At 39.0% G+C, this 288,358-nt stretch overlaps 5 protein-coding genes across 11 annotated transcripts in view; 1 reads left to right on the forward strand and 4 right to left on the reverse strand.

Annotated features, from left to right (window-relative positions):
* psmd1 (proteasome 26S subunit, non-ATPase 1) overlaps positions 1-6,784 on the forward strand; it is a 99,272-nt gene extending 92,488 nt beyond the window's left edge. The window contains exons 23-25 of the mRNA XM_051693699.1: positions 377-589; positions 3,604-3,767; positions 6,615-6,784. Of these exons, the coding sequence (XP_051549659.1) occupies positions 377-589; positions 3,604-3,750 (360 nt within the window). The 3' untranslated portion in view covers positions 3,751-3,767; positions 6,615-6,784. The remainder of the gene's footprint in view (positions 1-376; positions 590-3,603; positions 3,768-6,614) is intronic.
* Positions 6,785-21,084: 14,300 nt separating this feature from the next.
* On the reverse strand, positions 21,085-128,098 carry LOC127438242 (arf-GAP with coiled-coil, ANK repeat and PH domain-containing protein 2-like). 6 transcript variants are annotated; one of them, XR_007896688.1, is made up of 25 exons: positions 127,755-128,098; positions 103,901-103,958; positions 95,008-95,127; positions 93,757-93,912; positions 90,012-90,065; positions 86,433-86,491; positions 83,396-83,579; positions 82,684-82,728; positions 82,494-82,589; positions 74,479-74,553; positions 57,415-57,527; positions 52,561-52,612; positions 52,367-52,467; positions 51,130-51,235; positions 48,819-49,027; positions 48,589-48,658; positions 47,617-47,711; positions 44,441-44,631; positions 37,426-37,479; positions 36,863-36,955; positions 35,430-35,653; positions 26,097-26,206; positions 25,826-25,936; positions 22,704-25,512; positions 21,085-22,562 (listed from the first exon to the last, which is right to left on the reverse strand). XR_007896688.1 is itself a non-coding variant. In XM_051693669.1 (25 exons), exons 1-25 carry the CDS (start codon positions 127,805-127,807, stop codon positions 22,483-22,485), a joined length of 2,598 nt encoding a protein of 865 aa, XP_051549629.1. In that variant the 5' UTR covers positions 127,808-128,097; the 3' UTR covers positions 21,085-22,482. The 6 variants fall into 6 exon arrangements, 2 of the variants coding, with proteins under 2 accessions (XP_051549629.1, XP_051549630.1); XR_007896687.1 differs by having other exon boundaries at positions 37,426-37,506; XM_051693669.1 differs by having other exon boundaries at positions 25,451-25,512; positions 37,426-37,506; positions 127,755-128,097.
* Positions 128,099-130,865: 2,767 nt separating this feature from the next.
* LOC127438319 (protein phosphatase inhibitor 2-like) lies at positions 130,866-178,726 on the reverse strand. 2 transcript variants are annotated; one of them, XM_051693829.1, is made up of 7 exons: positions 178,354-178,726; positions 153,123-153,230; positions 151,068-151,151; positions 142,713-142,816; positions 142,159-142,335; positions 141,760-141,809; positions 130,866-133,342 (listed from the first exon to the last, which is right to left on the reverse strand). In XM_051693829.1, exons 1-6 carry the CDS (start codon positions 178,476-178,478, stop codon positions 141,799-141,801), a joined length of 609 nt encoding a protein of 202 aa, XP_051549789.1. In that variant the 5' UTR covers positions 178,479-178,726; the 3' UTR covers positions 130,866-133,342; positions 141,760-141,798. The 2 variants fall into 2 exon arrangements, with proteins under 2 accessions (XP_051549789.1, XP_051549788.1); XM_051693828.1 differs by lacking the exon at positions 141,760-141,809 and having other exon boundaries at positions 130,867-133,342; positions 178,354-178,725.
* Positions 178,727-180,298: 1,572 nt separating this feature from the next.
* alpi.2 (alkaline phosphatase, intestinal, tandem duplicate 2) lies at positions 180,299-195,855 on the reverse strand. Its single transcript, XM_051693647.1, has 11 exons — positions 195,775-195,855; positions 195,559-195,672; positions 195,073-195,188; positions 193,369-193,543; positions 190,885-191,057; positions 190,585-190,710; positions 189,963-190,032; positions 188,858-188,992; positions 188,582-188,773; positions 183,863-183,979; positions 180,299-181,709 (listed from the first exon to the last, which is right to left on the reverse strand). The coding sequence occupies exons 1-11, from the start codon at positions 195,851-195,853 to the stop codon at positions 181,411-181,413; spliced, it is 1,596 nt and encodes a 531-aa protein (XP_051549607.1). The 5' UTR covers positions 195,854-195,855; the 3' UTR covers positions 180,299-181,410.
* A 27,127-nt stretch (positions 195,856-222,982) lies between these two features.
* On the reverse strand, positions 222,983-266,008 carry alpi.1 (alkaline phosphatase, intestinal, tandem duplicate 1). Its single transcript, XM_051694111.1, has 11 exons — positions 265,873-266,008; positions 265,405-265,524; positions 261,972-262,087; positions 261,287-261,461; positions 234,510-234,682; positions 232,797-232,931; positions 232,629-232,704; positions 227,755-227,889; positions 227,472-227,663; positions 225,820-225,936; positions 222,983-223,788 (listed from the first exon to the last, which is right to left on the reverse strand). Exons 1-11 carry the CDS (start codon positions 265,958-265,960, stop codon positions 223,517-223,519), a joined length of 1,599 nt encoding a protein of 532 aa, XP_051550071.1. The 5' UTR covers positions 265,961-266,008; the 3' UTR covers positions 222,983-223,516.
* Between the last annotated feature and the right edge of the window lie 22,350 nt (positions 266,009-288,358).

The following is a 288,358-nucleotide window of genomic DNA, read 5'->3' on the forward strand; positions in this document are numbered from 1 at the left end:
CACTTTCAGAAACCACACAAATCCAGTGTTTGTGACTCCCTGCATTTCAGAAGCTCTTATTTGTAGCAAAGTCTCGCACACCAGTAAAGACTCTCAGATCTGGGCCTGTCTTTGAATTATGGCCTATTAAATGTGTTTTGATTTAGCAATAGCTTGCAGATGGCCAGTACCCTGCAGTAGCAGACTTTCTGTCAGAACAATTTAAACTTGCTGTGTGAGTGATGCTTTGCCTAATGCTGATGCACTTTTGGATACAAAGGCATTTCAAGAAATATAACAATAATAGAGTTGTGTGTATTCAGTGTTATTTAACTGAAATCTGAGATTTTAAAGGATGACTTAATCTTTACTCCTGTCATTTTTTTTTCTAATGCAGGAGACACAGGCGGAGGCTGAGAAGGAGAAGAAAGATGAGGAGAAGGAGAAGGAGAAAGAGAAGGAAAAAGAGAAGGAGAAAGAAAAAGAAAAAGAAAAGAAAAAGGATCCAGAGCCGAACTTTCAGATGATGGAGAACCCAGCTCGTGTCATGTCTGCTCAGCTCAAAGTTCTCTCCATGCCTGACAACTGCAGATACCAGCCATTCAAACCTGTGAGTCTGACCTCATTTACTTTACAGTCAAGTAATAGGTGTGCTGTTTATTTTCTAAAGGCCCAGATATACTTAATAAGAAATCTAAAAACGAGCGGATGTGACGTCATTTAGAACAAAATCTAGCCAAAAAGGTGTTTTCCATTCGTTTCTGTGGATCTTAACAGTTCACCTGGGCACAATTTAAGGAAAACGTCTAACTGGCTGCTAAACACCTTACAGCCATTGGTCCACGTCATCGGTAGGTGTGACCCGAAGCTCCACCTACTACTTTATTTACATTGTTCAGTCTGTATTCAACTCTACAATGGTGTGTAGAGTTATTAGCGAAATGGTGCACATTAACCTACATCAATAAGATCGTTTGCATAGAGACATTTCCCATGCATGTCATGCGTTTTTTTATTAGTCCACAAAATGAATCAAATCTACTCAAAATACTCTCAAGTGCCCATTCACTCATGTGCCATCTGCAGCGAAAGCCATTAACACATCTGTCTAAAGTAAGACATGCCTCTTATCACCATTCTTTTGTCTGTATTATGAACATTAACACTTTTATACACCCATCGTTGCTGTAGCATCGGTGTCATCATAAATGGCATTAACAGAGTGTAATCGGTGCAAATTATGGCCGTATATAGCGTGTTGGCACATGAGCGTCATGACTTCACAATGTAAACAAGACAAATTAAACATTATCTACTGCATATACAGCTCTGGAAAAAATTAAGAGACCACAGCAAAATTATCAGTTTCTCTGGATTTACTATTTATAGGTATGTGTTTGAGTAAAATGAAAATTTTTGTTTTATTCTATAAACATTTCTCCCAAATTACAAATAAAAATATTGTCATTTAGAGCATTTATTAGCAGAAAATGACAACTGGTAAAAAAAAAAAAAAAAAGATGCTGTGTTTTCAGACCTCGAATAATGCAAAAGAAAACAAGTTCATATTCATTTTTAAACAACACAATACTAATGTTTTCACTTAGGAAGAGTTCAGAAATCAATATTTGATGGAATAACCCTGATTTCCAATCACAGCTTTCATGCATCTCGGCATGCTATCCACCAGCCTTTACATTGCTGTTGGGCGATTTTATGAAATTCCTGGCTCAAAAATTCAAGCAGCTCAGCTTTGTTTGATGGCTTGTGACCAGCCATCTTCCTTTTGATCACATTCCAGAGGTTTTCAATGGGGTTCAAGTCTGGAGATTGGGCTGGCCATGACAGGGTCTTGATCTTGTGCTCCACCATCCACACCTTGATTGACCTGGCTGTGTGGCATGGAGCATTTCCTGCTGTAAAAACCAATTCTCAGAGTTGGGGAACATTGTCAGAGCAGAAGGAAGCATGTTTTCTTCCAGGATAACGTTGTACGTGGCTTGATTCATGCTTCTTTCACAAAGACGAATCTGCCCGATTCTAGCCTTGCTGAAGCACCCCCAGATCATCACCGATCCTCCACCAAATTTCACAATGGGTGCGAGACACTGTGGCTTGTAGGCCTCTCCAGGTCTCCGTCTAACCATGAGAGGACCAGGTATTGGGTAAAGCTGAAAATTTTACTCATCAGAGAAGATGACCTTACTCCAGTCCTCTACGGTCCAATCCTTATGGTTTTTTGCTTCTCATTGATGAAGGGCTTTTTTCTAGCTTTGCACAACTTCAGCCCTGCCCCTAGGAGCATGTTTCGAACCTTCCTCGCCATGCACTTTACCCCAGCTGCCGTTTGCTATTATTTTTATAGGTCACTTGATGTCATCCTATGGTTGTTGAGTGACATTCAAATGAGTTGCCAGTCATTGGAGTCATTTTCGCCCTCTGCCGGTCTGTAGCTTTGTTGTCCCCAATGTCTGCTGCTTGACCTTGTTCTTATGAACTGCCATCTTTGAAAATGTTTAGGATGGAAGCAACCTGATGCTCACTGTATCCCTCTGCAAATAAAGCCAGAATTAAACCCTTCTTTTCCTTACTCAACTTTTCTTTTCAACTCTTTTGGCATGGTCAGTAGTTATTTTTTGATTCCAATTACTTTTGAGGTACTACTAGTACTGTTTTTGCCATCCAGCTGGTCCTATTGCAAGAGGATAGTGATGACAACAGCAGTGGTTTTTATACTTTTCCTCATTAAATCAAAGATTTGGTTCAGCTGATCACCTAATCAGTAAGTAGAATGAGGTGTGCTTGTGTTGGAATTCAACAGACACTGGAATGGAATGGCTGCCATACATGTAGAGATGCGGATTTTAGAAAAATTGAGTGGCCTCTTAATTTTTTCCAGAACTATATATTACTTTAAAATGTGTTTTTAGCGGTTTTAACCACTCGATGATGATTTAAAGGTTTTACATGTAGTGTCCTCATATTTAAATGCTTCTCTATACGCCTCCCACAGTGGAGTGACTGGTGTCTGAGTGTTCGCAAAAAAAAAAAAAAATTATACCCCGTTGCTTAGCTGTTTAGAACTTCATTTTACCCCTGAATGAAGAACTATTTCTCCGGAAGTATATCGGGGCCTTAAGTGATTGCGTTTAGGATTTTCACCTGGCAGATGAGTGAAACAAATCCCATAGACTTACACTGACCCTAAGCCATATCTAAAGGCCAGAGTATCATTGAGACTTGGGAGTGAGCTCTTTTGACTAGGGTTGGTGAGCGACCACTCAGAACACCTCAGTAACTGCATAGCAACACCGACAACCACCGAGAACACCCTTGCAACTGCAAAGCAACGCCCTGGTAACCACCCAAAGCATCATACCATTGAGATTTGCATTGACGTGCACCATCTCCAAATCATCCAGGTCTACTTCATAAAAATACAAAATGTCCATTTTTGAGTAGAAATTTGCATACAAGTTTATAATTATAGTTATAAAATGGATAGTTTTGCTGATGTTTCAGTAGTAATGCCTTCTTTTGGACACGTGATGCATGTTTCACTCCTATTTGATGGTATATTATCACCAATATATTAACACCATTCATCCACATTGTCATCTTCAGTTACAAACCGGTGGCATTATCATCATGAAAGACACCAGTGAAGAAGACGAGGAGCTTGTGGAGCCTGTGTCTGCTCATGGACCCAAGATAGAGGAGGAAGAGCAGGAGCCCGAGGCCCCAGAGCCATTTGAGTACATCGATGAGTGACATACTCCACCGTAAAGGTAAACTAACTCCTTATGAACACAACACTGACAAATACTGATCCACTGAAGCGCTCACACTACTTTTGTATCTTTGAGTTTTATGACCATTATTCCCAGCGGTAGAGATATGTTTGGCCTTAGATGGTATAGCAGTTGTGAATTTTAAGACTTTGGGTTCTTTTTGGCCTGTATTCTCTGCACACAGTTCAAACTCATCACTTCCTTTGGAATGTAAGCAACACAAGTTGTCCACTTCACACAGTTGTTAAGAGCCTCAAAAACACTCATGTGACCCCTACAAAAGGCGTCAAAATCATAATTTCTTTAAAAAAAACATTTTATTGAATTTTGAAATGTAACATATTACTAGATTAAACTCAGGAATAAAACTAGCCAGTCAGAGGTGTAGACTTGATATCTGTATCCTTTTTGGACATTATTATTAGTCTTAAATGATTAAAACAGATAGTTATTACATGTCTTTGCCAATATTCTCACCATACGTCAAAGAGTTCAGTTCTGATTTATTTTATTTACTTATTTATTTTAAACTGACACTTGTGTAAAACTCCCTAATCTGGCATGTTTATCATTTATCAACCAGATTTGTAATCTGATTACAAAGTTATTAGTTACTATAATCCAATTACTTATGTAAAAAGGTAGTGTAAAACATTTTACTGACTTTCAAGTAAGGTAATTATTTTTAAGAACATTACTCGGGTTTCACATATTTCTAAAATAATATTATTGATGTATGATACATTTTAAAATATTAATTTTTATGTTCATTAGTACATCTGTTTGTATTTCTGTGTGTGTCATTTGTTGAGCTGAATTACTAACATTCCTTTAAAGTGTTTTAGAAATTAACTTAAAGTAATTAGTAATTTGGTTACTTTCTCGATGAAGTAATCAGTAAAGTAATATGATTACAATATAGATGATTAGAAATTTGTAGTGGGTTAAATTTTTTTAGTAACTTACCAAACACTGTAATCAACAAATTTGACACATTTCATATGATGACATTGTTATTATATGAAATTGGAATAGTTGTGCACTTCCAGTCTTTATGCATTATCAGTAATATTTTGAGACCTAATGTATATTAATATGTATTTTAAATATATTTTGCACATCATTTTATGATACACAGCATCGTGTAAATCGATTTGGTAATTATGACAAAAGTTGAGTTAAATTGAAGTAAAAATTACATGAATTGCAATCTGACTGTTCACACTGTAGACCAGGGCTAGTCAACTGGCGGCCTGTGGGCTAAATCCGGCCCGCCAATCATCTTTGTCTGGCCCTCCGACTGATTTTTGATCAAATTGCCTCACCATCTAAAATACCAGAGAGCGCTCTGCACAAAACTCAGCATCAAATGAAAATGATTAACCAGTTAATCACACAGTTTTCTGTGACTAATTGTGATTAATCATGATTGTACATTAAAACAAACATTAATATCTAATCACACATATATTTGTCTTAAAGAAATTGGTTAATCATCATTTATTTAATTATTTAAATATGTGCATGTTAAATCCTAATTAGTTAATTAGTAGCTAATTATCAGTTAATTAGACACATTTGTACAGGTATACATCTTTGTTACAAGTATATGTTTACGTTCCATAAAATGTACGTGCTGTAATTAAAAGTTGGACAGCATCTGCCATTTTTCAGTGGACTTTTTTAATAATAGGATCAAATGGAAAGATTCAATTCATATCAAGCTTTATTGGGAAGACAAGTGTACATTGGGAATGCTTTTTAAGACACTAAACATACAGATATGAAACAAATTGATTAGTGGTGCACCAATCAGGAAATTTGAGTCCGATTTTATTTTTTATTTTTTATTTTATTTTTATTTTTTTTAACACTAAGATCAGCCGATGCGGATACAGATTTTTTTAAAAGTGCCCTTTGCCACACTTTTGCGAGTTATATTGTACAGTTATTTGTTAATGCCCCACACAGTAAAATTATGGTAACACTTTACAAAAAGGTTCCATTTGTTAACATTATTTAACAACATTACTGTAGTTAACATGAACTAATGAACTTCATATTAGTTACAACATATACTATTACATTTTTAAAATCAAACATTGTATTAGTTAACATTAGTTAATGCACTATGAACTAACATGAACTAACAATGAACAATTGGAATTTTATTAACTAATATTACAGTTAATAAAGGCAGTAAAAATATATTGTTCATTGTTCATGATACCTAATGCATTAACGGATACTGCATTAATTGCGTAAATTGTTTTTGACGCATTTAACAGTCAACTATTAATCGCAGATATTAACATTTTAAATTTCCCAGCCCTAATATTTTTATTGCCGCTTCCTGAAAAAAAGATTGTCATTATAATATTCTCATTAATGCAATGTAAAAAAAATATGGTCATTATGATAGTTATTGCCGCATCCCAAAAAAATATGATAATTATTATATTCTCATTACCACATTGAGAAAAAGATTATCATTATGATATTCGTATTACCGCAATGTGAAAAAAGATGATCATTATAAGAACACAATGCAAAAAAAAATATACGATTTTCATAATGATGTTCTCATTACCGCAGTGTGAAAAAAGATGGTTATTATGATACTTTTGTTATTACAACATGAAAAAAATTATCGAAATTAGATTTGGGGGGTAAAATGTGTGTTTGGAAGTTTGGAAAATGTCACAATGTAAAAAATCTTAATGGTCCAAAATGTAGGCTTCATTTTCTTTATGAAATTTCAGTGCATAAAGTATGCACTGCATTTCAGTGATTGTTTTGAAAACTTAGTGTAATTTATGAACTGATCGTGTCTCTCTTTTGCAGGTGGTGTTCTGAATTCAGCGAGTTTCCAGCATGCACCGCTCCATGTCCACTCCTCCACCATTTTTTCCTTTTATATGTTGTTTTCTCCACCTGGCCAATCACGGTCGCTTGGGGAATGTTTTACATGATTAATTTCAATCATTAAAATAAAATGTAAATGTTCAACATAAGATTGGGATATCATCTTTTATTATGGTGTATTATGGTGGCTAACACCAAAGTGTTCTCAGTGTTTGTGTGCATGCACGCATGTTTGTGTGTGTATATAATTAAATCTTTGCATTATTGTCAGCTAATATGTTTATATACATGTGTACTCAACTGATAATTAAGCCATAATTTGTGGCACTAGATCAGTATGATTAATAATACTTACACTACCGTTCAAAAGTTTGGGGTCACTTGCCTGAAATGTTTCTCATGATCTTAAAAACCTTTTGATCTGAAGGCGTATGCTAAAATGTTTTAAATTAGTTTTGTAGACAAAAATATAATTGTGTCAATATATTTATTTAATTACATAACAAAAATGTTATTTAAAAAAATAAAGTTTTTGAAATGGATGACTTGGACCGAATAATTAAGAAAAGCAGCCGCTAAGTGCCCAGCATATAGATGGGAACTCCTTCAGTACTGTTTAAAAAGCATCCCAGGGTGATATCTCAAGAAGTTGGTTGAGAAAATGCCAAGAGTACATTTCTGCAAAATCTAGACAAAGTGTGGCCACTTTGAAGATGCTGAAATTTAACATAGTTTTGATTTATTTTGGATTTTTTTTAGTCAACATAATTCCCATATTTCCATTTCTATTATTCCATAGTTGTGATGACTTTACTATTTATTTACTATTTATTCTAAAATGTGAAAAAAAAAAAAAAAAAAGTGACCCTAAACTTTTGAATGTTGTGTATGTTCTCTATAATTTATCGAGGCCTACATCCAAATCCTCACAAGAACCAAATTTTCCATGCGTATAAAAGAAGTGTGTTACTATCATGGAAATATGCCTGACATTCAGTTCATGCACAAAATAATGAAAGTCCATATTTCTATTCTTTTTTATTCATAGCATACAGCCTTTACACTACCTCAAAGAACCAAAGTCATATTTGAATGTTCATGAATGAATCGAATATATATCACAAATTGAATATATATTTTTTTATTATTGTTATGAAAGACATATCAGCCATTACACCATCACAGGTGCTTTCTATAGGAACTTCTGGTTGACTATTTACTGGTCTGTGGTTTGAGGTGTTGCTTTAACACCCATTATTTCATGCTGTTTAATCTGACAGGAGGAAGCGTTTAGTCACACTTTCACCCTCTGTTCACTGTATCCCCTAAAAGGAAAGGATTTTAGGCAGTAATTTCCCATATGTATTTACAGTGTGGGTGGGACTTTTGACTTTAGGAAAATTGCCAGAGTTCCAGGGAGGATACTCATATATTGTTTATATTTCCTTTTCTTTGTGTTTCATGTCTTAGCATCTCTGTCATTTTGGGGAATTTAACCCAGTGATCTTGACCTTTAAATTACTGCATTTTAAATGTTACAAAAAATGCTGCAGCTCATGGTCCATTTTAGACATTAGAGGTACAGGGACTGGCTAAGTTATCCAAGTTAAAGGAAGCACTGAACATGTTTCTAGTCCTGGTACATTTTCCTACAATAAAACAAAAAATAAAACTGGGACATTTCGATCATATTTCCCCATTTATTTATTTATTATTATGGACAAAATTAGCTATTGTGGAGCTAAAACAGTACAAAGTTTATTTGCTTTCATGACTAATATGGGGTAAAACAAAAGGGGAATTTACCTATTTCATTCACCAGAGGCCTTTACATTACATATACTGTTCATGCAAAATTGGTAATTAGGCAATATTAACAACAATATTGGAAAGAAAAGGCACTCACTGCTTTATCTTTAATAAGTCATCTAAAACAGAATATTAACACAAAGTTAAGCCTAAAACACTGTACAGCTTCTCAGTAAAACTCAGACAGTATTGACTCTTAATTATTAAACTATTAATTTATCATATCTAATAATTATTCACTGGACACTTGGAAGCAATTGTACATTTTATTGTCCATTTCATTATTGCTGTTAGCAAACAGAATTGTATGAATATATACAGTAATAATTTAAAGGGAATATTTCACTTCACATTTTTAATAGTGCTGTCAATTTAACATGTTAACTTGGTGCAGTTAATATTTTATAAAAACATTGTTAAGCCTAATTTATTTGTTACATGATTTAATTGAATTAATTACATGCTATGCTGGTTAATTAATCAAATTAATCGCATACATAAGTATTTGCTGAGAAAGGCCCCCAAATAAGGATATTTTAGAAAAAAATAATGCATAATAATTAAAATATAAATATAATCTGTATAATATCTATAATAAATATGATACAGATTGAAATTCAGTTTGAAATAAATTACATTATTGTGGAAGATGAATAAAGCATTGATTAGACAATACAAAAAAATGGCTTAAAAATGCAATATATTGTTTGTTTAATTCTCATATCATTGAACAAGCCTACAGCTGACAACAATCTGTGTTACATCCAGTTGGTCAGTTGCAGTTATCACAGTATGTGTTCTTGCGTTCCATCTGCGCTATTTATATTTTATTATTTTTTTCAATTTTTTTCCCCTTTTTCACCCAGTTTGGAATGCCCAATTCCCAATGCGCTTTTAAGTCCTGGTGGTCGCGTAGTGATTCGCCTAAATCCGGGTGGGAGGACGAATCCCAGCTGCCTCCGCGTGTGAGACCGCCAACCCATGGCTTGTTGTGTGTGGAGGCTTCACGCCATCCACCGCGGCAACCACGCTCAACTCACCACGCGCCACACCGAGAACAAACCACATTATAGCGACCACGAGGAGGTTACCCCATGTGACTCCACTCTACTCTCCCATCCCACCCCCCACATCTGCGCTATTTTTAATTGTCGCTCAATGTACATGTGCATGCTAAATCCACAGTGACACCATCCCATTCATTTTCAACGAGAGCACGGCAACACGAGCTGTCAAGACCGTTGGCGACAGAGCTCTATGTGGGGAGCGACAAGACAAGTTGCACAAATTTCAACTTTATGCAAATGACAAGCAACATTCGCGAGCGACTACCTATGAGAGTGAAGACAGAGGAGCTTACATCATTCGTCTCCGGGCAGGGTGAGTGTGAGATTCTGGATTGGACTGGAGTGCAGGCAAGACAGAGAAGTTAAAAGTTTCTGTGAGTCATTTCACTGTTCTATATCATTTGACTGTAACCACATCGGCATTCTGAGTGAGTTTGATTCATAAATTGAAATAACGTTTGTCTTGTTTAATGATATGGTGCATTAAGCACTGCTGCAGGTTATATAAAATGCTCTCCCCTGCAGAATGTACATTTTAGAGGCAAAAGAACTGATTCCTTGTCAAATTAGTATGATATCTTAGTTTTATCGGCAGTATCATCTGTAATCAACATTTCAAACACTACTATGGCCAGTTGTGCTGTACACCAATAACGTTAGAGCAGCGGCAGCAGTAGGAACGCCCACCAGCGACACATATCGGAAAGTCTAGCGATATGCCGTCCGCGGTGTGAACAGGGGCTAACGATTTAATCGCTGAATGCCACAGGAGTTCATTTTTTAAGCCGTGCCATTTTAATAGCGTGGGCCTCCACACGCGCTACATCTTCGCGGTAACGCGCTCAACAAGCCACGTGATAAGATGCGTGGATTGGCGGTCTCAGACACAGAGGCAACTGAGATTCATCCTCCGCCACCCGGATTGAGGCGAGTCACTAGGCCACCATGAGGAATTGGGAATTCCAAATTGGGGAGAAAAAAAAGGGCTCTCAGTAAGTTTTTTTGTTTATTTCGTCTTGGACTTACACTGACACCTAGTGGTGTGGATGCAGCATCACTTAAATGCAATAGATTTCAGTTTCTGATGCCATTGTAGAAATTCACTATCCACAGTCAGCCATGATTACTTTAATCCATGAGTGAAAGTGTCAAATAAAATGGCAGTTACTGAGATTAAGCGAGTAGTATTCGGCTGGTCATGTGATTCTAATATGGCAGCCCCCATGTGCGGACCCTCTCCATGTAGAATGAAACAGCTTTTATAAGGTTACTGATATGATTGGAGTCTTCATCTCCTGTCAGTGCTCATGATTTTATACATATGTTTCAAAATAACAATTCATTTCTTTAGATGTAAAATTTTTTAATAAGAAAAAAAAATAACCGAGTGCGCCTTTAAGGAATACTAAAAGGGTGGGGGCATAACTAAAAAAATGTAATGAGGTAAAGGGGGTGGAATGAGGTCCCAGTCACTAAAGATCTGAGGTATTACATTACTTAACGAAGTTGTAAAATTAGATATAACTTTACGTAGATAATGTATAGATATTGTTTGCGTCTTGTAGCTGTACTTTTGAAACAGTATTTGAATGTTTATGGATTGGCCCCATTCACTACCATTGTAAATGCCTCACTGTAACCCAGATGTTTTATTTATTTTTTAAGAAAAGGAGGCACAGTTTTTACACAGTTGCACAGTGTTTTATCAACATTATGCAACAAATGCTGTCGATTGAGGTTAACTTGTATTTAACCCTGAATATTCCTTTAATTGTGATTAAGTAATCATCATGTAATTAATTCAGTTACAATTTTTAACTGATTTACAGCCCTCATTTTAATAGTCAGGGCTTAGTCATGCCCCTGGTTCCACTTGCAAATAACGAAATTATAACACAGTACTTGTTTTCAAAACCTTTCAAAACATACTTCAGTCATTAACCTTGCTTACTGGACCAATCCCTTGTAAACTGTAGCTGGAAAAATGGCAATCCTGAGGAGTCAGTGACAGTTGGCCTGACAGTTCAACATCACGTCCAAGAAGAAATGCAGATGAGATCACTATGTCATTAAACTTTTTATGTGTTGATCTATTTGAAAATCCTATATTATTCCCTCGTTTGAAAATGTGACCGTAGAAGGTGATAAGCATTTCTCCAAGCAACATAGCATCATAATGCCATGACCCTAGAGGTGTGATGTGAGCGGTTGGAGAATGATTTGAATGAAAATGTTGGTGGACACATACTGTACCTCCATCCCTCTCTTCCGTGGAGTCACAGTCTGTTGAAGCCGCACTGAGTACTTATTGATGACAGGATGGACAGAAAGAGTAAACCTCTTTTGTTGGGTCAGTCAGTGCACTGGCAAGAGAGCTGTTGCCTGTGGCGAGGCATTTATGATGGGTGTTCAGGCACCGAAGGTGGTCAAGAGCTTCTGTTTATTGTACTTACAGGATGCAGTGATAGACGTGCTAGCTGTCTGTTTGAACTGGGGACAGTGATGACTGTTATGACTCCTCAAGAGATAGGAAATTTGTGGATCTTGTCAAGAATTGCAGGAACATTGTAAATACAATCCTCTGATGGAACACATAAAGGTTGAACCAGTGGCTCTCCCAATGGGAATAGCAGATGTGATATGAGACCAAAGTTGTGTGACAAATTGTGTACTTAAATTATACACTAAGCCATATGTATTCAGCCATGTAGTGCAAGGGTTTTTACATTTTTTGGTGCCAAGAACCTCAACATACACATGAGACACCTGCATTCTGTTTCATTTGTTGCACTCACAAGGGCATCATTGTGTTTAAAAATTACAATTCTTTTTAACTTAACACAGTGTCTAAAATATGTGGTGGTGCTTTGCGAGATGCTGCAAAAACACGTTTGATGTCAACAGTGTTAAGTCCCATTCCCCTTGTGTGTAGGGTTTGTGAAAAGGGTAACAAAAGAACACTAAAAACATTCAGGAGGCTTTGTCTCCTGTCCCAGGATGATTGCACAACAAATGAGTTCTCAAAAAAACAAAGATATAGTTTAATGGTTTAAAATACAAACTAAGATGGCTTCAGGAGGGGACCAGGCCAAAATAATAAACAAAAGGGTATTCTAGCTAGTTAGGAGTGGAACTGCCTAACCTTAGATAAAGTTAAACAATAAACAGAAATCTACCCTCGCTCCCTAACTAGCCAAAAACAGGAGAAAAAGGTGGTCAATAAACACAAAATGGCATCCTCCTCCCTACAATTTTCTATATAAACAAAGTGTTTAAAAATTATAAATAAAGTCAAGCAATTTAGTATTTTCTTCAGTCTTTGAACACAGCACAAGATGATAGAAAAACACACAAAAACACTCTGCTCACAAAGAGGTTCAAACACAACAGTTTCTGGGGCAGGATCCCTGACGACACACACATGGAGAGTAAACGACAAGTCTCTGAAAGTCTCTCTCTTTTCCACGAAAGGAACTCTGCCTTATATAGCTCAGATGGGCTGCATCTCCAATCAGGGTGTGATTGCTTGCAGCTGCTGCTTCATTAAAGAGAGAAATAAAACACACAGAACACACGGCCCCAGCAGGCATATAACAGCATTACAACAACAATAACATGTGTCAACCCGCATAACATTAAAATATGTCTTAAGGACATAACAGCAGCCTTTAACTTGTGTGATCACATGCTCTGTTTTTCATTAATTATAAACCCGACCCGATGAACCCCATCAAGCCCGAACCCAGCCTTGACCTGAGACCGTGTGACCCTACCCAACCAGTACCGACACGGTGTCTAAAAATGCGACAGTCCTGCATGAAACACTGAAAATGCCCTTGACCCATAAAGTGATTTGATTTTTATTTGATTGAAAATGCCCTTGACCCATGGGCAGAGCGCAAGGAAGTGTAATCGATCTTCTCATGATCATGCCAAAGAGACTGCAGATTTATAGTGAAAAAGGAATTACATTTTAGTCCATTTCACCACCAAAACTACCCGAATCAGTATTTGCAGGTGCTGTCTTCTCCACAGAAGTTTCGGTAGTTACTACCAAAGCTACTGATATGTAGATACTGTAATTGGCTGGTTCGGATACATGAATCGTGCCGCCATCTTGGAACAGCCAACAAAGAGTCCTGTTTGAATGTAGGTCAATAAAAGAGATGCTGGAGGCTGCATTTATCCTTTAAGATTAAATTTTTACTCCACTGACGGTTAGGTTTAGGGTTGAGGTTTGGGTTAGGACATATGGTTAACAAAACATACATTCCTCTTAACTGTATTACATGATTTAAAACTAAAAATAACTCACTTTTGGCACCACTTCATGGACATTTCAACTGGAAACTGGAGCTTGCACATGCTCATAAGTTCAACAACACATTTAGCTATTGCCACTGGGGGCAGTAGTTTGAATTTTGGCAAGCACAGACCAATAGAGCACAACAGTCTTGTTCTGGAAGCAAAAATCCCATTCGTTTATACCATAGACTAATTGAATTTCAACAATAACTTATAAACCTTTAAAGACAGACCTACTGTGAGCAACGAGGTAGTTTGTTGATGGTATATGCTTCCGTTGAAGCCATCCGTCTGCGTTACTTCAACTTCATTGATTAAAAATCACGTTTGATAGCGTAATTCATGGTAAACAACTACATTACCCATGGTACAGCAGAGAAAGATCCACTAGTCAGAGAACCGCGGCCAACAAAACCCACAAAACGTGCTTCGGAGCAACCACCCACTCTCATGACACACTGAGAATGACGTAATCGATTCAAAAAATGGCTCCCTTCACCCTTAAACTACTATATATTTGTACATATTGGAATATTTTGCAATAAAAGTAAAATATATTGTTTTTATACATAAATAAAACTATTGATTTTAGGTTGTTGATTATATTTCCATAATTTTTTATTCTATGACATCATTTGCAGTGCTTCATGGGATTGTAGTTTGTGCCCTCATGAAAGACGGTAAGTACACAGCCTTGTACCTTTGTCTTAATGTCCAATTTTCAAATACTTTTTTGCCTCAAAACAAAGTTTGTAATGTTGTGATTCACCTCGGAGCTTGTTGGTTTGGTTCATGGCTTACAACTCTTTTATGAAGAATTTAATAAAAAGTCTGAATAGGGAAAATACTTCTGTAACCCAGACTGCTGAAAAAGTGTGCAGGCACTGTTGCGTTCTATTTCACCTAAATAACTTTTCACCTACTGTCGCTGAATTCAAAGTGAGATCAGTCTGACTGAAACATTTGATCTCTTAAAAATTCACAGAATTAGCTGTATTAAGTTACGAGAAGTGTTGCCATGTCATCTTCCTTCTCTCAAGTCGTCAGTAATTAAGGATGAGCATGTATTTAATAATCGTTCTGTACTTTTATACAAGAACGATGAAGATGCACAATAAACAAATGATACCAGAAGACTATGGCATGTATACACCTGAATACAAGTTTTAAAGGGATAGGTTACCCAAAAAAAGAAAATTCAGTCAATATTTACTCACCCCTGTGTGGCATCCTTTATGAAGCTTGAAGAGGTGGTCACCATAAGTTTATTTTTCTTAACAAAAAAGAAGACATTTGGAACAAAATGTGCCCAGTGATGTCATATATTGGCAGTTTATGGTGACCACCTCTTCAAGCTTCAAAAAGGATGCAAAAGTACAATTCAGAAGTTTAATAAATTATTGTATGCGACTCATGCCTTATTCAGAAGGGATACAATAAGGTTCGGTGAGAAAAAAACAAAATCCAATGTATTATTTAGGGAAAACCTTCAGTGACTCTTTCTCTCCTGTGCATGTTCATGAGATTGCACAAGAGATTGTTCAATATATGAGAAAGATTTTAGAGTGGTGCCAGTTCATAGCGGGCAGGGCTGCACGGCACGAGGCCGCAAATAGAAACCAAGCCATCGACAGTCACTCATCGCAGCTAGTTAAGACAGAAAATATTTTTTGCATGTCATTTGCATCTGGTTAGGATACGGTGTGACTGTGGCTGTCTTCAGCCTCTTCAATCTTTCACAGTTTGATTTCCGAGTACTCCGGTTCAAACAAGTAAGGCCGGGCATAGAAATGCATCTCCTCTTTGGTCCTTTTTTAAGATAAACAAAACAAGTTTTTGCTTGAACAGCCAATCTCGTGAGTGAGGGCAGCGTAACTGCTGCTCTCGTGCACTCTAATGAACGCGCACAAGAGAGCAACGATTTTAATTTGATTTCATTTTTTTTCTCTCACCAAACCTTTATGCCTTCAGAACAAGGCATGAGTCGCATATAATAATTTATTAGACTTCTGAATTATACTTTTGCATCCTTTTTGAAGCTTGAAGTCACCATAAACTGCCACTGTATTACATTACTGAGCACAAAAATATTTTCAAAATTTCTTTCTTTGTATTAAAAAAAGAAAGAAAGTCATATGGGGTTAGAACAATGCAGAAGTAAACAATGACTGAATTTTCATTTTTGGGTGAAATATCCCTTTAATGTGCAATCTTGTCGCAGGTATTTGACTTATTAGTGTCCCAATGTTTAGTGGATCAACACCCTTGCAACAGTTTATACTCACTATGGGCGACGTGTTGATTGAATTAAACTACACAATAGAGGCTTCTTGTACTCAAGGCTGGGCTAACTTGTCTGGACTCTCTCTTTAGGCACAGCTGGAGGCCAGATTTGCCTGTCATGAGTTCAGTTGATTTTCCAGCTGTTTGTTGGCTAGGCATTGGAGTATGGATGACGAGTTCATTGGGATCCTGCTCTTAAAAGTGTCTCCTTCATTGGGCTGTCCCATTCTGGGAAGTGAGAATTGTGTAGATGGTATAGTGCAATATGCTTCAACAATTTTCCACCCATTAAGTGGATGATTGTGTTTGAAAGAATGCTGTTGAAAGCCCCCTTTATTCATCATCACTGTTAAAGAAAAATTCCACAGACTGTTTGGATTCCCCATGCCTGAGGCTTCCAAAATATGAAACGCTAATCGTTTTTTTCAAATTAACTGATAGGTAAACACAGAATAGTCAGTTCTGGAAAACGTGGCAAACCCTGAAGAAGAGGTTAATTAGAAAAAGAACTCATTAAGCAAAGAGGCAGAACAAATACAGAGTGTAATTATGATTGTGGTTGTACCCTACTCTGGCCATTTGGAGTTAATTTTAAGTAGGCTCTGACTAAAATATGAAGCAAAGCTCCATTATGTCAGTGTTCTGTTTTTGGATGTAAATAAGCTGTGTATTGTTGGAACATTAGTTGTACACAGTGGTTAGGGTACAAGTAGTTATTAGTTTGTAATTATTTTATTGGTAATTTGTTGTTAAGTAGTCTCATGTAGCCTTTTAGTAGACTTTCATCTAAACAACAAAAGTTCTGGACCATACTGCAGCTTTTAGAGAGCAACAGTCTGGTTACTAAAAAAAAAAAAAAATCCCATTATGTTTTCCTATAGGGGAATTGATTATTAATGGTAACTTTTATACCTTATCGATGATGTATGTAAATAAACTAGTAAGAGTGTGAAAAAAAATAAAAAATTCACAAGACTTTACTTTCTAGACGTCCACAGTGCTAAAAGTGCCTGAAGTTGAAGAAACACCCAGGTATTGTATAAATTATTATTTTAACTTTAAATTGAAGGATTAGCATATTCTTGCAATTTCCGTGTCAGAAGGCCTAAAACAATTTTTCATCTGCTGTCTTTTTGACTAAGCAATAGTAAAAGAAGTGAATCTTGAAGAAGCCATAGCATAGTTTAAAATAGCACAACTATCCTGGACCTCTGGTATAAAGTCATTTAGGCTTTATATTCTGTTTTGGCCATTATAAAGGGTGGATACTGTAATCTAATGCATTATATTAATGGAGCTTGGCCTCTTTGTTTTTGTGCACATCACTTTTATGGAGGGAAAAGTCAAGCGGTGGCTCTCCATCTCTCTGTGGGGAGCTGACCGCAGATTTCCTTTCCACTAGCGAGCAAGGACAGATGTCCGGGACACACTCAGCAGTGGCTTGGATAAAACAGGGCTGACCAGGTTGACATGGAAATGACACGGAAGTTAGCTCATTCAAGTTAATGCCCAGTCAGTTTTAAAACAGCTATCTGAAACATCATGAAGTTTTGAAATTAAATTTAAGAGTGAGTATAGCTTGAGTTTTGTTGTGTCCTTGTCAAAATCAAACTTGTCCAAGGTCTTTTGTCATATTTAATAAAAACTTGGCATGTACAGTGGCAAGAAAAAGTATTTGAACCCTTTGGAATTAGCTGGTTTTCTGTATTAATTGTTCATAAAATGTAATCTCATCTTCATCAAAGTCAAGTATAGACAAACACAATGTGCTTAAGCTAAAAACACACAAACAATTATAATCGTTCATGTCTTTACTGAACACATCCATTTAAAATTCACAGTGCTGTTGAAAAAGTAAGTGAACCCTTGTATTTGATAACTGGTCCTCCTTTGGCAGCAATAACCAAACGTTTCCGGATGCTAGCTGTGGATTAGACCTGCACAATGTTCAGAAGGAATTTTGAACCATTATTCCTTACAGAACTGCTTCAGCTCAGCCATATTCTTAGGATGGCTGGTGTGAACGGATCTCTTAAAGTTATTTCACAGCATCTCTATTGGGTGAGGGTCTGTGCTCTGACAGGGCCACTCCAAAAAGTGGATTTTCTTTTTTTGAAGCCATTCTGTTGTGGATTTACTTCGATGTTTAAGGTCATTGTCCTACTTTATCACCCAACTTCTACAACCCCAATTCCAAAAAAGTTGGGACACTATGAAAATGCTAATAAGAAAAAAAAAAAGAGTGATTTGTAAATTATTTTCACGCTTTGCTATATTGAAAGCATTACAACTACACATTATATGATGTTTTTTTGAAAGTGTACAGTAATTTCAAATCAGATGACTGCAACACTACAGTGTAATCAAGGAATCTGGTCAAATTTCAGTGCGTAAAGGGCAAGATGAAAACCAGTTCTGAACACACGTGATCTCTGATCCTCAGACATCACTGTCTTAAAAAACGTCATTCATCTGTAATGGATATCATGAACATGGGTTTGAGATTACTTTAGTAAACCTTTTGTTAGTCAACACCACTCGCCGCTGCATCCACAGATGCATGTGAAGACTTTACTATGCAAATCAGAAGCCCTACATCAACACTGTCCAGAAGCGCTGCTGACTTCTCTGGGCTCGGTCTCATCTTAGATGGAAAGTAGAACAGTGGAACTGTGTTTTTGGACTGATGAGTCCACATTTCAAAAAGTTTTTGAAAAACAGCCGTCGTGTTATCCGGGCCAAAAAGGAAAAGGGTCATTCAAGCTGTTATTAGCGTCAGGTCCAAAAGCCATTGTCTGTATGGGCCAGGGGTGTGTCAGTGCCCATGGCATTGGCAACTCGCACATCTGTGAGAATTTTGGAGCAACATATACTGCCATCCAGCACTGTCTTTTCCAGGGACATCCTGGAATTTTCCAGCGGGACAACTTCAAACCAAATACTGTCCGGATTTCAAGTGCATGGCTGTGTAAGCAGTGAGTTTGGGTGCTAGATTGGCCTGCCTGCAGTCCTGACCTGTCTCCAATTGAGAACGTGTGGCACATTATGAAGCACACCATACGGCAACGAAGATTTGTGCAGCTAAAGACCTACATAAGGGATGAATGGGATGAATTCCAGTTTCTAAACTTAACAAACTTGTGTCTTCAGTGCCCAAATGCTTAATAAGTGTTGTTAGAAGAAATGTCTCACAGTGGTAAACACTCGACTGTCCCAACTTTTTTGGAGTGTGTTGCAATCATCTGATTTGAAATTTCAAAAAACAAAGAACAAACAATGAATTTCACAAGATAAAACATATGCATCATATAATGTGTAGCTGTAGTGCTTTCAATATAGCAAAGGGTGATTATAATTTACAAATCACTAATTTTTGTTTTTATTACCATTTTTCATACTGTCCTAACTTTTTCAGAATTGGGGTTGTACTGAGCTTCAGCTGGCGCACAGCCACCGTGATAAGTTTATCTTGATAAATTTGCCATTGATTATGGCAAACTGTCCAGGCCCTGAAGCAGCCCATCATGATGCTCCCTCCACCATACTTTGATGTTTTCTTTTTGGTATGCGGTGCCCTTTTTACACCATACGTAATGCTGTATGTTCTTCCCAAACAATTTAACCTTTGTTTCATTAGTTCACAAAAAATTTTCCCAGTAGCTTTGTGCAGTGTCAAGGTGGTCTTTGGCAAACTTCAGGCACGCAGCAATGTTTTTGTTGGAAAGCAGCGGCTTCCTTTCGTGGTGTCCTGCCATGGACACCATGCTTGTTTAATGTTTTCCGTATAATAGACTCATGAACAGAGATGTTAACCAGTTCCAAAGAAGTCTTTTGCTTTTACTCTAGGGTTCTTTTTGACCTCATTGAGCATTCTGCGGTGTGCCCTTTGTGTCATCTTGATCAAGAATTGATTTCCAGGGAGAGTAGCCACAATACTAAATCATCTCCATTTATAGACAATTTGTCTAACTGTGGACATATGAATATCTAAGCTCTTTGAGATAACTTTGTAACCCTTTTCCGTTTTATGCAAAGCAACAATTCTTGATCGTAGGTCTTCTGAAATCGTTTTTTTTTTTTTTTTTGCAAGGCATGGTCCTCGTCAGCATATGCTTCTTGTGATCAGTAAACTCAAAATTTGTGCTTTTTATAAGTCAAAGTAGCTCTTACCCACGCCTCCAATCTAATTTCATTAATTGGATGCCAGGTTTGCCAACTTCTGACTCTAATTAGCTTTTGTTGACGTCATTACCCTAGGCATTCACTTACTTTTTCCACAGCACTGTGAATGTTTCTTGGGATGTGTTCCATAAAGACATGAAAGATTCAAATTTTTAGTGTGTGTTGTTAGATTAAGCACATTATGTGTGTCTATACTTGTGACTTTTATGAACATTAAATCACATTTTATGACCAATTTAATGCAGAAAACCAGCTAATTCAAAAGGGTTCACATACTTTTTCTTGCAACTGTATAACGCTAGATACAGTACTGACAAAACATTGTCAAAAGAATTTTGATTTAAAACATTTAAAAAATGTATTCTGATTCACTCTGACTTTCAGATAAACCATAACCATAATGCATGTGACTTGACCCTACACTTCACATTATGCCATTTAATGTATTTGACTTGCTTTACCCATTATACTGGTTCAGGAGCTTTATTTATAACGTCTATAAAACATCATGATGTGAAGATGTAACTCAGAGGAGAGCTGGCAGGTCTGTAAGGTCATCCGTCAAGAGTGACTGCACGGTTGTGGCGTTTTCAAGACACATCACCAACGTTTATGTAATATGAACCTGCACATGTGTTCAACATTGGAAACACTGCATGGTAGATTACTTTAACCAATCTGATCATGTAGGTACGAAACAAGCGGGTTTGTTTTTTGGTGAAAAGCTCAACTGAAGAGGTTTAGAGACAAGGCAGACACGTTGTAGGCTAAATAAAGTACTTTCAATAAAAGTACAAGTATGGTCAAACAAAGAAAAATGCTTTATAAAAATAACTGCGAAAACAATTTATAATATATCTTAAGATATTTTCAGTCAAATATTGTCAAATTGCTTGAATCATACAGACTGAAAGAAATACAGAATGTTGAATAAAAAACTGAAACAAAATTACACAAAAGCAATATCAAAATATTTAAAGTACCACAAAATAAACTACCCAGCCCAAGATGATGTATGTACAGAATATACAGAATATACACAATTTACATCCCAATACATTGTGGTATGATTATGTTTCACTGTATACTGTTTTTACTTATAAGTAATTGGGATGGGGTTCACATGTAAAATGCAACGAGTTTTGTAAGATCTCTTTCAAAAATGTGCAATAACAGCGCCACATCATCAGACAGCAATTAAGCATATAAAAACATGCTGAGAGCACAATGAACATACAGTACAGTAAATGTAGTTTTTGGAATTGTGATACTATGTGAACTTAATTTAATATTCCTCTTAAATTGCTATTTACAAAAACTAAAAATGGCCATCATTCATAAAACACAATCAGAAAATTTGTAAATAGTTAGATAAACCATTCTTGAATTGAATCCCATAATTTATGTAAGAACAGTTTTAAAAATGATTTACATGATCAGAGCAAATTTCTGTGTGAATCATTTGTAAGAAATTGGGATTACAGAATTTGTGTAAATTGTGTAAATGTAAACCATTTATTACGAAAAATGTTGCATGCAATTCACACGGGTTTACAAATGATTTACACAAGCAGAATGCATTTCTGTGCAAATCATTCATAAAAATATTCTTGTTGTACGTAAAATTTTGCATTTAATTTAATGTGACAGTTTTTGTAAGCAGGAACGATTTACACAAATCTGTTCAGTGCGTTTCATGAATGAGGCTTATTACATCCAATGGCTCAAACAAATACTCCCATTACTCGCTGTTCATCTGAGAATCAATAGATAAGTCAATATCGAAAAAGCTAGGAATGAAAATCTATATAAAATATTTTATCGTAATTTACAATAAAAAGTCAATAACGCAGCACATTACATTTCATCTGGTCTGAGTGCAATATAATTTGTCACCCAAATTACCATGTGGGCAGATATTGAATACAGGAAAAAAATCTATATAAGACATCTTATATTTATAATTACAATCTGACAGATAATGCTAATCAGAGAATTAATACTCAATTTAATAAGGAAAACAAATATTACATTTCAAAAACATATCACCAACTAATGAGTACATTTTATACTTTATATTATAGGCAATATTCTGTAGCGAATCCAATAAAAACACATATTTCTTAAAAAATGCATTACCCAACTGCATTTATGAGGAGGTTGGCGTGGTGTGCTATACTATTGAAGGTTTATTCATGTGTTCAGAAGCGGTTGAATTTGTCTGGGTCATTTGATGCCAACTGGGTAAAATCTTGGAAAATGTCCTGGTATGTTTCATCTCCTGTAAAGAGAAAACAGTATAACTGATTATCAGGGCAAGTAACAGAGTTTACATGCATGCAAGCATGCTAAACACACCATCGCATACTTAAAATCCAAACAGCATCACACAAACAACAGAGAGAGTGGATGAGCCTCATACCTGCAGTACTTCAGATGAGAAACTCAAGAGTTTAGCAGAATGCAGGAGAGAAATGAGGAAATGAAGAGATGAAAAGCACATTACATAAACTATGGTATATGAAGTAGATTTATTTACACTTGGATCTGATCTCTCTGACCATTTACTAAATTGAAACACCATAAAATACATTCTTATGAAATACTGTCAAGAACTGTTTGGTAAAGTGTGAAGGTCTAAATGGATTTACTGGGTTCAATACAAGTTTAACTCTTTTGACAGCAATTGTGGAATAATGTTGATTGCCACAAAAAATTACTTCGATTCATCATTCAGTTTATTGTATATAAAAATGCTCTGCATTTAACGGCAGCGGTGACAAGAGACCATTAACTTCAGATATGTTTTGCGTCTGTTTCTTTTGTGCTGGAAAGGAATGCAAAAAAATGTACTACTCCCTGAAAGAAATTACTAAAAAAAGTGTCCTGAGATATTGGTCTTTGTGTCAGCTCTAGAATGTAAACAGCAAACAAAACTGTGTCCGTGGGCCACGGACAATGACACTTTCTGTCTGTCAATCATTTTGCACGTTCTCATAGTATTGTAGTTGCAGCGAATTACTCACCTTTAAGCCATCCCAGATGTGTATGGACATACAGAGCTGAAATGTGCTTATGAAAATCTTCATTCCGGTTCTGCTGAAGAAGGAAAGTCATACTATGCAAGTGAATGGGTGCCATCTGGCTGCTGGCTGTTTGACAGTTCAAAAGGCATATTTAGGCAGCATAAAAGTAATCCACACGACTCCAGTCTTTTGAAGCAAACCGATAGTTTGGTGTAAGAAACAAATCGATAATGAAAACGTTTTTAACTTTAAATCGTTGCTTCCAGCCAGCACTGTACTGCTGTTTGAAATGGCGTGACGTTCGTTCCTCTGTTATAAACAAAGAGCACGCTTCCGACTTCTCGCGTGAACATGCAATTGTGCTTATGCCACTGATGCGACGACTGCTGGCAGGAAGCAATTTTTTTTTTAAAAAGTTAATAAAGTTTTAATTATCGATTTCTTTTTTTTTTACACAAACCTATCCATTTGAAGATATGAATTGATCGACTGGAGTCGTGTTTTATGCTGCCTAAATATGCCTTTTGAACCGTCAAACAGCCAGCAGCCTGATGGCACCCGTTTTCTTGCATTGTACGGACAAACAGAGCTGAAATGTGCTTATAAAAATCTTCACTTCGGTTCTGCTGAAGAAGGAAAGACATACACATCTGGGATTGCTTCAAGGTGTCAATCATGAGAGAATTTTCATTTTTGGGTGAACTAACCCTTTAATAAAGTTAATTTGGTAACTTTGGAGTGCGGGGTTTTGAAAAAAGGGGCCGTGGCTAATGCAACGGCTCAGTTTAGGGAAATTCGAGAATGGCTAAAATTGCTTACAGCACCTTTAACAGTACATCACAAAGGCTGTTGATAGAACTTAACTTGTACTGAACCCTGAATGTTTCTTTAAATTATGTCTTTTTTACAGAAATTGCCAAATAGTTGCATTACAGTAATAGAATAACTGTGACAAAGTGAGACAGAAAGACAGCTGCTCAGAAATATACATTCAACTGTGTTTCATGCTTTTTATATACAGATCTCATATGTACAATTTGCATCAAGAAACTGAATAATCCTGTAATCGAAAGGGACTTCGTCACATTTAAGAAAGATGCCACGAGGATGATATGCTGAAAGACTGCAGTTTAGGAGATTATATTTCAGATCACAGATAAATTGCAGGTCAACATTTTTGCCACAACGATTTGATACTTCACCAGATCCATCCAGCAGTGGGTGTAAAGGCCTGCTTTACAGCACCCATCTGTTGCTAAACATACTTAACTACAATCACTAGTGTAACAGCTAATGCCTCACAACTACTTGATTAATCCAAACATATTTTATAGTTTTTTTCTCCTGTTTTTACACCTTAAAACATTTCTGATAAATTAATAATTTTAGTGCAATTTAATTCCACATTAAGAAATAAATAAATAAATATATCCAACATACAATATTTTTTTATATATTTATGCAGTTCATGCTAAATATGTCTCTTATGTTAATCACTTTTGGTAATGGACAATTATCCTGTGGATAAAATTGTTATATTTAAATAATTTAAAAAAAAAATAAGTTAATTGAGCTAAAAGTGTTTTCTGTTTTGTTATTATGTTATGCATTTATAATACTGTAATTGTTATCATTTATGGGCAAATGCAATGATTTTCATAAATACCAGTACATTTTAAATTTAATAAAAACTTGTCCCCGAAGAACATCAATGAAGTGATAAATATCAGGAATGTGTCAAAATGATCACAAATATACCGATACACACATTGAGCATAGAGTAATTCCATACGCTACCATATAAGACTGCCAGTAATTGCATTCAGACAAATGTATACAAGGTGTATATGTGTTCAATACTAGTTTACAATCTTTCACAAGACTATTTATTGCAGTTTTGACCTACTAATGTTTATAAATAAGATGCTTTACATTAAAATACTAGACTATATGAACCCATCCGGGGGTAAATTAAAGCTTGAGCTGTGTAAATTCACAGATATTGTGCATATGCTGCAGGCTTTGGTGATTTGGTCAAATAATGTACAGTATGTGTATCAGGAGTCTTTGAGCTGTAAGCTAATGAACTCTTCCATACACTTCCTGTACTGCATCTCAGTAGGGCTGTTAGAGTTATATTGACCTGACTGACTGTACGGACCCTCTGATTCCCGCATTTCCTCGTTCATCTTTGCCAGTCGAAGCCTGTCGGGGAGACAGAAATTGAAAACACAAACACTCAAGATTTTATGTTCAGAAACACTTCGTCTTGGAACCATTTAAATTCATATCATCCTCTAAATATTGACTAGGACTGATAAAGGAATAGTTCATCCAAAAATTTAAATGCTGTCATATTTACTTAAACTTGTGTCGTTACAAACCCATAGGAGAAAACCTTAAGACTGTACTAGTCCTTTATACAGGTTTAGAATGACTTTAGGGTGAGTAAATAAAGTCAAAATTGTAATTTTTACATGAACTATTTCTTAAAATAGCTCAATATAAAGCAACTCACAGCGTGACAATATCAGCATTTGCTGCCTCGACTGCGGTTGACAGTGGTGTTTTATTCTCAATGTCTGCTGCATTCTGATTGGCTCCCCGTTTCAGGAATAAACACACTTGTCTGCAGTGGGAAAGCAGATTCCATAAAAGGCCATTAGTAACAAGGCCAAATTCATCATATTACAGGATGTGTCACAACTGTACGAGAAACTATTGTAAGATTTATGTAACAAAAATGGCATTATTATTATTATCATACTGTATTCTTGAGTAGCACTAACCCCGTATGGCCCAGTATGGTGGCGTGATGTAATGGTCCTCTACCTAGATTGTCTTGCTGGTTCACTCTGGCTGAATTTTGCAGCAGAAATTCACAGGTGACCAGAGATCCCTGAAAGAGACACATACGTGATATAAAGACACATATAACAAGATGCTTTAAATTGCCATAATGGTCAATGATGTGACACACATTTTTTTGTCCAGATCTATTAAGTTATTTAAAAATACATTAAAAACACAATTCACACAAAATAATTAATTGAATACAACTCAACTATAATGCACATATTTTCAATTTAAGTCATTTTGATTTTTATTATTGGGGATTAAAAGTCAAAAATTGTGTAACTAAGTGGTGTAACTGTAACTGGTGTGACTGTAAAAAATAAAATATAAATAAAAGTCTTGTAAGACTGGCACAGAATTGTCTGCATCGCTTCTGGGAAAGTTAAGAACTTTTGAGATAACATCGTCATAAAACTCAAACACAAAAGGGACAGCTGCACCGAAGTGGCACCCCCTGAGAAGACATCTCCTCCTGAGACAACATACCCCACTGATTAGGGACCATAAAATGCAAATCATACTCACATCTGCTCTCTCTCTCTCACCTCAGGTCACTTTAAGGACACCAAAAACTAAGTTATGACTTATCATGTACTGTAATGTAAAAATGTTTGGTATCATTCAAGAGGTAACAGTGCAACTGGTAAAACGGTCTCATTCCCTTTCAGCAAAGTCAAATCATAAGTAAGATTTAAGAACTTAGTAAAATACTGTATTCTATCAGAGAATGCCCCTCCCAGGGACCAGATGCTGTATGCAGATTAGGTGCATTCTTTGTAAACATCAATCAAACACTCAATCACAAGTTTCAAAGGTCTACCTTCAAACCCCTAAATTGTAAACCAAATACTGAATAACATCAAACACACACATCTGAAATAACAATAGATTTGGTACTTAAAGAAAGATGGCAGAGGAGCTCGGAGAATCTGTATGCCAGATCTCCCATGCTTTGCTGTTTGCATGTAGTTTTTTCTCTACCAGGTATTTCTTATTATTGATAAATGTTTGAATCGGTCTCTGTAGCCAGATGATCCACACAGTAAACATTTTGTGTAGTTTTTTCTCTAACAGGTAATTGCAATTTGAATTTCTTATGTTTGGTAAATGTTTGAATGGAATGGAACTTTAATTATATTATTATGCTTGGTTCACTGATAGCTTTGAGTTTGATTTATTATTGTCTAATTGGAATTAATGAATGTATTATTTTACCTGGTAAATAAATTGTTACATTTGAGTTTATTCTGATTTACTCTGAAGCTATTGTCTTTAGTAGATTACGTTAAATCCATGTTTCCGAAAAAACTACGACCAGGTTAGTAGCGGACTAAAGCTCAGTTCTGAGTGGAGCATGGGGCACACCGACTGAGACTTTAGAGCTCCGACTAACAAACTGGCATTATTTCTAGTGTACTTAGAGTGTACAGGCTTGATATGGAATTTCCGTTTAGGACAACATGAAGTTGTCGACGAAGCCTAAATAGGGTGAAGTCTAAACCTCTGGTTATTGTAATATTTTCTAGCTAAGTGTACATAGGAAACTATGGTATGATTATATAAAGTTATTTTAACTTAGGTATTGTTGGTCTATCTTTGTAAATTTAGTGGTTATGACCTCTGGGTAGAAATAATGTTACTCTAATTAAGTGTTTACTATCTAAGGGGACTAAACAAAATACTTTAAGATAAAAGGGCAAGCGTGAGCAGCCATCAAATTAGTATTTAGTCAATTACTGTTTTAATGACCAATACTGGTGTATTTGTGACTGTGAGATCCGCGTACACAGATTTTTTTTTTCTTCTGATTAACACTTTTATTGATTCAGACACATGTAACAGAAAAGCAAACATATACATACTGAATCAACTTTTAACTCCACTAATTCCCTTTCACCCTCCCAATCCCCAACCCCACCCCCAAAAAATATCCCTGTTGTCCAACTTGAGAATGCACATAAAATAAATAAATAAATTATATATATATATATATATATATATATATATATATATATATATATATATATATATATATAAAATAATCACACAAATTCTCTCTCCACTTCCCCTCCTCGAGAGCCCTCCAAATATGGCAAATAGCTGCCCCATTTTCCATTAAACAATTCTAAGTTTCCCTGCCTTGTGACATTTCTTCAAATGCCACCCTGCCCATCTCTATGCACCACTCCCGAAATGAGGGTGGTCCAGCTGAGAAGTTGAAGCTCTGTCCCCCAGACTCTGAATTAGCAGGCAGTAATACACTGATGCCTCATGGCCTTTTCCAAAAGCAGTAATCACCACTTCCAGAGTATCTGCCGCTTTAGGGGGGTGTATGCTACTCCCACAAATAGTACAAAGCAGGTGGCGCAGCTGTAAATACCTAAGGAATTGAGACCTGGGGATCCCAAAATGTTTAACCATATTTTCAAAGGATCTCAACACTCCACTCTCATACAAGTCACCGAGCGTACTATCCTCCCTCACAATCCACTCTGTGAGAAAAGGGACTTATTAAAACATAATTTGGATTCAGCCATATGCTTGAAGCAATATTTAAATAAATGTCAGAATTAAACACTCTAGACTCTTTTGTCCATACTGAGTGCAAATGCAAGATAACGGGGTGTAACATAACTTCTCCGGTTAGTTTAATAGAAAGGCTTTGCCATGGCGAAATTTGGGCAAGAATTTCCTGTTAAATACAAAACCAGGGAGGGGCTCTCTCAGGTGGAAGTGTTCAGTGAGCCAAATGTCTGAGACCCAAATGCATAATAATAAAACAGAATCTTGGGTAGGCTTACCCCACCTTTGTCAATCGGCCTATGCAATTTACTGAAATGTAATCTGGGACGTTTTCAATTCCAAATGAAGGACTTCGCTATGCTATCAAATTGCTTGAAATAAGAGAGGGGGATATCTACAGGGAGAGATTGTAGCAGGTTGTTGAATTTTGGAATACAATTCATTTTAATAACATTAACCTTCCCAGTCATAGATAAATGTAATGAAGCCCACCTGCCCACATCGCTCGAAAATAATAATAATTTTATTATTTAATAATTTAATAATTTTTATTAAAGGGTCAAAATTAACTCTTAACTAAATCACACAAATTTGATGGGAATAAAATGCCCAAATACTTAATGCCCTGTTTGGGCCACTGGAAGGCACCCAGCTGAAAAGCCGTTACTGGGCAGTACGCTGTCAGAGCCAAAGCTTCGGATTTAGACCAATTGACTCTGTATCCTAAGAGCTTAGAAAAGGAATTAATAATTTTGTGGAGGCAAGGCATAGATCTAGTAGGGTCAGAGACGAATAATAAAATATAATTTGCATAAAGCAAAAGCTTATGCGCCATACCTCCCGCCACCACCCCTGGATCATCCTCCTTTCTTACCACAGCTGCTAATGGTTCCAGGGCAAGACAGAGCAATAATAGGTGTAGAAGGCAACCCTGCTGGGTGCCCCTATCCAGAGTAAAATAATCTGAAATTAAACCATTTGTTTGTACCGCCACTATCGGGTGTCTATAAAGTAACTTAATCCATCCAATAAAAGTATTCCCGAACCCATATATTTCCAAAATCTTAAAAAGATAATCCCATTCTACCATATCAAATGCCTTTTCGGTGTCAAGTGAGAAGGCAGTGACCGGAGTCTGATCATTCACCACTGACCACATGTTTTCTTTTTCTCCCAATTTGGAATGCCCAATTCCCAATGTGCTTTTAAATCCTTGTGGTCATGTAGTGATTCGCCTAAGTAAGGGTGGCAGAGGATGAATCCCAGTTGCCTCCGCGTCAGAGATCGTCAACCCGCGCATCTTATCACGTGGCTTGTTGAGTGCTTTGCCACGGAGACATAGCGCGTGTGGAGGCTTCACGCCATCCTCTGCGGCAGCCATGCTCAACAATCCACGTGCCCCACCGAGAACGAACCCCATTATAGCGATCACGAGGAGGTTACCCCATGTGACTCTACCCTCCCCAGCAACCGGGCCAATTTGGTTGCTTAGGAGACCTGGCTGGATCACTCAGCACACCCTGGGATTCGAACTAGCGAACTCCAGGGGTGGTAGCCAATATCTTTACCACTGAGCTACCCAGGCCCCCCCCCCCGATATTGATGAAACGCATAATGTTATCAGAAGAGATATGGTCCCGAATAAACCCTGATCTGTATGTATAAGAGATGTCATAACTTTACTTAGTCGGTTAACCAAAATGTTTGACAATATTTTAACGTCTAGCTGGATCAGTGAAATTGGACGGTAACTCTTACATTCGTTTGGATCTTTGTCCTTTTTTAGAATCGGACTGTTCCGGGCTTGTGTCATGGATGGCGGAAGCTTTACATTCATTAATGATTCCGTATAAACTTCTAGCAAAAGTGGAGCCAGTTCTGTAGCATAAGATTTAAAAAATTCAGTGGCAAAGCCATCTGGCCACGGAGCCTTGCCTGTAGGCAAGGCCTTAATTACCTCGCCAAGCTCCTCCAAGGTTATCCTCAGAATCAAGATAATTTTTTTTTTGTCAGTTTAGGAAGTTCTAATGGTTCCACTAAGTTTCTAATATCTTCATCAGTAGACGAAGAGGTGGAACTATAGAGATCAAGATAGAATTTTTTAAAAGCCTTATTAATATCAATGGCTGAGGTAAATATTTCACCACCAGCAGATTTCACTGAGGAATGGTAGAAAAAGACTCTCTCTGTTTTATATATATAGCCAAAAGCTTCCCTGCTTTGTCCCCAGACTCAAAGTATGACTGTCTTGCCCTGAATAGCCAAAACTCCACCTTCCGTGACAAAATAGTATTATATCTCGGGTCAATTCTCTGAGGCCATTAGACGACATTCGGTGCTTCAGCTCTGCCTCGGCACTTTTAATATTCCCTTCCAATTCCATGAGTTCTTGTGCTTTGGATTTTTTGGTAAATGAGGCATACTGTATGATCCGGCCCCTAAGAACCACCTTGAGTGCCTCCCACACCCGATCATCAAGGTTAGGTGCATAAATATTTGCCACAATAAAACTTTGTCCCTGAATTTCAGCTAAAACAATAATGATTCTTCCTAATTTATTTTTACTCTGAGACATTTGAATTGTAGATGTTTACCTATCAGTGTAATGACTTCCCTGCTCTTACTCGAGCCAGCACTATAAAAAAAAAATGCCCACCCCATATCTTTCCAGATTTTTGAGCTTCCTGCGGGGAAAGGTGCATTTCTTGAAGAAACACTATATCATATTTCTTACGCTTAAGAGAAATAACCTTCCTTCTTTTTATGGGGTGCCCCAACCCGTTCACATTCCACGTGGAGAGAGATAATCCATTCATATTATCATTTGACATTTTGACATGAAAGAATAAAATAGACTGTGTCAAAAACAGGATTATAAAGTCCACATTCCAACATTAGTGGAACAGTCAAACCATGAACATTCCCCAGAACCAAACAAACAGAAAAAAAAACAAACAAAAAAACGTGCGCATTAACCCCATGAACGACAGTGCCAACTGGTGTCCATCCCTCTAAACTCAAACTGTCCATGCACGCCTATGAGAACCTCCACGACAACCTTGCTGTCGGTGATTCTATACAAATTTTGTGAGACAGAATTACACAGCAAAAGATAATCTATAAAACAAACTCCAGCCAATAGGCAGAATAAACACAAAGAGCATGTAGCTTCATCCATATAACCATATGTCCTAAAGGTGTATTATTCTACAAAATAAACTCCAGCCGCTAGGCGGAACCAGTTTAAAAAGAGTGCGCAGATTCTTCAGACAGTCAAACGAATGTTCAGTGAGCCGGTCCATTCGGTTGCAACATGAGTGCAAGCAAATTTCTTACTCCAATGGCTTTGCCAGAAATACTCCACAAAATAAACTCCAGCCGATAGGTGGAATAACCAAAAAGAGCGTGTAGATTTATTCACAAAACCGTCCAAAAGGTGTGTTGCTCTACAAAATAAACTCCAGCCACTAGGCGGAACCAGCACAAAAAGAGCATGCAGAATCTTCAAACAGTCAAGCGGATGTTCAGTGAGCTGACCCACCTGGCCTCAATGTGAACACCACAACATGACCCACTCACTCCACTGACTTTATGAAGGACATCGCTTGCTGTGGGCATATGAATGTTTTACAGCCATCCTTAGCATCTATTCTCAATTTGGCCGGGAACGTCAGTGCAAAAGCAACCTTCCATGATGTAGAAGTTTCTTGCATTACTTGAATCGATCACGTTTCTCTCGTCGAATTCGCAAAGTCTTTGTAACAAGAAAATGCTGTGGTTCTTCGAAGAAAGCCTTCCTTTACTCCTCGCCTCACGCAACACAAGATCTTTATCGGATGATCTCAGAAATTTGGCCACAATTGATCGGGGCTTGTCTCCCTCAGCGGATTGCCGAGCCGGAGCCCCGTGAGCTCACTCGATTTCCAGCTCATGGCCTGTTATGTCGAACAGACTCTGAAAGAGCCCGTCCAGAAATTCCACCATATTCTGTCCCTCTGCTCCCTCCGGGACTCCCACGATACGGACATTATTCCGCTGGCTACAGTTTTCCATGTCCTCCAATTTCTCCCAGACATACTCCAAATCCACCTTGGTCGCTAGCAGATTAGCAGGTAATTCCCTCTCTGATGACTCCAGATAATCGATCTGTTTCTCGACATCCCCCACTCTTGTGACCACATCAGTAAATTTCGCCTCCATGGCAGTGATCGATCGACATATTACAAAATGATCCTACCAAGTCAACAACAACCTTCATCAGCATTGCCGACATGTTCAGCATTTCTCACCAAATTTCCCGGAACTCTCCAAGCAAATCGGCTCCCGGGCCCGTGGCCTGCTGCTCAGAGGCGTCAGCCTGAGCACTTTAGTGTCTTTTAATGTCGCCAGAGCCCAAAGATTTTGAATTCTTTGACATATTGTCGTCCTAGAACAGTTATGGTACAGAGTGTATCGAATCTCACCGGTTTATGTCATTAAAAGGTATCAAAACCAGCAAAGTGCGCAGAGCTCGCCATTTACACGTCCGATCCTCGCATGGCCACTACTTGACAATTTTAGTCTTAATTATTTTCTAGAAATGGGTATAAATGTTTAACAAAAATATATAAAAACATGAGAAATACACAAACATTACATTTCTATTAACTTGGCACATGTTTTAAACTACATTTTTAAAATATTTCTCATTTTTATTATACTGGACAACCTTGTCAATACCCCAAAGATTTCTACATGAAACAGATTCTGCAACCTGTTATACAGAATTTTCATCAATATTTCATTAACTTTTCCAAATAAAATTCTTTGTAATCTTTCATCAAAATATATTAATTTGCTCCACTTCTGAAACTACTTTCCTTTTCTGCCTATTTTTTTAACCTCTTTCTTCTAATCTTTGTTATTTCTGTAAGAACTTCATTTATTTGAACAAAAAAACAAACTATTTACATAATTTTATGGAAAGAAATACTAAATAAATAAAAAATAATAAAAACAAAACACAGATGAGTCGCACTTGTGTATAATTGCGTTCAAGTCCTCCTGAGAGGTTCGTACTAATGATGTAAATCATAAATACTATTCGATGCATTCAAGTGATTTAGTTGGAAAGAACAGGCCAGTTTTGCAATTTCATATTTATTTCTCTCTTTTTCACTTACTACCGAAAGCAGGCAAATTTTTTTAGCATGAATGCAACAAAATGAAGATGCATTAGGTGTGTAATTAATGCTTTATCCATTTATTTTATAATTTTGTCACTGCATTAACCAGATAAATGTGTTTTATTTACTGGCAAGTTTTATCTTTATTCTTCAGTGTACAAAAAATGCATTCAAACTAAATGCACAGTCAAAATCCTCAAGTAAAACTTAACTATTACAAATAGCAATTTTCTTCTTAAATCGACGCACCCACAACCTGGAAAGTCAGGGCTTGAAGAAAATCCAGAAAATCCTCTTTGCTCTGCACTAATTATCCGGTTCACTGACTGAAAGTTTTTACTACGAGTGTGATAAAACATCATTCTGTGGTTCATATTTGTATGATTATTTCATATATATATTAGAGCTGTCAGAATTAATGCGTTAACGCATGTGATTAATAAAAAAAATGTAACGCGTTAATTTTTCTTAATCGCAATTAATGCATTTACCGTTAATACAAGAGAAACACTGGTGTGAAGGGCAGAACCTTTGTAACGTGTCTGCCCGGAGTCAAAACACTGACACACACACCAAAAGCACACACAGGGAACTTCTCATTTCTAAAATTGTACATCCTCGTTTCCTTTTCTCGCTTCCTAGCTCCACCCTCTTAGGAAATGAGGAAAGAAAATGATAATGGAGGAATCAAAGCAAGACGGATTTGTAAGATGAAATGTCCTGCTTACTCACGTGTCACTTCATAGTGCGTTTTTGCGCAGCTGCAGTACCTTGGCGCGCTTGCCGTTATATTATTGAAACTTAAATTTATTAATATATTTATTAATATATTCATAATAAATTCAAGATGCACTGTTGAAGTATGTGTCAATGACGGTTTATTTAAACTGCAAAGGTGATACATGAATTCAAACTATTGTGTCAGATGTGGAGAGGGAGGAGAATTAATACGCAAGTCAGGTGCTTCGGCCAAAAAGTCTTCCGCATAGGATGCACCGGTGTTTCCACACGCAAGCGTCCTCTGTAAGCTCCCCCCGTCCTCGATTCTCGTGGTGCATTTAGAGAATTGATACGTTCTTCGTGATGGCGGACTTAGATCGGTTTCCAGGTCATGGGCTCGAGGATGGAGGAGCAAGGAAAAGAGGATGCACAATTTAGGAAATGAGAATCACCCACACACACAACAGTGCCAGAGCCCTTCTACCAAAATGAGCCTACAAGCTTAGCATAAAATAGCATAACGTGGTGGTCCCATAGGCATTCTGTGGGCAGTGATAGTTGACCGTTACGCTCTCTCCCATGATAGAGCCATGGAGGTTGTTTTCTCAGGAAATATTAAAGACATCTTAAGATTCTTAGATTCTGATTTAGAACAAACTTTCCTTTTTTAAGGGCGTTATATAGCTAAATCCCAGAGATATGTGGCTCTCTATTTGGCTCCATGCATAAACTGATTAATTTGACCCCGTTTTAATGTTCGAAAAGCACATGTATAAAGCAAGTTTTTCTTGTTCAACTACAGTAAATAATGTGGCAATTTAACAGGTTTCTTTGGAACAAAATCATGTGAGCACTCACCCCATGTACAGCCATGATGAGGGGCGTTCTGTTGTCATCATCCATATTGGCCCAGTTGACCTCGGCTCCATGTGCGAGAGCTTCAGCCATGTCAGGCAGACTGCGAGAGAACGATGCCCAGTACAGCTGCAGGCCTGCGGTGAACTGCTTCGGCTCACAGAACACCAGCACATCTTTCCCACAACATTCAGCCTGAGGATCCGTGACGTGCGACTCTGTGCCTTCTGAATTGCAGATAATGTGAGCTGTCAATCACTGAGATACATCACATGATGAAATTACATGATCTCATCCATTTTCTGGAGTTATGCCCCCACCTCTTTTGTATTCTTCAGCCTTTCTCTTATTAATAGTGTAACAACAAAAAATTCCAAATTGAAAAAAATAAATGTTTTCTAATTGCTTGATTACCAAAAGTGCATAGGGTCATTAGTGACCATGCAATATATATTTGTGCTTCATATTTTTATGATTATTTCATATCTATATATGTTTACAATCACAGGAGATGATATAATACACTGTATGTATATATATATATTTTTTTTTTCTTTGTTTATTACAAGACTAATAAGTACTATATTCATATAAAGAACTACTATACCATGTCGATTTTCAGCGATAGTGATTTATCAGTATTCACATTTGACATCACTATTTCTGACTATTGACTTTCATTCAATAAATATTGAATTTTTATTTAATAACAGTATCTCAGAAACAGTTTTGTTTCCAGTAAAACATATATTACTTTTAAGGATCAAATAAGAAGCAAAATTGCATAGCTTCCTTTAGATTTACACTTACAATCAAAAATGATTTGCCAGCGAGGTGAGAATGATAAACTTAGCCTATATTTAAGGTATATTCCCTGAAAACACATCTTAATATCTTATAGAACAATGTTTCTCAAGTAAATTAATCTTGTTTAAAGGATGTTATTTTTAGTCTAAAACAACACAAATATTAAGAAATTATTTTTTAACAGCAGCGTCTATCTTCAAGGCACATGTGACATTTACTACTACTATTATTATTATTGTTATTATTATTGTTATTATTATTATTATTTCCTATTTTCCAAGTTGTTCCTACCATTAAACACGATAGAATCACGTCTGGATGGCAACATGCATTCGTAAATTACATGCAAAATAGGTTATGCATAGTAAAAACAGGCGTTGTAAGCTCTTTATATGGTTATTTCGAGGAGGAGACAGTGTGGGGAATGAAAAACATGCATGTACACACAATCTTCTGAATAACTAGGATTTATAAAGTGAACTTTGCACAGGTTCTGGCGTATGTACAGTTCTATAAATCTGAAAACTTTGTGCGTACGCACACTTTAAGGATGAAATCTATGCCAAATTTCATACATGAGACCCCTGATCTCTATTTCAGTGGAATGGTGTTGTGTAGATCAGACTGACCCGTGTCACTGAGCGTGTTGGAGGCAGCAGCTGTATTCAGCATTTCTTTGCTTCCATCAGTGAGGTTGTTTGTTTCACCATCAGCACTTTTCACTGTCAAAGAGTTTATTTTACACATTGACTCGAAAAAACACACAGCGACTTAAACCACTCTGTAATATGACAATCAGCACCATCACCACACTCAATGCGTTACAAAAAAATAAATACAAATAAATAATACATCCAAAGGAGATGACAATTGAATATGAGCAATGCAAAGCTCCTCGCAAGAAAAGTACAAAAAAGATAAAAATAAATAAATGACATGAACTCTGTTCCAAAACCTGAAATGCTTCCTACCTGGCAGCTGCCTACTTTCCTACTTCGTGCTATTGAAGTCAATTGTGAGTCAAGTCTCTTGTGTATGTTGACAGTAGAAAGCAATGCAGCCCACCATGTTTCGGAACAGAGTTATGGTGGACAGATGTGGCACTATGCTCTTGCATAGAAATGTCAGTGAGGTGTTAATGAAAAAAGCACATACAAGACAGTGTCAGGGAGACATGCACAGCAGTACTTACAACTACGCAGTTTGGCGGAGGTGTTAAAGTAGGAGAAGAGAGAGTCAAGCTCATCTACACAGAAGAGAGACTCGTTTTGGGCTTCAGCAACATAAAATTTAGGAGTGAGAGTTCAGAGGTCAGAGTTTGGATAATACACAGAGAGGGCAAGACACAAAGAGAAGAACATTTCCATAGAGCCTATTAACACACACAATTAACATCCATCTCAGGTGATCTGATCACAAGCCCTTCTAACTGACAGATATTTAAAAAATATATAGGCTAAATTACTACAACCATTTGTACAGCCACACAAATAACAAATTAAGCATAATAACAGGAACATTGATCACAGCAAGTGATCTCATGACTCAATCTCACAAGTCTGAAAGTAATTGTCTTTAAATTTATTTTTGAAGGTGGTGGATATGTTATAAAAGTGGTATTTGATGGTTGTAATGCAAAAACAGTCCACAGTTCTTGAGTGAACGAATCACAATGCATCTGCAAAAATCAAGATCAAGGCTGGATAAAGGTCAAGACTAAATCGTGATCAAGATCAATACTGACTCGAAATCAATTCTGAATCAAGATCAAGACTGGATCATTTTAAAAACTGGATCAAAATCAAAACTGGATCAAGAACAATATAAATACTGCATCAACATCAAGACTGGACTAAGATCAAGACTGAATCATTTTAAAGACTGGATCAACATCAACATGGGATCTAGATCAAGACTGGATCAAGATCAAGATCAAGACTGAATAAAAATCAAGACTGAATCAAAATTAAGACTGGATCGAGATCAAGTCTAGATTAATATTAGGACTGGATCAAAATCAGATAAAGTTCAATATAAAGACTGAATCTACAACAAGACTGGATCAAGATCAAGACTGAATCATAACCAAGATCAAGAATGAATCGGAGTCATGTGAAGCTATGCGTGGGTCGGACGTGTGAACGGCACTTTGCTAGTTTTGTAATTTTTTTGTGTCATAAACCGGTGAGATTCGATAAACCCTGTTTCATATCTGTTCTATGAAGACAATATGTCAAAGAACTCAAAATCCTCGAGCTCTGGAGACATTAAAAGACACTTAAGAGTTCAAGCTGATATCCCAGACAAGTCCGCAGACCAGGGACTCAGTTTGGACGGTGCGGCGGGAGAAATCCAGCATGTCTGTAATGCTGAAGATGGTCCTGGCGGACTTGGAGGATCTTGCGGTAATACGTCGATCGATTATGGCCATGGAGTTGGTTACAAGAATGTCGGATGTCGAGAAACTGATCGATTATCTGGATTCATCGGAGAGGGAATTAGCAGCTAACCCGCTAGCGACCAAGGCAGACTTGGAACGTGTTTTGGTAAGGCTGGAAGAACTTGAGAATCGTAACGGGCAAAACAATGTCCAAATTGTTGGAATTCCTGAGCATGAGCTAGGCCGAGATATGGTGAAATTCCTAGATGAGCTCTTCCCGAGTCTGCTCAACATAACAGGCCATAAGCTGGAAATCAAGTGAGCTCACAGAGTCCTGGCTCGGAGGTCCGCTGAGGGAGACAGGCCCCGATCAATTCTGGCCAAATTTCTGAGATCATCCGTTAAAGATCTCGTGTTACGCGAGGCGAGGAATATCCCGGCCAAATTGAGAATAGATGCTAAGGATGTCCCCAGCAAGCGATGTTCTTCATAAAGTTTTGTTTCTTTTTGTGCTGGTTTCGCCTAGCGGCTGGAGTTTGTTTTGTGAAGTAACACTCCTTCGGGACAGTTTGTAGGTGAATCTGCACATTCTTTGTGCTTATGCCTCCTATTGGCTGGAGTTTGTTTTGTGGAGTATTTCTTGCAAGTCATTGGAGTGATTAGGTCATTTGTTGCACTCATGTAGCAGCCAAATAGGCCGGCTCACTGAACATTCGTTTGACTCTCCGAGGAAAATGAGTGCCTTTTTTTTTTTTTTGCTGGTTCTGCCAAGTTGCTGGAGTTTGTTTTGTGGAGTAAAATACCTTCAAGACAATTATGTGGATGAATCTACACGTTCTTTGTGTTTATTCCACCTATTGGCTGGAGTTTGTTTTAGAGATTATCATTTGTTGTGTAATTCTGTCTCACAAAATTTGTATAGAAACACCGGACTTGAGCAGTCCAACGACATTGTTGCGGGGGCTCTCATAGGCATACATGGGCTGTTTGAGTTTAGAAGGATGGACGCCAGTTGGCACTGTCATGCGTGGGGTTAATGCGCATTTTTTTCTTTTTTCTGTTTGTTTGGTTCGGGCGGAAGTTTGGGGTTTGATTGTTGCACAAATGTTGGAATGTGGTCTTTATAATTTTGTTTTTGACAAACAACCTATTTTTTCTCATATGTCAAAATGTCATATGTAAATATGAGCAGATTGTCTCTCTCCACATGGAATGTGAATGTGTTGGGGAACCCCATAAAAAGAATGAAGGTTATTTCTCTTCTTAAGCATAAGAAATATGATATAGTGTTTCTTCAAAAATGCATCTTTCCCTGCAGGAAGCTGAAAAATTTGGGAAGATATGGGATGGACATGTTTTCTTTAGTGATGGCTCAAGAAAGAGCAGGGAAGTCATTACACTGATAAACATCTACAATTCAAAGGTCTCAAACAAACTAAAGATTAATTAGGAAGAGTCATTATTGTTTTAGCAGAAATTCAGGGGCAAAGTCTTATTTTGGCTAATATTTACGCAGAAAACTTAAAACAGAGAGAGTTCTTCTACCATTCCCTCAGTGAAATCTGCTGCTGGTGAAATATTTACCTCAGCCATTGATATTAATAATGCTTTTAAAAAATTATAATCTTGATCTCTATAGTTCCACGTCTATGTCTTCTGATGAGTATATTAGAAACTTATTGGAACCATTAGAACTTCCTAAACTGACGGCTGAGCAAACAAATTCTCTTGATTCTGAGATAAACTTGGAGAAGTTTGGCAAAGTAATTAAGGCCTTGCCTAAAGACAAGGCTCCAGGGCCAGATGGCTTTGCTGCTGAGTTTTTTTAGATCTTATGCTACAGATCTGGCTCCACTCTTGCTAGAAGTTTATACGGAACAATTAAAGAACGTAAAGCTTCTGCCAACCATGATGCAACCCTGGACCAGTCTGATTCTAAAAAAGAACAAAGATCCAAGCGAGTGTAAGAGTTACTGTCCAATGTCCCTGATCCAGCTAGACATTAAAATATTGTCAAAAATTCTGGCTAAATTATGACATGGTGGGGTTTATTCGGGGCCGTAGCTCTTCTGATAACATTAGGCATTTCATCAATATCATGTGGTCAGTGGCAAATGATCAGACTTCAGTCGCTGCCATCTCACTTGACGCCAAAAAGGCATTTGATATGGTAGAATGGGATTATCTTTTTAAGATTTTGGAAATGTACGGGTTCGGGAATACTTTTATTGGTTGGATTAAGTTACATTATATACTCCCGGTAGTGGCGGTACAAACAAATGGATTAATTTCAGATTATTTTACTCTAGATAGGGGCACCTGGCAGGGTTGCCCTCTTTCCACATTATTGTTCTGTCTTGCCCTGGAACCATTAGCAACCATGATAAGAAAGGAGGATGATTTTCCAGGGGTGGTAGTAGGAGTTGTGGCGCATAAGTTTTTGCTTTATGCATATGATATTTTATCATTTGTCTCCGACACTACTAGATCTATGCCTTGCCTCCACAGAATTATTAATTCCTTTTCTAAATTCTCAGGATACAGAGTGAATTGGTCTTAATCCGAAGCTTTGGCTCTGACAGCGTACTGCCCGGTAACGGCTTTTCAGCCGGGCGCCTTCCAGTGGCCCAAACAGGGCATTAAGTATTTGGGTATTTTATTCCCAGCAAATTTCTGTGTTTTATTTAGAGTTAATTTTGACCCTTTAATAAAAAGTTTTTCGAGCGATGTGGGCAGGTGGGCTTCATTACATTTATCTATGATTGGTAAGGTTAATGTTATTAAAATGAATTGTATACCAAATTTCAATTACCTTCTACAATCTCTCCCTATAGATGTCCCTCTCTCTTATTTCAAGCAATTTGATAGCATAGCGAAGTCCTTCATTTGGAATGATAAACGTTTTTTTACGTTGTATAATTCTGACATTTAAATAAATGTAGCCTCAAGCATATGGCTGAACCTAAAAAAATTATGTATGAAAGTCCCCTTTCTGCTGGTCAGAGTGGATTGTTAGGGAGGTTAATATGCTCAGTTACCTACAGTGCATTCGGAAAGTATTCACAGCGCTTCACTTTTTCCACATTTTGTTATGTTACAGCCTTATTCCAAAATGGATTAAATTCATTATTTTCCTCAGAATTCTACAAACAATACCCCATAATTACAACGTGAAATAAGTTTGTTTGAAATCTTTGCAAATGTAAAAAAAAAAAAAAAAAAAAAACGAAAAAAAAAATCACATGTACATAAGTATTCACAGCCTTTGCTCAATACTTTGTTGAAGCACCTTTGGCACCAATTACAGCCTCAAGTCTTTTTGAGTATGATGCTACAAGCTTGGCACACCTATTTTTGGGCAGTTTCTCCCATTCTTCTTTGCAGGACCTCTCAAGCTCCATCAGGTTGGATGGGGAGCGTCGGTGCACAGCCATTTTCAGATCTCTCCAGAGATGTTCAATCGGGTTCAAGTCTGGGCTCTGGCCGGGCCACTCAAGGACATTCACAAATTTGTCCCGGAGCCACTCCTTTGTTATCTTGGCTGTGTGCTTAGGGTCGTTGTCCTGTTGGAAGATGAACCTTCGCCCCAGTCTGAGGTCCAGAGCACTCTGGAGCAGGTTTTCATCAAGGATGTCTCTGTACATTGCTGTATTCATCTTTCCCTCGATCCTGACTAGTCTCCCAGTTCTTGCCGCTGAAAAACATCCCCACAGCATGATGCTACCACCACCACACTTCACTGTAGAGATGGTATTGGCCAGGTGATGAACGGTGCCTGGTTTCCTCCAGACATGATGCTTGCCATTCAGGCCAAAGAGTTCAAACTTTGTTTCTCATGGTCTGAGAGTCCTTCAGGTGCCTTATGGCAAACACCAGGTGGGCTGTCATGTGCCTTTTACTGAGGAGTGGCTTCCGTCTGGCCACTCTACCATAAAGGCCTGATTGGTTGAGTGCTGCAGAGATGGTTGTTCTTCTGGAAGGTTCTCCTCTCTCCACAGAGAAATGCTGGAGTTCTGTCAGAGTAACCATCGGGTTCTTGGTCACCTCCCTGACTAAGGCCCTTCTCCCCCGATCGCTCAGTTTGGCCAGGTGGCCAGCTCTAGGAAGAGTCCTGGTGGTTCCAAACTTCTTCCATTTACAGATGATGGAGGCCACTGTGCTCATTGGGACCTTCAATGCAGCAGAAATGTTTCTGTACCCTTCCCCAGATCTGTGCCTCGATACAATCCTGTCTCGGAGGTCTACCTGCAATTCCTTGGACTTCATGGCTTGGTTTGTGCTCTGACATGCACTGTTAACTGTGGGACCTTATATAGACAGGTGTGTGCCTTTCCAAATCATGTCCAATCAACTGAATTTACCACAGGTGGACTCCAATCAAGTTGTAGAAACATCTCAAGGATGATCAGTGGAAACAGGATGCACCTGAGCTCAATTTTGAGTGTCATGGCAAAGGCTGTGAATACTTATGTACATGTGATTTTTTTTCGTTTTTTATTTTTAATAAATTTGCAAAGATTTCAAACAAACTTCTTTCACTGTCATTATGGGGTATTGTTTGTAGAATTTTGAGGAAAATAATGAATTTAATCCATTTTGGAATAAGGCTGTAACATAACAAAATGTGGAAAAAGTGAAGCGCTGTGAATACTTTCCGGATGCACTGTATATGAGAATGGAGTGTTGCGATCCTTTGAAAATATGGTTCAACATTTTGGGATTCGCAGGTCTCAGTTCTTTAGGTATTTACAGCTGCGCCACCTGCTTTGTACTATTTTTGGGAGTAGGATACACCCCCCTAAAGCGGCAGATACTCTGGGAGTGGTGATTACTGCTTTTGGAAAAGGTCATGAGGCATCAGTGTATTACACCCTGCTAATTCAGAGTCTGGGGGATGGAGCTCTGACTTCTCTCAAGACATTATGTGAGAAAGATTTAAACTTGGTATTGGAGGAGGAAGTGTGGGCTAGGATTCTAAAAAATGTCAAGTCTACATCTAGAGATGCAAGGGTGCGCTTTATGCAATTTAAGCCTTTACATCGATTCTATTGGACCCCCTCTAGATTGTATAGTCTTGGTCTTAAAGACACACCCACCTGCTGCTGATGCCAATCAGAAGATGGGGACACAACCCATGTTTTTTGATGGTGTGTTAAGATCCAATAATTTTGAGGGTTCAGAGTTTTATGTGTGATGTATTGGGCACTCAAATTTCCTTTTGCCCCAGACTCTGTATTTTAGGCGATGGGGCGGTCATTAATATAGGGGATAAATGGGTTTAAAATTTAAAGAAGAGTTTAATTTTATATAATTTGATTCTGCATTTTCTATTATGTTTATTTAATTTGTTGAATGGATTCAATAAAACATTTTAATATTAAAAAAATAATGAATCAAGACTACATCAAGATTGGTTAAAAATTAAGATTAAGACTGGATCAAGATCAAGACTAGATCAAGTTCAGGACTGGTTAAAATCAAGATTAAGACTCTATCCAAATCAACATCAGATCATTATCAAGATCAAGACTGGATCAAGATCATGACTGAATTAAGATCAAGACTGAATCAAGACTAGGTCAAGATAAAGATCAAGACTGGTTAAACATCAAGATTGGATTAAGATCAAAATAAAGACTGAATCTAGATCAAGACTGGATCTCCAGTATTGGATCACCCAATATGGATGTTAATAGCAGGTGTAAACAGGGCCAAAGAAAGACAAAAACAAATTTTAAATTGACTCTTGAGCCAGCAAATAGTAAAGTTGCAGGAAAGAGAAGAAAGATCTCATCTGTAGTGAGATGAGATGTGATGATCTGCTCACCTGAGGAACCAGAGGCAGGTGGGGGTTTTGATGTTGCTGGTTGTCTTGTAGGCTGAGCTTCTGAGCAGCTACTAAGATCTTTATCTGGATTACTCAATGATAAAACCTTCTCTTTGATCTTATCTTCTGACCGTCTCTGGACAAACCTTCGCTCAACATACTTGGCTTTGATGTATGCCTCCATCTCATGCCTGTTAGTCAAAAGACAAAAAGCTAAACTACGAATGGTAGCAAAAAGTTGCTTTAAATGCAGGTTTGTCATCACGTCTAAAGCACTGAATTGCTTTCAATAGGATGACTAAATGAAATGTACAAAGCTAAAAAAACATGGACTAAAGCAATATGGTCCATGCACGTTGCGTTCATTTTTTGTTTAGAAATTGAAAAACAAGAAATCAATTATTCTTTGAATTTTGTTTTTCTGGAGCTGTCAGAATCAACGCGTTAACGCATGAAAAGTTTATTGCGTTAATTTTTCTTAATTCCGATTAACGCATTTATCGTTAATACAACATAAACCAGCAAAAACACTTATTGGGAAGGGTGGAACCTTTGTAATGTGTCTGCCCGGAGTCATTACACTGCTGCACACTTTACAACATACACACCAGAGCCCTTCTACAAGGGGAGCCTACAAGCTTAGCATAAGCTTGAGTCATTAGCATAACATGGCAGTCCCATATACATTCTATGGGTGGTAATGTCGGACCACGTTGTAACATGCTAGTTGACTGTTATGCTCTCTCCTATGATAGAGCCATGGAGATTATCTCAGTAAATAAAAGAATCTCTGCACACACACATACAACAGCACTTCAGTGATAAAATGATGGGGAAAGGACCTCTTAATGCTATTTGATGTACAAAACAAGCCTAGATGGGACTTGTGATAGAAGTCCAGTATTTTTCAGCCTATGTAAGGTGCATTTTAATTACCACAGAAACATGTCATGTGGAGTTCAAAGTGGCGCTGGTGCTGACGCTGACACCTTGAAGCAAATCATGAACGCAGCTTCATGATTGCTGTAGGAAAGCGAATAGCCAGAGTCTACCAGCAGATTGAGGAGTATTTGAGTTTAAAAGATTTAATGCCCATTGCAATGAAAGTGCAACCTATGTGGGGACTCGTTCTTTAAATCAGTCAAATTCCCAGTTAGACTTTGGGAAACATTTAATGTTACTTGAAAGTTGCTATTTTAGTGCATTTCTATCTTTATACTGTGGAAGACTTTGTTTGGAAAATGTTAATGAAGCCTAAAATTTACTTTTTGTTTCTTTCTTAAGATGGAAATAAATGCATTTTGACAGGGAAAGAAGTATATAAAGTGGCAATTTCCAGCACTTTAAAAATTTGTGATTAATCACGATTAACAGTTTTCTTCCTTTGCTATTAATCGTGATTAAAAATTTTAATCGACTGACAGAACTTTTTTTTTTCCATTTCAAAAGAAAAAGGCAAAAATGAGAAAATGGCTTGTTTTTTTATTATTTGTTTTGTTTAAAAAAATGAAAAATCAGTCAAGTTTATTGCTCATGGATATAAAATGAATATACAGTTTGAATATTTTACTGTAAGTAATGAAAAGTGGATATCAATTTACAATACAAGTAAAGTGAGACACAAAAAAACATTGAGGGTCAAGTGTTTGGTATCATTGTAAAGAAAACTTTTTTGAAATTATTTATTTCAGGGTTTAAATAAAGTGACTTCGAAAAACTGCTTTTGTTTTGTTTTGATATGACAAAGCAATCAAAAGTTATAGCATTACAAAAATAATTTATCAAAGTGTCCAAAAATACATCCATGTGTCCAAAAGCCTCTCCAAACAAATAAAACACAATAATTGCACATAAGAACTAATTACACATGCAAATACAACAATGACTAAAGGTTTGCATAGCATGCAGACATGATTTCATTACATGGTGGCATCTCCTGGTGGCCATATATAACATTGTGCCTCATGTGGATAATCTCATGATCTATGCATCCGATTACCTTGTGTGTGGGCTCATTTGAAAGATAATCACCTTCTCTAAGTAACTACATATATAAAAGTAGCTATTTTACATTCAATTTATTTTTCGCAAAGTTGCAGCATATAAGCAATATCATCATAATTGACAAAGACATATACTTAGGTATTGCTATATTTTTGTCTGTGAGTAAAACAAATAGGATGGTTGTATTATACTCTTAGTGAGCTATCCAACAACATATTTTTTTGGCTATTTGATGAGTTTTATGTTTTTACTGGAACACTTCTGATTTGTCTGCAAATTTCAAAGCACTTGTTCAGTTTGATATCTATTTTGTGTTAGTCATGACTGTAGTTATTAATATATTGACAATTATTTTTTTTCTCACTGGCAGGCCCATCCAAGCTTAAAGGGTTAACCAGTATTAACTCAGTAAAGTCTAGTTATTTACAATGTATAGAAATGTGCGGATTTGTGTTTATGTTTAGTAATTTGCATTACACCATTTTATAATAATCTGACTACACCCTGCCTTTTATAACTGGAGCTACAGCATCATTATCTAATGTTTCTGCATTCAGTTGGTGGGCTGTCGGATAAATCCATTGCTTTACGTGTAAAGCAGTGTTACAATAAATATGTAACTGCCAAACGTTTGGAAGAATGAAAATGTTCTTAATTAAAATTAGATTAATCCTTCTGCAGAGCAGTATCTTTTTAAACTTTTATTCTGATGGACATGATTAAGGCAGGACAGATGACAGCGCAGACTGACCGTTCGTGTTTAAGGTCCACCCCATGTGCAAATCAAATATTGAAGCTTTATTTTCATTTTATATCCATGAGCAATAAAAATGAGAAATTATGCTGATCTCACTTTTTAGTTTTTAAACAAAACAAATATTCCAAAAAAACAAAAAAACTGTTTTCTCTTTTTGCCAATTTCTTTTTAAATGAAAAAACTAAATTCAAAGCATAACATAATAAATATATATATATATATATATATATATTATTTTATTTTTTTCAATTTTGAAAGGAATCACAAATAAATGCAAAATACACGGACCAAATATACATAATTTATGGATTTAGACTAAGCTCAAAGATATTCTCTCTATAATGTAAAATCTCTCTGATGTATTAACGTTGATAACATTTTTCTTGCTGTAAATATTTTGGTTGCAGTGCAGTACCTGGGATCTCCTGGCTGTGGTTTTCTGGCTCCAAGTTCTTCCCGGCGTGATTCATAGATTTGATTAATGACACCATTTCCTAGCTCACACATCAGCTGTAGAAAAATAAAAACATGGGCTAATGGTCAATGACACTACTTTATTTTTTTTGTCTTGTCCTATTACTTTATTTAAAAGAACATTAAAAATGTAATTAATATAAGATGAACCCATCTATGATGAACATGTTTTCTATTTCTGAATAAAAATAATTTTGATTTGCTATTTTTGTGGTCAAAAATGTCAAAGTGGTTCAACAGTCCTAAGCTCATAGATGGTAAAAAGACTGAAATTCTTGAAAAAAGCCTTGGGTATTTTGGCATAATGTTTTAATTAAATTTCTAGGACTGTCAATCGATTAAAAGTGTTATCGAATTAATCATAATTAATCGCATATATAAATATTTGCTGAGAAAGCCCCTCAAATAAAATAGTTCAATATATAATGATGAAATAATTATAAATAGTTAATCATTAATATTCAAATAATTACAAATATATATATATATATTATAAAAAAAATATTATAGTCAGATAATTAAAATGCATTACATTATTGTGGCAGAGGAGTTAAGTATTGATAAGGCAATACAAAAAGTGGCTTTAGAATCCAATGTATTGTTTATTTGCATATTATTGAACATAAGCCTATCATTGGCCTACAGTTCACAGCAATTCATTTTGCAACTGAATTTGTCAATCAGTCCAAGATTTATTATGAGGGCTTGTCCAAGGACCCGTCAATGTACACCTGCACACGGATGCTTTTGGAGCGTCTCACTTTGGTTGCGCGTCTCACTTTGGTTGCGTCACGTCCTATACATACCATATAAACACCGTTCTAACAAACATCTGTCAATTCATACCCTGTGTTTATTATTTCAGGTCTCAACCCTTCATGTGTCAGATTCACGTGTCCATACTGACTCTCACCTTGAGCAGTTCAGGCTCCCATGTGTCCAGTGTCAGAGATCTGACCTTAGAGAAATGAACTCCAAGACTCCTGACAAACACAACACACGGCAAATTACAAAAAATGCAAACAGAGCTATATAAATACTAACTCAAGATCAGTTAATTAATATAAATTAATACATTTACCTAACACTAAATACTTTTGGAGTTGCTGTATTACACACACACACACACACACACACACACACCTGTGTATCCCCGAGCACTGAATGCAGAGAGTGATGCCCAGGTTAATGCTTGCCCAATGTGGGTCAGGTTGCCCACAGTCACAGCAGGTGCTATTGCCAGCGATAGCCATCACCCTCTGCAGTGCGCCGTCACCTTTAAGAGTCTTCTCCTTCGTATCTCCACCTGATTCCAGACTGCCTGTAGATGTAGACGACTTCCTGTCCATCTTCTGCCAAACACATGCCACTGTTGTCAAAGCCTGACAGTGGGATATTATCATGTCTTGACATGGGTTAACCCCTGAAATTCTGCTGCAAGTTTTGTCTGCTGCCTGCAATTTTTCACCCCCAAATTTCAAAGCTTACCTTGCACACATACAGTTGACTAATTGCAAAAAAAGGGTCTCTGATGATGAAAAAAAATAAATGCTGTTGTCTTTGAAAGCCTGTGATTCCAGGCTCTGTTTGTTCTATGTCCCTGAAAAAAAGTGTTAGTTAGTTTCACTAGATGGCAGCAAGTATTAGGAAAAAGACATTTCCCTCAGTCTCCTTCCATCACAATATACAGATCTGAAATGCAGGTGGTGCTCTAACACAGCTCTATTTTTTGAGCCCTTACACCTTCCTCACTGTTTTTAAATTTCTCAGCCACTGAGTGGATTAGAAGCCTAATCTAGACTGATCTAAGCTTTTGTTGAGGTATAATTTCATGGTTGGTAATTTTGACTACCGATCATAAACATAATGTGAAATATTCAGAATCTAAGCTTTCACATGGTACCACATATGATGAGGGTTGGGGAGTAATGGAATACATGTAACAGGATTACGAATTTAAAATACAAAATATGAGTAACTGTATTCCACTATCGTTGGTAATCAGAATACAGTTACATTCAAAAAGTATTTTGATTACTGAAGAGATTACTTTGCATTTTATTGTCATTTTTTTCATTTAATATTTAGTCTATTCAGTTGAAAAAACATTTATCTATAAAACCGCTCAGACAGATGAAACATAAATCCAATAAATACACAATTAGAAGGATATATATTTTGCCAATGTTATGTATGTATATTCAGTATTTGTGCACGAATAAATTGTTTATATGAGAAATGCTAACCAATGTAGCCTTTAGCATCATATAGAAAGTTACAAATAATATATTTTCATGAACTTTATGAACAGAATCCACATACGATTAGAAAAAGATGTCATTGTGTACACTGTCATTTTTTAAAGCAAGTTTGGAGCAGCAGAAATAGTTAACCTTGTTTAAATTGTCAAGTGAACATTTTGCTTTAAGCTAAGCTAAAATGTCTAACCCTTTTACATGCACATTATACCAGGCATGATTGTATTTTTTCTATTAAGAAAATCCTCATTAGATAATAATAATTAAAAAAAATCTCTAGTAAGACCTTTGATATTAGGACACTTCTTAATAACAATTTTTTTTTTTTTTTCCTGTAAAAACATCTAATAATTCTTTAAAATAAATGTACTTGAGAAGCTTCACTGCATGAGATATTTAAGCTTTTTAGAGAATGTATTTTTTTTACTTCCCCTTTTCCTCCCCAATTTGGAATGCCCAATTCCCAAAGCGCTCTAAGTCCTCGTGGTGGCATAGTGACTCAATCCGGGTGACTGAGGACGAATCTCAGTTGCCTCTGCATCTGAGACCGTCAACCCAGCATCTTATCACGTGGCTTGTTGAGCGCATTACTGCGGAGACATAGCGTGTGTGGAGGCTTCACACAGCATCCACGCACAACTCACCACGCGCCCCACCGAGAGCGAACCACATTATAGCGACCATGAGGATGTTACCCCAGGTGTCTCTACCCTCCCTAGCAACCGGGCCAATTTGCTTGTTTAGGAGACCTGGCTGGAGTCACTCAGCACGCCCTGGATTCGAACTCGCGACTCCAGGGGTGGTAGTCAGCGTTTTTACTCGCTGAGCTACCCAGGCCCCCAAGAGAATGTATTTTCAACCAAAGTGAATTTTGTCTATTTTGCCTTACTGCCCTGGCAGATTTTTAAAACAATATTCACTTATTTATAGACAAAAACAACAGAAAAATCAGCCAGTGCTGAAGAAGTAAACTGAAGTATTTATGTTACTGACCTTGAGTAATCTAACGGCATACGTTACATATTACAGCATGCATTGTGTTATGTGTAGTGGAATACTACTTTAGTAACTTTTCCAACCCTGTATATGACTATTTATGTATCCAGGAACCTTTACATATTAAGCATAAACTTATTACACATTCCTGGGCCCACCAAGTTTAAAGAGTTAAGTAAATGAAATAGAAACAGCTGTACCTCAGCGTCCTCTGCTTTGTCCCTGAAGGCTGTAGCGATACTGTTTTGGACGGCTTTAATCCAGGCCTGTCTGAGTTTTTCAGAGTCCGCTTGCATCATACAACTCCTACAGTACAGAGAATATCTGTCATCCGTACAGTCTTATATATGGAACTACACATCTTTAAGGACAAACAGATCAGAGTCAGCGTTGGGGAATGTTGCTTTAAAAAGTACCCCGTTACATTATTGGTACACATTTCCTGGTTTGGAATGCGGAAGTGAACTATAGCAGGGTAAATGATGCTACTGGTGTATAAAGGTAAATGGGAGACCACTGCAAATATTATTTATTGCTTTTCTATTTGCTCCAACAGCAAAAAAAAAAAAAATATTGTGTTTCCACAACCATCCAAAAGAAAGCAGTGGATTATGGCAGTCAGAAAAGAGAAAGATACGGTGACTAGTTGGCTGGATTTTTTTTCTTTATTAATGTCAGAGAAATATAACACAGAGTACAGTGATATACATTAAATAATGTTATAATTTATAATTTACAATTCTTCTGTGAATATCTGTGAAGATTTTAAACGGTTTATAGACACTCCAAGGTGTTGATTAATTTTCTATAATTGAGCAGCTATAAAGTAGTTTCAGGATGCTGCATTACAGTTGCAAATGTCCAACTAAACAGCACTCCAAAAAGCCAAACAGCCTATCATTGTTTTAACTACTTATAGAAAATAGAGTGCAAAAGTCTGGTTCCAGAAGTAAAAACAGTCCACTCCCATGATGCACTGTGAATGACGCAATCAAATGGGTCTCCCTAGACTCTCACACTATAGAGTCTAGGGATATAATTGTATATCTGAATATTTTGCAATATACTTTAAATGTATTGATTCTATACTTCAAATCAACAACTTTATATTTTTCCATCGTTTTTAATTTTATTACGTTATTTGCAATGCTTCGTGGGATTGTAGTTCCCTCATTAAATACATTAAGTACATAGTCTTGTACCTTCGTCTTTTTGTCCAATTTTCAAATACTTTTTTGCTTCAAATCAAAGTTTGTAATGTTGTGATTCACCTCAGAACAAGTTGGTTTGGTTCATGGCTTAGAGCTCTTTTATGAAGGATTTTATAAAACCCCTATGGATAAAATGAATGGGAAAAATACTTCTGGAACCAACACAGCTGAAAAAGTAGGTGGGCACTAATGCGCTCTATTAATGCGCCCTTGTACTTAGACTCACTTTGTCGGAGACACAACTTCGAAACAGAAGCGGCGTTCGATGTCCTCGCAGTGTTTGACGGTGCATAACCGTAAGTCATCCACCACAACAGTAGGGTTATCCTGGAAAATAGACACCAAAACAAAGGTCTGTTTGCTTCAAAAACACAAATAGATAAAAAAACTATTTTTGAGTTTTGGTGGCATGAGGTTTACCTTAAATTTTTTCTGGTACACTAGCTGATTGTTTTGAATTGAGAACCATCGCCTGCAAAGGAACGCAATTATCAACAAGACATGGCAAATTACTAAACCTGATACACACGTAAGTAAATAAAAAGAGTAAATTGTCATAAGGACTATATCTCAGTAACAATACAATTTAGAGTCAAAAGTCCAATTGCGCAAATATTTGTTTTCTCTAGCAGTGGTTTTGTATCTTAGTTTCAGACACCTAGTTCAAAACTAGGGCTGGATATTGATACAGATCATTTCTTGCCAATAAAGCTTGATATGAATTGAATCTGCCCATTTGATCCTATTATTAAAAAAGTCCACTGGAAAACACCAGAAGATTTTACCCAACTTTTATTTACAGCACATCCACTGATTTTTTGGAATGTAAACATATACTTGTAACAAATATTTATACCTGTAAAAATTGATCTAATTAACTCTATATGCAAAAAACTGAATATTTTAACATATACACTACCGGTCAAAAGTTTTGAAACACTTGACTGAAATGTTTCTCATGATCTTAAAAATCTTTTGATCTGAAGGTGTATGCTTAAATGTTTGAAATTAGTTTTGTAGACAAAAATATAACTGTGCCACCATATTAATTTATTCCATTATAAAACTAAAATGTTATAAAAAAAAAAAAAAAAAGTTTTTGAAATTGATGACTTGGACCAAATAATAAAGAAAAGCAGCCAATAAGTGCCCAACATAGATGGGAACTCCTTCAATACTGTTTAAAAAGCATCCCAGGGTGATACCTCAAGAAGTTGGTTGAGAAAATGTCAAGAGTACATGTCTGCAAATTCTAGGCAAAGGGTGACAACTTTGAAGATGCTAAAATATAACACAGTTTTGATTTATTTTGGATTTTGTTCAGTCACAACATAATTCCCATAGTTCCATTTATGTTATTCCATAGTTTTGATGACTTTACTATTATTCTAAAAAGTGAAAAAAAAAAAATAATAAAACAAAAATAATAATAATAATAATAATAATATTATATATATATATATATATATATATATATATATATATATAAGAATGAGTGTTTCAAAACTTTTGACCGGTAGTGTACATATTTAAATAATTACAATAAAAGATGATTAACCAATTTCTTACACATTCTGAGATATAGTATAAAGTAAATATATTTATGATATTTTAATGTTTGCTTTAATGTACCACATACCATGATTAATCAGAAAATGTTGTGTGTGTATATATATATATATATATATATATATATATACATACATACATACATACACACACACACACACACACACACACACACACATACTGGCAGCCAAAAGTTTTGAATAATGTACAGATGGTACTTTTTTTCACCCAAGTGGCCTTCAACTGATCACAATGTATAGTCAGGACATTAATAACGTGAAATATTACTATTACAATTTGAAAAAAAAATTCAGAACTTCTTAAACTACTTCAAAGTGTTCTTATCAAAAAATCCTCCATGTGCAGCAATGACAGCTTTGCAGATCCTTGGCATTCTAGCTGTCAGTTTGTCCAGATACTCAGGTGACATTTCACCCCACACTTCCTGTAGCACTTGCCATAGATGTGGCTGTCTTGTTGGGCACTTCTCACGCACCTGACAGTCTAGCTGATCCCACAAAAGCTCAATGGGGTTAAGATCCATAACACTCTTTTCCAATTATCTGTTGTCCAATGTCTGTGTTTCTTTGCCTACTCTAACCTTTTCTTTTTGTTTTTCGGTTTCAAAAGTGGCTTTTTCTTTGCAATTCTTCCCATAAGGCCTACACCCCTGAGTCTTCTCTTTACTGTTGTACATGAAACTGGTGTTGAGCGGGTAGAATTCAAACAAGCTGTCAGCTGAGGACATGTGAGGCATCTATTTCTCAAACTAGAGACTCTGATGTACTGATCCTCTTGTTTAGTTGTACATCTGGCCTTCCGTATCTCTTTCTGTCCTTGTTATAGCCAGTTGTCCTTTGTCTTTGAAGACTGTAGTGCACACCTTTGTATGAAATCTTCATTTATTTGGCAACTTCATGCATTGTATAGCCTTCATTCCTCAAAACAATGATTGACTGACGAGTTTCTAGAGAAAGCTGTTTCTTTTTTTGCCATTTTTTGACCTAATATTTACCTTAAGATATGCCAGTCTATTGCATACTGTGGCAACTCAAAAACAAACACAAAGACAATGTTAAGCTTCATTTAAGAAACAAAATAGCTTTCAACTGTGTTTGATATAATGGCAAGTGATTTTCTAGTACCAAATTAGCATGATTACTCAAGGATAAGGTGTTGGAGTGATGGCTGCTGGAAATGGAGCCTGTCTAGATTTCATCAAAAATGACTTTTTTTCAAATAGTGATGGTGCTGTTTCTTATATCAGTAATGCCCTGACTATACATTGTGATCAGTTGAATGCCACTTTGGTGAATTAAAGTACCAATTTCCTTCCGAAACAGCAAAATCTGTACATTATTCCAAACTTTTGGCCGCCAGTGTATATAACTGCATATATTACATGTTTATTGTTTACATGCATGATTTGCACTGTTCACAAGTATTTATATTGATTTGTAGAGTAAGCACTTAAACAATATTGTCTCTTTAAAGGGTTTGTTCACACAAAAATTCCATCCCAGATGTGTATGACTTTCTTTCTTCAGCAGAACCAAAATAAAAATTTTTATAAGTACATTTCAGCTCTTTTTGTCCGTACAATGCAAGTTAACGGGTGCCATCAGGCTGCTGGCTGTTTGATGGTCCAAAAGGCATATTTAGGCAGCATAAAAGTAATCCAGATGACTCCAGTCGATCAATTAATACCTTCTTATAAGCAAATCGATAGGTTTGTTTAAAAAAAGAAACCGATAATTAAAACTTTATTAACTTTAAAAATTGCTTCCTGCCAGCAGTCGACGCATCAGTGACGTAAAAACAATGGTGCGTTCACGCTAGAAGTTGGAAGTGTGCGCTTTGTATACAACAGAGGAACGAACGCCATGCGAGAGTTATGTCATTTCAAACAGCAGTACAGAGCTGGTCGGAAGCAACGATTTAAAATTAATAATGTTTTAATTATCGATTTGTTTCTAATATTGTTTCGGTTGCATCAGAAGACATTTATTGATTGACTGGAGTCGTGTGGATTACTTTTATGCTGCCTAAATATGCCTTTTGAACCGCCAAATAGCCAGCAGTGCCATGGCACCCGTTTACTTGCATTGTTCGGACAAACAGAGCTGAAATGTGCTTATAAAAATATTCACTTCGGTTCTCCTGAAGAAGGAAAGTCATACACATCTGGGATGGCTTAAAGGTAAGTAAATCATGAGAGAATTTTTATTTTTGGGTGAACTATTCTTTAAAGAGTAGCACCAGTCCAGTGAGCACCTCATAAAAATGTTTCGGTTGAGCGCATATTAACTAGAGTGGTATGGCTTCTTTACTGCATCCGTGCAATAGAATTAAATGTTTGTTTGTTTGTTTTTATGGTCAACAATAAAATGTAAAGTATAAAAAATGGATTGCATGGATCTCGTCTATGGACAAACATTACACTGAACGAGTAAACCAAACTTTTAATCTCAACACGCAGTGAAAGGATCTTGCTGGTGAACTTCTTTGTCACCATACTACTCAATTACTGGTGAGTAAAATCAGAAAATGTACCAGCCAGTGGCTAATCAGACATTTTTAGTTGCATAGCGTAAATTTTACTTGCATATGCCAGTGATTTACTCTTTACATTGTAGAGAGTTGCCACAGAGTAATAGAACGATCTTGGGATCTTCAAATGAAGATCACGATTCATTGTAAAAATCAATATTTTACTCACCCCTATTCAAAACCCTCTTAAATTAGAATAATTTCAGTGAATTCTACCCAAAAGAAATTTTTTTACTTATCGTCATATTTTTGTTATAGCTCTTGGGTAAAGAAGCGAATGTAATCAAAGACAATGGCATACATCAAGGCAGCGGTCAACTGTTTTATGAAGACTTAAATGTGTTCTTTGGTCAAAAGTATTTTCTTAAGATTCAGGTTGGGCATATGGTCACATTTTTATTAGGACAGGTTGTCACGTCTTTTAGATTTACAGAGTGGTGTATATTTTGTTTTGGTGGTTGTGATGGTGGAGAAACATTCCCCCGTCACCCCCCAATGTTCACATGAAACCTACACCACTGATTTAATGGCAAGTTCCAATGTGACAACTTACCCCATAAAGTATAGTGTGACGATATAACCTACTGGGTCATTTAAAAGGTCAAACATCTGTTCAATGAACTGTATCTTTTGTCCCGGGCAAGAATTGTGAAAATGTTCTACAGCTCAAGATATGTGGCTATGTACAAATTAACTTTCAAAAAATAAACCTACAATGAGAAATATTCACTGGAGTAAAAAAGTGTGAGAACTAACCCTGGACTTCCTTATCCATTTTTATCAGTATGTGTGTTCTCTGGGAAATGAAGCCATGACCTTGGCATTACAGGAGACATGCTGTAACAGGTGAGCTTCAGTAACTCCATATATACTCACATATATATCGCATGATTAAGTCATTTTTGGAGCTTGGCATAACTTGGTCACCTTTCCCTTTTCATTGTATCCTTTGAGATGTTCACTGGGTGTTTGACAAACATGTTGAAAATGTGATGGTCTCCAGATGATGCACCATTTTTAGATGTCTCAGTAATGTACAAATGAGTACCTAGAATTATCCATTAACTAAGCCATTAGCCATCAGTCCATAAAACACCTAGAGACAATATGAATTAATGTGTCATCTAAGGCATGGCCTCTGTTGACATCACTGACCGGTTCCATGTTTTGAAGGCATTACTGGCTCTCTTGAACAGATATCCCTCCATGACGATCCCATTCTCTGCATCCACATTATACTCCAATTTGGTCTCGTCATTCGCAAACTCCTGAACAAAGATAAAGAGGGGATTTCATTAACAAATGATAAAAAGATGACCTCAATTGTGCCTCTTTTGTTTTAATACTGTATGTTAGCCAACACTAATTTTCAATACACATACTGTACATGGGTAGTTGACGTATTGTCGATGTCTATGTGTGCACAGACATCAAGATTTTAGGTTAAAATATATGGGTGTTTCTTCAACTTCGGTACTTTTAGCACAGTGGACTGAAAAAAAGTCTAATTTTTACACTATAATTTTGTCTTCAAAAAATGTCTAACAGCATATGTCCAGCAGCACAGGAGATTTATGTAATTTTTTTCTGAAAGTCTTGAAAATTCCCCCTACAGTGTCATTTCCAGCACATTTCAAATTGTGTACTGTGTTTAACAGGACTCTGTGGTGGAAATGATGCTGATGGAAATAACATTTTTAACGTTTTTGAAATTAAATGCCAGACTACTTTGTTTTGCTAAAGCTAATTTCATAGCTAACATTGTATGTATCCTAAATACACAATTACAATGCATTCAGAAAGTATTCAGATCTCTTTATCTTTTCACATTTTATGTTGCAGCCTTATGCTAAAATGCTTTAAATTATTTTTTTCACATCAATCTACACTCCATACCCATAATGACAAAGCAAAAACCATATTTTTGATAACTTTGCAAATTTATTAAAAAGAAAAAACTGAAATAACACACTGACATAAGTATTCCTTTGCTATGACACTTGAAATTTAGCTCAGGTGCATCCCATTTCTCTGGATCATCTCTGAGATGCTTCTACATTTTTAATTGGAGTCCACCTGTGGCAAATTCAATTGATTGGACATGATTTGGAAAGGCACACACTAGTCTATATAAGGTCTCACAGCTGAAAATGCATATCAGAGCAAAAACCAAGCCATGAGGTCAAAGGAACGGCCTGCAGAGCTCAGAGACAGGACTGTGTCGAGGCACAGATCTGGGGAATGCTACAAAAAAATTTTCGGCTGCATTGAAGGTTCCCAAGAGCACTGTGGCCTCCATAATTCTTAAATGGAAGAAGTTTGGAACATTTAGGACTCTTCCTAGAGCTGGAAGCCTCTCCTCAGTGCAAGACACAAAAAAAGCACCTAAAGGACTGTGAGAAACAAGATTATCTGGTCTGATGAAATGAAGATTGAATTGTTTGGCCTCAATTCCAAGCGTCATGTCTGGAGGAAACCAGGCACTGCTCATCACCTGCGCAATACCATCCCAAAGGTGAAGCACGGTGATGGTAGCATCATGCTGTGGGGGTGTTTTTCAGTGGCAGGGACTGGGGGACTGGTCAGCGTTGAAGGAAAGCTGAACACAGCAAAATACAGAGATATCCTTAATGAAAACATGATCCAGAGCGCTCAGGACTTCAGACTGGGCCGAAGGTTCACCTTCCAACAGGACAATTACCCTAAGCCCACAGCCAAGACAATGCAAGAGTGGCTTATGGACAATTCTGTGAATGTCCTTGAATGGCCCAGCCAGAGCCCGGACTTGAACGCAATCGAACATGTCTGGAGAGACCTGAAAATGTCTGTCCACCGACGATCCCCATCTAATCTGACAGAGCTTGAGAGGATCTGCAGAGAAGAATGGCAGAAAATCCCCAAATACAGGTGTGCAAAGCTTGTCGCATCACACCCAAAAAGATTTGAGGCTGTAATCGCTGCTAAAGGTGCTTCAACTAAGTACTGATTTAAGTTATCAAAAATCTGTTTTTTTGACTGATTGATGTGAAAAAAAGAATAATTTAAAGCATTTTAGCATAAGGCTGCAACATAACAAAATGTGAAAAAAATGAAGGGGTCTGAATACTTTCTGAATGCACTGTATATGATAGTTTCACACTTTTTTGCATAATTCAGCAAAATTACAGCTTGACTGGAAATTGTCACAAAACTTGTGATATTTACCTTGCTTTTTCTGGTTTCATCAAACATAATTTATCTCATATTTCATCTTAAGCATGCTCCTCACTGTCACTTTTTTCAAATTGGTTAACTAACTAAAAAAAAAAAGAAAAAAAAAAGTGCAGAACTGTTTGGTGTGGTGGAAATTATGCCTCAACTGTGGGACAGTTGTAATTAAAAAAAAAAAAAAAAAATTGACAGAAATAATTATAAAATAATAAATATTGACTGCGTTTATTTCACTCTGCTTAGATTATGATAGTTTTAATATTTTAATAGTTATTTTAATATATAGATAGTTTAATATTAAAGTCTGGGCCTGGGGCAAGGCTAAAACAGTTAAATCGATACATAAAGGCATTTAAAAGTACCAAAATAAATGCTGAAGGACTGGTAAAAAAGTTTCCAGGTCAGTTTTAATATGACCTTCATATTACAAAAAGGTAAAAAGCTTGTTCGTTTTAATACAAATCAACCCATGCGATATGAAATTGCTCGAAGTTGAAGTAACACCCATATATTAATGTATACGGAAGAGAGTATATTTTAGGTCATAATTTCTTTTAAGTTTTTTACTATTTTGAATCATCATTTTGCCTTCACATTTTAAATGGTCCTGCATTATTAAAAGTACAAATATTCCATGCAATCGGTCAATTAAAAATGAGCTCATGAAAGCGGCATGCATAATAATTTGGAATTGGCAAAATTATGTTTAAAACCGTATTAGATGGAGTATTGCACGTCACATGTTGACTGATATGGCAAAACCATACACAAAGCACACACAGTGGGCCTCATTCATAAAACTTTTGTATAATATATGAGTAAATTCGGAGTAATTTGCACGTAAAATGGACTTTCACCGAAAACTGTCCGACGGATTCACAAACGCTTTGTACTCCCCAGATTTGTTAGTAAAACATGTGTATGTTAGTGAATTCCAAACATTCGTAAAGAGAGGGTGTCTGCACATTCATTCACAATTATCATAATTCACGGCCATGAAAACGCCATATAAGGAAGGCACCAGACTCGTTAATAAATGCTTTCAACAGTAATTAAATCCTTTTTATGAATTAAGTGCATACCCATTTTAAAATTTTGATTTAGCATGCACAGTAGCGTCTCAAAGAAATTGAGGACTTACTGTCATTCCATGTTTTTGCTGTCATCGGAGGCTCTTTTGTGAATCAAACAGTTCAAGAAGTCAATAAAAATGGTTTGGCATGAGTGTAAAACATGTTCAATTCACGCCGGCAGGAAGATGTCCACCACCATTAACCATCTCTGGTTCAGTTCGCAGCACATCGCCAACATCATTTGTGAAATTTCTCGGGTAAATCATGATGGTAACAGTGATATACTTGCAAATGGAAGAGTCTTCAGAGAAATTAAAAGAATGCTTGAAAATCTTTGACCAAAATGCTGTATGATATTACAGATTTGCAAGTTATACAGTTTGCGGGATTTTACAAGATTTTTCCCTTTGTGTTTTTCCCTTTCGAGAAAAATCAAGCACTTCTGCTGGAACATCAATAAGCAAAAATTTATATAAATAATGAAATATAAAAAATGAAAAAATTAATGAAAAAATTATACTTAAAAAATAAAAAAATAAAAAAAATAAAATTCAAGCAGTAAAGAAACTTTTCTAAATAAGCATAGGCTGTTTAAAAAGAGAACAAAGACTTTTTTTTTCTTCACTTCTATCAAAACGTAGTCATGAGAGTTTGCCTGAAAGAACACAACATGTTCGGATGTCTTACACACGATTTACACGTGGTCGGGAGCAGGTGTAAATTTAGTTTTGTAAGACCTAACCTAACTTATGAAAATATGAAAACTTTCATGAATCCAACAATTTTCGGCAGAAAAGCTTTACGTATGATTTACACAAAAATTAGTTCTGCTCGTGTTTCATTAATGAGTCCCAATGTTCTGTTAATTTAAGAAAACGAGTAAGAACATAAATTACCTCTTAATTATAAGTTATACCAAGTTTTATACCAAGTTAGAATAATTAAGCATCCCTGCTTCCTGTAGATGTCATGTGATCTTGTCTGATCTCAGACTAGTTTAGCAAAGCCTGACTGAGCTCAGACTAGCAGAGCGTGTGTAACACTAGAGTGGCTGTCACTGGATCCTGTGTGTTTGTTGTTTTATGCTGGAATGAAACCTTAACCAGGTGACAGCAGGTAAGAGTGACATACTAGTAGAGGAGGTTAGTTTAAAGCCCGACCTGTATACAACATGAATCTAGTTGAATCTGCTCTTGATGTTTAATGTACTTCTTCTAACATAGTGTTTTTCAAACTTTATGTACCCTAACAGCGCTATCAGTATGGCAGGAGTAGCCCTTCATCAACACCAAACCAGAAATGTGTTCCTATTAACTCATATTACACTGGATATGGCAAACAGAATATGCATTATAAATATCTAATTCATTATAATTTAATATAATTACATTTTTACTTGTTAAAATGCTAACTCTGGATATAAGCAACAGAATTACTACTAGTGAAAATGCCTATTTTTATATTAGTAATTATGTTCACTTAAAAAAAATTGTCTTTTTTTTTTTATATTAACAATTAACATTTTAACTAGTGAAAACCTCATTACTGACATAACACATTAGCATTTTACCTAGTGAAAATAGAATTTTAGATAGCTATAATTCATATCCTTCCTTAGTTAAACTTCTGTTTAAACTTCTCTTGAGGAGTAAAGAGCACTGTGGAGTAACCTGTGGTTAAGTGTCTTAATCAAGTGTACATTGGATCGTCCTTAATGAGGTTTAAACCTGTAACCTTTCGGTTACCAGCCCACATTTTTTATCACTAAGCTATACCACATTTAATATTTAAATTAAAAGGGAAAAAAGAAGAATTGTTACTCAGTTGGGCAGGTATGACTGCCAATGCAGGGCCTGACCCTCAGTGTGACCCTCTCGTTGTAGGTTTACATCCACACAAGTGATTAAATGGACATGACAGCATCGAGCTTTACTAAAAAGCAGATTTGGTTTCCATCTCTTTGTAACCTGATCAAGCAGTCATGAGCTGTTATATCAGCTCGCCCGCTCTCACTTGAGTCTTTTCCACTGTAACACACTTCAAAGCCTGCTAAACGTAGGGTGTCAGAATGCAGATTTCCAAGAATGGGGCTACAGCTGTTTTCAAAACAACGGAGCAACATACTTGCAGTTCCTCTCTTAGGTTAGCTGTTCAGTGACTGATATTTCATATTTGTAATAAAATTTCAAATTGCAAACATAAGTATTACATACTTATAATTGCAGTTCAAGCACCAAATTATTGCTCCTTTCATCTAGCGATAAACATTTTGAAGTAATTAGCCTACAGTCGTTTACATACAGTACGGAGTCACATAAATTGACAATTTCATTAAAAATGTATATTACAATATGTCTTCCAAAGGTGCTGGAACCCCATTGCATATGTACTCATTTTTTTCTAATTCTTTTTCTGCCCTAAGTGTCTGGGCAGCTAAAACCGTAAGTTCGAGAGACACCAAATTTGGCAGGATGGTCCCCCCAGTACTCAGGTGCACACACACCCATCCGATCCTAGGTGACGCTATAATACACACTTTTACGTTTTCACGAATACCACATGGGCTAGAATCTACTTCCCCCCCATCCCCCATTTCCTTGAGTCAAGCGAAACAAAACATATACATACAGATATAAAACAAACTGAATGCTAAAGTTTCATTTGCTGGAGTTTAAAATCTCAAAATTATTATTTTATCTGGCTTCTCTATCGCACGGTTTCATGTGTTTTGGGTGATGCGAAGAGGTATGGCAGCTTGCTCATTTCTCTCCCACACCTGGCTCACTGTTCTCCAAGTACAGTAAGTGCTCTCTCGTGTTTATTACAGTATGCCCAGAAAAAGTGTTGTGCATAATAAAAATAAGCATGCACAGAATCAGATTCTGTGCTTGGATGTGCATTCGGGTCTAGCGAGTACCTTAACGAAGTTTCAGGAAGTGAAGAAAAAAAAAAAACAGATAATGCTTTAATTTTTTTATAACGTGTTAAACAGTCAACTATTAATCGTAGAAATTAAAGCGTTAAATTTCCCAGCTGAAATAAATATATGTTAATTACGTCTATAAAATTTTCCAGCTTTTTATTTTTTTTATTTTTATTTTTTTTTTAACTCTTAGACCATTGGTCTGATTTGCACTACATTTTGCATGTATCATCAAGAAAACATTTCAAAAGATTTTTCATATTGTTTAGAAGATATACAGTTGTGCTCAAAAGTTTGCATACCCTTGGAGAATTGGTAATATATGTACCATTTTTAAAGAAAACATGAGTGAGCGGGCAAAACACATTTCTTTTATTTCTTATGGGATTCATATTCAACTGTAGGTTATAACAGAATGGCACAATCATAAAACAAAACATGGCAAAAAAAAAAAATGAAATGACCCCTGTTCAAAAGTCTGCATACCCTTAGTTCTTAATACTGTGTTTTGCCCCCTTTAGCATCAATGACAGCGTGCAGTCTTTTGTAATAGTTGTCTATGAGGTCCCAAATTCTTGCAGGTGGTACAGCTGCCCATTCGTCTTGGCAAAATGCCTCCAGGTCATGCAAAGTCTTTGGTCATCTTGCATGAACTGCACCCCAGAGTGGCTCGATGATATTAAGGTCAGGAGACTGTGATGGCCACTCCAGAACCTTCACCTTTTTCTGCTGTAACCACTGGAGGGTCAACTTGGCCTTGTGCTTAGGGTTAACATGCTGCATTCATCTTGCCATCAATTTTCACAAGATTCCCCATGCCTTTAGAGCTCACACGCCCCCAAAACATCAGTGAGCCACCACCATGATTCACAGGTATTCTTTTCACTATTGGCCTTGTTGACCCCTTGAAACAACCACAACATCTTTTTTACCTGTGGGTTTTTCTTTGTATCCCGAACAATTCTTCTGGCAGTTGTGGCCGAAATCTTTCTTGGTCTACCTGACATTGGCTTGGTATCAAGAGAACCCCGAATTTTCCACTTCTTAATAAGTGACTGAACAGAACTGACTGTTTTCCATCTTTATAAAGTTTCATTACCTTGTTACGCAGGTCTTTTGACAGTTCTTTTCTGCTCCCCATGGCTCAGTATCGAGCCTGCTCAGTGCATCCACGTAAGAGCTAACAAACTCATTGACTATTTATACACAGACACTAATTGCAATTTAAAAGCCACAGGTGTGGGAAATTAACCTGTTTGTGTCACCTTGTGTGTCTGTAACAAGGCCAAACATTCAAGGGTATGTAAACTTTTGATCAGGGCCATTTGGGTGATTTCTGTTATCATTATGATTTAAAAAGGAGCCAAACAACTATGTGATAATAAATGGCTTCATATGATCACTATCATTAAATAAAAAAAATTAAATCCTTAAATTTTTTTGCATGATCAGTCATATTTTCAAAATCAATGCCAAAATTTCACAATTTCTGCCAGGGTATGCAAAATTTTGAGCACAACTGTAGGTTGATAAGTGAATTTGGGCCATGGCCAAAACATTCATCAGCTTATATCTTCTAAACTATTTGATGTATAATAATTTTTGCTGGTAACATGAGGGTTTCTAGGTTATACATCGCAAAAAATGCAAAGATATACATTTTGTTTGGCTAATCCTTGAAAATCTGCAAACACCATTCCTACAAAGTAACTAAAGTACTTAGTGATAAAATTACTTTGCCCCTGACAGATCTGTTCTTTCAAATTTGGCAATTTTGATAATTTTCTCCACTTTTCCAAACTGCTTGGACCCCTATAATTCCTATTTGTGGCCATATTTGTCATTTATAATTGAAATGTTTCTACGGTTAATATTTGCTGGTACACAAAGTGAAGATTTTCGTGTAGCAATTAAATTAGATTTTATTTTGGATTATAGTTAAAAATGTGATAACATCTGAGCTAATTTTTTTTTCATATATTTTTTTTTGCAATGCTTGAAAATTGCCAAAGATAAGAAAGGGAAAAGTTTGGGAACCACTGATAAACACAAACTAATGCTGAATAAAAACAAATCTCACCAGAACCAGCAAGCCAAATGAACAAAACAAACGGAAAACAAGTACAAGTGACCCCATAATGGCGATGAACAGAGAGTACGACATAAAGATGTGGACATCTATATAAAAAAAAAAAAGATGTCAACAACATTCAACGCCTATGCCAACAGATGGCACAGACTGGCTAAAAATACTCTGATAGCTACAGGCTGTGATTTAAACACCACAACATCACACACTATCATTGATTTAACAGCAAAGGTTAGGTATATGTGTATAAACTCACCAGATACCACACATAATGGAAGCGACTGAAGATTTTCATGTCGAAGAGGCCAGAGTGTTTGTGTCTCTGTGTGTGTGTTAGCAGTGACACTTGATCTAACTTCCAAACATTACGGTGACCGTCCCCTCAGTGTTGTCCAAGATCTCCCTCACTAAAATAAGCCACTCTACACAATGCACATAGTGTGTTTGCTTTTCAAAGTGTACATGTGTATGAAGACCAAGACTGTCACTGTCAAAGCATGTCACAGATCTGATGTGTGTTTTTGTGGTTGATGAATGAATTCATTAACCGTGGCTCATGGTATGGATTCACCAATCCCAGAAGAGCCAGTATCACATTAAACATTTACACAGTCGGCAATGCACTTTGATAGTGTACTACCTTAAGAGACCTGATCACCCTTGTCTGGGTTTATTTTGCGACAATTACCCGCTGACTGCACATTGTACCTTCCTTTTGACCAACAGCCACAGTTTGATTAACATAGTAATGACTCTGTACTGTAATAATGTAACGTGATTCATGCAGCACTCAGAAAGAAAGGACAGGAGCGACAGACTCACCTGCAGTGCAACCTCACGTGAGCGGACAGAAAAGAAGAGAGACCACGTTAAAAACTGCTGATACAGCCAATGAGAGAGAGAGAGAGAGAGAGAGAAAGAGAGAGAGATAGGAAAACATAAATAGATCACTGCTGAAGGTGTGAGTCACGCTTCAGACATCAAGGACAAGCAATATTTTGAAACAAACACATGAATTACTATGTGCCCAATGTAGCATAATAGATACAGCATTGCATATACAAACAAACACAGTAATACAGGGGCTCTCAAACTTGAGGTGGTGACCCCATGTGGGCGAAGGAGATGCAGATGGGGTTGCAGGAGATTACATATAATTATCTTATAGGGCTGGATATTAATACAGCACATTCGATTAGATTCCAAATCCACAAGATCTTTATTTGATTCAGATTTCAATTTGATTTCAATTCGTATCCTGAAGACTGGGTGTCACTATCACATCCACGTTTCACAGAGCATTTGTCTCCACTAGTGTGTTCTCTTTGGTCGCCACCAGCTTCATCTATTGAAAGAGTTCAGGAGTTTATAATCCTCCAGATTTCCACGGATGAAGCGCCACATAAAAAGAATGATGCGTTTGTTATAGGACTGGTATCGGGTTAGATACTTTGCTCATGTGCTTATTCTCGATAAAATGTTCCAATACCACGCATTGTGCCATTGTGCAGCGTGACCAGCCACATCGAGTTTATTGTGCATGCACAGAGATGCGCGAGCCGAGCGCACTCTCCTAAAATGTATTCTGCAGCGCTGGGAAGTTTATTAATTGTTGTGAATTGGTTCATTTTGATGAAGTGAATTCAAGAAAAGTGATTCACGGACTTCTCAGCGCCATTTGAAAGTAAGGAAATAAGAGAGAGCGCTCAAAACACTCGTGCATCTCTCCCTGTACTGAGCTCGCACTTGCGTATCAATTAAATAAAGGGAACGCAATCATTTTCGGGGGCCTGGGTAGCTCAGCGAGCAAAGACTCTGAATACCAATGCTGGAGTTGGAAGTTGAAATCCAGGTTGTGCTGAGTGACTCCAGCCAGTCTTCCTAAGCAACCAATTGGCTTACCTTTCTCGTGGTCGCTATTTGGTGGTTCTCGCTCTCGGTGGAGCTCATGGCAAGTTGTGCGTGGATGCCACGGTGAATAGCATGAGCCTCCACACATGTTTAGTCTCTGGAGTAACGCGCTCATCAAGCCGCGTTATAAGATGTGCGGACTGACTGTCTCGGAAGCAAATGAGATTCGTCCTCCATCACCCGGGCAGAGACAAGTAACTGCGCCACTAAGAGGAATTCGAGAGTATTGGGAACTGGGCATGCAAAATTGGGGAGAAAAAGGGGTTAAAAAAGGAAAAGTGATATTTTTACTCTAATACCTAATACCTTATTTACAGTTCATAACAAGCATTTAAGTTGTAGTGATGGTTTTAGAATCAACCACTGAAAACCAACCCAGTCACATGAGAGTCGTAATAACAGTTCAAGATGCCAAAATCATTCAAAATCATATAAGCTGGCTCATAGAAAAACGTACTCCTTTTAATCAGAGAGAGAAAAATAAATGGACCAATGAACAATGTTCTTATGATTTTTCCAAAATTTAACCCCTAACCCAAACCAAAACCTAACCATAAATTCTAACCCAAACTCTAAACCGAACCATGAACCAAGACCAAATATGATACAAGTCAGATATAACATGAGAGATGACTCAATATAATGCCAGACTTTGACAATATGCAGAGCGACACACAAGCCCAGCCCTCTCATTGGACATGGTGAGTGCCAAAGAAAGGAAGCCTAAATAATTTGTTATAGTTCTTGTGGAAGTCTTCCAAACTCTGAACATCATTCAAACATTTGATATCATGAACCTCACAAATCCAGTGACTAGTTTTTCCTCAGAAGTGCTCATTGTAGCATTATTGCAACTTGCAAACATGCCTTGGTTTCCTGGTGGACTTACCTGTACACCCTAGCAACTGGAACCCCAACCAACTCTGCTGAAGTTTATCACTTCAGAGATACTTCTTAAGGAGGTCATGACGGGGTTTAATTTTACTACATAAACCACACTACTGCATCTGCCATGTGCCAGGATTCAGTTCAAATCTTCCAACATGTTCAGCTGTGATCCAGAAAGATGAACAGCTCTACTGTAATAACAGTAACTTTATTACATCAATTGTTTACTCATAAACTTGAGAAAAGGCAAAAGTTTCAACATGACTCTATACAGTATGTGTGCTTTGGAAGTTTTGCTTCACTTTTTTTGTTGTTGTTGTTCACCACATAATTCCCCTACATCCATTTGTGTTATTCCATAGTTTTGATGACTTTATTATTGCTCTTTGCCACATTTTAGAATAATAGTAATACATGAGTAAATGAGTACACAAACTCAATAAAATGTTATTTGGGGAGGTCACGTGACGCCATGCAAGAAGTACACGTGTGAGCGACGAGCTCTGCGCACTTCGCTAAATTTTTAATTATTTTCATGTTATAATCTGGTGAAATTTGATACACCCAGTTACACATTTGCTCTTTGATGCAAAACATGGCAAAGAAGTCAAAATCCTTGGGCTCTGGAGACATTAAAAGACACTTATGTGTTCAGGATGAAAGCCCCGACAGGCCTACAGACCGGGGACTCGATTTGGATGGTGTGGCGGGAAAGGTGATCCAGCGTCAGTTGTCCAACATGTCGGTGATATTGACGAAGATTCTTGCTGACTTGGAGGATCTCGCTGTAATACGTCGATCGATTATGGCGATGGAAATAAAATTCTCTGAATTAGTTACAAGAGTGACTGATGTTGAGAGAAGAATCGATTGTCTGGAAACTTTGGAGAGGGAATTAACCGCTAATCCGCCCATGACCAAAGTTGATTTGGAACATCTCCTTGAAAAGCTTGAAGATCTTGAGAATAGAAGCCGCAGGAATAACGTTCGAATTGTTGGAATTCCTGAGCATGACTAGGGCAGAGATATGGTGAAGTTCCTAGACGAGTTTTTCCCGAGTCTGCTCGACATAACAGGCCACAAGCTGGAAATCGAGCGAGCTCACAGAGTCCCAGCTCACAGATTTGCTGAGGGAGACAGGCCCCGATTGATTCTGGCTAGATTTCTGAGATCATCTGATAAAGATCTTGTGTTGCGCCAGGCGAGGAGCAAAGGGAAGCTTTCTTGGAAGAACCATAATATTTTCTTGTTCCCGGACTTTGCGAGTTCGACAAGAGAGAAACGCGATCGGTTCAAGGAATGTAAGAAACTCTTACATCAGCGGAAGATCACTTTTGCTCTGATGTTTCCGGCAAAGTACTTACATGTCCCAATCAGGCAATGTCTTTTATTGAATCAATGGGTGAGTAAACCATTGGGTGTTTCTCATGTGAGTGGGTCGACTCGCTGTACTTACTCTGGCTTTTGAGGAAGCTGGGCGTCATTTTGGTTTCTTTTTTTCTTTTTGCATTGGCTCCGCTGAGCAGCTGGAGCTTGTTTTGTGAATAACACTTTTCCTTAAAGACACTTTTGCATTGATGAAAGATTACATTTGCATTGAAGTTCCCGTCCAGTTTGAGAGTGGACACTACGGATGACCGCAATATATCTACATGCTCACACAAAGGATGTCTTTTATAAAGTTGACGGATTGTGTAAGTCATGGTATATAATTTTATGCGGCCTCCGAGTGAATTGACTCGACCATCCAGGGAACCAGGATGCCGGTTTTGTTTCTTTTTGTATTGGTTCCGCCTAGCGGCTGGAGCTTAACCTACTGAATAACACTCCTTTGGAACAGCTGTGGATTAATCTGTTCGTTCTTCGTGCTTATTCCTCCTGCTGGCTGGAGTTTGTTTTGTTGAGTATTTTTATGGGATATTGGAATGATTATGTCATCCGCTGAACTCATAACAGCTGGCTCACTGAACATTCGGTTGTCTGTCTGAGGAATCTGAAAGGTTTTATATCAGCTGGAATTTGTTTTGTGGAAGATCACACATTTGAGACAGTTCTGTAAATGAATCTATATATTCTTTGTGTTCATTCATCCTATTGGCTGGGGTTTATTTTAAAAGTATTTTCTGTTATGTAATTTTTTCTCACAAATTTGTGAGGCAAAATTGAGCAATCCGATGGCAAAGTTGTCGTGGGGGCTCGTGGGCGTTCATGGACCTTTTGAGTTTAGAGGGATTGTCGCCGGTTGCCGCTGTCTCGCGTTTTTCTTTTTTCTGTTTGTTTTGTTTGGGGGGAAGCTCAGGGTTTGATTGTTTCACTAATGGGGAATGTGGTCTGTATAATTTTGTTTTTGACACACAATTAATTTTTTCTACTATATCAAAATGTCAGATGTTAATATGAGTATACTATCTCTCTCCACATGGAATGTAAATGGGTTGGGGCACACCATAAAAAGAAGGAAGGTTATTACTTTTCTTAAATTTAAGAAATATGATGTTGTGTTTCTTCAAGAAATCCTAACGCTGATGATCAGGGCTTTTTTATAGATCTTGAAGGGATGTTGCAAGCTGCTGGCACCCCTCATGATATAATATTGGGAGGAGACTTTGATCACAGTCCTTGATCACAGTGAAGCAGGATAACAAATGTTAAAGACTGAAATCAGTGTTTATATGGAGACCAACTGGTCCTCTGTATCCTCTGTGGGTGTGGCTTGGGAGGCACTTAAGGCGGTTCTTAGGGACCGGATCATACAGTATGCCTCATTCATAAAAAAATCCAAAGCACGAGAACTCGTGGAGTTGGAAGAAAAGTGCAGGGGAAGAGCTGAAGCACCATATGTCAGCTGATGGCCTCAGAGAATTGACCCGATTGAAATATAGATATAATACTATTTTGTCACAGAAAGTGGAGTTTTGGCTATTCAGGGCAAGACAGTCATACTTTGAGTCGGGGGACAAAGCAGGGAAGCTTTTGGCTAGATATATAAAGCAGAGAGAGTCTCTTTCTATCATTCCCTCAGTGAAATCTGCTGGTGGTGAAATTTTAACCTTAGCCATTGATATTAATAATACCTTTAAAGAGTTCTATCTTGATCTTTATAGCTTCACGTCTTCGTCTAATGATGAAGATATTAGAAACTTTTCGGAACCATTAGATCTTCCTAAACTGACGATTGAGCAAAAAAACTCTCTTGATTCTGAGATAACTTTGGAGGAGCTTGATGAGGTAATTAAGTCCCTACCTACTGGCAAGGCTCCGGGGCCAGATGGTTTTGCCGCAGAATTTTTAAGATCCTGCTACAGAACTGGCTCCACTTTTGTTAGAAGTTCATACTGAATCATTAAAGAATGGAAAGCTTCCTCCAACCATGACACAAGCCCGGATCAGTCTGATTCTTAAAAAGGACAAAGATCCAAGCGAGTGTAAAAGTTACCGTCCATTCTCCCTGATCCAACTAGATGTAAAAAATATTGTCAAAAATTTTGGCTAACCTATTAAGTAAGGTTATGACGTCTCTTATACATATAGATCAGGTGGGGTTTATTTGGGGCCGTAGCTCTTCTGATAACATCAGGCGTCTCATCAATATCATCTGGTCAGTAGCGAATGATCACTCTCCGGTCGCTGCCATCTCACTTGACGCCGAAAAGGCGTTTGATATGGTAGAATGGGATTAATTTTTAAGATTTTGGAAATGTATAGGTTCGGGAGTACATTTATTGGTTGGATTAAGTTACTTTATAGACACCCTGTAGCAGCAGTACAAACAAATGGATTAATTTCAGATTATTTTACTCTGGATAGGGGCACTCGGCAGGGCTGCCCTCTTTCCCCTTTATTGTTCTGTCTTGCCCTGGAACTATTAGCAGCCACGATAAGGGGGAAGGATGATTTTCCAGGGGTGGTGGCGAGAGGTGTGGTGCATAAGCTTCTGCTTTACGCAGATGGTATTTTATTATTTGTCTCTGAACCTACTAGATCTATGCCTTGCCTCCACTGAATTATTAATTCCTTTTCCAAGTTCTCAGGATACAAAGTTAATTGGTCTAAATCCGAAGCTTTGGCTCTGACAGCGTACTGTCCAGTAACGGCTTTCCAGCCGGGCACCTTCCAATGGCCCAAACAGGGCATTAAGTATTTGGGGATTTTATTCCCAGCAAATTTGTCTTATTTAGTTTGTTCCAATTTTGACCCTTTAATAAAAAGATTTTCGAGTGATGTGGGCAGGTGGGCTTCATTACATTTATCGATGATTGGGAAGGTTAATGTTATTAAAATGAATTGTATTCCAAATTTTAACTACCTGCTACAGTCTTTCCCTGTAGATGTCCCCCTCTCTTATTTCAAACAATTTGATAGCATAGCGAAGTCCTTCATTTGTAATGGTAAACATCCCAGATTGCATTTTAATAAGTTACATAGGCCGATTGACAAAGAAGGGCTAGGCCTACCCAAGATTTTGTTTTATTACTATGCGTTCAGTCTCAGACATTTAGCTCATTGGTCACTTCCACCTGAGAGAGCCCCTCCCTGGTTTGTTACTGAACAGGCAGTTCTTGCCCCTATTTCGCCATTACAAAGCATCTCTATCAAACTAATCGGAAAAGTTAAGTTTCACCCCATTATCTCGCATTTACACTCGGTATGGACTAAAGTGTCCAGATTGTTTAAATCGGACACTTATTTAAATGTTGCCTCGAGCATATGGCAGAACCCAAGATTATGTATTGGCAAGTCCCCTTTCTGCTGGCCAGAGTGGATTGTGAGGGGGGTTGCTACAATCGGTGACCTATATGAAAGTGGAGTGTTGAGGTCGTTTGAAAACTTGTTCCAACATTTTGGGATCCCCAGACCTCAGTTTTATAGCTATTTACAATTGTGCCACCTGCTTTGTACTATTTTTGGGAGTAGCACACACCCCCCTAAGGAGGCAGATGCTTTGGGAGAGGTGATTGCGGCTTTTGGAAAAGGTCATGAGGCAGTGTACTACTCCCTGTTAATTCAGAGTATGGGGGATGGAGCTTTAACTTCTATTAAGAGATTATGTAAGAAAGATTTGAATTTGGTATTGGAGGATGGAGTGTGGACTAAGATTCTGAAAAATGTCAAGTCTGCATCTAGAGATGCAAGGGTTGTCTTATGCAATTTAAGATTTTACAAAGATTTTATTGGACCCCCTCTAGATTATATAGGCTTGGTCTTAAAGACACACCCACCTGCTGGTGATGCCAATCAGAAGTTGGAAACACAACCCATGTTTTTTGGGGACGCGTTAAGATCCAAGATTTTTGGTTAAAGATTCAGAATTATTTGCGTCACATTCTGGGCACTCAAATTTTACTTTGCCCCAGACTTTGCATTTTGGGCGATGGGGAAGTTATAAATTTGGGGGACAAATATATAAAAGAATTGGGTTCTGACTGGCGTGATGATTGGTAGACAAATTATTTTAAGGTGATGGAAGTCAGACGGAGTGCCACCATTTCCAGAGTGGTGTGCGGAGATGGGGAGGGTGGCGGCTTATGAAAAGATAATAGATGGAAGACTGGGGCTGGAGGATATATTTTTCAGGAAGTGGGGTAGGTATTTGGCAGTTTTGGAGGACTCTAGGGGAAGGGATGAGGAGGGAGACATTTAGTTTAATTATGCATGTTTATTATATATTTTATTTTTTATTTATTTTTATTTATTTTTTATTTTATTGTTTGTGTGTGTGTATTATTTTATGTGACCACAGGGGTGTTCTTTGGGGTAGGGTGGGGTTGGTGTTTGGGGAGGGATGTTAATGAGGGTTAAAAGGTAAATGTTGATTCGGTGTGTATATGTTGTGTTTTTCTCTGTTGTGTTTTTTCTTTGAATCAATAAATAAATGTTAATTAAAAAAATAAAAATTAAATGTTTTTTGATTGGCTGTGATTTTGTCACTTCGCTTCGAAGATAAATACATTTAGTAACAGCTAAATGTTGTTCCATTGCATCTCTTTAGAACGAGGTGAAAGGAAGAACATAAAAGCTCAGAAAACCCCTAAATAGGGGGAGCTGGTTGGGGCTCTGTGTGTCATTCATGTTTTACCTACAGCAGATGTGATCATGCATGTGTTTGTTTGAAGGAGGTCTCGTACCTTCTGTTGTATAGTGGAGTGTTTGGTCTCCATATCCTTCCTCTCTTTCGCTGAGTCCATCACCAGTTGATCCAGCTGGAAGAGATACAACAATATAAATTGATATATAGGGATATATGCCTTCACAAAGGTCACAGGGTTTGCAGCAACAGGGTTGACCAACATCCATAAGAGGACTTTCTCTAAGCACTATATCACTGCTGAAACCTTCATGGAGCTCATATCATCTCTCCCTCCTCTTTAATTCTCCTACTTAGACATTCTAGTGGACAGCTTTAGTCTTGGTCTGTGTGGATGTATGAACTCTTTTGCCCCCTTGAAAAACAAAGTCTGTCTATGGGACCTCTGGAGAAATAGTACCTCCATTGTAAAATTAAGAAGAGACTGAAGAAACGCAGAACAGCAGTGGAAGCGTAAAAACAGCCGTTTACCATGCTATTTATAAAAATAACATAAAGCTGCATTACAGAAGATTTTTTTGTTAAAATTCACAACAGTCCATTACTGAGCGAGTACATAAAAAAAAACACTTGTTCAAAACTCTGTCCTTGTCTTACCCTGAATCACTATGGTAAGCCTACAATAATGAGTTTTATTTTTAGCAGTCGGGTTGCATTTGACACAAAATTTCATGCTTGCATCATTCGTCTTTGCGTGTTAACGTCATGTTATTAAGATCTGAAAAGAAGGGTGTCACTTGTGTGGTGGCTAGAGAAGCTGCAGCAGTTTCAGGACATCAGTGGCAGGACAACAATCTCTGGATGGTTGTTTAACTGTTAACTGTTTGGCAAAGTTGTTTACTTGCTATTATGCTCAGATATGAGTTGTTGAAGCTTATATTGGTTGTTATGCTTTAATAAATGGGGCCCTATGAAATTTTTCCTAAATTCTGCTCCCCCCCCCCCCCCAATTCCATGTATTCCATTTCATTTTATTATTTCTGAATTGCATGTTTTAAAGTTTAATCACATTTTATCATCAAAAAAATGTCAATTAAAATATTTTTTTTGAACTTTAATCAAATGAATACATTTTTACAACTTCAGAACTTTTAGGAAACAGGACAATTACTTTTGAACAAACCTTTGCATTATTTGTATCAAATGTAGTGCTGCTATACAGATCCTCATAGCACAATCCAAAACACAACACTGGAATTATTTTTTGTCAAATACAGTACTGCACTCCAGAGCATCACAGCATTAATGAAATCATTGATACAAGCTTTTATTCAGTATAAAAGCACTCTTGCTTGTGAGATATTGCTTAAATTTAATATAATTTTACTATATAATCATATATTTTGGTCGCAATTTCATGTGTCTAGTTAAAATGAGATTTTATTTTGGCTGAAGCTTTTATTTTGGAGTGAAGCCCTTTCTGTCGGTTCGGACCTGTTTGTTTTTGACGGTATCTTCACACATCCGGATTAGCAGTTCGCTATATGGTTTAATGTGCTTATTAAACCACGAAAGGCTGCAATTTAACATATTAATAAATAGTATCCATGTGATGCGCACCTCAAGGTTAATGAGTGCTCTCCTCTCTGTAGTCTGCTACACATAGAGCGTGATCAGTGTATGAGCAGCTGGCTTCACATATTCATTTTGAGGCACGCAACACATGCAGACTTTACATTTATTTCATTTAATTACAGCCTTTTGTGGTTTAAACATCACACTAGGAAATATAAAGATTTTTCTGTTTTTCTTTTTGCATTTACACATTAATTTTGTCTCAAGAATGTCAAATTCCATGAAATTCTGCATTTTATAGTTAATTCAATTTTTATGACTGGATTTAGTGATTCTGTCCGTATTTTCCACATCACGGAAATCATAGGGCCGTAAATTAATTTAACAGAGCTCAGGGGATATTGTGTTTACAGATCGCAAAGTGTTTAATAGGTTTTGTTTTCCAGTGAAGTTACTGTAACATGTTTACTAATATTCCTGTGTTCTGAGTATTTTTTAACATTGCTGCAGTTTCAAGGTTGCCTAAGTGTGTGTGTCCCCAAGTGTGTGTGTGTTACTGTTTTCTTATTTCTTTAACCCCAGTTGCAGAAATGCACAAGATGCTGTCACTTTCCATTGCTCTTTTAGCATTTAGTATGTTTAAACATAGTGGACAATTTAAAATTTCATCTTAAAGCCACTATAGGTACAAGGTAGTTACCCATGAATGTATACTAATCTCAAGATGTTTATAATATATCGATTTCACAGCACAGTAATGTATAAACTGATGAGTCACAACATTATGACCACCTGCCTAATATGCTGTTGGTCCTCTGCATGCCACCAAAACGGCACTGACCCGCTGAGGCATGGACTCAACTAGATCCCTGAAGGTGTCCTGTGGTATCTGGCACCAAGACATTAGCAGCAGATTGTTCAGGTCCTGTAAATTGCGAGGTTGAGATGCCGTGGATCGGACTTGTTGGTCCAGCACATCCCACAGATGCTCAATTGGAGTGAGATCTGGAGAATTTGGAGGCCAGGGCAACATCTTGAGATCTTCATCATGTTTGTCAAACAATTCCTGAACAATGTGTGCAATGTGGCAGGGTGCATTATCCTGCTGAAAGAGGCCACTGCCATCAGGGAATACCATTGCCAGGAAGCGGTGTACCTGCTCTGCAACAATGTTTAGATTGGTGGCACATGTCAAAAAATGTCCACATGAATGGCCGGACCCAGGGTTTCTCAGCAGAACATTGCCCAGAGCATCACACACCCTTCATTGGCTTGTTGTCTTCCCACAGTGCATCCTGGTGCCATCACTTCCCCAGGTAAACGGCACACATGTGCACGGCCGTCCACGTGAAGTAAAAGAAAAACGGGACTAATCAGACCAGGCAACCTTCTTCCACTGCTCCAAGGGCCAGTTCCAACGCTCGCATGTAGGGGCTTTCGACGGTGAACAGGGGTCATCATGGGCACTCTGAACAGCCTGCGGCTATGCAGCCCCATACGCAGGAGGGTGCGATACACTGTGTGTTGTGACACATTCCTCCCATAACCATCATTAGAATTTTCTGTGACTTGTGCCACAGTAGACCTTCTGTGGGTTCGGACCAGATGAGATAGCCTTCTTGCCCTCACACATCGATGAGCCTTGGGCGCCCAACACCCTGTCGCTGATTTGTGGTTTGTCCCTCCTCGGACCACTGTTGGTTGGTACTCACCACTGCTGACTGGGAGCACCCCACAAGCCTTGCGGTTTCAGAGATGATCTGACCCAGTCGCCTGGCCATAACAATTTGGCCCTTGTCAAATTCGCTCAGGTTTTTACTCCTGCCCATTTTTCCTGCACTCAACACGTTGACTACGAGAACTAATTGTTTGCTTACCATCTAATCTACCCAGACCTTGACATGTGGCCTTGTTAGAAGATACTCAATGTTATTCGCTTCACCTGTGAGTGTTCATAATGCTTTGGCTCATCAGAGTATATTAATTTGTTTAGTGTGTAACTATCTCTCATTAAGGTATAAGCTTACTGCCAAAGAAACCATAAAGGAAACTTCTGCAAGTTACTTGCAATTTTAGGTTTCAACTAGGGAGGTGCAGAATGACTAATTTCACTGACGTTTAAATGGAAATTTTGAAGTCGAATAGTCTAAAAAGAAACCAACCTTCATAAAACAGTCCAAAAAAAAAAATTACTTATGCGACCCATTTAAAATACTTAATCTATTCCAAATCCGACGCTAAATTCCACTGAAAAGGGGCATTTATCTGCGACATGCTCGCCTTGCATTATGACCATTGTACATTAAATATAGAACATGACACGCATTCACCGAATCAACGTTAGTGAATATTTAACAGGCATATTTGTTGAAAATAACTGAATGAATAGTGCAGGACCAATAGAGCAACCCAGCCTGTTCTAAACGGAATTCACTAAGTAAAAGTTACTTAAATATTAAAACAGTCAGTACGTTGTTGAAATTAATTAACAGGTAGGCTTAGCCAAATCTATGACATAAAAAAATATGTGCTGAAAAGTTGCGTGTATTTCACGACGTTCTGTCGTGCGTTAGCCATTGATCTAATATGACAGCTGTTCAGTAAAGAACGTTAACCAATAACAGTTACGATGTAAAAAAAAAAAAAAAAAAAAAAAAGGAGCTATAGGATAGAAAAAATAATACTGTGATGTAATGTTTTCTACACATGACGTGCACAGAATAAAAATATAGCTTAACCTGTTAAGTAAAAAAAAATTTTTTTTTGAAAATAGCCTTCTTAATCAGCAGATTATAAAATGGCATACCTAGCCTAAAACAGTAATTTTCTTACTCAAAAGCATATATTTTTTGATGAGCAAAATTCATACATCAACATTGTCACCTGAGGCTGCTATTGTGTGCTTGAAAAAGCCTGCACAATGGAAAAATAACATACAAGCATGCACAGATTTAAAGAAGACTCAAATGTGAAAACATCCATAGGGACTTGCAAATGTTTGGAAATCCGCTTCCTGCACCACCACCAAAGTGATTTCATAACTACTTTGCTGAGTTTGCTTGTCTAGCAAGAGGACATTTTCCTGCATGCCGCGAGTGAGAGAGGGAAGAAGCACGCGTAGCCTGAGGTTAAATGAAACTTGGTATCTGCTCCAGATATCCTCTTTTTAATATAATATTTGTATTATTAATTCTATTTAAAATATGTAACCTTAATATGACAGTACTTTAATTGCAGCCTCTGTAAAAATATAAAGCCAAACATAAATGTGTAAAAATGTTTACAGTTTAATGGGGGGAAATATTAACTGACTAGCAATTCCAGTGTTGACTAGCGGCATCAGAACCGTTTAGTTGACTAGTCTCGCACATCCCTAGTTTCAACCATAGATGTCAATAGAACACCCAAAGTACTGTAATACAGCTTTAAACATACTAAATAATGAAATGAGGTCTTCCAGAAAATCTTACTTCTCAAGTTAAAATGACAGCCACAAACAAAATCCTAGATTCCTCTTCTTCACTATAGATAGACTGCTTAACCCCTCACCTCAAATATCTTCTATTGGTCACACGTCTACTCGTCACCCGGATTCGCAGTTCAGAGTTCATCAGACTTTAACTTTCCTCCACAGCAAAATACAAAATCTTTTTGCATGAGCTTATGTTTCTGGTCTCCCGTGTTTGGATGCGTTTGATCTTTAATCTAAATGGCCCTAAAAAATATGCTTTATTTTCTATTTGAAAAAGTAATTTCTTATTTGTTGACCAGGACATTTTCTTGTCCTGAGAAAAAGTGAGAATCACCCTATTGGTTTTTTAACCCATCGTATCCTCTGCCAGACAAAAATTGCATAGAAATATAAAAGTAATAACACACCTCTCATGTGTTTTTTTAATACTAACTGTAGGGTTAGAAGTTTATTCAAAACACTAACCCTAACCCTGAGTATGATCAATAGTAATAGTGATGCTAAGCAAACACCACTAATTATGTTTATTTCTTACAGGGGAAAAGCAGTGAAGAGTAATGAACTTTACGTGCACTTCTATTTTCTCAAATGCAGCAAGCCATCAACACTGTATCCATCATAGATCAGTATTACACAGAGGAGCACACACAATATTTGGGTGAAGCGGTTTGTTTTGGTTTAGCAGGAAGAAGGCGGGCAGATTCACTGCTGATAAGGTCAGATGAGAAATGTTTTCCCCGTCAAAGTCACAACCAGAAGTTTCCACTGTCTATAGTAGCCTTTGGTTAATAACAAAGACAGTGAGCATGAATCAGGCTACCATGATCATTACTATTGCTCATAAAGTTAGTGATTTGAACATCAAACTTCAGCGTGAAACTCGTCCTGTATGGTTTTTCTGCTAAAAACATGAATGACACCTCAAATCATGTGTCTTGTTGACTTTTCTAAGGGATCTTACGATAAAATTCGATGGGTGAAAACTTCCCATAAACTTACTGTACACTGAAGGAGGATCTCAAGCCATATCTAGAGACCAAAATGTCATAGAGGCTTGGGTAGACCTGGGTAGCAAACACCCAGAACACCTCAGTTACACCTTAGAAAACACCTAAAACACCCTAGCCACTGCTTAGAAACACACCAAATACCACACAGAACACCTTAGCAACCGAATTAAGAATGTGTCAAAAATTTTGACTGGTATTGTGTTATCAGTCCTTCGTAAATGTTTGCTCTTATCTTTAAGCAGTCCATGATGAAAACAAACACAAACCTGCGGACAGCTTCTCCAAACCTCACGACATAAGCACTCCACTCTCTTGAGCTTCATATTGTCAGACAGAAAGCTGAAAACAAATCCAGACAGCCCTGTGCTTTACAATCCACTGTCACTATGAACTTACAACTCTCTCATACTCAATTTAACTGCCACACAGGGAATACCCCTTAATCACTCAATTTAACTTCATGTTTCCAGTGCAAGCCAAGTATAAGCACTGGCCAATTACATGTCTTGAAAACCCTCTTATTTCTGCCCACAGGAAACAAGGATTCACGTGCCGGTCAGTCCTTGTAGGTGAAAATAAAATGCTGTAAGGTTTGGCACAGAAATCAAGCTTTTGCTTTTTCATACAGAGAACATTCACTGCGATTCGACAGATGGACAGACAGATAAATTCAACAGACAGATTCGACAGACAGATTCAACATACAGACAGATAAATAGATAGATAGATAGACAGAAAGACAGTCAGACAGACAGATAGATAAGGCAGAGGCAGACAGATACATAGGTAGAGAAATATAGATAGATAGACAGACAGACATTTTCGAGGTGGATGGATGGATGGATGGATGGATAAAAAGACATACACTACCAGTCAAAAGTTTTGAAACATTTACTCATTCTTTATTATAATTTTTGTTCACATTTTAGAATAATAGTAAAGTCATCAAAACTATGGAATAACATAAATGGAACTGTGGGAATTATGTTGTGACTAAACAAAATCCAAAATAAATCAAAACTGTGTTATATTTTAGCATCTTCAAAGTAGTCACCTTTTGCCTAGAATTTACAGAAATGTACTCTTGACATTTTCTCAACCAACTTCTTGAGGTATCACCCTGGGATGCTTTTTAAACAGTATTGAAGGAGTTCCCATCTATGTTGGGCACTTATTGGCTGCTTTTCTTTATTATTTGGTCCAAGTCATCAATTTCAAAAACTTTTTTTTTTTTATAAAATTTTAGATTTATAATTAAATAAATTAATATGGTGGCACAATTATATTTTTGTCTACAAAACTAATTTCAAACATTTATTTTAGGCATACGCCTTCAGATCAAAAGATTTTTAGGATCATGAGAAACATTTCAGTCAAGTGTTTCAAAACTTTTGACCAGTAGTGTACATACAGACAGATAGATAGACGGATTCAACAGACAGACAGACAGACAGATTCGACAGACCGATTTGATAGACAGACTTGAAAGACAGACAGACAGACAGATAGATAGAAAGACAGGTAAACAGACAGACAGACAGACAAAATGACAGACAGACAGATACATAGACAGAGAGACAGATTCAAAAGAGACAGATAGACAGAAAGACACAGACAGATAGATAGACAGACAGCTAGATAGTCAGACAGACATAGAGATAGATAGAGGGACAGACAGACAGACAAATCTGTCAGAGGCAGATAGATAGATACAGTAGATAGATAGACAGACAGACAGACAGACAGATTTAACAGAGACAGACAGACAAAAAGATTCGGAAGACAGACAGACAGACAGAAAGAAAGACAGACAAATTCATCAGAGGCAGATAGATAGAAAGACAGACAAGAAGACAGATAGAAAGGCAGATAGAAAGACAGACAAACAGATTCAAAAGACAGACAGAAACATAGATAGACAGACAAATATGATAGACTGAAAGATTCACCAGACAGACAAATACACAGATATATTGATAGACAGACAGGCAGACAGATAAAAAGACAGACAGACATATAGAAAGACAGACAGATGACAGATAGACAGATGTAAAGTACCTGTCCAGTGAGTGTTTTCATGAGGGGTTGTAGTTCACTGAACAGATCATAACCCTGATGGAAGAATGTCAGGTGGGCGTACATGAAGGACAGCATCTAGAGAAAGAAAAAACACTTACACAATCACCTGTCTCTTCTTTTAAGTCTTAATTATACATGAAGGGTGCAAAACATGACAGGAATAGTTTACCGATTTGAGGATTTCTGATCGTCTCTTGGACTGGAGCACATTAATCTGAAAAAAAATAAAGAAATAAAAATCCCCTAATACAGAGAAACTTTTATTACATCTGTAGGTTTTAATCTGTAGGCTCAAAGCAACTACAGATGCTTAAATAATGATGGCCACTATCAAGCATAACACATTTGCTTCCTAAAATCCTTAATTGGAAAGTGTTCATTTTTGAAATATGCTGTTCTCTTTCTGTGCCACCAGGAGGCACACTCTACTGCATGCCAAGCTACTGTATACCAAGTGCACTTAAAGAGTTAAATATGACTATGTGGAGAGATTTATTTGAGTTTCCAGGCTATTACATGTAACTTTGAAAAAAGGTCAACCTACCATAAAGTTACAAATCAATGAGTTAAAGCTGTTAGACTGAACATGCTCTTGCTCCTAGGAATAATTAAATCTGAGAGTGTATTAGTGTGCAGTCATTATTACACAGCCCAGGAAGTGAGAACTGAGGTCACGTTTACTCTGTAACATGAATCGATCTTCAAGTGTTAATAGTTTATCCTTAATTTCGGTCCGCAAATCAATTTTCACTTTCTGCATTTTAGTTTGGCCTGTTATCGTACAAAGACTGCTTGAGTAGGTTAACCATTAACAATGGATGTTTTTTAAACTGCAGCTCCATATTGTTAGTTAACATCAGGCCATGTTGAAGTGATCTTACCTGCAGTACGTAGTCCAGAACGACGTGTCTGAAGCACTTGCGTGTGGCATTCAGAATGTTGGTGGCCTCATCCACCTCGTGCTGTTTGTTGCGAGGTGCTTGGGCATTTTTGGACAGAGCTGCCTCTTTCTCTTCGCTCACTTTGTCAAATTGTTTCTTAGCTTCTTTAAACTTCCGAAGGTCCCTGCAAAACACAGAGCAATTCCATTCCATAAATATAAGGAAGCCTTTGTTTTTAAACTTTAATGACAAACATGGAAAAATTTATTTAGTTGTAGCGTCACACATGGCTTGGCAATATTAACAGTTAACAATGAATATTGCAAAAGCTGTCAAGATTTGTTTGTGACATTATTTTCATGACATTATTTTCCAGTCAAAGTCTCATTCTACAGAGCCCCTTAGAGGACAGAGTGGGATATTTACAAGCGGAAAGCTTAACTATAGTATTTATACGGTAAAACCATAATAACCTCAAAATTATGATTTTTTATTACCATAGTTTTCGTTTTCCTGTATTATCACTATGGTTTCACTACGAATATCAAGGTTAAAATATGGTTACTGTAATAAAACCATAATAAATTTACTGTGAGGGAACGCAAACTATTGTGAGGGAACGCAAACTATCGTGAGGAAACACAAAACTTATTGCAAGGGAACGCTAACTATTGTGAGGGAGCGCAAAAGTTATTGTAAGGGCACACAAACTATTGCAAGGGAAAGCACACTATTGCAAGAGAACGCAAAACATATTGCAAGGGATCGCAAACTATTGCGAGGGAACGCAAAAGTTATTGCGAGGGAACGCAAAAGTTATTGCGAGGGAACGCAAACTATTGCGAGGGAATGCAAACTATGTGAGGGAATGCAAACTATGCGAGGGAATGCAAAACTTATTGTGGGGGAATGCAAACTATTGCGAGGGCATGCAAAACTATTTGAGAAAACAAATTCCCGCCCTGTTCTTTAAAGGGGTTCGTACATACTCATTACAGTAATATGAAAAATAATAATGGTATCTTATATAAATAGTGAAGTATTTATACTTTGGTAGTATGGTAACATCTGCATAAATTAAAGGCACTACAACAAATACTATCAAGATATACAGTGGCAAGAAAAAGTATGTGAACCCTTTGGAATTACCCACATTTCTGCATTCATTATTCATAAAATGATCTTCACCTAAGTCCTAATAATAGACAAACACAATCTGCTTAAAGTAATGACAAATATTTGTAGTTTTCATGTCTTTATTGAACATGTTGTTTAACTATTAATTAATTATTCACAGTCCATGCTGGAAAAAGCATGTGAACCTCTGGGCATCTGACTTCTAAAAAAGCTATTTGGTGTTCCAGTCAATGAGCTGAGATTGTAGGTGTGGATTTTAGAGGTGCCCTGCAGTATAAAAACAGTACAGTCTGGGTACTGACAGAGTCTGAACTTCTCAAGAAGCCTGTGAACAATGCCCTGATCAAAATAAATGTCAGAGGACCTTAGAAGAAGAATTGTGAAGATGCATGAAGCTGGAAAAGGCTATAAAACATTTCTAAATGACCTGGATGTTCACCAATCCACAGTACAACAAATTATCTACAAATGAAGGAAATTCAGCACTGTTGCTAGTTTGCTTAGGAGTGAGCATCCTGCACAGTTCACCCCAAGAGCACAACATGCAATGCTGAAGGAAGTGAAAAAGAACACAAAAGTAACAGCAAAAAATCTGCAGAAATCTCTTGAACTTGCTTAAGTCTGTTCATACTATAAGAAAAACACTTGAGCAAGAATGGTGTTCATGGAAGGACACCACAGAGGAAACCACTGCTCTCCAAACAAAGCGTTTCTGCGCATCTCATGTGTGCGAAAGACCACCTTGATGCTCCACAAACTTCTGGAATAATGCTACAACATTATATTTGGAGGACAAAAGGCACTGCACACCAACACCAAAACCTCATCCCAATTGTGAAGCATGGTGGAGGAAACATCATGGTTTGAAGCTACTTTGCTACATCAGGGCCATCATTTAGGGAACAATTAATTCAAAAGTGTATCAAGAGATTTTACAGAAGAATGTCAGGGTAATGGCCTGTCATCTAACAGCTGGGTGTTTCAACAAGACAATGACCCAAAACACACAAGCAAATCTCTTTTAAAGAAAGAAAATGAGTGTTTTAGAATGGCCAAGTCAGAGTCCAGACCTTAACTTTGTTGCGGCATGACATTCATGCAATAAATCCCAGAAATACTAAAGACCTGAAATAAATTTGTAGGGAAGAATGGTGTAAAATCCTTCCTCCATGATATACAAGACAGATCATCAGCTACAGGAAACGTCTGGTGGAGGTTTATGCTGCTGAAGAAGATTCTACCGGTCATTAAATACAAGGGTTCACATACTTTTTCCAGCATGGACTGTAAACAAACAACGTGTTCAATACAAAAATACAATTATTTGTTTGTTATTACTTTAATCAGATTGTGTTTGTCTTTTATTAGGACTTAGGTGAAGATCAGACCACACTTTATGAATAATTAATGCAGAAATGCGGATAATTCCAAAAGGTTCACATACTTTTTCTTGCCACTGTATATCTTGATAGTATTTGTTGTAGTGCCTTTAATTTATGCAGATGTTAAAAAAAAAAAAAAAAAAAAAGGATAATCGTATTAATGAGAATCTAATCATCATTGAGAATATTATGAATTACATAAGAACTCAAAAGTATAAAAATATCCAGAAACATTACAGTAATGAGAATTTAAAATATATATATATATATATATATTTTTGGAGGAGGGGCGGGGGCATGTGCTTAATTGTCATGAATATAGTCTCACAATACAAAATAATCTTTATAGTCCTAAACAATATTTTAATATTTTATTTAATTTTATAATTAAAATTTTGATTTTTGTGCAAATGTCGATTCCTGATCATTATGAAATTCAATATGCAGACAGACTGTTTCAGTAATTTGTCAACGTAAATGTCTATTTTCAATAATTCAGATTTTGTTTGGATACTCACTCTCGCACAAACGTCAGCAGTTGTGATTTGATTGATCGCTGTGCTTGGTCGAACAAAATCTGCAAAACAAAACAGATGGTCAAATCTCAAGCAACTGCTACTGTCACTAAATTTTATATATATATATATATATACACACACACACACACACACACACACACACACACAGTTGTGCTCAAAAGTTTGCATACCCTGGCAAATATTGTGAAATTTTAGCATTGATTTTGAAAATAGGACTAATCATGCAAACAAAACTGTCTTTTATTTAAGGATAGTGATCATATGAAGCCATTTATTATCACATAGTTGTTTGGCTCCTTTTTAAATCATAATGGTGACAGAAATCACCCAAATGGCCCTGATCTTATAACAGGTTATAACAGAATGGCACAATCATAAAACAAAACATGGCAAGAAAGAAAAAAATAAAATGATCCCTGTTCAAAAGTCTGCATACCCTTAGTTCTTAATACTGTGTATTGCCCCCTTTAACATCAATGACATCGTGCAGTCTTTTGTAATAGTTGTCTATGAGGCCCCAAATTCTTGCAGTTGTTATAGCTGCCCATTCGTCTTGGCAAAATGCCTCCAGGTCATGCAAAGTCTTTGGTCGTCTTGCATGAACTGCACGTTTGAGATCTCCCCAGAGTGACTCGATGATATTAAGATCAGGAGACTGTGATGGCCACTCCATAACCTTCACCTTTTTCTGCTGTAACCACTGGAGGGTCAACTTAGCCTTGTGCTTAGGGTCATTGTCGTGCTGGAAAGTCCAAGAGCGTCCCATGCGCAGCTTTCGTGCAGAAGAATGCAAATTGTCTGCCAGTATTTTCTGACAACATGCTGCATTCATCTTGCCATTAATTTTCACAAGATTCTCCGTGCCTTTAGAGCTCACACACCCCCAAAACATCAGTGAGCCACCACCATGATTCACAGTGGGGATGGTATTCTTTTCACTATAGGCCTTGTTGACCCCTCTCCAAACATAGCGCTTATGGTTGTGACCATAAAGCCCTATTTTGGTCTCATCACTCCAAATTACAGTGTGCCAGAAGCTGTGAGGCATGTCAAGGTGTTGTCATTTGTGGCATTGGCACAGTAAAGGCTTCTTTCTGGTAACTCGACCATGCAGCTCATTTTTGTTCAAGTATTGTCGTATTGTGCTCCTTGAAACAACCACACCGTCTTTTTCCAGAGCAGCCTGTATTTCTCCTGAGGTTACCTGTGGGTTTTTCTTTGTATCCCGAATAATTCTTCTGGCAGTTGTGTCTGAAATCTTTCTTGGTCTACCTGACCTTGGCTTGGTATCAAGAGATCCCCGAATTTTCCACTTCTTAATAAGTGATTGAACAGTACTGAATGGCATTTTCAAGGCTTTGGATATCTTTTTATACCCTTTTCCATCTTTATAAAGTTTCATTACCTTGTTACACAGGTTTTTTGACAGTTCTTTTCTGCTCCCCATGGCTCAGTATCTAGCCTGCTCAGTGCATCCACATGAGAGCTAACAAACTCATTGACTATTTATACACAGACACTAATTGCAATTTAAAAAGCCACAGGTGTGGGAAATTAACATTTAATTGCCATTTAAACCTGTGTGTGTCACCTTGTGTGTCTGTAACAAGGCCAAACAATCAAGGGTGTGTAAACTTTTGATCAGGGCCATTTGGGTGATTTCTGTTATCATTATGATTTAAAAAGGAGCCAAACAACTATGTGATAATAAATGGCTTCATAGGATCACTATCCTTAAATAAAAGATCATTTTTGCATGATCAGTCATTTTTAAAATCAATGCCAAAATTTCACAATTTCTGCCAGGGTATGCAAACTTTTGAGCACAAACTTTTATCACATTTTCTGTAGCTACTGCACTTTGATATGAAGTGTGAAAAGGTGTTGGAGTGTTTGTAAACGTTAAAGGCCAGTGAAATCAGATAGCTGTAGTGTGTTATGGATGAAATAGGCCAAACACATCTGTGCTGAAAAGATCATGTACTTCGTGAGGACTTTAACCACAAGTCAGTTGATCTTATCACAGACTTAACACTGACTCATAGAGTTCCAGTATAAAACTGCTACAGGCAACAGCAGGGACACCAGCATCACTGTTGAGCCATGAGGATTATAGAATGATGTGATTTGCAAGTGATTTTTATAGCCATGCAGAAAATTTATCAAAACATTGAAATGTCTGTAAACCCACCAGGATCCAGAATTCCATGCTAAGTAAGGAATAATTGACAACAGTTGAATTAGGCCTATACAGATTTGGTAACGTGGACCTTAATATATAAAATGAAATGGTCTGGAGTCAATAATTCCACTTGTACCATGGTTACCACATTGTGCTTTTGTGTGTTGCATGCATTTATTTCAAGGCTGTCAATCAATTAAAATTTGTAATCAAATTAATTACATGATATGTTGATTGATTAAGCAAATTAAATTATTTAAATTGCAATTAATCAGTTATCTGATAACAATTTTTGAGGAATAATGTTTTTCATTTATAGTGGACTTACCCTACACTGTTTAATATATAATCATTTAAATAATGATACATATAATTATTCATATATTCAAATACATTACATTATTGTGGCAGACGAGTAAAGTATTTCAAACAAAACAAAAAGTGGCTTTAGAAGTCAATATAATATATGTCATTTTCTGCTCAAAATAAAAATGTTCGGTTTGGCAAAGTGCATTGCGTCACTAAATTATAGTGTTAAATTGACAGCCCTTGTTTATTTCAATACATATTTTTAGGTTTCTGTCCCTAAAATGTAATTCATGTTCAGAACTACTACTTTAAACCAACGATTCTAAGCAACAATCTTTCTTAGAAACACTCAAGCCGCCATTACCAGTTTGAAAGTGACACTATCAATTATAAATACACACACACACACACACCGATCAGCCACAACATTATAACCACCTCCCTAATATTGTGTAGGTCCCCCTCGTGCTGCCAGAACAGCGCCAACCTGCATTGGTGCCAGACGGGCTGGTTTGAGTATTTCTGTAACTGCTGATCTCCTGGGATTTTCACGCAGAAATGTCTCTAGAATTTACTCAGAATGGTTCCAGAAACAAAAAACATACAGTGAGCGGCAGTTCTGTGGACGGAAATGTCCTGTTGATGAGAGAGGTCAACAGAGAATGGCCAGACTGGTTTGAACTGACAAAGTCTACGGTAACTCAGATAACCGCTCTTTACACTTGTGGTGAGAAGACTAGCATCTCAGGATGTTTTGGCAGCATGAGGGGGACCTACACAATATTAGGCAGGTGGTTTTAATGTTGTGGCTGATTGGTGTCTAAATAACTTAACCACAATCTAACTATAATGGCTATAGACTCCTGACGCTAGAGGACAATTATTGTTTGTGCTGCAAAAAAATCATTGTAATTTTCCTTGAAGTCATCTTTCTCATATTAACTTATTTAAAAATACACAAAAACCTAACAACAGAACAAAAAATAAAAAAGAAGTTACATACAACACAGCAACATTTCATGCCAACACAGCGAAAGCTATGAGTACTTTGGGGCAAATTTCCTTACTGTGTGATAGCCGATCATCTCTTGAAGACTCTCAGCAAACTTGGTAAGACTGGACTGTGAAGAAATAAGAGACATTTACACAGAGTCCACAAACATTCAGTACAATAAAACAACAATTATAAAGGCTATGAATGTTAGATTTCTCGGTTTTACACAAAATGAAGGCGAATCTCACGAAAACATATACAGGACAAATTCCACCTCCAGGACAAAAAAAAAAAGAAATCTGTTGCATTGTCACATTATTTTAATGGCAATTTCAAACTTTCCATAACCACATATACACACACACACACACACACACACACACACATATATATATATATACATACATACTGATCAGCCACAACATTAAAATCACTAACAGGTGAAGTGAATAACATCGATTATCTTGTTACAATGGCACCTGTCAAGAAATGGGATATATTAGGCAGCAAGTGAATAGTCAGTTCTTGAATTTCATGTGTTGGAAGCAGGAAAAAAGTGTAAGGATCTGAGTGACTTTGACAAGGGCCAAATTGTGATGGCTAGACGACTGGGTCAGAGCATCTACAAAATGGCAGGTCTTGTGGGGTGTTCCCGGTATGCAGTGGTTATTACCTACCAAAAGTGGTCCAAGGAAGGACAACCGGTGAACCGGCGACAGGGTCATGGGCGCCCAAGACTCACTGATGCTCGTGGGGAGCGAAGGCTAGCCCATCTGGTCCGATCCCACAGAAGAACTACTGTAGCACAAACTGCTGAAAAACTTAATGCTGGCCATGATAGAAAGGTGTCAGAACACACAGTGAATCGCAGCTTGCTGTGTATGGGGCTGCATAGCCGCAGACCAGTCAGAGTGCCCATGCTGACCCCTGTCCAGCACCGAAAGTGCCTACAATGGGCACGTGAGCATCAGAACTGGACCATGGAGCAATGGAAGAAGGTGGCCTGGTCTGATGAATCACGTTTTCTTTTAGATCATGTGGATGGCGGGGTGCGTGAGTGTTGTTTACCTGGGGAAGAGATGGCAGCAGAATGCACTATGGGAAGGAGGCCCGCAGAGGCAGTGTGATGCTCAGATAACCACTTTGTACAATTGTGGTGAGAAGAATAGCATCTCAGAATGCTATTCTGAGATGCGGGTTGGCGCTGTTGTGGCGGCACGAGGGGGACTGACAGAATTTTAGGCAGGTAGTTTTAATGTTGTGGCTGATCAGTGTGTATGTGTATATATATATATATATATATATATATATATATATATATATATATACACACACACACACACACACACACACACACACACAGTATTTTTGTCATTTAATTTTTTTCTATTACAGTAATGAGATTTAAAATGATTATTTTTAAAATTCAAATAAGCAAAAATAAAAGGCAATAAAACAAACTGTGTTGTATGAATATTTTTAAGTTTAATAATTATATCATACATTTTTCACATTACAGTATTGAGAACTTGGGGGAGAAATGTGCTTAACTCTAAACAAAATAATGTCACAATGCAAAAAATCTAAGATGGTCCTAAAAACAGGATTCATTTCCTTTAATGGAAAATATAATTAAATACTGTAATACCTCTGGACATTTTAATGATTCTTTAGTTCTTTAGTAATTCCTATTATGTGTAGTGCTGATTCTCATTAGATTCATAAACTAAAGGCAGATACTACCATGATGTGTAAATCCTTTAAGTCATAAATAATATATCATTACTTTTTCTCAGAGTAGTAAGAATGATATTTTGAGGAAAATGTCCTTATTTGTCACAGTCACAATGCAAATGTTAATGGTTCAAACATTCTTTGTTTGAAATTAGCATTTTAAGCCAAATATAATTTCTTATTTCTGGAGAATGAATACGGCTTGCACACACTCTTGACAGATATTGTGTCTGTTCTATATACCTGTGCCAGTTGCATACAAGGAAAAACACTGGCATGGGTTGTGTGTCATTCATAACAACTGGACTTTTTCAACACACTCTTCACTATGTAACAATACTAGTTTTGAATTCCATGCTATTACTACAATGCAACCCACAAAAATACATGTTGTTGTCATCTATCGCCCTCCAGGTCAGCTGACAAACTTTCTTGAGGAGTTGGAGGTCCTGCTGTCCTCCTTGCCGGAGGATGGTAGGCCACTTGTGGTTCTTGGTGATTTCAACATACACCAAGACAAGACCCAGGCCACTGAATTGAATACTCTCCTGGCCTCATTTGACTTGGAAAACTACACACCACAGCAACTCACAGATCGGGCAACCAGCTGGACCTCATCTTTATACGTAACTGTACCAACTCAAATATCCTTGTTACTCCTTTACATGTCTCTGATCACTACTTTGTTCAATTCAACATGACCCTCCCATCTACATTAAAACAGACTCCACCTTTGGTTTCCTTTCGCTGTAACCTCCGTTCCCTTTCACCCTCTCACCTTTCCACTGCTGTCTCTACCTCTCTTCCTACACAAAATTTATTTACCACACTTAATGTAAACACTGCCACAAACACACTAAGCTCTACTTTAACAACCTGTCTAGACAACATCTGTCCTATCTCCTCTAGGCCAGCACGTGCTACACCACCCAGCCCCTGGCTGTCTGACGTTCTTCGTGAACATCGGACTGACCTCAGGGCAGCTGAGAGGAGATGGCGGAAATCTAAAGATCCAGCAGATCTAGGTAAATATCAGTCCCTGCTTGCAACTTTTTCAGATAATGTTAAATCTGCAAAAACCTCCTATTACCAGAACAAGATCAACAGCACCACAGACACTCACAGCTTGTTTAGAGCATTCAACACACTTCTCTGCCCTCCCCCTCCACCGCCTGACACATCACTGACAGCAGATGTCTTTGCCACATTTTTTACTAATAAGGTTACAACCATCAGCAATACATTCTCAGCACCACACCTTGTCAAACACCTGTCTCCTGTATGCAACTCTTCTGTCTCTATGTTCTCTCCTCTGACTGACACTGAGGTCTCTAAACTCCTCCTCTCCAACCACCCCACCACCAGCTTCATTGACCCCATTCCTTCTCACCTTCTCCAGGCCATTTCTCCGTCCATCCTACCTGCACTCACACACATAATTAACACATCTCTACTTACAGGCACTTTTCCCACTAAATTTAAGCAGGCTCGAGTAACCCCGCTGCTGAAGAAACCCGCACTTAATCCCACACAAATAGAATACTACAGACCAGTCTCTCTCATCCCATTCATGGCAAAAACACTTGAAAGGGCAGTTTTCAATCAAATCTCTGCCTATCTCTCACATAACAAGCTGCTGGATGACAATCAGTCAGGCTTTAAAAGTGGACACTCCACCGAGACTGCCCTGCTATCTGTCACTGAGTTGCGGAGATGGGCGAAAGCTGAATCCAGATCATCAGTCCTGATTCTGCTGGACCTTTTTGCAGCCTTTGACACAGTCAACCATCAGATCTTACTCTCTACCCTCTCCTCGCTGGGCATCACAGGAACTGTGCTTGACTGGTTTAATTCCTATCTCTCAGGTAGGTCCTTCAAGGTAGCCTGGAGAGGTGAGGTATCCAAGCCACATCAGTTACTTACTGAAGTATCTCAGGGATCAGTGCTTGGGCCACTTCTCTTCTCTATATACACAACATCATTGGGACCCATCATTCTCTTACCACTGCTACGCTGATGACAAGCAACTCTACTTGTCTTTCCAGCCCAACGACACCACAGTGACTGCTCGAATTTCTGCCTACCTGGTGGACATCTCGGCCTGAATGAAGGAGCACCACCTGCAACTCAACCCAGCCAAGACTGAACTCCTTGTCTTTCCAGCTAACCCTGCTGTTGAACACGACATCACCTTGCAGCTGGGTGCAACTACAGTAACGCCTTCCAAATCGGTCGGAAATCTAGGGGTAACCATAGACAACAGACTAAATTTCACAGACCACATCTCAAAGACCGCAAGATCATGTAGATTTACACTCTACAATATCAGGAAGATAAGACCCTTCCTCCCTGAACATGTCACACAACTGCTTGTCCAGTCACTTGTCATAACTAGACTGGACTACTGTAACGCCCTCATTGCAGGCCTCCCTGCATGTGCAATTAGACCCCTCCAAATGATCCAGAATGCAGCAGCACGTCTGGTCTTTAATGAACCAAAGAAAGCACATGTTACACCACTCCTTGTCTCTCTCCACTGGCTGTCGTATCAAAATCAAGGCTCTGATGCTGGCATACAGAACAGTCACTGGGTCTGCTCCAGCATACCTAAAATCACTTATGCAGAGCTACGCGCCCACTAGAAGCCTGCGGTCGGCTAAGGAACGTCGCCTTGTTGTACCAACAGAAAGAGGCACCAAAACACTTTCCCGGACTTTCAGCTTCATCGTACCACATTGGTGGAACGACCTTCCCAAATCCATTCGTGAAGCTGACTCACTCTCTGTCTTCAAAAAACGACTGAAAACACATCTTTTCCATGAGCACTTAACCAGTCATTAAATAAAAAAATAAATAAAATAAATAAAAAATAAATTTCTTTATTCTGTTTTGAGTACTATTATGATGCTAGTGATACTTTGTAATACAGCACTTTTCATACCACTGTCTCCTAAGATGGTTCGCTTATGTTTTCCTCTTTTGCAAGTCGCTTTGGATAAAAGCGTCTGCCAAATGAATAAATGTAAATGTAAATGTTAACAATGGATATTTCCAAGATGCAGGAAAGTAAATATGCAAAGACTAGGAATGTCAGTTTGAGGCCAGCATTTGTGTGTGAACAAACCAAATGGCCTTTCAAAAGATCACTAAATAAACAGCTGTCTTCAAATTGGCACCATCATACTGAACATTTTAAAATATATAAAAAATATACTGAAGATATATGAGAATATTTTTTACTCTACAAGATCTCATGCCTTTGAAGACAATTCCATCATACCAAATGACTATGCTATTCTTAAATGATTGGTTATTATGTGTTCATCTTAACTCACCTCGATGACATCATCTTTGGCAGACTGCTGAGCTAACTCTCGAATCCCGTTCACAAACTGTTTGTTCGCAGTGTTGTAAGCCTTTCCAGCATCAATCATTCCAATGCACAACTTCACCAGCTAAACACAGAAGAGAATGACAAAAATATAATTACTACCTATATTTTTACATTTTCTGAAGATGCGAGTAGTGTTTGGCCAGGCAAAACTTGGGTTAGGGGTTTTACACCATATTTACAAGATAATCCAAGATACTTCAAAGAATACCATGATCCTTGGTATTTTACTACTTGGTAGTGCTTTCTAGTTCCATGTTCATTGACCACCTGATCTGATTCTATTTGTTCAATTATGACACGTATAACAGTGTACAGTCAATAGTTTGTGTTGATTTCTAAGAAAAACTACAGTGTACATTTAGAGCTCCTCCTTAAGACCTCATATCCTTCCTCCCAGAGAGAGAGAGAGAGAGAGAGAGAGAGAGAGAGAGAGAGAGGAGTGAGCAGTGTGAGTCAACTGGCCAAACAACACTGGGTGGGTCTGCAATCTGACCCAACAATGAGCTGCTCTCTCCATCTCTCTCCTTTGCTCCCTGCTCCTGTTTATATAGCAGTTAGTGGTAACTACAGCAGGAAAGAGGCTCTTGTATCAAATGAGATGAGTGTGATGGATTTTGTAGTTGGATGGATACTGCTATCTTCAGGTCAAAACTATTGATAAAACAATAATATCGGCCAGGCCGATATTTGGCCAACTGTGCTTGCTTGATAGATTAATAGAAATGTTCCCCTTCTGCCAGTTAAGAAATCTATACACAGTCTTGTCGATGCAGATTTTCAAAGTTTTTTGTGAATTGAGCAAATCTTGTATAAAACAAGAGTTCATTTCATTTACACAATTTAAAGTACATTTAATAAATTGCTATTTTTAAATTGTACTACAAATGTTTTTTATATATGTATATAATATTGAATACATAAACATAATTTTTTACTTCTACCCCTGCTTGATTCTCATTGGCTGGATGCACAGGTAGCCACACAGCTTTAATCATTTTTAATCAGCGTTTTATATTAATGTGCCTAGTCTGCTGTCCTCCTTAAAAAGACGTTGCAAGAGATTTATGCCTCTGCTCAAACTACCTATGGACGTGAAAATAGTGTAGCAAGTCTATTGAATGTCAGAGCCGGTATTAATTGTCACATGTCATGTAGACTTCATCCAATGCAATCTTTAAATCAAATGTGAAGCACTAAAGGGAAAACGGAAATGACACCAGTGTTCATCAGCACCGTATTACCGAGTCTGACCTGGAGAAAATCAGAAATGCACCTGCACTTTTCCCTTCACAACTATAAGGCTTATAAGGAAACTATGGTTTGGCATTCAGCCATGTTTTGCACCCAGGAGAGAGAAGGAAACCAGGAACAATCAAAGGCATCTTTCGTTGTCCAACAGACAAGGCTGGGGTAAGTTAGTGATCCTGACGCATAATATAGAAACAAAAAAATTATAAGAATCCCTCTGCGTCAAACAAGGAAAATCATCTAATATTGCTGCACTGCTCAGTGTGTGCCGCAAACACCCACTAGAGCACCGCTTGCTCACGCATCGCTGTCTGAAGCTCTTAATACAGACTAGGCTATATTTAAAATGCAGCCTTTTACGGTTTAGTAATCACGCAAGAATAAAAACAAGAATTTAATCATAATTCAATCAATCGTGCAGACTTAATGGATACCATACCTATATCTTAGGGGTCAACGTCTGCAGGTTTCAAAGCGTTTTGGATGGTTTTCCCTCATCATGCAAGTACCACTTTTACAAAGTTCGTAATGCCGCTTTTTCCACATTAATGTGAATATGACAAATTATAAAAATTAAATGCATGTTCCTGGAGAGCCAACACCTCTACAATCTGTGGCTATTTCACTGTCTGGTCAAAAAAAGGTCACCGTTTGAATTTAAATAAGCAGACACTTAAGAGCCTATGATTGGATCACTATTGCAGTGATTAATATGTTTCAGCTGGCAACAATTCTTTTAACCTTAACTGATGCAGTGTGTAGCTTCTCATGTCGGAAGACATATTCCGTGGTCATGGAAAAGGATGTTACTGTGTTTCAGAAGGGGCAAATTATTGGCCTGCATCAAGCAAAGAAAACAACTAAGGAGATTTCTGAAATCACTGGAACTGGGTTAAGAATGGTCCAATGCATTATTAAAACCTGGAAGGATAGTGGTGAACCCTCAGCTTCATGGAAGAAATGTGGTCGGAAAAAAATCTTGAATGATCCTGATCAGAGATCACTAAAACGCTTGAAGTGACATCATAAAAAATTTACATTAGAACTCACGGCTATGTTTAATAGTGAAAGTAACAGCATTTCCAGATGCACAATGCAACGAGAACTTACAGGATTGGGACTAAACAGCTGTTACTGATGCAATTGGAAAAAATTACTTCAATTTACTAGGGAGCATATAGATTGGACTGTGGAGCAATGGAAAAGGTCATGTGGTCTGATGAGTCCAGATTTAACCTATTCCAAAGTGATGGGCGCATCAGGGTAAGAAGGGAAGTGCATGAAGCGATGTACTCGTCATGCATAGTGCCCACTGTACAAGCCTCTGGAGGCAGTGTTATGACCTGTGTTTGATTCAGTTGGTCAGGTCTAGGCTCAGCAACGTTATGCGGCAGTAAAATGAAGTCAGCTGACTACCTGAATGTACTGAATGATCAGGTTATCCCATCAATGGATTTTTTTCTTTCCTGACAGCACGGGCAGGACGACAATGCCAAGATTCATGAGGAATCATTTTCACACATGAATTGGCCACCACAGAGTCCTGACCTTAACCCCACTGAAAGTCTTTGGGGTGTGCTGGAGAAGACTTTACGGACCGGTTCGACTCTCCCATCATCAATAAAATAGCTTGGCCAAAAATGTATGCAACTCTGGATGGAAATAAATGTTGTGACATTTCATAAGGTTTTCGAAGCAATGCCACGACAACTGCGCTCCGTAATTCAAAGCTAAAGGCAGTCCAATTAAATATTAGAGTATGCAACTTTTTTTTGGCTAGGCAGTATATTATTTCTGGATTGTTCTGGAGTTTTTACAGATTGTGTGGTCTCTAAAAAAAAAATGATGTCAATTTTTTCAATTATTTGTATAGCTTTTTATGTAATTCATTCAAATAAATGTAATATTGTCACATTACTTTATATCTGTGTCGAATTCAGAACAAGCAGAACTTCAGACCTATTGGCCCGTAGATAATTGTCATTTCTATTTTTTACAGTTGAAATATGCGCTGCAAAAATCAGTGACACCTTTAACTTTTAAAGCTGAAATGTGTAACTTTTTCTGTTAAAATACTTTCTCTTATCCAAGCTTAATATGCAGAGACAACTATAGGTAAGCCATTCATAGGACAATTTTCTCGAAAACTTTAAAAATGATGTTTCTGTGCCGCTATAACAATTCCTCTGTTTGTTTTGAGTGACCCATTCAGCCTGACACAACAACATTGGCTTAACCAGCAGCGTGAGTTTAGGGCAGGTATTACACACTTCATCTTTAAAAGCTGTCACCATGTGACCATGGTATAAGCGGGATAATGCACTGATAGGTGTGCGTTTAACTATTTTAATGCACTCCATTTATGCTGAAGGAAAATGCATTTCTAGTGTGGATAAGAGGCGTAAACATAGCGACACCAATGAACTTTCAAACGAAAATGTTTTAGTGTTGACGTGGCCTTGGCTTTGTTTGCGCATTTCATCCACACTGGAACGGCATTTTCTAAATGTTACCTTTCCGGTGGAGGAAAACAGCGTTCTACTGTGGATGACAGGCATAAATATGCCATAATCAATGCGTTTTCAAATGTAAACATATTAGTGTGGCCTAAGGCTACATTGAATTTTATGACTCCCATCCATACAAGAACGGCATTTATGAAATGCTCCATTTCCGGTGGAGGAAGACGTGTCATAGTGTGGATGAAAGGTGTAGGCTAAACTTAGCAAAATCTAGAACGCCATTTTCTAAAAGTTTTGCTTATGGTGGATGAAAACAGTGTTAATGTGTGGATGAAAGGCAAAATCAATGCAGTTTCAAACAAAAATGTAGTAGTGTGGACGTGGCCCAAGGCTACAGGTGCATCCGAAACTGCAGACTTCTGCACTATTCTACGCCATTTTGTAATGCAAGTAGTGCGAGTATGAAAATGAAAAAAAACAAAAAACTCCTGATTACCAGGATGGTGTACTTCTTCAACCGTCAAAATGGAGTGTGGAATGTTGGACACTTTGTGCACTCAGCACTTGCGACTTCCCATATGTAGCAGAAGGGGCGGAGTTACCTGGCTGTGATGCCGGTCTGACAAAACAATTGTAAATAACATAGAATGTGGCAACTCGCAAAACGTCCGTGAAGACAGCACATAACAAATGTGAGTGGAATGGTTTACCATCACCGCATGCTGTGTGAATATAAGGGCTGTCACTATCGACTATTTTAGAAATGGAGTAATCTAACGATTATTCTGACGTTTAATCAAATAATCTGACGTTTGGCTAAAATTAGTTAATCAGCCTAAGTTTTGATTGCACTCTACGTTTGAATGATAATGACAACAAAACGATTGTGCAAACAATATCTAAAGCCAACAGACACCCAAAGCATATCTAAAATACAAAAATGTATATAATTCCATCTGACAGACATTGGTTACTCCAGGTTTGCCCATCTTCTCAACTAGATCAACAAGATCTACCCATTAGAACTCAAGTATAGAATAAAGCTTAAAACTCAAATATGGAAAAATACAGATTTTTTTTTTTTTTTTTTATCTTTTTCGAAACACTGTCTGCCCACCAGTCTCGTTCATTAAGGATGAGTTATATTCATGGTAAAACAATTTTTTTGGAGATATAAAAGCCATTTTATTTGTTTTAGTTTTTTTTTACTTATCACTTACATTGAATACATGAATACATCACTGAATACATGTTTTCACTTTTTTGCGTTGAGCTGCAGCAGTTGCTGGAATTGTTGCGCTTGTGCTACATACTGCCCAGACTGCAAAAGCTTGTCTCTTGCCAAGTAAAATGTCCTTAAGCATCTGGACATTCAGTTCCTTCTTGAGTGCATACGGAGCTGCGGCTTTGTTCAGTAAATCAAGTTCTCTGGATTCCCACATTTAGTTTTACCTGGGAAAATGGCCATAAACTATCAAATATTTATCAAAAATGGGGCATTGCAGACTACTAATCAGGAGGAAGACATCAAAGATATACTTTCAAATGGTAATTAATTTACACAAAATGGAACTTAAACCACAATTTGCTGAAAATAACCTTCTTAAATCGTCTGGATGCAGTTTTATTGAACAGAAAGTGTTTGTGCATCTGTCACTGTGTGTGGTTTTTCAGGTCAACCGACAACTAAATTGTTTTTCAAATCTAAAGTGAAGGGCTCTGACACAGCTGACACCTCTTGTCATTATGTGTTCAGACCCTCGTTTGTGGATTGCGTCACCTCCGCCTTAGTTTCGATTTGTCGATTAGGCAATTTTGTAATCGAGGATTTTTTTAAATCGAGTAACTGAATTAAATCAAGTACTCATAACAACCATAGTGAATATGTACATTATTTAAGATACAGGAGTTGAACTGAGTTTGGCTAACGTGCTAGTGGCAACACATTACGTCAGAGACTATTTAGCAGTACGGCTGAAACGATTAGTCAACATTATTGATAACATCGACAACAAAAATCTGTTGACAATAATTGTCATTGTCGAATGTCGTTTGATCTCATTTAACGTAACATGAGATCACATTAAACTCTAATGATGAGAGCAGCACTGCAGCTCGCATCTGACTTAGGAGAGGAAGAATTACACAGCTCACAGTTCAGATGCACTCTAAACTTTCCAAACAGCTTCCGGTGATGTAGATCACAAAGAACTATACAAAAATACCAGATAAGTAAATACAGAAGCAGAATACAGAATAAGTGGAGCTCTTTAAAATACACCCCGGCATTACATCTTTAATGCAGTTATATTTAATGCGTTATAGCTTTATTAAAGTTAAAATAATACGGAAGCAAATCATGTAAATAACTACAAACTCCGAAACTGGCATTTCTCTGTGCGGTCAATGCCTCTTCTATGAATTGCGCGAAGTGTCCCAATCTAAGGGGGAGAGAATGAAACTGCACCCGGCTGAGGCACACTCTGTCACGGGGACGCTCATCCATCAAACGCTTAATGCAGCTAGATTATAACGTGATGGCTCGTGACTTATTGAATCATAATATATGTCACAGTGCATTTCTTATCATGAAGAAAATTGGCAATACACAGCTGTGAGTTAAAGATTAATTGAAGTGAACAGAAAGGTGGGAGAGGTAGTCTTCGCCCCATTATACATTGCGACAAATTACGTTTTTGATTTGTTTTGGTTTGTTTTCCAATATAAATATCTAAAACTCCTTTAAAACAATGTACATTTTCTTTAGCAGCTATACTGCAGAAGAATTTTTTTTTGAATATAATATTAAAAATACAAATATTTTAAAATATCTAAAAATCCTTAAAAAAAGATGCATATAAAATATTTAGACTTGCTTTTAGAGAAAAGATCTTGAATATTAGTATATTTTGTCTTTACTGCACTTGCAGAAGAATAACCAAGTGAAAAAATACACTTATATTTAAGATACATTCTCTAAATATCTTATATATTGCTTCTCAAGTAAATGTATCTTGTTTTAAGGATTTTTAGACAATTTTAAATGGAAAACAAGACAAAAACACTTGATAACAATAGGATTTTTTATTTTATTTATTTATTTATTTATTTTGCAGTGAATTTCTTTACTGAATTAAACTTAATAAAAAAGTTTTTTTTTTCCTTTAATTCAGTGAATGTCATTTAGAGGTATTTTTAAAAGATGATTTTGTCCTCTTTATTGTTAGTAAGCATGTTCAATACAACCTAGTAAGTCGGGGCACAAGCTGAATAATCGGTTAAGAGCTAATGATTAATCATTGCAATCATCGCTGAATAGTCTAATAATTGCTCTAATAATCAATAGATTAATTGATTATCAAAATAATCGTTAGTTGCAGCCCTATTTAGCAGACGGCCCGTCTTCTGTTAAAATGAATGGGAGAACTTGGAACGCCCAACGGCCAAAGGATTTAGAAAGCAAGTCTCGCCTTACAGGTAAAAGAGCCAATCACCTTTTAGAGACAGACATAGCCTGTCAATCAACTCGAGAGCACACATGTGCATTAGCTATACAAGCTGATAAAATTGTTTTTATTAGTGTAATCTGAGGTAAAGAAGCACAATTCAATGATACCAGTTTTAGATTTTACTGCTGATTCGAAATATGTTCCTTGATCGTAATCTTTACCAACCGTTGTGGAGATTTTGGTCTTTCCCTATTCAAGTAGATCAGAGCTACACTTTTATGACTATAAATAGCTTCACCGGAGCATTCCAAAGATGACTGCCAGTTGACTGACTTGCTAGAAAGAGTTAGAGTATAAAACGATACAATATGGCCATAAAACATTGTGCTGAAAACAGTCCACACTTGTTGTAGCTGCAGAATTATGCCTGAAAATGCTCCGATGCGCTTTCATGACCTAGCGTACATAAGGGACCATCTGAAAATTTCGCCCACAGTGCTAAAACATAGATGGTGTCCAAGCATTCATTCAACTGACATGTCAATTTTACAGTTGTGCTCAAAGGTTTGCATACCCTGGCTTGCAATTGTGAAATTTTGGCATTGATTTTGAAAATATGACTGATCATGCAAAAAAACTGTCTTTTATTTAAGGATAGTGATCATATGAAGCCATTTATTATCACATAGTTGTTTGGCTACTTTTTAAATCATAATGATAACAGAAATCACCCAAATGGCCCTGATCAAAAGTTTACATACCCTTGAATATTTGGCCTTGTTAAAGACACACAAGGTGACACACACAGTTTTAAATGGCAATTAAAGGTTCATTTCCCACACCTGTGGCTTTTTACATTGCAATTAGTGTCTGTGTATAAATAGTCAAGGAGTTTGTTAGCTCTCACGTGGATGCACTGAGCAGGCTAGATACTGAGCCATGGGGAGCAGAAAAGAACTGGCAAAAGACCTGCGTAACAAGGTAATGGAACTTTATAAGTTCCTAGTCATATTGTCAAAATCAATGGCAAAATTTCACAGTTTCTGCCAGGTTATGCAAACTTTTGAGCACAACTGTACATAAAAAAAACAACAACTTTTAGAATGTGGAAATGTTGTCTTTTTAATAACAATGGCTGTTAATACAGAACATGCAAGTCATCTGAATGAACACTTGGACGGCAGGGACGTTTTACCGCAGATTTTTTCAGATGGTCCCTTACGCACCGCAGGCAAACATTCAGCGAATATCAAACTTAAAACTAACTTCACCCCGCTGCTCTCTACCCCCGGGCCCCCCCTTAGAACCGCCCCTGTACACTAGAAGTGCTTCTCATCTACACTAGAACTAAATTTTTCCTCCACTGTAAACGTTGGAAATGCTCTCCATTACCGCATACTTCAGAAAATTATGACAGGAAACTGAACATGGAGTTTTCATTGGACTTTGCCCAAGGATAATCTGGATTCGTCAATGTAAGAATGAGGGTAAGAACAAGTTTATGTGTGTACGCACTTGTTGTGAATCAGGTGGAAATTTTGTTAGAACTTTTTTCTTAGCAATTACTAGTGAATGAGACCCAACATCTGGCCACCCTGCTTTCTTGATATCACTGATATATCAGTACATCCACCATTTAGAAACCCATATAAGTTGACCACTAGTTCAAACGTACCTTGTCTAATTTGGACTCAAGCTCACTGACGTCGCCCTCAACTTCCTCAATTGTCGCCCTGTTGAGGAAAGAAAATGATTTTCATTCATTTAACTGCACAAAAGTTAGACAATCATAATAGAGGTAATTTACTTATAGAAGTCTAAAAGGTACAGTGACACAAAGTCTGTTTAATTCTAAGCACCAACTGCCCAATGATTTTAGACCAATGAGATTTAATTGTAGGCGGGGTTACCCAGCATTATACCGCACAAATATTGCTTGCTTGATTATTGTGGCTGGTTAGGACACTGTGAAAAGGTCAGAGAGAAAGTGGAAAAATTAAATGAAAAACTAAATAACAGTGCAAAAAACCTTGACTAACATTATAAAAGGATATAAACTGACCTCAAGGAAAGAAATATTGCATGTCAAATCACAAAAAAAGTAATACAAAAAAGAAAAGATTCCTGACTACCCAATAACATGTTTTGAAATTGAGAAATATATGAAATCTCATCAGTCATCAGTTATTCATGACCACAGTGAAAGTGAGAAGTTTGACATATGTGATCTCTGCAGTTTAAATTTCCTCAAGCTGTTTTCTGTTCACATTTCCATGTGACTTCATGACATTGCTGAGATGTTTCAGTCAGATATTTCTATCTAAACTCCTAAATAAGCAAGATGGCCAGAATATCTCAGCATCAGAGAATAGACTATAAAAAGTATCTTTAAAAACATCTTCAATTTAAATGAGCACCCTTAAAATACACAGAAACACAAGAGGAACAGAAACATGTGTTTATAAATGTGGTATGATCTTTCACAATCCCTTTCAGATCTCGTATGTAGTTCATGCACACACGACCACTGTTTTTGTTCTGAGATCAGAGAGCAAGAGTACTTTTTCCAGTGAAAAAGGAATAGCTCAACCAAAAATGAAATTTGCAGTCATAAGCACTACGAAGGAAGCTTGATTGCATTGGCTTGCGTGTTCATACAAGAACTTGTGTTGTTTAGCACTAAAAAAAATCAAGTACTCAAGTGAACACGCTTCACTCATGCACTCATGAACACAACACACAAACATATTTTTGCTGAAAAAATTACTTCAAATTTCGGGTTGTTTTTCATCAACTCATATGCCTTCGGAAGACTTGGAATATGACACAGGAATTTCAGAAAACGACTTTTCTGATACTTTTGGGTCCTTTTTATAAACTTTGAAGTAGAGGCAGACCGATATATCGGTTTTACTAATTAATTGGTGGCGATAGTTCCTTTTTAGAACTATCGGTTATCAGCAAAAATATATGCCGATATAGTTTCCTATATATATATATATATATATACACACATACATATACACACACACACACACTACCGGTCAAAAGTTTTGAAACACTCATTCTTTATTATATATATATTATTTTTTATTTATTTTTTATTTTTTTTCACATTTTAGAATAATAGTACAGCCATCAAAACTATGGAATAACATAAATGGAACTATGGGAATTAACTGTGTTATATTTTAGCATCTTCAAAGTAGTCACCTTTTGCCAAGAATTTGCAGAAATGTACATTTTCTCAACCAACTTCTTGAGGTATCACCCTGGGATGATTTTTAAACAGTATTGAAGGAGTTCCCATCTATGTTGGGCACTTATTGGCTGCTTTTCTTTATTATTTGGTCCAAGTCACCAATTTCAAAAACTTTTTTTTTTTAATTAAATTTTAGTTTTATAATGAAATAAATTTATATGGTGGAACAATTATATCTTTGTCTACAAAAATCATTTCAAACATTTAAGCATATGCCTTCGAATCAAAAGATTTTTAAGATCATGTGAAACATTTCAGTCAAGTGTTTCAAAACTTTTGACCGGTAGTGTATATAGTAAGAAGTTTACATACACCTTAGCCAAATACATTTAAACTCAGTTTTTCACAATTCCTGACATTTAATTGTAGAAAACATTCACTGTCTTAGGTCAATTAGGATCACTACTTTATTTTAAGAATGTGAAATGTCAGAATAACAGTAGAGAGAATGATTTATTTTAGATTTTATTTCTTTCATCACATTCCCAGTGGGTCAGAAATTTACATACACTTTGTTAGTATTTGGTATCATTGCCTATAAACTGTTTAAATTTTGGGTAGCCTTCCACAAGCTTCTCACAATAAGTTGCTGGAATTTTGGCCCATTCCTCCAGACAGAACTGGTGTAACTGAGTCAGGTTTGTAGGCCTCCTTGCTCACACACGCTTTTTCAGTTCTGCCCACAAATGTTCTATCAAAGAACTGTCAAAAGACCAGCGTAACAAGGTAATGGAACTTTATAAAGATAGAAAAGGATAGAAAAAGATATCCAAAGCCTTGAAAATGCCAGTCAGTACTGTTCAATCACTTATTAAGAAGTGGAAAATTCTGAGATCTCTTGATACCAAGCCAAGGTCAGGTAGACCAAGAAAGATTTCAGCCACAACTGCCAGAAGAATTGTTCGGGATACAAAGAAAAACCCACAGGTAACCTCAGGAGAAATACAGGCTGCTCTGGAAAAAGATGGTGTGGTTGTTTCAAGGAGCACAATACGACGATACTTGAACAAAAATGAGTTGCATGATCGAGTTGCCAGAAAGAAGCCTTTACTGTGCCAATGCCACAAATGACAACACCTTGACACGCCTCACAGCTTCTGGCACACTGTAATTTAGAGTGATGAGACCAAAATAGAGCTTTATGGTCACAACCATAAGCGCTATGTTTGGAGAGGGGTCAACAAGGCCTACAGTGAAAAGAATACCATCCCCACTGTGAATCATGGTGGTGGCTCACTGATGTTTTGGGGGTGTGTGAGCTCTAAAAGCATGGGGAATCTTGTGAAAATTGATGGCAAGACGAATGCAGCATGTTATCAGAAAATACTGGCAGACAATTTGCATTCTTCTGCACGAAAGCTGCGCATGGGATGCTCTTGGACTTTCCAGCACGACAATGACCCTAAGCACAAGGCCAAGTTGACCCTCCAGTGGTTACAGCAGAAAAAGGTGAAGGTTCTGGAGTGGCCATCACAGTCTCCTGACCTTAATATCATCGAGCCACTATGGGGTGCAGTTCATGCAAGACAACCAAAGACTTTGCATGACCTGGAGGCATTTTGCCAAGACGAATGGGCAGCTATACCACCTGCAAGAATTTGGGGCCTCATAGACAACTATTACAAAAGACTACACGCTGTCATTGATGCTAAAGGGGGCAATACACAGTATTAAGAACTAAGGGTATGAAGACTTTTGAACGGGGTCATTTCATTTTTTTCTTTGTTGCCATGTTTTGTTTTATGATTGTGCCATTCTGTTATAACCTACAGTTGAATATGAATCCCATAAGAAATAAAAGAAATGTGTTTTGCCTGCTCACTCATGTTTTCTTTAAAAATGGTACATATATTACCAATTCTCCAAGGGTATGCAAACTTTTGAGCACAACTGTACAGTTGTGCTCAAAAGTTTGCATACCCTGGCAGAAATTGTAAAATTTTGGCATTGATTTTGAAAATATGACTGATCATGTCTTTTATTTAAAGATAGTGATCATATGAAGCCATTTATTATCACATAGTTGTTTGGCTCCTTTTTAAATCATAATGGTAACAGAAATCACCCAAATGGCCCTGATCAAAAGTTTACATACCTTTGTTCAATATACTTGAATGTTTGGCCTTGTTACAGACACACAAGGTGATACACACGGGTTTAAATGGCAATTAAAGGTTAATTTCCCACACCTGTGGCTTTCTAAATTGCAATTAGTGTCTGTGTATAAATAGACAATGAGTTTGTTAGCTCTCACGTGGATGCACTGAGCAGGCTATATACTGAGCCATGGGAAGCAGAAAAGAACTGTCAAAAGACCTGCGTAACAAGGTAATGGAATTTAATAAAGATGGAACTTGAACCAAATAATTAAGAAAAGCAGCCACTAAGTGCCCAGCATATAGATGGGAACTCCTTCAATACAGTTTAAAAAGCATCCCAGGGTGATACTTCAAGAAGTTGGTTGAGAAAATGCCAAGAGTACATTTCTGCAAAATCTAGGCAAAGTGTGGCCACTTTGAAGATGCTAAAATATAACATAGTTTTTATTTATTTGGGATTTGTTTAGTCACAACATAATTCCCATATTTCCATTTATATATATATATATATATATATATATATATATATATATATATATATATATATATATATATATAGTTCCATTTATATACCACCTATATACCATATATATATATATATATATATATATATATATATATATATATATATATATATATATATTAGTATACACAAAACTCTTGTGTATATATAGGCTATAAAAAGCTTTTTTTTTTTCTTTTTTTTTTTTTTTTTTTTTTTTTAAATACTTGCATATGGAGCATTGTACCAGAGCTAAATCTCTATCATTCAATCAGAATTTATTTCACAAACATAAACTAGGCTTAAACCCTCAAGAAACCATGAGCTGTTGATGCAGTCCATTTTAAACTGTGCTCTTCCTGTAACTCTACTGTTGGCTGTCTCTGTGTTATCTTGTTATGACAAGAGCTCTTGGTTAAAGTACTGTAATTAATCAGTAGAATAACGATTGTAAAGCATCTTCCTGCAAACACTTCTGTTTCTTATTTTCACCCCAGTCATTTTCCCAAAACAGCTCTGTCTCGAGCGGATCGTTGGGAAAGTGCTGACACGAGTGAAGTGGCTCTGTTAATGAAATCTAGGCCATTGCCTAACACATTACAACCTGGAGCCTGTCCAGAGATTGTGAGTGAGTAATGAGAGGTGAAGGAGCTGAAATAATGAAGGAACTTTACATTCAATAACACACAGGCTCCATCACAACTGACTATCTGTCCATAGAGCTGGGAGGAATTACTATATACCATGCAACAGAAGAACTGTCATCTGATAGTATTTTTGCTATATCGATTATATGGCAGTATGATAGATAGATCTGCAAAGCTATCAGTGGGCAGGACTGCTTTACAATATTTACGCATAAGAGCGAAAATGTAAACGTGAAGTTATACAAAAGTACAGAGCAGAACGTGTCCTAAACAAATTTAAGACGAGGAAGAACTGTGCTGTTAGAAACAACCGGCAATGACTTCAATCCAGCCTGGTCTTATGAAAATTACGTGACTGTGGCAACATTTTTGGAAAATGAAATTACGTGCTTCATTAATGTTTTGCTGCAGTTTCCTAGTGAAATGTCCAGCGAGGGGCACCAAAGGCCAGTGAAATGGTGTAATCAGACGAGGTGTTTCAGGACAATAGTCAGAGGCTTTAATGAGTATAACGTACGTCTCTAAACTAAAACTTTAACCTAAACCTAACCATTTTATAAAAGCAGGTGAGGCAAACAAAATAGACCTCCTTAACAATAACAATTAGTCCTACTTCTGATTCAAGTGCTTAAATGCATTATTTTATTCTAAATGTGGTGTGTTAAATGAAAAGCAGTTTATAATCAGTCTGTTCAGTTCATTACTTGTCCAGTGTGAGTTGCCAATTCACACCCAGCAGTAAAGGAGTACATACGCACAGTCAAGAGTGTGAGGATGGTACGCACATATTTACAACAAGTTTATATTTTATAAATCCCGATGTGTGCATGGGAAATTGCATACGCACATTTCAATGCCCATTTTGTATGTACACAACAGTTACACATCAGGCCCTAGATGACGGGTCTGTTCCAAAACCTAGTGAGCTTCCTCCGGAGGAGGCATTTTAAGACATTATAGGCAAGCTCCCGACACGAAGGCTGTTGCCAGACATAGGTATCTTAATTGTTGCCTCATAAGATACCTCGTTTGGACAAATTTTAAGGTAGCATTGTATTTATCCTTCCCCGGGAAGGCGATCCTAGAATGCACCGTGTTAAGCTCGGCAAAAAACTAAATCCAAGATGGCGGACGAAGCGATATAAATTTGGATTATAAATATACTTCTAATATATTCAATACTGAAAAGTATAGATTGAAAATTGTTTAGTATCATAGAAAACTGATTATTTTACCCAAAATGTGTGTGTACTATGCATATTTATGCTCATTAGTGTATCGTGTCACCTCTATTGAAATCAGTTATGAGTTGAGTCTTGCGTGTGCTGCGTGTGACAAGCGCTATTTGAATGATGCACGGAGTTGCCACCTATGTAGTGTGTTCCAAATCGCTCTCTTATGAGGCATCATTTCAGTAAGGATGTTGCCATAGAAGACAGCTGCCTATGTAGGCAGGAGACAGCAAGCCAGCTCACTAAGTCTTGGAACAGACCCTATGTTTCTCTGTCTGTCATTCCGATTTGTTCATCGATTTGTTCAGTGAAATTGTTTGTAAATCACAACTTAACCAGTAGGTGTCAACAAATGAACATCTATTATGTGTTTTGAGTGAGTCATTAAAGCACTGATAAAGTACTGAGTTGTTCACAACTGAAACAAATCTACTTATACTTGCATATCTACAAACATACAAAGAGAATTCAGCAGAGCCTTTAAGCGTCATAGGCATTTTCCACACAAATGACAACAAAGCATAGCTATCATTTTGTGAACTGCTGTCCATGACTATACAAAAAGACAACAACATTAGCCTAAAAACAATTATAAGTAAATCAATTATGTCCTGATGCCATTGTAATGTGATCAGTCACTTTTACTCATAATTCATCCACCACTTTCTTTCCTTGTTGAACGAGATTACAGAAGTAAACGAACGGCATACCTCCTCCTCTCCTTCAGTCGGTCAACAGATCCTGATAATCCTTGCTCATTCAGTGAAGGGGCTTATTCGTTCAGTTGGTCAAACCAATGATATGCTCCTTCAAAGTCTGCACTCGAATGCTATTGGCTCACGCTATAATCAGTCTTTACAGGCATGACAAGCCTCCAAAGCAGTCTCACGCTTCAAACTGGAGCTCATTGGCTTCGAAACCCTTACAAAAATCAAGGAGTTCATGACACATTTTGGTAAACATGCGACAAATTATCCATTGTCCATTGTCAAATGATTTCTGCAAACTTCCGGCAAACACTGTATTTGAAAATAATGAATGGTAAACTTGCTGCAAATCTGTGGCAAGTTTGTGACTAGTTTGCCAGAACTCTAAATTTTTAGTAAGGGAAGGGAGAGACATCAATGAACAAGAAATATGAGTCAGAGTATGGAGGTGAACGAGAACGATTCGTTCGTTTAAAGGATTCATTGAAAAAGACGGATTTGTTCACGAAAGAAAGCGTGCAGCTGACTGGGGCTAGCAAGCGTTAGCCTACATTGTGTCAAGAATATTTATGAACCTTGTGAAATTTCAGCAGCGGCGCCCTGCTAAAACATGAGCGTCGCTGCTGAATGCATGTAGGGTAAACACTGCTCTCTTCAAAATAAAAAAATTTCAGATAAAATGATTCCACTGATTTGACATGAAATAACCAAACTATATCTTTACTTTTGAATTACCCATACATAGCATGATATTAGATTTTAGTCATATAACCCACCATGAGCGTGCACTCAAAAATATTCTGAAAATAAATCAGTCCCAGAAAGAACTAAAATATGCAAACAAACCCATGAAAGAAGAAACCGTACAGCTGTCCACCATTATCACACAACCACTTCAGCCATTTTATGCAAAATATATTTAAATTATTCTTTCTCTTGATTTTGGGGTGAAATATGAAAAGTCATGCAACAGATACTGTACACTTCTACACCAAAGGAACAGCTTCAATTCATGTTTGGTATCTGGATCACATTATCAGTGATGTGGAACCACATTAATGTAACAACAAACTTCAAAGAACAAAAGGCAACACAGAGGACTAAACAACCCAGAAGCAGGAAACCACATCAGACCTTAACATGTCAACATCCATAATTAAAGCTGGACTATTCCTAAAGCCAGACCAAATGAGTGGATAGGGGTTTATTTATCCAGCTGGATTCAATAGAGGAATGACATCCACCTTTCTCAAAGATTTTCAGAGTGAAAATGCCACTTTTTACAAAGAAGGGTTGAGTTACGATGGTCCAACATCAGAGTAGTCAATTAGTGAGGTCGACTAGTTTATTTATGATATATTTTTAATGATTTTTGGCAATGGTACTTTAATTAATGTGCAGATAGTGTGCTGCATTTTAGATGTAAGAGAACCAAACCAAAGGTAGCTGCCTTGTTGCCTCGCTGACCTATCAGTCAATGACTTAACAGACAGTGTTTGCGTATGAAGGTGCCTCTGGTTTCGGACAGGTTTCTTAGGCAGCGCTACGCCACATTGTTGCTAGGATACCAGCATTCATTCAGTCCAACTGAACCACAAAGGTTGAATATAATCAAGAGAGTTTTGACGATAACCAAGCATATACTTAATAACTACAATACTATTCTCTCTCTAGAAATGGAATCAAAAGTTGGAAAAATAGAAAAAAACTGGCTATCAACTGCCTCTTCGGCCGCCATTTTCTTTCTTTCTTTCTTTTTTTATTTTTTATCCCCTTTTCCTCCCCAATTTGGAATGCCCAATTCTCACTACTTAGTAGGTCCTCGTGGTGGCACGGTTACTCACCTCAATTCGGGTGGCGGAGGACAAGCCTCAGTTGCCTCCGCTTCTGAGGCAGTCAATCTGCACATCTTATCACGTGGCTCACTGCGCATGACACTGCGGAGACTCCGCATGTGGTGGCTCATGCTACTCTCTGTGATCCACGCACAACTCACCACGCACCCCATTGAGAGCGAGAACCACTAATCGCGACCACGAGGAGGTTACACCATGTGACTATACCCTCCCAAGCAACCGGGCCAATTTGGTTGCTTAGGAGACCTGGCTGGAGCGGCGTTTTCTTTCTTAAGTTCAAACTGTGGATTTGTATGCAAAGGATTGTGGGATTTGATAGGCAGCAAATTATACATCTGTGCTGTCTTCAAAAATCGATCAGATGAAGGTATCTCAGTAGACAGGATGTGATGAGAACACTGGATTTGGACGTGCCTTGGTCCCTTCCTACCTCCATATACAGCCTCCGGTGGCAGCATTTTCCTGGTCTTGGACGCATGGTGGAAAATGTATTGTTTTTATGTATTTCCTACCGAAACAGGAAGTGGGGGAGGGACATGTCGAACAACTCATCCCATTTTTAAAAACAGCTAATAGGCTTTAGTATACAGACACCTACAAACATACCCTTTTCCACCATGCTGCTAATGTCAGAGCCAAAACGATCTCAATACTGGCCAGCTTTTTCACTGACTTTTAGAACCAAACAATGATCTGACAGCATAAATCCATAACCAGCCCACAAATGCACACAGCACATTGCGGCCTTTGTTTTCGACGAGGCTGGAGCCGTTTTGCAAGATGAATGACAAACAAGCGAGTAAAAGACAATATATCTATGTTTTGAAACACAATACAATAAGCATAAAGAATAAAGAACACTTACTGGTGCTATACATCCCTTCGGTTGCACAAAAAATATAAATAAATTCCAGCGTTGGCACGTTCCATTCACAATTGATCATCCCTATGCCCTATTCCCTTCGAAGACAATTACCCTCCACTGTGAGAGCTTCAGAAGGCTGAAAGGTGATAACGGTCAGTCAGAACTCACTTTTTAAATGATTCTTATTGGAAAATCTGTTTGGAATGTCCCTTCAGCATTGATTGTGGTCCCTGCGACAGTTTGAACACAGCCAGGTGTATTGAACAGATGTAGGGGGAGGGTGCGTTTTAGTTCTAGAAAGCATTTCATTGGACAAGGTTTCTGAACCTGTATGTGACGTCATGGGTGCTGCTGTGTCTTTTTAGCCGTAAGAAAGATATTACAGTTTTTAAATGCTTTTGTCAACTTTTAAAAGTACACTATCATATAGATGACCTAAAAGCTAATAGATATGGACTAAAAGCAGCAAAACTTTAATTTTGATTTCACAGGGTCTTTAAATTCTTATCATTGCTACATAAACAAACATTCAGATGAACAACTTTAGCCACTGCATAATGTCTTCCACTGTTTTTTTATTGTTTGAGAGCTGTTTGCATGAGCGCTGTTTTTTTTTTTTTTTTTCAAGACCCCCTGCATTCTGTTCCTTTTGAAAACGTCCCCTGAGAAACACGTCCGATCAGGGTATGGTTAATCTGAAACTAGCCTAATTATAGAGGGTTTCCTTTAGATGAAAATATGTAGTTTTGCACATCCCTGATTCATGGCCGATATAGCTTAAAAAAGTTCATCTAAATTTTTTAGCCTTTTGATAATATTCAATATATGTTGATATGTCATTGCTCTGAAATAGCTTAAAAGAGATTATTTTTTTTCTTGAGAGGAACTAAGGAGGTTTATTAATCAATGGCATGGATGCTTCTGTTTGAGCCACCAGTGCGCATTATTTAAATTAGAATTTTTAAAAATAAATAAAAGAGTTTTGTGAGGACATAACATCTCAAGCTGTGACACTCTGAGGAACTGACGCTTGGACCGGCCCCTCAGTTGTGGAATTCTTCCTGCAATTGTTGGGAAACAATCTGGGATGAAGCAGAGGGGGAGGGGGAGTTCCCAATGAGGTAAACCTCAGATTTTAGAAAACCAATAACACTGTGTAATGAGATTAGCTTACAAAGACGGAATTTTTGTGGATAAATCATTACCAACTGTAAAGAGCAAACTGTACATGCTAAACTTCCAGAACTACTGATAATGTACAAGCCATCATTTTGCCATCACTTTGTGAGATTTGAATGCACTGAAAGTCTTGGTTCCATAAACGAGTCCTAAGCTATGAACCAAACCAACCAGCTTTGAGGTGAATAACGACAAAGGATCATGTCAAAAGTACTGGTACTTTGGTACCAAGTCGATACTAAAATAAAAAAAGATTAAACAATACCAGTGTTTCTGTAGTACCAGTAGTACCAAACACCAACTCAATTCGGTCCCAACATGCTGTCTGTCTGACACACGACTGCTTTCAAATGCTCACATGTTTGAGCGCATGCTCTTTTAGCCTACTCCTTTTACACTGAAATGGACAATTAATCAAACTAAAAATGCAATATTTCCTAGTGTGATTATTAAACCGCAAAAGGATGCGATTCAGTTAAATAAATATACAGTCTGCATGTGCTGGGAGCCTTAAAGTGAATATGTGAAGCCGCTCATACGCTGAAAACAGCATATTTTATGAGCATTGCATGCTGTGCTTGTTGTAGTAGATGACAGAAGAGAGTAGTGTTGTCAAAAGTACCGGTACTTCGGTACCAAGTCGGTACTAAAATAAAAAAGATGTAACGATACCAGTGTTTCTGCAGTACCAGTAGTACCGAGCACCAACTCTCTCCGGTAACAGCGCGCAGTACGACTGACACACGATATTTTGAATGCCTGATCTGTTACTCCTTGTACACTGAAATGGACAATTAATCAAATTAAAATTGTGACATGTCCTAGTGTGATTTATTAAACCACTAAAGGCTGCAATCTTACTGTGGACGAGCTGCGTACTTTAAATAAATCTGACCGCTCATCCACTAAAAACTCCTCAGACATTAAGAATCATTCACGTTGTACGAGATGACAGAGCAGAGCACTTATCCATTGTGAACCACGCAGCATGTAAAATTTATATTTATATAATTAAAATCACAGCATTTGCGCTTTAATCTCAGCTCAGCTTTATTTATATCACATTTCAAACAACAGAGTTGACCAAAGTGCTTCACAGTAATAATATTTTAAACATAACATTTCAAAATTACCACACACACAAATACCAGTAATCTAAAGTACCAACATTCTAAAACTGTGTCCTACATTTCATTTGTCAGACTCAAAGGCCTGTGTAAAGAGATGAGATTTCAGATGTGACTTAAAAGTCTTCGATGATCACACTGGGCTGTGCTGCGAACTGTTTTTCCAGAAAAGTGAACCTTCCGGCAAAAAACACACGTCATAATAAAAGCATGGTTCAAAATAAAATCTAGATGCCTGAAATGGAATAAAAATATATTACAACTGTTTAGTAAAATGTAATATTCAATGTAATAATAATAATAATAATAACAACAATCAAAATATCACAAGCAAGACATGTTGAATAAGTTTAGCAAAACAAACAAACAAAAAAAAATTATATTTTCACTTGTTAAAAGTTTTAAGAATTTATTGATAAGACACCATTTTGATGATGAAATTAAATTAAACTTTAATTATTAAACTATATTTATTAAAATATTTAGTAAATAATTAAAAATAACTAAACTGGTGTGTTCAATAACACATTATCATATTTTTGCTGTGGTACTGAAATTGGTATCGAGAACCGGGAAATTTCACTGGTATCGGTACCGACTACTGAAATTTTGGTACCGTGACAACACGAGAAGAGAGCAAACATTCACTGTGACGCACACAGCTCCTGAAGACTATATATTTCTATAATTAAATCATAGCATTTTGCACTTTAATAATTGCACTTAGCCATATAACCAACGTCTTATCCGGAGGTGTGAAACTACAATCAAAAACACAGAAAATGGAAAAACTTTTACGTCAAAATAAAAGCTCAATTCAAAATTAAAACTTGACGTGTAAAATTGAAGAAATTGTAACAGAAATATATCACTACTGTTTAGTATAATGTAATATTTACTTTAATAATAATAATAATTTTTATTATTAAGAAATCTCACAAGTTGAGTACTGTACTAACTGAAAAGTTTTATGAATTCATTTAAATAGACACCATTTTGATGATGAAATAGTGTTAAAATATATAACATGGAACAGAAAACAAAATTTTTTGGGGAAAAAAACAGAATTTAGAAAATAATAAAACTTATTATTTCATAGGGTCCTACTTAAAAAAACTTGAAGCAATGTTTACTTAATTGAGGAATACTCGAAGGAAACATGCTACTGTTTTCATTTATTATTTACATTGAAATTTGACATATTAATAGTCTAAAGGAATGTGTTCAATAGCATATTACCTATTTCTTTGTGGTAACGAAATTGGTATCAAGAATCGTGAAATTTTACCGGCATTGGTCCCGACTACTGAAATGTTGGTATCGTAACAACCCTAATCACAACTTTACAAACTTTTATTTAAAGGAAAAAAGTATTTAAAAATCGGACCTTGGAAAAGGTACAAGACTGTGTACTTAAACTTTTTCATGAGGGAATGAACTACAATCGCATGAAGCATTGCAAATGACGTACTGTAATTGAAATAAAAAATATTGATTTAGATTTTTGATTGTTGCAAAAAATTCACATATATGCAAATATACAAGTAGTTTGAGATTGTAGGGAGAGCGACTCTACTGGATTACTGACAGTGCATCATGGGAGTGGGTGGTCGCTGCAGAACTCTTTTGGCACACTTTGTTACCGCAATTCTTTGATTGGTGGATCTGTTCCCCTCGGGATGATGGGTAGTGTAGTTCTTCTCCAAGAATTGCGCTAACTGTTTATGCTCTGGTGGATTTTTAGGCTGCCACCTGTCATTTTTCACACTCCAATGCAAAAAGCTCACCATTCACACATACTGTGGAATAATTGCAAAAATTGTCATTTTTCAGAGGAAACCCCCCCCCCACCCAATAAAAAAAAAATTATTCATAAATAGTATTGTGTGTTTATAATCTTATGATAAACAGATTGTTGTAGTTTTTTTGGAAAAAAATAAAATAAAATATTTTTTTTTACAGATGAACATCTGATTTACAATTACTCTGTAAACATGTAATTCTGGTTCTGTTCACTCAACCTCACTTTGAAAAGTCTCATTTTATTCCACTAGGTGGCAGAAAGCACTAGAACGTTTTTTTCTCTATCACATTCCATCAGCTTTAATGCATTTTCGCCCTCAAAGTTGTGCTCGTCCATAGACATTAAGTGTAATTTTCAGTTCAAACACAACCCTCATTGTTTCACTGAATATCTCGGCCTCTGAGTGGACTAGAAGCTCAATCTAGGTGTCATTAGAAAGCTTTATTTTTTTATAAATATTTCTAACCCATTACCAGCTAATTTTCAATGTGAATGTTTTGAGGACTTATTTCAGTATTTGAAGCAACAAATGCAGAAGTAATGGTTATCTCTGAAAAGTTCAGATTCTAAGCTTTCAAATGATACCTCATATGCCTGACTCATGTATAAGGATACTTTAATGTAGTGTTGGGTTCGAGTCCACCTTAGTCGAGTCCAAGTCAAGTCCAAGTTTTTAAACAATCGAGTCCGAGTCGAGTCCGAGTCCATAACAGGCCGAGTCGGACTCAAGACCGAGTCCATAACAGGCCGAGTCCGAGTTGAGTCTGTTCAAGAATCTGAATTAAAATTGTAACCGTAAACTCAACAAAAATATTTTAAGCTTATTTTATCCTTCACAACTAAGAAAAACAATTTGTCAATATAAATACAAAAAACAAATGATTAGTATCCTGCTGAACAAATTTCAAAGTGGATTCAGAATGAAAGCAATATGCTTTAGGTGATTGAAGACAAAACTGTCCTTCAACACACTTCTTACTGCGTTCTGTTGACATTTCAATTATTTGTTGTTTTTCCCCTCCACTCAAATATACACCAAAGTAAGTGAAAGCTGCATTAGTCATTACAGAGTTGTTATTTCGATTTTAATTTAGTTTTTATTTCTACTTCAATTTAAATATGTCCATTCAATTTAGTTTAGTTTTATCTAAAATTATGGGTGAAATACATTTAAAGTAATTAATTAAATACATTTAATGTGTTTAATAAATGTAATAAATGGTAATATTAAAACATTTAATAATGCCCATAAAATTAAATACAACAACATAATATAAAAACAGAAAAGATCAGATACCATTAAAAAAAAAATATTTATATACTACAGTACTACATTTCATACTTTTCAGTCCTCTGCTGTGTCCAGGTGTAGCCTACTTCCCATAAGTCAAGATCAAACTCACCTTGGGCTGACATTTCACATTATATTTAGTATGGATAATAGGTGAATAGAGACTTCTCCCCTCACTTGTGTTCTTCATTGTATTTTCTGACTTTTTTGCCATTGAAACGCAAGTGCCAGCTTTACAGGAAACACACAGTTATATCAGAAAGACTCGGAACAGCATAGCATAAAGGGAATGGCAATTTATTGATGAACAATAAATGGGGAGGAGGCGGTTGCCACGTTGGCACCTGCAGGCAGCAGAGTGGTTGACCTTTTTTTGTTTTTTGTTGGGATTTTTCCCCTTTTTCTCCCAATTTGGAATGGCCAATTCCCAATGTGCTTTTAAGTCCTCGTGGTCACGTAGTGATTCGCCTCAGTCCGGGTGGCAGAGGACAAATCCCAGCTGCCTCCGCGTCTGAGATCGTCAACCCCTGCATCTTATCACGTGGCTTGTTGAGCGCGTTGCCATGGAGACATAGCGCGTGTGGAGGCTTCACGCCATCCACCGCGGCATCCACGCTCAACTCACCACGCGCCCCACCGAGAACGAACCACATTATAGTGATCACGAAAAGGTTACCCCATGTGACTCTACCCTCCCTAGCAACCGGGCCAATTTGGTTGCTTAGGAGACCTGGCTGGAGTCACTCAACACGCCCTGGGATTCAAACTAGCGAACTCCAGGGGTGGTAGCCAGCGTCTTTACCACTGAGCTACCCAGGCCCCCAAGTGGTTGACCTTTAAAGCGAGAGGTGAACAGTGATTGGTTAAAGGAAATTATTAATGAAACAATGACGTGTACCGTGCAGGTCTCCCTAACAGAACAACTGCTTACGTTTCCATAGGCTGCGCTACAAATGTGTTGGATTGAGTTGTAAAATTTCCATCATGGTCTATTTCATCCGTCATATTAGTTTAAATGTCCCTGATACGTAGTAAATTTAATTTAGTTAACATTTTCAGTTAGAAATGACTTTGCGTAGTAAGCGTGAGTCTGATAAAACGCGTTCTATTTAATAATTTGCAGTTGAGTTGGGGAACGTACTTTTTAAAGTGTACTTACGTTATTGATATTTATGGATGAGAGCAGCAGAGCACGTCTGGCGAATGGCGATCTCTTTCCCGCACACACATACAGCAGGGGCGTGCGGGCAAGAGAGTTAAAAAAGTACTTTGAAAGAGTGCGCGCTGCTGCTCTCCGCCAGAATAATCACACGTAAGGACATATATGCGTGAAAACTGATGTGCAGTATCAAATACACAGAATGTATGATAGTACTACTGGAGAGAGCACATCAATATGAAGACATAGACAAATTCCAGACATTGAGGCAATTTTGAAATCCCGGCTGGACTCTTTTTGCAGGTCTGAAAAAGAGGACTTGACTGGGGAAAAGAGGACGTATGGTCACCCTATGTTACGTTATTTTTTTGCTTGTTTGTTTGTTTTTCATTGCATCACAAATGCCATGGACTCAGCCGGACTGAAAAAAATCCCAAGTCCAAAAGGCTCGAGTCTGAGTCAAGTCCGAGTAAAAATGCATGAGTCCGTGAGAAGTCTAAGTCCATTAAAACTGGACTCCTGACTCGGACTCGAGTCCGAACTCGAGTATCCCAACTCTACTTTAATGTTTTAAGCGTAAACATTTTTCACGATATAGCAGCCCCCCAGTAATATTACAGGAGATTAATAGACTTTGATTTACAGTTAAAAACTGTTAACTGTTTATGTCACGTGCGCTCAGAGCTCAAAGCACTAAGAGCAGAGCGCATGAACGCGAGTGGTTTTGTGGCGGCTCGCACGAAAACCAGGATTGAGTAGTGCTTGTTTCAGATGAGGAAGCATATTTAGCACATATAAAGCACCAAGCGCCAAATGAATATCATTACATTTGCAGGAAAAGCACTGCAATAACCAACATATTAACTCCCACTTCAGTTCCACATTCAGGGCTGGACATTATGTTTTGATCTTATGACACAGACATAAAATACCTCACACTCTTAATTCAAAATGCCTGTTTTTGCGTTTGTTCATGCTGTTGTGTAATTATTTTTCATGTAAAACATGCGCTTGTCGGCCATCTTTTATCATTGCACCGGGTATCGATATGTTTTCAGAATCTCATGCACAAGTACCACGTTTTAAGTCATCATCATTTACCGAATTTAAAAACATTGATGGATAATTCATACGCTGGCTGTCCATCATTTTGACAGATAAAACAAGAAAGAAACTCTGCATAAACCATCTTTACGTGGTATATCTGCCTATGTGCCTCTCTCAGTCCATGCGTGCATGGTGAGGGAAAAGAGAGGGAGAAAGAGAGGGAGGAACAAAGATTGTGCCAGTACGCGCTTCCACGAATAAGGAGCTGTACGCACTTCCGCGAATAAAGAGCTGTATTCAGCCTCGTCTATCTCAGCTAAATTAGAGTGAGAAAACAGCACATTTGTTACAAAATAACTAGTATATAAACACTTTTAAAAAGTATTTTGTATATAATGTTAGATGCATACGTGAGTATTTATTCTGATGGTACTATACAAGTTCATAAGTTAAGGTGTCAAATGTCAGTCGCACTGGTGCGGCCAAATAATTTTCCATGGTCGCACACAGTAATTTTCACTTGTATATGCGACTGAATCGGTCGCACTGACAAGCCTTGGATTACATCTAGCACTTCTTCGAGACAGCAACGGATCAAAGGTGAGTGTTGCCAACTAACAGACCCACTAATTAGTGCAAATAATTCCAGGCCCATGCGCAGTTATAAAAATCTGGCCACACACATTCAGTGCTTGAGCACTCTGCTGATGACGAAATTTGTGTCACTTGTCCTTTACACAGACGCCTAGTCCTCATCTGACTGAAGGGTACTTTGGGCTTAAAAGGCCTATAAATCCACAGCGAATATTTTGGTGGCATGCGACACGAACCAAGGGGCCTGTTTTACCTATAACTCTCTCTTTTAGTCTCACAACGCCAAGTTAAACACAGCAAATGGAAAAAAGACAATGCAGCAGCTCTACTGAGGATGGAATATCTGCATGTGGAGGAAACCATTTTAATATTAGGAATGATGACAACTGGCATCCTCAGATTATGGTGAAAATGTGTTGTCTCCATGAAACATCTCCTAGAAGGGCGTCAAAACGACAATTTCCACCCACGATATAAATTCACATTATAAAAATAACCTTATTATCATAAAATTTTTTCACAAAGATATTTGCATTGTATGCCAATGGTGTGAGTTTAAAAATGAAACAAACAAACAAAAACACTTTTTGTGTTATTTTTTTCAAAAAGTTGGAGTGACTTTAACTCCAGAAACATTACAGATATCTTAACATCCTTTTGGATTCTGGTTCAGATCTAACTTTCTTTTTTGTATCTTCATTTTTAAGGACTTTTATGGTTAAATCCCAGAGATACTGTGCTCTCAATGTGGCTCCATCCATAAATTGTTCAATTATACCCATTTCATTGGTCAAAAAACAAATGTGGGTCACATGATATGAAGCTAGTTTTTCTTGTCCAATAAAACAAAAAGTGTGAAGTATAAATAATGTTGAAAGTAAAAATGTACAGAATATGTGCCATAAATGGCTCTCCAGTTGAGTGCATTACCTAATATATATATATATATACACACACTCTACCGGTCAAAAGTTTTGAAACACTTATTCTTTATTATATATTTATTTATTTATTTATTTATTTTCACATTTAGAATAATAGTAAAGTCATCAAAACTATGGAATAACATAAATGGAACTATGGGAATTATGTTGTCACTAAACAAAATCCAAAATATATCAAAATTGTGTTATATTTTAGCATCTTCAAAGTAGTCACCCTTTGCCTAGAATTTGCAGACATGTACTCTTGACATTTTCTCAACCAACTTCTTGAGGTATCACCATGGGATGCTTTTTAAACAGTATTGAAGGAGTTCCCATCTATGTTGGGCACTTATTGGCTGCTTTTCTTTATTATTTGGTCCAAGTCATCAATTTCAAAAACTTTTTTCTTTTTTTTTTTTAATTAAATTTTTGTTTTATAATGAAATAAATTAATATGGTGGCACAATTATATTTTTGTCTACAAAAATAATTTCAAACATTTAAGCATATGCCTTCAGATCAGAAGATTTTTAAGATCATGAGAAACATTTCAGTCAAGTGTTTCAAAACTTTTGACCGGTAGTGTGTGTGTGTGTATATAGAATATATTTCAACATTATTTGTACTTCAGAACTTGGTTTTGTTGGACAAAATATATTGATATTTTATGACATGCCAAGAAATAACCCAATAAACATTTCAGTCAGGAACTGAGGATATGTCAATGACACTTTCCATTTATTGCTTAAGGTTAGGATTATCTCTCAAAACACCCTAGCAACCACATACCAAAGTTCTTAATACTAGGCTTGTCATAAAATTAGAAGTCTAATTTGTATGCTTTCCAATTCAATGTCAGTTGGTCTTCTATTGAATGTAGTGGGCGTAATAGCTTCGGGAGACCACAAGAGGGTGATATAGCATTTTCTGAAGCCGGCTGCGGGTAGGACAAGGCACTGGTATCACATCACACACGACGCGTCAATGCGCATTTGGCAATTGTGAATCTAGTCACCATACAAATAAAAGTTCTGAAGGTTTTTTGTACTTCAAGAATGAGCAAAGTGACATTGATGAGTTTGCAGGTTATTGTATGAAACTGGTGTAACTGTGCAAACTAAACAATTAGAAATGGCAAAGTTTATAATGCAATCTCTCTGTACAAATAGATATAATTCAAGCTGTCAAACCACAAAAAGACATACTTGCAACTGAAAACTTACACAGCAAATAATCTTTGTTCTTTGATAATGATTTGGGTCGAATATAATGGAAAACTATGTGCGTTCCTTTCTGTGGCACTGCAGAATTTTGAACAGCCTCTGGAGTCATAGCTGGGCACCGCTGATCATTATAATCATCGGAAAATGTTCTGATTACCGATACTTGAAAAAGGCATTGATCCAAAGCCTACTTAATACCATAGGAATCACACTGAAATTTGGTTATACGTGACAACTGAGTCTTTTCTTTGACGTAAAGCACACATAAATAAAGGCTCTTTCGATATCTTCTGCAAATGACTTAAGCCCATCTGCTCCTTATTTCTGAGACAGGATGTTGTTCTGAGAGAGAGAAAGAGGAGAGAGGAGGGGTAGAAAGCACAGATAGCACTTCAACACTTCAAGAGACTTCCTTCAGCCAGTCCAGATCTCAGGACTTTTACTAATTAGCTATAAGTAATAAGTTGTTTACCTTACAATACAATTATAACAGGTTCAGTTCCAAGTAACTTGAGGCTAAAGAAACAGTTCACCCAAATCAGAAAATTGTCATTATTTAATCGGCCTCATGTTATTCCAAACCTATATGACATTCTTTCTTCTGTGAAGCATAAAAGCAGACATTTTGCAGAATGTTCACTGTTTTTACATACAATGAAAGTGAAAGGGGACTCTGTCATGCTCCAAAAATAACAAAAAAATGCACCATAAAAGTAGTCCATATAATTTCCAAGTTTTCTGAAGCCATACAATAGATTTATGTGAGGAAAAGGTCAACATTGAAATCATTATTCACTGAAAATGTGAGAACCAATGGCATTTGGCGATAATGATATTCAGTGTTGGGTGTAAACTGATTACAAGGTAATTAGTTACAGTAGTCTAATTAATCTTTTAGTCAAAAAGTAGTGTAATGCATTACATTTAAAATTCTTGTAATCAAATTCTTGTTACTGACTTTTAATCAAGTGAATTACTTTTAAGTACATTAATGGTTACACTTATTTAAAAAAAAAAAACATTATCTAAAACACATTTAAAACTTGAATTATGTTCATATGTACGTCTGTTTGCATTTCTATGACAGCTGAAGTGTCAACCCCCTAACTAGAGTGTATAACTTGTGTGCAAAAATAAACAAGTAGACATTATTTTGAATTTGTTCAGCAGAAAACAATTTTATTCCTGCAAAAAAGTGTTTTAGAAAGTAGCTTAAAAGTAATTAGTAATTTGATTACAATTTAGGAGAAGTAATTAGTCATTTGTAGTGGATTACTTTCTTTGAATAACTCACTCAATACTGAACCTGACACTGAAGCCTCCAAAAGGCGCCATTTCGGAGTCAAGGGAGATTTAATTGCTCCGGTGGAATTTTTACAGCCGAATACTTTTGGTGAATAATGACCTAAATTTGGATCTTTAACCAATAAACCACAACACTACACATCAACAGTAATGAGAAACCACATTTCAAACACCTTCACATTTGGCAACACAACTATAAGATGGTGTCAATTCTCAGAACTCTTATAAATCTAAATCTAAATGCGCAAACATACATGTATTCTCATTACAAAATTGTAAGTTAGATAAACTTTACACACAAAGTAAAAAACTACACATATCAATTATCTGTATATATATATATATATCCGATAACCTTCAAAATATAATATTTATTAACTTAATGCATTATTATTTTATGATAAGTCACAAAAATTGTCAGCCAACGATCCTACATCTGTGTGGAAAGGCATGAAAAGCATTGCCAAGTAGAAGACACCTCCCCACTCGCTCTGTAGAGAGTCAGCTAATGGCTGATGAACTGAATGTGTTTTACTGCAGGTTTGAAAAGCCCAGTCTCACACCCATCCTCACTCTGATCTTCACTTCACACACACACACCAACACCTCCTGGAACCCCCCTCCTCACCAGTGTTGCCAACATAGCGACTTTGTCGCTAGATTTAACGACTTTTCGGACCCCTTTAGTGACTTTTTTTCTAAAAAGCACCTAGTGACAAATCTTAGCTACTTTCCGTAGAAGAGTCACCAGTACTGCCGTGCGAGCGCGAGGTCTTGCTTTCCCGCCACAGGCATACCTCTTTCTCTGTGTCTACTCTGTTCAGTGAGTGGCAGACAGAGGAGCAGCACATTCAGTTCACCGCACGGCAGCTGACACAGACGTGAATGAGCTGCACATGTGCAAACAGAGTTGCCAAGCAACTTTTTAGCAGGCTTTAGCTACTTTTCATTGAAAGTAGTTGGCAACACTGCTCCTCACCCCTCCTGCTATTCAGTCTGCACTAATGATCTGTGAGAAGGATGTGTGCCGGGTCTTTCGGAAATAAAAGATTAGGAAAGCTTCAGGCCCAGATGGTGTTTCACCTGGCTGTTTGAAAGTCTGCTCTGACCAACTGGTCCCCATCTTCACACAGATCTTCAATAAATCACTGGAGCATTGTGAAGTTTCCTGCTGCTTCAAATGCTCCGGTCCCCAAACAAACCCAAATCACAGGACTAAATGACTACAGACCTGTCACTGTCATGTCTGTAGTCATGAAGTAGTTTGAGAGACTGGTTTTGGCATACCTGAAGGACATCACTGGACCCCTGCTGGACCCCCTTCAGTTTGCTTACCAAGCAAACAGTTCTGTGGATGATGCTGTCAACATGGGACTGCATTATATGACCTGGGACTTATGCAAGGATACTATTTATGGACTTCAGTTCAGCCTTCAATACCATCATGCCTGATCTTCTCTCAACCAGCTCTCCATGCCCACCCCAATCTGTCAGTGGATCACCAGCTTTCTGACAGATAGGCAGCAGCTAGTGAGACTGGGGAAACTCATATCCAGGACCCTCACTATTAGCACTGGTGATCCACAGGGATGTGTTCTCTCTCCACTGCTCTTCTCCCTGTACTCAAATGACTGCACTGCAAAAGACCCCACTGTCAAGCTCCTGAAGTCTGCAGATGACACCACGGTCATCTGCCTCATCCGTGACGGTGACGAGTCTGCATACAGACGGGAGGTTGATCAGCTGGCTGTCTGGTGCGGTCACAACAACCTTAAGCTGAAGATGCTCAAAAGTATCTCCAGAGTGAGGAAACGTGCAGGTAGAATTACTTTGGACCCCACACACCCTGACCACTCCCTCTCTGAACTGTTGCCCTCTGGCCGGCGCTACAGAGCACTGAGCGCCAGGACATCCAGGCACAAGAACAGTTTTTACCCTCAGACCATTTGCCTCAGGACTCCCCCATAGCGCAATCATGTAAATACATATCTCATGTACATATGTAAATCCACTCAGATTTAATTCAATAACTGTACATACTGTACAACCCTACCTTGCACATACATTACCACTTGCACATGTACATACGCCATTCTTTTATATGTCCTATTATTTGTATGTCTATTTATACTCTTACCTTGTTTTATATTCTGTGTCTCACTGTAATGTTCTGTGTGCACTTGTTTCTCCCATCACCCAAAAAAATTCCTTGTGTATGCAAGAACACTTGCCAATAAAGCTAATTCTGATCCTGATATATAATCATCTGACAAAAAAGTAACTTCACTACAAAAAAGTTGTATGCAAAAGTATCACGGTAATAGCAGTACCATGGAGTACAATGTAATTGCCATGCTATATGAATCTGGTAATTATTCAGAACAACTGTATTACCATTTGACACCACAGTACTTTTTTTGTTAAGGCTGTCATTGCTTAAAATGTGAAGAACATAATGTCATCATGGACACCAAGATGAATACAAACCCAATCCCTTAAAACAATGCCAATGACATTTATGATCAAATTTACTATTAATATAAATTAATATACTGTCAATATAAATTTGTTTAGTGTATGTATGTATGCTTATGCTGAATGTTACTGGTATAATCCAAAGTTCAGTAATGGGCAGACACTTAAAACTCCTTCACCACAACTGTCACATAAATGACATGTTTCTAAGTTTAAATGCCCTTCTCACCTGAATCTGGGTGAATCTTTGAGACATTCTTCAAAATCCACAGTGATCTTCATGTTGATTTGAACGGAGGTTTATAAAGAGAGATTAAGAGCTAACAGGCTAACATTAGCGCATGTAAAATCATAAAAACAGTTCTGCTCAAATCACTCAAGATTCCCAAATAAACTCCACATATGAGCACTAAACTCCCGTCTTGTTGCGTCAGTTGGACATGTAGCTGTAGAAATGATTTTTAAAGGCTGTAGTTCCTCCAGTATTAGCGAGTGGACTGATCTAATGAGCGTAAATGAGGAGCAGCGAAAGGCTGCGTCCCAAAACTTTGTGAGCTGTCTATTTAGACTGGGCAGCAATGCCTTTCCGAAGAATATAAACTGGAATAACTGAGTAGAATGGCAGTTAGCATGAAACAGTCTCACTGCAATGGGAGGGGCTGGTTTTGCGGCTCATAGAGTTTTGTTTTTAATTTATAATGTTTTTATGTTGTACATAAAATATCACTTCTACCTGTCAAATATCACTGAAAAACGAGTCTTGAAAAAAAAGAAGAAAAAATAAATACGGTAGGGGAGCGGCCTGCCCTTTTTAGCCAATCAGAAATTATCCATACCTGTCAATCAATTTGCGTGTCCGGATTCGCTGACATCAGGTTGGCTGACATGTCTCCGATGGGCGGGGTTTTGTAGAGATGGCGTGTGCTTGAGAGGATGGGGAAGGTGCGATATTAATTAAGTAAATAACTGTAATATTTCTCCAATTTTAATTAACTTTTGATTTTGAAATATTTATTGAAATTTCTCAATGTCAATATTCAGGCGAAAATTATTATTATTGTCAAGAACAAGTAAATAGACTTCAATTTCACATGGTTTGTGTTGCTCTTCTCAGCGTTGGTAATAATCAACCAATTACAGTTGTTTGTGATTACTGGGTGAGCACATATTTTCAGTCATTTTATTTATGTTAATTGGCGGATTTTCATTTGTATATCAGGCATCCAATTCTTGGATGTAATAGATTTAAATTATTATGTTTTCTATTGTAAAATGTCTCTAAGACAAAACAAAACAAAAATAAGTCGTTAGATTTTAGCGGGGCTCAATAGACCTTTTTCACAGACTGTGATGGCGCGTTTCCGCCTTATTTAGCAGCGTAAATCTCGCGATTAAAAAAAAAATAAAAAAAAAATATATATATATATATATATATATATATATATATATATATATATATATATATATATATATATAATTATTATTATTATTTAATATTGAGTGTAAATGTATAACAATATGCTTTGTGTTATATTACCCTGGAATTAATAAAATAAAATAAAAATTTAAAATAAATTACAACAGCTGTGAGAGGGTTTTTATTACAGCTGCTGAGAGAGTGACAGTAAATTTGGCATTTTCTCCTATCTGACTGCCTTAATCCAATCTCTATTTTTTTCCTCTTCTGGAAAGTCATTAAAACGTAAGAGTTTATTATTTTATTTTATTTTTTGGTCTTGGAGCAAATGGGTAAGCGAAATAATATTTGCTGTGGTCTCCCATTCACAGTGGTCTCCCATTCACTCCCATTCACCGCTGTCGAAGTTTACCCTGCAAACGTTTACTTCCGCGTTCCAAAACCCGGAGTGTGGATTCGGCGCTTTGAGCCGCCATGCGCCGCCTAGAGGAGAAAAGGAATTTGTGCCCAAGAGATTTAAGACACAGCCAGAAACAGGCCAGTGAATACAATCCTTATTTCCCTCCTTTTATTTCCAGTCTGGCACTTTAAACCATGCAATACTGTACACGTTTCTGTGCTTTACCATCATCAATGATATGGAAGTCACGGAGTGCCATTTAAATTACCAATCAATTAATCTGAAAATAAAAACGTGGATAAATAAGCTAATTTATAAATAGACAAATAAATAGACACATTTAAATGTATTTAATTCACATTTAAAAATGTAATTATAAAAACTGACCAATGGCATTTTTTAACTCTATTCTCAAATGGATAAAGAAAATTGGCAAATAGATTAAGAAAAACAATTGCCAAATGCTTTTTTAAAGCCCAATTTAAAAGGTGCATTTTTATTAATGTGCTATTTTATTGTTACATTAAATTGCATTTTAAACATTAATTAAATAAACTCATTTAAATGTGTCTATTTATTTGTCCATTTATAAATTGGTTTATTTATTCTCGTTTTTATTTTCAAATTAATAGACTGGTCATTTATTTCTTCATTCTTTTTTAACTGGCACTCCGCAGCTTCCATACAACAATTGCGTCAGATTAGCTCCTAATTATATTCTTGTGAAATTCATTTGTTGTGTAAAATATTGACTTTGGTTTCAGAAAAAAGAGCTGCTCTTCCACGTTAATGACAGACTTAATCACTCACAATTTTATTCAAAATGAAAAACGGAAATCACTTTAAAGGTGCACTTAGTAACTTTTGTCTTCTTGGACTCACACTGACATCTAGCGGCTTGGATGCAGCATAATTTAAAATCAATAGTTTTCAGTTTCAGATGCCATTGTAGAAATTTAGTATTCAGTCAGCCATGATTACTTTAATCAATGAGTGGAAGTGTCAAATAACAGGAGGGATACTGAGATTAAGCCAGTATTCAGCTGGTCATGTGATTCTAAAATGGCAGCCCCCATGTGTGGACCCTCTCTATGGTTACTGACATGACTGGAGTCTTAATTTTAAGGTGAGTGGCCATGGTTTCCAACATATCTTGCAAAATTACAATTCATGTTTTTAGGAGTTAAACTTTTTTTAATGAGGTAAAATTACTGAGTGCACCTTTAAGGGAAAAAAAAAAAAAAAAGGAATTTTTTTTTTTTTTTTCCTTCAATACAAAAAATGTCACTAAGCGTTGGATCAAGTTTATATTTTCTTTGTTAGTTTATTTTGTAAATTGCTGCCCTCTATTGTTAGATTTATGACATAGGCCTATATTTTACTTTCTAACACCCCATCTACACTGGAGGAGTCTGATGCGGCGCGTCGCGTCAAACCGTGCAACAGAAAGACACCACGAGCTGGCTTTGATGTAACGCTCAGAAGTTATTTAAATATATAACGAATAAAACTCATTGCAAAATAAATTCACATATTATATTTGTTGAGTAAATATATTTTATTTTAGATGGACGGGTTATTATAGAGTCTGGAGTAGCTAGACAGCATCATTGATTATCATGGGTAATATGCTTATAGTTACAGGATAGTTAACTTCAGTTCTTGTAGTATTTATTGTATTGTAAAATCACAATTAGTGTGGGACCATGTAAGAGGCTTTCAAAAGGTTTCATTTTGTTACAGTGTCAATACATTTAATGTAGGAACGCTAACTGTAGTATTTTGGGCAAACTGGTTAAAATGGTGAATCTGAAATGAATGTAAGTTTTTAAAGATATTCCTGAAAGAGCAAGTTCATATCAACATTTTAATGGCTGACAAATCTGCACATTTTCAACTGAAGAACATGCAGGGGTGGGGGTGGGGACACAAATCTTAGGGTTGTAAAAATGGACAAAGAAATTGCCAAATTACCCAAATAGACATGAAGAAAAAATTAGTTAAGTCAACATAATCATATAACCAAAGCACTTTAGCATTTATGTTACAGGACTTTTACTTTTTCCTGCCATCACAACACTGAATTTACATTGCATTTCATCTCCATTTCATCCATGTAAAATATACCATCAGATATTTATTAACAATATACAACCCTTTAAGAAATAAGTGCTTCAGTGTTTCTGCACTCTCAAACCGATAGGAACGAAAAGACACTGACAAAAACACAATTTTAAGATGTTAAATAATTGATTGTGCCATTTTATGTTGAGGAAAAACTCACCAGCCAGAAAAGGGTCTAAAAATATATTCAAACTGAAACTGTTAAAAAAAAAAAGCAATCAAATGAAGAAATTATTTTTTTGACATTTTCATGACAATTAAGCACAAACTGTATAATTTCCCCCAAAATTCTCATTTACGTAATGCCTATGGACATTGTTTTTATTTTTTGTAATTTTCATAACTGTAATACAGTATTTTTTGTATTATAGTAAAAATTGCTGTCATACAATTTTTTTTCTATTTTTTTATTACAACCATAATAAATTAAAGGCAATGTAACTTTTTCAAAAAGTAATGTTATTTTGAGTGAATCTCACGAAAATCTGTCCCTATTTCACCCCAAAATCAAATGATTTAAGACATTTTACATAAAAGAAAATGAAACCTATTTATAGGACCATTAAGAATCTTTATATTGTGACATTATTTTCATGACAAATTCTTTAGCATAATGCCTTAGTCTAGATTTCTTTTGTGTAACTCTCTGTAATAAAGCATATCATAGTAAAATTGCTGTTATACATTTTGTTTTTATTAAATCCATATATTAAAAAGGCAATGCAAGAAAAAAAAAACTACCAAAATACTTGTCAATTTAAATATAGATTTATTTGCATTAGAGTAATTAAAATTAAAGAGGAAAATGTGCTTAATTGTCTGAAAATTGTCACAGTGAGAAAAAGAAAAACAAACTTGAGCTACATTTTCTCTATGCAAAATATAATTTCTTATTTGGTGAGATGTGCACAAATTCATAACTATAAAGTGATAAAATACATCAGAAAAAAAAAATAAAACAAATGGTGCCATTTCATTTTAGCAGTGGAACTGTTATGAAAAAATTAATTAATTTTTAATTTGGTACTGTGAGATGGACAATTACCGTATTTAATTGTCACAGAAAAAAAATAACCCCATCAAAATGGTGTTAAAAAAAGGCAGTCAAATAAAAAAATAAAAAAATCTGTTTAGCATCTATTTAAGCTGTTGTCGTAGTTTTGGAAAAGCAAGCGAGATGACCAAAGGATTCAGTCTACTCATCAGTAGTTTTACAGTTAGTTAAGTAATATTCACCCGTTAATTCATACGTAGGACAGAGATACAATTAGTGCCAATGTAATAAAACATGGTTTTCTGAAGACATGCATACAGTAGAGCTCATCTGAGCAGTTTAACACAGGCTTTATGTGCGTGCCAGAATCAAAAGCCCAAGGCCACATCAGTCCCCTTGATTTTAACCTCAAATTTCGGCATCAATGTAAAGCCAGTATGTGCTAAAACTCTCGTTTGTTTAGATCATGCTATCTCTTCAATTTCATTTAAATAAATTGATTAATAACATTTTGTGTTTGGAAATAAAAGAAACAATATGGTTCATTGTGGAAGTCAATGGTCAAACCAAGAGATCAGGTGTATGAAAACAGCAGCGCTGGGCATGAGCGTACGTTTCAGTTGAGTGGCAGTTAGGCAGCTCTCTGGGCACATGAAGAGGGTGGAGTCCAGCCTGTAACTGTCTGATAACAGTCTTGTTTCTTAGCATGATGACAATAAAGGTTTGGCAAATAAAGGGGCCAGATGATATGTGTGGCATTGCAGTGTTGGAGTACACAGGGTGGAGCTTCACCAGTGACATCACTGTGCCTTTAAGGGGTTCATGTCACAAGGCAGGAGTTGAGGGACAACTGTTCACATCCTTACGAATCCAAGGAATCAGCTGCAAAAGAGTTGACAGCAGTTATTTTGATTCCAAACATAATGTGGTTACATGATGAGACAAGTTTTAATCCATTTCATAAAAAGAAAACTTCTAAATAATAAACAACATTTGTTGTAGGTGGTTGACAGGGTTGTCGCTTAAAGGCTCAGAGATAGAAGAAGCTCGAAACAATCGAGCAACAGTACTGTTTGCAAACATTCTGACACTGCGCACACTACTGGGTCCAGCGTTTAGAGGAGCACTGAAATATAAAACATTAACCAATGTGACTGAGTTATCAATCAGAATCAGAATTTACTTTATTGCCAAGTAAGTTGGAATTTGACGGTGTTTGATGCATACAATTACAATAAACATAGCAAGATAAATAATAAACTATATTTAAGATAAAATATATAGAGAAAAAGTAAACTGACTGGTTTTAATAAAGGAGCTGTACAGTTGTGTAAAATATGTGCAGTTGTGCAGGGATATGCAAAATATGTGCAGAATGTGAACCACAGAATGTGCAAATGTTCACTGTTCACAGTTTGAGTATAATAAAAGGACTACATGCTTCATTCTATGAAAAGAATCCACATGAGATCAGTAGAAGCAGCTGTTTTAACCACTCTACAATGATTTAAAGTAATAAATCTGCAGATAATGTGCCATTTGAAGTGTTGGGTGTAACCTAATTACCAAGTAATTAGTTATTGTAATCTAATTACTTAAGTTAAACAAAAGTATTGTAGGGCTTTACTGGTTGTTTAGATCAGTGTTACTATCAGAAATAATTGGTAATTATTTCTTTAGTTATTAAATAATATTTAAATTAATTAATTGAATCTAACTCATTAAAACCTCATATGGGGCTCCAGTAAATGTAGTGCGCTACGTTTAGGAGCGGGTTTGGTTATTAGCAATAATTAATAATTATCAAAGATAATTAATTATTAAAATCAATAGAACATTGATGAGAATCAATGTTAGCTTTTTTTAATCCTTTAATTCAACAATTATCAAAGATAATCTTTAATTGTTAACATCGATGAAACATTAATTAAAATTAACACTAGCTTATTGATCATTCAAATTCAACAATCATCAAAGACAATTATCAATTATCAAAAATCAATAGAATATTAATAAGGATTAACACTGACGGGGCACCACCCTGAAATCAGGGACTAATAATATCTCAATATTAGATTGTTTTCTTAGGAAAATCGACATCCGAAGAATAAAACAACGAATGAAGGTTTGAATCCGAGCACTGACATCCCGTCAGCATGACACAGGCATATGCAGAACAAACCAAAACACTTCTCTTTGTAATATAAACAAAGTTTATTTATGCAGTAATATCAATTAATAATTAATACAATGCAGTCAATAAACTTCCGACTTACAACTACAAACTAAACAGTGATATGATTAGATATGGAAATAAAAATAATCCTATAACACATAAGGTGTGTGTGTGTGAGACAATGTGTGTGTGTGTGTGTAAGGAGGGACGCGCACAAAATGGCGGACGTGACTCTCATGGAGAGTATGTCACGCGAGACTTCCGGCCAGGGAATATGACCGCGAATGGGGGTGGAGAGAAACCAGTCAATGGCGTCTACCAGTTACCGCGTGTATCCGCTTGTACGATAGCTTAGGGACAAAGCTGGGCTTTAGCATTTAAGCTATCTACGAGCCAAAAATGTGCGCCAGAATGTTTGTGAGTGGTCGCGTGCGTGCGTGCAGTTAGTACGAGAGAGAGAGAAGTGACGGCCCTAAAGCCGATTTCGCGATCGTGGGAAAGAAAGCAGCTGTTAGTCCATCGCTCAGAGACGCGGTGGACGGCTCGTAAACAGTCCCACGTACTTTGACTCTTTAATGGATGAACTCGGTTTACCTGTCTCACCCGCGATGGCAAAATTGCACAACAGTCCAATTTGGTTGGACCACAATACAGCAAAACAAATTTGTGATAATTAATACCCTGAGTATTAATAATGAGCGGACATGGCGGTCCGTAAACTTTACAAGCAAAAACCTTGAAACACAAGAATAACACACTATAATATTCTATCTCTGCCCAGACGTAAACCTCTTACTTGAATCACATTAGGACACAGGTAGAATGTGTTTTCCTCCGTCCTTTAACTCTGACCCGGTTCCTTGAGGCTCGGGTGATGACGGGAGGCCGTTTCCTCGCTCTGTCAGCAGGCGGTACGGCTGTTGATTCTCGGCGGGCTGGCGGAGAACTCAGAAATGTCGACTTGATTGAAGAGGGAAGAGAAATCTTTAATCTCTTCACTTCTGTAGGCAAACGGATGAAGATGAGAATTGCTCGGCGGTCTCCTTCGGATCCGTTAGAGTGTTCGGTTGAACACAGAGTAATCTCAACTCGTCCAGAGAGATGGAGATTGTATGGCCACAGTGAAGTCGGACGTTACTTCCTTGTGCCACGAGGTTGCACATGAGAGCAGCGATGAACTACGTCTATACTTGGTGAACAAAGTTGCTGGAAGCAAATCCTGGAAGCATTTCAGAGGTATTTCAACTCCTGATGATGTCATGTTTGAGGGACGTTCTGTTGTGTGCCTCATCCAATAGGAGTTGAGAGTTCGATCCTTTAGTGAGCAAGGCTTCATGGAATTTGTAGTCTGTTTTGGACTACCTTTGTTTGATTTTGGCGCGATTTTTATCAGTATAATTTACGACTTGGAATGTGGGGGCTTGAGTTAGGTTTTTACGACTGTGTTAGGCCTGCCTTTGTCTTCTATCTGAATACATGAGGCCCAACAGTATTGTAACATTACCTTTTGAATTCTTGTAATCAGATAACAAGATTACAAACTTTCAGATGAGTTAATACCTTTAAGTACATTACTTGGGTTATACATACTGCATTTCTAAAATATTATGTAGAATACATTTAATATGTCCATCTATATGCATTTCTGTGACTGCTGAAGGGCCTCTTAAGTCATCGTAAGAGTGAAACTTGAGGCACTGACGTGTATATATGACTTGTGTGCAACAATGAACAAGGAGGAAATACTATATAGACATTATTTTGACCACTGGGCCTCATTCATGAAACTTTCGTAAATATGTGAGTAAATTCAGAGAAATTGCGCATAAAATGGACATTTCTGAAAAACTTTCCGCTGGATTCACAAATGCTTCATACTCCCCAGATTTGTTAGTAAAACATGTATGTTGGTGAATTCCGAACATTCGTAAATAGGAGGCGTGTGCACGTTCATTCACAATTATCATAATTTCCACCCATGAAACACCATATAAAGAAAGCACCAGACTCTCTAGTAAATGCTGTTAACATCTATGTGGAACAGTAACGAAATAGTTTTTATGAATGAAGTGCATTCATCTTGAGAAATTTTGATTTAGCAAGCACAATAGCATCTCAATGAAAGTGAGGACTTACTGCCATCACATGTTTTTGCTGTCATCAGAGGCTCTTTTGTGAATCAAACAGTTTAAGAAGTCAATAAAAATGTTTTGACATGAGTGTAAAACATTTTAAATTCACACCGGCAGGAGGATGTCCACTGTGACGAGGAGGGCGGTGGGGCCGGGCCGTGAAGACACAACCCCTGAATCACGCTAATCAGCCGGGAGGGGGATAAAGGCGAGCCGGAGGCACCAGTTTGAGAGAGAGAGAGAGAGAGCCACATGCGGCCACTGTGTGTGTTTGTCGATGTGTTTTATGTTATTTTAAAGTTTAGTTTATGTCATTAACCCTCTGGGGTCTGAGGGTGTTTTGGGCCCTGGATAAGTTTTGACATGCCTTGACATTTGTGTTTTTTCAGTTGCTTAAAAACATATTAATGGCTAAAGTCTGATAACACTGTATTCAGCACAAACTGGGCTACAATAATATGTGAGCAACATGTATGTGCATGTTTGTATTTTTGAGAAAATAACGTTTACTGGATCTTGTAGCCTAGAGTTTTTGCTACAAAATGATGTGAACGTCATCCTGATCGCTCATTCATACAAAACAATATAGTCATTTAACTTTTGTAAGACACTTTTAGTGTTAGAAAGGCCATATGTGAGGAGGTGTGGATGATCATGAATATTGAGGTGATTCACACCTGAGGAGACAAAGACCCCTTCCCTGGGCCTATCAATGAGGAATGTGACAGAATGAATGAATGTGAGGAGACTTAATGATTGAATGTATTGTTTGTAGCTTATTCACAAAATCAAGTTTAAGTTAAAAGTAATCTGACTATACATTTTCTTTACATAAAGACTTAAAAACTTTAGACCTACACTACCGTTTAAAAGTTTTAGATCAGTAAGATTTTTAAATGTTTTTAAAAGAAATCTCTTCTGCTCACCAAGGCTGCATTTATTTGATCCAAAATATAGCAAAAACAGTGATATTGTGAAATATTTTGCAATTTAAAATAACTTTTCTATTTGAATATATTGTAAAATGCAATTTATTCCTGTGATCAAAGCATTTTCAGCATCATTACTTCATCATTATTTTTATATCATATTACATATTATATTTATATCATACAGCATACAATTGAAATACCTGCTTTAGCCAAAACAACATTTAAATGCAACTAAAACTTGCCTATTAGGACATATTTCAAATTTCAATACTCTGAATACTGGCTGGCAAGTCTGGAAATAGTCCAATTAGTAAAATATGTACATGTTTATATAAAATAGCACGTTAAAAATGCAAACGTTCATCGGAGTCCCGCTCTTCTTCTGAGGAAAATGTGAACTCTTCCTCACCTGTGTAGCATGCCATCTTCCAAACACGCAGGAAAGTGAACGAATCTGATGATGAACTTGATGTTTTTTTAAGGCATTGTTGGGGGCGTTTACCATTTGCATTGATCGCCTCAGCACATTACCGTATGAATAGCGCGCTCTGCTGGTTGGTGTGATCACATTAGTGATAATTAGCTGAGCCAGGAGAAACTGTACATCTCTTTGTTTCATACAGATTACATTGCAGGAGAATATTTGTTTTAAATTGGAATTATTTTATTTAAAAGTAGACATTTTAAGCTTTCTTTAGACATATGTTTCATGTTTGTGTGATAAGTATTCGCTGAGTTTCAGTTCATTTTTGTGACGTGTTTCAGAAAGTTGCTCGTGGAGACAGAGACGGCTGAAAGCGCACCCTGTTTGTTTTCTTTATTTTACAAAAGCACAAGGTTTTATTGTTATTGTGAGTGTACACAAATAAAAGTAGACCCTTTATAGTCTCTAATGATGTCTTACACTTATCTGTATGCCCAAAAATGATGAGTATTTTAAGTTGTTTCCGCTGTTATGAGGAAAAAATCCAGCAAGACGCGCCGGCGTGTCCATCGACCCCAGAGGGTAAAAAGTTGACTGTTCTGCTGGTTTCCACCTCCTCCTTGCCCATCCCTTACCTGTTACATTGGTGCCAAAACCCGGCAAGGAGGAAGGATGCGCTGTTGCGGAGTCCTCGCCGCAGCCATTTGCCAGGGGAGCAGCCGTGGCCATCTGCCTGGGGACGGAGGGGTTGCTGCCGGCTGGCGAGAGACAGAGTAACCGCTGTCATCCGCCGAGAAAGGGGAGGAGCCGTTCCGTCTGCCAGGGGTCGGAGGACTCGCTGCCATCCACCAGGGGAGGAGTGAGCTGTCGTCTGCCAGAGGTCAGAGAAGTGGCTGAGGACCAGGCAATGGCATGTCCGGGAACCGGCGAGCCAGTTTTTTCTCTCTCCTCTCTCTGTCGCGCCGCCTCACTCTTTCCCTCTCCCCTTTCCCTCCCCTTGTCTCTCCCAGGGCTCCAGATAGGCGGGGAAGACCTGCTGGCAGGCACGGCTGGAAGGGCAACACTCCCCCTCCAGGAAGGGAGGGGAGTACAACATGCCTGAGTCGACCACTGTGTGTGTGTGTGTGTCTATGTGTTTTATGCTATTTTATGTTGAGTTTATGTCATTAAATTTACGTTGACTGTTCTGCCGGTTCCCGCCGCCTCCTTGCCCATCCCTTACCCCGTTACATCTACCAACATGAAAATGTTCTGGTTCAGTTCGCAGCGCATCATTTGTGTAACTCCTCAGGTAAATCATGATGGTAACAGTGATATACTTGCACTGGAAGAATCTTCAGAGAAATTAATGGAATGCCAGAAGAAGATTTTTGACTGAAACGCTGTAACGGCATCGTTTCGGCGTTGAGTCAATTTTTGCCGTGTGGCTCACGCTGAGCTCAGCTGCTCTGGGTGCAGTACAACACTAAAATAATCAGGAGATTATTGAAAAGACAGAAAAGCAAATCAAAATGATTAAAACCAAAACTCTAGTACACTACAGTGTATATGTCTGAATGCAACTAATCTCAACATATCTTAATAAAGGAAACAATTAATAAACTGCCAGACCTTTTGCCATTCTGTGTACATAGGTGTACACAACATTAGCCAATCACAACCAAGTGTGCTGATAAAGATGAAGAGCACATGACTGCCCGCTGTTGTCATTGAAGCAGCAATAACCTGAGCTTATTATGACCTAATTAACGGAAAAATCTGGCGCAGGACCCCACAGATGACTTTATTTTCTGTGCAGAGGCGCTACCGTTTCTTGTGGAAGAGACGCGGCCAATGTGAACGTCCAACACAACCGCCCCACTCGTGGAGGATGTGTGAACGCGATTTGCCGATGCCTATACTAAATTATGAAACCTAAATTATAGAGCTCAAATCAAATAAAAAGGAGGACATACATTATCAAACGCAAAAATCAAACATCTTTCCATAAATCTTTTACCACCCCATGTCAAGCACTTCTGCTGGAAAAATGATAAGCAGAGTTTGGAAATAACTATACTTTGTAAAAATAAATGAAAATGTACATATTTTCGGGAGCAGGTGTTAATTTTGTTTGTACCAACTACGTTTTGAAACTACGAAAACTTTCATGAATCTGACGTATAATGAGAATTTACATCAGTGCGGCTTTACGAACGATTTACACAAAAATTTGTTTTGCTCATTTTTCATGAATGAGGCCTATTGAGTGGAAAAAACATCTGTGAAGTGTTTTGAGAAGTAACTTAAAAGTAATTAGTAAAGTGATTAATTTTTGATGACAATCAGTAAAGTAATCTGATTATGACTTTTAAAGAAGTAATTAGTTATGCATTACTTTAAGTAACTTAACAACACTGGTCATTTGCCAAGTTTACATTCTACATTCATGGCGCTAATACTAACGCAAACATGCTATACGTGGCATTAATATGCACGTGTTACCATCTTTTATTGTATTTTATGATACATTTTGTGAAAAACATTCACATAAGATCATTATAATTGTTTTTTTAAAAAGAAAGACATTTGATACTACTGCAAAGATGGGTTTATAAAAGGGTAGCAGACAAGTAAGGGTGTGTCAAAGGGCAGAATACAGACAAAGAATAATTTCTATGGTTTTCTAGATAATTTTTAGGTGGTTGCTAGTGTTCTGAATGGCACTAAGCACGTGGCTAAGGTGTTATGGGTGCTTGCTAGGGCATTGCTAGTTGCTAGGGTGTTCTGGGTGGTTGCTATTAAAGATTGGATTTTGCCAATACCAATAACTAAAGTGGTGGGAAAAGCCAATAACTGTTAAATCAATGAATCAATAGTTTTTAAAATCGATTTATTGAATCTATTTATTTATTTCCCAAACATTTTTTCACATGTCCTTATTTTGACAGGTACAGACATGGGCTGTTTCCCGATGTGCATTCTTACGGTCTCATGGGCTCATTCAACAACAGCATCCACTGCCGAAGTTCAATTCCAATACTCAAGAATGCATAAAAATACGCGGATGCGTTCTTAATTAGGCCAGATATCGAGGATGCATCAGACGGTGAATTGTAAGAACCCATCTGAAGTCCCAGAAGTCATAGCTGCACTACGAAGTCAGACAAAGGACATTTAGTGCGTTTTCCATCAAGAGTTTCTCGCTGTAAGCTCGCGAAAGTCTGTTGGCTCATAAGAGTCATCATACTCCGTCAACATTTGCAGTTTTGTTGGGCATCATTTTAATAAAGTAATTCTACATGTTCTACATCCTCCTGTCCTTCAATGTTCGTTCTTCCAATATAGCTTGGCAAGACTGGTCTTCATAAGTACGCCAGTCTGTTCTCTGCATTCTTAGCGTTAAGAAACACCCATAGTGCCCATCAACCGATATATACCTGTACCTGTATATAACATCTGGTTGCTGGGGCATTGCTATGCAGTTGCTAAGGTGTTCAACATTACTCTGTTGTAGTTAGGTTGTTCTGTGTTCTTTTATATTCTGGTCTCTAGATATGGTTTGTGTCCTTCCTGTAGAATTTATTTGCACATTTTTTTGTCAGCTAAAAGGAACAGTTCATCTAAAAATGACAATTCTCTCATTATTTACCCACCCTCATGTTGTCTCAAACTCATGTTTCAACTTCAATCTCTCAACTTTCTTCTGCGGAAAAAAAAAATATATATATTTTCATAGATTGTATGGAGTGTTTTTACTCCTATAATGCAGGTCAATTGGGTCCAAAAATCTTTCAAGCTCCAAAAAGGACATAAAGGCAACATAAGAATTACTATAAATCTTGACATCCGGCCCGACTGGACCACAGTGCAGGCTTCAAGACAACATTCATAACATGAGTTTGAATAAATTATGACAATATTCATTTGTGGATAAACTCTTCCTGAAAACTCCTTTAAGTGGTTTATAATGAACCATCATGAAATACTTTGGTCATTTACTTACATTTACAGATTTCAAAAGAGGTGAATATTTAAATGTCATCTTTCTTTACCATCTTGTGGGGGGTCAATGGTGATGTCCTCCATCTCTGTGTCATCCTTCATCTCTTCATCCTCATCCTCCTCCTCCTCCTCCTCTAATTCATTGGCGATCAGTTGTCGAGCGAGTTTGATGTTTAGACCTTCATTATAATGCATCTTCCTCATCATTTGAAACTGCTTCTTTCTGGCTGAGGACAGACAGGACATACACAGCTCTAAACACAAGAATCTAATGATTTTTGTCCACTGACAAAAGGAGATAAACATACTACACCACTGCATCATGGAGATATTTCTGAAGTACATTAATGTAATAGACCAGATACCTTGTTTTTAACCAGTCACAATGACAGAGAGCATTTGAACTATACATCAATATTAAATCTTTAAATTCAGTAAATATGTAAAAAAAAAAAAAATGTTAGGTCAATACAAATAGTTGGATCAGTGTGTGTTTCAGAGTTTGAGCCAAACAGCCACAGGCTGATTGTGAGGTGAGCTGTGTTAATGTACATCAGTGTGAAGAAGTGAAGCTGAGGGCACGAGAGAGAGAGATGTGTGTCACCTTGGTCCTCTGGACTCAACTCCTCCTCTTCCTCTTCCTCACTGCTCTCCTCTTCTGGTTCTCTCATGAAGCGAGATTCAGCGCCCTCCACCGCTGCTGCCAGCCTGACAGAGAGAATGTAACCATTATAGACTACAAAAACCAAGTGAGCTGCCTTGCTCCCTACTGCCTACACAGGCAGCTGCATGTTGCTTGCTAATGATGTATTACTCTTATAAGCATACAAACACAGCACTCAAACTTCTCAGTATTGATTCAGCTGTTTATTATATTGATAATTGATATTTCTCTCGCCATCTTGGTTTTATTTCTTCACTGAGCTTGGTCGCAGGGATTGCCTTCTCTGTGAAAGATATATGTGATTATGCCTTAGAATTTGGCCAAAATGTTGCATCTTAGAAGGCAGTATATAATTATGCTAATATATGAGTCTTTTGAAAAGCCATCACAATGGAAGTATATGTATAATGCCTTCAAATGCAGCCTACAGGCAGCTCACCAAGTTTTGAAACAGCAATAATGTCAAATAAGATAAATGCATTTACTGCATTAAAAAAAAAAAAAAACAACAACTACAACAAAAAAAAAATCATTAGGGGTGCACAATATAATCGGTGGCCGAAACACTGGCCAAAAACCTAAAATTTTAATATTATCGCACCGATAGTAGAATTTACAAATACTCATAAATGGACATGATACAAGAATAAGCATAAATACTCATATAAATGAACATGATAGAAGGATTACCATAAATATTCCCATAAATGGACACAATAAAATTATGTAATTTATTCCTCATTCAAATCAGCATACATCTGTAATATAGTTACACTTGTGGTTCATGTTATATTCACCAAACCTTAAATAGCTGCAGTTAGCGGGAGTCGCGTGGCGCCATGCGAGGTTTGGACGTGTGAACAGCAAGCTCTGCGCACTTTGCTAGTTTTAATACTTTTTGTGTCATAAACTGGTGAGATTCGAAACACCCTGTTCCATAACTGTTCTATGAAGACAATATGTCAAAGAATTCAAAATCCTCAGGCTCTGGAGACATTAAGGGGGCTTTCACACTGGGCACGTTTGCTGCGGTCCGATTCCGAGTGTGATTGTTCCCGGTGCCCCCCGCAGCATTGGTCTGGTTTCACACTCACTTGATTCTATCAAACCCTGGTCCATTTGCATTCATCTTACGTCATCACAAACATGCATGGAGAACACAATGCGACTCATCATACTTTTAGTTTTTTTGTTATTTTGGTGCCATTATGCACAGCAGAGTGAACAACAACTGCGTATATGTGCGCTTCATGGTGTAACTCTTCAGATGTCCAGGGGAAGGCAGCTTGCTGCTGCTCGCAAATGGCGTTTTTTGAGGAGACAGCTGATTGCAAGGAATTCATTTGCAACTTTGTTTACACTGCACACTTACTCACGCTCGTGTCCAAGGTGAAGTTAATGCCACTGTCATCTCCTATTATACCCTATATTTATAACCTATAATAGTATTTATATATAGTATTTATAAGATAGATAGATAGATGGATACACAGACAGTATTTATAGTGCTGATTGTACTTGTATGTCATTGTGGTGTCATTATTTTTTGGGACATTCAGGAATGAAAAACGCAGGCGCAGGTTACGTTACTTCCTGAAGGAGTGCGCACCCGAGTCAGAGTTGCTTTCACATTCACGCGAATCGCGCTACAGTTCCATTGCAACCGAACTCAGACCACCTCCTACAGGTAGTTTCGGGTTCGGTACCGCAGTGCGCTCCCCGCATGACAGCTTTCACATTATCAATTTTTCATGCAAACCGTGCTGTTTCGAACTAAACTGCCAGTGTGAAAGACCCTAAAAGACACTTATGTGCTCAAGCTGAGGCCCCTGAGCAACAGGCCGAAAGCCCGGGACTCAATTTGGCCGGTGCGGTGGAAAAGATTCAGCATCAACTGTCGAACATGACAGCAATGTTGACGAAGGTCATTGCTGACTTGGAGGATCTTGCTGTAAAACGTCGATCGATCACTGCCATGGAGACGAAATTCACCGAGTTGGTTACAAGAGTGTCGGATGTTGAGAAACAGATTGATTATCAGGAGTCATCGGAGAGGAAATTAGCTGCTAATCCATTAGCGACCAAGAAGGACTTGGAGTGTGTTTGGGAAATGTTGGAAGATATGGAGAATCGTAACCGGCGAAACAACGTTCGAATTGTTGGAATTCCTGAAGACGAAGAAGGCCGTGTTATGGTGAAAGTCTGCTCGACATAACAGGCCATAAGCTGGAAATCGAGCAACCTCACAGAGTTCCGGCTAGGAAATCCGCTGAGGGAGACAGGCCCCGATCAATTCTGGCCAAATTGCTGAGATCATCCGATAAAGATCTTGTGTTATGTGAGGCGAGGAGTAAAGGAAGGCTTTCTTGGAAGAACCACAGCATTTTCTTGTTCCCAGACTTTGCGAATTCGACAAAAGAGAAATGTGATCGATTCAAGGGATGCAAGAAACTCTTGGAAGGTCGCTTTTGCACTGGTGTTCCTGGCCAAATTGAGAATAGATGCTAAGGATGGTCGCAAAATATTTACATGCCAAGCGATGTCCTTAATAAATTCAATGGAATAAATCATTGTGTGATGCTCTCGATGCAGCCGAGTGGACCTGACTCACTGAACATTCACTTGACTGTCCGAGGAAACTGAGCGCTTTGTGTTCTTTTCGTGTTGTTCCGCCTAGCAGCTGGAGTTTGTTATGAGACGAAGATGTTTCCAATTGAGCAATCCACAACAGATGAAATGAGGGACTTGGATATAAAAAAATTAAATAAAAAAATCAATTCTAGAATAAATCTTATGGATTGATGAAAAAAAATTTATAGACCCTACCAGATGTGTTCAAAAGTCTCCAATTATCCAAAGTCTCCAAAGAACAAGATTATTTACACATCCTGTGAAGCATCAATGTTGCTCTAGGGGTTTACACACTTTTGCTTCACTATGATCAAGGACTGAGAGTCCATAAAAAAGATTAAAGTCTCCTCCCAATATTATATCATGAGGGGTGCCAACTGCTTGCAACAGACAGTTAACATGGTGTTACACTTGCACTGATTCCTACTACTCCAGACTCAAGCTTCATAATAACAGTGAAATACCACATTGTTTTTTATTCAGTACAGTTGTATGTCGAGAAGCAATATTCACAGATAGCAGTGGTATTCGGCTGAACTCTGTGGTGCAGCGGCTCAGACTAAGAGCACAGGCCAGGTGCTGTTCAAACAGATGAAACACAACAGACTGGAATCGAACGTGAGGATCTCGAGACACATTTCCAAGTTGAACATATTTCCTGACAAAGCATTTAAACAACTCATTGCTTAATTTGAGAAAAGCTTATAAGAGAGCAAGATGCAATGGCCAAAGACCTCCACCTGTTCACACCGAATGCTTTTGCAACCATCCATTTGTTTTTCTATGTAAACGCATGCTAGACGAACATCTCTGTTTCCCTTTGTTTTTGTTTATTCAGCATCTTGTGCAGGAGCGCTGTTTTTTAGATGATGTGTCTAATTCAAAAGAACTTTAAAAGCATATTGGGGCACCTGCTTTCTGTTAAACTGTATTTGTGCACTGTATCTAGCCTTTTTTAAGCGCAAGAATGTGACTGATCTGAAGTCAACGTATTACAGTGAGGATATTTTTTTTTTCCATTTGAAATCAGACGCGTTTCTGGTTTGTTTTTACGTTTCTCTCGGCTGCATGAAGATACTAATTTGCTTTCTCACGTCACTAGCTTTAAATATGCAACTTAGCTGGCTAACGAATGCATAAATGTGACCAGTTGGATATAAACTAATGCAAATAGATGGTAATAGATGGTAACAATCGTGACATTTAAACATTTGGGTAAGACTTGGGTGTGTTTTTGTCACATTGTCAATGTTAGCATGCTCGCAGCCTTGTCGGCTGAGATACTGCAGTTCTCTACTAATGCAGCATCTAGTCAACAAATTAATTACTTTATAATGATATGACAACGTGTACTGTAGTGTACCTTTTTACATCAGTAAAGTGATTCGCCTCTAGAGGCCGCTCTCATACTGTATAATGGCAGCGGACCCTCCCTAACTGCTCCAGAGCACTGGACGCAATGGAGAAAAACTATCGGTGTGAATTTTTGCCGATAACCGATAGTTCCAGATATCTGTTATCAGTGCCGATTAATCGGCAAAACCGATATATTGGTCGACCTCTAAAAGATACGGACGGAGAAAGCAAGGGAAGTTGAGAGATCAAAGCAGAGCAGTTTGATAACTCAGAGGTTTGGGATGGAAACAATATTCCCTGCAGCTAATGAACCACTCACTCGTGTCCATCTCAGTGCATCAATGGCTTTTAAAGTCACGGGACTACATTTCAAGACCCAAAGCCTACACTAAAACATAGCAGTTTTATTTATTCCAAGACTTTAAGTGCTTTTCTCTTAGGGGAAAAAATACCCAATGAATTCTTCTGTCAAAAAGATTCCCTCTTTCTGATGGTCTGGAGTTAGTCTCGCATAACCAGACCTTTGACTTAATGACAAAAGTTTGAGTCCACATTACAGCTTATTCTGTCCAAGAACTGCCCAGATAGAAAGAGAGATATGAATTGAACAATTATAGTAAAAAAATGTTAGGTGCTGTTTAGAGGCAGATTAATTGAAAAAGATTATACAATCTATACATACTAAAAAGCTTTTGAAAAGTACTAAAAATAAATGATGAAGGCCTGGTAAAAAGTTCCCAAGTCAGTTTTAATGTGAAAAAAACTTGGAATCCATTCATTTTAATAAGCAACGACCCCTGGAACATGCAAGTGCCCGAAGTTGAAGAAACACCCATATAGACATTTGTGATCAGAATTTCTCCCCACCTAAAAGTGCTAAGTATTTTGACACTACTAGAATGTTGGATGATAAACAAGCTCTAAAATCATGTTTACGTTTATTCAGCTGGCAAACGATTTTATCCAAAGCAACTAGTGCACTATACATTTAATCAGTGTGTGTGTCCCCTGGGAATCAAACCCATGACCTTGGCATTGTTAGTGCCATGCCATTTGAGAGACAGGAACCATGTAAACGGTGTAGATTGTACATAGTGTCATGATGTCAAACTGCACATAGGAAAGATAAGAGAGATAAGTGGAGAAGACAATGTGCTAACGCTATATTGAAATGGGTTAGCAGCTGGGTTGGAGTTGTTGTGACCGTTGATTCGCCTGTAGGCTGTACACCACATCTGTTCTATGTGAACTTGGTTCTGTTAGTTCATGTAACATCTCTGACTACATGTATTCAACTAACCTTGTGTGCAGGAGATGAGAAAACTAGTAAAATTGCAGGTAACCCAATTTTGTTGATGATTCCAATGGGGATGGGGCGTTCCATAGCTTTGCCAAAGTGAGACTCCATCATGCAACTAAAATGTTAACTTTTGCTGCAACTTAGGCATTCCTTGACCAATGAGAAATTTAGGCAGGCCCAGCTTTTGCAAATCCGAACTGAGCTTATGATTTCTGTCAAACAAGCTTTCTCAAGCGTTATAGTACCGTAATCCTTGTGCAAGTGAAATGTCCTCTGCTAGATTCAGTTTAATTCTGTGTACTGTAAATACAGTTGAAGTCATAAGTTTACATACACTTAGGTTGAAGTCATTAAAACTAATTTTTTAACCACTCCACAGATTTAATATTAGCAAACTATAGCATTGACAAGTCGTTTAGGACATCTACTTTGTGCGTGACGAGTAATTTTTCCAACAATTGTTTACAGACAGATTGTTTCACTTTTAACTGACTATATCACAAATCCAGTAGATCAGTAGTCTACATACACTATGTTAACCATGCCTTTAAACAGCTTGGAAAATTCCATGATGTCAAGCCTTTAGACAATTAGCAAATTAGCTTCTGATAGGTGTACTGAATGTAGTTTGGTGCGAAAAGTGCAGCAAAGGGCCTTGTGAAGATGCTGGAGGCAACAGGTAGACAAGTATCTATATCCACAGTAAAACGAGTCCTATATCGACATAACCTGAAAGACTGCTCAGCAAGGAAGAAGCCACTGCTTCAAAACCGCCATAAAAAAGCCAGACCACAGTTTGCAAGTGCACATGGGGACAAAGATCTTACTATTTGGAGAAATGTCCTCTGGTCTGATGAAACAAAAATTGAACTGTTTGGCCATAATGACCATCGTTATATTTGAAGGAAAAAGGGTGAGGCTTGCAAGCTGAACAACACCATCCCAACCATGAAGCATGGGGGTGGCAGCATCATGTTGTGGGGGTGCTTTGCTGCAGGAGGTACTGGTGCACTTCACAAAATATATGGCATCATGAGGAAGGAAAATTATGTGGATATATTGAAGCAACATCTCAAGACATCAGCCAGGAAGTTAAAGCTCAGTTGCAAATGGGTCTTTCAAATGGACAATGACCCCAAGCATACCTCCAAATTTCTGGCAAAATGGCTAAAGGACAACAAAGGTATTGGTACAGAAAGGCTACAGTAGCTCAGATAACCTCTCTGTACAATTGTAGTGAATACACAACATGTTGAACCTTGAGGCAGATGGGCTACAACAGTAGAAGGCCACATCTGGCAATTTATTAGAAACATAGTGTTCCTAATAAAGTGTATATCATGTCAAATCATTAAAAATATGTAATTGTATCAAAATTGAAGCAGTAAAGGCTGCACAATTATGAAAAAAATCATAATCATATCAGGTAGGAGGAAAAATCTACAAGGCATATGATTTTTAAATCGACATCATCTTCTACATCCACAAGAGGGTACAGCGAATCAATATAAACCAATCAGCACTATGTTATAGCGATTATTTCAAAGAACATATCTGGCTGTTAACAAAAGTGTGTAAAATGATAAAGTCAAAAGATTTAGCCAGCTCATATTCTCAAGAAAAAAAGAAAAAAGAAAGTAAAATAAGAAAATAAATGCTTCAACAGATGGTTCTATGCTAACTTAGTGTTGCACATTATCCTATATCGGTGCCATAGTACTACCACATACTCAAGCTTCATAATACCAGCAGTACCAGTGTTTTTCATTTAAAAAAGTTGTATGTACGTATATAATGCTTTTGAAGCGAGATGCTCATAAGAGCAAGCCAAGACACCACCACCAAAGACCAACACCTTAGGGGTAGTTCACGCCAAAAGAGTCCGTCTTTTAGTGGTTCTCAACCCTGTTCCTGCATATTTTGTATATCTCCCTTTTCTGATGCACCCAATTCAGGTCTTGGAGTCTCCACTAACGAGCTGATGAGTTGAATCAGGTGTGTTTGATTAGGGAGATTTCCAAAATGTGTAGTGTTGGGGGGCCTAGGAACAGGGTTGAGAACCACTAGACCGATGCCTTTGACTGTTGCGCTGTGTCCAGCTGTTTTTTCTGCATCTTGTGCAGTAGCAATGCATTTTTTGATGCTGTGTCAATTTAAAAGTCTCTAGACAACTGCATTCACACATACAAAATTCGAATGCTCATTTAAGCAATCAAATTTGCATTTTAATCTTGAATTCAACTAATATTTATTTTTAGTTCACCAGCACCAGTTCTAACATCTAAACAAGTGTGAAGCCCTTTGCTAGAGTGTTCTGACAACACGGCAATGAAAACAGGGCAAACCACATTTCCCTGACGATTAGCTCTAAAAAGTACAAACTAAAATAGTTGTCAAAATATAACTGAAGAAAAAACTTTTTTGTATGAGTCTTGGACACCTTAATACAGTGGGGTCCAAAAGTCTTAGTCCACAATGACAATCTGGGATTTTTTAAAATTTAAATGTGGAAATAAAGTTAGGATTTGGAAAAATTTTAAACATAAGAAACATAAAATGAAGAATAAATATTGAAGATTCTGCACCATTTCTAAGTTGCAAATTGTGTGACACTGACAATGTTAACGCCTTTATACAAAAGGCGACTTCTTTGCTTCCATTAAAGCTTACAATATGCTCTTTGAATCATTTTCAAATCTTGCTGGATAACATGGATCATCATGTCTTCCTTGTGAAGTGGATCATCATGTTTTCCTTGTGAAGTCAATGCCAGCTCGAGTGCATGCTGTCATTGAAGCAAAAAGGGGACCTATCAAATACTTTACCAATTCTAAAATTTACATTTCGTATTGAATTTGTAAATAAGATTTTTTGTAATTAATTTAGAGGCAAACTAGAAGTATTTTGACTAGTGGTTCCAGGATGCTGTCGAAGCCCATATGCACATATACGTGATAGCAATGATGCACTGCTTTAAACTGTACAGTAGTTTCACAGACATCACTTACTTCTTAGCGAGGTCATCTCCGGGTAGTACTGTATTCCCATCTGAGTCGCTGAGCGCCCCCTCGTCCTCGTCCTCGCCAACCATCCTAAGAGAGACAGAAGAGTTTTGGCCGACAGCCCGAGGGGAGAAAGATGGCATGACCTTTTCTGCAAGTTTGCAGTCATATTGAGTTGCAGCCTCAAAGTGCATCTCTTGTATTTTTAAGACACGGCAGTAACATATACAGAGAGTAGAGTAACTGTTTCAACTCAATTCATACAGCCTCAGCAAGAGATCTTATCAGAACAATCAGTATTCCTCATTGTACAATCTTGAATGACTACAGGGGTAATTCTCATTAAACAATGATGATTCTAATTACTGCACAATCATTTTTAAAATATATTACAAAAAGACGCTGTTGTACAATGATTTTTTTTAAATTAAAATCAGCAAAAATTAAAAGCAGTACCAAGGGAGGGGAGTACTCTTAAGTATAGATTTAAAATTTAAAGCTGAAGTATGTTATTTCTGGCCACTTATGCCACCAAACGCAATTGCAAAAATAATTTTGTTTCCAAAAAAGCTTTCAGAAGAGGGTTGCAAATATCAGAAATAAGTAATGAATAATCCATGGCTAGGTGTGCGTTATAACGATTTTAAATGCAAGACGTGCCTCAGCGAAGTGCATATAAAATCGTTTAACGCACACCTAGAATTGGATTATCCCAATGTTTACATTTATGGAGTTGCTCGAGACTCAACGACAGCGTATGCGACGATTTCAAGTAAGACTGATGAACTACAAAGAACAAAATGCTGTCGCTAGCATCTGAAGGCAGCGATGCTATCTGTGGCTGAAAAGCAAATTTGTGTACGTATATCGTACTAAGAGGTCTGCATGTTCCCGAAGGAGGCTGGTAATTTTATCATACGTAAAGGAATCTCTTACTGTTCCTTTAAGCTAATGGCAAATTTTTTCATCCGCTCAGATGAAGAGAAGGGCTCTAGTTACACTAACTGACCAATTTGTTGACATTTTTCTTACTTCCAAATCACCGGTGTTAGAGTGCGGAATACTTTTGTCATCTCTTACATCAGAACGTCCTGACCTCATACGAACTGAAACCAGTAACCTTATGGCTCGGTTCACACATATTATCAATATGGAAATTTATAGATAATGATACAATTTCTCTGGAAATTGCCAGAGCAAAATTTACCAGCATTTTCAAAAGGGTCGTGTTCACACATGACCTCTAACCTGAAAATTGCAGTACATTTTCTGGAAAAGGCTGTATGTGTGAAAGGGGCTATTGCTTAAATGTAATACAATTACTATTGATTTATTATTATCAGTAATAGTATTATTAGTAGTATTACAGTATATTATATAACTATACAGTAGTGATCTATTTCTGTCGTGCTGTTTTCCATTTAAATTGAGCTTTTATTTTGGCAGAGCTTTTATATAGTGTTTCTGTGTTGCTAACGTAATTTGTAGCTTCTCAATCCAGAAAAGCCGGTTGCTACGTGACTAAGTGATTATTACAACACAAAAAGCTGCTATTTAATTAAATAAAAATGTAGTCTGTATGTGCCTCGCACTACAAAGTGTATTAGCGCTCTGCCTGCTGTCATCTGCTACAAACAGTGCGTACTCATGATGGTGTTTTCCGTGTTTGAGCCAAGGAGCTCTGAAAGGTATGATCACTTTATATCTTTATGTCAGCACAACACCAGCTCCACACATTCACAAGCACTCACATTTGAAGTGTGCAGCACATGCAAACTAAAGATTTATCTAATTAAATTGCAGCTTTTGCAGTTAAATAATATCACTAGGACATAACGTGATTTTAATTAGTGCGCTGAATTTTTACGTTAAGACATTCGTATGTCAGATGTTATCAGTTTTTGGTATCAAAGCATTTTTATGAGCATGAGTACAAGTACATGTGCGCGGTATCTGACCAGTATCAGTCTTGGGACATCCCTACTAATAGCTAAATACATGTGGACATTTACAGAATGTTGACTACCTCTATTGATGTTTGGTTTACCGTGTGTTGCTCACCTGTGGTACGGTGTGCTGGGTTCATCAATCTTCATTAACCCATAGTCCTTATCTGCTGGATGATATGTAGCCAGAATATTCATTTCATCCCATTTCTGTGACTTCTTCCTGAAAGAATGAGTCCAAACACAGAGCGCTTAGCATACAATTATAGATTAACTATTAGCAAATATTACCACTGAGATCTGTTACATTTAACCAAGGACTTGTCCCCACTTTGAAACTTCATGGTGTACTTTTAAAAAAAAAAAAAAAAACAAAAACAGAAAGTGGTATACATGGTGAAATATGTTGACAGACACATGAGCGATTTTAATAAGACTGGCAAACACACTGAGAATTAACCAATGCATCTTCCATGTATAAGCAGTATTATAATAGAAGTAATAAATGGGTGGTTACGGTCCTGCACAGCTTACATAGCACAGCCACTTAAATTATTGCTGACCTGCAGTCTATACACCACAATCCCTCCAGAAATGATATTTTTCTTACAGTCCTGCTGTGAGGGCTGAGATATATTTTGACTGTATGGATCGTCAATATGTCACTGTGCTACAGCAAAGCTAAAATATGACCTCAATCAATCGATTTCGACCACTGCATCAGCAATCAACACCCACTCCATGCAATGGCAAAGCCACTTTACAACATAGCATTTTATTGACCTTCAAGCGGTTTCAACTCTGACACTCTACTAAAGCAAATGATCAAAGCTTTGGAGGTCTGAACCTGTTCTTTCTGGTGCTATATAGTTTGATTAAAATCATGTCAGTGCATTTAGTGACATGAATCCACTAGACTGGACCACTAATGCTTCTGCAGGAGCAGTTAAATGTGCCAATCCACATGGAAGAAGAACAGTTACACAACCAGTGTTTGGAAGAGGTGCTATGATTAAATCAACTGCGGAAATCCACTCAAACCTGATGCAGGATTTCAAACATGATGATATTTATATACAGCATTTCAAAACACCAATGCAGAGCCAAAGATACTGTTGTTTTGACAAAGATGATTATTTTAAGGAAGATGGTGGGATGAAACCAGACAAAAACACTAAACAAAATTTAGGGCTGGGTATGGATACAGATTTTCCATTTTGATTCGATTACGATTTACAAGCTCTCAATTTGATTCAGATAAAATATGATTCGATTGTGATTCATTTGGGTATGTTTCAGGTATAATGTAAATTTTTTCTTACGTATGAAAGAAAATGTATAATACTAAAACATTTGAAATTGTACACACCTTAATCTCACGGGGGGCAAACTTTCTCAATTCTTACCTCGTTTTATTCAGATAGAATGATTTGTTATGTATTTTCCCAACATTATGGCCTTCAGTCAATTCATCACATGCTGACTTACATTTGTTTTGTTTGTTCTTGGCAGATACCTTTAACAAATACTTTAACAGGTAGTTAAAGGGCAGTTCACCCAAAAATGAAACTTCTGTCATCATTACTCGCCCTCAAGTCTGTCTGAATTTCTCAGGAAATGTTTATACTTCTGCATCAAACCCATGCTATAGGCTTCACGTAGTGGCCAACGTGGTGGTTTGCGTTTATAGTTCTGTGTTTGTGTGTCGGTAATGCTTTTAATGTTTTAATATTTTGATTAGTGTCTAAAAATGTAAGTGCATGATAAATATTGGGCTACTATTTAATATATATGGCAACATTTCAGCTCCATGGCTTTGTCATTTCCCAATATCGTCAATCATCGTCTGTCAATGACTGCCGCAGTAGGCATCAAGATATTTTTCTTGTATTGAACCGCGGAACAATACTTTACAGCTCAGTTACATTTGTCATTGCACAGCAAAATACCATGGGGGAAATAGTCATCTCAATTTATTTTCACTGTTTAGGGTGTACAATTTTGGTCTTGCTACCCAGTAAACTCATAAAATCACCCTTCTGTGAGTAAACTGCAATGATTTTCATGTGTCAATTTGAAGGGCTCCTTGTGTCGAGAGCTTGACGCAAGTCATGTAAAAAAGACTTAAGGTGTTTAGGACATGAAGCTTTGACCTGCTTTTTTTTTTTTTTATTATAAGAAAATAGACATTGTTTGCTGTGTGATGAAATTAATAATGTAACACACTGAACAATGCTGTATTTTTCAATGGTTAAGTTCATTATTGAACAGACTTTTTTTTAAAGCAAAGACAACTTTGGTATCATTGCATTTGGATCCACTGTCTCACAGGACAAGAATTCAGTAATAAGTGCCATTCTTTCAGCGTGTCCTATTTTTCTAAGGGTAGGAGAACTGGATTCAAGAACAATGTCTTCTGGGAAAGAAAAGAGGCGGTGGCAGACGACAAGCCAAAGAGAACGCCTACATACAGTCATCCCATGCCATACTGACAAACACAACCAGGAGGTTCAGTACAAATTTTGGGTCAACCTAAAAGGTAAAAAAAAAAAAAAAAAAAAAAAATATTCAATGACAGGGCTAAATCAGTAAAAGCCTGGCGGCTTAGCCAACAAGGAAATTAGATATTTTGGTCCCATCCTTTATTTGAGACAACTTCTTTGACCTCTAGAAGAGAAAATGCATCAGAGATACATCCACAACTCCTGAAAGCATTTAACTAGATGAATGAATGTCAAAATAAATTAGATAAATTTTTACACGCCGCTCTTCAGGCAGAAAATCACACTTCTAATTTTACAAGTCTACAGTGACAGCTGTGTTTTATGATAGCCAAAGTGACTGGATAATTGACCATTTGATGTGTTATGGCTCGACTAAACCAATTTTCTACCACTTCTAGTTCTTTAAGCCCAAAGTTTCTGCGTACAATCAAAAATTCTAAATATAGTTGATTTGACTGTGCGTATTTCACAGCTGGTTGCCGCATGCGCACTACGGCTGCTATGCAATACTGGACTACTTCTCTTCAAGAGTTTAGACCCATGAAGATGTCTTATATTCCTTCAGACTCTAGCTATACAAATGCAGCAGATATCTCCTGACCTCCTCACACACGAGCTCTTAATGTGCACATCCACTGTTGTGGTTTCCAGCTTTGTCTCCTGTTGTTTACTGGTGATAAAATGTTCTAGCACTTCTTTGTGACAGCAATGGCTCAAAAGTGAGTTGCCACCTTGTGGACCCACTAATTAGTGCAAATAATTCCAGATGCATGCACATACTGAATGTTCAGAGTATGCATGGTTAGAAAAATCTGACTGCACCAGTCAGTGCTCGAGCACTCTACTGATGATGAAATTTGCGTCGCTCAACCTGTGCGCGGATGCTCAGCTTTCCAGTCTGACCTAAGTATACTTTAAGGCTTTATATCAAAACAGCTGGTCAAACAGACCACAATGTAGTAACTAACTGATTGAATCATGTTACTGTGTCATCAGGGACACTTATGAACTTTCATTAATAAGTCATTGATAGGGGGCCTGGGTAGCTCAGCAAGTAAAGACGCTGACTACCACACCTGGAGTTGCATGTTCGAATCCAGGGCGTGCTGAGTGACTCCAGTCAGGCTTCCTAAGCAACCAATTGGCCCGGTTGCTAGGGTGGGTTGAGTCACGTTGGGTTAACCTCCTCGTGGTCGCTATAATGTGGTTCTCATTCTCAGTGGGGCATGTGGTGAGTTGTGCGTGGATGCCGCGGAGAACAGCGTGAGCCTCCACATGCACTAGGTCTCCGCGGTATCGCTCAACAAGCCACGTGATAAGATGCGCTGATTGACTGTCTCAGACACGGAGGCAACTGAGATTCGTCCTCCGCCACCCGGATTGAGGCGAGTCACTACGCCACTACGAGGACTTAGCCCCCCCAATAAGTCATTGATAAACTTTATCTAAGTGAATCACAAAAAACTCTCAAAACATGTATGGGTCATACAGTATTTCACCCCAAAATCTAAAAATGATACTTTTCATCAAGAAAATTAAGCCTTTTTTAGAACCATTAATTTGTTTGGCACATTTAATTAAGCATAATTTCTTTATAATTCATAGTATTTTAATTGTATAACAGAAAAAATTCTGCTGTGCTTATGTTAAAAAAAAATATTAAACAAAAGGAGGAAAACAACAACAACAACAACACAATCTTCTAAGTTGAAAATAACATTTTTTTTTTTTTTTTTTTTTTTTTTACTTATTCTCAATGGTAATTCTCATTCCAGTAATGGATTATTTTAACTGAATTACAGTATAAAAAAAATACTGCAATGATTTTTTAAATTAAATTATGATAAAGGAAATACAAGAAAAACTCCCATGATGTATAATTAATTTAAATCGATTTTATTTTGCATTACAGTAATGAGAACGAGATTATTATTATTATTTTTTGCAGTACAATTTTTTTTATTTTGGCAGTACAGTAATACGTTTTTTTCTATACTTAATTGTGATGAAATATTCACAATGTCACAATGTGAAGAAAAAAAAAAAAAGTCAGAGCAAAAATTTTTGAGCTTAACTTTTGAATTATTGAACCTGGAATATGAACCTGGAACTATTGTATTGAACCCGGAATATTCCTTTAATTGTACTAAAATATGCATATATTTAATACTGTAAACAAAATATAATTTCTTATTTCTTCCTCTTGATTTTGTGATAAAATATAACCAAGACATGTTCTGTGAGTTTTACTCAAAGTCATGTTCATGTACATTTAAATATAAACATAAATCAGTTATGCTATGACATTTCATGCACATTCAGATGGTTTTAACCATCGGAATGTGCATGAACTAATTATCCGTGAAATAAAGTACTATAAAAAAATAAAGTGTTATTAATGAAAGTGCTACCCATTAATGCATCAATAACATGAAAAAATGGTGTTGACTACGGCTGCAACTAATGATTATTTTGATAAATCGACTAATCTAACGATTATTCGACTATTCGGTCGATTATTGTAACGATTAATTATTAGCTCTTAACCGATTATTCAGCTTGTACCTCGACTTAAAAGGTTGTATTAAACATGCTTACTAACAATAGAGGACAAAATCATCTTTTAAAAATACCTTTAAATGAAATTCACTGAATTACAAGAAAAAAAGGTTTTTTCCCTCCTTTTTTTTTTTTTTTTTTTTTTTTTAAGTTTAATTCAATAAAACATTCACTGCAAAAAAAATCCTATTGTAATCAAGAAAGTTTTTGTCTTGTTTTCCATTTAAATTATCTAAAAATCCTTAAAACAAGATACATTTACTTGAGAAGCAACATATTAGATATTTACACTTGCTTTCAGAGAATGCATCTTGAATATAAGTGTATTTTGTATATAAGTGTATTTTTTCACTTGGTTATGCCAGTGCAGTAAAGACAAAATATACTCATATACAAGATATATTTTCTAAAAGCAAGTCTAAATATCATATATGTTGCTTCTCAGGTAAATGTATCTTTTTTTTTTAAGTAGGCTATTTTCAGATATTTTAAAATATCTGAATATTAAATACTGTATTCAACATTATCCAATAACAATTTTTTCTTCAGCAGTATAGCTCCTAAAGTAAATGTACATTCTTTTAAAGGAGTTTTAGATATTATTTTTGGAAAACAAGCCAAAAGACCAATCAAAAACGTATTTTGTTGCAGTGTATAATGGGCTAAGACTATACTCTCTCACTTTTATGTTCACTTCGATCGATCTTTAACTCACAAAAACAAACACTTCTTAATAGAGCTGCATAAAGTAATTTTCTTCACAATAAGATAAACACCGTGACACATACAGTTGAAGTCAGAAGTTTACATACACCTTAGCCAAATACATTTAAACTCAGTTTTTCACAATTCCTGACATTTAATCATAGAAAACATTCCCTGTCTTAGGTCAGTTAGGATCACTACTTTATTTTAAGAATGTGAAATGTCAGAATAATAGTAGAGAGAATGATTTATTTTAGCTTTTATTTCTTTTACCACATTCCCAGTGGGTCAGAAGTTTGCATACAATTTGTTAGTCTTTGGTAGCATTGCCTTTAAATTGTTTTACTTGGGTCAGACGTTTGGGTAGCCTTCCACAAGCTTCTCACAATAAGTTGCCGGAATTTTGGCCCATTCCTCCAGACAGAACTGGTGTAACTGAGTCAGGTTTGTAGGCCTCCGTGCTCGCACATGCTTTTTCAGTTCTGCTCACAAATTTTCTATCAGATTGAGGTCAGGGCTTTGTGATGGCCACTCCAATACCTTGACTTTGTTGTCCTTAAGCCATTTTGCTACAACTTTGGAGATATGCTTGGGGTCATTGTCCATTTGGAAGGCCCATTTGCGACCGAGCTTTAACTTCCTGGCTGATGTCTTGAGATGTTGCTTCAATATATCCACATAATTTTCCTTCCTCTTGATGCCATCTATTTTGTGAAGCACACCAGTCCTTCATGCAGCAAAGCACCCCCACAACTAGGGATGCACCAATCTGATACATGGATCAGTATTGGCTCCGATACTGAAGCTTTTAGACGGATCGGGTATCGGTCTGACGAGCCCGATCCAAATCCGATACTGTGTGTTAGTCATGTTCGTTAGTGTCAAGCTCCAAAAATGACATAAAAGAACCATTAAAACACCATTAAAGCAGTTCATAAGACTCGTGCATTTTGTTCAAAGCCACATGAAGATGTGTGATAGCTCTGTGAATCACAAAAGGCTGTGTTTACCAAGTAAGTATATAGTATGCGCAGCGCAGAAACTCACGCACAGGCTGGTGATGCACTCGCAGCTATTTTTAGCCTACACAGCGGTGCGCAATATTTGAGCGCTACTCACGAACAACATCTCAGATGTAGATGCTCAATTGTTCGGTTCACTTATAATATGCATTTAGAACGGCACTGGAGGTGCCGTTTTTTATTTCTTTTTTTTTAACCAGAATTTGAATAATTAAACTACTGTGAACTTGCCTGCAAACAGACACATACAGGACTTCCTGGAGAGTTTAGAATTTCAAAATAAAGAAGTGAGGGTTTAAAAAGTACACGATTTAAATATATTACTGTTGTATTTAAAATTAAGTCAAGGTTATTATTATTATTATTGTTGTCATCATTAGTATTTGTTTACAATTTATAACAATATTTAAGTTGAATGGGTTCCAAACAATAACTCTGTGAATGAAAATTGGACTGATGTCTTACAACTAAATTAAACAAAAAAGAGAACTGAATCCTTTAAAGTCCAGATGCAAGTTGAAATATTTAAAAAAAAAAACTGGTTTCTTTTCTACTGAAGACTTATACTGGAATTACTGTTAATTTTGCTGCTACATTATCCAGAATACTAGTTAATAATAAAGTGTTTCTTAATAAGCTATAAATTTATATTGAAATAATGTGTAGTTACTGGTTTGTGTTTCTTATTAAAGAGTACTCCAATTATATTCTAAACTGATTATGCCAAAAAAAACACTGGTATCGGATCTGGATCGGTATCGGCCGATACTGAGATTTCCGGTATCGGAATCGGAAGAGAAAAAGTGATATCGGTGCATCCCTACCCACAACATGCTGCCACCCCCATGCTTCACGGTTGGGATGGTGTTCTTCTGCTTGCAAGCCTCACCCTTTTTCCTCCAAACATAACGATGGTCATTATGGCCAAAAAGTTCAATGTTTGTTTCATCAGACCAGAGGAAATTTCTCCAAAAATTAAGATCTTTGTCCCCATGTGCATTTGCAAACTGTAGTCTGGCTTTATTATGGCGGTTTTGGAGCAGTGGCTTCTTCCTTGCCGAGCAGCCTTTCAGGTAATGTTGACATATGACTCGTTTTACTGTGGATATAGATACTTGACTACCAGTTTCCTCCAGCATCTTCACAACGTCCTTTGCTGTTGTTCTGGGGTTGATTTGCACTTTTCGCACCAAAATATGTTCCACTCTAGGAGACAGAATGCTTCTCCTTCCTGAGCGGCATGATGGCTGCATGGCCCCTGGTGTTTATACTTGCATACTATTGTTTGTACAGATGAACATGCTACCTTCAAGCAATTGGAAATTGCTCCCAAGGATGAACTAGACTTGTGAAGGTCCACAATTTTTTTTTTCTGAGATCTTGGCTGATTTCTTTTGATTTTCCCATGATGTCAAGCAAAGAGGCACTGAGTTGAAGGTAGGCCTTAAAATACATCCACAGGTAAACCTCCAATTCAGTATACCTCCTATCAGAAGCTAATTGGCTGACTGTCTAAAGGCTTGACATCATTTTCTGGAATTTTCCAAGCTGCTTAAAGGCACAGTTAACTTAGTGTATGTAAACTTCTGACCCACTAGAATTGTGATATAGTCGATTAAAAGTAGAGTAGATAACGATTTTGGGAGGGGGGGGGTGGGGGGGAAATTCACCGTTTACCGATATGGTGGCCGATATAGTTAATTTTTGAGCTGGAATGAAAACAGACCTTTTCTATGTGGATTGTGCACCAATTTTGCACCGATATGACTATGCAAAAGTACTCAGGAGGCTGCTTTCTCAAACAACTATTTTTGACATTATTATTATACATTGTCAACAAATTCTAGAAATGTCAACAAATTCTAGAAACGGACACAAGTTCAGGGGAAACTTTCAACGGTGGAAAACCAGACTTTTTAATATTACATTTTGTAAATGCAACGACTGGAATTGTTCGGTTGAAGGGGGTACCAAACTGCGAACCTTGAACAAAACAGTTTGGTGAATACATGTTTACACATTAACTTCCACTCAGCTGAAAAGGTATGAAAGTAGCTACATGGTTAGCTAGTTAGCTATAAGCTCGTTGTCATGAAGAGTAAAAGATGGATGTTGTTTATTTACTTTCCAGCATTGTGTCTCATCAAATAGGTAACAAAGTAGTGTGAAATCAACACTCAACGGACACAATCCACCACCGCACTGTTGTCTGCTGAGCTGCAAAATGATGCTCTGATGCTTACCTTTCAATCTGCCACATTACTGACTGCACTGACAAACTATAGCTGGCTTACATAGCAAACAGATGTGATAAAAATGAGCGACATGGTTGTCAGTGACAGAGTTAACATTAAATTAGTTATATTGAAAAGGGAAAATGATGGGGTCATTGTTTATTAACTTTCCAGTATGTATTTCACAAACTAGTTAGCAACTTACCGTGAAGACACAGCTTAACTCCGCACTGTCAGCACAACCACCATTAACTCAGCTCTGTAAACAATGGAGTCGGAGTACGCTCTGCTGGACAAACTATGTTATGACACCAATTCTAAATCACCCAAGCATTGTTTTCTGCATTATATGTTCTGAAAAAAAAAAAAGTTTTCATATCTGCGCATATCGGAAAACATATACGCCGATAAGTTATATCTGTGAAAGGCTAATATCGGCGACCAATAAATCAGTCGGGCACTAAATAAAGTGAAACAATCTGTCTGTAAACAATTGTTGGAAAGATTACATGTGTCAAGCACAAAGTAGATGTCCTAAACGACTTGCTAAAACTATAGTTTGCTAATATTAAATCTGTGCATTGGTTAAAATTTGTTTTAATGACTTCAACCTAAGTGTATGTAAACTTCTGACTTCAACTGTACAATATATTATGATTCACTACATCGTGAGCCATCACGTTATAATCTAGCTGCAGCAAACATGCACGAGGGATGAGCATCCCCGTGTCAGAGTGTGCCTCATTTTTTAACCACTCCACAGATTTCATATTAGCAAACCATAGGTTTGGCAAGTCATATAGGACATCTACTTTGTGCATTACACAAGTAATTTTTCTAACAATTGTTTACAGACAGACTGTTTCACTTTTAATTGACTATCACAATTCCAGGGGGTCAGAAGTTTGCATACACTAAGTTAACTGTGCCTTTAGGCAGCTTGGAAAAGTCCAGAAAATTATGGATGTAGTCCGGATGTATTTTAAGGCCTACCTTCAAACTCAATGCCTCTTTGCTTGACATCATGAGAAAATCAAAAGAAATCTGAAAAAAAAACTGTAGCCCTCCACAAGCCTGATTCATCCTTGGGAGCAATTTCCAAACACCTGAAGGTACCATGTTCATCAGTACAAACAATAGTACGCAAGTATAAACACCATGCCATCATACCGCTCAGGAAGGAGATGCATTCTGTCTCCTAGAGATGAATGTAGTTTGGTGCAAAAAGTGCAAATCAATCCCAGAACAACAGCAAAGGACCCTGTAAAGATGCTGGAGGAAAAAGGTAGACAAGTATCTATATCCACAGCAAAAACAGCCCTATATTGACATAACCTGAAAGGCTGCTCATCAAGGAAGCCACTGCTCCAAAACCGGCATAAAAAAGCCAGACTACAGTTTGCAAATGAACATGGGAACAAAGAGCTAACTTTTTGGAGAAATGTCCTCTGGTCTGATGAAACAAAAATTGAACTGTTTGGCCATAATGACCATCGTTGTGTTTGGAGGAAAAAGGGTGAGGCTTGCAAGCCGAAGAACACCATCCCAATCATGAAGCATGGCATCATGTTGTGGGAGTGCTTTGCTGCAGGAAGGACTAGTGCACTTCACAAAATAGATGGCATCATGAAGAAGGAAAATTATGTGGATATATTGAAGCAACATCAAGACATCAGCCAGGAAGTTTAATCTCAGTCGCAAATGGGTCTTGCAAATGGACAATGACCCCAAGCATATCTCCAAAGTTGTGGCAAAACAGCTTAAGGACAACAACGTCAAGGTATTGTAGTAGCCATTACAAAGCCATGACCTCAATCTGATAGAAAATTTGTGGGCAGAACTGAAAAGGCGTGTGCGTCAAGGAGGCCTACAAACCTGACTCAGTTACACCAGTTCTGTCTGGAGGAATGGGCCAAAACTCCAACTTATTGTGAGAAGCTTGTGTACCCAAAATGTCTGATCCAAGTTAAACAATTTAAAGGCAATGCTACCAAATACTAACTAAATGTATGTACACTTCTGACCCACTGGGAATGTGATGAAAGACATAAAAGCTGCAATAAAGCATTCTCTCTACTATTATTCTGACATTTCACATTCTTAAAATTAAGTAGTGATCCTAACTGACCTAAGACAGGGAATGTTTTCTGCAATTAAATGTCAGGAATTTTGAAAAATTGAGTTTAAATGTATTTGGTTAAGGTGTATGTAAACTTCTGATTTCAACTGTGCACATGAGACAACACTAATTCTCAAAGTTACCCTTTCAGCTGATTGTAGGTAAATATCCACTTCGTCCAGTGCTGTTCTCTGTGTCTTTTAAGTATCCAAATGCAGTTTTACTACCACAGAAACTGCTCCAAATGATTCAGTGTGTGTGCGGTTCAAATTAATCAGACTAAATCGATAATTAATCAGCCCTGTCCTAAATAACACACTTGATGTGTACTTGAGGTTTTGTGGCCTTTGAAGTCCACGAGACCCGTGCGTGTCCCATTTGAAATTATAGCGCTCAGAAGGGTGCTCTCGAGCATCTCCTTTGCAGCCTTGGTGTGACCTTTGGCTGTGCCCACATCGGTGCAAGCTCCTAGCTGTCTACTACCCAACAGTCCCTGCTGCTGATCCTCATGACCAATCACAGAGGACTGGAGTTTCCATGCTGGAGTAAAAATCATGGTGGATGAGACGATGTCGATAACGAATTAAATACTGATTTCAATAATAATTTTTTCCTGATTGTCAAAGACGGATCACTTGGTTTTCTTGTGTATATAGTATCACATTTTAGTCTGATATGTATACGGTATAGGTATACAGTGGCAAGAAAAAGTATGGAAATACCTGCATTTATGTATAAATTTTTCTTAAAGATGCACTCAGTAACTTTTGTCTTTGTGTCATCTTGGACTTACACCGAAACCTAGTGGCCTGGATGCAGCATAATTTAAAATAAATAGTTTTCAGTTTCAGATATCATTGTAGAAATGTAATATTCACAGTCAGTCATGATTACTCAATGAGTGAAAGTGTCAAATAACAGGACGGTTACTGAGATTAAGTGAGTAGTATTCAGCTGGCCATGTGATTCTTAAATGGTAGCCCCCATGTGCGAACCCTCTCCATGTAGAATAAAACAGCTTTTATAAGGTTACAGACATGACTGGAGTCTTCATTTTAATGTGAGTGCTCATGATTTCCTGCATATATTTCAAAATTACAATTTGTGCCTTTAGGATTTAAACTTTTTTAAAGAGGAAAAAAATTGAGTGCTAGGGCTGGGCGATATGTAAAAAATATTTTACCGATAATTGCCTTAAAAAAAAATAAATACAAAATAAATACAAATATCGCAATATCCGATTATATCGTCAACCCCTCTGCCGAGGGTCATTGAATAATTTTGCTTCATTGATTTAGCTTTAAAATTTTAATTTATTGAAACACGAAAAACTTTAAACGTGTACTTTAAACGAAATGAAAAAAAGCTGATCAAAAAAGTGATCAAAAAAATTGTATATATTCACCTCCCCAAATCCCAACATTTACCGTCTCCAACGGCCCCATTTGCCATCACGCAGGTATTCGTGTACAACAGGTGGGAAATTACTCACAGCCTAAAAATTAAGAATCAAATACAAATATAAAAGAAAATAATAATAATTATAATAATAATAATATTTTTTAAAAACATAGCCGCACTCTGCAATCATCGGGGTCCAAGCACGTATGGCAGGACATGGCCAAAGTAATTAAATTGGACACGGTAGATCCTGTAGATGCTGTGGACACAGCTGTTTTGTGTAAAAGTTCTTCCAAAATATTTTATCACAGTTGCATAATTAGAATTTTATTAGAATGACAATAGAAGAAGAAGAATAAGAAGAATAGATTTTGGATTGTTGGACAACAGCACTTTAAAAGAGCAAAAAGCTAAGTCAAAGAGGATTTTCAAAGATTTTTAGTTTTGGCGCTCCGTCTAGTGGACAAATTCAGTAATACATCCTTGATTTACCATGCATAAATTAGATTTTGGTTTGTTGGACAATTAAATCAGGAAAAACTGAACTTGAGGAAAACCTTAAACATATTTCATAAGGCTCTTCTGTTGCTATTTTTACTGCACATATATTACATTACAAGAGCAATAATTCAAAGTGAGAGGATTTAATTAGCATTCTTAACTTGCTGCTCCATCTAAAAAAAACAAATTGTCAGGGTGGTCCCTAGATGATACGTACAAAATTTCGAGCAAATCAGACAAACGGCCTAGGAGTTCGCAAAAGTAGGTTTTTCAGAAAATCCAAAATGGCATAACATTTTTAGGAGCAGAAATAAAATCAGAGATATATATTTTGTTCGTTTTGACTCAAGGAATCAGAGGAAATAAGAATTTTGATTCTAGCCCTATCAGATGAGAACTTATTAGAAAAATTAGCAAATTAGCTCATTTTAGTGCCATCTTGTGGACGATTTTCACCAAATTTGGTATACAACCTAATTTTAGCGACCTGTTAATGCACCGTAAATTTCTCAATGATCGGCCATTTGCAATGCAAGTTATTAGCTGATGAAACCTGATTGGCTGCTGGTGGCCATTTTTGTTGATTTAGTTTTTGTAAGGATATGTTAGCACATGACCCAGAGATGATGCATGCTAATTTTCACATTTTTCACTCAAACGGTTGCAGAGATAAGAAAATTTTAGCTGTAGCACCCCCTATTGGCGAAATTGGATGAAACTTTGCATGCATCCTCAAACTGTTCTGATATCAAACTATTCAAAGTTTCGTAAAGTTTGGACTTTACGTTCAGAGGATATAGGCCATCAAGTAAATTTGTGCCATGGCCAAATAATTAATTAGCTTATTTCTTTGAAACGGTTTGACAAATAAAAAAATCCGAAAACAATGTTTTGTCAAGACGGTCCCTAGATGATGTGAGCAAAATTTCGAGCAAATCGAACAAACAGCATAGGAGGAGTTCACAAAAGTAGGTTTTTCAGAGTGGAAATAAAATCAGAGATATACATTTCGTCTTGACCCAAGGAATCATAGGAATTTAGATTCTAGCCTTTACAGTTGCGAAGATATGGGCCAAAAAGTAAAGGTGCTTATTATAGTGCCACCGAAAGGGGGTGTGTGTATGTGCCTGAGTAGTGTTGGGGGGCGGCTGGGGGACCTTCGGTGCTTGGACCCCTAATAAATAAATAAACCGTTACCCATAGAAAGTTCAACACAACCCACATAATTTCTACTTTCAAAATGGCTAAAACAGTTTGTTACTTCACTTAGTCTGTGGTTAAACAAATAGAAAACACCAGTTTTTATATAAGGAGTAAGCCTAATAAATTACCTTGTGTTCCCAAAATAATGCTGCCAGATGTGTGTTCTTATCGAATTTGTGTTTGTATTGCATTACGTTAATACAGTTAATGCTGCCTGAAGAAAATAAAAACAGAACTAAATTTTAGGTTCAAGGTAAACGTGGTCTTGAATTATTGTATGACTTAATCTCTTTCCTCTTTGTTTCTTTAATACAAAGATATATTTGAGCAAACCTACAGAGTTGCGTTCACAATGCATGTTAAGGGCGAACTGCTCTGTGGAAATAAAGAAAACTAAACTTCGAGCACCTCCTGACATGGTCTTAGGTAATTTTCAGCATTCTCGTACACAACACTATTCTTGTAAACAGTTTTCAGACGACTGAAACACAGAAGAGTGATATCTCTTTACATGCTCGTGTTCCACGAGACACGATCCCGCTGCACGGCTCTGAAAAAACAGCACATCAGACACAGGCATTGACAACTTTTCTTTTGTCTGTTTTTAAAAATATAATAAATTGTGTTTCTTCAAGCGAATGTCTTTTTGTTTAACAGCATTTTGTCATGTGTTACTCCAAGACATCTTACAGGTCACCCACCACTGTTGCGGGTAAATCAGCAAAATTACCCACTCATGTAATACCTGCAATTGGAAAAGGAGCTTGCAAATAAGGAGCTGGATTCAGCCTTGTCGCATTTGGCGGGTGAAAATTTCAAACCCTGGGATGACTTCCCAGATCCATGAACCAAAAATGATGACGCCAAAAAAAGCTAAAGAGTCAGAAGTTGGCAAACCTGGCATCCAATAAATGAAACGAGATTAGAGGTGTGGGTTAGAGCTACTTTGACTTACAAAAAGCACTCAGACATTCTGAGTTTGCTATTCACAAGAAGCATCTGCTGAGGTGGACAATGCCTTAAAAAAAAAAAAAAACTCTCAGAAAACCTACAATCAATAAAGACATGAAATATTATAATTGTTTGTGTGTTGTTAGTTTAAGCACACTGTTGTTTGTCAATACTTGTGACAATGATGAAGATGAAATCACATTTTATGACCAGTTAATGCAGAATAGTGTTGTCACGTTACCAAAATGTCAGTAGTTGGTACCGATACCTGTGAAATTTCACGGTTCTCGGTACCACAGCAAAAATATGCTAATATGATAATGTGCTATTGAACACACCAGTTTAGTTATTTTTAATTATTTTAATAATTATAGTTTAATAATTATTTTCCAGAAGTTTCCAGAACATTTTTATCAAGTTTAATTTAATTTCATCATCAAAATGGTGTCAAATCAATAAATTCTTAAAACTTTTAACAAGCGAAAAATAGAACTTTTCATTGAAGTCATTGAATTTTTTTTTTTGCCAAACTTTTATTCAACAGATGTCTTGCTTGTGATACTTTAATTATTATTATTATTATTATTACAGTGAATATTACATTTTACTACACAGTTGTAATATATTTTTATTCAATTTCAGGCATCTAGATTTTATTTTGAATCGTGCTTTTATTATGATGTGTTTTTTGCCAGAAGCTTCACTTTTCCGGATAAACAGTTCGCAACACAGCCCAGTGTGATCCCTGAAGACTTAAGTCACTTCTGAAATCTCATCTCTTTACTCTGACATCTCATCTCTTTACTCTGGCCTTTGAGTCCTACAAATGAATGTAAGACACAGTTTTGGAGTGTTTGTATTTAAGATTACTGGTATTTGTTTATGTGGTAATTTTGAAATATTATGTTTAAAATTGTATAACTGTGAAGCACTTTGGTCAACTCTGTTGTTTTAAATGCGATATAAATACAGCTGAGATTAAAGCGCAAATGCTGTGATTTTAATTATACAAACATATATTTTACATTTACTGCGTGGTTCACAATGGATAAGTGCTGTGCTCTGTCATCTCATACAACGTGAATGATTCTGAATGTCTGAGGAGTTTCTAGTGGATGAGCGGTCAGATTTATTTAAAGTACGCAGCTCGTCCACAGTAAGATTGCAGCCTTTAGCGGTTTAATAAATCACAATAGGACATGTCACTATTTTAATTTTTTCCAAATTGTCCATTTCAGTGTACAAGGAGTAACAGAGCACGTGTTCAAAATAAGCCTGTGAGCATTTTAAAGCTGTCATGTGTCAGTCATACTGCGCACTCGTACCGGATAGAGTTGGTGCTCAGGACTACCAGTACTGCAGAAACACTGGTATTGTTACATCTTTTTTATTTTAGTATCGACTTGGTACCGAAGTACCGGTACTTTTGACAACACTAATGCAGAAAAACAGTAATTCCAAAGGGTTCACATACTTTTTCTTGCCACTGTATAATTGGTTAAAAACGTTCTTTTATTCAGTTGAGATAGAATTGCTCCTGTTCAGTTTCTATTGACAAGTTTTTTTTTTTAAGGAAGATCTACGTTCATAAAAGTAACTTAACACTAAACTAGGGGTGCATCTAAAAATAGTCTGATTTTCATCTTAAGTCTGTAGTCGGTGATCAGCCGATCGTGCCTAGAATCAGGGCTGATCTTTTTTGCAGCATGCAGGGAAACACACATACACTGCTACTCTAATGAATGAACGATTTCTCAACCCTTGATGTATGACAATGAGGCCTCTGGAGGGTGAATTGTTGGCAATTCCAAGTATTCACAAATGTTAACTTTCAGACATGCTGTTATTCAGATGAATATGCAGGTTCGTTTTTAAAAGTGTGTAAGAATTACACGTGTATGAATATTAAGTTGCCCATTTTCTAGAGTCATTACGGTAGTAATTCTGATTCGCTGCACTGTGAGCGCGGAGAGGATAAAGAGACTGCAAACAGGTATAAAAACGATTTAAACAACAAATAAACATGCGTATACAAATCTGAGTACATGTGATGTAATGTGAGTCATGACAATCAGATGTTGTGTTGAGCGATAGACTGTTTGAGCGATCATGAGCACTTTCAGCTTCACTGCCTTCAATATGCTCACTCGTGGTGTCAATCAAACATGCACGCTCTTCCAGGTGCTCTCAATATCTCAGTGCTATTCTGTGAGGATCCCAATTTAAATCAAATTAATGTTGCTCACATTATCACTAATCACAGCAATTACATTTTAACCATAACGGCACCACATCTTCGTGCATTTGCTTAATAATTAGTGATGTGTTAGACTAACACTAACGCATTAGAGATGCCAAAGACAGTAAACAAATCACAGATATTAATGATTTCTCACTGGAGCAGATTTAGAGCTTGTAATGGATATATTTTTCTTATTTTTGAACGTATCTCTGCTGTGTGTGATGCTCTCATGGTTTTTACTGCTTACCAGTATGTCACAATGACCTTTTGATATTGACAACAGAACTATTCATAACTATTCTATACAGTCTAAATTACGGCCCTTCTCTTCAGTCACTTGTTTCCCAGCAAGACGCGATGCAACCATGTGCTGACTTACATTACGTTCTTGGCAGATCCCTTTAACACATACTTTAATAGGTAGTTAGAGAGCAGTTCACCAAAACATTTTATTTCTGTCATTATTCACCCTCAAGTCTGCATGAATTTGCCTCTTCCGTAAAACACCAAAGGGGATGTTAGGCATTATGCCTAACCATTCACTGTACCTGCATCTTACTTTACATTTAATAAAAGTGAATGGTGACTGAAACTAACATTCTCCTTTACATCTCCATTTAAGTTTAAATGGAAGAAAGTCAAACAGGTTTGCAAAAACATGAAGGTAAGTCAATACTCAGTTACATTAAAAATGTCAGTTTAACGTTGACAAAATGAAAACATTTTTAACAAATTAAATCTTGAGAATCTTGCATATATAATATGTATATTAAAGAAAGATTGATCATATTTTCTTAATATGTAGCCTATATTATTAGTATTATAGTATTAATATTACTATATTATTATTGTTTATGTACATTTCATATTTAGTAAAACTGCTCTAGAGAGATGTAGCCTAATAGCTGTTTATCTGTTTCTCTTCACCCTGCAGCGGAGCAATTCTGGTTGCATCCAAGGCAGTTATTTATTTATTGCACTATTTCTGCCTTTCTTTGAGCTGTATTTTTATGATGGAGCACCACTCACGCATGTTGGATGGAGGCATGAGGCCTGCAGATGTGGCCAGGGCAATAAATGGCAATGTCCGTACTGTGAGACAGTGCTACAGGGAGACAGGAAGGACCGCTGATTGTCCTCGCAGTGGCACACCATGTGTAACAACACATGCACATGATCAGTACATCCGAATATCACACCTGCGGGACAGGTACAGGATGGCAACAACAATTGCCCGAGTTACACCAGAAATGCACAATCCCTCCATCAGTGCTCAGACTGTCTGCAATAGGCTGAGAGAGGCTGGACTGAGGGATTGTAGGCCTGTTGTAAGGCAGGTCCTTACCAGACATCACCGGCAACAACGTCGCCTATGGGCACAAACCCACCTTTGCTGGACCAGAGAGGACTGGCAAAAAGTGCTCTTCACTGACGAGTCACGGTTTTGTCTCACCAGGGGTGATGGTCGGACTCTCGATTATTGTCGAAGCAATGAGCGTTTCACCGATGCCTGTACTCTGGAGCGGGATCGATTTGGAGGGTCCGTCATGGTCTGGGGCGGTGTGTCACTGCACCAATGTTGTCATCACAGGCAATCTCAACACTGTGCGTTACAGGGAAGACATCCTCCTCCCTCATGTGGTACCCTTCCTGCAGGCTCATCCTGACATGGCCCTCCAGCATGACAATGCCACCAGCCATACTGCTCATTCTGTGCGTGATTTCCTGAAAGACAGGAATGTCAGTGTTCTGCCATGGCCAGCGAAGAGCCCGGATCTCAATCCATTTGAGCACGTCTGGGACCCATTGGATCAGAGGGTGAGGGCTAGGGCCATTTCCCCCAGAAATGTCCGGGAACTTGCAAGTGCCTTGGTGGAAGAGTGGGGTAACATCTCACAGCAAGAACTGGCAAATCTGGTACAGTCCATGAGGAGGAGATGCACTTCAGTACTTAATGCAGCTGGTGGCCACACCAGATACTGACTGTTACTTTTGATTTTGACCCCACCTTTGTTCAGGGACACATTATTCCATTTCTGTTAGTCACATGTCTGTGAAACTTCTTCATTTTATGTCTTAGTTGTTGAATCTTTTTATGTTCATACAAATATTCACACATGTTAAGTTTGCTGAATATAAAAGCAGTTGAAAGTGAGAGGACATTTCTTTTTTTGCTGAGTTTAATTATTATTATAACAATGGTCATTATAACTACATTAAGGGTGCTTTCACACTTGGTTTGATTGCTTGGACCGAACCAGAGTTTGTTTCCTCCCCCCTCCCCCTGCTGGTCTCTGTTCACATCATGTTTTTTGGGACAGAACCGCGGTCCGATTACGTCATCAACGTGAGTACAAGCAGCGACTGTTTACTACTGTAACTAGGCAACAACTCAAGAAGGCATCAGCTTTGCTGTGTTATTGAAGTATTCATCTCTTTGGATTTACCACCAAAACTTTACATGCACAAAACCACAATTATGTTTGTCTACCATGGATGCATTGAATGTGCAATGATGTGAAGAAAATTAGCATTTGTCTGCCGCGAGCCCATGGATGCGTTGCAAGAGATGTGAAGACTGTGAGCTGCTCCCTGAAGGTGATTTATTTGGACACAAGCTGGTATGAGAAATTCATTAAACCATAATAATTGTGATGGGGAGCCTGCAAAGAAGCAAATTATATGTCATCAATAAGGGTTCACTTCCGCGATTTGGTACAATTGCGTTCATATTAACAGCGAACCGCACCGGAGTTCACATGAATCGTACCCCAGACAACCTTTACAAGTGGACTCGAGTGCAGTTCGCGGGTGCGCACCAGAGATCGGAAAACAGCGTTAACACCACCCAAATGAACCGAAATGTAACATCATTCAAAATCGGGTGTGCACCAAAAGTGCTAGTGTGAAAGCACCCTAAAAAGTTAGATATTATAAACCTACAATTGTAGGCTTATAATAACTAATAATAACTATATTAATATTATACCCAATTAATATTTCTCTAATAATTTAATAAACCTGGCATTGCTATGAGATCTGGTTTAACCCTCGAGATGATCTCATCCCCTCTTCTGTCTACAAAAACCTGGTGTCATAGGGTTGTTTAAGATTCATATAGGAAATTGTAGTGAACAATGAAAGTGAATTCAGCACACGTTACCAAACCAAAACTAATGCAACACAGCTGTTATTCTGTGCACAAGATGAAATTCATGGAGCGGCACAGAACCACCTCACATGTGCTCAGAACACAGGTCCACATGTGAATCACGGACAGTCACAGCCCTTTGCAGTTTAATATTCACATAAGGTCATATCTTGATTAGAGCCTGACCGATATGGGATTTTTGAGACCGATACCAATTTTAGAGGGGGAAATTCACCGATTACAGATATGGTGGCCGATATAGTTACTTTTTGAGCTGGAATGAAAACAGAACTTTTCTATGTGGACTGTTCACCGATTCTGCACCGATATGACTATGCAAAGGTACTCAGGAGGCTGCTTTCTTAAACAAATATTTTTATCAAAGAATATTTGACATTATTATTATACATTGTCAACAAATTCTAGAAATGAACACTGAGAAAATAAAGAATAAATAAAAATACAATAAATAGTTTAAAAAACATCAGTACTGTATATTCAGTATCAGTCAGTTGCTGACCATTTATATAAAGAATAAATAAAAATACAATAAATAGCTAAATAAACATCAGTACTGTATGTTTAGTATCAGTCAAATGCTGATCATTAAAATAAATTAAAATAAAATAAATAGCTAAATTAACATCAGTGGTACTGTTTAGTATCAGTCAAATGCTGACTATTTTAATACTGCCAGTCAATTAGGGGCAGGATGTAAAACAAGAGGCATTTACACCTGTCAAGCGATAAACAGAAAAGCAGCGATGTTATACTGTATTCTGCTGTACAAGTTCAGGGGAAACTTTCAACAGTGGAAAACCAGACTTTTAAATATTACATTTTATAAATGCAATGACTGGAATTGTTCGGTTGAAGGGGGTACCAAACTGTGAATCCTGAACAAAAAAGTTTGGTGAATACATGTTTGCACATAAGCTTCCACTCAGCTGAAAAGCAATTAAAGTAGCTATGTGGTTAGCTAGTTAGCAAACCATGTTGTCACAGAGAGTAAAAGATGGACCAGCATTGCGTCTCACCAACTAGGTAACAACGTAGCATGAAATCAACACTCAACAGACACAATCCACCACCGCACCATTGTCTGCTGAGCTGCAAAAAGATGCTCTGATGTTTACCTTTCAATCTGCTACATTACTGACTGCACTGACAAACTATAGCTGGCTAACAGCAAACAGATGTGATAAACATGAGTGACATGGTTGTCAGGGACAGGGTTAACTTTATATTAGTTATACTGAAAAGGGAAAATGATGGGGTCATTGTTTATTAACTTTACAGTATGTATTTCATAAACTAGTTAGCAACTTACTGTGAAGACACCGCTTAACTCCGCCCTGTCTGCAGAGCCACTGTCAGCTCAGCACTGTAAACAATGGAGTCATGACCAGTGTTTCCCACAGGATTTTTTGAGACTATGGGGGATGGACCTCTGACCCTCTGGGGGGGCCAGGGGCATGCTCCCCCGTAAGAAAATTTTGTACATTTTGAAGTTAAATACTTCCATCTGGTGCACATTTAGAGCAAAATGAAGAGGCTAGTGTTGTGCTCTTGTAAACAATTTTGTGCTCTTAAAGCTGCAGATGGCAACTTTGAAATAAATCCAATTGTGAGAAACAGCGCCCACAATTCTTCCCCATATACTTGATGCTCTTCACCCCCAGCCAGGGTTTAATTGACAGCTGTTCACAAACAGAGCCAAGGCCTGCCTCGCCAAAAGTGAATGGCTAAAATTAGCTGGATTGACACTACCCGACCCACAATTTTCACTCAGAGCTAGAGTCTGTGGTGCTAACTAATCTCTCACAGGGTACAAACTAGGGATGTCAGTTTCAGCTTTTTATCTTTTAATGTTACCTCAGACTGCTAACGATAGCTAGCTAGTGAAGCTATAAACAGTGTAACGTTATGCCAATTAACCTAGTAACGCTAACGTTAATTTAAGTTAATCATCATGATTAGGGTGACCATATTCTGGTTTTCCAAAAAAAGGACACCTTTTTTTTTTTTTTCACCAGGGGGTATTGGGGTGGGGTGGAATAATAGGGTTCAAAACAGTTTAACTATGAATGCAAACTTTAATACAGTGAAAAAGACACTCTATTAGCATAACATAAATCTATATAAATAAACATTTCCGACATTCTTTTGAATGTCCATGTACTAAAATAAAATATTTGATGCCATGAGTGTACCTTTATTTACATTACTATTATTTTGAATGGCCATGGAAAATGAAGCAATGTGATCATTTTACCTGGTTGTAAAAATTAGTCCATTAATTTACCTAATGAATTTTCACCTTTTGCTGACCCTTTATGCTTCGCAGAGCTAATGTGTGCTTCTAAATCACTTGCACCTTCATTAGCAACTGACACATAAGTGCCAGCTTTACATGTCATACATTCTGCTTCCCACGGATCTCGACCTGGACGAAAGCATGGATTATAGTAAAATTTAGAATTTAGAAATCCCGGCCGGATGCTTTTTTAAGGTACGAAAAAGAGGACATGTCCGGGAAAAAGAGGACGTATGGTCACCCTAATCATGATTCTAACTTCGGCAGTAATATTATCTGTTTGCTCTTGTACACTGATGATGATAAATTGTATGTGGAGTAGTGTATAAATGCAGTGGATACATTTAATGTTAGTTAAAATTACTTACCTCAAAGATTTGCCGTCCTCCTCAACCAAATAACGTTAGACTTATCCAGGAATACTCCAGTGCATATATCTGTGAGTGTGTGTGAGCACGTGAGTTTACAGCAGTGGGTGAGGAGCTGACTGAACTGACTGGCACGCAAGAGAGAGCGCAAAACACAACCTTTTATTTTATGTTATTATGAGACTGAGAAGTGCAAATATATTTTAGATGAGAAGTGTAAAAATGTTTTCGGTTCATTATGAGACCGTGGTGGGGCAAATTAGACCGTGGCGGACCGCTGGAGTCCAGTCAATTAATGGGAAACACTGCATGACACCAATTCTAAAGCATTGTTTTCTGCATTATATGTTCTGAAAAAAAAATCTGCGCATATCAGTAAACATATACGCCGATACCGATATATCGGTGAAAGGCTAATATCAGCCAACCGATATATCGGTCGGGCACTAATCTTGATTTCTATTTGTTTTTTTTTTGCTGGACCGTTAGCCCTACACAATGCAATAGGAAGATGTGATGTTTTAGCGTTATTTCGCACACAAGCTAATTTTATCTCATCACATTCAATTCAGACTGCAAGCTCACAACTTGAGTTTCTTCTTTTGCCATGGTGCTGTAGATTCAGTAGCGGTGGAGCTCCGCTGCTGAACAGCAGTGCAGGAAACACTGGTGTGAAATGTATGTTCTCCTTTTTTATACATTTGACTGTTCTAAGCAGGTGTCTGAATCATGTTTTCTTTGTCCTCTCAATATTTAAAAATACGGGGTTTTGTTGTAGTTGTTGTATGCACACTTTGTTTTTCAGAGGTTATTAATGAAATTGTCTAATCTTTTATTGTCAGTGTGTTGCTTGGAATTATTTAATGAAAGAAAATATCCAAGAGTTAAAGTGTATTCCTTATCTATCCATGTCATGACTTTTCAAATAATAACTTGTAAAACTAAATGTATATGAAAAACAATTTGTAAAGTGCGTCATCTGATTGAAGTATGTCCCAAATGCACGCTATTACAACTCATGCACCCTCATGGCCCATCGGCCTGCACTCGCTTACTTCACCAAAGTCCGGACCGCAATTTGGGACAAGGCCTCAGTTTGGCCAATTTACTTTAAAGAGCCCACTCAAATCAATATGATGATACTGAACTGATATTAAACAGCAAACAGAAATACGGGACACAAATCAGTATTGCTCAAATACATTCTCAGAGAAAGTTTTTCTCAGGTCAGCTGGAGAACTCATGGTACGCACAGTGCGTACACCAGTACAGCTGCAGGCGCCACTGTATACAACCGTAAAAACAAGAAATATTTGCTCTAATAACGATTCGAAACACATACTGTACAGAGAGAGAAAATTATGCACAGACATGTGCAACTCGGCAACATTAACTTTTAGTTGTATTATATATTGCATGCAAACAGGAAAGCCACTTTCTGGCAAAGGACGCTTTCTGGTGTCCATGTAAACGTAGTAAGTATCTAGTTGCTGCATGCGCCATGAACATGATCTGAGGTGCGTTCAATAGCAGTGGGGCTTGCATTGCGTTTCAAACAACTGCGAGTCAAAAACTGTGTCCCTGAACGTAGCGCTTTTAGCTGCCTAAGACTGATTTCGGGGCAAGCGTTGTTCGTTCTCGGCAAAGGGAAAAAGGGATTTTCCAGGTGTTTTCCAGGACGCGTGGGAACCCTGGAAAGGAATAAATATTACATCCAATTTCAAGCGGTCTCTCTAAATAACAAAGTTTGAGCACACATATGTTAGTTTTTTAACACCCAGTTGTTTTCATGTTACTGATCAAAATAAAGCTGGTTAGAAGGGTCTGTAATCATTCCAGTAGATTGGATTGTTAATTTGATATGACAGGCCAGTGGCTAACCAGTTTAGCAGCCTAAGCTACTAACCAACCCAGTAAACTTGACAAAAAACATAAAACTGAACCTACAGGACGCTAGTTTTGGTCACTGTCACTATGATCCCAGAGCGGAGTTTGATTGACAGGTCTCATGTTCACTGCAACTGCACAGCCTCCCTGTCAGACTGTTTTTTTTCGGGCTGTTTACTCACTGTAGGTCGTCTTCAGGGTTTGTATGGGCTCCTTGTTCTGAAGTGTCCTGGACTGGTTCTTCGGGTGGGGCTTTGGTGTTGGTTTTGTTCTTCAGAATGCCTTTAATGGGTCGCGATGCTGCCATAACCGTCAAACCCACCCACAACTCCTCTTTTACACTGTTTACGCCTCAAACAAACGGCTTAAACACACACAGGCGGGCCAAAAACACCACCTTGACCTAGTTAGTTAAACGCTGGTGTATTTCCCGCCTTTGGTTAAAGTTAAACGGTGTTTGTGACTAAAGTTAGTGAAATTTGAACACTTGATTTATCTCACAGCTCGCGCACTTGTCCATTTCCAGTGAGGAAAGGAAATAGGGCGCCGCAGTCAGTCTCGCAGTCTCGGTTATCACGAGAACTGCATTGTTGCTGTAGCAACGGTACGCTGATGTGTCGCGCGAGTGGCGCCATGTTTGTTGTGGCAATGAGGTCATGCACATGCGTCATGTTTGTATATGTGTACCAACGTAAACTTTAAATGATCAGTTTGATGGAGTTTTATGAATGCAATAAAGATACCATCAGGCAAACAATGTACTTGAAATGTAGTGAAAGTTTAAAAAAAAAAAAAAAAAGAATTCACAAAAGCATTTAGTAAATTCATAATTTACTCACCCTTATGTCCTTCCAAACTCCTATGACTTCTTGTTAGATGTTACATTTACAATTACACATTTGGCAGACACTTTTATCTAAAGTGACTTACAAAGCATTCAACGTATACATTTTATAACTTTATTTTTTATTATTCATGTTTTGGTATGTTGTTTCACTACAATGGCAGTGGATAGTGCCACATTTTGAAGCTTAAAAAAGGACCCAAAAGTATAATGATTCGTGCATCATATTCCAAGTCTTCTGAGACATATAATATGGTTTTCTGTTAGAATCAACATGAAATTTAAAGGTGCACTCAGTATTTTTTTTCTCATAATAAGGTTTACTCCTAAAGAAATTAATAGTAATTTTGAAATATATGCGTAAAATCATGAGCACTCACGTGAGATAAAGACTCCAGTCATATTAAAAAGTTGTTTTATTCTACATGGGGAGGGTTCCCTCATGGGGGCAGCCATGTTAGGATCACATGATTTACCAACCTCAACTGATCACTTAAGATATGCTAGTAGCATGTAGCATTTCTATTACAGGACGTCATTAGCAATGATTTTCATTTGCCTTAAAGTAATAGTTCATCCAAAAATGAAAATTCTCTCATGATTTACTTACCTTTAAGCCATCCCAGATGTGTATGTCTTTCCTTCTTCAGCAGAACCGAAATGAAGATTTTTATATATTTATGTGAATGGGTGCCATCAGGCTGCTGGCTGTTATAGTCCAAAAGGCATATTTAGGCAGCATAAAAGTCATCCACACGCCTCCAGTTTATCAATTAATGTCTTCTGAAGCAAATCGATAGGTTTGTGTAAAAAATAAATAGCTAATGAAAACTTTACTAACTTGTAAAAAATCTCGCAGTGGACGCATCACGGAGCTGTTGCGTGACGTAAGCACAATGGTGCGTTCACACAAGAAGTCAGAAGCGTGTACTTTGTTTACAACAGAGGAATGAACGTCACTTGAGAGTTAGGTAATTTCAAACAGCGCTGGCTGGTTATAAACTTTTTAATTATCGATTTGTTTCTCACACAAACCTATCGATTGACCTCAGAAGACATTATTTGATCAACTGAAGTCATGTGGATTACTTTTATGCTGCCTAAATATGCCTTTTATACCTTCAAACAGCGAACAGCCTGATGGCACCCATTTACTTGCATTGTATGGACAAAAAGAGCTGAAATGTGCTTATAGAAATCTTCACTTCGGTTCTGCTGAAGAAGGAAAGTCATACACATCTGGGATGGCTTAAAGGTGAGTAAATCATGAGAGAATTTTTATTTTTGGGTTAACTAATCCTTTAAGTGCCAATGTAATATCATAGTAGCAACCAGATTACAATGCAATATACAAATATGCCTACATATGTTGCCTATGAATAGCAACATGAAGTGCTCAGAAGCTTCAGGTTTAACTTTAGCTTGATTGAGATGATTTTGAAACCAGCTAAGAAAGACTGACTCAACAGATCCCACAGGTTCACTACAGAAGATTTGTACAGATTACACAGATTGTGGTGAGGTCACCTCAGATTGATGGTGTCTGCAAGACTGTGCAGAATCCCTTACATCTGCAAAATGAGTGCCATGTCTGCATAGAATAATCAATTAAATCAAAGGCCTTGGGCAAACAAGACAACTCTACAGCAATATTGGAAAACCATGTTATTGTGATACTGTAGCAGACCCTTTTCAGATTTACTGGCCCCATAAACAGTCCCCCAACAGTCCTTCATACAATGCATAAGTATGAATGCAGCCATAAACATGAAAGTGGGGAATGTTTTCTTAAAGAAAAATCTACAGTACCGATGCAATAAAAGAGACTGTGAGATTGTTTTATTGTTAATCCTGTTCCTTATCATTATGAAATGTCAGAATTGATCTGCTGTTATGCTCCAAATGAATATTCCATTGGTTTCAGTTCAATTACTGTTTAATAAATCAAATTTCACAATACATTTATGGAATTTGCTCATCGAAATATCCTATCTATTCCAACAGTAGTGCAGACTTAATTTGTTTCGAGCCATCTTTTCACCTAAAGAAAACACCAGCAAATTACAGTGGACGTAATATCTTGATATAATGCACACTTCACCACACTGTTATCATTTGACATGATATTTAATTAATAGTTTATTCAATTTTGCTCCACCACCTTTGGAAGTGTAGGACAACCCCTGCATGCCTAAACTCCATTAAAAGTCGAAACTGAAATGATTTCCTCACAGAGGATTTTTTAAGGATGTTTAGATATTTTTACTGAAAATAATAAAACTGATTAAAAAACTGTTGTTTTTTTTTATGCAGTGTGACAGCTTCAAATGTAGCAGTTGCATTGCTGAGTATTGCAGTGTGTTAGTAGAAACACTCCTCATCCCCTTTAGTGGCATTATGTCAGAGCCATGAGAGAAGACACCAAGCCCGACACCAGAACCAGGAGACTGAACTGAGTGGAAGCTGCATAGTTGTTGTCAGGTTTAGTGGATATGGTGGGTTGTAGCTCCACTTGGCAGTCAGTGTAAGGCTCAATACAGGCTGCATAAGCCATAGCATGAGCTATGTAACTTTGCTCCTGGACTCCATGGAAGAGGTGGGACATTGGACCTTTGGCAAAAATGGCAACATCTTCAGAACCATGAGTTTCTGATTCGAGAGGTACAGCAGCCTGCTGAAGATATTCATCACCGCCTAGGAGGAAGAACCATGATAAATTAATAGTTGACATTATAGATTGACCATACAGAATATTGTTTCATTTACCTTGAATTAAAGGTGAAGTGTGTAATTTCTGTACCACTAGTGTCACTAATAGAACTGTAATTAGGGGTCAGCTTCAGAGTTATAATCCAATACAATGTTGGGGCATGGCCCATTTTTGCTTATTGGCCTATATCTTCTAAACACATTGTCTAAACTTAACAAAACTTGGTCAACTTCAACACAAAGAAGTTTTGAGGACACATGCCAAATTTTGTCCAATTCTGCCTATGTGGAGTGTTATAACTTAAAAACCATCATAACTCTGCAACTATTTTATCAAGGAAGTTGGAATATGGCATGCATCTTTTTTTATTCAAGTGGTTACTTATCCTTAAATCAAATTTCAGCAGCTATTAACATGCATTGTGAATGGCCAGTCATTATGAAATATGGCATCCACTTGAAGGTTGCCAAAATTAGACTGAATACCAAATATAGGGAGAATCGTCCACAAGGTTGCGCTATAATAAGCTTTTTTAAGCTATTGTTAATAACTTCAGAACCATAAGGGCTAGAATAAAAATCAGTTTCCACTGAATCCTTCACTGCTCCTACATAATTTGATTATATATTTAAATTTCGGCAAAAAATAAAAATAAATATTCTACCACTTTTATTATTTTTTAAATTACTTTTTTGAACTCATTGTAGGATGTTTGTCTGATTTGCATGAAATTGGGTATGTATCATCTAGAGATGCTACTGACGAAAAGTTACCAAATGTTTTTTTGATTAATTTTATTGTTCAGAAGATATGAGCCAATACATTTTTGGGTGTGGCCCATAATGAATAATTGGCCTGTATCTTGTGCAATATTCAAACTTAACAAAACTTGATACACATGGGCACTGGGACATTCTGAGGTCACATGCCAGATTTTATCCAATTCCAATGCTGGGTGACGCTAAATTTGACACCAGAAACAACTGTGTCCACAGCATCCACAGGATCTATTCTGTCACAGGTCATGTTCTCTTCACATGTGCTACCTAGATAATTTCTACTTGCGGCTATATTAATAATTATTGTTTTCAGGTTTGGTCAGACAAACTGATAGTCCTTCCCCAAACACACGGCATTGGTTCAGCCAATGTTGCTGTGTCAAGATGCTCAATCAAACAGAGCAAAGTCTTGAAAGCATCACAGAGCTACAGTGTTACACTTTTTTTTTTTTTTTAGGGAAATCAGCCTAAAATGTCCTTATAGTGCAGTCTGTTTATTAAGCTAGGATAGGAGAAATATTTTAACCCTTGGAAAAATTATACACATTAAATTTACTTTAAGTAAAATGTTAAATGAATAGTTCACCCAAAAATAAAAACTCTGTCACCATTTACTCATGACGTGCCAAACCTGCATATATTTCTTTCTTACACTGAACACAAAAAAGAATTACCAGCACACACCTAATAGATATTCAGCAGGTGCGTGGGAAAGACACTGAAGGAAATACCTGACGCAGGTCGTGTGACCGAAACGTTGTATCAATAAATTGTAGGCTATAATGTTTGCAAGCAGCAGCTGTCTGAATGATTTGTTTCTTGTTTATATACACAGAACACATAAAGATAATTTTTGAAGAATGTTCACACTGATATTTTCCATACAATCAAAGTGAATGGGGACTGAGGCTGTCAAGCTCTAAGAATAAAAAATTAGCACTATAAAAGTAGTCTCAAATGATATTTGAGAACTGCAGTAGTGAGGAAGATATACAGAGAAATAATGATTTAAATTTCTCACACAGTGCTATTGTGTTATTTTGGAGCTTGACAGCCATAGTCATGTTCACCTTCATTGTATGGAAAACAACAGTATGAACATACTACGAAACATCTTTTTTTTTGTGTTCCATGGAAGAAAGTCAGACTGGTCTGGATGACAGAATGCTCACTCTTGAGTCCTATTTCTTTAATAATATAGATCGCAGTGTGAGAGAAAGGTCTGTTTCATTATTTTGCAGTAACCTACAAGTCCACAAGATGGGGTGTCTGTATTTTCAAAACACACAGCTTGTGCCATGCCTTTAAAAATGCTCTTTTGCACCCGAGGGGATTACAGTTAAACTCATAAAACTTACTTGAGACGGTCTCGTTCACGTCAGGGCGAACTCCATTCACAATCTGGTATCCTGGACCGTTGCCATAAAGTGCATTAGTAAAGTGCTTACCATCCAAAGCTTTTGAATAGGAAGTGCCTAAAAGACACAAGAAATTAGTCATTATTAAGCCATATATGGGTTCCATTCCTAAATGAGGGCCACTTCTCACTACCTGAAACCTTGAAAAATATTATTGAATCCTTAAACTATGTTTTTGTTGATGTTAAAACATTCAGTATCACATCTCCTGGAAAAAAAAACCTTTTCATGGCCTTAGTCAACCTTCTAGTGGATTTTGGTATAATCTGTGATGGTGTGGGTTCTTTATATTGTATGTGATTGTAATGATATTTCAAAGATTTTAGAGAAGAAAACAAAAAACAAAAAAACAAGTTAGCTAGATATTCAAACTGTTGCTTTGCTGCCCTGTCAAAGAACAAGCCCAATGGGCCTGGGTAGCTCAGTTGTAAAATATGCTGGCTACCAACCCTGGAGATCGCTAATTCGAATCCCAGGGCGTGCTAAGTGACTCCAGCCAGGTCTCCTAAGCAACCAAATTGGCCTGGTTGCTAGGGAGGGTAGAGTCACATGGGGTAACCTCCTCGTGGTCGCTATCATGTGGTTTGTTCTCGGTGGGGCTCGTGGTGAGTTGAGCGTGGTTGCCACGGTGGATGGCGTGAAGCCTCCACACGCGCTATGTCTCCGTGGCAACGCGCTCAACAAGCCACATGATAAGGTTGATGGTCTCAGATGAGGAGGCAACTGGGATTCGTCCTCTGCCACCCGGACTGAGGCGAATCACTACGCGACCACGAGGACTCAAAAGCGCATTGGGAATTGGGCATTCCAAATTGGGAGAAAAAAAAAAAGAAAAGAACAAGCCCAATATAGACCTTATTTATGGTAGAGGCATTTTTTTATGTTTAATGGGAATGACAACGGGGCTGTGAGGGATAGACTTACATCACTTCAATGGCATGAATGGTATAAAGCTGTAAAAAGCTCCTAGATCACATCTGATTTTCCACAACGCATGTTGTCTGGAGTTTTCTGTCTACTGAATGTTCTTGAAAAGATGTTTTCTCAATGTTTTGTCTGTGGAATGATCCAAAAACAGTTTAAACTGCAGTATAGCCCATTGAAATGACTGTACATCTATCCCTCACAACCTCGTTGTCATTCCCGTCAAAGATGGCGCTGCTGTAAAAAAGGTCTACACTCCCTTTAAGCCCACATCAGTGTTTTTCAATGGGGATTTTCTTGCTTTTAAATCTGAAACACTTCTCACTCTACTTTTGTTAACTGCTAATTCATAATAATTTCTTCCTTGCATTCCTTATTCTTTCTTTATCTCTAGTCTGCTGTTAGAGTGAGGTCAATTCAATATGCATTAATGTTTATTATTAAATGGATAATTCCGACCATGAATTCTGATCAGATGAGCCTCTTTCGAAGCCAGTGTAAAATGACTATAAACACACACCTGGAATAGCACATTTTTATTAAAGCCTGAATAGACGAATTGTTTATTAGGATTATAATTAATAAAAGCAATAAGCCACTTAAGTCTGTGTGTTACTGTAAGGACGATTTAGGCTCTCCGCTTCGCATCATGCCAGTGGCCCTGTCCTAGATGGAACCCTAAGCCCTTGAGGTCCACAAGTCTTCTAAGAGCATAAGTCCACATCAAATGTGCCATTTGGAGCAGGCCCTAAGGACGGCCCTTACCCATGGTAAAATCACTGTAACGCACAGCCTCTTGTGGCTTATTGCTTTATTAGATGTTCCTTTTTCATCAGATATTTTTTTTAATTTTTTATATTACTTAAATGTATTTAAAGGGATGTTCCGGGTTCAATACAAGTTTAGCTCAATCGACGGCATTTATGGCATAATGTTGATAACCACAAAAATTAATTTGGACTCATCCCTCCTTTTCTTTAAAAAAAGAAAATATTGAGGTTACAGTGAGATGCTTACAATGGAAATGAATGAGGATAATTTTTGGAGGGTTTAAAACCAGAAATGTGAAGATTATACATTTATAAAAGCACTTACATTAATTCTTCTGTTAAAACTCATGTATTATTTGAGTTATAAGTTGTTTAAATCGCCATTTTTACAATCGTTTTAGGATTTTAGGTTTTGTTGACATTGGCTGCTGCTGGCTATAACTTTACACAGAAAAGGTTAGTAAGTGATTTTATCACACTAAAATCATGTTAACACACATATTGTTTACATCTTCTGTCTAAACTTTTGAAACAGTGAGTATTTTAACACAAAAAAATTGGCCCCCATTCACTTCCATTGTAAGTGCTTCACTGTAACCCAGATTGAGTTTAACTTGTATTGAACCTGGCACATTTCTGAAACCAGGCCCCTGATAAGTTAATCAAACATCTTAAAGTAGAAACTCTAGATTTAAAGAAGAATTCGGTCAGCGTTCCACTTGCACTGTATCCAAATGTGCGCCATTTATCAGTGTTTTTTCCGAAAACCAAAGTAAAGAGTTTGTAATCTGAGTCCATTTCACATCAAAAAGACTCCACACTTTAGAAACTTGCTAGTTATATAAATCCTGTTGGCGTCCATCAAAAACAAGGCTTCGTCTAATTCCAACACTTGAAAAAAATTAATTATAGCAATGTTCACAGGTATCCAGTTAAATTCCTCTGGACCCGTAAGAAATATTTGTAGAAATTGCAAACGAAAAGCAGCAGTTCTGCTTTGTAAGTGTACAAGACCTTGCCCACATTCTTCTTTTGGTAAGTACAAAATTTTATGTACCACCCAGAGTAATTTATCCCAAAAGAAATCAAACTAAATTGATTGTATTTTTACCAATAAATATAAAGATTGACACAAGCCAAACGATGCCACAGAGAGGATGCCACTTGGTTAATTATGATGAGCACAAAACCTCTGTATGACATCGTTGGCACATAACACATCCATTTGTTAAAAAGCCCTTTTATCTTCTCAATTATCTGAACAGTAGCTGAACAATCTTTTTTTATAAACAATAAAGAAATTAAAATTGTCAAACAATGCTGTGTGTGAGCATGAAGACCACCAGAGGACTGTTACAGACACCACTCGGATTAGCACCATTCTATTAACATTAACATTACCAGGTAAGTGTCATAGTCATAGACAAAACAATAATAAATATAGACACAACACCTTTTCATCCCTATACTTGTCTATTTTTGCTGGATCATTACATAAATGATGAATTATGACATTTCATGATTTAGATTAAAATAAGTATGAACAAGTACCTTTATTTAGCATTTATAACATGAGTTAATATTGGCTCACTATTTGGCAGGTATTGCATGAAAGTTGCCCTTTTTATTCATGTTGTTATAACTGCACATAAATGATTTATAATGCATCTGTAGATGAGTCATTAATCATTACTAAACCCCTTTATAAACCCTTTACAAATTGAATGTTAATGTAAAGTGTTCCATTAATACTTCTAATTCTGCTCTCAACTTGTGCAGAAAAGGGTTTTAATGCTTATGCATGACAATAAACATCCTTGTCTAACTCCATGGCCAACTTTAAAAGGAGCACATAAGCCACCATTAATCTTCAACACACTCTCAATATCACTATATAGAGTTCTAATTTTGTCACAAAAAACTTGCAAACATTTCCACAAATGTTTATGTTCTACACGATCAAAAGCTTTCGCTTGATCTATGAAAATCAAGCCAGTATTTAGACTGTATATTTTGGATACTTCTAACAAATCTCGAATTAATGAAATGCTATCAAATGTTGACCTGCCAGGTATACATTAGGACAGTTTACGATGGATTACTTCTTCCAAAACCTTTTCAAGTCTTATTGCTAGTACTTTATAAAGTCATTTATAATCACAACAAAGCAAAGAAACAGCTTTTAACATCAGTTAAGTCACCTTTTTTTGCCAGAAGAGTGATTACTGCTCTTCGGCAACTCAACGGCAAACACCCTTATTCTAAACCTAAACTTCTAAGAGCTGCCAGCAGATCATCTCCTATAATAGTCCAATAAGACATATGAAATATAGAACTCAACTGGAATTCTGACAATTCCAGGGACTTTTCCACACTCCATGCTTTATAGAGCTTTATGCAACTCTTCCAAGACTATAGGCTTATTAAGTGCTGTATTAGATTTTTCAGTGACTTAAGGTAATTCTAATAAATAAATAAATAAATAAATAAATAATAATAGTTCAACATCCCAGTCTTCTTTATTCTCACTCTTATAAAGATTTTCATAACAATGTGCTGCTCTCTTGCATATTTCAATAGGGTCTGATATTAAAACTCCAGTTTCAGATCTAAAAATATTAATGAAATGCTGTTGTCAATTTTCCTTTTCTAACCCAAAGAAAATTTAGATGGAGCATCCATCTGATTAAAATGTTAAAAGCATGCTTTCAATGGGATTGTTGTTCATTTCCTCATTAAAGATGTTAAGTACACAGTCTTGCACCTTTTGACTTTTTGTCCAATTTCCAAATACTTTTTTGCTTTAAATTAAAGTTTGTAATGTTGTGATGTTAAAGTTGAAGTTATGCTAGGGGCCAGAAAAGTTCCTAATTGAAGAATCACCCATTTATGTTTAAAAAATGTCAGAAGTGTCGACATACAAATAATACATTTTGATCTATAGATGAATTAGATTGTTCCATACCTAGCACAGGATTTCCCCTGTAAGAGTAGCCACCAAAAGAAAAGACATGTGAGTGGTCAGCGGTGACCACAGTCATAGTGTCCAGTTCACTGGTCAGCTCAGCCGCCCGCGCAATGGCCCTGTCAAATTCCACAGCCTCGGTCAAAGCGTATTTGGCCTGCCCTGCGTGATGGCCATGATCTATTCTCCCACTTAGACAAAAGAAAACAGGCCAAAATAAGTGCATTCGGCACAACAAGGGTTATGCAATGGAAACCACACAAAATATCCACTTATCTTCCACAAAGAGGTAGAATCCTTTAGGGTTTTTGCTAAGAATCTTTATGGCTTTCTCAGTCATCTCTGTCAAGGATGGATCCATTTTTGTGTCACGATCCAACTCGTACCTGGTGTCCTTTGGCTCAAAAAGTCCTAATCACAGCAATAAAAACAACAGCATTAAACCACATTGGTCACCCACCAGAATAGTTGACCTGGCAAATGCAACATGCCAAACAGAACTTAATCAAAGACTGAAATAATATGCATTTATTAACAGTTTAACCCAGCAGCATGGTTAAGTAATGATCAAAAATACCTTTGCTGAGTCTAAGTAATTTTGTTGGCTTGAAAAAGCCAAAATACTGTTCTACATATAAAGCTGATTAGGGATTTTCAAGTTTTCATGCTACTTCCACCAAACTCGGCACAGATCTTTAGAATTTTCTGACTCTGGTTGCAACGACTTTTCTAAGAGATCGGAATATCAGTTTTTGCAATATTTAAATGTAAATGATGGAATGTTCAAACGGGCCAAAACTTTTTAAACTTCAACAGTCAAAAATGTAAATGTAAAGTACGAAATGTTCAAATACCCTTACAAAAACCAAGAGTTCATGGCAAACTTGCAGGCAAATTTGCCACTGATTATTTACACATGCAAATGAGCTTTGTGGCTCATTTGTCCATTGTTGCCAAAGATTTGCTGCAGGTTCACCATTACCGGTGAAGAGCTGCAAACTTCTGTAAAACATTTACAGTCAATCACAAGCTCATTTGCATATGAAAATAATGAGTGGCAAATTTGTGGCAAGTTTGTAAGATTTTTTGTAAGGGCTGGCCAAGACTATTCAAACTCCAACTTTTCAAAATTCAAATGTAAACAAACACTCAATTTTCTTTTTTTCTTTCTTTTTTCTTTCTTTCTTTTTCTTTCTTTCTTTCTTTCTTTCTTTCTTTCTTTCTTTCTTTCTTTCTTTCTTTCCTCCCTTCCTCCCTGCCTGTGTTATTCAAACTTTAACTATCTAGTTTATATATGATGTATACATTATTGGTTATATAAATTATATAAATTAAAATAAAATGGAACATATTTCACTCTAAATTGAGAAGGCAGTCTTACCCATCAAGTACTCAGTATTCTCTTCTTTGACAGCATCAAGTTCTTGTTTATTCCAGACATATTTGGCATTCTAAGTAAAGATAGGAAATTTAAGGAATAGTTCAGCCAAAAATGAAAATTCTGTCATAATTTACTCTCATATTATTCCAAACCCACATGACTTTCTTTCTTCCATAATACACAAAAGGAGATTTTAGGCTGCCTTTTGGGGCCATCATGCTCCAAAAATAAGGAAAATTATTATATTAGTAGTATAAAAAATTAAATAGAGTCTGAAATGTAAGTTATTTACTGCAAAATTTGCCCACCACCACAGCTCTCATATCTCAAATTCAAAAATGGCATGTGAAGATCCATCACACCAGATGTGATGTCAACGATGGTTGTTTTATGTCTAACACAGTTTAAACCTGAGACAATGTGCTAAACAGAGCAAAGTCAGATAGGTTTGGAATGAAATTAGGGTGAGTAAATGATGACATTTAGTTTTAATTTATGGGTGGTCTAACCCTTTAATATTTGCAATAGAATATTGGAGACATAAACCAAATGCATATAATTAATAAATTAATTTGTGAATTATTTTCTGTCACACCAATAGCTTTTGGATTGTTTGGCTTACCTTTCTGTTTTTGAGCCACTCATCAATGAGGTTTACATTGTCCTGTCGGCTACCCGTCACTGTTGAGTATTCAGGATCTTTCATATCCTTGGGAAACATGTACTGCCTGCCGCCACCTAAAATAACCTGCAACAATCAAATTATAGCGGGATTATATAGCTAGCTCACAAGTGAGATATTTTGAGTGAGTCTTGTTGATACTTTGCCATTGTAATTAAATGTGAAGTGTGTAATTTTTGCATCACTACTAGTATCACCAAACAGAATTTTCAAACTGGTTTTCCAAACACTCCCCCTTACATTTATATCGGTATTATGGACGAGCTGATATGCAATATCCTTGCATCCACCTGCCACGGCTTCAGAAGGTAGCTCTTTGTCACTGTACCATTCCCTGTCAGCGGTGTGAGAGTAACTGGCTGCAGGTGATGCATGCTGGACACGTGCTGTGCTTACAATGCCTACAGACTTCCCTAGAGAAAATAAAACCATATCATTATTACAACGGAATGACACAAATGATATAGCCTTTAACAACCTATAGTTTTGTCACAGATAAGATAACGTTGTAACTTCAATTGCTCCTTTAACCTTGAGAGACATAAATGAAAGTGTAAAGGGCAGGTGTGTGTGCCATTCAGAATTGAATTGAGAATGCCTGTAAAATTCCTTAATTTGAAATGGATTTCAATTGAGGTAGTAAACAGAATCCTGAATTGTGATTTGAATTTGAAACCATACAGAAATCTGATACATGACAATATATGCAAAACATATATATGAACATATATTATGTTCATATATGGATTTTACTAATATAAAAAGTCACATACTTGTAGTACATAAATGCAACATTTATTTCAAAATACTAAAAAAATGGCTGTTTTCATAAATGTAACATATTTTCCTAAATACTATTGGAATTTGAATATGTACAAATATATGAACTATAATTTTATATATGCTATATGTTCATATATGGCCATATATCAGATTTCCATATGGAAATTTAATGAAGTATATTTAAAATGGAATTAAATTTTCAATAAACAATACTGGAGTACTTCCAGAAGCTCATACAGTATTTGATCATATTAATAAACAATGTATGAAATTCCACCTATATGTATTTAACTTACAGTGACATTTAATTAATTAACATAAATTTGACCAGAGTTATAAGTTTCAAGTTATCTGAAAACAATTTGATGAAAATCTGTTGTAATAACTATGTTAATTGATTTGACAGTATCAAACTTAGTTTAGAGAAATATTTTAATCAGTTAAAAAATATAATTCTACATTTCAGGAAATAAATAGGCAGAATTAATAAAAATTAATAATGTAATAATTAGGGATGTCATAAAATATCGATATATTGATTATTGATTGGCATGTGATTTTATCTATATATTTTTGAGGCATCGATATATTAAAATTAACCGACATTTAAATTAGAAGCCCAATTTGCGTGCTTTCCAATTCACTCAGTTGGCCTCAGTTTAACAGTCTGGCATAATAGCGTTGGAAGACCACAAGAGGACCTTCTTGTTGCCATTCTTGTTGCTGACAGCCAGGAGGTCGTGGCCGTTCTCGTTGCTGACCGCCAGGAGGTGGCGGCCGTTTCTGCTGCCGACTGCCAAGAGGCATCGGTCGTTCTCGCTGCAGTTTCCCTGTCGCTGCCAGCACTCATGGCCACGGAGGCCATTTCCCTGCCACTGCCAGCGTCCACGGCCACGGAGGCCGTTCCCCAGTCGCTACCAGTGCTCACAGCCATGGAGGCCGTTTCCCTGTCACTGCTAGTACTCACGGCAGCGGTGGTTGTTTCCCTGTCTGATTCTGCTTCCGTCTTGGAGCCACCTGTCCAGTTCCCAGTGGCTGTCGACGAGTCTGTCCAGTTCCCTGAGGCCGTGAAGCCAAGCCAATCCATCATGCCAATGCTGATTTGCTCTGCTCATTATCTGATCAGCAGCACATGTATTAAATTTTCCCTTCCTCTATATATTCTCTCCTTTGTCTTGTCTTTCCAACCAGATTGTTGTGTTTTGTTCCTAGTCTAGTCGTGTTGTTCCTGTGTATTCCAGTTACCCTCAGTCGGTTTGTTTCGTGTTGTTTCCTGTGTATCCTGTCTGTTTGTTTTCAGTTTTATTGTTATCTTGTTTTATTTTGTCCTCATGAGTGTTTTGTTTATAAGTTGTTTTTGTTTATTTTTTCAATAAATCTCCATCATTGCCTTCCTGCATCTTGGGTCCTTCTACAAAACCTTGACACAGCTACTGATGCAGCGTCTCGTTCAGTGGTGTAGTCAGGGCCATACACACGTATATGCGTATGCATACTGTTTGCATATAACGACTTCTAAGGATCAATATTTGCATATACCGTTGGAACTGTATACCCACTTGTTTTTCTGCTTTAGAATTCCATAATCTATTGTAGTGTTAGCTTCTCTTTAACTGTATCCCATGCTGTTTTGTGAAACTGGCGATTTTTTGTTGTAATTTGTGCATTATCACCTAAATTCTACCATTCTACAATTATACACTTATAAAAGTTTCATTTTTCAAAAGTTTAAAAGCCAAAATGTCAACGAATAGTAGAAAAAAACCCATATACTCTATGTACAGATATGCAGTTCCGCCGCTCCCTATATGCAATCTGATTAGGACAGGAGCCGTTTCCTAATTTTGAATTTAAATTTCATCTGCATTAAGATGTAGTAGTAGGTTGCAATAGCTTGGAAATAATCCACTAATATTGGTATTTGTTGTTCTTTGTCATTACCTGCCATCTTTGCTTGATGCAGAACAGATTTAACTTCATTGCCTTTAGTTGTGCTGCAGTTTTTGCGGCGTGCAGCAGCACTCAGACCCAGAGTGCCATAGTTAGCTTTCACACCACAGAGATACGCGGTGGCTGTCGCTGCACTGTCAGGCATCTGCTTATCCACATTGTAGGTCTACACAAACACATAATAAACAATTAAAACCTCAGCATGCACAAAATCTACAAGTGATGGGAGAGATGAAGCTTTCCAAAACTTTGAATTAACTGAACCAACTGCTTTAAGAAACATCTGCTAGTCACATGCGTGTACTGTAAACGCAATGGGAAGACTTGTGTCAAAAGACTTACATTTATATGGCCGGATGATTGGCTGGTTATATAATAAAATGGTTGGTGAGTGTATGTAACAACTTATTATAATAGACTAAATGCACTCTGGCAACTTGTTTACTTGTCCAGTCACAAACCTTTTCCTGGCTCAGCTGAACCATCAGTGTCAGACTGGATGTCAGAAACATGATGATAGTTTTACTTTGCTTCATTTTCATTCTCTACAGTGTGTTTTTTTTTCGGTATAATCTATATTGCTGCTTGTTGTGTGTCTCTGCTATGGTCTATTGGCGTTAAACAACCATGTGGAAAACTCTCCACTCATTAATTTATGGGAGAGAGGCTACTGTAGCACAGTGAGCAAGAAATGGCATAAATTAATCTGGGCTACAACAGCAGAAGACCATGTCAGTTTCCACTTCTGTCAGCCAAAAACAGAAAGTGGGCCTACCATCAGTGTACCTCAGCAGAAATTGAGATTCATCAGACAAGGCTATGTTTTTCCAGTCTTTAACTATCCAGTTTTGGTGAGCCTTTGCCCGCTGCAGCCTCAGCTTTCTTTTCTTAGCTGACAGAAGTGGAATCTGACGTGGTCTTCTGCTGTCGTAGCCCATTCGCCTCAAGTTTCGATGTTTTGTGCATTCTGATATGCTATTCTGCTCACTACAATTGCACAGAGTGGTTATCTGAGTTACCGTAGCCCTTCTGTCAGTTTGATCCAGTCAGGGCATTCTCTGTTGACCTCTCTCATCAATGTTTCCATCTGCAGAACTGAAGATGTTTTTGGAACCATTCTGAGTAAACTCTAGAGACTGTTGTGCATGTAAACCCAGGAGATCAGCAGTTACAGAAATACTCAAACCAGCCTGTCTGGTTTGAGTATGAAAAATCATGCCACGGTCGAAATCACTGAGATCACATTTTTTCCACATTCTGATGGTTGTTGTGAACATTAACTGAAGCTTCTGACCCGTATCTGTATGATTTTATACATTACACTGCTGCCAAACGATTGGCTTAGTAGGTGTACAAGTGTTCCTAATAAAGTGGTCGGTGAGTGTAATCAGTTGTTCTTATAAATTTAGGATTTTTAAGCAGCATGTTACCAGCCTTTCATAACAAACAAACTTAAAGAGACAGAATAACTAAATATGTTAAATATCAAACAAAGAGTAAACAGTCATAAAAATGTTTTATTGCTTGCATAATTGCCAGCAATTGGCTGCTTTTTTTGTTGTTATTGATAGGATGTCCAGGTATTTGGTGGCAACTTGTGAACTGTTCCGTACTGATCAAAAAAACTGAATTGTATCGTTCTGTTCAGTTTACTGCACAGTTCACAGACTGATAGACACAGGTAGTTTTGTGTACCTTTGACAGAGCGAGATGTGGAAATGTGTCCATGGCCAGGACATTTTCTTCTCCTGTCTGTCCGTTCATCTGTCCCTTCAGGATTCTGGTTGCGGTCACAGTGCTAATTCCCATGCCTTATCACAGGTTAAGAACAACATGTTACACAACTCTAAAGCACACATATGCACAAATTCAAAAGATAAGTGTATTTATTCAAAAATTTGTTCCTCACTTGAAATTACATTTTATGTTTAGGTAAATGCATATTGTAGTATTGGTACATTTTATAACATTTGAAAAAATAGCTGAAAAGGCGCTATTAACTGATGATGCAAATCGATATGATCTAAGATTATTCTACAATAACTGAAATGGAAAATGAACACAATGTGCATCAAGATGCAAAAGATTAAATGGAAAAGAACAAGGCAAAAACAAGAAATATGCCAAAAATAATTACATGCCACTCTGCATGATCATATACATTAGGTTCTGTACACTTACCATCTCCGAGGAAGAGGATGAGATTTTTAGCACGATGCATGTTGGGCTTCATAGAGAGTGCCGTATTCAGAGCCTGTTTTGCTTTAACATGCCAGAAGTTTGGCTTCTCCTCCTCTTTAAATAAATTCAAGAAAATTTATTTTTCTTCATTTGATTTCTCTTTGTTTAGAGAGTGAAAATAATAATAATAATAGCACACATTGGAAAAACACTTACCGGGATTAACTGTGAAACCTCCTTTAAAGCATGACAAAACAAATATTCCAATAATCAGAAGGAACTGTCGCATGGCCATGGTTTCAGTGACTGAAATGACACTGACAGCCCTGTAAAAATAATTTATAGTCTAACTTCAGACCAAAGGTCAATTGTAGTTCTCAGCGGCTCTTTTGTAAGCAAGAATTATTGATCACATGTTAATCATTCATTATCATATGATATATGGCAATAATTACAGTAAACTAAATTAACCGAACACTACTGCATTGTTTTGTGCTAAACTATTCTGTTTTGTACAGGTACTGAACTCTCACATTCTCTTCTGAACTGACTGTTCAGAATTAATAGAACTGTTCTGTTGTGAACTCTACTGTTCTGTACTGAATTATTCTATTTTTCCTGTTTTGTACTGAACTGTTTGGTTCTGAACTAAACTGTTCTGAACTGAACTTTTCTGTTTTGTATAGAACTGTTCTATTCCATGCTGAACTGTTCTCTACTGAACTGTACTGTTCCATACTAAACTTTTCTATTCTGAACTTTTTTAAATGAACTGCTCTGTTGTACCAGTTAAATGTTACTTTTGTTGTTATTCTACTACCCACCATCGGGGGAACTAGTGTTTCTGTGGGTTAGGTTTAAATACAGGTATGTAGTAGAAGAAGAGAGAGGAGTTTTTGGATGGTGGTGATACTTGCAGCGGCCAGAGCGGAGCGTAAAGAGTTTATTTAAACGCGGTTTTGTTTGAAGGAAAACTGATCCAGATTGAGACTCTTTCTCGGAGGAAGCAACAATCGGTCACGGCGACAGCAGTCAGGAATGGGAGAGATGACTCGATCATGAATAAAAAAGAGTGTGGCTGAACCAGAGACTAAGGGCAGTGGAGAGGAGTCGGAGGAGGGAGAAGGAGATGAGATGGAGGTAGGTTGGGCACAGGTAGGAGAAGGGAGAGGTAAATCCACAAATAATGGGACAAAGAAGAGGAAAAAGAATAGCAGGGAAGGGTTAGCAAGTAGCACAGGGGAGAGTGGAGGAGAGGGTGTGGTAGAGGAGAGAAGGAATGAGTTCAAAATTATGGTCAGGTTTAAAGATAGTAGTGGTATGATAGGGATTAGTCCTATTGCTTTGACAAATGAGTTGAGAAGATTAATAGGGGAAATTAGCAGTGCTAGAGTGACGCGAGATGGGGCATTGTTGGTGACATGCAGCAATGATGAACAGAGAAATAAAGTGATGAGATTAAAAATGGTGTGTAAGCAAGAGGTAATGTGTTGTAGGCCAGTAGGAGGAAAGTTATGGGTTAGTGGTGTAATTACTGGAGTACCCTTGGAGGTATCAATGGAAGAGATAAAGAGGAATATTGAGGGAGGGAATGTTGATGAGGCCAGATGTTTGCAGGTGAATAGAGAGGGAAATAGAGTGGATAGTTTTTCTGTAATGCTAAAGTTTGAAGATGGGATGTTACCAAATCGAGTTAAAATAGGTTATTATTATATTAGTTATCCAGTAAGAGCATATGCGAAAGCACCGGTAAGATGTTACAATTGCCAGAGATATGGACACATCGCTAAAGTCAGTAAGGCAAAAAAGAGATGTGCTCATTGTGGAGGTGAGCATGATTATGGTAGATGTGAAGCAGGTGCTGAGGTTAGGTGCTGCAATTGTGGTGGAGCACATGATGTCTCATATGGGGGCTGTGAAGTTAGGAAGAAAGCAGTGGAGGTACAGAAAGAGAGGGACAAATGTAGATTGTCATATGTTGAGGCAGTGAAAGTAGTAGAATTAAGGAGCAAGGAGAAGTCAGAAGAGGGCAGAACATAAGGGCAATAAGAAAACCAATAAGAGTGAGAGAAGAAGGTAGGATCAGGGAAGATGAGTAAAGTGTAAGTAAGAAAAACGTTGTGCTTTTTGCAAATGGATTGGAGTTCAAAGGGTATGTAAATCGAATGAAGGCTAAACCACATGTGATATGTATACAAGAATCGTGGCTTAAACCTAAATTTGATTTTGTTTTGAAGGGATATTCAGCAGTAAGAAGGGATAGAGTAGAGGGTAATGGAGGGGGATGTGTTACTTTCATAAGATCAGGAATTCCGTATAGATTGGTGGGAATAGGGAAATCAATGGAATATGTAGTAGTTGAGATATGGGACCAAGGTAAAAAATATGTTATAATAAATTTGTATAATCCATGTAAGAGACTGGAGTTAAGTGAATTAGAAGCTATAGAAGGTCAAGGAAATGAGAGAATAATTTGGTGTGGGAACTTTAATGCGCAAAGTACCCTTTAGGGGTGGGGCAACAGTAGATAGAAATGGTCAGATAATTGAAGAAATGATAGATGGAAAGAAATGTAAAAGAGTTTTGAATATAATGAGGTGTGTGTCCGGTCAAGACTGGGGGATGGACAGATTGGCATTAAAAGCCATATACATAACACAAATTAGATCAGTGATGGATTATGGAAGCATAGTTTATGGATCTGCAGCTAAAACTCATTAAGCTAAATTAGATAAAATTCAAGCACAAGCATTAAGGATTTGTTGTGGAGCATATCCATCATCTCCAGTTTCAGCCTTACAGGTAGAAGTAGGTGAAATGCCTCTTCAAATAGACAACAGCTGATAATGGTCTACTGGGCAAATCTTAAGGGACAGGACAAATCACATCCCACCTTAAAGTTATTAGATCTGTGTTGGGAGTATGGGAAGAAAAAATTAAATAGTTTTGGATGGGTGGTAGGGGATCTAGTAAAGGAGATGGGTATAAAGGATTTTAGAATTACACCAAGAGTGATCCTGCCAGCTGTTCCGTTGTGGATTTTGCCTCAACCACTAGTAGATTTAACACTACTGGAATGTAGACAAAAAGGTCAGAGTGAGCATGAGGTAATCAGAGTAAGGGAGTATTTGTGGAGAAAGTAACTACGTTTCCATCCATGGATTTTTGCGAAAAAATTTTAACGCATCAAAATTTCACAAGTGTCGACATAATATTTTTCCGTTTAACTCTAGCGCATAAACTCTATGTCGATACTTTAAATGTCGCGGAAAAACTGGTTTAGAAACACTTTTTGTCGAGAAAATTGGCATTAACGCAAAAATGTAGTGTCACATGACAGAATTTGCCCCAATCATTAGCCTGTGTTAATCATGATGACAGTATACATCCTTGAAAGCCAATTTATTGTACGTGATTATGGATTGATTTTAACAGCATACCTGCACAGATCCGATGCTGCAAACATGACACTTCCAGGAGTGCCAACACAGATATCTCGTATCATGCACACGGACAAGTGCACGGAGAACAAATTAATGCCCACTGTTTGTGATTTAATTTAATCATGGTAGACATCCGTTTATTTATTAAAGTTGCTTTTCCACACCATTCAAAATAGACGGCAGTCATGGAATTAGACCAAAATACAAAAAAACATATATCTGTGTACAAAGATGTTTTAAATTAAAAATAAATACATAATACTAGGAGAAACGCTTCAGTGTGCTTTTTTGAAACACTAACAGCCCAATTCTATTAAATTATTGCTTAGCTTACTTTTGAAAAAATGCCGGTACAATTCCCTGTATTAAAGTAAATAAATTACAAAACGAAAAAAGCAATAAATTAAAAAAATTAATTACCAAACGAAAAATGTATTTTTATTTATAAAAAAAAATTATTTACTTGCCTTTTCTTTACACAAACTTAAATTAGCCTTACCCTGTTCTGTAGGCGAAAAAAGTCAGCTGAATGACATTCTCAGAATGTTCTACACTTTTTTTCAAGGCTATAAACTATCAGAAATATTTGTCCAGTGCTGAGTTCACTTTCAGAAAACTAGCTTTTGAACATTTCAAAACGTTTAAATATTTTAAATCTAACCCTCTTTACCTCAGATCGCATTTGCTGAGCTTCTTCAGAAAATGTAAATTGCATTATGACATTAAATTAATTTTAGATGACAATCAAGTTCAGTTGGTCGTTAAAAGTTGATGGTCAAATATTCGGGACACAATGCAGTTGTGATGGCAATGCTTTAGATTAGATGATTGTTCAAAATAGCCTATTGAATATCAGGAATGTATCATAAACACTGATGTTACACTGAATCAATTTTTCTTTAATAGCTGTGCACACAGTATATACACATCGATGGATGGTCCTTATACTAAGACCGAAAGTTTCCCCACTACTTGGTGCAGGTTGCCAGCTTGAACATGACCATGACGATTCGCTTTCGGGTCAGAACCGGTGGCAACCTGTGATAGGCGCAACATCAGGACTAATATTACAGTCCTATCAGAAAGGCAACTGTTCCCTTTTGATTGCAGTTCCTCATCTTCTGATTGCTTTTATTTGTGAAATTAAAATGACAGTAAGCTGGCTAATTTCAATGAATTTTCTCAATACTCTCCCCATTTTACCAAAACTTCGGAGGAAAAAAATTAGGGACATCTGGGAGGCGAATTAGCGATAAACACACATTTCTGCATGGAAACGGCTTCAGGGCAGATTTATTTTGCGCTAAACCAAAACTTATGCGACAAAGTGTTTTTTTAGGCATGACGTCATCACGCACACCATTTTTATCGATAAAAGGCCATTTGAATGGAAACAGGCAGAAAACGGCAAATTTCGCAAACATTTTTTTTTTACGCATTTTCACTTTGTTGATAACAAAATAGCGCGAAAAGTGGATGGAAACTAGGCTAGTATGGACACATTACTCAAATATTTACGTATGCATCAAAGAATCCAAGTAGTGGACAAGTAGGTATAGCATTTGTTATACCAAAATTGCAAATTTCAAGGAAGGTAAGGATATCAAATAAGTTATCAGTGTTCACGGGGGAAATGATAGCAATTGTGATGGCATTAAGATGGATTAATAAAACAGGTGTAAAGGATGTAGTAGTATATTCAGATTCCAGTGCCGCTCTCTCAAGGATCGATGCCCAACAGTCTGTCACAAGACAAGATTTAGTAATGGAGATTCTCCAGGAATTATGTTTGTTGCAACAAATAAGGGTGAGGGTACAGTTCTTGTGGGTTCCAGCACATGTGGGTGTGAAAGGGAATGAGGTAGCAGATAAGCTGGCAAAACAAGCAGTACAGGATACAAAAGTGGAAATAGATATATCATATAGTAGATCAGAAATCAAAGCAATAGTTAAAAAGGAAATGTATCAAAGAATGTAGCAGTATTGGGATACTGAAACTAAAGGAAGACATTTGTATTCAATACAGCCAAAAGTGGGGAAAGGAAGGCATTCTGGTAGGAAGAGAGGAAAATATTTTATCAAGACTCAGACTGGGGCATACAGGGCTAAATAAGACAATGCAATTAATATCAAAGCATCCAACAGGGCTTTGTGAATGGTGTGGAATCAGTGAAACAGTAGAACATGTCATTATGCATTGTGGAAGATACACAGAGGAAAGAGTAATTCTAGTAGAGGAGATGAGGAGAAATGGGGAACAAGATATTTCATTAAAAAATATTTTAATCCGAAGATAGGAGGGAATATAATAACAGTATTGTTCAAGTTTCTGGAGTGTACAGGCCTAAATGGTAGGATATAGGTAATTAGGATATGAAAGTATTAAAACCCTAGTAAAAATATAGGGGTGTGTGGGTATGAATGTATAGGTAAATATTTATTTATTTTTTTTCCCTCTCCCCCCTCCCTCTGGTCTAGGAAGGGTTACGAGCAAAAGCTAGAGGAGCTGAACATGCAGCGCTGGCTGAAGCATTGACTCTTGTTGGGTTGGAGGTTGGGGGGAGAGGAGGTAGTGGTTAGAGTCTCTGGTTCATGATCACAGAAGGTGGCAGTAATGCACGAGTTTGTTGCAATCTGCCATAAAATAAGAGGAAGAAGAAGAATAAGAGAGAGTTGTTTGGTAAAGGGAAAGCATGGTCAGAGCAGCTTGCCTGTTTTGCTAATCTTATGCTGTAGTCTCCACACACCATCTGAGAGAAGCTGAAAAATTTGGGAGGATATGGGGTGGACATATTTTCTTTAGTGCTGGAGTAAGAGCAAGGGAGTCATTACGCTGAAATTGAAAGGACAACTTTGCCTGCATTATATCACATCGCCTTGTGTCATCTAAAATGGATATTACTCACGAGGATGGGACTAATTTCTGCTTGTTCCTGGAGTTAACGTGTGGATATGGGGATTTGGTTTGGACTGTTACTGGTGTTAATGAACTGATTGCATCAACATCAGCTACAAGGTTTCATCATTAATCTATGGACTAACTCAGATAATCTTCATCACTTTCACTGTATGCAACTCTTCAGTCTCAGATCAGAACTATTTCTTTTGTAAATATCCACATTAAGAAAATCAGTTGTCTGTTATATTGTTTTTTTTATTTATTTTGAACTCAACCAGTTTAGTGATTAGTGATAAGTTGGTATGAAGATCCCTCCCAAAAGAATTTCAGATTGATTGTTAAATTTTGCTCATAGAAGTATGAGTTTATTATATAATGGCACCCAAACAGGGACCGTACTAATTAACTTCATTCACTGACATTTTACTGTGTTATGAGTCTTTATTCAGTATGACAAGCCATAAAGCTCTGGATGAGGATGGGGCATACCTAGCCTGGATTTTACATCGAATTCCTTCATTGCTCACAGAGAACCAATCAGGGAACTGATCAATACATTCAGTGATTTGTACCTGGATTCTGAGGAAGATGAGGAAGAGTACACAGGTGAGAGTCTGGATAATTTTCCTTTACCACCCCCTCCCCCACCTGAAGATGAAGGGGAACCATGCCAACCAATTCTATCTGTTATACCTAAAAATGCACAGCTGGATGGATGAATAATATCACTTGAAGGCGGGTTGAGGACTGCTATCAGAAGGTGAGTGAATGTGTTTCTTATGAAGAGATGGAAAACAAATGTAAAGCCATTGAAGAGAGATTGCATTATTTGCTTGAACGTGAATGCGACAGAGTTACAAAAAGGTTTGAACTCGCAATACAAGATTTAGCAAGATCTATGGTAGACTGTTTGAAAAGAAGAGATATCCAAATTGAGCAAAAAATTTGAGTCTCTTATTACAACAATGTCTAATCCCAACCAACCACATTTAAATTTCTCCTCATCCACTCCAGTAATTAAAGAGAACAAACTGATGATGTGCAGCTCACCAGTGCTATAACTGTAGCTGATTCATCAATGCAATACAATGCTCCTGTAAAAATGTACTTTCCTGATTTTAGCAACACTCAAGATGAAGATCCAGTGGTGTTCCTTGAAAGATGTGAAGGGTATTTTGCTGTTCGTCCTCTTTCTAACCATGAGATACTGGCCATTTTAACCACTGTTTTGAAAGGAACAGCTAAAGGAATGTTAGAAATTGGAAGCAGATTAAATTGAAGATTATGAAGAAGTGGTTGCAATAAAAATTATTAGAAAGGAAACAAGGAGTCAGGGAAAGTATCAGAGACTTTGCCTTTCATTACCATGCTTTGTGCATGAGATGAAAAAAAGAGATGACTGAAAGAGAAGTGGGACAAGCTATTCTACGGAATTGTAATCCACGACTGGCGAGTCTGATGAGAGGAACTGTGAAAGATGTGGGCGAATCGGCACACAGATAGAACGAGATTTTGATGAGTCAAAAAGATGTTGGAGTCAGGTGAATGTGGAAGAACAAAGAAAGAATCCACAAACCTTTCGTGAACCTCAATGAAATCCTTCCATAGCAAATAACAGAATCATGCAAGCCACTCAAAATTCAGCATGACCAGACATTAAAACAGTTGTTATTCCTATTGTTATCCAAGATAGGTATTTCACTGCCATGGTGGATACAGGTAGCACATTGTCCCTTATCCAAGAATCCTGTTGGAAACAGTTGTGTAAAACAGAAACTTACCAGCAGTGTCAAGGACAGTCATTCATGTTGGCCAATGGACAGAAGCAGACAGCTCTGGGCAAGGTAAATTGACAAGGTGAAATTCAAGGAGTACCAGTAGATTTGACAATGTTCATTATGATGGATACTGATTTGACTGTGCCAATTATTTTAGGCATGGATTTTCTACTGATGACAGGAATCGTGTTAGACTTCCAAAAAGCTCAGTACACCTTGCCTTCTGCCATAGAAGCTGGAAAATATTTTTATTTTCCATTTCTGAGCAAGGACGTCTGTTCTACTGTGCATTTTTATCTTGCTGTACCCACTCTTTCCGTTACAGATGACACCTTGCAGATTATGCAGCAACGTATTCAAAAAGCTGACACTCAACCAAAGATCAAAATGAAGCTGGAAAATATGATGTTAAACTGGCCTACCATTTATACACAAGACATTGGACATACAAACCTGGTAAAACATTGCATCATTACCACTGTTGAATTCCCAGTCAGAAAAAGAGCCTGCAAAGTTTCTAGAGATAAGCAGCAGTTTATTGAAACCGAAATCAAAGAGTTGTTAGCTAAAGAGATCATACGTCCTTCAGTCTCTCCTTGGGCTTCTCCTGTGGTAATAGTTCCAAAAAAAGATGGTGGCTCAAGATTCTGTATTTACTATCGAGGACTGAATATGAAGACACACCTTGATGCGTACCCAATGCCATAAATTCCTGATATTTTAGAGTCATTACATGGAGCTGCTGTGTTTACCACCCTAGATCTTAAAAGTGGTTATTGGCAAATGGAGATGGAAGCAGATAGTATACATAAAACAGCATTTGTGACATCCTCAGGACTATTTGAATTCTTACATCTTCCTTTTGGGTTGAAAAACTCTGCTGCTTCATTCCAAAGACTGATGGAACACGTACTCGGAGATTTAAGAGGAAAATGTGGTGGTGTATTCTCGGAATGAAATGGAGCATCTTCAACATCTAATTCAGGTCTTCAAATGTCTACATGATGCTGGTCTCACACTCAATTTTAAAAAATACAACTTCATCCAACGAGAATTGACTTTTCTTGGTCACATTGTTTCAGCGGAAGGAGTAAAAACTAATCCAGCAAAGGTAGCTGCTGTCCAGGATTTTCCGATACCCCAATCGCTAAAGGACGTTCAACGTTTTTAGGTATAGCAGGGTGGTATCACCGTTTTATCCCTCATTTTTCAGTGAAAGCTGCCCCTTTACATGCTCTTAAGCAAAAGAAAACTTCATGGATTTGGACTGAGCAATGTCAGCAGGCTTTAGAAAAAAAAAAAAAACAAGACCTTACAAAAGCACCAGTGCTAACTCCTCCAGATTTTAGTAAGCTATTCAAAATGCAGACCGATGCTAATGAGATTGGCTTGGGAGCTGTACTAACACAGGAAATGGAAGGAGAGGAATATGTTGTAGCTTACACTTCTAGGTTGCTAAGAGGAGCAGAAAAAGCTTATTCTGTTTTGGAAAAGGAGTGTTTGGCTGTTGTGTGGGCTGTCAAAAAATGGAGACAATACTTGGAAGGGCGACCTTTTGAAGTGGTCACTGATCATGCGGTGCTCGCATGGGTTTTTCAACATCCTAAACCAAACTCTCCTCTCACCCGGTGGACTATGTCTACAAGGCTTTCAATTCACAGTTAAGTCCAGAAAAGGTCTGTGTAATGTCATACCAGATGTGTTGTCCCGAAACCCAGAATACACGGGCTCATCAGAGATGCTGGCTGTAGTCAATGCTACCAAGTCTACTGCTTTCCCAAACGACTTACCCATAGACCTTGATCAGATAGCTACTGCACAACAGAATGACTTGGAAATCCAGGTGCTATGTAAGAAGGTAGATTCCCAAACCACTCAGGATCTTGCAAGAGTACATTACGTCATGCAGAATGGAGTACTATTTTGCAGTGTACCTGCTGGAAATAAGGGACAGAAACTACAGCTTGTAATCCCTGTGGGTTTTCGTAAAGAGTTCTTGCAGTATGTACACGATAATCCATTAAGTGCACATCCAGGAAGATTGAAAACACTTCTTTGACTTTTGGACATGACCTATTGGCCTACTGTTAGAGCTGATGTGTGGAAGTATTGTAAAGATTGTCAAACTTGTCAAAAGTATAAGCCCGTGTTAACCAAGTTATCTGGATATCTACAATCTACACCATTAGTTGAACCCGGGCATATGCTTGGGAGTTGATCTGATGAGTCCGTTCCCTAAGAGTGTCAAACAAAATGAACATCTCTTAGTTATTGTTGACTTCTATTCCAAGTGGGTGGAGCTATTTCCTTTGAGAGTGGCGAAAGCTCCCCAAATAGCCAGGATCCTAGTAGAGGAAATCTTTACTCGATGGGGCACCCCTGCCTATTTAATGTCAGATCGTGGAGCTCAGTTCATCTCACAACTACTTTTTCTTAGTCTGCAAACAGTGGGGAGTAATACAAAAATTGACTACAGCCTACCATCCCCAAACGAATATGACGGAACGGATCAATCGGTCTCAGTTCAGAACTATTTCTTTTGTATTAATAATATTTTTCTTGTATTTATTTGGGTTCATTTGTATGATTGGTTTATGGAATATGTTACTTTAAGTTGTATTTCTGATGTACATTGCACTTTTCGTTTATTTCTATAATATATCCACATTACGAAAAACAATTTTTTTAAATCTTGAACTCAACCAGTTTAGTGATTAGTGAAAAGTTGGTATGAAGATCCCTCCCAAAAGAATTTCAGATTTATAGTGAACATTTTCTCATAGAAGTATGAGTTTATTATATTGTTCCTTAGTGAACTGTTCTGTACTAAAATGTACTGTTCTGTACTGAATTGTTATGAACTTGTCTGCAATGAACGGTTTTGTTCTGATCTTAAAAATTCTGTTCCACACTGTCCTATTCAGTTTGGTACTGTTCAGTAATATAACTGTACTGTTCTGTACTACACTGTTCTGTTCTCAACTTTTTCTGTTAAAGGAACGGTTTTGTTTTGTACTGAACTGTTCTGCACTGAACTGTACTGTCCCGTACTGGACTGTTCTGAACTTTTCTGCAATGAACAGTTCTTTTGTGTTCTGACCTGTTCTGTTTTGTACTGAAATGTTTTATTCTGTACTAAATTAGGCTGGGTTTCCCAATAAATTTTTGGAACTTGCGTTGTTAAGATCATCTTAATTAACATTTCTTGTTGTTTTACGATGGAGTAACGGCTGTTCCCTATCTGTCACTCACTTGACAAAACTGCGGTTTTGTTAACCTGTGGATGCACCTGCCCGTGACCCAAGTGGAACCCTAGATACTTAACTTCCACCTGCCCAATTGCGCAATTCTTCGGGTTGGCCGTGAGCCCCGTCTGCACAAGCGCTCTCAGGACAGATGTCGCATATGCTGCCGGCAGTCATTGCTATAAATGATAATATCATATGCGGTCTGAGGATCTTGTCCATGAGGCACTGAAATGTGGCCGGGGCCCCGAACAAACCAAACGGAAGCATCACGAATTGGTGTAATCTGAACGGTGTGGAAAAAGCTGTTTTTTCTCGGGATATTGGAGTTAAAGGGATCTGCCAATAACCTTTTAAGTCCAGCATCAAGTAAAATTGAGCCACGCCCAACTGATCGAGTAACTCGTCAATTCGCGGCATTGGGTAGGCGTCAAATTTGGACACCGCGTTCACTTTTCAGTAGTCAACACAGAACCGGACCGAGCCGTCGCTCTTTGGTACCAGAACTACCGTGCTGGCCCAATCGCTGTGCGACTCTTGTATTATGGCCATTTCAAGCATTGCCTCTAATTCTTCCTGAACAATCTTTTTCTTGTTTTCAGGAAGACAATAGGGGCGGCTATGAACCACCACCCCCGGGGTGATCTCGATATGGTGTTCTATGAGGTTCGTGCGACCGGGAAGGGGTGAAAACACATCCGCGAATTCCGCTTGCAACCGGGCAATGTCTGTAAGCTGCGACAGTGAGAGGTGGTCTCTGTAAGGGACCAGGGTGAATGAATTTGTTTGGGAGATACCTCCGACCTGAGCTCCAGCCTCTCCAGAACTACTGTTGCCAAGGCTACAGGCACCGCCTCCCTTCATGGTTTGAGGAGGTTGAAGTGGTAGATTTGACGTGCCCCCCCATCCATTCACTTAACCTCATAATCGAGATCTCCAACTCTTCGTGCGACCTCAAAGGGTCCTTGCCACCTGGCGAGCAATTTGGAGCACGAAGTGGGCAGCAATACAAGCACTTTATCTCCCTGTGTGAATTCCCGTAGTCAAGTGCCCGTCGTACAGTCGGCGTTGACGTTCTTGCGCTTGGAACAAATTCTCCTGTGTTACCTGCCCCAAAGTGTGGAGTTTTGCTCTAAGGTCAAGAATGTATTAAATTTGGTTTTCGCTATTTGAAGGTCCTTCCTCCCAAGCTTCCCATATGACATCAAGCACGCCGCGTGGCTAACGCCCATACAGTAGCTCAAATGGGGAAAACCCTGTGGAGGCTTGCGGGACCTCTCGTACTGCAAACAACAGGGGTTCGAGCCACTTATCCCAATTTTTAGCATCTTTGTGTACGAACTTACGAATCATGTTTATCAAGGTCTTATTTAATCGTTCGACCAACCCATCGGTTTGCGGGAGATAAACACTGGTGCGAATTGATTTAATGCCTGATAATTAATACAGTTCACATAGTGTACGTGACATGAATGTTGTGCCTTGGTCAGTGAGGATTTCCTTTGGAATCCCCACTTGGGAGATAATTTTGAAGAGTGCCTCCACAACACTATGTGCTGAGATGTTGTGTAGAGGCACTGCTTCTGGATATCACGTTGCATAGTCCACCAGAACTAATACAAAGCGATGCCCGCATGCAGTCCATTCTAATAGTCCAATGAGGTCCATGGCAATTCTCTCAAAGGGGATCTCGATCAACGGCAGAGGGCGCAATGGCGCTTTTGGGGTGGCCGGCGGATTCACCAACTAGCAATCACAGCACGCCACAGTGAATGCCCGGCCAAAAAAAAACAGGCCATTATGTGGTTCAGAGTTTTTTTGTGAGCTAAGTGGCCAGCCATTGGGTTATAATGAGCTGCCTGGAAAAGTGTTTCCCGGTGGCTCTTTGGTACTAATAGTTGTGTTGTATTCTCTTTGGTCTGAGTGTCCTGCATCACTCAATACAACCGCTCTTTAATAATAGAGAAATACGGGTGTGTGAGTGCAACATTAGGCTGGAGCTGTTGACCATCAATTACTTTCACTTGGTCAAATGTGTACTTGAGGGATTCGTCACGCGACTGCTCCAGAGGAAAATCCCCCTCAGGGAAGCCCCTGAGTACAGGAAATCCCCCATCTGCATCATCCTGACACAGAGACGTCCACGGTCCTGACACCACCTCCCCCGCCATAGCATCGCACATCACACACTGCAACACTGTTTTGCAGGATCCATCCATACACATTACCCTCAATACACTTTTAAAACCAGGCCAATTGGTTCCCAGAATTAGTGGATGGGTGAGGCGGTAATTAACCGCAGCCATTGAGATACGATTCAGGGGAAAAATCATATCTCAATGGTAACCACTGGGTACTTGTGAATGTCACAATGCACACACCTCACCCTCACCCACTTATTCCTATCCAATGTCCCACCTTGCACCAAGCATTGGTGGATCGAGGTTTCAGAACAACCTGTATCCACCAAAGCTTGATATTTATCACCTTTTACTCTTACTGGTATCCAATATGCCCCTGCCCAATCGGGGGTGGCCTGTGGAGCGTTGGGGATCCGGACCAGTCTCCCCACCTCCATCACCGGTCACCGATCCTGGCTGTGTCCGGCTTCCCCACAGCTCCAGAAAGACCGGCCCAGGCCTTCCTTCTGCACTTGTGGGGGTGGTCTCGCTAACCTGGGGGGGATAGTGGAGGGAGACAGAGGAAGTAGGAGGGACAGACAAGGGGAGAGGTCCCCTAGACAAGGGATGGGGTTTGGGCAGGGCTCCTCCCCACTTCCGAGGAGCCGGAACTGGGTGGGACTGGGAGGAACGGGGAGGGGGGTACATGAGACGGAGGGTTTGGAGAGAGAGCAGAGAGGAAAGAAGGGAAAGAAGAAAAAAATTGGATCGCTGCCTCCTGGAAACGGCGGCATGTAGTCCTCTGCCAGCTGGACAGCCTCCTCCAGCGACGCCGGGTGGTGGTACTGGACCCACTCGGACATTCCTCGCAGAAGCTGGGCGAAGAACTGCTCCAGTACCACCAGGTTGATTACATCCATGATGCCACGGGTTCCCACCGCCAGCAACTATTTCCGGCAGGCATCCCGGAGCTTCTGAGCAAAAGCGAACGGGCGGCCGTGCTTCCCGAACCTCAGTGACCGAAAGAGCTGATGGCTTTGTTCGGGGCTACGACCGACCCGTTGCTGGATGGCCTTCTTGAGATGTTGATAATTGAGGAGGCTGGTGGCAGGAAGTTGTTGTGCTGCCAGCTGCACCTCCCCAGAGAGTAGGAGCCATAGCCATGCCGCCATTGGTCAGGAGGCCACTTCCAGACCTCCTGCATCTTCTCAAAGAGGTCCAGAAAGGCCTCCGGGCTGTCGTCCGGCCCCATCTTCATTAGGGCCGTGGGTGGGGTGGGTTTCCGGGAGGTTGCAGTGCCAGCCCCCTCTCTGGCGATCAGGCTCTGGAGCACCTGCCGGTCCTCCTCTTGTGCCTGGAGCAGGACTTGGAAACATTGTTCCTGCTCCAGGCGTACATCCATGAGGACCTGGTGTTGAGTCTGCTGGATGCTGGCGAGAGTTTTGAAGACTTCGCCCAGCGGTGAGGACTCCATAACGGCGTACTCCTCCAAAGCGGGTGTAAAAGATGATGCGAGGAGCAATTTTTCTTTCTTCAGGTCAGGCTTTATTTTTCCCCTCTTGGCGACACCAATTTACAGTTTAACTTCACACACTAAACTAACACACACAGCTTTCATAAATAAACTTTTACTACTAGAAAAATCTTTGCTCGGCTATGTCGTATCCAGTCTCCCTGCACTGGGTGTTGTGTCACTCTATGCCGCTCTCCCCGTGCTCACTGAAATTAGAGACAGGTGTTAGACATAATTTAGCTCAGGTGTAAGCGCCCTTACCGCTTTCTCTCTCCGGAGAGATGCTTGACCACGCCCCCGCTGCCACACTGGGTTTTCGGCACCACTGTAGCAGATCTCTTAGTTCTTGGCAAAGGAGGAGTCAGGAGACAGCGAACAGTCCATGGTGAGTTTTTATTATTCTCTCTCAGTCTTTAAAGCTTAACAGAAGAGCTCTTGATGGCCAAACGCATAAACAACTCCAGATGGTGGCTCTGGTCTCTCTCTCTACTCTAACGTTCTGGCAAGCCTTTTCAGGTCTCCCTACGCCATCACTATAATGAGAGACAGGTGTTAGAGGTAATTGCGGCCCAGGTGACAAGCCTTTCCGCTCTCCCTCTCCCACAGACCGACACAAGACCATGCCCCCATGCCACAATACCCTAGGGAATTCATTTATCCCTTGATGATGGTAAGTGGTCCAGGTCCCAAAGCAGCTCCAAATCATGATTCTCCCTCCAACATACTTCACTGTTGGGGTGATGTTTTCATATTGGTATGCGGCACCGTTCCCTGTCTGTCACTCACTCGACGTTGTGTCGATGTAGTGACACTAGGGGTTTGATCTTGAGAGCCCCAATCACCTTTGCTTAAAATAGAAAAGGCCAATGAAAAGTGGTGAGTGGAATTTGCATGCCACTCTCCGCCCCGGACATACGGGTATAAAAGGAGACGGCATGCATCACTCATTCAGATTTTTTTCCTCGGAGCCGAATGTTTGTGTGTTCGTTCTCTCACCCTTTGCTAGATTCTTACGGCACATATCAGTGGTCACCCTCACACGGCTGAGTACTGTGTTTCCCCTGGGCGCTTCGGCAGCCTGAGTCTGTAGGTGCTAAAAGAGTATATTAGAGTATATTTCTTTCTAAAAGAGCTCGTGCAAACACTTGGCATCTTTTTGAAAATGTCCTTCCATGTTTGCGCTACCAGATGTGGCCGTTATCTCTCTCCTCCAGATACCCATGAAATCTGCCTCGAGTGTCTGGGGTGCCAGCATGCCGAGGCGGCTTTCGTGGAATGGTTATGTTCTCATTGCAAGAACATGCCAATGACAACATTGCGGTCGTGGCTCACTTCCTTCATAAAGCAAGGAGCCACCGCAGATGCTCCTCAACCCAGTCTGTCCTAGGCTGACGCTCAGCCGGCCGGGTCGGCAAGCACCGCGGGTGATCAGGAGCGTTTCCGCCGGCTCAGCCCCCGCGGACCTCCCATCACACTCGTTCTGTCCGGACAAGCTCTTGAGCGATGCAGGCGGTCTGCCTCAGGGCGGGTTTAATGTGTCGTTCACGGCTCGCAACAAGGATGAGCTTTCGGTTGCGGCATCGGGGGGTGGGTTTCTGCTATCGGAAGTGGACAAATCTTCTGAGCTCCTGCCTATGGGTGGTAGAGCACAGGATGAGTTGGATGCTGAGATGCAGCCGTGCTTGCCTTGGTGGCTGCGAACATTGGGCTGAAGTGGAACCCTCCACCCTGCCCTGAGCGTTTGTGGCTGGATGATTGGTTTCTGGGCTCGGAGCGTGACTCACGGCCATGCCCCGCCCCGGTGCTTTTCTTCATGGAAGTGCAAAAGGAGCTCACTTCGTGGAAGACACCTTTTACTGCCTGTACACACTTTGCGGGCTCGTCCACTCTGTCTACCCTCGACGGCGGAGCGGCTAAGGGATATGTCGAGCTTCCCCAGGTAGAGTGCACCATAGCAGTGCATTAATGCTCACAGGGTGCAGCCACCTGGCGTGACTGACCAAGGCTCCCTTCCAAGGCCTGTAAGTTCTCTTTCTCTTTAATGACGAAGGCTTACAAGGCCGTGGGTCAGGCCGCTTCCGCCCTGCACGCCATGGCCATCCTGCAGGTTCACCAGGCCAAGGCGCTAAAAGACCTGCACGAGGGTAGGACCAGCCCAGGGCTGATGCAGGAACTGCGTGCTGTGACCGACCTTGACTTATGTGTGATGAAGGTCATGGCTCGCTCCCTGGGGCGGATCATGTCCACGCTTGTGGTCCAAGATCGGTACCTGTGGTTCAACTTTGCAGAGATGCGTGATGCCGAGAAAGTCCGCTTTCTTGATGCGCCCATCTCCCAAGGGGGGCTTTTTGGCAATACCATCGAGGATTTCGCCCATCAGTTCTCGATGGTGAGAAAGCAAACCGAGGCAATTAAACACATCCTTCCATGGCATGACCCAGCTGCCTTCAGGCCACCGAGGTCCCGCACCCCGTCTGCTTCTCGCCAGAGCCGTTCCCCTGCGGTGCTGGCCCCGGCTCCTATACCATTGGAGCCCGCATGCCGGCCTCAGAGAAAAAGATCCTCCCGCGGGAAGTCGGCTCCACCTGCCCGTCAGCCGGCCCCCAAGAACCAAAGATGGGCTTCGAGGCGGTCCTGACATGGCCCGCCCAGGGATGAGTCGACTGTTCCTAACCGGTCTGGCCTGGGACATCTCTCCAGCCCCACCATCACCCCTGGTCCAGCGTGTGGTATGACATCGCCGAGTGCCCTCTGGGCCTCGGCACCCACATGGTCAATAAAAGAGCAGTTTTCTCATTCCCTGGGCCGGCGCACTCGCAACGGCCAGGCACTGGAAGTCTTTCCGGTCAATCAGGCGAACTCGAGTACTTCCTGTTGCCTCGTTCTCTGTCGAGAGATAGCCGGCGAACAGGTAAGTGTACTGGTCTCTTGGGCCGCTCGCCCACCCCAGTCACCGGCCACCGTTGCAGGCTTGTAGAGCAACATGTCCCCCCTGGACTGTCTTCCAGGTGGGGCGCCTGCTCTGCCTTGCCATGAACCACACTGCCCGGGCACGGTGGATAAGTCCAGTAGTCCCCCTGGTGCTACTGTCATGGAGACTGGAGGCCTGGTTAGAGCTCTCCAGTCCCTCACGGTGGCTCATCAGGATGATTCGCCTCGGCTATGCGATCCAGTTCACCAGACGCCCACCCGGTTCAGTGGCGTCCTCTCCACTATGGTGCAGGGCGAGGGTGCCTCCGTCCTTCTGGCAGAAGTTGCGCAAGGGCTTCTACAGCCCTTATTTTATCGTGGCCAAGAGAGGGGGAGGGTCACGCCCAATCTTGGACCTGCGTGCCCTGAACAAGGCCTTACACAGGCTTCCATTCAGGATGTTAACGCAGAAGCGCATCCTGGCATCAGTATGACACAGGATTGGTTCGCAGCCATTGACCTGAAGGACGCGTACTTTCACATATCAATCCTTCCTCGACACAAACCCTTTCTTCGGTTTGCTTTTGAGGGACAAGCATACTAGTACAAGGTCCTCCCCTTCGGTCTGTCCCCTCGTGTCTTTACCAAGGTCGCAGAGGCTGCCCTGGCCCCACTAAGGGAGAAGGGCAAACGTATTCTCAATTATCTCGATGACTGGCTAATCCTAGCTCATTCGTGAGATCTGTTGTGTGCACATAGGGATCTTGTGCTTCAGCACCTCGACCGACTCAGGCTTCAGGTCAACTGGGAGAAGAGCAAGCTCTCCCCTGTGCAGAGCATCTCTTTTCTCAGTATGGAGTTGGACTCGGTCGCTTTCAGGGCACGTCTTACGACTGAAAGTGCCCAGTCAGTGCTGACCTGCCTGAAGACCTTCAGGCAGAAGGTAGCGGCACCAGTGAAACAATTTCAGAAGCTCTTGGGGCATATGGCATCAGCAGCGTGGGTTCTCCCCCTTAGGTTGATGCATATGAGACCGCTTCAGCACTGGCTACAGACTCGAGTCCCGAGGTGGGCATGGCGCCACGGCACCTGGTGTGTGATCATCACGCCACAGTGCCATCAGACTTTCAGCCCTTGGTCAGACCTTGCATTTCTATAGGCAGGTGTTCCCCTAGAGCAGGTCTCAAGGCGCGTCTTGGTCACGACAGATGCATCAAACTCAGGTTGTGGTGCTGTGTGCAATGGGCAGGCAGTGTCGGGGCTCCAATGGCACATCAACTGCTTAGAGTTGCTGGCAGTATCGCTCCAGCAGTTCAGGGCAAGCATGTGTTTGTCCGAACCTACAACACAGCGACCGTAGTGTACATAAACTGCCAAGTCGGCGTACTCGCCTGCCGCCGCCTCCTTTTGGAGTCAGCAGACCTTGAAATCTCTGCGAGCCATTCACCTTCTGGGTGCCCTCAACCATGTAGCGGACACGTTCATACAGCAGGTAATGCTCCGCGGGGAGTGGAGACTCCATCCTCACGTATTCCAGCTGATTTGGGAGAGATTCGGGGAGGCACAGGTTGACCTGTTCGCCTCCCAAGACTCCTCTCACTTCCCCCTGTGGTACTCCCTGTCCGAGGCCCCCCTCGGCACGGATGCCTTGGTGCACAGCTGGCCTCGGGGGCTACGCAAGTATGTATTTCCTCCTGTGAGCCTCATTGCACAGACTCTGTGCAAAGTCAGGGAGGACGAGCAGCAAGTCCTGTTCGTTATACCATACTGGCCCAACCAGACTTGGTTCTTGGACCTGATGCTCCTGACAGTAGCACCGCCCTGGCACATGCCGCTGAGGCAGGACCTTCTCACTCAGGGGCAAGGCACGCTCCAGCACCCGCGGCTGGACCTCTGGAATCTCCACGTCTGGCTCCTGGACGGGACGTGGAAGACCTAGCAGATCTTCCACCAGTGGTGGTAGACACGATCACTCAGGCCAGGGCCCCCTCTACGAGGCAGCTGTATGCCTTGAAGTGCCGTCTTTTCACAAACTGGTGTTCTTCACATGGGGAAAACCCACAGAGATGTGCTATCGGGTCTGTGCTGTCTTTTCTTCAGGAAGGGCTGGAGAGACGGCTGTCTCCCTCTACCCTGAAAGTGTATGTGGCTGCCATAGCAGCTCACCACAATACACTGGACGGCAGTCCCTCACGACAGCGTGACCTGATCAACAGGTTTCTCAAAGGCACGAGGAGATTGAATCCTCCTAGACCGCGCCTGATCCCCTCTTGGGATCTCTCTGTGGTCGTACCTGCCCTACAGAGAGCCACGTTTGAGCCCCTGGAGCAGGCCGAGCTCAGCACTCTGTCTCTGAAGATGGCCCTCCTGGTGGCGCTCACTTCCATCAAGAGGGTGGGGGACCTGTAGGCGCTCTCTGTCATCAGTGAATGCCTGAGTTCAGGCCAGCACACTCTCACGTGATCCTGAGACCCCGGCCGGTTACGTGCCCAAAGTTCCCACCACTCCTTTTCGGGACCAGGTGGTGAAACTGCAAGCGCTCCCTTCAGAGGACCCGGCCTTGTCGTTGCTGTGTCCAGTTCACGCCCTGTGCATCTATCTGGACTGCACGCAGAGCTTTAGACGTTCGGAGCAGCTCTTTGTCTGTTTTAGAGGACAGCATAAGGGGAAAGCTGTCTCCAAGCAGAGGTTGGCCCATTAGATTGTGGATGCCATTTCTCTCGCATACCAGTCTCAGGATTTGCTGTGCCCCTTGGGGGTCCGGGCGCACTCCATTAGAGGTGTTGCGTCCTCCTGGGCACTGGCAAGGGGGGCCTCTCTAGCAGACATATGCAGAGCTGCAGTTTGGGATATGCCCAATACCTTTGCGAGGTTTTATAACCTATGCATAGACCCGGTTTCGACCCGAGTGTTATGCGGTAACAACTGGTAGACTGGGTGGCCGGTTGGGTGTACCGCTTGCATTGCAACTTTCCCCTTTTTCAAAGGTGATAATGTACGCTTTTTGTCCACAACAGTTCCCCGTACCGGTGAACTCCAGACACCTCTTTGATTCTTTAGCACTGTCCAGTGACTAACTCGGCGGAGGAGTAATGCCACTAGGCCCAGTTCTCGTGGTATTCCCCTTTTCAGTTGAGCCCATGTGCTTGGGCTCAGTGCTCCATGCGTGGTGATTCCCCTTTGGTAATCCCATATGAGTTTCCACTGTTCAGTTTCCCCCTTAGATGAAACCTGTGTTTCCCCTCATCAGAGCTTTCTCTGTCTTGGCCCTGTGCTGCGTACCCTCTCTGTAGATAGGATCCTTCTGTGGTATCATTCCATATGTGTACTTCTCCATTGGTAAGTCTATGTGAGATATGCTCCACATGTTAACCTCCCTCCAGCAGGATGTGGTCTCCGTAGTGCTCTCCTTCCTGGAGAGGGAAGAGCACTTCCCAGCACTATTCTAGAAAGTGCTCGGCGGGAGATTGCTTAACAGCAAATTAAGAAAGGCACCGCCGGTAGCCTACTTGGGTAAGTGCCTTCCCCCTTAACGGGACTAGGGAGACGCCTTACCTAACTCGCTGGAAGGTCATGACATGGTTGAGCGCTCACTGTGAGGCACGCAACAGCTTGCCCGTGTCCACTCTTCCGTGCCTCGTGACACGGTTCAGCACCTGCGGCGTTTCCTATAGGAACCCCTAGTGTCACTACATCGACACAACGTCAAGTGAGTGACAGACAGGGAACGTATTGGTTACTGATGTAACCTCTGTTCCCTAATGGAGGGAATGAGACATTGTATCCCTCCGGCCGTGGCGCTGAACCGGCCGCCGACATGGCCGGGGCTCTCTATTGGCTCCTCAGCATAAATCTGAATGAGTGATGCACGCCATCTCCTTTTATACCCGTATGTCTGGGGCGGAGAGTGGCATGCAAATTCCACTCGCCAATTTTCATTGGCCTTTTCTATTTTAAGCAAAGGTGATTGGGGCTCTCAAGATCGAACCCCTAGTGTCACTACATCGACACAACGTCTCGTTCCCTCCATCAGGGAACAGAGGTTACATCAGTAACTAAGATGTTTTACACCATACGTAGTGCTGCATGTTCTTCCCAAATAATTAAACCTTAGTTTCATCAGTTCATAAAACATTTTCCCAGTAGCATTGTGGAGTGTTAAGGTGGTCTTTGGCAAACTTCAGGCACGCAGAAATGGTTTTTTTTTTGGAAAGCAGCAGCTTCCTTCGTGGTGTCCTGCCATGGACACCATGCCTGTTTAATATTTGATGTATAGTAGACTCATAAACACAGATGTTAACCAGTTCCAATGATTCATTTTATAAGTGAATAAGTTGTCACTTTAGGGTTCCTTTTTACCTCATTGGGCATTCTGCATTGTGTCCTTTGAATCATCTTGGCTGGGTGGCCACTTCAGGGGAGAATAGCCACAGTACTAAATCATATCCATTTATAAACAATTTGTCTAACTGTGGACAGATGAATATCTAAACTCTTTGAGATACATTTGTAACACTTTCCAGCTTTATGCAAAGCTACAATTCTTTTTGTCAAATAAGTTTTATTGGAAAACAGAATTTAAAATAGGATTACCTGCTTTAACGATTCCATTTCCTTTGTGTATACATATGTGAATATATACAAAGAAAAGGAAAAAAAAACATTTAAAGAAGAAAAACAAAATGAAACAAAAACAGCATAATAGTCAAAACAATCTCCTAAACAGTAAATCCTCTCCCTTACCAGGACTGTTCTACATTCAAATTAAAATTAAAAAGGTATGGTGAAAATATACTAATACATTACATTGCTAGAGTGATGTGTTAGTCAATAGGGTTTCCTTTAAGATAACAGATAAAAGGGTGCCAGATCTTATCAAACTGATCAAATTTACCCTTCAGACAGAATCTAATTTGTTCCAAGTGTAGAGTAGATGTCAATTCTTTAAGCCATAATTTGACAGTGGGGATCTCGTTTCCCTTCCAGAAAAGCAATAACAGCATCTTGGCTGTAATTAAACTGTATGCAAGCAGCTTGTGTTGCGCTCTGCATAGTGTATTCTCCCAGTTGACCAAAATGATGAAAGCAGGATCTGGTTTAATTTGAACATTGAGTATTTCTGAAAGCACATAAAAAAATTTGTAACATTAACTCTGTATCTTGGAGCAGAAGACAAAACTATGCGACAGATCAGCGTCAACTGCATTGCATTTATTGCAGAGATATCTCGAAAAAAATAAGGAAAGAATATTAGTTACAGAATGGATTATAGTTCTAAGAATTTTCCAGTTGGCAGTTACCAAAATAGTTTTCACCCCAGCGAGTGATATGTTAATTGTACTTAGCTCAGTTAAATGACATCTGATAGACCAGTCACCCAGTACCAAAGCAGTTTTCTGCAAACTTAATGGCTTTGTCTGGGTCAATGAAGTAATGTTCCTTGCCATTGTACGAGATCCTTAATTTTGCAGGGTATTGTAGACCATACTTGACGCCAGGTTTGTCTTTCAGCAACTCCCTTGCCGATTTGAAAAGCGCATGGCATTTTACCACTGCTGGGGGATAATCCGGAAAGATGTTAATTCTCTGCCCATAGAAGACGATTTTGCAATGCCTGGTAGGCGTGATCCAAAAGCGGAGGTTTATCTAATGATAATGCCTCCATCAAAAGTTGAGCAGCGAAGTCCCTTGATTTCATCCTGGATTCGGTTCCCTCCTTGATATGTAGTATGCGGATGTTCTGTATCCTACTACGGCCTTCGAGGTCAGTGCATTTGTCCGTTAGCTGCTCTACCACCTGTTTTAAGCACCCCACTTCTTGTCCAAAGACCGTATCCAAAGATGTGGAAGCACTGTTTTCCAAACTTGATAATTTTATAGCATGCTCATCCACAGTAATTTTAACAGCAGAAATAGCCGCACTGGCCTCATTTTTGAATGCCGTAAGCACTCCTCTGATAGAGAGAGCAAGCTGTTCGATCTTTGAGTCTATTATTTCCCCAATGTCAGATTTAATTGAGAATAGTTCTGTATGAAGGGCAGAGATCGCACTGAGGACAGTTATTTTGCTCGTGTCTTGAGTATTTCCATCGGGCACGTCCTCCACAGCGCAGTCCGAGGCGATCGCGGCCTGATCTGTTGCTTTACGAGATTTGCCCGGCATGCTTAACTATGATTGTAATAAACCACTGTATGATGCAATTCACAAGTTGTAGGATGAATATCTGTACCTTTCCTAACTATAGATAATCTTAAAAAGATATAGAATTCCGAATAGATTATATTGGATTTATTGCAGAGCGGTCGTGAAACACGTGCTACTCGCTCATGTTGAAACTGGAAGCCCGCAAAGCTACAATTCTTTATTGTAGGTCTTCTGAGATCTCTTATTTGCAAGGCATGGTCCACGTCAGCAGATGCTTTTTGTGAATCGCAAACTCAAAATGTTTGAGTGCTTTTTATAAATCATAGTAGCTCTAGCCCACACCTCCGATATCATTTCATTAATTGTATGCCAAGTTTGCCAACTCCTAATTAGCTTTTGTTGACATCATTAGCCTAGGGGTTTACATACTTTTTCCTACCTTCAAAGTTAATTTTTGAATTATGTATTCAGTATGTACAAGAACAATACAATAATTTGTGTGTTATTTGATAAACAGATTGTGTTTGTTCATTATTGTAACTTGAGATGAAGATCAAACCAAATTTATACATAAATGCAGGTAATTACAAAGGGTTCACATAGTTTTTCTTGCCACTGTATGTCCAGGAGTTTGTCTTCCTCAACACAAAAATACTTCAGAAATACTGACAAACATGGAAATTTTATATAACCTTGTTGAGGCACCAAAAGTTATTAAAAATTACTAAATTTGATTAAAGAAATAATTATGGCTTTGGAAAGACAGAGTGTACTGATGCTCTACTTCATAGAGATTAATGTGAAAGTGTTGCAAGAAATACTTGTAATATGAATGCATGCAATGTGAATAAGGGGCTCTCATATGCCTACAGTTTAGTTTCTTCAGATGGAAACTGAACAGATACACAAAGAACAGGATTCAAAGGACAGGCATCAGTATTGAACTACTCATAGACTACTCATCTAAATATTAATAGATAATCTGGTTAGAGCACTGTGCACTAATCTCCTTTGTTTTTAAGATTAAAATTTTTATTGATTCAAAGAAGACAAAGAAAAACAAAACATATATGCAATGAATCAACATTTAACTCCCATTACTACCCCTCCCCCTCCCCTATCAAGAACCCCATCCTGACCCCAAACAAACAACCCCGTGGTCTCACATAAGTACACACACACACACACACACACACAAAATACAAAATAAATACAAAAAAATAAAAAATAAAATAAAAAATATAATAATCATACAGCTCTAAAACTACTCTAAAACTCTACATTTTTTATGTATTTATCTCTTACGTCGATGACCACCCCATCACCCAATACACAGAGTCTGGGGCAAAATGAAATCCGAGTGCCCAACTTGTCACACACAAAACTCCTTAACCAACCTTCAACCAAAATTCCTGGATCTCATCACACCACCAAAAAACACGGGCCATGTCTCCATCCTCCGATTGGCAATGCCAGCAGGTGGGTGTGTCTTTAAGACCAAGCCTATACAATCTAGAGGGAGTTCAATAGAATCTATGTGAAATCTTGAATTGCATAAGTCGCACCCTTGCATCTCTACATACAGACTTGATGTTCTTTAGAATCCTAGTCCACACTCCCTCCTTCAGTACCAAATTAAAATCTTTCTCCCATAATCTCTTGATAGAAGTTCAAACTCCATCCCTCAGACTCTGAACTAGCAGGGAGTAATACACTGATGCCTCATGATATTTTCCAAAAGCAGTAATCACCACTCCCAAAGTGTCTACCGCTTTAGGGGGGTGTATGCTACTCCCAAAAATAGTACAGAGCAGGTGGCGCAACTGTAAATCCCTAAAAAACTGAGATCTGGGAATCCCAAAATGTTGAACCAAATTATCAAAGGATCTCAACACTCCACTCTCATATAAGGTCACCAAGCATAGAAACCCCCCTCACAATCCATTCTGACCAGCAGAAGGGGGACTTATTAGTACATAATTTTGGGTTCAGCCATATGCTCGAGGCAGCATTTAATTAAATGTCCAAATTAAACACTCTGGACACTTTTGTCCATACCGAGTGCAAATGCGAGATAATGGGGTGTGACTTAACTTCTCCGGTTAGTTTGATAGAAAGGCTTTGCAATGGCGAAATAGGGGCAATAACTTCCTGTTCAATACAAAACCAGGGAGGGCTCTCTCTGGTGGAAGCGACCAATGAGCCAAATATCTGAGACTGAATGCATAATAATAAAACAAAATCTTGGGTAGGCCTAGCCCACCTTTGTCAATCAGCCTATGCAACTTAATGAAATGTAATCTGGGATGTTTACTATTCCAAATGAAGGACTTCGCTATGCTATCAAATTGCTTGAAATAAGAGAGGGGGACATCTACAGGGAGAGACTGTAGCAGGTAGTTGAATTTTGGAATACAATTCATTTTAATAACATTAACCTTGTCAATCATAGATAAATGTAATGAAGCCCACCTACTCGCATCACTCGAAAACCTTTTTATTAAAGGGTAAAAATTAACTCTAAATCACACAAATTTGCTGGGAATAAAATTGCCAAATACTTAATGCCCTGTTTGGGCCACTGGAAGGTGAAAAGACATTACTGGGCAATGTGCTGTCAGAGCCAAAGCTTCGGATTTAGACCAATTGACTCTGTATCCTGAGAATTTAGAGAAGGAGTTAATAATCCTGTGGAGGCAAATAATCTCCTTTGTTAACCATATTTCAATTATTTTTTTAGACCTATTTATTTAAGTTTTAAACTCCAGGGCCACATTACTCACATATGTCTTCTTAAGAAATCTATTTAATAAGAACATGTCCTCTTTTTATTGCCATTATAGTTACGCTTATCAAAGAAGGCCAATATAAGGCTATACTGCATTATATGTCATGTAGACCTATCATGTTGCATGCGCAGACTGTGCAGACTGCCTGTTGATTTCAGTGTGATTTTTCAACACTTTTTTTATCTTCAGAAATAGCTTTCCAATTACCAAAATATATTAATATAATTTATTTAGTCCATTTGTCTCTGATAAGCTGTGAAAGATGTGAGAAAGATATGTTTAAGTTGCACTTAATGGACTTAGGAGTTGTTAAAAGTTCTCGTTACTTTACAAACTTTTTACATACTACTTAGATAACAGTGCCTTTTCATTGATCCAGCAAGGAATTAATCAATTAACAACAAGACATAAAACTAAATATAGACAGTGGAGCTCAGAGAAAATGTCTTTTTCAACAGGAGTACACTGAACTGAATTAAACTGAATTTGTAAGTCTGAATAAAATCGCAGACTGATTCATTTATTGATCATTAAAGTTATGCAACATTGAACAACTGAAGACTAAGCAGTTTTCTAACCCTCTAGTACAGTAATTAACATATTATAAATGGCTGTCAATATCTGATAGCACTTGTCTAATCATGACATTTTAAAAATCTAATCAAAGATGCTAATTACATTGATAACATGACTAATGTGTTTATTAGTTACATTTATTGGTCTCACATGTACACAATTTATAATCACACAGTGCAAAAGTTTCTTCCATGATGCACCATGTACAAAAGTATTTGCTTAGAAAATACATTCATTAAAAATTGTTTTACATTTATATAAACAGCATTAGCATTCTGCTTACCACCAAACTTTTATGAAAACAAATACTGGTTGTCAAAATACCTCAAGATTATTTACAATAATGGTGAAGTGGGAATTGGGGCCCCTGTTGGAGTAAGGATATAATGTAATAGTTATATAAAATAAGAAGAAGAACTTAATAATAATAATAATAATAAACTAGTATAAACAAATAACAAAATATAAACAATTTAAGTTATACATTTCCCAAAAGTATGGGGCCACAATCACTCGTTGTGGCACCACTGGCTGAGTGTGTCATCTCATGACAAGCCAAAACACAGCAGTTATTGAGATAAGAAGTCCTGAAAGAGTGTTTTTACAACCCCCAGAGTCTTGCATCTGAAGTGGGCAGTTAGTGTAGGGCTCTAAGCAGGCTGCATAAGCCATGGCATGAGCCACATAGTTCTGCTCTTTTACCCCATGAAAGAGGTGAGCCATGGGCCCTTTAGCATAGATCGCCACATCTTCCCCTCCGTGTGTTTCTGATTCTAAAGGAACGGCGGCTTGCTGCATGTATCCTTCATCAACTATTGATCAGATAAGACATGATATTAGCATCGGACTACAATATATACAGCAAGATTGTGTGGCATTCAGAAATGAGGGCTGGAACTGGAACTGTTCTATACATTTTATATATTTAATAAAATATTATATTTTTATGGGCCATGGTAGAAGGACACTTTTTCAGAATACTCCAGTTAACCTCAAAGTTTTCAAAATGGAGCCAAATAACATGAAGCAGCTTTCAAGTTAGAAACTTGAAAACTTCTTAGAACATCTAAGAGGTTACCTGTGCTCGCAGCCTGATAGAATCATTATTTGTAGGTATTCGTCTGTAACATTTAACTGTAGATACTGAAATGTGCAATATGGATGTATTGGAAAGACCCTGAAAAGTACACTATGGAATTATTGACAGCATCATATATATATGCATTAACCCGTAAATGGATGCAAATAATGTAAAAAGTTTAACATGTAAATTTTTCTTAATCTTGATTAATGCATTTACCGTTAATACAACATAACGTTACAGTTAACCAGCATAAACACTTGTTGGGAAGGGAGGAACCTTTGTAATGTGTTCGCCTGAGTCATAACACTGACGCACACCTCACAAAACAGACATTCACCAGATCCCTTCTACTAAGGTGAGCCTACCAGCTTAGCATAAAATAAAATAATGCTGCGGTCCTATTGTCATCTATGGGCAGGACTGTCATAACACACTAGTTGACCATTACATTCTCTCCTATGAAAGAGCTGCGGAGGTTATCATCACAGTAAATAAAAGAATAACAACAGCACTTCTGTGATAAAATGATGGAGAAAGGACCTTTTAATTCTATTTGATATACAAAACAAGCCCAGATGGGAGTTGTGATAAAAATTATAAAAATAAATAAAAAATCACCCAAAATGACGATGTGCTGCATTTGAAATGCTTTGACGGCATATGGCAATATAGTTTTGTGTGAGATAGAAACTGGAATTTAAGTTCTTAAAATCTCTGAAAATCTTTGTTTGGCTAAAAAATGTAGCGAAGTAAAAGTTGCAACAAATTTAAATAAAGTACAAATTTAGAAAAAAGCTACTTAAATACAGTAACAAAGTATTTTACACCACTGAAACTGTCGTTATAGTAAAGTTAATTCTATGAAACTAGGTTGAAAATACATTACCCGAAATATGGTATATGGCAATATGGCATGTCGCAATTGGTCACAAGATACACAAGAGCCAAGGAGCTTATGAAATTTCAGCCATAAAACCATAGAACATTTACAGTAATTAATGTCATTGATTAGAAATGCAATAAAATAAAATGATTCATTCCATGAATTTAGTATTCATGAATTCAATAAGCATTCGTAAATTATTGTATGTCTCTATGTAAAATGATTTACATTTTAAATGCTGTCAGTAGGTGTGTGCAAACATAAGAGAATGTACGTGTGCTAGAAATGTAAGTGTAAGCGTAGTTCTAGCAGGAAGAACTCGGGATTCATTCTATCAGGCATCTCATCCAATCAAAATACAGCCTCCGCTTTATAAGCAGCTCAGCTGTCTCTCATTGTTGGTATACTTCCATTGTTTTCATCCCCCTCCACCTCATCACCACCAGTTAAGGTAATGTCCTAAGCGGGGTTGATCTCCGCTCCCCTGCTGTCATCGCTTCCAGCAGGATCTGACGGTTTAAGCAAGTATCCGAGCGCGGAACCGTAGAATGGGGCTTACGCCAAATGATATACGTTTTTCCACATTCGTACTAATCTCAATAATCCCGGGTCTTTTCTGATAGAACCACACTTTATGTAAGAATACATACAGTATGAATACTCATGAGATTACATTGGTTCTTGCCCATTTTGTTGAATAAACAAACTACAATTCAGTAAATTCGTCCTCCTGTCATTACAATTAAAATTCCAATTCAGCATCCTGTGGGTGTGACCAATTCAAACTCATGAATTGAAAGGGAGTCAGCTCTTAAATTCTGAATTTTGCCCAAATTGATATAGAGATACGTTACTAAATTCTGAACACACACTTACAATAATCCACTGCCGAAACATTTCCTCTTGTTCCATTCACATGAGTGTATCCCGGTCCGTTAGCATACAGGATACTAGTGAATGGGAGACTATCATCAGCCTTCTTAGGTGCCAGACCTGGATAACAAAGGTCTATGTTTGGAATGGAATACTATGTAGAATATACTGCCATTTTTTTAATTTATTTTTTAAAGGAGTAGGTAGAAACAGTATGACTTCATCACATGCATGTTTTATTCCATGAGTGGCATCCAGTTATCATCTCAGAAATAAATATGGTAATTTCACATATTTAATAAAAATTTTAGTAAAAATTTATTTATTTTTGGCAGTCTGACCACATCAGTCAATGAAAGGGGTGTTATAAGTTCCATATTCCATGTAAACAAAATGTGCATACTTTGCACAGTATACATACTGCTATTATAGTAAGCTATTCTGAACATAATCATGGTTCAACTCATTGGTTTTGAAGTTTGAAATGGAATACTAGCTAATTACTTACTGAATACTGCACAGAATATACATACAGTATACTTTACAAATATTAAACAAAAAACAGAAGGCATTTTGTCATAATAAAAGTTTCAAACAGTAATATGCTACTGTATATTGCTGTCACATGAGCTCATCACGGTTCAAGTTTGATCCAATGCGTGGTGTTCAGTTATCATTACTATAATAAATACGGTTATTTTGCATTTCTAATCCAATGCATTTGAAATTTGGTGTACACAGTATTGCAAAAATGCAAAAACTGGACAAGATCTTCAAGGACTGCCTTCTTTATTTAAGCAAAATACTAAGTGCAGTGCTGCTTTTTATTTCTATATTTTGATTCAGTTATAAAATATAGGGCATTTTCTAGTTTATTAGTGTATATTACTGTAAGTACACATTTATGTTCAATTTAATGTTGTAACCCTATTCGTTTAACCCTTACAAAAATTAACCATGGCTTTACTATAGCATGCTTATATTAACCATAACTGTAGTAACCATGGTTTATTTGCAGAAACCATGGTTTTGATACAATTAACCATGGTTTTACTACAGTAATACTGTAGTATCCATATAGTATCCATGGTTTTATTATTTGATTTGTAGTAACCATGACTAGTAACCATGGTTAACTTTGTGGTTACTAAAGTTTTACTACAAATACCATGATTAAGCTATGGTTACTGTAGTAAAACCATGGTTAATTTTTGTAAAGAAATGTCACCCTAATTAAATATATACAGTAACCCTAATTAAATATATACAGTAACTATCAGATTATATTATTGAATTCTGTCATCAGAACTGATTCCCAAATTAAATAATATCATCTGATTGTTATATATCTAAAAATGTTTTCTTCTTTAAATAGGTTTAATTAAGTTTTATAGGTTTAATGTAGTTAGCTACTTTTTGTTAGTAGCTTGTGGTGTAGCAAACTACTTTTTGTAAAAGAGTAGCTTGACTGTAGTTTAACTACTTATGAGTTATGAGTTGCTTGTAACTTGGGAAGCTACAGTTTCAAAGTAGCTTCCTCCAACACTGGTAGTATAGTAGTAGTCTAATTTGAACATACCCATCGTTTAACACTCATGTTTTTACAACTATTATTTGAATGCAATCCACATGACAGGAAGTCACTCAGAACGTACCAAAAATGGGGTTCCCTCTGGGTGTGTTTCCACCAAATGTGAAGACATGGGAATGATCTGCAGTGACTACGGTGAGAGTTTCTGATTCACTGGTTAATTCTGATGCTCTCTGGATTGCCCGGTCAAACATCACAGTTTCGGTCAGGGCAAGTTTGGCGACCCCATCATGGTGTCCATGGTCTATTCTACCTCGTAAAACGGTAACAGAGATGTGTGTCACTATCAGAGGAACATTCTTATTTGATTACAAACAGTAACACTAAAGGAAATAATAAATACTCATCTTCCACAAAGAGAAAAAAACCTTTCGGATTTTTGCTGAGGATTTTGATGGCCTTCTCTGTCATATCCACAATAGAGGGGTCACGAGTTCGATTCCTAAAAACCTCAAATCGCATGTCCTTGGGTTCAAACAGACCTTAAAGACAACACAAATATGCTTAAGTCATTGTGATTTACTGATAAAGGGGGATATTACATTTAAATATGAACTGTGTAATTTCTGTGAGACAAGTTGAACCAATAATGAACCATGATTCTGGTTCCAATTTCCATACCATTTAATGATTTTGGTTCCTTAACAATTCTATTAACGACCTCCCCAAAAAGTCAGTGTTTTATCATCTGCATCAGCTGAAGAATGCAGACAGGAAACATTCCAATGTCATGAAAACAGATCACTTCCAGTATTAATTTTGGCAGAAGCTATTTAATCTTTGTGTAAATAGCACCTGCCACTGCACCTGCCGCATAGTCTGGTAGAAACACAGAAACTGAAGGCAAACTGTGCCCTGGAGTGTCACTGCAATGGCGTAGTGTGTAAAACGGGGTGGATGTGGCTTTTACATGCCGTCGACCTGGGCAATATCGTTAATTCCACATTTTGTCCCACTTTTTTCCATCCTGTTTCCAGTTTCCACTCTTGACATTTCCTTTAATACTACTTACAATAATAAATAAAAATTTATATAAAGGTTGATTTGGAGTGATTTGGTCTCAGTGATGGTCAGGGAGCTGAGAGAAAGGTATGATCAGGTTTAAATTAACCATGGTTTTACTATAGTAATATTGTAGTAACCATGTTTTTTTTGTGGAAATCATATTTTTTTATTCAATTAATCATGGTGTTACTACAGTTATCTGGTGTTAATATAGAAACCATGTTTAATTTTGTGGTTACTATGATTTTACTACAAAATACCATGGTTATTGTAGTAAACCCATGGTAAATTTTTGTAAGTTAAGGCTAGGATTAGGTTTTGGGGTAGGGGTTGGTGTAGGATGTCTGCGGGACTCTAATTAAACACAATAAACACACTGTAGTATTAAATGATTAAATCATATAGTATTAAATTAGTGGTGTAAATAGTATCTGCAACTGCTTGCACTGAAATGCAAATAGCATCTAACACTATTTGCACTCAGTGCAAAGCAGTTGCTTTTTGTTGCTATTTACACCTAGTGCAAATAGTCACTCCAATTCTTTTTTATGGAACCGGTCCTCAATTCCCAACTCTCCCTAACTCCTCCGTAATGCTAATGTTGTCCCTGCACTATATACAGTATATACTATTTCTAATCTGAAATTTGGTATGATATAGTATATACTGTATATAATACAGGGACAACATTAGCATTACGTAATCAACGTGAGTACAAGCGGCAGCTGTTTTCCATTGTAACTAAGTAACAACTCAAGAAGTCATCAGCTTCGCTGTATTATTGCAGTATTCATCTCTTTGGATTTTCCACCAAAACTTTACATGCACAGAATGACACTTGTTTTTGTCTGTGACAGATGCATTAATGTAATGAATGTAACCGTTTGTCTGCTGCAAGCCCGTGGATACATTGCAAGAGATGTGAAGAAAGTTAGCTGCTCACTAAAGAGGATTTATTTGGACACAAGCAGGTATGAGAAATGCTTAGTAAAATTTTAATTGCAGTGGGAGCCTGCAAAGATGTGGAAGGAGAGAGTCCTGCATTCAAATGCTCTTGCACAAAGTGGAGCACCTTCTGTACAGGGCAACACACTGTTTCCTCACCATGGGAGGAACACCAGTCAATGAAAAGGCACCACTTTAGGGTGTAGAGCTGCCTCATCAAAAACTGTCTTTGACAAACCCTGAGTGTCAGACGAGCCCAGTTCAGGGGCCAGACATGAAGTCTCCACAGCCCAGACTGGGGATGCCAGATCAAGCCTTGAGCTCATGGGAATTTCCCAAGGGAGAGCATTCAACGGTTCTACCATCTACGAAAACAAAGGCGACTGGGCCACTCCGACACAACCAACAGCACGGTTTCCTTATCTTCCCGAACTTTGAACAACACTTTGTGTAACAAGCGGGCAGGAGGGAACGCATATTTGCATTTTTATGGCCATTTGTGAGCTAGGGCGTCCAAGCCCAGTGGAGCTTGAGTCATGGAGTACCAAAGGCGACAATGTGTCATCTCTGGGAAGGCAAACAGGTCCACCTCAGCTTCCCTGAATACCTCCTAAATCCTCTGAGCCAAGAGGACTGCCAGCAGTTCCAGGAAGGCTGGATGACCATTGCACAGGGCACCCCAGTCTGATTTGAATGCATTAGTTGTGACAACTTTACAACTGCATTTGGTTGAGCGCAACGGCCCTCTGGTAGAACAAGTGCATTCTCCAAATAGCTAGCATGGTTACAGAGTGACTAGACAAGGCACTCTTGAGTTGACACAGCACTTGCGAGGCATTATATGTGACAAACCCAGAGGAATGGCGGTGGCCATGGCAGCCATCAACCCCAACATTCGCTGGAACTGTTGCAGTGGCTACCCCTGGCTTGAGCCTCGTCAGGCATTGGATGATAGACTGAATGAGAGAGTCAGTCAGATGCACTGACATGGTCACAGAGTCTAGCTTCATTCCTAAAAAAAACCTGCCGAATGGGCACCAACAAGCTCTTCGACCAATTGACTTTGATTCCCAAATGCTCCAGGTGCATAAGCAACAGGTCCCTGTGCATGCATGCCAGTTCCTCCGATTGTGCTAAGAGCAGCCAATCATTGAGGTAGTTCAACACAAGGATGCTGCTTAGCCTCAGCGGAGCGAGCGCTGCATTGACACATTTGGTAAATGTGCAAGGAGCCAAGAATAAGCTGAAGGGCAGGACTTTGAAATGGTATGCTGTCTCTTTGAAGGCAAATCTCAAGAATGGACTGTGTAGGGGCCTGGGTAGCTCAGCGAGTATTGATGCTGACTACCACCTCTGGAGTCACGAGTTTGAATCCAGGGTGTGCTGAGTGACTCCAGCCAGGTCTCCTAAGCAACCAAATTGGCCCGGTTGCTAGGGAGGGTAGAGTCACATGGGGTAAACCTCCTCATGGTTGCGATTAGTGGTTCTCGCTCTCAATGAGACATGTGGTAAGTTGTGGATGTCTTGCGGAGAGTAGCATGAGCCTCCACATGTGGAGTTACCACGGTGTCATGCACAACGAGCCACGTGATAAGATGCGCGGATTGACGGTCTCAGAAGCGGAGGCAACTGAGACTTGTCCTCCACCACCCGGATTGAGGTGAGTAACCTCGCCACCACGAGGACCTACTAAGTAGTGGGAATTGGGCATTCCAAATTGGGAGAAAAGGGGATAAAAAAAAAAGAATGGACTGTGCAGATGAAAGTATGCATCTTTCAGGTCTGTTGACACAAACCAGCCGAACAAATATGAGACTAAATCTGTTTCTAAGTAACTTCTTTGCAACCAAAAATTTTGGCTGTAAAAGCCTTTCTGTGCGTCACACGCAGGTACGTTCTCTATCGCATATTTGATGAAGAGACACTGTCCCTCTGAATGTAAAATCACAGTGGTGGACAGAATACCTTTGAAGTGAATCCCAGCGGACCTATTAACTGAGTGTGTCCAGGTCTCACCATCAGAGGCCTCCAGCAATATAGCATCCCACTGAACAGGTGAAGCCACTTGAAATGGAGGAGAGGAGAGACGCAAGGCCTGAGCCGGTGACAAATCATCCTCAAACTCTCTGCTCTCTACTTCCTGTCCTTGCTTACCTTCCTCTTGCGGTCCCTCGTGAGCTGCAGAGGTTGGATGTTGGTAGGAGAGGGGACTGGCATCAGCCTTTAGAAAGAAAGCGAGCAGAGAGCAAAGCATCCTGAGTTTTATGTGCCCACAGTCTCAACAAGAAACACTTCCATGTGGGCCTGACCAAGGCGCTTGTGCCTGTCAGAAAGAGGGATATATTGCTCACCCGGAGGGAAATATTTGCGTTGGGCTTGCAGAGTACGAGTCGTGATCGCGACCCTGAAGAGCAAAATTCTTATGAAAATGCCGCTTTGCTCCGGTTTATATGCTCATGATGATGCACTCATAAGGGCCAGATTGTCAAGCGCCATCTATCAATGAGATTGCCGTTATTCCAAATTGGCTCACTCCTGGAAGGAGTTCCTATAGCATCAGCTACTGACCCAACATCGAAGTGACTGACATGAAAGGGAACCATAGTTTCACCCTAAACAAATTTGTAGTTACTACAGTCCTGGTTCCTATAGCAGAGATTATTTCATACTGTGATTCCAACCTCCAAGTTCTACCACAGAAGAGAGCATAACGGTCTGTAAATTCTCTTATAAATCAGCAATTTTATCGTAGTTAACTCCACACATAGTTCACCCCAAAAGGACTGTTTAGTGTAAAACATGTTGAAGATTAGTGGACAGGCAGTGAATTATTTAAGTGATGAGCTGTTTCCTCACAAAAGCAGTTTATTCAGCGTACTGAAGCATCTCCTCCATTAACATCCACTCAAAAAGAATGGCCTCTGGTCTCATCACCAGCGCACTGTCGCGTTAAAAACCACGGTTACTACAGTCATGGTTACCCAATACTAAATATCAAGGAACAGTTTATTTTAACCAGCTTAAATTCACTAAAATAATTTGTTTTCCCCAACGCTATATGAGACAGAGAGGATGATCTATGTTAATGTGTTTGATTACTCCCCCGACAATGTGACAAATGTGGTGTTTTGTGACTCTATAGTGCTACTCACTGGAAAATGTAGCTCAATGCTGGAAAAGCTACAGTATTGTAAAAATAACTGAGCTACTATCCCGCTACAGAAAAATGTAGTTAAGTTAATAATGCTGAATCTTTGTAAACTGACATTACCCATAAGGCAGTCTGTTGTTTTTACATTCACTGCATTAAACTGCTCTTTGTTCCAAACATATTGTGCGTTCCTCTCCTAATAAACAAAACAGAGGAACATACAGACATGTAATAAGACTGTAAAAATGTCAAGATATTCACGATAATGAATGGATTTCTTTGGAATACCTTCCGATCATTTAGCCATATCTCAATAAGGTTCTTTTTGTCTTTTCGATCCCCCTTACGAGAGGATGAAGAGGGGTATTCTGGATCAGGAGTACCCTTGGGTGTCATGTACATACGCCCACCACCAAGAATTACCTACAATAGAAACAAATATTATTTTAAATTTCAAATATGCAACAATTAATTCTTAGTGAATCCTCTCATTTGGAATTTCAGGTTTGACACAGATTAAGAATCACTAACGATAATGACATTTCATCCATGACAAAGACCTTGAATAATTTGAACATGGGAAATTGTTTATTTGGTTAAATTGTTCAGTATACCACCAAAAAAATTAAATGCATGGCATGAAACAGTCAGTACATTTACATGCACTTTAAAGGTTTATTGAAGTTGTACTAAAATAATAACTGGTCTTTTAAAACTGTCATGTAAACGCTTTAGGCCAACTAAAATCATAACAGTTAGATTTTTGAAAAGTCTTAGATAATGCAAGTGTATCTCAGCATTTATACACATTAATCAGACCATAAATTGACTCGCCGTTGTGCATATGCATTTTACTGAAGACAGGTGACGCGCTACTAGGGTTGTATTTAATGGAACAGATTTGCATTGCATATTAAATCCATACAGGACGCAGTGTGTGCCATATTTAAGCACCTTGCACCAAAAACAGCTGAGAACATTTCAGTACAATTTACAGATCAGAATTGAAAACAAATCTGAAACAAAGACACTACTGCTTTGACACTAGACAGTGGGGGAAAGATCAAGGAAGATAACTGAAATTTAAGCATGTCTTCTGTAGTTTTTCCCTGTCAAAAACAGGATAATAAAAACTCCAGCATTTGGTCAAAATTATAGCATTTAAATGCATGATAATTGTTTCCCACCATTGTGATTTCTGTGTGAGTACATAAATGTCGCAATAATACATTACATTGTAATGCATATACCAGTGCTTATTCTGAAAGAGTGAAATGAAATACAAAAGTACAGTACAGTACATGCTTAGTTAAAACACTTAACATGAAATCATCTTAAAGGTGCGCTCAGTAATTTTTTCCTCATTAAAAAAGTTTAACTCCTAAAGACATGAATTGTAATTTTGAAATATATTTAGGAAATCATGACCACTCACATTAAAATGAAGACTCTAGTCATATCAGTAAACTTATAAAAGCTTATTCTACATGGAGAGGGTTTGCACATGGGGGCTGCCATGTTAGAATCACATGACCAGCCGTATACTATATATATATATATATATATATATATATATATATATATATATATATATATATATATATATATATATATATATAAATATTAAAGGCATGTCAGGACCCCTTTAATTAAAGGAAAGAAAACGATTACCTGAAAAATATTGTCTCTCTCCATAGAGTTTCGTCCCATCGGCAAAAGACAATGAGATTGAGAGAAATTTGGTTCTATCTGGTCGTTGTATTACTGAATTAGGTCTCGTTAAGCATTTTTCATGTTTGGCATTCTAGAATGTCCTGTTAATTTGTGAATCACAAAAGAAAAAAAAAAAAAAAACCCAAGCACAACATGTATTTAACCCAGTGTATTTGACGTCTTTCCTTCAGATGTTCGATTATGCACTGTGTCATGTATACTTGGACAGACCCATGAAAACCCAATGTAGCTCCATTATACTGCGCATGTAAGCGAGTTATGACTCACATCAATGTCAGTATTGGCAACCAGCTGTGTGGCAATATCTGTGCATCCCTGTCGGCGGGCACTGGAGGGAATGTCTGCATCACTGTACCAGCTGCGGCTGACTGAGTGGGCGTAGGCTGCTGCAGGTGAAGCATGCTGGACGCGGGTGGTTGTCACAATACCAACAGATTTTCCTGTGTATACACATACAGACACAAGTCAAAGGAAATTGATTATTGTTTTATGATTAACATTTTTTTTATTGATTCACACAACAAACAAAGAAAAGCAAGACATATATATACAGAATCATCATTTAACCCCCAATACCACCCCTCCCAATCCCCACCCAGACCCTCAATAAACACCCCTGTGGTCACACATGAGCACACACACACACATAAAAAAAACCATGTATAATAATCACACACATTAATAACTACACCTTTCTCTCCACTGCCCCACCCCGATAGCCCTCCAAGATCGCCAAATATTTGCCCCAATTCCCAACAAATAAATCCAAATTCCCCAGTCTTCTAGATGACCCTTCTTTAAAAGCCGCCACCCTCCCCATCTCCAAGCACCACTCCTGAAATGGAGGCGCTCCAGCCGACTTCCATCCCCTTAAAACGACTTGTCTTTTTTTTTAAAGTGTTTATTCCCAATATTGATGACTGCCCCATCGCCTAAAATACAAAGTCTGGGGCAAAATGAAATTTGAGTGCCCAATATGTCACACACAAAACTCTGAACCTTCAACCAAAATTCTTGGATCTTCAGATTAACAATTTATTATTGATTCATATTGATATTATTGATTAAATGAACATAGAAAAACAAAACATATATACACAGAATCCATATTAACCCCCACTATTATCCTTCCTCCTCCCAATCCCCAATCCCACCCTGGCCCCAACAACACCCCAGTGGTCGTAAATGATATAGACACACACACAAACAAAAAAAAATAAAAAAATAAAAAGAATAAACAAATAAAAAATATAATAATCACACACCCATAAATGACATATACCCGCCCCATTTCTCCACGAACAAGCTGTACCTCCCCATTCTTCTAAATGACCCCTCTTCAAAGGCCGCCACCCTTCCCATCTCCAAGCACCACTCCTGAAAAGAGGGTGCTCCAGCCGACCTCCAGCCCCTTAAAATGATCTGCCTGGTGATCGTGACACTGGTTAAGACCCAACTCTTTATGTGTCTTTTTTCAATATCGATGACCACCCCATCACCCAAAATACAGAGTCTGGGGCAAAATAATACCAGAGTGCCCAATACAATGCACACCAAACTCTGCACCTTCAACCAAAACTCCTGGATCTCAACACACCTCCAAAAGACATGGGTTATATCTCCATCCTCTGACTGGCATCACCAGCAGGTGGGTGTGTCTTTAAGACCAAGCCAATACAATCTAGAGGGGGTCCAATAGAACCCATGTAAAATCTTGAATTGCATAAGGCACACCCTTGCAACTTTCCCTCCTCCAATTCCAAGTTTAAATCTTTCTCCCATAATCTCTTAAGAGTGGTTGAGGTTCCATCCCCCAGACTCTGAATTAACAGGGAGTAATACACTGATACCTCATAACCTTTTCCAAAAGCAGTAATCACCACTTTCATAGTATCTGCCGCTTTAGGGAGGTGTATGCTATTCCCAAAAATAGTACAGAGCAAGTGGCGCAGCTGTAGATATGTATGCCTACAAGAGTCCCCGCGACGACTTTGCCATCGGATTGCTCAAGTCCGGTGTTTCTATACAAATTTTGTGAGGCAAAATTACATAACAGAAAAAACTTTGTAAAACAAACTCCAGCCAATAAGCAGAATAAACACAAAGAACGTGTAGATTCATTCACAGAACTGTCTCGAAGGTTTGTTCCTCCACAAAACAAGCTCCAGCCGCTAGCGGAACCAGCACAAAAAAAAAAAAAAAGGCTGTTCAGTTTCCTCGGGCAGTCAAACAAATGTTCAGTTAGCTGGCTGTTCATAAGTGCAGCAGATGACATAACCCTTCCAATGTCCTGCAAAAAATACTCCAAAAAACAAACTCCAGCCAATAGGAGGCATAAACACAAGGCACATGCAGATTCATCCACAACTGTCCCGAAGGAGTGTTATTCCACAAAACAAACTTCAGCCACTAGACGGAACCAGCACTAAAAGAAACAAGAAACGCACCCATCTTCCTCGAATGGTCAAGTGTATGTTCAGCGAGACAAGCTCACTTGAAGGCAATGTGAGAAACACACCATGACTTCCTCAGTCCATCAATTTTATGAAAGACATCGCTTGCTGTGGGCATGCAAATACCCTGCGGCCATCCTTAGTATCCATTCTCAATTTGGCTGGGAACATCAGTATAAAAGCAATCCTCTGTCAATGCAAAAGTTTCTTGAAGGAGTGTTATTCCACAAAACAAACTCCAGCCGCTAGGCTGAACCAACACAAAAAGAAACAAAAAGGCACCCAGCTTCCTCAGACAGTCAAGTGTATGTTCAGCGAGTTGAGCTCACTTGGGGGCAACATGAAAATCAGCAAATGGTTTACTCACCCTATTGTCTCTATGAAAGACAATGCTTGCTGTGGGCATGTAAATATTTTGCGGCCATCCTTAGTGTCTATTCTCAATTTGGCCGGGCACATCAGTGCAAAAGCAATCTTCTATTGATGTAAGAGTTTCTTGCATTCCTTTGAATCGATTACGTTTTCTCTCTTGTCGAATTCGCAAAGTCTGGGAACAAAAAAATGTGGTGATTCTTCCAAGAAAGCCTTCCTTTGCTCCTTTTGTAACATGAGATCTTTATCGGATGATCTCAGAAATTTGGCTAGAATTGATCGGGGCCTGTCTCCCTCATCGGATCTCCGAGTCGGAACTCAGTGAGCTCGCTCGATTTCCAGCTTATGGCCTGTTATGTCGAGCAGACCATGTCAGTGCCGGTTTAGTGCCGTGGCAGGAGGGACACAACATCTTGTTCCCTCCATCAGGGAACAGAGGTTACATCAGTAACCAAGACGTTCCCTGTCTGTCACTCACTCAACGTTGTGCCGATGTAGTGACACTAGGGGTTCCTATAGGAAACGCCGAAGGTGCTAAACCGTGTCACGAGGTATGGAAGAGTGGACAAGGGCAAGCTGCTGCATGCCTCGCAGTGAGCGCTCAACCACATTGTGACCTTCCAGCGAGTTAGGTAAGGCATCTCCCTAGTCCCGTTAAGGGGGGAGGAGGCAATTACCCAAGGAGGCTACCGGCATAGCCTTTCCTGATTTGCTGTTAAGCAATTTCTCGCTGAGCACTTTCTAGAATAGCGCTAGGAAGTGCTCTTCCCTCTCCAGGAGGGAGGACACTACGGAGACCACATCCTACCGGAGGGAGGTTAACATGTGGAGAATACCTCACATGGACTTACCAACGGGGAAGTTCACATATGGAATGATACCACCGGAGGACCCTATCTACAGAGAGGGTACGCAGCAACAGTGGCTGAGGCAGAGAAAGCTCTGGCGAGGGGAAACACAGGGTTCACCTATGGGGAAACCCAACAGTGGAAACTCATATATGGGATTACCAAGGGGAATCACCACATATGAAGCACTGAGCCCGAGCACACGGGCTCACCTGAAAAGGGTCATACCATGATTGGTGCAGTAACTCCTCTACTGAGTTCATCACCGAACAGTGCTTAAGAATTAAAGAGGTGTCTGGGGTTCACTGAATGCGGGGAACTGTTGTGGACAAAAGGCGCACATTATCACCTTTGAAAAAGGGGAAAGTCGCAACGCAAGCAGTACACCCAACCGGCCTACCTGCTGTTACCACGTAACACTCCGGTCGAAACTGGCTCTATGTGTAGGTTGTAAAACCTCGCGAAGGTATTGGGTGTAGCCAAACCCGCAGCTCTGCATATGTCTGCTAGAGAGGCCCCCCTTGCCAGTGCCCAGGAGGACGCAACACTTCTAGTGGAGTGCGCCCGGACTCCCAAGGGGCACGGCAAGTCCTGCGATTGGTATGCCGCTCCGCCGTCGAGGGTAGTCAGAGTGGACAAGCCTGCGAAGTGTGTACGGGCAGAAAAAGGTGCTTTCCACGACTTTGTTAGCTCCTCGTGCACTTCCGGGAAGACCGAGCCCAGAAACCAATCATCCAGCCACAAACGCTCAGGGCAGGGTGGAGGGTTCCACTTTAGCCCGTTGTTCACAGCTCTCCGGGCAAGCACGGCTGCCATCTCAGCGTCCGCCTCATCCCCTGCTCTACCGCCTGTGGGCGCGAGCTCAGAAGATTCGTCCGCTTCCGTTAGCAGATGCCCACCCTCCGATGCTGTGAACGAAAGCTCACGCTCGTCACAAGACGCAAATGACACACCCGTCCTGAGGTGGGCCGCCTGCATTGCTCGACAACTCTTCCGGATATAACGAGCATGCTGGGGGATGGGAGGTCCGCGGGAGCTGAGCTGGCAGAAACGCTCCCATGTCCACATCCAGATCGCCCGCAGTGCTTGCCGACCCGGCCGGCTGAGCATCAGCCCAGGACGGACCAGGTTGGGGAGCAGCCGCGGTGGCTCCTTGCTTCATGAAGAAGGAAGTAAGCCGCGACCACAACGTTCTCATGGGCATGTTCTCGCAATGAGAACATGACCCTTCCACGAAAGCTGCCTCGCGTACTGGTGCCCCAAGCAATCGAGACAGATTTCATGGCTGTCTGGAGGGGAGAGGAAATGGCCACATCCAGTAGTGCAAATGCAGAAGGACATCTTTAAAAAGAAGCCAGGCATTTGCGTGAGCTCTTTTAGAAGGAAATATACTCTTTTGAATATACTCTTTTAGCACCCGTAGACTCAGCCACCGAAGCACCATGGGGAAGCACAACACTCAACCATGCGAGGGTGACCGCTGATATGCGCCGTAAAATCCAGCAGCATAAGCGAAAGGTGAGAGGATGAACACAAGCATGCATTCGGCTCTGAAGAAAAAATCTGAATGAGTGGCGCATGCCATCTCCTTTTATAACCGTATGTCCGGGGCGGAGAGTGGCATGCAAATTCCATTCGGCAATTCTCATTGGCCTTTTCTATTTTAAGCAAAGGTGATTGGGGCTCTCAAGATCGAACCCCTAGTGTCACTACATCGACACAACATTGAGTGAGTGACAAGACAGGGAAACTTTTTATTAAAGGGTCAAAATTAACTCTAACTAAATCACACAAATTTGCTGGGAATAAAATACCCAAATACTTAATGCCCTGTTTGGGCCACTGGAAGGCACCCAGCTGTAAAGCCGTTTCCAGGCAGTATGCTGTCAGAGCCAAAGCTTTGGATTTAGACCAATTAACTCTGTATCTTGAGAACTTAGAAAAGGAATTAATAATTCTGTGGAGGCAAGGCACAGATCTAGTAGTGTCGGAGACGAATAATAAAATATCATCTGCGTAAAGCAAAAGCTTATGCGCCACACCTCCCGCCACCACCCCTGGAGAATCATCCTCCTTTCTTATTGTGGCTAGGATTTCCAGGTCAAGACAGAACAATAATGGGGAAAGAGGGCAACCCTGCCAGGTGCCCCTATCCAGTGTAAAATAATCTGAAATGAATCCATTCGTTTGTACCGCCGCTATCGGGTGTCTATAAAGTAACTTAATCCAACCAATAAAAATATTCCTGAACCCCTACATTTCCACAGTCTTAAAAAGATAATCCCACTCTACCATATCAAATGCCTTTTCAGCATCAAGTGAGATGGCAGCGACCGGAGTCTGATCATTCGTCACTGACCACATGTTATTGAAAAAATGCCTAATGTTATCAGAAGAGCTACGGCACGAATAAACCCCACCTGATCTATATGTATAAGAGATGTCATAACTTTACTTACTCGTTAGCCAAAATTATTGACAATATTTTAATGTCTAGCTGGATCAGGGAAATTGGACGGTAACTCTTACACTTGCTTGAATCTTTAAAGGAAATTGATTATTAAAATATTTGTATTGTTTACTTAAAAGTTTTGCCCTTAGAAAATGTTTTTTGTAACCAAGTGGCAGTTAATTTGTACGAAGCCTCTTAGAGGACAGGGCAGAATATTTTTTTATGAAATAGTTTTGCATACCTTCGCGATAGTTTTACATTCTCTTGCAATACGTATTGCATGCCCTCGCAATAGTTTTGCATTCCCTCGCAATAAATTTACCATGGTTTTACTACAGTAACCAAATGTAACCATGATATTCATAGTGAAAACAGTGATAATACAGGAAAACGAAAACTATGGTAGCAAAAATCATAATTGTGTGGTTATTATGGTTTTCTATACAAATACCATAGTTTAACTATGGATTTACTATAGTACTGTAGTAACCATAGTTTGTGGTGGAAAACATTTTTCTATAGTAATATTGTAGTAACCTTGACTGTGATAGGATAACCATGTTTTGTTTTTTGTTTTTTCAACAGAAACCATGGTTTTACTATAGTAATATTGTAGTAACTATGAAAAGTAACCATGTTTTTTATTTTATTTTTTATTTTTTTGTGGAAACCATGGTTTTCATACAGTATACGCTATACATATAGATTAACCATGATAATCCTTGTGGTTACTATGGTTTTACTACAAATATTTATAGTAAATCCATAATAACCACAGCATTTTTACCATAGTTTTCCTTTTCCTGTATTATTACTCTGGATTTACAACAGAATGCAAAACTATTAAGAGGTTATGAAAAGCTTAATGTGAGGGAATGCAAACTATTGCAAGGGAATGCAAAACTTATTGTGAGGGAATGCAAACTATTGCGAGGGAGCAAAAATGTATAGAAAGGGCTAGTAAAACTATTTCAGAAAAAAAATCCCGCCCTGTCCTCTAAGGGGCTCAATACATTTTTGGTACATTTTCAGCAAAAAAACTTCCCTGGGTGAATTTAAAAAAATCTATATTGTTTATACTTTTTCTAAAGAAAGATAAACAAATGATAAAAAAGCCCAAATATTAAATGCCATGGATCAATATTTACTTAGTAATCCACTATTTTGTAGAGGGGGTCAAAATGAAAATTTTCATCTATGATTTTGGAGCAAAACTACAGGTCAAAAAATAACCTTAGAAAGGTGGCAGCATATTTAATTTTTACACAGAGTATTACTAAAACCCTGGCATGGCGTCACGGCACCCGGTGTGTGACCATCACGCCACAGTGCCGTCAGACTTTCAGCCCTTGGTCGGACCTGGCATTTCTACGGGCAGGTGTTCCCCTAGAGCAGGTCTCAAGGCACATCGTGGTCATGACGGATGCCTCGAACTCGGGCTGGGGTGCTGTGTGCAATGGGCTGGCAGTGTCGGGGCTCTGGACTTGGCCCCGACTCCAATGGTACATCAACTGCTTAGAGTTGCTGGCAGTATTGCTGGCCCTGAGGAGGCTCCGGCCGTTGATTCAGGGCAAGCGTGTGTTGGTCCGAACTGACAACACAGCGACCGTAGCATACATAAACCGCCAAGGTGTTGTACGCTCGCGTTGCATGTCACAACTCGCCTGCCGCCTCCTCCTTTAGAGTCAGCAGACCTTGAAGTCCCTGCGGGCCACTCACCTTCCGGGCATCCTCAACCATGCAGTGGATGCACTCTCACGGCAGGTAACGCTCCGCGGGGAGTGGAGACTCCAACCCCTGCATAGTCTAGCTGATTCGGGAGAGATTCGGGGAGGCGCAGGTAGACCTGTTCACCTCCCAAGACTCCTCTCACTGCCCCCTGTGGTACTCCCTGTCCGAGGACCCCCTCGGCACAGATGCCTTGGTGCACAGCTGGCATCGGGGGCTACGTAAGTGTGCGTTTCCTCCTGTGAGCCTCATTGCACAGACTCTGTCTGCAAGTCCTGTTCGTTGTGCCGTACTGGCCCAACCGGACTTGGTTCTCAGATCTGATGCCTAGCAGGTCTTCCACTAGCTGTAGTAGACACGATCACTCAGGCCAGGGCCCCCTCTATGAGGTGGCTGTATGCCTTGAAGTGCCGTCTTTTCGCTAACCATTGTTCTTCCCGCGGGGAAGACCCACAGAGATGCGCCGTCGGGTCTGTGCTGTCTTTCCTTCAGGAAAGACTGGAGAGATGGCTGTCTCCCTCTACCCTGAAAGTGTACGTAGCTCCCATAGCAGCTCACCATGATACACTGGATGGGAGACCCTCACGACAGCGTGACCTGATTAACAGGTTCCTCAAAGGTGCGAGGAGGTTGAATCCTCCTAGACCATGCCTGATCCCCTCTTGGGATCTCTCTGTGGTCCTACCTGCCCTACAGAGAGCATCCTTTGAGCCCTTGGAGCAGGCCGAGCTCATCACTCTGTCCCTGAAGACGGCCCTCCTGGTGGCGCTCACTTCCATCAAAAGGGTGGGGGACCTTCAGGTGCTCTCTGTCATCAGCGAATGCCTGGAGTTTGGGCTGGAACACTCTCACGTGATCTTGAGACCCCGGCCCGGTTACGTGCCCAAATTTCCCACCACTCCTTTTCGGGACCAGGTGGTGAACTTGCAAGCACTCCCTTCAGAGGAGGAAGACCTGGCCTTGTTGTTGCTGTGTCCAGTTCGCACTCTGCACATCTATCTGGACCACACGTAGAGCTTTAGATGCTCGGAGCAGCTCTTTGTGTGTTTTGGAGGACAGCATAAGGGGAAAGCTGTCTCCAAGCAGAGATTAGCCCATTGGATTGTGGATGCCATTTTCCTCGCATACCAGTCTCAGGACTTGCCGTGCCCCTTGGGAGTCCGGGCGCACTCCACTAGAGGTGTTGCATCCTCCTGGGCACTGGCAAGGGGGGCCTCTCTTGCAGACAAATGCAGAGCTGCGGGTTGGGCTACACCCAATACCGTTGCGAGGTTTTATAACCTACGCATAGACCCGGTTTCAACCCGAATGTTACGCGGTAACAGCAGGTAGACCAGGCGGCCGGTTGGGTGTACCGCTTGCATTGTGCCTTTCCCCTTTTTCAAAGGTTATAATGTGTGCTTTTTGTCCACAACAGTTCCCCGTTCCGGAGAACTCCGGATGCCTCTTTAATTCTTTAGCACTGTTCAGGTGACGAACTCGATGCAGGAGTGACGCCACCAGGCCCAGTACTCGTGGTATTCCCCTTTTCAGGTGAGCCGTGTGCTCGGGCTCAGTGCTCCATGCATGGTGATTCCCCCTTGGTAATCCCATACGATGAGTTTCCACTGTTCGGTTCCCCTTAGGTGGACCCTGTGTTTCCCCTCATCAGAGCTTTCTCTGCCTCGGCCACTGTGCTGCGTACCCTCTCTATAGATAGGGTCCTCCTGTGGTATCATTCCATATGTGAACTTCCCCATTGGTAAGTCCATGTGAGGTATTCTCCACATGCTACTGTAACTTCCTTTGGCAGGATGTGGTCTCCGTAGTGCTCTCCTTCCTGGAGAGGGAAGAGCACTTCCTAGAAAAGTTCTCGGCGGGACATTGCTTAACTCTCTGGGGTCGATGGACGGCAAATTCCGCATAACAGCAGAAACAACTTAAAATACTCCGTCATTTTTGGGCATACAGGTAAGTGTAAGACATCATTAGAAACTATAAAGGGTCTACTTTTATTTGTGTACACTCACAATAACAACAAAACCTTGTGCTTTTGTAAAATAAAGAAAATAAACAGGGTCGCTTTCAGTCGTCTCTGTTTCCGTGAGCATCTTTCTAAAACACATCACAAAAATGAAGTGAAACTCTGCGAATACTTATCACACAAACAAGAAACATATGTCTAAAGAAAGCTTAAAATGAAACAATTCAAATTTAAAACAAATATTCTCCTGCAATGTAATCTGTATGAAACAAAGTGATGTACAGTTTCTCCTGGCTCACCTCATTATCCCTAATGAGATCACATCCACCAGCAGAGCGTGCTATTCATGTGGTAATGTGCTGAGGCAATCAATGCAAATGGTAAACGCCCCCAACAATGCCTTAAAAAACATCAAGTTCATCATAAGATTCATCCTTGGGTAAGTGCCTCCACCCCCCTTAATGGGACTAGGGAGATGCCTTACCTAACTCACTGGAAGGTCACGACATTGTTGAGCGCTTGCTGCGAGGTACACAGCAGCTTGCCTGTGTCCACTCTTCCATACCTCGTGACATGGTTCAGCGCCTGTGGCGTTTCCTATAGGAACCCCTAGTGTCACTTCATCGACACAACTTCGAGTGAGTGACAGACAGGGAACGTCTTGGTTACTGATGTAACCTCTGTTCCCTGATGGAGGGAATGAGATGTTGTGTCCCTCCTGCCGCGGTGTTGAACCGGTAGCTGACATGGCCAGGACTCTCTATCGTTCCTCAGCATAAATCTGAATGAGTGATGCACGCCATCTCCTTTTATACCCGTATGTCTGGGGCGGAGAGTGGCATGCAAATTCTACTCACCAATTTTCATTGGCCTTTTCTGTTTTAAGCAAAGGTGATTGGGGCTCTCAAGATCGAACCCCTAGTGTCACTACATCGACACAATGTCTCATTCCCATCAGGGAACAGAGGTTACATCAGTAACCAAGACGTTTTTAGCTGTTTTTTAAGTCTGCTTCACGGAGACGTGCTGCTGCATTCTGGATAATTTGCAGTGGCCTAATTGTGCATGAAGGGAGGCCTGCAATGAAAGTGTTACAGTAGTCCAATCTAGTTATGACAAGTGACTGAACAAGAAGTTGTGTGGCATGTTCAGTGAGGAAGGGTCTTATTTTCCTGATATTGTAGAGTGTAAATCTACATGATCGTGCTGTCTTTGAGATGTGTTCTGTGAAACTGAGTTGGTTATAAATGGTTACCCCTAGATTTCTGACCGTTTTGGAAGGCATTACTGTAGTTGAACCCAGTTGCACGGTGATGTTGTGTTCAACAGCAGGGTTGGCTGGAAAGACGAGGTGCTCAGTCTTAAATGGGTTAAGTTACAGGTGGTGTTCCTTCATCCAGGCCAAGAAGTCTGCCAAACAGGCAGAGATTCGAGCAGTCACTATGGTGTCGTTGGGCTGGAAAGACAAGTAGAGCTGTGTGTCATCCGTGTAGCTGTGGTAAGAGAAACCATGTGCCTGAATGATGGGTCCCAGTGATGTTGTGTGTACAGAGAAGAGAAGTGGCCCAAGCACTGAGCCCTGAGATACCCCAGTTACTAGCTGATGTGACTTGGACACCTCACCTCTCCAGGCTACCTTGAAGGACCTATCTGAGAGATAGGAATTAAACCAGTCAAGCACAGTTCTGTGATGCAAAGAGTAGAGAGGGTGGAGAGTAGGACCTGATGGTTGACTGTGTCAAAGGCTGCAGAAAGGTCCAGTAGAATCAGGACAGATGATCTGGATCCAGCTCTCAGCTGTCTCAGCGACTCAGTGACAGACAGCAGGGCAGTCTCAGTGGAGTGTCCACTTTTTAAGCCTGACTGATTGTCATCCAGCAGCTTGTTCTGCAAGAGATAGGAAGAGATCTGATTGAAAACTGCCCTTTCAAGCATTTTCCTCCATGAATGGGATAAGAGAGATTGGTCTGTAGTGTTCTACTTGTGTAGGGTTAAGTGCAGGTTATTTTATGCAGCAGTGTTACTCAAGCCTGCTTAAATGTAGTTGGAAAAATGCCTGTAAATAAAGGTGTGTTAATTATGTGTGTGAGTGCAGGTAGGATGGACGGAGAGATGGCTTGGAGAAGGTGGGAAGGAATGGGGTCAAGGTAACAGGTGGTGGGGTGGTTGGAGAGGAGGAGTTTAGAGACCTCAGTGTCAGTCAGAGGAGAGAACAACCATAGTATGCAGATCATCCAAGGCAGACAAATCCAAGGGGATAGGCAATAATCAAGGTCAACATGGGAAAATCGGGATCAAAGACACTAGAAAGACAGAGAATGCTAATGCTCAGAATTGCAGCTGGAAATGGCAAACAATACTTTGCATTTTAACACTGTGAGAGCAATGTTTCTATAGTCCTTATGTGATGAGCAGGAGATTTGATGCAGGTGCAATGAATCTAGCTGTGATTAGTGGTGGTTTAACTGTAGATGTGGATGTGACAGTATCCCTCCTCCAATGAGCGGCACCTGATGCAGACCCGGGGGCTTACCCCTTGGCCTGGGGGCTGGGCATTTGGGATGGTTTCTGTGAATGTCTGTTACTAGGGAGGAATCCAGAATGTCATCTGCTGGCACCTACAAATGCTCCTCTGGTCCGTACACTTCCCAGTCCACCAAGTAGAACAGCCGCCAGCCTTGTCAGTGAGAATAAGTGTCTGCACCAGGTAAGCTAGCTGGTCATCCATGTCCAGGGGCAGGAGTGGTGTGGGTTCTGGATCCGTTGTCAGAATGGATGATTCTGAAGGTTTTAGAAGGGAGACATTAAAGGTTGGAGTAATACGATAATGAGGAGGTAGTTGTAATCAGTACATGACTGGGTTATTCTGTTTTAGAACTTTGAAGGGACCCTGGGGAGTTCCTTGCAGGGTAGTTTGAGATGCAAGTTTCAAGTTGACACCCTCACCTTTTGGCCCGGCTGTCAGCTTTGATCATATATGAGCCGCATATATGAGAGTGCACCGCAGACCTGTACTCTGCATTTTAACATCCTTGGCCGGAACATCAGTGTTCTCTCCCGACCAGTGGAACATCAGTGGTTGAAAATTCAGAATGCACTGAAAAGGGGTAATTCCATCAGAAACATTAGTTAGGGAGTTTTGGGCATACTCGGCCCAGGAAACAAACCTACTCCACTCATGTTGCTCTTCATTGCAGTAGGACCGAAGAAACCGGCCAAGTTCCTGGTTCAATCTTTCCTCCTGGTCATTTGTCTGAGGGTGGTATCCTGAGGTGAGGCTCACATTGATGTAAAGTTGGCTGCAGAAAGCTCTCCATAACCTAGAGACAAATTGAGGTCCCTGATCGGAACACTATACAGTATCTTCTGGAAGACCATAGAAAAGAAATACATTATTGAATACAGCCTCTGCAGTTTCAAAAGCTGCTGGAAAGCCTTTAATTGGAAATGGACGTTACGCCTTAGAAAATTGACCTAGCTGTGTTGCCTTGTGAACGAGGAAGGTCTGTGAAGAAATCCACAGAGAGATGAGATCACGGTCGGTTCGGGATGGGCAGAGGCTCAAGGTGACCTTAAGGGAGCTGTTTAGAACTTTCTGATTGGGCACACACAGTGCATTTCTTGAAAAGTTTGTAAGATCGCTAGTAAGGGACTGCCACCAGAATATTTGTTTTGTTAAATGGAGGTTTCTGTGGATAGCTGGATGTCCAGAAGTAAGTGAGGAGTGTAACCATTGAATGAGTTGTCGGCTGACCTGAGCTGGAATGTAGGTTCTGTTCGGAGGACAAGTGGGAGGAGCAGGATCTGTAGCCTGTGCTTCTTGAATGGTGTTCAAAATCTCTCAATGAACTGGGGTTATGATCCAAGATCTGGCTAAAATTGATTCATTGGTTCTTTGAGGGGAGATTCATAAATCCGGGAAAGTACATCTGCCTTAATGTTTTTGGACCCTGGTCAGTAAGTAACATAAATATTTAGGTGACAGATAAACAATGCCCAGTGAGCCCGTCACAGATTGAGTCATTTAACTGACCTAATGTTCTCCAAATTATGATAGTCAGTTAGCACTACAAGGAATTGCAGTTTTGGCTAACCTATTTTATGGCTAAAAGCTCATGGTTGACCACGTCATAGTTCCGTTCCAGAGCTGTTAGTTTACGGGAGTAGAAGGCACATCATTTAGATGGAGTTTGGGTGGAGAACTATGTTGTTGTGAGAGAATACCCCTTATTCCAAACTCATCAGCATCTACTTCAACTATGAAAGAGACAGAGTGATAATTCAGGATGAACTGGTGAACCAGGCTTTGAGATTTTCAAAGGCTTTGGAGGCAGATTCGGGCAAGGAGAGTCTGTCTGGATTTCCCTTGAACAAGGAAATGAGGGGTGCAGTGATTATACTGAATACTCAGATAGACCATCAATATTCATTTGTGAAGCAGAGAAACCTCCGCAGTTCCTTGATAAATTTGGGCTGTGGCCAACTTGTGACCACTTGAAAGTTGAAAGTTGGTGTTATCCATGGACACTCCCTGAGGGCTGAGGATAGACCCCAGGCCATTTCTTGGCCTTGCATATAGTTGGTGTTGAAAAAGCTATAGGAGCACTTTCCTGACATGATCAACGTGAAGCTCGAGAGAGAGTGAGTGAATGAATATGTTGTCTATGTAGACTATTACAAATTTGTTCAGCATGTTTTTCTATAGCTCATTGACAAAAGCCTGGAATACCGAAGGTGAGCTGGCTAAGACCGTACAGTATTACCAAGTATTATAAATGCCCACTGTGTGTGTGAAAGGTCGTTTTCCATTTGTTTCCATATCTGATGCTGATCACGCTGTAAGCACTTTGCAGGTCTAGTTTAGTGAATAGCTTTGCATCTCTGACTTGTTCAATTGCAGAGGGGACTAGAGGCAGAGGGAACTGGTACTTTACAGTGACAGCATTAAGCCCACGATAATCAACACAAGGCAAGTCCTCCATCTTTCATCTCCACAAAAAAGAACCCTGCAGTGGTGGGAGATATGGAAGGGCAAATAAACCCTAGTTTCAGAGCTTATTCAATATACCCCTCCATGGTTTTTGGCTTTTGTGGTATTGAAAGGGGGTAGAATCTGCTTTTGGGGGAGATGCTCCTGGTAACAGGTTTATGGCACAGTCCCAGGGCCGGTGAGGTGGTAATTTTGTAAAGTCAAGTCATTTTTATTTGTATAGCGATTTCACAACACACATCATTTCAAAGAAGCTTTACAGAAAATTATGCATCATCAGAAATATCTGTAATATAGTAATGTCTTCGAGTCATAATAGTGTGGTTTAAAAAAAAAAGACATGATTTTAAACTGTGCCTTAAAATAAATAATAGGAAATAATAATATTTATATTTAGACCCTCAGTGATCAAGCTTAAGGCGACTGTGGTAAGGAACACAAAACTCCATAAGATGTTGGTAAAAGGAGAAAAATAACTTTGGGGGAAACCAGGCTCACTGTGGGGGCCAGTTCCCCTCTGGCTAAACAGCATGAATATAATGGCAATATTAGTTATTTATGTGTAGTGCAAGTCAAGATTTAAAATTATTTAGTGTTAGGGGCCAATGTTTAAACAAAAATATATTGTACTAACTGTAAGATTAATGACTAAAAATTTAGAATTTACATTCTTAATTAACTGCAGAAGTGCAAACAGATGCATTGTCTATTGTTGTTTGGCTGATGAAGGCTGCAATTAATTTATAATCTGCGTATTACATTTTAAGAGTGCAGTCCATCCTTTGACCAAGGTGATGCAGGCAGAGGTCAGTAAGGTGCACTGCAGTTCAAATGTAAGCTTGTGGCAGATTAATTTCTAGTGAAGTCCAAGTTTCAAGCAGTGCCCAGTGAAGTATCCCATGTCTGACGGCTGGTGCTCACATCAGTTCATCCTCTGTGAAGTCCATCATAGTAGACTGAAGTGAAATCTGGCTGGCACAAGCTGCAGTTAGTCGTCATCACTCAGCAACATGCAGTAGTGGGAGTCAGAATCAGGCAGGACTGGAGTCGGACATCATGCAGGACCAGAGCTGGATCTGGCAGGCTCTGGTAACCTCAGGATATGTATCCCGAGGTTAAGACAGATAGAGGAAACAAATAGAATAATATTAGCATATATGCCATTCACTTTAAAACAGGCTTATAGAATATAAGTTGTGTTTCCGGTTCCGGCGGACCTAACTAATGCAGCATAACTATGAGTTGATAGATACATTAGGTGTATTCCTGGCTGAAAAGATGAGTCTTTAGTCTAGACTTAAACTGAGAGAGTGTGTCTGAGTCTGAGTTTTGATATTCTAGGTATTCTATTATATTATTAACAGGCCAGAATTTTGCGATCTTAGTGAACGTAATGGAATATAGCATGATAGAAGGTCACATAAGTACTAGAACTAGATCATGCAAGGCTTTGTAAGTAGTTCAACGTTTTTTAAATGAATATGTGACAAGGAGGAGAGAGAGAGAGACGCACGTGGCCACACTGCATGTGTGTCTGTGTTTGTTAAGTTTTGTTAAGTTAAGTTTGACATTAAAACTTTATGTTGACTGTTCAGCCGGTTCCCGCCTCCTCCTGGCCCATCCTTTATCTGTTACAGTGTTACAGGGAAGCGCTGTTGCGGAGTCCTTGCTGCTGCCATCTGCCAGGGGAGCAGCCACGGCCATCTGTCTGGGGATGGAGGGGTCGCTGCTAGCCGCTGAGAGCTGGAGGAACCGCGGCCGTCTGCCGAGAAGGGGAGGAGCGGTTCTGTCCGCCAGGGGCTGGAGGACCTGCTGCCTTCCACCAGGGGAGGAGCGAGCTGGCGTCCGCCAGAGGGTGGAGGAGCGGTTGAGGACCGGGTGACAGCGCATCTGGGAGCCATGAGCAAGTTCTTTTCTCTCTCCTCTCTCACTCTCTGCGTGTCTCCGCTCGCCCTTTCCCTATCCCCACACCTCCCCTCGCCTCTCCTCCAGATTCACAGGAGGCAGGGTGGGCCATCGGCTGACAGAACGTCTGGAAGGGCAGCATCTCCCCTCCAGAGATGGACAAGGGGAGTTAGTCAGACCGGTGGCACCCCAGCCTGAATTGGGAGGGGGAGGAGTGTGATGAGGAGGAGAAGGGTGTAGCCGGGCCGTGATGTTGACTGTTCAGCTGGTTCCCGCCTCCTCCTTGCCCATCCTTTATCTGTTACAGAATACAAAATTTAACAGGTAGCCAATCTAGCGATGCTAAGATTGGGCTGATATGATAATTTCTTTATTTCTTGGTTCTAGTCAGCACTCTAGATGCTGCATTTTCAACTAACTGAAGTTTATTTATGGAACCTGCAGGACATTCTCCCAGTAATGCATTTCAATAATCTAGTCTTGAGGTCATGAACGCATGAATAATTTTTTCGGCATTAGAAACAGAGAGAATGTGTCGTATCTTAGCAATATTTCTGAGATGAAATAATGCTGTTCTACAAACATTGGAAATGTGGTTTTTAAAGGACAGATTGCTATCAAATAGAACACCTAAGTTCTTTGCTGTAGAAGACGATGTGACAGTACATCCATTATATTTAGAGGTTTTTGGTCCAATTATTAGTACCTCTATTTTCATCGGGTTTCGAGGAAATATAAAGAGAAAACTAATTACACGGTTCCTGATAATGTCTCCCAGGGGAAGTATATTTAAGGCGAAAAGGAGAGGCCCTAAAACTGATCCCTGTGGCACTCCATGCTTAACTTTAGTTTGATCTGACAATTCCTCATTTACACAGATAAAGTGGTAGCGGTCAGATAAATAGGACCTAAACCAAGCCAGTGCCTGTCCACAAATGCCAACATAATTCTCAAGCCTATCCAAGAGAATTTCGTGATCTATGGTGTCGAAGGCAGCACTAAGATCTAAAACCACTAGAAGAGAAATGCAGCCATGTTCAGATGATAAGAGCAAGTGATTTGTAACTCTGTAAGTGCAGTCTCTGTACTATGATGGTGCCTAAATCCTGACTGAAATTCTTAATATATACCATTTTTTTGTAATAATGAACATAGTTGGGAGGACACTACCTTTTCTAGTATTTTCAACATAAATGAGAGATTTGAGATCGGTCTATAATCAGCCAACTCTCCAGGATCAAGCTGTGGTTTCTTGATAAGTGGTTTAATAACTGCTATCTTACATTTTCTGGGGACATGCCCTAAGGATAATGAGGGGTTAATAATATTAAGAAGAGGTTCTGAGATTACAGGAAACACTTATTTTAATAGTTTGGTTGGTATTGAATCTAAAAAACATGTTGTTGATTTTGATGTTTTGATAAATTTGTTTAGCTCTTCCTGTCCTATGACAGCAAAGGATTGAAGTTGCTCTTGGGGAATAATATCAGACACTGTCTTCAGAAGTGCTATTGCAGATGGTTGCATAATTCCAATTTTGTTTCTGATGATTTCAATTTTATCAGAAAAAAATTCATAAAGTCATTACTACTGTGCTGCGATGGAATATCTGGTTCAGTCAAAGCTTTATTCCTTACTAATTTATCCACAGTACTGAATAATCATCTAGGATTATTGTGGTTATTTTCTATGAGTTTGCTAAAATATGCAGACCTGGCAGCTTTTAGAGCCTTTCTGTAGCTAGCATTCCATGCACCACGAAAGATCTCTAATTTTGTACTCTTAAACTTGCGCTCCATTTTTCGAGCTCAATGTTCTTGAGAACATGAGTGTGATCATTGAACCACAGAGCTTTTCTCTTTCATTTTCTTTAATCGAAGGGGGGTGACACTATCTAGAGTGCTTGAGAAGACTGTATCTATATTTTCTGTGATTTCATCAAGTTCTTCAAAATTTTTTGGTTTACTGAGTATTTGAGAGAAATCTGGAAGGTTATTAGTAGAGCTATCTTTTGTGGTCAAAAGAATAGTTCTACCCGACTGATAACATAGATAGACGAGGTAATGATCTGAGATGTCATCACTCTGTGGAAGAATTATTATATTATCAACATCAATTCCATATGACAGAATTAAATCTAGCGTATGATTATGGCGATGAGTTGATCCTGTCACATTTGCTCTGACCCCAACAGAGTTGAGAATATCGATAAATGCTAATCCCAGTGTGTCATTTTCTTCAGTCACCAATGATTAAAGCTCTATCCACAGTAACTACTAGATCTGACAGAAAATCAACAAATTCTCTAAGTAAATCAGTATATGGCCCTGGTGGTCTTATCATCTGATTGTGGCTGCATTTCACTTCTAGTGCTTGTCTTGAATAGGCTAGAGAATTATGTTGGCATTTGTGGACTTGCATTAGCATGGTTTAGGTCCTTTTTAGCAGACCGCTACCACTTTGTTTATGTAAATGGGGAATTGTCAAACCACACAAAAGTATGGAGTGCCACAGGGATCAATTTTAGGGCCTCTGCTTTTCTCCTTGTATATGCTTCCCCTGGGAGATATTATCAGGAATCATGGAATAAGTTTCTGCTGTTATGCCGACAACACCCAACTTTATATTTCTTCAAAACCTGAAAAAGAACCTGCACAATTCTCCAAATTAGCAGAGTGTATCAATGAAATCAAAGATTGGATGGCCAGAAATGTCCTTCTACTCAATTCCATCAAAACAGAGGTACTAATTATTGGACCAAAAACCTCTAAAACAAGCCGCTAAAATATAATTTGACTCTCGATGGATGTACTGTTACATTGTCTTCAACAGCGAAGAACTTAGGTGTTATATTTGATACCAGTCTGTCCCTTGAAAATCAAATGACCAATGTTTGTAGAAAAGCATTCTTCCACTTAAGAAATATTGATAAATTACGACACATGCTGTCTGTTGCTGATGCCAAAAAACGAATTAATGCGTTCATGACCTCAAGACTAGATTATTGAAATGCATTACTGGGAGGATGTCCAGCAAGATCAATAAATAAACTTCAGTTGGTTCAAAATGCAGCAGCCAGAGTGCTGACTAGAACCAAGAAATATGATCATATTAGCCCCATTTTATCATTGTTATATTGGCTACCTGTTAAATTTCATATTAATTTTAAAATTCCGTTAACTACGTACAAAGCTTTGAATGGTCTAGCTCCGCAGTACTTAAGTGACCTTCTACCATGCTATATTCCATCATGTTCATTACGATCGCAAAATTCTGGCCTGTTAATAGTTCCTAGAATATCAAAATCCACAAAAGGAGGTAGATCCTTTTCATATTTGGCTCCTAAACTATGGAATGGTCTCCCTAACACTGTTTGGGATGCAGACACACTCACTCAGTTTAAGTCTTGACTAAAGACTCATCTATTTAGCCAGGCATACACCTAATTTATTCTTCAACTCACAATTAGGCAGCTTTATTTAGGTCTGCCGGAACCAGAAACCAGAAACACTGATCATGATTTATAACTCTGCAATAAATTGAATGGCATCTATGCTAATATTATTCTATTTGTATCCCTGTCTCCACCTCGGGACTCCTATCCTGAGGTCACCAGAACCGGCTGGATCCAGCTCCATTCATGCTTCATGTTGGACTCCACTGCTACGTGTCTCTGAGTGATGATGACTAAATGCAGCCAGTGCCAGCCAACATCACTTCAGTCTATTACGATGGACTTCAGAGGATGAACTGATGCCAACTCCAACCATAAGACATGGGATACATCATATGCCATTGCCTGAACCTTGGATTTAAGATAGATCTCACCGAAATTACCGGCTGGTTGAACTGCGATGCACCTCACTGATCTCTGCCTGCATCACCTCGGACTAATGATGGACTACACTCTTATAATGGAATACATAGAATATCAATGAATTGCCAACAAAACCCTTCATCAGCCAATACTAACAAAGGACAATGCATCTATGTGAACTTCTGCAGTTTCATTTTCTGTTAATGCATGAACGATGTGTGTTGTGAAAGGCCAATACAAATAAAAATGACTTGACTATATACTGTAGCAAGAACAAAAGATGATAGAGATTCTTTATTTATATCTGACAATGTCACATTAAATATTAGTGGTTCAAAAGAACTGACCTCTGAGTAACATCAAAAACAGCACTGTAAATTGTAGCAACACCTCCTCCTCAACCTTTCAGGCGAGGCTCATGTTTATAACAATGACCTTTGGGAGTAGACTCATTTAACTAATATATTCATCCAGTTTAAGCCAGGTTTCAGTCAAACAGAGCAAATCTAAACTATGATCTGTAATAATTTAATTTACAATTAGTGCTTTGGATGAAAGTAATCTAATGCTTATTAGCCCTACCTTTATATGTTTATCTTACATTGTTTTGTTATTTTCAAGTTTGATATCAATACATTTTTTTTCTAAATGACTTTGTGAGAGTTTTGTGTTTGGTAGTTCAGGGAACAGACACAGACTCTATATGATATCTAGGTGATACAGCCTCTATGTGTTGTAGTTTATGTGACCTGTGTGACGTCTTAAGGCAGCTAGCAGACATTCAGATTAGCCAGTTTGTCTGCTTCCTGACTTGGGCCCCAGTTAGTCAAACACTATAACTATTGAGACTATGAGCCAGATTACTAGAGAGGAGAGCAGCACCTTCCCTGGAGGGGTAGAGTCCGTCTCTCTTTAGCAGGTCATGTCTACCCAAAAAACTTGTCCAATTGTCTAAAAATCCTATGCTATTCTGCGGACACCACTCAGACATCCAGCCATTCAGCAATGCAGCAGAGCAGGGAGGGGACCAGAGTATATTACAGTGTCTGACATAATTTTTGCAAGTTCACACACCTCTTTAATATTATCTTTAGTGATCTCTGACTGGCGAAGCCGGACATCGTTAGTGCCAACATAAATAACAATCTTAGAAAATCTATGTTTAGCATTAGCCAGCACTTGTTGCTCTGACACCCGAAGTGCATTGTACTATGGTGGCTGGAGTCTCTATTTCTACGTTCCTTACAAAAGAATCACCTATAACCAGGCTGTTTACAACAGGCTTCTCAGTGGGTGTATCACTGAGTGGGTAGAATCTATTGGAAATCCTAACAAGAATGGTAGAGTGGTATCGCTTTGCACTATGAATATGCTGCTGAGACGTCACCCAAATGCCCTGCTGCAGGGGCTCTACAGCTGGAACCGAAGTGTGTGTGTTGCTCACTGTACAACCTGCATCCGAAACAATATCTAAAGGCTTCTCTTTCTCACTGACCTCCACTAGCAATCGGATGCGTGTCTGTAACTCATTAGTCCTCTCCATCAGCCTGACTAATTCCTTATATTTAAAGTATGTAAATCCCTCACTGATGATGGATGAAACTATCATAAACATGTGGAATGCAGTGCAAGTAGCAATAACGTGTGCTGATGCCATAACTTACTGCAATATTTTGTTGATGTGGTTTAACTTGGGCAACGTGGGTTTGAGATTGATGTGAATCCCACACATAATAGTTTGTTGTTATAGTGGTTCTTGATAAGCAGTGCTTTGAGATCGATGCAATAATCTGTGTAACACAGAGGAGAAAACGGGTGCACGCTGTTAAATGCGTGCAGTTTAATCGCGATAAAAATAGAAAGTGGATGTGCGTGGAAAAATGTTTGATCAAGGCTGGGATTGGGAATGAAACAGATTGCCAGTGAACAATGGTAGTCACAGAAAGCTGTCAGTTCTCTAAATTAAAACAAGCTGAACAATTCACCTATGTTGGGTTGGAGGGGCTAAATTCAGGGTGAATGGGACAGGTGGCTAGAAGGTGCACTGATTTCCTGCAAAACAAACATAATCCTTATTGGACTCTATGTAGCCTCTCTTTTGTGGGCAATCATACTCCCCCTAATTGCATGGGTTCAGCAGATGGAGATGTTGAAGTGGGTTCCAGGAATGTGGGCGAATCAGCCATGGGCATTTGGGTTCCAAGTAAATAGTCTATTTTGATAGCCAGCTTGTAGAATTGACTGTGCGAGATGACGTCATCTCTGTAGGCTAGTTCGGACTAAAGGGATCTATTTAATTTCCTTGCGATATATCAGTTTTAAAGAGTCCTTGGTCCATATACCTTGGGTTCTTGGGTGCAGTTGCTCTCCTCTGCCGCAAACTCAAAAGTTGTTACCCCGCATTACGACCAAAGACTTCCTTGAACTGGTTCTGGAATAATGTAAAAGAATAACAGGGTTCTAGAGCTCTTCAAAGACAGCTTGCTGTGCGAGATAAATTGAGCACTGCAGAAAGAACCTTCTGCATTTATCCAAAGTATTCAAAGTATTCTGGCGAAGTATTCTGTAACTCAGAAGACAGTAACTTTGGTAGGATCCATGTGCAGGGAGTTTAATAAATAACAATATCAGAGTTCAATGTCAGGGTCAGGCAGGCAAAGGTCATAGACATAGTAGGCAGATTATCCAAGGCAGACAAATCCAATTGGATAGGCAATAATCAAGGGCAACAAAGGAAAGTCAGGATCAAAGACACTAGAAAGACAACAGAGAATGATAATGCTCAGAATTGCAGCTGGAAGTGGTAAACAATAATTTGCTGTGAAAAACTATGAGAGCAATGCTTATATAGTCCATGGATACTTCTCATTTCTCAAACTTTGCATCCTTGTTTCCATTCCTTGCTTTATTTTCTCGCTTCCTAGCTCCACCCTCTAAGGAAACAAGGAAAGGATCCAAGGAAAGGATCCAAGGAAAGGAAATGAGGATGGAGGAATCAAAGCAAGACAGATTTGTGAAATGGAATGTCCTTCTCACTCACAAGTCAATTCAGAGTGCCGTCTCTGCGCAGTGGCATTACCTCGGAGCACTTGCAGTGATGTTGTTCAAACTTGATTAATTTATATTTTTATAATAAAACCTAATAATTCAAGATGCACTGTTAAAGTATTTGACAATTATTATTTACAACTTTATTTAAACAGCAAAGGTGAAATATGAATTAAAACTGTTGTGTCAGTTGTGAAAGGGGAGGAGAATTTATGTGTGCGTCAGGTACTTCGGCCAAAAATAAGATGATATGGTGCTTACTCGCTCAAGCGTCCTTGGGAAGCTTCCTCTGTCCTCAGTCCTCGCCTCCTTGTGGTGCATTTAGAGAATTGATACATCCTTCATGATGGCGGACTCTGAATGGTTTCTGGGTCACAGGCTCGAGGACGGAGGAGCGAGGAAACCTGGATGCACAATTAAAGAAATGAGAAGCACCCCTTATGTGATGAGCAGGAGATTGGAAGCAGGTGCGATGAATCTAGCTGTTATTAGTGGTGGGGGCGATAACGGCCTCTGGTGGTGAACTGCTGTAACTATAGATGTGGATGTGACAGTTTCTCCCCTCCTAGGAGCGGCACCTGACACAGACTTGGGGGGCCTACCCCTAGGCCTGGGTGCTGGGCTTTTGGGATGGTTGGCGATGGGATGGTGATGAAGGCCTCTGTTTGTGAACTGGTGTAACTGTAGATGTGGAAGTGAGACCAACAGAGTCCAAAATTGGCAACAATAGACCTACCTATCTCTCTGTAAAAATAAAATTACGCTGCCACCTTTGAAATGTATTTTTTTGGCCTGTAGTTTTGCTCCAAAACCATAGGCGAAATTTGTCATTTTGAACCCCCTATACAAAATAATGGATTTCTCAATAAATATTGATTCATGACATTTAATATTTTCACTTTCATAATAATTTATGTTTATCTTTCACCTTTAAAACAACAATTTTGCTGTGTGGACCTCTGGATGAGTTGACACAGATTGACCCTGCATGCAAATGATTGTCAGAAGTTTGCCGCTCTTAACCGGTAATGGTAAACCTGCAACAAACCTTCTATAAACAAAAACACCATTCATGTTCACTTTTGCAAGAATACAAATACTTATAAAACATATGAAAACATTAAGAACAGCTTATTGCATTGTCATTAACATTTTTGAGGGCGTTTACATTATAGTGAAAATGTATAATGTGTGCTAATGGCCATGTCTCAAAAACCTATTGAGCTGCCTACCTAGATGGCATTTAAGAGTATTATAGGCACATTACCAATTCCATAACCAAAAAGTGGTCTCAAATCGCAGGCAGCTAATTTTACTACCTTGTTAGATACAAAATTGTGAAAATCTGAGGCAAGATTCATAAATATAGCTAACTCTACCTTGGGCCAAGCTCAAAGAAAAATGTCATCCAAGATGGTGGTCAGAGCCAAGGGAATTATTTAATATAACTACATTTTAATTCAGTACTTAAATGTAATTATTAGAAAATAGTTCCACAGATTTGAAATTTATTATTTTAACCAATATCTACAGTGCATCCGGAAAGTATTCACAGCGCTTCACTTTTTCCACATTTTGTTATGTTACAGCCTTATTCCAAAATTGATTAAATTCATTATTTTCCTCAAAATTCTACAAACAATACGCCATAATGACAACGTGAAAGAAGTTTGTTTGAAATCTTTGCAAATTTATTAAAAATAAAAAACAATGTACATCACATGTACATAAGTATTCACAGCCTTTGCTCAATACTTTGTTGAAGCACCTTTGGCACCAATTACAGCCTCAAGTCTTTTTGAGTATGATGCTACAAGTTTGGCACACCTATTTTTGGGCAGTTTCTCCCATTCTTCTTTGCAGGACCTCTCAAGCTCCATCAGGATGGATGGGGAGCATTGGTACACAGCCATTTTCAGATCTCTCCAGAGATGTTCAATCGGGTTCAAGTCTGGGCTCTGGTTGGGCCACTCAAGGACATTCACAGAGTTGTCCCGGAGCCACTCCTTTGTTATCTTGGCTGTGTGCTTAGGGTCGTTGTCCTGTTGGAAGATGAACCTTCGCCCCAGTCTGAGGTCCAGAGCACTCTGGAGCAGGTTTTCATCAAGGATGTCTCTGTACATTGCTGCATTCATCTTTCCCTCGATCCTGACCAGTCTCCCAGTTCCTGCCACTGAAAAACATCCCCACAGCATGATGCTGCCACCACCATGCTTCACTGTAGGGATGGTATTGGCCAGGTGATGAGCGGTGCCTGGATTCCTCCAGACATAACGCTTGCCATTCAGGCCAAAGAGTTCAATCTTTGTTTCTCATGGTCTGAGAGTCCTTCAGGTGCCTTCTGGCAAACTCCAGGTGGGCTGTCATGTGCCTTTTACTGAGGAGTGGCTTCCATCTGGCCACTCTACCATACAGGCCTGATTGGTGGAGTGCTGCAGAGATGGTTGTTCTTCTGGAAGGTTCTCCTCTCTCCACAGAGAAATGCTGGAGCTCTGTCAGAGTGACCATTGGGTTCTTGGTCACCTCCCTGACTAAGGCCCTTCTCCCCCGATCGCTCAGTTTTGCCAGGCGGCCAGCTGGAAGAGTCCTGGTGGTTCCAAACTTCTTCCATTTACGGATGATGGAGGCCACTGTGCTCATTGGGACCTTCAATGCTGCAGAAATTTTTCTGTACCCTTCCCCAGATCTGTGCCTCAATACAATCCTGTCTCAGAAGTCTACAGACAATTCCTTGGACTTCATGGCTTGGTTTGTGCTCTGACATGCACTGTTAACTGTGGCACCTTATATAGACAGGTGTGTGCCTTTCCAAATCATGTCCAATCAACTGAATTTACCACAGGTGGACTCCAATCAAGTTGTAGAAACATCTCAAGGATGATCAGTAGAAACAGGATGCACCTGAGCTCAATTTTGAGTGTCATGGCAAAGGCTGTGAATACTTATGTACATGTGATTTTTTTCGTTTTTTATTTTTAATAAATTTGCGAAGATTTCAAACAAACTTATTTCACGTTGTCATTACGGGGTATTGTTTGTAGAATTTTGAGGAAAATAATGAATTTAATCCATTTCGGAATAAGGCTGTAACATAACAAAATGTGGAAAAAGTAAAGCGCTGTACTGTATGTGTCCTATGTATTCTTAGTGTTAAGAGTACAATATTGACATTAGATTAAATACATTCTAATTTTAAAATAATTGAGTGTTACCATTGAGTCATGTGACTAGGACTATCACAATTTGAGGTATTGTAGTCAACCAACAACAAAGGTGAAAAAATGTAGAGTAGAATATAAATAAAAAAATTAATGTATTCTTTTTTTTTTTTTTTTTACAAAACTGAATTTATAACGCTAATTTATAATGCTAACACTATGTGCTACATGTACATTATGATATGAAACTGATTGCATGCTGCATGCCTATTACATACATACATAGACATAGAGTCAAAAAGGAACATACCTTGTGCTTTAGCACGATGTAGCACAGAGAAAACCTCATTGCCAAAAGTTGTATTACACTCGTAGGGTACTGCTTTTGCGCTCAAACCCACCGTCTTAGCATTGGCCTTCACACCACAGTGATACGCTGTAGCCGTGCTAGCACTGTCCGCCACTTGCTTGTCCACACTATATGTCTATTTAGAAACAAACCCAGTTACAGTATAATAACTACTGATGTTAATATGTTGAAGCATTAATAAATTCTATATTTCCTCCTTGTTCATTGACGCATACACTCAGCAGCACTCGTTTCTTCCTTACAAAGATTCGTTAAGGGGCGCACACCCTTCAGATGTCACAGAAACCCAAACAGACATACATATTAACATAATTTATGTTTTAAATGTGTTCTACATATTTAATATTCTATAAGAAATATGTGAAACTCAAGTAATGTACTAACTGATGTAGTAATTAACTTAATTGAAAGCCAGTAACTGTAATCTGATTACATTAACTTTTTTTAAACAACACACAAATATACATGCATTAAATAGAAATTTGTCTGACAACCAAAACATGCCCTCACCCACGTGACATGCACATGCTTCAAAGTACAATAAAAGGCAAAACAAAACTGCTTACCATCTGCTTAATTGATTAGAGTAATGATAGAATAGGGTGGGAAATGAGAGTCTTCAAACCTTGGACAGGGCGAGGTATGGAAATCTATCCATTGCCAAAACAGTCTCTTCCCCCGATTGTCCTTCCATTTGACCCCGCAGGATACGAGCGGCTGAAACAGTGGACACGCCCATCCCTGAATGACAAAAACAATAAAGGACAATTTCATACATTTTGATAGACAAGAGACTAGATTGGGTACGCATATCCCATTTACATAAATGTGTCTCCGCAAAGTGGATATAAATGTAATCTACTTTTCCCATGCTATATGCCATCTAATGTGGGTCATTAAATCTAAAAACATGAAGTGACTGAAATTGCTTAGATTATTGCGGTACCAAAGGCAACAGCTGTTATGTGCTGGATTTTCTTTGTTAAAGTTTTTAGCTCTCAAATTTACACGTATTGTCGTAGTTCCATTTGGGAAACGTAAAGTTTATGTATCTGTCCTGAACTATCAGATATGCTTGACTGGGTTACATCTTGAATTTGACCCAGCTCTCAAGGTGTTTGTCAATCAGATTGGTGTCCGTCTCCTGTAGTTTGAGTGATCAAATTGCTATCAGAATCAGAATCAGAATGAGATTTAATGCCAAGTGTTCTCATGTACACAAGGGTGATAGGAGAAACGTGCACACAGAACATTACAGTGAGACAGAATATAAAACATGGTAAGAGTATAAATAGACATACAAATAATAAGACATATAACGGAATGGCGTATGTCTCGAAAATGGCCTTTGTCTCGATTGCGTCTTGGACAACAACTTAGTCTTTTCATGATCAGATAGCTATCCAACAAGTTAAATGTCAAGTGTAAATCTTTCAATATCACAAAATTCTTCATGTAATCTGCTATAATATGGGATAAGAAGTAACAGACATAAGGTATAATGTACAGTTAACCAGTCAGTATCACAAAATAAACAGACAGGGTGATCAACACTGTTGGAGAAGCTACTTTGAAACTAGCTTCTCAAGCTACAAGCTACTATCAGGATGTAAAGCGAATAATGAACATTAATTGACTGAACATTATCCTGCTTATTACAAAGCTACTAACCAAATAAAGAAATAAATGGCCTTACAAAAAAATCTAAACTAGCCGCAAACTTTCCGCAAATTTGCAGCTCATTATTTTCACATGCAAATGAGCATTTGATTCACCGCAAATGTTTGCCAGAAGTTTGCAGCTCTTCACTGGTAGTGGTGAACCTCCGGTAAACCTTTGGCAACAATGGACAATTTGCTGCAAGTTTTCCGCAAAGCTCATTTGCATGTAAAAATTATCAGTGGCAAATTTTCGGCAAGTTTGCAGCATTATATTGGATTAAGTTGAATATTGAAATACTGAGGTGAAAATTATTTTATTATGTTACGAAAGATCGGGACAACCATCAATTACACAGGACCCTGACCATATTGCCTGTCTGTATTGCAGCAGTTCTGAGGTGAAAGGTCCACTGTGTGGCACTAAAAGCGAGTAAAATTTTCTCACAAACAGATGAGGTTTTTAAAAGTTGATATTTTAATGAGTTTAAAATCAACAAAACCTCCCTACCCCAAACCTTAAACCTAACCAATAATATAAAAAAAGCAAATGTAAGATGAAAACACAACTGCTGAATCAAGCACATCATTTTGTGGTGTTTCTATGACACTTTCAGCTCGCATGTCAACTCGCATGCTCTTCAGGACTCATACCCTGGTCCTCTGCATCACAAGTGCAATGCTTTAACATTTGAGCTACCTCACAATTTGTTCACACTGGAACAAGTTTGTAAATATAGTTGGTTATGTAATGCAAGCGTTAAAATGTATCGCCTTCAAGTCATGCGCTATAGTAAAAGTGTTTAGATGTCATAAGATAGCATTTTGTGAGGAACAGGGTGAAAAGTGTGTTTTTGAACTTTTGCCACAATACTAACAATAATTTAGCAAAATGTAGGTATAGTAATAAGATTCTAAGAGACCAGGTTGATAATATAATATAATATAATATAATATAATATAATATAATATAATATAATATAATATAATATAATATAATATAATGATATATGACATATAGCATCAAATAAAGTGGCATCTGTAAGCAAATGCTGCTAGAGCTCAGGGCCTGTATTCACAGAAAATCTTAAGGCTAAAAGTTGCTCCTAATGCGGAAATTTAGGAGCAACTCTTAAAAATTAGGGGTGTATCACCGGGACTTGTAAAATGTTCACCTAAGAGTAATTCATGAATCATTATAATGCTAAAAGTAGCTCCTAAAGCCACGACAGCTTAGAAATTGTCCTGAGGACTTCTAACTCCCTAAGAGTGACTCACAAACCATCCAAAGCATGGCTGATGTCATCAATACACATTAAAAACAATGTATTAGAATATTATTATGACATTGACCATTTAAAAAGGTATTGCCTGAATCACAATTGAGTCTATGTATTTGAATAATATAATATTATTATATTATAAATATTATATTGTTATCATTGGCTGTTAAAAAAGGTATTGCCTGAATCACGGGGTGTTTTCATTATTGTAAACTTAGATATAGAGATGCAGTTACCTCTCCCACGAATGGAAACAACCCAATTACACCGGAGATAAAGGTTTTGGCAAATCTGCGCTCCCTGGCCACATCAAAATAAAACTGTGTTGCGTGGATGAATAGGTAATTTCTGTCATCCATCAGCAGAATAATCTATTAAACTACAAACCACACTTCATCTGAGTTCATAGTGTATTTTTTATGTATTTTTTTGTCCAGTGGATGTGTGCTCGCTGCAGAGAAAAAAGTGGGCATTCACAGGGAATCATGACAATCATGGGGCTACCCGGTGTTTTGATGCTGTTGACGGAATGCACACTCGTTTCATTACATCAACACAGGTTGAATAAATGTTCATCAACCGAAAAACAATCCTCTATCTATCTATCTATTGTATGTTTGTATATATCGGACAAAAAGCTGTTCCCTGTCTACCAATCACTGAGGGTGATTTAAAAGAGCACGCTAATAAAATGTCACGTCATCCATAGCAACGAAGTCAACTCCGCCTTACTCTTATCTTAAGATTTCCTTAGTAAAACTTGCTCTTGGCAGTTTTGTGAATAGGTTTTAAGCAAAAACTCCTAGCTAGGAACTCTTTGGAGAACTCCTAGTGGTAAGATAAAAATCTTTGTGAATATGGCCCTAGAACTAACTTCACTTTTCTGATCCACATGTGTAGTTCATCACATTATCTATGTTTCTTATTGTTTGTTTTTTTAAATAATAAGCTAAATATGAAATATTTTTCTTGAAAAGTTACTTACTCCTGTTTGATATTTTGTTGTGTCCAAAGGTTTTGTGGCCACTATATATAATAAGATAATATAAGATAGTATGTATCTCATACTAAGATAAAATGACAAGTCACGTAGTGACAAGTTGTGTTCATAACTCACCATCACCAAGGAAGAGGATGATGTTTTTGGCCCGATGCGCTCGTAGTGGCAGTCTCAATGTAGCCTCCAGCGTCTTCCTGGCCTGATCATTCCAATACGCAGGTTCTTTTTCCCATTCCGCTACCAAAACAAACATAATGCTATAAGCAACATCTCCTTCCCAGAAACAGTACTGGTCTGGTGTTGTAATTCTTTTGAAGAGGTATGGAGACGCAGGCTCCACCGCAAACCTGCCCTGACAAGACCTAAGAGCCCCATGCAAACATACAGGCAGCCAAATTATACTCTCTCCAACTTTTCCTAACTCCAAAACTAAAAAAAACAGGCAAACTCCAACTAAGCCCAAGATCCAGTTCCAGCCTACACACCTACTTGCAAAAACCCCACAAGACCAATAGTGAATATTACCTGTCTGCCCACAAAAGTCTAAATTTAGGAATACAGACAACAGGAGTGCTGTGTCCTTACCAACGGCCCCTAGACTGCAGCTGGTGCTCAGGAGGAGGTGGGCCAGCAACAGTAGCTTGCCGGGGGCCCGGCTATAAACCAAACACATTCTAAACCACAGAGCAGAGAGTGAGCAACCTCAGTACACCACGGCGCTGGAAAGGAGTGTCTACACCAACCTCCAGCCCCTGCTTTTAAACCCAGGGTGTGTTGTAAGCCAGGGCCCCAGACAGCTCATAGGCTCATGGTCTGTTGAGGGACCACACAGGGCCAGGAAGCCCCTCGAATGTTCTTTTCCTAATCTGGCATTTTTGTTTTAGGAGACTGTTCTTCCTTGTTGTTTTCCCTCTTTTTCCTGCTCTCCTGAGATCTGCTCTTAGAACGTGTGACCCTTTAATGTGGTGAATTGCACTAATGTGTAATTTTTGAACAATGATTAATTCGGCAGGGGAAAAGTAACAGTGCTTGTGATGGCACTGAACGTCATCCAAACTATATTGCTTTTTTGTTATTTTTGTCTCCAGTATGTGAGAAACATCAGGTAGTTCAATTTTTTTAAGATTTCTCGCTAGAGTGTAGTCAACTAATTTATCGACTAATTTATCCTTTTATATATAAAACACTAATAATTACAACAAAACTCATAATGTGTATCTTTAACAACACATTTTCATACCAACAACCATCTAGTAATTACTCTGATTTAAGTCTCACAAGCCTTATGTAACACAGTAACAATGTTTTGTTCATTTTGAGTCGGACATGCGATTCAATAAGTTATTCACTAAAAAGAACCATCTGATAAGAGTTATTCATCTGGAGTTAGCGCTGTATGTTTTCCCTTATAAAAATAAAGAGTTTATGGCAAATTTGACCTTAAACTTGTCGCAAATTCGCCACTGATCATTTTCACATGCAAATTAGTTTTGTGGCAACTTGCGGCAAATTTTCCATTGTTGCCAAAGGTTTGCTGAAGGTTCAACATTACCGGTGAACAGTTGCAAACTTCTTGCAAACATTGGTGGCGAATCACAAGCTTGATTGCATGTGAAAATAATGAGTGGCAAATTTGTAGCAAGTTTGCGGCTAGTTTGCCAGAACTCTATATTTTTGCTAAGGGTTGCATAAACAATGTTATGGTTGCAATTTTGTGTGTTGACGCTAGTGGTGCAGAAATTACACACTTCTGCTTTAAATTGTTGTGCGGTTACAGGTGAGAATATGTCAGCTTTTTCATTTTAATGTGAGCCATCCAATCAGAAATTTGTCAGAATAATCTGTTTTATAATATTAGTTTTACTGTTGCGAGATTTTCATTTTACTGAAGTGTTGCATGATGTTAAGCTAATTTTGAATAATTATGAATAATCTTATCTTGTGGTTTGCATCCATAAAGTTTCATATAAAAAGTATAATAATCAAATGAGATAAAGTATCTTTCATTTAAAAAATGAAGTAAAAAATTTAGTAATTGGATTATACAAAATAGGCATTACCACATGGTTATTTAAAATCTTAAAAACATTTTTGTTGAATTTCAGCAAAAATTACAATACCACAATATAGACTGTATATTGTTACGTGATGATTTCATGGTGTAAAATGACAATTTTGGTCATACTGCCCAACCCTAATTATTATTAATTAATTTAACAATTTATTAAACATTGGTGTACTTAATCATATTGCACTTGGCGATAAAAGCAGTAAGTTACAGTGACTTAAGTAAATGATTGTTTGCTGACTACCTCTGCACACTTGTGTGTTTTGTTGGAAATAAACGTAAGCAGCATTTTTCTTCCATGAGGTAGTGGAGAATTAATGTTGTAAAAATAGAAAGAGACAGAGAAAGGGGAAAAAACTAGACAACAGTATGAAAAAGTCCAGGAATATTTATACCAGTGCTAAACATTAAATCCAGAAAGGCTCAGTGCACACTGCTAATGAGGCTTAAAGAGTATCTGAACTGTATCGGATGGACCAGGAGTTAAACAGCACTGTGAAGCAGCACTACATCCATACTCATTTGTGTCAAATCAAGCAGCTAATAAAAGCGGAAATCTGAGTAGCTCCTTCACTGAGGCCTCACATGATGTGACCGCACAGTGCGTACCAAAATATGAGCAGGGAAACTCAACACTGGGCTAGCTGAGGCATGTCAGGCGATTGTTATGGTAGGCACCACTTTCAACGAGGCTGAACTTGAGATTATACTAATAATGAGTTGCAGCAAGATTGAAAACCAAACTCTGTTTGGAACTATTTTCCTTTTTCTTTCTATAAGATTGTTCTATGGTTTTTACACTAGAAGCGGACCTATAAAAACTAAACTTTATCCTACAGAGACTATAGCCATTTTCAACACATAAAAAGCAGTAAATGCAGTGTTAGAGCGTAACAGTTGAGTTTTGAAAATAAACATCCCATGCAGTTTCTCCCTAGAGAAATTGATTGCCATTGATAGTATAACTTCTCAAGATAGACCTACCAAGAGCTGCAAGATTGTTCAGTGGTGGTATATGCTTCCTAGGTTTGCACGTATTTTGGGTGAATGAACACCTATTGTCCCATATTTTTGCAGCTAAACATTTGTCCTGGTCGAATGGCAAAATGTCCTGTATTGAAGCCATTTTGTCCCATAATGAAGTGCTAAAATCCTCAAGCATCCCGTATTTGTGGTGAATAGTTTGCAACCCTAATGCTGGTGAACCCTATTATTCTGTAGAATACTGTAGAAAATGTAGAAAATTATGTTGAAAGTGTGATTTCAATATAATTTTACAAAATTGGGTTTAACTGACGAATCACTGGTGTAGAACTACACTACCCATAATCTAGACGAGAAATCCATCAATCAGAGAAGTTGCTATTACCAAAGAAACAGAAATTGCAGCAACAGAGCTCAGCAGCATTTTCTTGTCAGCAATTGCACACTCCTATGAAGCATTGCAAATGATGTAAAGTTAGGCTAAACTCAAAATAGCATACTACCATACTACTCTTAAATGCAGAAATAGTAGGAATTGTTATGTAGAATGCTATTTGAACTTAGCCTCCCTATACTCTCAACTAAGTTCAGACATGAAACTCTGAATGGTGCAAGCTGATAGGTTCTTTGAACTTATCTATTAGCCAGTCAGATCACTCACATGTGATATGTCAAGCCAATCGGCTCATATGGTTTAAGCTGATAGGTTCTTTGATGTGTAATCGGGTAGCCAATCAACTTGCATACTCGCTCTTTGCCCATCACGGCAAGTAAGCCAGTTTCACTGCAGTGCACTGTGAGTGTTTTCTTTGAAAATATTATTTGCTTAGGTGGTTTCTGAGGCTTTTTCTTCTAACAGCTTGCACATAGAATCTTTAACTTTATCAAGGTAAGCCATACCCAGATCAGGCACAGTCACACATCGCTACCATAAGTCGATCGATCGATCGATAGATAGATAGATTGATTCAACTTTATTGTAATTGTGCCAAGTACAGGTACAGAGCCAATGAAATATAGAAGCATTCATCCAGAAGTGCAAATAGCAATATATACACTCTGTGCACTTTATTAGGAACACCTGTACACCTACTTATTCATGCGATTATCTAATCAGCCAGTGAGCGGCAGTTTTGTGGATGGAAAAGCCTTGTTGATGAGAGAGGTCAACAGATAATGACCAGACTGGTTTGAGCTGGCAGAAAGGCTACGGTAACTCAGATAACCATTCTGTATAATTGTAGTGAGGAGAATAGCATCTCAGAATGCACAACATGTTTAACCTTGAGGCGAATGTGCTAACACAGCAGAAGACCATGTCGGATTCCACTTCTGTCAGCCAAGAACAGAAAGCTGAGGCTGCAGTGGGCACAGGCTCACCAGAACTGGACAGTTAAAGACTGGAAAAACATAGCCTGGTCTGATGAATCTTGATTTCTGATGAGGTATACAAATGCTAGGCCCACTGCAGCTTCAGCTTTCTGTTCTTGGCCGACAGAAGTGGTCTTCTGCTGTTGTAGCCCGACAGATCGTCAGACAGAAGCTTAACTTTGGTTGATAATTCAGTGTTCCCACAATCAAAGAGAGTATAAAAGGTGTTGAGACCATCCAGGAGGGTAATGTCTCTGGATGAGTGGGTGTTGTTGGGCGGTTTGTATTCTGTGAGAACATGAATGCCTGCCCACATGTGTCGGGGGTTGAAATTGTTAAAGTTGTCCTTTATTTGTCCTTTATTTGTTTTCCGTATGGTAGACTCATGAACAGAGATGTTAACCACTTCCAGTGATTCCTTCAAGTCATTAGGTGTCAGTCTAGGGTTCTTTTTTTTTTTTTTTTATCTCATTGAGCATTCTGTGGTGTGCCCTTTAAGTCAACTTCTAGGAAGAGTAGCCACAGTACAAAATCATCTCTATTTATAGCAAATATGTCTAACTGCGGATAGATGAATATCTAAGCTCTTTGAGATAACTTTGTAACCCTACCCAGCTGTACGCAAAGCAACAATTCTTGATCATAGGTCTTCTGAAATCTTTTTTTTTTTTTTTTTTTTTTTTTTTTTTTTGCGAGGTATGGTGTACGTCAGTAGATGGTTCTTGTGAACAGTAAACTCAAAATGTTTGAGTGCTTTTTGTAAGTCAAAGTAGCACTAATCCACACCTTCAATCTCATTTTATTAACTGGATCCCATGTTTGCCAACTCCTGACTCCAATTAGCTTTTGTTGACGTCATTAGCCTAGGGGTTCTCATACTTTTTCCAACCTACACTGTGAATGTTTGAATAATTTATTCAGTATGTACAAGAACAATACAATAATTTGTGTGTTATTAATTAAAACAGATCGTGTTTGTTCATTATTGTAACTTCAATGATCAAACCAAATTTTAAGACAAATACATTAATGCAGGTATTTCCAAAGGGTTCACATCCTTTTCTGCCACTGTATGTCTAATTTAGCATTATATGATGCAGCATGTCTTGTGCTTTTCTAATTGTGCAGCAGCATGTTCAGTTTAATGCTTAACTATGTCTGTGTCACAAGTCTTCGTACTTGCCCTGCAGCAACAGCAGCGTAGCAGATCTAGTCCACCAAGACCAATATCTTATCAATGTCATGCCCATATTCACATGCTAAATCTTTCCAAGAGTTGTCATGACTGAAATTATATACTGTATTTGTATAACTGAATTTGGCAATAAACTGTTTTTATACTGTATAATCAATTACTTCAAGACAATAGTTCCATAATATGCTGTCGTGTCAGACTCAGTCAAGTGTTTTACATTTAAAAACTGTCAAGACATGTTGTCCTTTCACAACACACATCGTTTCAAAGCAGCTTTACAAAGAATTGCTGTAACAGTAAATTATGCTGTAATGTCTGTAATGTCTTAAAGTCTTTAATGAGCAGTTAAAATGAAAACTTAATTGAAAATCATGTTTTAAAAATTGTCTTTAGGCCCCCAGTGAGCAAGCTAAATGTTATCAGCAATGGGGTACAGATGAGGACTCAAATACAAAAGGGAATATTACAGTCTTTATTGAATGAGCACAGCAGTGCAGATGAAAAGAGGCAAAAATTTATGAAACTGGCACAGGCTGCATATTGGAGAGCCCAGGAAGGATATTGGAACACCGGCTGATGATGGTGGTGATTTGGTAGCAGAAAGTGAGTAATGTAGTCCACACCATAATGACAGGGTCCAGAAAACAGGTAAATCCACAACGCAAGGTAAATCCAACTGGGAGTCACAAACTAGACAGAAGAAAACAAACGACAGACTGACAGGAGACAAGACTGATGACAGAGAATATTGGAACAATCTGGCAATGAGACAGACAAACAAGGGGAATATAAAGCCACTGCTAACGAGGAACAGGTGAAGGTAATGCCTCATGAGCGGTGTGAATCAGCACCCAAATGCTAATTACACCGGCCACACCGCAGAGGGAAACACACGAGGGAAACAAAAACACAGACATGCAGGAATAACCAGACAAACCCACAAAATCATGACAAATGTGACTGTGGCAAGGAACCAGAAACTCCATATGATGTTAGTTAATGGAGAAAAAATCCCTTGGGAGAAACCAGGCTCAGCTGGGGGAGCCAGTTCCCCTCTAGTTATACAGCATGATTATAATGCCAATATTATTTATCTATGTGTAATGTCAAGTCATGTATTAATTGAGTAAAATGAGTAGATGTTGGTGGGCAATGTTTAAAACTAAAGGATATTGATTGAACTGTAGGATTAATGATTAAGTGTCTTTGAAGTCCATCCCAAATTGGCTGTGTAAGTGCACGTAAATGCAGTGTCCTTTATTTATTTATTTATTTATTATTATTTTTAATAGTGTGACATCAGTACATTAGAGAAGTTTTTTTGCATGCAACCACATTAAGTTGGAATAAATTCAGAAAAATCTACACTAAGAGCAGAAAAAAGAAACAGACAAACACTTTCTAGCAATAACATACATATAATAATCTATAATAATTCCTCTGTTTTGATAAATTCATTTATGACCCGTTATTTTTGAGAATATTCTAAAAAATAAGACATTTTAAAAATTAATTGCTATTTTAAGAAATCTTAAAATGGCAATGGAAGTTAGTTTCCAATAAAAAAGAAGGTCTTCACATCTGTTAGAGCACTTGGAGGAAAATGAGGGAAAAGCAGTTAAAAGTAATACCATCAAACTCCACAGACATGTGGATGACGTTTCCAAGAGCCTAAATGACTAGACATGACTATAACTTTCAAGAAGACACACTGTATTCCAAAACCTAAAGCGCAGCCTTGCTGTGTACTGCCTACATAGGCAGCAGCCTTGTAAAGACGTGGTCACATTTATCTTCTTATAGCGAAATTCTGTGGGCGAAATATTGTCATTTCAATGGGAATCCACGTGATCGTGAATTACACGTAAAGGACTTCCGGGGGCAAAGAATTTCCCCTCACATATTTTGCATGGAGTTCAAGTTTGGCAAACTTTGACAGGAAAATTTGACGCATTGCTTGGTTTGGCAGTGACCTCTGTGTGGGCAGTGCTTTGTACACAGGTACATTAAATATTCACAATTAACAAGTGTAATGGGTTTCAACTCTGCGTTGTTTTGTGTGTTGAATAAAACTCTCCGACTCCAATGACAGATTTGAGAACTCTTTACTTTCTTTGCACCTACATCAAATGAGAAATGTACATTCACAAATGGACATTTTGTGGTTTTTCTCACATAAATATCACCATCTTTAGCTCCGCGAGCTGCAGAGCGTCCTCTTCTCAGCTCAGCATAAAGTGAACTGCCATTTTCAACCATTCCCTCTCTTTGTCTGTAGTCCCCGCATGCTTTAAAACATCCACCATTGTGCCTATTCCAAAGCAATCAAAAATAACTTGCTTAAATGACTGGCGTCCTGTTGCTCTGACCCCCATCATCAGCAAATGCTTTGAGAGACTAATCAGAGATTACATCTGCTCTGTTCTGCCTCTCTCTCTAGACCCATTGCAGTTTGCTTACAGCAACAACCGCTCCACTGATGATGCCATTGCATCTACAACACACACTGCTCTCTCCCACCTGGAAAAAAGAACACTTATGTGAGAATGTTGTTTGTAGACTACAGCTCAGCATTCAACACCATAGTGCCCTCCAAGCTAGATGAGAAACTCCGGGCTCTGGGCTTAAACAGCTCGCTGTGCAGCTGGATCCTGGACTTCCTGTCAAGCAGATGCCAAGTGGTTAGAATAGGCAGCAACATCTCCTCATCACTGACCCTCAACACTGGAGCCCCATAGGGCTGTGTTCTCAGCCCACTCTTGTATTCCTTGTACACACATGACTGTGTGGCAACACATAGCTCCAATGCCATCATTAAGTTTGCTGATGACACGACGGTGATAGGTCTGATCACTGACAATGATGAAACAGCCTACAGAGAGGAGGTGCACACTCTGACACACCTCTCCCTCAACGTCAGTAAGACAAAGGAGCTTGTGGTGGACTTCAGAAGAAAGGACAGAGAACACAGTCCCATCACCATCAATGGAGCACCAGTGGAGAGAGTCAGCATCTTCAAGTTCCTAGGTGTACACATCACAGAGGAACTCACATGGTCCATCCACAATGAAAAAATTGTGAAGAAGGCTCATCAGCGCCTCTTCTTCCTGAGACGGCTGAGGAAGTTTGGAATGAACTGCCACATCCTCACACGGTTCTTCACCTGCACTGTAGAGAGCATCCTGACTGGCTGCATCTCTGCCTGGTATGGCAATAGCACAGACCACAACCACAAAGCACTGTAAAAGGGTGGTGCGAACTGCCAGACACATCATCGGAGGTGAGCTTCCCTCCCTCCAGGACATATATACCAGGCGGTGTGTGAAAAAAGCTCGGAGGATCATCAGAAACTCCAGCCACCCAAGCCATGGGCTGTTCTCACTACTACCATCAGGCAGGCAGTATCGCAGCATCAGGACCCGCACCAGCCAACTCCATGATAGCTTCTTCCCCCAAGCAATCAGACTTTTGAACTCTTGATCTCCCACGATCAAAATACATCAGCACTGCACTTTATTACTCTTACTCTTATATCTCACACCGGACTGTCATACATTATATTATTATTATATTATATTCTCTCTTAACAACTTACTATCAACCGACAGCCTGAATGTCAATACAGTACAATACAACCCACTGTACATTCTATATATACACTATATATACTTTTTTTATTGAATAATGTGTATCTATATTGTGTGTATGTGTATTCTATATTGTGTGTATTGTATACTGTACAGTGTATGTTATTATTTGTATATTATGTTGTGTGTAATTATGTGTATATTAGACTTTAAATTGTGCTGTGTTAATTTGATGTTATTGTAAATTGGTATATGTCTCATCACTGTCACGAATGCTATGTTGATCGGAACTGCACCCAAGAATTTCACACACCATTGCACTTGTGTATATGGCTGTGTGACAATAAAAGTGATTTGATTTGATTTGATTTGATTTGATATATGTGCATACATGTGAATTACATGTGCGCAATATGGAGAACAGCACGAACAAATTATATATCAATTAGAAACAATGTTGAAATACATAACATACCTACATCAAATGAGAAATGTACATTCACAAATGGACATTTTGTGGCTTTTCTCACATTAATATCACCATCTATTGGCAAATAAATGATAAATAAGCCATGCGAATACACGTGTAACAACTCCGATAAAAGTTGAAATTGACGTACATTTGTGTAGATCTCATGCTGCAGAATATGTTCTAAGCAACAAAGATCACTTATTTTAACATGAACATTCCTTAAACATAAAAATATAAATACATTTAGTTTCGCGAGCTGCAGAGTGTCCTCTTCTCTGCTCAGCATAAAGTGAACTGAGAGAGGAAGCGGAGAAAGTGTGCTCTAGCGAGAGAGTCTCTTAAAGTGACAGCGCATCCCACTATTAGACATACATTATACTGATTTCAAAACAATACACATCAATACCTAATATAACTAATTCACAATTGAATTGTAAATGAATTAATAAATCCACAATAAAGAAAATTAGATATAATACATCCAACTTAGATTAAATATCAGAAAACAAGGGATTTTGAGTGAAAATAATATAGAAAATATTCACACTCATTACATTCACCCCTCCTTATTTTCACCAAAATTCCAAATATACCATAAAGATCTTCACAATCAAAGGAATACTTCCACTTTTCTGGCACAAGTAAAACAAAAGACCTAGTCTACTTGGTCAACATAGAAGTTATCTCATAACAAGGTTTAGGAAAATAAAAAGGTTGATCAAGTCTCTTATTTCCCTTAGACTCATATGACGCCTAGTATGTCACAAAATATATGGCTCATGTAGCTTCATGAAGATACAATTAGTACATTGAGAAATGAACAGAAAACACATAGTAGTTTAAATGAATTTAGTTCAGTATCTCAAATAAATTTAAATAAAATCCCTTTTCAAACATCTAAGATTCTCGAAACAGGTTTCTGAACCATAGATTCGATCAGTCTGTTTTCAGACCTAAACTAATCGGCCTGTACGAGTTCTTACAGGTTCGTCGGTGTCTTTCAAAGACGATTGTGTAGCTACATTATCCGAGTGTGGTGCTCGGTTTGCATCTGTAAGTGCAACATCTACAACACCTGAATTATGTGTAGAGTCTACTGATACTGTGTGGGTGGAATCTGGACCTGAGTAAGGTACTAAGTCAACAGTCAAAGTCACATCAGTCACGGGATCATGTACATCATTAGAACAGAACGGAACGTAATTGAACTGTCAGTAGGTAGAATATCTGACACTGTGTCACTTCTGAGATCAAACAAATCCTGAGAGTCAGTCTGACTGATTGCTGCTGCTGGTTCTGCATCACAGTCATTCTGATCTGGTTCTGATGAAACCATCAACTGGTAAATTCCACTGGAACTCAATCCTTCATCGACATCAGGAATTGGTAAGTTCACCACTAACAACAAGTTCCTGTGCACGACTTTTGTATGTCCGTTAGTGTCCTTGATAGTGTAGACATGAACATTTGGGTTCACATCAATGAGTGTACACTTCAGGTTCCCATTTGTCATCTAATTTCCTCTTTCCCCATTCTGACTTATTTGCAACCAGTACCCGGTCACCCACAGACAAGTATGTGCCCTTTACACGTTTGTTGTATTGTCGAGCTTGATGTTCTTGTTCGACTGAAGAATGCTTCTGAGCAATTGATATGGCACTTTGCAAACAAGACATTAAGGATTTTGCATAGAAATCATAGTCAGTAACTTCACGATTGTCGAGGACCTGTTTGAACATGACATCCACTAGAAGTCTGGGTGTACGACCAAACATCAGAAAGAACGGCGCATAACCAGTTATCTCATGCACTGTAGCATTGTATGCAAATGTCAGGGTTTGAATCTGTTGAGGCCATTTGTGTTTAGCACTCAAAGGGAGTGAGCAAAGGATGTCACCCAAAGTTCTGTTAAATCGTTCATTGGCTCCGTTACCCATTGGGTGATAAGGTATTGTGTGGGATTTGTCAATGCTGGCTAGTCGAAAAAGCTCCGCTATTAGGTTGCTTTTGAAATTAGTGCCCTGAACGGAATGTATTCTTTCTGGGAAGCCATAAACGCAAAACACATTATCCCAGAGCTTTTCCGCAACCTGCTTAGCTGTCTGATTCATACATAGGAATGCATGAGCAAACTTTGTGAAATGATCAGTGATGACAAGAACATCCACTGAATGTTGTTAGCTGTCTTTGGCTGACCAGAAATCAATGCAAACTAATTCCATAGAAGCAGAACTCCTGATACTCTCCAAAGGGGCACGGGCAGAAGGTTCCACCATCTTTGCAACAACACATCTTTGGCAATACCTAACATACTCCCTAATATGTTTTTTCATGTCAGGTCAGTAAAACCACTGTCTTGCCAAAGAAAGGGTACGATCTTGTCCTTGATGGCCTGCAACGTCATGGATGCCAGATAATTCTTTATCCCTCAGGGAACTCGGTAGTACATACTGAAACCTTTTTAGCTTGGACACATGATCCTTTGTTATTCTGTACATCACATCATCTCTGATTTCCAATTTGTCCCATTGTTTAAGCAGTCAGACAAGGTGTTTGTGCATTAACACCATGTCTCGCTTGACGGGACGGATGTCTCTTACTGCTCAGAAAAGAGAACACCTTGGAGATTATTGGGTCATCCTGCTGACTTTGCTTTAGCTCGTGAGCAAAGAACACAGGTAACGGTTCTGGACAACCTGAAAGTTGTTGGATATGTTGTACTAGATTAAGAGCTCTGGACTGACTAGACTCCATACTCTGTGGCCTGACTATGCCGAACCTGATTACTAAGTCTGAAAACGTCCTGTACAGAGTTCTGTTCCACTCCATTAGCTTTCCGAGTCAGAGAAAAGTATGGTTCACTCAGAAGTCTTTGTCTGATTGGTTTGACAAAGGAGTCTCGACTCAATGCATCTGCCACTACATTTCCTTTTCCAGGTATGTGTTTCAAGTCAAAAGTGTAAGAAGACCCAATTTAGAGACCCACCTCAGCTCATATGCATCGAGTTTTGGTTTGGTTAGAAGGTAAACCAGGGGATTGTTATCTGTCCAGATGGTAAATTTGTAGCCCTTCAGCCAATGGCTGAATTTCTCACATACACTCAATTTCAAAGCCATAAATTCTAACCTGTGAGCTGGATAACGACGTTGTGATGCACTTAGGGTCTTACTCGCAAAGGCAATTGGTCTGGCTTTGGTTTCACCTTTGGGGACTTGTGACAATACAACCCATAATCCATCCAATGAAGCATCTACTGAAAGGATAAATGGTTCGTCAAAATCAGGATGGGCAAGTATGACACACTCTAACAAGCTGGCTTTTAACTGTGCGAAAGAATCCTCACAGTCTGTTGTCCAATCTGCAGCAGTAAGTTTACAGTAGGTGCTCTGAAATCTCTTTTCCATAGACAACTTTCCTCTCCTCTTCTGCCCCACTGTAAGTCCGAACAAGGGTTTTGCAATGGATGAACAGTTAGGAATAAAATGTTGGTAATAAAACACCATACCAAGGAAAGACTTAATTATTTTGACAGAAGGTGTGCAACCATCACTGTCCATCAAATCACGCACTTCCATTCTTGTACTGACTTCAACTTTGGCTGGGTCAACAGACACGCCACCACAGTCAATAATATGACCCAGGAATTTGACTTGCCTCTGAAGAAGATGAAATTTTTTAGGTGCTAATTTCAAATTGTTCTCACTGTGCGCAGTCTGGACAAAGCTTCACTTTCTGACGGTGCAAAAACAAGGAGATCGTCAAGGTAGCATAGTAGTTTTGAGAAATTGAGATCACCAAAGATACCAAGCATCATCCCCATGAATGAAGCTGGGCTATTGCACAGCCCCTGAGGCATGCGGTTATACTCATGAAGACTTGGTGGTGTAGTAAAAGCTGAGGTGAGGTCCATAGTGCTAAAGAAACAGTTTCTGCCAAGAGCAGCAAGACAATCAGCCTGATGTGGCAGAGGATGTGCATCCTTCACTGTCCAAATTTCTGTACATTTGTGTAGATCTCATGCCGCAGAATATGTTCTAAACAACAAAGATCACTTATTTTAACATGAACATTCCTTAAACATGAAAATATAAATACCTTTAGCTCCGCGAGCTGCAGAGTGTCCTCTTCTCAGCACAGCATAAAGTGAACTGAGAGAGGAAGCAGGGAAAGCGCGCTCTAGTGAGAGAGTCTCTTAAACTGACAGCACACCCCACTATCTGACATACATTATACTGATTTCAAAACAATACACATCAATTCCTAATAATTCACAGTTGCACAAAACAAATTGTAAATGAAATAATAAATCCACAATAAAGAAAATGAGATATAATACATCCAACTTAGATTAAATATCAGAAAACAGGGGATTTTGAGTGAAAATAATACAGAAAATAAATCTAATTCACACTCGTTACACAAGGATACATTAGGTTTCTTTTTAAATTCACTCTCACATAGTATAAGAGGCTGTTTGACAATTAGGTTTTTGCTGGTTTCACACACGCTCAACATCCGCCCACGCCTTCTTCGCCTGCGGAATTTCGCCGTGCAAAGGCAAATGTGACCACACCATAAGAACTAACTGAAATTAAATCTTCTGACAGGTGACTTGTTTGGAATGCTTTACATAGGCAGCAGAGGTGGGTAGTAACGTGCTACATTTACACCGTTACATTTACTTGAGTAACTTTTTGAAAAAAAAAAAAAAAACTTTTAAAGTAGGTTTAAAAGTAAGTACTTTTTACTCTCACTCAAGTACATTTCTAATGAATTGTTTTTTTATTATTACTTCTTTACAATGGGTGGCGATCCTGTCATTACATTACTGGGTTTAATTTTAGTTAATATGTAATTTATTGAGAGATTACTGAATGGGACTTTTACAAGAGTGGAAGTTCACACAGCTGCGCTCGCTGCTGACACAGACTGTCACTCAAGTCATCAGTGCTGCAGCATCAAACTCTTCAAAGTGAAACACTTTCTTCACACTGCACAGTGAAAAAAAGAATAGTTTTGTCATGCAATGCCTTCATTTAAAATCAAGACATGCAGATATTTCAAGATTAAAATCTCAGCTTCAACTTAAGGCAGCATGTCGAGGTAAGTTTTGGCTCTAATGCTAACACAGGCTTTTCTGTGTAATGTGATGGTCATTTTCAGGGTGATAATGTAACTGGGATCTTATGACATCAGTTTTTAAGTGTACATTTTTAAATCAGTGCAGCAATATATCAGTGCGCTTTGTCCCACCTCCCGCAAGTCATGAGCAGTATTTACACATTTACTGGAAACTATTGCAGCTACTTCGGGCAGATTAACTGTATAAATCCATGTAAACATCCAAGTTAAGTGTAAATGCCATTTGCTCTGCCATTTGCGTGATTGGCAACTGGAGAGCGAACAGACAGCATTTCTGTGCGTACACAGCAAGGGGCGTGAGGCACGTGTGTGAGAGATGTGCAGGCGCGAGGCGATCATGTGGCGAAGAGAGTGGCTGTGTCTGAAATCGTTCACTCATTCACTATTTCCTAAATAGTGAATGAAAGTGAGTGCACTACATCTCAGCAGTGAGTGAACGAAATGTGTGAGTGAATTTAGATGCTGACGTATACACCGAGCATCGGAGCTCTGGGGCTGTCACAGAAACAACGTCACATATGAACTTTTAAAATACTTTGGCCTTACTTGTTATTCTTATTAAGTAATACATTAATACAAAAAATCTTCATTCTGTTTGTCATTTTTAATATATACTGTATGTTGATATAAAGAGTAAACACATTCTAAAATGTATCTGTATGTTTTGCCTCTCTATATGTTATGTTTTTTTAATCAAGAAATGATTTGTCAAAAAAAATGTAATACATTCAGCATGAAATATAACATTGCAGGAGTGAAGGAAGCAGTAATCTCCCAGCTGGTACGTCTTCCCTGTGGTGGATTGTGGGCAATTAACCATTGTCGAGTGTACATCAAATGTACACTTGAAATCAGAGTGCATTGGGGGTAAGAATGAGTGAACAAAAGTAGGGAACGAGTGGCTCACTCAGAATTCAGACACTCCTACAAAATGGCGGACACTCGAAATAGTGCACTATATAGTGGATAAGGAGTGTTCTACGACCGGGGTTGGTGCCCTATGCACTACGCTGCATACTCTGCATATAGAGAGCGGCGATACTGCTGTACAGAACTAATTATCTAAATTCTTTCAAAACTGAAAACTGTAACTACACTGAAATAAGAATCCACACAGGACTTTAAAAGCTATGAAATGAAATAGGTATTAATAAAGCATGATATTGCTTTGGTTTATATTTCATGATTATATATAATGTCCTTGTGGGACATTTTCACGTTTTCACTGTAATAATTACTAGAAGTGTTTCCAAATGTCTCTTCTTATTGACAAATTCATCCAGATCTGACAAGAGCCCTTAAAGGGATAGTTCACCCAAAAATTTTAATTCTCATTATTTACTCACCCTCATGCCACCCCATATGTGTATGACTTTTTCATCTGCTGAACTCAAATGAAGATTTTTAGAAGAATTTCTCAGCTCTGTAGACCCATACAATGCAAGTGAATGGGTGGCAAAATTTTAAAGCTAAACAAAATACATAAGTCAGCATAAAAGTAATCCATAAGACTCCAATGGTTAAATCAGTATCTTCAGAAGTGATGTGATAGGTGTGGACGAGAAACAGAGAAACAGAGAAACAGATCACCTTCACATTCTTCTTCTTGTGTTTTTGGTGATTCACAGGGTGATTCGCAGGGAGAAGAATGTCTAGCAAAAATGACTTAAATATTTATCTGTTTCTCACCCACACCTATCATATCACTTCTGAAGATATGGATTTAAGTACTGGAGTCTTATGGATTACTTTTATGCTGCCTTTATGTGCTTTTTGGAGCATCAAAATATCGGCCTACAGATCTAAAATATCCTTCTAAAAATCTTAATTTGTGTTCTGCAGAAGAAAGGAACTCATACATATCTGGGATGGCATGAGGGTGAGTAATTGATGAGAGAATTTTCATTTTTGGGTGAACTATCCCTTTAAAGTGATAGCTCAGCCATAATTTAATATTCTGTCATAATTTCCCTACCCTCATTTTGTTCCAAACCCGTGTGACCCTTTGTATTGTGTGGAACACAAAATATGTTAAACAGAATGTTAGGGACTGACAGTCTCAGTCACCATTCACTTTCAAAATATGGAGAGAAAAAAACCATTCACTGAAAGTAAATAGTGACTCAAGCAAACATTCTGTCTAATATCTCCTTATTGTGTTGCATGGAAGAAAGAAAGTCGTACGGGTTTGGAACAACATGATAGTGAATGATGACAGAATTTCAATTAATAATAATAATAATAATAATAATAATAATAATAATAATTCTGTAATACATGTTAAATGTGTATTATGTAATGGAATATAGGGGAATTAACGTCCATTATGTCATTTGTGAAAGTAACGAGTTACTCACTACTTGAGTACTCTTTTAATTGGATACTTTGTTACTCTTACTCAAGTAATTATTTATGTTAGTACTTTTACTTCTACTTGAGTAATTTATTTTTTTTAATAATTGTACTTTTACTTGAGTACTGTTTTTGGCTACTCTACCCACCTCTGATAGGCAGCAACTTGTGTGCTTAGAAGTATCGCTCCCCACATGAGGTGCATGGGGGACTCAACTCACAATTGACTTAAAAAAATTTTGCTGTTAGCATGTTGCTAAGCAAATGGCGTGATACTTTAAAGGATAACAAAACCCCAAAACAAATTTTTTCAGATGTTAAAAGATATGTAGATATGTTTGTTGGCTGCAGATCTGCTACTCTAACACTCCAAACATGAAGCAGCTCTTTGTTTACTTTACATGCACATATTTCAGTGCATCTTCTCCATACTTCTGATCATGGACAGAACAACATGACAGATTCCTTTATATTGTGCAAAAGTTACCAGCATTTAGACCTACAGGGTTCCCTATCTGTCACTCACTCGACGTTGGTGTCGATGTAGTGACACTAGGGGTCACTCTTGGGAGCCCGAGACACCTCTGGTCTTTGATAAAAGGCCAATGAAAATTGGCGAGTGGTATTTGCATGCCACTCCCCCGAACATACGGGTATAAAAGGAGCTGGTATGCAACCACTCATTCAGATTTTCTCTTCGGAGCCGAACGGTCATGCTCATTGAGCTGAATACTACTGTTCATTCACCTGCTGGATCTGACGGCGCATTTCAGCGGCTTCTCCCTCCTCTGCACTGGTGCACTGCAGAGAACGCCCCTGGGCGCTTCGGCAGAAAAACTAGAGAGTATATTTTCTGAAAGAGCATTTTTCCCCTCTAAAAGAGTATATATTTCTCTAAAAGAGCGCACACACGGAACGTCTTTTTAAAGACGCGTCTTTTTAAAGATGCTTTTCCGATTGTGTGTTATTCCTGGTTGTGCTCGTTATCTCTCGCCTTCTAACGGTCACGATCACTGTTTTTCGTGTCTGGGCACTGCTCACGCGGAGACAGCGTTCGTGGATGGTCACATTCTCATTGCGCGAATGTGTCCATGGCAACGTTGCGGTCGCGGCTCGCCTTCGTAAGGAAGCGAGCCACCCCAGAGGCTCCCGCCTCGGTCCTTTTACCCACGGGTTTGAGGCCAGCGCGGCTAGCACTGGGGGCGATTTGGGGACCCCAATGGGACCGCCTCCGCCGGGTATCCCCCGCGGACCTCCCATTCCCCAGCACGCTCGTCTGCCCCGATCGGGCTTCCGGGTGAGTCCGCCGGCTCGTCTCACGGCGAGTTCGACCTCTTATTCGGAGCCCGCGAAAGTGATGAGCTCTCGAGCGCAGCATCGGAGAGCGGGCTCGTCCAGTCGGAAGCCTCGGCTGGGCTCCTCCCTTCGGGGTCGATCGCCCAGTCGCAGGCTGACGCGGAGATGACGACATGCTTTCCCGGACAGCCGCGAGCGTCGGTTAGAGTGGATTTCACCGCTCTTTCCTGAATCCTCGCGGCTCTGTGATTGGTTCCTGGGCTCGCGGCGCCGCTCAAAGCCACGCCCCGCCCCGTTCCTTTCTTCCCGGAAGTGCATGAAGAGCTGACAAGGTCGCGGGAGGCACCTTTTACTGCCCGGTCCCGATCTTTTCAGCTTCCCCGCTCTCACTACCCTCGATGGTGGGGCGGCCAAGGGTTATTCGGCAATCCCCCGGTGGATAAAGGCGCTCGCGGTGCACCTATGCCCGCAGAGCGCCGCCACCCGGCGCGGGTGCCCAAAGCCCCCGTCCAAGGCCTGTAGGTTTACGTCGTCTCTGACGGTCAAAGCCTACGGCGCTGCTGGACAAGCCGCCTCCGCCCTGCACGCCATGGCTCTCCTGCAAGTCCGCCAAGGCGCTAAAGGAACTGCACGAGGGTAGTTCCGCCCCGGGATTGATGCAGGAACTGCGCTCGGCGACCGACCTCGCTCTCCGAGCGACGGTGGTCACGGCGCGGTCTCCCGGGCGGACGATGGCCACACTAGTGGTCCAGGAGCACCACCTTTGGCTCAACCTGGTCGAGATGGGTGAGGCCGACAGGACACGATTCCTTGCTGCCCCCATTTTCCAGGCGGGCCTATTCGGCGACACTGTCGAGGACTTTGCCCAGCAGTTCTCGATGGTAGAGCAGTAGATGGATGCTAGCCGGCTTGTCCTGCCCCGGCGTGGCTCAAGATCCCCCCATCTACTCATCGCCGAGGGCGTCCCCCTGCGGTGACTGCACCGGCTCCGCCGCAGCCCGCCCCTCCGGCCCGGCCCCGGCGTGGAGCCCACCGCAGGAAGCCGACGCCACCCGCCTCACAGCCGGCACCGAAGAACCCACGGAGGTCTTCGAAGCGCCCCTGAGACGGGCGACCCAGGGACAACGAAACCCGCTGCTCTGGAGCTGGTAAGCAGATCTTCTTTTTGTTACCTTTTGCATTTAATTGCGCTGCATGCCCAAGTGGCTGCAGTACTCAAGAGCTCCGCAAGAGTGGTTTCCTTGTTCCCTGGGTCACATATTCGGTGTGTACGGCTGGCATCACGACCACCGTCCACCACTCCATTTGGCAGGTTGGCGCTCCAGCGGCGGTCTCCCGCCCTCAGCGCCCAGCTGTGGCACAAATCCGCCCCCGATGTGACAGTCTCCACGGGTTATGAGGACAGGCCTCTTCCTCCCCCGTCCCAGGCTGTTCCGGGGGTGGTCACAAGGAGCCAGGTAAGTGCTTCGATGTCCTCGGACTCAGCATGGCCACGATGTGGTGTGGCACCTCAAGCTCCGCCCCGCCGCGAGGCCCCACCCGCCGGTACATCGGATGACATTGTCCCTTTGGTCCCCCTTGCGCGGAACTCGGGTGCATGGCTTGCGCTTTCCAGTCCGTCACGAGGGCTGGTCCGGACCGTCCGACTCGGCTGCACGATTCACTTCGCTGGGCATCCGCCCAGGTCCAGCGGTGTCCACTTCACCTTGGTGAAAGATGGAAACGCTGCTACCTTGCGCGGAGATCGCTACCCTCCTACGGAAGGACGCGATAGAACCTGTCCCTCCAGCCGAGATGAAGAAGGGGTTTTACAGCCCCTACTTCATTGTACCGAAAAAAGGCGGTGGGTTGCGGCCAATCTTGGACCTGCGAGTACTGAACCGGGCCTTACACAGACTCCCGTTCAAGATGCTGACGCAAAGACGCATTCTAGCGAGCGTCCGGCATCAAGATTGGTTCGCGGCGGTAGACCCGAAGGATACGTACTTTCACGTCTCGATCCTTCCTCGACACAGACCCTTCCTGCGGTTTGCGTTCGAGGGTCAGGCGTATCGGTACAAGTCCTCCCTTTCGGCCTGTCCCTGTCTCCTCGCATCTTTACGAAGATCGCAGAGGCTGCCCTTGCCCCGTTAAGGGAGGTGGGCATTCGCATTCTCAACTATCTCGACGACTGGCTAATCCTAGCTCACTCTCGAGACGGGTTATGCGCACACAGGGACCTGGTGCTCTCACACCTCAGCCGACTAGGGCTTTGGGTCAGCTGGGAAAAGAGCAAGCTCCTCCCGGTTCAGAGCATCTCTTTTCTCGGTTTGGAGTTGGACTCAGTCTCCTTGACGGCGCACCTTACGAACGAGCGCGCCCAGTCGGTGCTGGCCTGTTTGAAGGCGTTCAAACAGAAAACAGCGGTTCCACTGAAACATTTTCAGAGGCTCCTGGGGCATATGGCGTCCTCGGCGGTGGCCACCCTGCTCGGGTTGATGCATATGAGGCCGCTTCAGCACTGGCTCCAGACTCGAGTCCCGAGACGGGCATGGCGCCACGGGACACACCGCGTGGCCATTACGTCGGTCTGTCACCGTCTTTTCAGCCCTTGGACTGACCTCTCGTTTCCACGAGCAGGTGTTCCGCTAGAACTGGTCTCCAGGCGCGTCGTGGTCATGACAGACGCCTCCAAAATGGGCTGGGGCGCTGTTGGCAATGGGCATGCAGCCGCCGGCCTCTAGACGGGTCTGCAGCTGCGTTGGCACATCAACTGCCTCGAGTTACTGGCAATTCTGCTCGCCCTGCGGAGGTTCCGGCCGTTGATCCAGGGCAAGCACGTGCTAGTTCGGACAGACAGCACGGCAGCGGTAGCATATGTCAACCGCCAAGGCGGTCTGCGCTCCCGCTGTATGTCATAACTCGCCCGCCGTCTCCTCCAACGGAGTTAGCAGCACCAAGTCGCTGCAAGCCACTCACATCCCGGGCAACCTCAACACTTCGGCGGACGCGCCGTAACAACAGGTTACCCTCAAGGGAGAGTGGAGACTCCACCTTCAGGTGGTCCAGCTGATTTGGAGTCGATTCAGTCAGGCACAGGTGCACCTGTTCGCCTCCCAAGAATCCTCCCACTGCCCGCTCTGGTACGCCCTCACCGAGGCCTTCCTCGGCATAGACGTGCTGGCACACAGCTGGTCCCCTGGCATTCGCAAATATGCGTTTTCCCCAGTGAGCCTGCTTGCACAGACCCTGTGCAAGGTCAGGGAGGACGAGGAGAAGGTCGTCCTGGTAAGCACCCTACTGGCCCGCCCAGACGTGGTGCTCGGACCTCACGCTCCTCGTGACAGCTCCCCCGGGCAAATTCCCCTGAGAAAGGCCCTTCTTTCTCAGGGAAGGGGCATCATCCGGCACCCGCGCCCAGACCTCTGGAATCTCCATGTCTGGCCCCTGGATGGGACGCGGAAGACCTAAGCTGTCTCCCACCTGCGGTGGTAGACACGTTCACTCAGGCTAGGGCTCCCTCTATGAGGCACCTGTATGCCTTTAAGTGGTGTCTGTTCACTAAGTGGTGTTCTTCCCATCAGGAAGACCCCCAGAGGTGCGCAGTCAGATCAGTGCTTTCCTTCCTGCAAGAGAGGTTGGAAGGGAGGCTGTCCCCTTCCACCTTGAAGGTGTACGTTGCTGCCATAGCAGCACACCATGACGCAGTCGACGGTGAGTCCTTAGGGAAGCATGATCTGATCATCAGGTTCCTAAGAGGCGCCAGGAGGCTGAATCCCTCCAGGCCACGCCTTGTTCCCTCATCGGACCTCTGTAGTTTTTCAGGGTCTACAGAGAGCCCCCTTTGAGTTTTGCAGTCAGCCGGGCTTAAGGCACTCTCCTTGAAGACTGCCCTCCTGACTGCGCTCACTTCCATCAAGAGGGTAGGTGACCTGCAAGCGTTCTCTGTCAGCGAAACGTGCCTGGAGTTCGGTCCGGGCTATTCTCACGTGATCCTGAGACCCCCGACCGGGCTATGTGCCCAAGGTTCCCACCACTCCTTTTAGAGACCAGGTGGTGAACCTGCAAGCGCTGCCCCAGGAGGAGGCAGACCTAGCCCTGTCGTTGCTGTGTCCGGTGCGCGCTTTACGCATCTATTTGGATCGCACGCAGAGCTTTAGAATCTCTGAGCAGCTCTTTGTCTGCTTTGGTGCACAGCAGAAAGGAAGCGCTGTCTCCAAGCAGAGGATCGCCCACTGGCTCATTGACACCATAACTATGGCATGTCTCGCCCAAAACATGCCGCCCCCAGTAGGGCTACGAGCCAATTCTACCCGTGGTGTAGCGGCTTCTTGGGCCCTGGCCAGAGGTGCCTCTCTAACAGACATTGCAGAGCAGCGGGCTGGGCAACACCCAACACCTTTGCAAGGTTCTACAACCTCCGGGTGGAACCGGTTTGGTCCCAGGTAGTGGCACGCAACACAAGCGGATAAGCCCGGGATAGCCGGCTGGGTGTATCGCTTGCACATAGCGCCTTCCACCTCCTTTTGAGCTGAAGACGTGCGCTGTTAATTCCCAGTAGTGTTCACAAAAGTTGTTCCCTGGTTGACTTCCTCCGAGCCCTGTGGCAGACGAGTTTTCGGAG

The sequence above is a fragment of the Myxocyprinus asiaticus genome, chromosome 49 (assembly GCF_019703515.2).
Source record: "Myxocyprinus asiaticus isolate MX2 ecotype Aquarium Trade chromosome 49, UBuf_Myxa_2, whole genome shotgun sequence".
In the NCBI taxonomy this organism is placed as follows: Eukaryota; Metazoa; Chordata; class Actinopteri; order Cypriniformes; family Catostomidae; genus Myxocyprinus; species Myxocyprinus asiaticus.

Coding starts and splice junctions, on each gene's coding strand:
- LOC127438242 (XM_051693669.1), bottom strand. CDS start 127,807: ATGAAGATCACTGTGGATTTTGAAGAATGTCTCAAAGATTCACCCAGA. Junction 82,729..83,395: donor TTCTGGACTACGTACTGCAG/GTAAGATCACTT, acceptor ATTTTTTTTCAG/ATTAATGTGCTCCAGTCCAA. Junction 57,528..74,478: donor ACTCCACTATACAACAGAAG/GTACGAGACCTC, acceptor ATCTTTGTTCAG/GAGTTTGCGAATGACGAGAC.
- LOC127438319 (XM_051693828.1), bottom strand. CDS start 178,478: ATGGCAGCATCGCGACCCATTAAAGGCATTCTGAAGAACAAAACCAAC. Junction 151,152..153,122: donor CCCAGCACACCGTACCACAG/GTGAGCAACACA, acceptor TGTCTCTCTTAG/GATGGTTGGCGAGGACGAGG. Junction 142,336..142,712: donor GTTGAGTCCAGAGGACCAAG/GTGACACACATC, acceptor GTCTGTCCTCAG/CCAGAAAGAAGCAGTTTCAA.
- alpi.2 (XM_051693647.1), bottom strand. CDS start 195,853: ATGGCCATGCGACAGTTCCTTCTGATTATTGGAATATTTGTTTTGTCA. Junction 191,058..193,368: donor GCATCAAGCAAAGATGGCAG/GTAATGACAAAG, acceptor TATTTTCTCTAG/GGAAGTCTGTAGGCATTGTA. Junction 190,033..190,584: donor AGTGGCTCAAAAACAGAAAG/GTAAGCCAAACA, acceptor ATCTTTACTTAG/AATGCCAAATATGTCTGGAA.
- alpi.1 (XM_051694111.1), bottom strand. CDS start 265,960: ATGTGTTTGGTTTATAGCCGGGCCCCCGGCAAGCTACTGTTGCTGGCC. Junction 261,462..261,971: donor CATACCTCGCCCTGTCCAAG/GTTTGAAGACTC, acceptor GTTTCTAAATAG/ACATATAGTGTGGACAAGCA. Junction 232,705..232,796: donor TATGGCTAAATGATCGGAAG/GTATTCCAAAGA, acceptor TTTGTTTATTAG/GAGAGGAACGCACAATATGT.